We start from the raw sequence: 243,793 nt of genomic DNA on the forward strand, positions 1-243,793 counted from the left end.
CAGATGGAGTCGATTGTTTCCAAATGAGACATTGCCACGTTTGACACGAGATCAACGGGGATATGTACGCGTGGAAATAACAACAAGAAGAGGTGGAGGGAGAGCAGCTGATGTAGAGATGATGACGTCATCGTATCCAACATCTTCCGTTTCACATCCTAGTAATTTTGTTGAGTTATTTGATGAAGAAGAGAGAAAATCAAGGAATAAAAGTGTCAAATGGGATGATATGTTAGTGGTGAGATCTTCTTTTACTATCTACATCATTTTTGAAAGTTCATGAAAAACCTTTAGAAGTTTATTGTTATGCAAACAGTACAGTTTCATTCAGTTTTCGTCAATATTACGTTTGAAATTTATAAAAATGAAAACGGCGTTCATTCTGGGACGATCGAAATACCAGCTTTTTGTAGTTGCTTCTCAGTAACCTTATTCAGTCTGTTACGAAAAGAAACCGTGTTTTGACAGTAGTCTGCTCCATTGACGGTTCAGATTCGTCCGGTTTGATTTCGTGCAGCTCCGTTCCGCTATTTCTCTTTTACCTCCGGAAACTCGGATCAAGATAATTATTTTTAACATTGACTCTAACATGAACTGACTTCACACTATTCCAAATTCCTATTTACTAAAATCTGAGACTGTTAATTATTTTCTATAATTATATTTCATACCATACAATTACTCACTTTTCATTTTTCTAATACTTACTGCCTGTATGAATATCTTTTGAATACTACTACTTTTTGGGTTGTTGCTAGTGCGCGAAACCGTAACTAATCCAGTTTTTATACCCCCTTTTATGCATAAATCATATAGAATGTCTACCGAAAAAAATGACGCTGAAGTTCTTCTTCTCTTTTTTTCAACCCTGGTAGCAGTTTTTCTGGGAAGAATTTCTACCTTTTTTCTGTTCTTGTTCCGAAATTCAGGTGTTAGTCACCTTTTGTAACAATATACATATGATCTAATATACAAAGGAAGAAGAAGAAGTCCCCGCCCATTCACTTTCCGTAGAAGAGAAACCTCCGGGAAAGGGGAAAAGGGAACGGAGAAGATGAGAAGAAGAAGAAGTGTATTGTACGATTTTTGTGTATATGTATATATGTATATTGTCAAAATGTTCCTTGTTTTTTTTGCTTTTCGGTTCTTTTGTTCCCCTCCCGACAATATGATTTCTAGAACCCCTTTTTCAAGAGTTGTTCAGAGTAGTTACAGTACTTCCTTTTCCAGAGTTTCAACATAAAAGATAAGAACTTCCAAGGTTACACTGTAGACTGAATATTACATCACCAGTAATTATTTCACTTTGAAAATAACTGATGTAGTCACCATACAAGCAAAATAAAATGGTTTATTCAAAGCTTAAACAATCTAACATTCTTAATTTACAGACAAAAGAAGAGATTCTCGAAGTCAATTCGGCTGCTCGACCAGCTCTTCCACGTCAGCACTCAGCATCTACCGTATCCCCATTGCAAAGTTCGAGTGACGAATTGAATAACGACTCTGGAATTGATAATAGAACATTTGGATCACCATCAACTTCTGAATTCTCACCGAGAAGTGAGTTTTTGAGATCTATTTTTCAAACTTTCAAACTTTTTTAGGCACTGATCTATTCGTTTCCCCAAAAAGTGTAATCGACGAAGAGCCCCCTCATCACCCACCTCCCCCACCTCCAGTCGAAGAGAAACTCGATCAAGTTCTGATTCCTCTGAAATTGTCTCGTAGTCAAGACTACGCTCCAATCTATCGTAGTCTTGAGAAAGACACCTACTATGATCAGTGTCCATCTGAAAGTGACAAGGACGAGGAATTGAATTCAAATCATACCAAAAGATTTGTGGTTAGTTTTCCAGAAGTTCAGTAGTATAAAATTGCATCCTAATTCAGGAAAGTTCTCGTTTAATCGAAAAGAATCAATACATGCCTGTAACATCTGCTCGAGTCGAAGCAACTTTCAAACAACCTCCACCGCGAGAAGGTGTCAAACCATTTGTGTCAAAAGCTGCTCAAGAAATCAATCAAAATGATTCAAAAGTGGAGAATATTGATTTAACTGTGGAGTTGAACAGAGAACAAAAAGCAACTGTAACGGCCACGAAGTATCCAAGAAGTGATTTTATTATGGAGGTTTGTATAACTGTCAACTGTTGAATATAATGAAATCTATTCAGGACTACCATCACCGTCCCTCAGCCCAAACTCATGCTCCTCCGCCAATGAAATCTTCTTCAACCACTAGAATTTACCATGCAGTTGATATTCCATTTGATGAATCTCCAGCAACATATTACCCTAAACAAAACAATGATTATCAACAACGACAACGTAGATATAGTGCATCTTCCGTATCAAAACAAGAAGGAATGTTCACTTTGAACGTAGTCATGGGATCCCAGCCCGTGCACAAGGGAATGGGTTTCACAACTTTCAGAAGAGATAATCGAGTTATTGTCGAGAGTGTTATAGTTGGATCGCCAGCTGATAAAGCTGGACTTTTGGTAAGGTTTCATTGAAGACTTTTAGTTTTGATAGTTTAATTACAGGTGGGAGACACAGTGGTTTCAATCAACGGAGAAGACATGTCGGATAAATATCAGTCTGGAGTCACTCGAATCCTTCATGAGGCAGCCCGTGTTGGAGAAGCTGACGTCCTGATTTTGAGAGCTCGTAAGTTGTATGAATCCAATCTTTCCAAATACAAAATTCAAATTTTTCCAGCAGCTCCAGCTCCAATCCTCACCAAACAAATGTCGACGTCTTCCACGAACTCGAGCAACTTTGACAAGGTCTACTCCCTTTTTTTCTGAATATTTCCCATATTTGAACCCTTTCAGGCTCGTTCGGTATTCACTGAAAACAAATCATTCGATTCCTACGCCGAATTCAAGAGAAAACATACGAGAGCCTCTAGAGACTCGACGTCTTCATCGGCTACAAGATCATCTCGTGACTTCAACAGTCTGCCACGTGGAGCAACAACTCAGTCATCACTTGATCGTAAAAGAGACACTTCCCTGTCAAGTTATCGTACAGCTAAAGACAATTTCAATTCGTCTTCGAATAGAAGTAGTGGAAGAAGTGAATATGGAGATTATAGGTGAATCGAATCTATTCACGATTCCAACTTTTATCTTTCAAAACTTCAGAGTTACAAGCTATCAAGAGAAGAATTCACCAGGTCGTCTGACTGACTTTGTGCCAGAAGTCGATCGTCGATTAAGTCGAAGAGAGCAATCCGAGGAGATTTATTCGAAAACTCAAAGAGAAGAAGAGCCACGAACTATTCGAAATTTTCATTTGAGTAATGAGAATATTGCGGTGAGTGGAACAGCTAGATATCGTATTTCACTTGTTCCTTCGATTTTATGTTTCAATGTTTTTTTCTGAATTTCTAATCAATTTCAGCGTACAAATCTCAATTTCGACGGACGTCGTGATTCTGAAGAAGAATCTACAACGACTACTTTGAAACGATCGACATTACCAAGAAGCGTAAGTTGTTTTCTTTGAAATAATAACGTGATTCCAACAATATATTTGTCAAAAAATACAAAAAGCAAAAACAATTGAATATTAAAAATCGTACCAAATGTACGCTGATCATCTCTTTTTTCTTTTTTCTCTGACTCATATCGTTCTTTTTTGTATTGTCTCTATTGTGCTGTGTGAGAAAAGAAAATCGGAGAAACGAGACGATAAAATTATTATTCCCACACTTTTTTCGAGAAGACGGTTCACTGATTTCAACAATTTCTGAACATTGTTTGAAAATGTTATTTTGCTGTGGGAGGAATAGAAAGAAAGTGAATCGAAATGAGCAAGACGAGGTAAGGTTCAACTATCATTCCGCCATAAAACTTTTTTATATCTGTGTGTCGAAATTCCTTCCGATCCTACCCAGTTCAATCTTTCGCTAATTTTGTCCAAAATTTCAAAAAAGCAGAATTACAAAACCTACAAACTGTTGTGTAAATCTCTTCGTGAACTGAAAAACAACGAGTGATCAGTGCAAAAAACGTACCAATTCGATGTAAACAATGTGATTCCTCGTTTTTCGCTCTGCGCATTCGAATAGTTTTCCACATTTTGCCACTTCCATTTTCCATTTCTCTCTGTCTTTTTTTTCTCCTCCCGATCATGTTCATTCAAATGTTTATTTGTTGAAATAAAAGGAGGATGTGCGTTTTCCGAAAGGGTAGAACTTGCACGTAAAAACAAATATTGTTTCTTGGGTGAGAAGAATCTTTCGAATTCACAGAACATTTCATTTTCTTCCACGAATTCAACAGATTGAATGTTGTGACCTAATTCCTAGTTCAGAACCTGAATTCTCAATCCGATAATTTATTGAAACCTTCCATTTCCAACTGTTTTCAGGGTGCAAATCAGTGGAAAAACGAGTATTCTGATGGAGAAGAAGTTGTCGAAAAGTTGCCGGTGGTGAGTCTTTTTTCCCTTTTTCAGTCGTTTTTTGGTTACTTTCCCTTATTTCCCCTGTTTCCCTCTGTCCTATCGATTTGTTAGTTTTCGCTTTTCAATAGTTAATTAAAAAGGTAAAGTGAAATAAGTAAGAAAGTTTCAGTCATTTCAAGACTGCATGTTCCTGTTTTGTTATCCTCTATTAACATGGATTTTCACGAATTAACATTTCTTTGATGCATCTTTTATGAACGAGGAGTTCCCTCCTCTTCTAATATATCGTTGTGTTTTTCTAATCAATTTTCAAAATAATCATTCACACATGCCCAAATCTTGCAGACCTCACGAGAATCATCACCATTAAGAAGTGCTCTCAAAAAGTCATCTCACAACTACTACCATCAATCTGATTCCGATTCTGCACAACGTCCTCCACCAAGACGATTCTATTCAACAGAATCGCTTCAAATTCCAAATCAGAAAACGTCATATCAAAGATATTCTGAAGAGGAAGACGAAGAAATTGAAGAGAATTACTCTTCAATGAGACGTCATCGTCAACAGATTCCACGTCAATTTGACGAGTTTCATACTGTTGGATCGTATGGAGTAGCTTCTCAAAGATCAAGAAGCCAACAGCCATCACGTCTTCCAAGATACGACGATGTTCCAGATGACGTTGATATTGATGATGTTAGTGGAGTAACACATCGATTCTACGATCGTTCCGGAAACCACGTTCGTGCTCCTCGCGAACGGATTCACGATATTCAGATTCAGAGAGACTATGGAAGGTCGAACCCGCAAGATCTGGATTTCGTAAGAAATACATACAAATGGGAGGAGCAACAAGAAGATACAAAAGTGACAACGACAACGAAGATTTATGAAAAAGTGCTGGATTAGTTCATATTTGTTTTGTGTGACTTAGAATTATACACATAGATTACTAACTATCACTCTCTAAATTTTCAAGAAAAGAAAAATGCGTTGAGCTTAAAAATTGACAGTTTTGAGTTCAGAAGTAGTTATTACTCGATTTTTCATTTAAATATTCAGGCATTACAAAAATATAGGAATTTTCCCTAGATTATGTTTATTTTTCCCTATTCACAATTTCCATCACAGCGTCACCATTAGCATGTGTACCTATATGATTCAGGAGTCTCGTGACTGGCGTGACGTCATCAATCAACAACGTCAACCTGCTCCTGGAAATTCAAATGATCGTCGTGGAATCGCTGCCACGTCTGCTTCTCTTAGGTATCTCATATATGCTATGAAAGCGCCATCTATACTGAAAATTTCAGTAATCTTCCAACTTATATCAGCCGTCGAATGGAAAAAGAAAGGGAGAGAGAGTATTTGAGAGACCGGGAGTACAGTATGCCGCCAGTTGAACCTCCAGTCATCACTGAAAAATATGAAAGAGATGAGTACAGTCGAGTTGAAGAGAGAACATATCCAGTGCCAGTTGCGAGAAATAACATGAGAAGAGAGGAGACCCAGACACAAATGCAAACTCAGAGTCAATCTCAAAGTCAATCTCAAAAAGAAGATACGGTAGTGGCAGTTAGTGGAAAACATCGATGTGCTCATTGTAACGAAGAACTCGGTGCGTTTCCTCATTTTCAGACTTTTTTCTCATGGATCTCAACAATTTCTATCTATTTTCAGGCCGTGGAGCTGCAATGATTGTCGAAAGTTTGAACCTTTTCTATCATCTTGCTTGTTTCAAATGTTACGTTTGCAAAACTTCTCTTGGTTAGTTCTGCCAAAAAAAGTTTCACTTTCTTACTATAAACTTTTCCAGGATCGGGAGCCACTGGAGCTGATGTTCGTGTCCGAGACGGTCGTCTTCACTGTCAAACATGCTACAGTAATGATCGTGTACAGCTCAGCAAAGTATAATTCATCCCCCCTTTCTTTCCTCAAAAGCTCTTTCTTTTTCTTCTAATCCTTCATGTTTCCTCCCATCAACCTCTTTAACTTGCTCATTTCTAAACCGCCCTGCCCCCAAAAAACTTCTCTCATTTTTCCATTTTTTCTTCTGACAAGAAACATATTGCCACGTGGCCAACTTCAAAATGCAAAATAGCCCAACAACTCCCCCTGTGATAGTTATTATAATTGGAACTTCGACAAAAAATTATTTTTAAAAAAGAGGAAAACAATAGCTTCTTACCCCCAAGAATGTATCAATCTTCGCTGCTTCTGTGTGTGTGTGTGTCGTTCTTAATTTTTCTAATAAAAATTTTATTTGAATTAATATTTGCAGCTGAAGCGTGAGGAAGATTGAGCTAGCTAATTTCGGTCATTGGCTAATGAAAAAGTTAATTTTAAATCTTGATGTTAATTTGAAAAAAGAAGATAAAGCTCTGTAGTTCAAAATCTGAAATAATATCAGATGGATCGAACATTTCTTTACCTTTTTCAAACTCACATTTTTCCATTTCATGATCTTTGATTTACCGAAGGAGGTGGCTGATTGTTGTTGTTTTGATTATTTTCAGATTCCTGTTGAGTCTTATTCTGATTAGCAGCCGCTTCTTGTGATTCTCTCTTCCGACGACGTCTTCTGATTAGTCTTCGAATAAAACCAATACTAAAATTCATGCAGAAAAAAGGAAAAAATTTGAGAATAGAATGGAGTTTTGAAACGAATAATGAGTTTAAAAAGTGTCCGATAACAGTAGGCGGAGCATTCAGAACGTTTGTTTACATTTCGGTTTACATCAATACTTGTAACATTCACTTTGGACGTCATCTAAATCAAAGATCTCGTGTCTGTAATTTTCGAATCAGAGAGAGAGTATTAAATAGTGGCTGCCTGTTTCTTCACATGTGTTTGAAATTTGGGATTGACTTGAAATAATTTATTTGAAAAGTCATGGAAGAATGATGTGCAAATATAAATATACAAAGACCAGCCAACCACACGAACTCACCGCCGTCTATTTCTTCTTCTGAAAAAAAAATTGTAAAAAAGTATTTATTGTGCCGATACTCATTGCATTGCAACTGATATCTCATTTGATAAAACTGTGACTGTAACAGACCGTCTGATGGTCTCAATGTTTCATTAAGTTGTAGTACAATTATTTTTTTGAAGTCAGCATACTTTGTTCCAAATATTTTAGTATTATCATAAGAGTGTTGCCATAGGACACACCACGAAATGGAAAACTAAGACGGTACGGTCATATTCAGCCAAAAATTGAGATATCAGAAATTTACCAAAACTCAAACATACCGAGAAGGTTCCTGATTGTAAACCGGTTGCTGTTGAGGCTGTCCGTTAACATAGACAATTTGAGTTGGCTGCTCATTCTCCCTGGTACGACGACGTTTTCGGAAAATTCTTCGAATAATATGAATAATGAAAACCATTTTGAAAATGATATATAATCAGAATAGAATTGAGTTTTATATGAGATGAGAAGAAGGAGGAGACTTTGAGTTTTGTTCACACTTTTAGGACAATGTGACACGGGAGCACAAATATCGTGCTCAGTTTTCTGATTCAGCCGATCAGAGTCAAAATCAATGCTACTTTAAATTTTGAACTGAATCTAATTAGATAAAACCTGGATTATCAGAAAAACATTCAACACGTGTATCTCTTGAATACATCTACCATGTACTAGAAGAAAGAACAAAAACAATCATTATTTATTCAATTAATTTAAATCAATTATTTTTATATTTCAAAGACTATCTGCCACTTCGACGTCTTCTGGAAAAGTTTGAATAAGGGAAGATTCACTGTAAAGAAAACGAACCTTCCTCCTTTTTGTGGTGGATAATAAGCTTGTTGAAGTGCTGGGTCATGAGGATAATATGCAGGTGGAGGGTCATTAAACCCAGGTTGTTGAGTCCCGGGCATTACATAGACAGTTCGATAAGTCACGTCTTCACAACAATTATGATTACGACGACGTCTTCTTCCGCCAAGAAGACGTCGAAGAAGAAAGCCGAAAGGTAGCATTGGTGAGGACTTTGAAATGAAAAGAACCGCTAAAAAATGAGAAAAGGCTCTTGTGTTTGCTCAGTTTGGTGCTGAGTAAACAAACAATGGATCACAAATTGTGCTCAAATTTCTGACCTTGTGATTGGATGATGTGTGTGTGTGGGTTAATTTGAACCATTGTATCTTGAAATCTTTCATAATATTTAGATTTTCAAATTGAATCAAAAACAGAAGAAAAATAAACAAAAACCCGTTGCGAGATCAATCGATTTTCGAAGATAAATTGAACTGTCAAGTAAAGAAAAAAGAATTTTTTAAAGATCTCAAGAATGAATATAAATTATAGTTGGTTTCGAAGCAGATGCAGCTCGAGAACGGTAGCTTGAAGTGAGAGTTGGAGCGAGACTTGTTGGCAGATTGTTGCCAGATTTATGGATTGTGAAATGAGATTGACGACGTGTGGATGGCGATTGTTGCTAAAAATATAGATTTCAAAAGATCCGCATATGGGACCCATGAGAACTTTTGCAAATGCATAACATATAGATCCCAATCAAAAATCAATTAAAAATCAAGTTTCTGTCCAGATATTCCATTAGTTAAAGCTCCCAGTTAGACATTTCAGATCACTAACTTTACCCACAAAAAAAGCGAAAGTCTAGACTCCAAGTCGGCTACAGTTTCTATCAATTCCTACTTTGTTTGTCCTCGTCTTATTCGTTATTCACTGCATAAAGTTTATGCTATCATCACTTATCATCAACCCTCAAAAACTCAATTTTTGTACTCACAAAGTACCACACCTAACCCCGTGACTTTTCTGCTGAATCAGTAGTTGTTGATCATCATTTCGATGATTCATAACTCCCCTCCGAATTCGTAATAACTTACTTTATCAGTGCTTCTGCTGACATGTTTTCTCTCCACTGTTACACTTTGACTCCGGTTTCGAATAACTACTTGTGAACCACGTTTCACTTGGATTCTGAAAACAAAACCAGTATTTTCTTCTTTTTGACCTACTTGTGTACAAAGTCGACAACTCAAAGATCAGTTTTAAAATTGGATAAAACGTGTGTTATCAAAAGGTATAAAACGACCTCGAGGTGAAAAGTTTCACATTTCGTCGCACAAAATTTTTATAATGTGTCGTCTACTTCTTCTTCTGTTATCAGAAGAAAGTTGGCTACCATTAAACAAGAAATGATCAGGAACACCGGGGTCAAAAATTAAAGAAAAACGATCATCGAGGCGAAAGACTGTCTTTTTTTCAAAACGGAAAATCTTGAACTGTGCTTTTTGAATCAATCTTTCAATTTTTAATACAGATGATCTTTGAGTTGTTTTCAGCACACTTTTCTATCGTACTTTCTTCTCATCTGACGTTGTGACGACTGATAAGAAACACATTTTAACTCTCATCACAAAATCCTAATTTAGAAATTAAATCATCTGAGAACAGTTGGAAACTAATTATCGGAAACCACGTCATCGCATTTTACTTAAATTTTTTCTATTAATGGCGATTTCGAAATAGAAAAAGATTATGTTATCAGAAGAAAGTTTGATAAAACATTCAGTGAATCATCTCGAAACTTGCCTATTCTTTTCGCGAATCGAGTTATTTGAAGCTGGAATAATCAAAGATTTTGTTCTGGTCTTTTGAGATTTTCCACTTTCATCTGAAGCTTTGTCAGTGGTGGCTCGACGACGGAAAAGTAGACGTCTGAAGAGAGCAAGGAGAGTTGACATTTCGATTCTGGAAATACTTTGGGCACCTTAAGAACTAGCCATGAGATGAGGCAGATGGAGAATTGCAAAAAGAGAATTATTGAATATATCAATCGAAGACTGCAAACAATAAAAAGTAAAATCGGATTGAAAAAGAATGACCATTGAAGAGAAAGATGGAGTGAAAAACAGAATAGAGATAGTGGTGATTGACAAAGAAAGAAGGAATATAAAGCGTGTGCTCTTATCAGTTATTGAGTACTGAAAAGAGATTGATAACCACGTGAAGTGCCGCCAGTAATGGGCGGAGCTTCAAGATTTTATTAGTTTTTGAACTCAATTTCAGATCCTGTTATGATAAAGAGAACTGTTGTTGAAGTAGCGCTTGGGAGAAAAGCAACACAGAAAAAGAAGAGTACTGTAGGAATACGGTAGACACAGTAAATCAAGGCATCTCTTTTGAAATATTGAAAACTATTACAGATGCTTCAACTCATAATGAACTATGTTTCAATGTGGAACATTTTCAGATTTCGTCATTCTGTTTTCTAGATTTCCCTGAAAGAAATAACATTCTTTAAACTTCGTATCAATTCCTATCATTTTTCATCTTATCCCATTAAACATTGCTTTTTTGAAATATCTTTTGATTTGATTGCTATGACTTTGATGATCTACAATTGACTGATATCCGCTCTTTTCTCCGTGCAACTTTGATATGTTCAACCTTTCTCATTTATCTCTTCATCTCGTTATTCTCCACTGTCTCTCATATTGAAGACACACGGCTGTCAATGTCCAATGGCTCAACGGGAACTCTTCAGGAAACATCGGAAGGTTCTCCTTTCTTTAAACACCGGGAAATTTATGTCGTTTGTTCTTTTCGTTGGCAATACAATCCATGTTTGGCTGATAGCGATAACGGTTTGAGTATCAACGAAACTCTTTTTTAATTGAAGTTTTTCACCTTATCGTGTTCTATTTTTGACGTTTGAAGTTCGAAAAGTCAAAGTATCTAGTAGGTAGAGCACCATACTCTGCTGAACTTTTTGGAAACTATCGATGTTCTGAAATATTTGTTTTCAGGTGTTCTCATATGGATGTACCTCGACTATTCAAAGCAGCTACACCGGATCTAGTAGCCCGAAAGGTTTTTCGTATCAAGACAGTCAGGCGGGATGATGATGGTAAGGTCTTTTTTCTATATTTCACACTTGAATGGTCACGCATATAGCTTCATCCTGTAGAAATGATCTCACTAGACGATCGAGAGGGAGGGGTTTCCGGCTAATAATAATTGTTGTATGTCGTTCATGAAGATAAATGAGACACTGTGTTGTTTATGAGACACATAGAGAAATTCTGAAGAGGAAACAATCTAGAGATTACGGTAGATGTGGCAAAAGAATGACACCTGGTGAGAGCTCGGCGAGATTATCGTTGAAGAGTCAAATGAATTTGTTGTTTATTTCTCTGCGTCATCCAATTTCAGTATCTCTGTGAATGCGGGTTTTTAGTTCCGTTGCTAACTAGAGCTATTGTGTTTCTTTATTCTGGGCTTTCTTCGCCTTCTTCTATCACTTTTCAATGTGCTAATTCAAGAATTAAGCATTTATTTAATAAAATAAACATTTAAAAATAAATAAATAAATTTCAACGATTAAAAATAAAAAAAACAAGTAAACTGGTTTTTGGGTTACGGTAGAAGAAAACTTCTGCACTCTCTTTGCGTACTCGTCATTTGAAACTGAAACTTGCAGGAACTTTTTTTTTGCATTGCTCTAAAGCAGATTTCGAAAACGGCTTCAGAGGTTTTCAAAGAGTTCCCTTATAAAACTGTTTTCCATTTTTTCGTAACATTGTATGTATAAAGTCGATGTTTCTTTGAAAGAAATTCTTTCAAACATTACCAAAAAGCAGTGTGAAAAGTATTCAAATCAATGTTTGTCAACCTCCGACCTCTATTTTACTATTCTATTCATAGAAAAAAACGCACAGAAGAACATCAATGTCACCGAAAAGCTCGACTTTTTTTCTCACTTTTTATAATTTTGTTCTTTTTTCATTCAGTTCAAATCAATTAATTTTCTTCGTCGCGTCCAGTGAATTGATGATTCATCGGTCTGCCGGATGCTCTATGAGGGCCCTCTGAGCAGAAAAGTTTACAACATTTGTCTCTGATTTCTGACACTTTCGCTTGACTCTTTTCTGTTTTTTTTTGAGAATGTTTCTAAAAATGGATTTTTTTCGCGATAATAGTTCTCAAGGATTCAACATATTTCCTTTTTTCTCATGCCATATCGAATTAATCGCAAGTTTTTCACCATGAGAAAATGGGCGGAATCATAATAATCGTTTCCTCCGCAAGTGAAAAAAAGCTAACATAAACTTATTCAAATAAGTTTTTCTTTTTAGTTATCCATGGCTTTCATATAAAATCTCTGCTCTTACTATTAATTATTACCAGCCGAAGGAGGCAACAGATGGATGAGGAGGGAGGGTAAATGTGAGAAGATTTAGATAGTGAGGACGAGTCCAATTATTTATAGATATACGATATTTATATATGTATAATTTAGTCTTCGGAGCTTCCATATGCTCAAAAGTGTCAAGAAAACAAGTATATATTTGTTGAAGACAATTGAAGTTGACTGATATCTTACAAGAACTAAATATAAGATGTCTTCAATTTCATAACAAATACGGTTCAAAACTCGTCTTGATTTCCGCTGATTTTTTCTAGTTTCACATTTTCAAATCAATCAAATAGCATGACGTCATTATCATCCTCAAAAAAGTTACAACTTGATTCAATCTGAAAGCCAATTCCTCTACTCTTTTCCACGCAGACAGCTGTTCCTATGCTCCATTCAATCAGTTGTGTCCAACAATTCTTCATCGTGTCGTCTTATTTTCTCTAATACTCTCTTGATCCTAAGCACTATCTTTTTTAACTTGTACACGAAAGTCACTGCGAGCTCTTAATTGAAAAAACTCCGATTTTTCATGCCATAAATTTCGCCTGACTCCTCATTATTTTCGGGTGTATTTTCTGAGAAAATTTTCTCTAAACTGAACTTCATTTTTACAGGAACTCCCAAACAAAAAACCACCGAGCCTCCAATTGAACTAACAGTGTGCTCATCAGCAATAAAGAATCCATCATCGAATGCAGCACCGACGTCTTCTGCTGAAGCAGAAAAGAATCATTCGATAAATTCGTCTATCGACACGTCATCAACGGACACTGGAACCACTTCAAGGTAGATTAAATATCAAACTGACAGCTTTAAATTCGTATTTTTATATTTCAGAATGGAAAACGGTGGGACTTCATCCAAAGTTCCTGTATTAGCAGTAGGAACATATCATCGGAAAGAGGCGGCTCCAATTTTAGCGGCTGCTGCTAGACTCGATTTAGCTGCAACTTCTGCTGGATCAACCCCGTCATCACAACCAGCAACATTAACCAAGGATAAGAATAAAGGTGAGGTTTTATGATCGAATCATACATTTCTCTTCTCAGTTTTTTATTCCGAACTCTTCCCCACTCCGTCCCTTTTATTATTCTCAGAAACTCTATTATATAATTCTCTCCATCATTTCCTATTACGAATGTACCGAGAAGTTCTGCTCAGAAAATTGTATTTATTCAAAAGTAAGTTTTTCGCAAAGTTCCGATTACTATCCGAGACTTATTATATTGTAAGATAGAACCTTGAGAACCAGTCAAAAAGCTTTACGATGGGAATCCTTTTCGGCGGCGATTCTCGGAACATCTGTTTGTCTCTACATACACACAAAACAACAACCACAAAAGTGTGACCAATTACGGTTTACAGGTGCCACTGTTCTCTCATGAATAGATGCCGCCCAGTCCGATTATTCTTGGTTCGCACCATCTTAATGACTGGGTGTTTTCTCTTGTTTGTGATGGTTTCCGGAAGGGGACTTTTGGCTTCTTAGATCATTGAGATTTTATGCTCAAAAACAGTTTTAAAATTGCATTCAGTGTTTGTGCTATTTATATCAGTGCAATTTCCAATGGATTCGAACATCGAATATAAGGAGCTGTAGTACTGACTGCCCGTAAAATGAAATAAAAACTCCACAGTCTGAATTGTCTGAAAACTGCAAATTGTTAATATGAATTTAAGGACTACAATAATAAGTTTGTTTTGATGTAAACACATTCTCGCGGATCTTTTGATTTGGATTGAATCTTCGTGGCCTTGACTCTTTTCACAAAGCATTCCTATAGCAGCAGTCAAAAGGCATAACGCCTCTTTTCTCTTTCACTAGAGATATACCAATTATAAACATCGCCTTTGGTGTTGGTAATCAAGTTTGGATTGTTTACTAGTCGTCCGTTGTTCTTTCATTAACCTATTCTCGTTTTGAACTTCGAAGGATTATTAAATTTATCTCTAGTTTCTTGCTTATCTGAGGAACTTGGCTTCCTTCCCTTCACATATTTTAATATTCATCCATCATCAAACTCTTTGAAAAAAAAAACTCTGAAGCTATTCCGGTGATTCATTCACGGTCCATTTGCTAGACCACCCTCCCAACCAACACCTTTTGGTTGTTTGACACGAAGAAAAGGTCTTCTTCTTTCAATCATCGTTCATTTCTGTTTCCGTGTCAACACACTTCTCCCCATTTACAGAATTTCAAAAAGTCTACTGGTCTTTTATGATTTAGAAAACTTCCAGTTGATCGTCATCCAATCTGATATACAGTAGTTCTGCTGAATGATTTTCTCGTTATCCTTAGCGCCTAACGCTATAGTTGTACTACCTTTAGAACAAGTTGTATGTCGTTGTAAATCGGTATCCAATTACCAAACGAATCATCGTTGTCGGCACCGAAGTAGCCGCCAAAGTCGACGTCGTACAAAATATATCTGTTCGGTTATTTCTCGATATGTTCTTTTTTCATTGTAGCTTTAACAAGGTTTGAATTTTTATCATTAAAATTTAAAACGGAATTCCGAATCTATTTCCGATTTCTAAATCTTCTAAATCTTCACTTTAATATAGATATTTCGCTAAGCTTCTGTTTGTCTTTCATTCGTATCTTTTCCACTACTTTTTCAATTAAAAAGTCATAAAAGTAGGCGTCGAACAAACACATTCAACCCGCATTCAATTCTCATTCTGATGGGTGCAAATTGAAAATTTCGGGATGGTGTCAACGAAATTCAAAATTGCAAATATTTCAATGAATTCTACTATATATCGTTATGAATTATACACTTGTTGTACTAGCTCGATTTCTTCCTTCATCAGACCTAAAAACTATAGGTTACCCCGTGGAATCTTTTAATGTTTTCTCTCCGCCCTTGATGTTATGATTCATTTGTTAGTCTTGTTTTCAAAATATAGTATGTAATGACTCAATGGGAAAGTTGACCCAGTGGATAGTGGTATTCATAAGTTCGGACTCTCGGCAGATGGTGAATTTCTTGGTGAAACACCCTGTCTTTGTTTGATCTTCTCAAAATCGAACAGGTGGGTTTAAACCGTTAGGGACGAGGACAAGACGGATTAACTCATATGGCGGTAACATTCATCCTAACCCATCTCAAAATTTCTAATCCGAATCTAATCGGAAATAGCCATAAATCATTTGAAAAGTTTCGATTGCGTTGTTATTCATGAGATAATTGTGCCTCGAGCGGTGAACGTTCCATTCAGTTTTTTCCCCTCGTTCTCTACACTTTCTTTATTCGAATGGTCAAGTTACGCAATCATTCGCAGAGGAGGTGATGGGCCAATTGTGTGTGTTGATCTCTGCGTTTCTCCGCCTCTCCTGATCTCTAAATGATTGGACCGCTAAGTTTGCTTATCGCAACGGGAACCCCTCAGCCTCCAAGGACCATCGCTACCGCATTACCATGCATCAGGTCATTTGCCACATGTGTCGGTTGCTGATGGCTTTGTTTTAATTATGATTTTTATTAACCAGGGAAGTTTCCTTTCATGAATGTTCCCCGTTTAATATACTTTTGCCAGAATAAGTTTCAAAAATCTGCTACCTAAAATATGTGCGAAAAAGTAGTTCGTACTCCTGGTCCCCATTTCTCTCTGAGTCTCTTCCACTTTTCGCTCCGTATTTTATTTTACGCACATTCCTTGGCGAATAAGATGATGATATTACGCAAAACTGCAACTTTTTCGGACTTTTTAGAAGCGTCCGTCCTTCCGTATGCACTTCCTGTCAATTTTCTTCTCAACCCATGTCATATTCAGGCAACTTGATGAATTTTTTGAATTCATAGATTTACTTTACCCTGATAAAAATAATAATCACAATTCTTATCTTTTATCAATATAAACTAAATAGAATCATAAATCCTATTACCGTAGTGCCAAACAAACAAGATGTCCACTAACATGAGGACCATTGTTTGTCAGTTCATCCAATCCATCGTCACTATGTGCTCCATCCACAAAAAAGAACGTTCGGAAATGTTTACGCATAAGTCGCACATCAGATGTTCTGATTTACAATCATCTGAGTATCAAGTTTTTGTTTTACGGGTCACCGTTTTCATCTTCCCGCTAAAGAGGTGACCTCTGCCAGACGTCTTCTTGCTCCACCCATTCGAGTTTTTTGGCTTAGTTAATCAGTAATTATTAGTGTAGTTGCATATGTATTCCGACCAGATATCCTAATGTTATTTATATTATACAAAACAGCTAAAGGTGAGAAAATTCTGAAGTCGTCATTAAACTTCAAGTATCATCTTCTCAAAACATTTGCATTGACACCGTCCCAAACGCAACGGTTCTCAAAACACACAAGTCAAGTAGAAATTAGTAGAACAAGGTGTGAATTGAAGAGTATGAACTGCTTTTAGTTCGTTCTGTTTTTATTTTGAAAATTTATATCAAAGTATGGAAACGCAGCTTATTCTAATAATACTTTTTTCCGTCAGCAGTTTTTGAATATTATGAAAAGTTCAATTACATTCTCCCATTCATCGCTCATTCATCATTTTTTGCACACAGGTGGACCATCAGTGTTATTTTCCAAATAGTTTTTTTCTTCTGCACCCTCAAAGTGTGAGTCGCCAGCGGACTAGTCCAGATGGTGCCCTTTTCTCTTATTCTCTATTTTCCGTTTCCCTTCAAACATTTTCTATTTTTCTCTCTAACTTTTTCCTCTGTAGAGTGGTCAATGTGTCGCAAAATCGTCTTTCTTCCAAAGCTTCTGTTGATAATAATGACCGATTCGCAGCTCTCCGCATAATCTTCGTATTTGACAAATGAATTACCTCCATCGTCTGTTTTCTTTTCGTTCCATTATTCTCCTCATTGTTCTTACTCACTTTTTTGTGGAAGTTTAGGTTTTTAAGTGCCTTTTCATTTCTAAAACGGAAGTTGCAACTCGATCCGTTGCAAAACTACTGCAGCTCATGATTTTGTACTACTTCCTTGAACGTTCAGTCCAAAAAACGGATCATCATTCGTTTTCCATTTTAAATTTTCATCAGAGCTTATCCTTTTGTCGGAGTAAACTCCAAAAACCGAACAAACGTTTTTCGGACACCTTGTAAATCAATGCGCTCTGTTCTCAACTAAACAGATGACGATGATGATGATGATGAGTCGAGCCGAAAGAATATGGAGAAATAGAAGATGGCTATAAAATAACAGCTGTTGCTCTACGCATTAACTCTGTTGAGGTCGTAAACTTTCGTGTTCTACATCTTAATATATTTCTTGTTAACAAGATAACAAACATAAAGAGAACTTTTTCCTCCAGAATAATCAAACTCTAGTTGACCCATTTCTTATTCCGAAATTTGACACCTGTTCCGTTCTACAATTCACTTCTCACAAGTTACCGCCAATGAACCGGTGTCTATTAGCATTCTCATTGTCATCAATCGGTGATTGGTGCGGGTGGGAGGTGTCTTTTCTATTCTCGCTCAGACAGTCTTCTTCTTCCTCTCCCGCTGTGTTTGTTTGCTGGTGGACCTCCCATTCTCTGGACGAAGAAAGTCGCGGTCAATCGGTCACACCTCTTCGATTCGCTTAACAAGTTTTGCATAAGAGGCTACATCATATCAATTTCTAGACTGTTTTTTGGAGCTCCCCTCACATTACTATGTGCATCTGAAAAATCCGATTTTTCGTAGAACGCTAGTTCTTCAGTAAGCTCACTGCCTCCGTCTGTAAGAAGCTTTTGTTGTTGTTCTTCCTTCATTTCCCTCTTGTTTTGTTTTTTGCGCAGTTTCCCTCGTAATTATAGGCTGTAGGTCTATGTCATTTCATATGTTTCGTTTCCAGTCGACTATAACGACAAGATTTTCTGACACCAGTTCTCGACAAGTCTTTATTGTTCTTTTTCTTACATTCCAAGATTACTTACTCTTCAGAGTATTCTCATATGACGTAATGGATTGTAGAAGTTGACCTCTGCTAAGGAACGGTACAAGGTGTAAGAGAGAGTATTAAGTTTCATGAGCGCAGGTGTTGCAAGTGACCTAATGAGTTCAACTGACCTCTGAGTGGTCACAACTCAACAGATGAGTAGCATTAGACTTTTCTGATGAAAATTTACAACTTTCCTCTGGGAAAACAATATTTCCAGTGTGTTTTTTACTCAAATATACAGAGAGACGCTCTGAATGATTCACTCCCTTTATGAATTATAAACTATCCCAAAAATCAAACTTTTTCGTGAACATTCATAGCTCTTGTCATCTCGTTCGTTTCCTTCCTTCTCATTTCTCTCTCGCACCTTCTACTTGTTCTCTATTAACACCCTATTCATTGTCACCCCCACAGAGTCAAAATCTTGTTTCACATACCACTCGACACCGAGGCTCCCACAAACATGACGGTTTAAAAAAGTAATTTTCTTTTTTTTTTCAGAGCCCGCACCACCACTACCGCATCCATCAGAGTGCGGGCAACCGTGCGTTTCGGAACAATCACAAATGTTCCAGCACAGGTATCTATTTTATTTACTTCGGAAATGAAACATCTGTATTTTCAGGACCACGAATGCACAGGGCCCTCCGCCGAATCGGCCTATGCCAAGGCCTCCAGCAGGAGTGCCAATGATGATGACATCGTCATCACATGAGCATGATTACACGAATGATTATGAAGATCCAGAGGAAATGGCTAGAAGCCGAGGAGGTTTGTTTTTTATTCATATTCAGAACAAACTCGTTTTTTTAACCTTAGGTTTTGTTCTATTCTTCTTTTTTCTTCAAAAATACACAAGTGAGATGACGGTCATTTCTTGACCTTTGTGACTCACTTCCATACAAAAAGTAACCAGTATCATCTAATACTAGTCAGGTTGAAGTTCAAAAGTGTGCACCGACACATAAAACAATCCATTCAAGTGTTCTCATCCTTTTATTCTTCCTTCTCGGCGCCATGTCGCCGTCCCTTTAATAAGGAAATAGAAGAATAGTGTGTGTCATAAAACAATGCCCGAAATAAGAGAAATGAGCGACAAGCTTGTATTTTCCGATAATATCACGGAAATATGAGAACGAATCTAGCAAATATGAAATTGATGATATTTTCAGATGGCTTCACCAATCACTTGCTCATTAAAACGACACCACCACCTCAATCAGTGAACTTCAACTCGTATGAAATGTCGATGTCACAACAGCGTCGTTCGCAGCAGCAACAGCAACAACCGATGGCTCCCCCGCTTTCAGATTGTTGGGGAAGTGGAGCACACGATGGAGGTGTTCTACACAAAAATGCTGATGGTGCATACTATATTCCTAGCGGATCATGTGAGTTTTCTGGAAAATTGTTTTTGAAAGTGTAGAAGCCAGGTTGTCTGATTCTCAATGTCCTTCGCGTCGGTTATTTCATGATATCAAAGACGAATGTTTAGAAAGTCAAGTGATTGCGCAATTCTCTAAGGTCCTCAACTTTCCTCTCTGTGTCACTCATAAAACATTATTCTTTTTATACTTCTCCTTCCACCATACCACCAACAAAAAACAATCTTTCCGCTTTTCTTCACCGCTCCTCCTATGCAAATATTGTCAACGGACCACCGAGTACCGTATTCAATTCTGACTCCTTGTAGTACATCTGTCGGTTAAAACTCAGATAGATTGGAGAGACACAATTTGTCAGTCCACTGTTGTTTACACTCGGGATTGACCCTTATGTGTCAATGATTGGCGGGGGAGGAGAAGAGTGGTCCACTCCTTCCTTCCTGACCGCTCTCTGGGTTTTTGATGATGATGATAGGAAGGGTTGAACGCGAAATGGAAGTTGGTGTGATTATAATTTTCCAGTTGAAGCGAGATTTTTCAGAAAAGAACATTTGGTGTAGAAAAATAAGAAATGTTGGGGCTGCTATTTGACAGTATGATATTTCGGCAAATTACACTTTTACGAGGAGATTTGAAACAAATTTGAAATAAGAACGTCATCAACTTTATGGAAATCACTACTGAAATCATTTCGACCGGATCCCTCATGTTCTATGGCTATCAACTGGATTACTTTAGTGCTGACCCACTAATCCAAGAGTCTAACCACCACTCCAGCTGGTAATTATGAGTACGTCCTCTTCAGTTTTTTTCCACCGCCCCTCTCTCCTTTTCATAACCTATTCTGAGTAATCTATCCGGGTCCGTTCTCTACCGCACATTGGACAAGGGAACATCGAATCGTGTAATGCAACCACCTTATAATTATCGCATTTGTGTTCCTTCCATCTCTCTCCCTCTGGCCAATTTACTCTTTTTTCTTTCGAGACAGACACAAACCTTTTCCGTAAAACCTATAGATAGGAGCAAGTACAGAATTATAAGAAAATTTGAAGGTGAATCGAAATGAAATGAAATGCAAATCGAATAATGTGTTTTTGTTGTTGAACGTAGAAGTCAGAAAATCAAGATGAAAGTGACAAAAAGTGTATAAGGAATTTGCATACTCACATGAAAAATGGGACAAGTTTTCAATGTTTCTGGGAAACTATGTTTGTATTTGATAGAAAGTATCCATAACGGAGCTATTTCCACAGCCTAAGAGGATTTTACTTCAGATTGGGACTAGATTTTGATTGTGATTAGAGAATCACGCAAATCGAGATAATTAGGCACTCAGAGAGGTTTTGACGAATATAAAGCCGTCTTCACTAGTACTCTCTCTCACACCATTTCTTGTTTATGTTGTGGCCATTATGCACATACTCTGTGCCATTTTTCAAAAACATGATCTCATTTTTCGTCTTCAAGTGTTTCTCTTCAAGGTTCTCATTACTACTCTACTACCCGCCGCCGTGGACGTCGTCAAAAAGCATTTTGTTTTCTCTTTCCTTTCTCGGTTTCCTCGTCTATGTTTCATTGGCAAAAAAATAGGCGTGGTCTCCTTTTTCCTCTTGCGTCGACTCTGGGAATGTTGTTCTTTTTCTATTTCCACACATCTCGTTGACGCCGCTGTTGACGTCCACTCCTGGAGGCTCCGCCCCCATTTTATTCGAGCTTCACAACTTTCTGTTGGCTCTCATAGGTACTTCTATTGAGTAACTGATTACTATGCAGGAACTCGAATATTTACATCATCTTATTTTTAACTGATCACAACCTGATAAGTTTAAAAAATGTATAGTGAATCTCACTATGATGAGCCAGTCTACTATGCATCCACGTCTTTGTATGGTGGGCGACAATCGCGGAATATTCGAAATTCGATGACTTATCGGATATCACCCCCTCACTATGCATACTGTAGTACTCCTATCTGTCCACCTCCACCAGCACCAAGAGAATCTGTGATGACAATTTCCGATGATGAAAGTGAGGGTTTTCGAAAGGTCTTGATTGAATACTGCATATTTCGGTTTCTACGAACTTTCAAAAAAAAATTTAATCTATTAAACTATAAGTCTCTATACATACTTCTAATTATTTTTCAAAAGTTTCAGTGCGAACTACATCATCAACACTCTCACCAGCATCCGGACAACGTTATTTGGACCAGTAAGTTTCTTTTCTCTGTTCTTCGTCGTTTTTCTACGCAAAGAATTGTTCCTTTCTTCTCAACTTTTCCTCCTTTCTTTTCTCAAGTGTATTTTTACTAGATTAACTTTCTCGCTCCATCTCTGAAAGAAGAAGTAAGTAAAAAGAAAAAGTAGCGAGCTCATGAGATCCGGAACTCTGCGTCAACGGACAGAACATGACATGAGATCCGGGAAAAGAGAGTTATTGAGGTCGATGGAGCACATCGGATCTACTGAATCTGAAGTTCACTGAAGCAAACAGTTGCAATTTTTAAAATATTGACGAAATTCGAATATATTGGCTAACTTGACCGATTAACGACATAGAAGCTACCGTAATGTGTATCACGAAGAGAATCTCGTGTTGATGGGGAATATTTATTTCTTGTTCTAAATATTCCAAAAGCTTCGACTCCATCAGATTCACATTTTAAATGTGTTTCCTTCTCATTTCTCGAGGTCTCAGGTGCCATCCGACTTTAGTTTTCTCCGCCTCGGAAACATTGTGAAAAGATGGAGATCCGAGCAAAACAGCAACGATGGCGGCGAAAAATCATCAATGATTCATCACATGAGAATTCGAATGGGTTTCTTTCACACGGACTTCGCATAGAAAAAGTAGAAACGAAAATAGAACGTAATAAGGGTTTAGGTGGAATTGATCTGCAAAAAAATGTGAAAAATATAAAAATGAGCGAAATTGGAACACCCTGCTTCTTTTACAATTCTCATTCGTTGGTTTCAATGTGTTCATGGATATCTCGTCTGTTCAATTTCCTTTTCTCTGATTTTGATTGTTTTTCCGGTTTGTAACAAAAATCCCGGGACCATATGTCTCGTTTGAGCAAATAATAACTACAGAGAACAGATAGAGAGACTCAAAAATATATGTTCCACACATGGATGTATTCAATGTGCATCTTCTTCTCGTTTCTGCTAACTACCAACCAACTAACTTGACGAATTATTCATTATTTTCCGCTCGTTTTGACTTCTCGGCTTCGTGGGTTTTGTCGTTTTTCCTAGGGATCTTTTAACATTATATTAAGCGTGAGGTAATACTTAGTGAACACATGATAGATTGCTCAAGGATTAGTATCATATAATTGGGATGTCTTGTTTTTTGGAAAGGTCCTTGTTGATATCAGAGACACTTCTGCAATCGTAAAATATATTTTGTCATATCTTATTAGTTGTCTTTTGTTCAGACTAATAATACTATACTACAACAACTAGTTAACCTTCTTTTCTCTTCTCTCATAGAACGACTGCCGAGCTCACTAGGGAATGGTCAGGACTGACTTTGGAGTTCAGCAACGAGACCTAGCAGAATCGAAAGAGAATCGAATTCTGATGGGAAATCAGTTTTCAAAAACTGCTGACGACCCTCCAGAATCCAGATATCCTTGTCTAAAAATGCAAATTTAATACATGTGATTTACTCGATTTTCCACCTAAATTTAGCTGTGTTTCGCCCCAAATATCACAGCACCCGAAGATATCTTTCGCCCAGCGATTGGTGGTCGAGGGGTGAGCGCTTCTGTCTGTGAAGCACGCTATGCTGGTTCGACCCCCGCTTTTTCAAACTTTTTTTTGTTTTTTTTTATTTCGCCTTTTTGTACTTTTTGAGCCGTTTTTCAATTAAGTCTAACCAAGACTGCGAATCGGACATAATCGAATCGACTTCCTATAGACAATATTCCGATAGTTGCTCTCACCAGCCGTCACTTCTAGTTAGCTTAACTTTCAAAGCAATTTGTGTTATTCAGAATGGTTCGCAGTCTTGGTTAGACTTAATTGAAAAACGGCTCAAAAAGTACAAAAAGGCGAAATAAAAAAAAACAAAAAAAAGTTTGAAAAAGCGGGGGTCGAACCAGCATAGCGTGCTTCACAGACAGAAGCGCTCACCCCTCGACCACCAATCGCTGGGCGAAAGATATCTTCGGGTGCTGTGATATTTGGGGCGAAACACAGCTAAATTCAGGTGGAAAATCGAGTAAATCACATGTATTAAATTTGCATTTTTAGACAAGGATATCTGGATTCTGGAGGGTCGTCAGCAGTTTTTGAAAACTGATTTCCCATCAGAATTCGATTGCCTTTCGATTCTGCTAGGTCTCGTTGTTGAACTCCAAAGTCAGTCCTGACCATTCCCTAGTCAGGAGAAGATTAATTTTGTGTCAAAGTCCTCGTCGCGGCTTTTCAATTCAAAAGAAGAGTGAATCTTTCGTTTTCAAAAGTTATCCTCACGTTCGTTCATTTTTCTCTGAATCTCCAGAAAATGACGACAATTTTCATGCTCTACTCTCGTTGAAAGTGTTCTAATTGAAATCCGTGTGCAGTCCATACACTCACACATTTGCAGTGCTTACGCTGCTCAATTAGCGTCATTTCGAGGTGGTGCTCCCTTCTTCTTCTCTGAATTCTGAAGACGTTGAGAAAAGAGAAAATCATAACATTTGTTCGTGTATACAAGCTCCTCGGAGTGAAGTGAGAAAGCGCGTCTAAGCGTATGTAATTATTCTAATGCGGAAAACTGTGGAGTAAAGGAGTGTGGGAGTCAAAACAGGGGGAACTTGGAAGAAAGTTTATGGAACCAGAAATATTGAGAAAGAAGCAAGAATAGGGTTTCAGAGATAACAATTATAAGTTAAAACATTCAGTTCTGTGAAACTTCTTGAAGATGAGCTCTCTAATTGTTTCCTAAGTGTTGTGTTCTTCACAAAAAGGAGCGTTTAGAATCCTCTTCTTTCAATAGAAAAATGTCAAAAAACTTCCCGAAAACGGGCCGATAAATGTACTAACGAGAAGGATGTGCTTGGAAAGATGTGTGAAAAGCGGCGAGAAAAAGAAACATTTCTTCATCCTATACTTTTTCGATCCTCCCTCATCTTTTATGTTACACTAGGAGGTCCTTAGGTCTCGATACCAATATAGAAAAAGTTCATCTCTAGAAAAAGGGAATGAAATTAGGTTGAGCTGCCAAGTTTAGAGCTTTCTCTTCCAACACGCACAAATTGCCGTCTCCTCATAAAGTTTTATTACACCGCCACCGTTGGACCTCATGGTGGAAAAAGAAGAAAACGAAGGACGGCAGAAGACAGCAGAAGGGTACGCAAATTGAACCCATTTTGTTCATTGGCTTTTCTCCTTTTATTCTTTCTTTCCACCAGTTTTGTGCAATTCTGTAGCTTCTGATCATCTTTCTGATACTATTGAACATTGGAACTATTTCCCATGAATCTCGAGGCTTTCCTTCATTAATTAGCTTCAATCATGTTATGATCGTCCCCTATGTCATTGTTCTTTCGATGACAAGGATTATGACGTAACAATAACCGATATACCATACCCCCGTTCTTTCGTTTTTGTTATTCTTCTGGATAGCGTGCAGAGTCAAGGATTTTTGGGAGAGGAAAAAGAAACGAAGAGGACCAAATTTGACTAATTAATCAGATTCACACTTATGTATATACATATATGAACAACGTTTTCAAGTGTTTCGGAGAATGGAAATATTTAGGAAATATTATTCAGTGGGTTACACAGCATCAAATTCAGTTCTGGCCCGTCCACGCAACGTGTCAAAATAGGTGACAAATGTCTTCATTCTTCCTTATGTTGTCATACGATGGATGTCATATGGAGTCAGTAAGATTGCAATCTTACCTGAGCGTATGCTCCGGTATTCAATTCTATAGCCGGTCATGTTTATAGTGCTAACGGAAGATATAGATCTGGTTGAGATCTTGTCTATAGGAACGTCAAGAATAGTCGGTTATTTACTGATATAGAAAGTTTAAGTGCTCCTCGTGTTAAATTATTTTCCGATCTGAAGCACATGGCTTCATTCTATTATGTAACTCTAATCTATAATCTGTTTTCTTCTCAGTCTCTATCCTCTCACACATCCCACAAACAGAGGAACACCCCTCCATTTTCTGTGCTCTTGTTCCCATTCTGCATAACCATAATGCGATCATCTTATGGGTCTCTGGACCACCACTTTCTTTTGAATTCACAAATTTCACTTGACTTTTCTTATCGAATAGGAAACAAAGTACTTCTATTCATTATTCTTCTGTATAAAAACTTCATACTTAATTTCTCAAGTAGTGGTTCTGTTTTAACTATTAAGTTTTTTTCTTTTCAGACCACATACTTCTGGTGCACCGAACACAACATATTCGGATGCGTCGACGACATTATTGAAATATCCACCTCCCGTAGGAACTCATCAAAACAGAAGGTAAACATTACATCTGGTTTAAAGAAGTTTAAAGACTAATCGTCTCCTTTTTTCCCTATTTTTGCATAATTCTTTGCTGAAAGTGCAGTTTTTAGAAGACAACAAGTCGGCACTATGAACAATGGTGATTCGGCAATTGGTGGACCAGTGATGACATCGACAAAAAAGAAGAAAAAGTTTGAAGATGAGGGAAACACGTGCTCCAGATGGCCATCGAAATGGAATATCCTATTAGCAACCGCTCTTCTTCTTGCTCTTTTAGTAATTTGTATATTATTTTGTAAGTTCAGTTTTCAACTCGTTTCGTTTTAATTACCATACTTTCAGTCCGTGCTCCAAATTACGTGTACACTCAACCAGCTCCTTCATCCGATTCTATGTCATCAGCTTCCGCTGCAGCTGCTAGTCACTATCAAGAATTAGGTCTTCGGGCTCTGCCTCCTGCCATCAGTCTTGGAGAGCGAGTCGATGTTGAGTTTTATCCGAAGTCTATGGCAACAACGTAAGATTATTTTGAATGTGTTCTAGTAATATCATCAAGTATTCCAGTGAACTGACCATCACGAAACCGTCCCGTATTCGATTCAATGCTACTGTCGGATCTGGTGCTCAACTCGTACTTCTAATGAGTGCTGGCGTTCACCCTAGTCTCAGTCTTCACGATGCACTTTTTCCAATTCGTTCTGATAGAATTCGTGATCCGAAAGGACCAACTCATATTGTTGAAGAGTTTGGAACTCGCAGTCGTCGGAGTATTGGGTCATCTCGACACCGCAATATTGAAATTCTCGCTCCACGAAGTGCCACATTCGAACAGTTTTTACTTGAGGGAAGACACTATCTCACGTTCATCAATGAACGAAGTCGAGTCGAACCGATTTCATTTGTTGCTGAAGAGCTTTCACGTCCAACTACTGCTCCAAAGACATCTTCTGGGACCTCCGGAACAAAGGAACACCCATTAGCTTCTGTACTTGTATGCGAAGCGAACTGCAATCAACGTGGAGAATGCGTCAACGGAAAATGTCGTTGTGCACCTGGATTCACTGGGCGAACATGTGATGAAGCAGTTTGTCCAGTAGTTTGCAGTGGCAATGGAGTGTTCTCAGGAGGTGTTTGTGTATGTAAATCAGGATTCAAAGGAAAGGAATGCGAAATACGACATAATTGGTGTGAAGTGGCAGATTGTAATGGAAGAGGTCGATGTGATACGGAAGGGAAATGTCGTTGCAATCCTGGATGGACAGGTGAAGCATGTGAACTCAAAGCCTGTCCTCACGCTACGTGTCATGATAGAGGTGTATGTGTAAATGGGACATGTTACTGTATGGAAGGATGGAGAGGAAATGATTGTTCAGTTTTTGCCGATGCAGTTGTTCATGCTCCATTAGCTCAATCACCACCGAGAAAAGCTCAAGAACCGACTGATTCCTCTAGAGGTAGAAAGAATCCAACTAAGCCAACTACATCTTCGGAGAAGAAAAAGGAGAGTAGAGAACTCCAGAAGCCAACAGTCGTTCCAGCTCAAGTTCCATCAGAGAAACATCAACCTTGCTCTGCTCACGGTCAACTCGTTGATGATATTTGTCAGTGCGAATCCGGATGGACTTCAGTTGATTGCTCTCAAAGGTCATGCCAGTGTATCAATGGAGACTGTCTTGATGATGGAGTATGTCAATGCTGGAAAGGATGGAGGGGCGCAAATTGTACAGATAAAAAATGTGCAATTGGATGTGAAGACCATGGAAAATGTTCATCTGATGGAAAATGTAAATGTTCAGCTGGCTGGAATGGAGATAGTTGTTATTTAGGTATGCTAAGATGTCAACTAATCAATAATCATTATATTATTTCAGATGGTTGTCCTAATCAATGTTCTGGAAAAGGAGAATGTGTGATGGACCGACGATCATCAGAATGGTCTTGTCGTTGTCAAGCTGGGTCTACTGGAATAGATTGTTCTGTTCCGGTTGAAATGCATTGTGACGATGGACTTGATAATGATTCTGATGGACTTATTGACTGCGATGACCCAGAATGTTGTTCATCTCCTTCGTGCTCTTCTGAATCTGTTTGTTCCACTGCTGTCTCGCCAACTGAAGTTTTGATGCGGATGCCACCAATATTCAACGCGAATTTTGCTAAAAGAGTTGGTTTCTTAATTATGGAAAAATCAGTCCAAAGTTACACGGATTCTTCTCAATTCAACGAATCATTGATTTCTGTGATCCGAGGGCGGGTCATGTGGGGAGGACAGTCTGGAAACACGGAAGACTTATCAACATATTACAACAAATCAACTGTGCCACTAGTCGGCGTCCGCGCATCTGATTCTGCTCATCCACTATACGGTTTCACTTTGACTCGAGAAGATGGATATTTTGACCTCACAGTCAACGGAGCTCGCAGTGTAACACTTCAATTCCTTCGAACGCAATTCCAATCAGTGAAGAAGAGTGTTTATGTACCTCCACGTCAAATCATTCATATTGATGATATTATTCTTTATCGCCAATCTGGATCCTCTTCTCCGATAGTTTCAATGCCACCAGCACGTGCAAAGTGTTCACCAACGACGAGAAGACTTCCAGAAGTTGTATTGATCTCAAATTGGCAGTATACGTCAGACGGTGTTGAATATGACGAAACAACCGACTCATCTCGTCTCGTCGTTGATTCGAGATCAATTGTTGAATCACTTCCAATTCAGGGAACAGATATCCGATTGATTTATGACTCAGTCAGATCGCCAGCTGCTCCGTCGACGATGTTGATTGGACTTCTTGATGACAGAATTGATAAGGAACTTCGGAAAATTCACATTAACATCCGTATTTCTGGAAGAAGATTCGATCATACATTAGCACCTCGTGTCAATCTTACCTATGTTTTTGCATGGGACAAAATGAATGCATATCGTCAAAGTGAGTCAGGATTGGTACCAGTGACAGTTCAAGTTGGATATGAATACCAAGGATGTGATCGTGCCAGCGAGAGAGTATGGCAGACCAGGAAATCTCAAATGATGGGAGCAACAGCAAGAAAAATGATTGGTTCAATGTGGACAATAGATTCTCATCATCATTTGGACATCGTAAATAGTGAGTTGAATAGGAGGAAAACTACTTTATTAAACACTATTTTGCAGATATCGTTGAAATGGGTAATGGTGGACATCGACTGATCAGTGAAAGTGAACCACGTGTCAGTACTTTGGCTGGAATCGATGGAATCAAACGTGATGTGGAATGTTCGAAATGCGATGGACGGGTTGAATCGATTAGTTTATTCCGTCCAACTACTGTAGTCTACGGACAAGATGGAAGCCTCATTATCGGAGATCATAATCTTATTCGAAGAGTTGCTCCAGACGGTCAAGTCACTACAATTCTCACATTGGGATTGGCTGACACTTCCCATTCATACTATATTGCTGTTTCACCAGTCGATGGAACTATTGCTATCTCGTTACCACTTCATAAACAAGTATGGCGAGTATCAAATGTAGAACCACAAGATTCTCGAAACAATTACGATGTGCTGGCTGGAGATGGAACTGTTTGTGCATCAGCTGTCGATTCATGTGGCGACGGAGGCCTTGCCCAAAATGCTCAACTCATTTTTCCAAAGGGAATCGCTTTCGACAAAATAGGAAACCTTTATTGTAAGCGTATTCCTGTCACGTTCAATTCATAACGAATTTCAATTTTCAGTAGCCGATAGTCGCCGTATTCGTGTTATTGATACAACTGGACATATTCGATCAATTGGAGAGACAACTCCTGATCAACATCCAATTAGGAAATGTGCTCAAATAACGAAACTTGTTGATCTGCAAATGGAATGGCCGACTTCTCTTACAATCGATCCGATAACTGATTCGGTTTTCGTTCTTGATACAAATGTTGTTTTTGAAATTGACGTGAAACACGATGTTGTTACAATTGCACTTGGATCTCCAACAACATGTGATCTTGCTAATGCCACATCACTCGCTGCAGCCAGTTCAACTGCATCATTTACTCTTGATCATAGACGTCATTTAATTCAAAATGCGAGAGATATCTCCGTTGGAGTGGACGGTGCTATTTATGTTGTGGAATCCGATGGTAGAAGACTCAATCAAGTCCGAAAACTGAGTTCTGATCGATCAACATTTTCCATTCTCACCGGCGGTAAAAGTCCATGTTCCTGTGATGTTGTAGCTTGTGGATGTGACGATTCAGTTTCACTTCGTGAAGTAGCTGCATCTCAGGCTCATTTGAACTCTCCTTACGCAGTTTGTGTCTCACCATTTGGTGACGTCATCATTGCTGATTCTGGAAATTCAAAAATCAAAAAAGTATCATCACGTCTGGCACAGTACGACGGCCGAACTCGAACCTACGAAGTTTCGGATGTGGAACGTCAAGAGAAATATACTTTCAACCGTCATGGACAGCATACATCTACCGTATCTCTAATCACTGGACGTACTGTTTTTAACTTCAGCTATCAAGTGGATTCTCCAACTGCTATGCTATCTGAAATCCGAGATAATTCTGGAGTTGTTCTGAAAGTAATCAAACGGAATGATTCGATTTTTGACTTGGAGACAACACTTGGAGAACGAACAACTCTGACAATGTCAACCTACGACGGAACACTCGAACAAGTTTCGAAAAGAGATTCTGCTACGTCCAGAGATGCAACTAAGCTTGCTTATGTCAAAGGACTGCTTTCGTCGAGAATCGACGTGGCAACTGCAGTTGGATTTGAGTATGATAAATATGGGAGAGCTGTTGGACTGAAAAGAGATAGAGAACATTGGAAACTTGGAGAAGAGATTGTAAGTTAAATGATTAACTCGAATGAAACATTAAATATTTTAATAGATATCGATGGGACGAGTGACGACTGAAGTTCTTCTCAATGGCCATCGCTTCCAACAAGTTCGACTTGGCGATGGTGATTTGGCTGTTCATGGATCAAATGGTGCTTCAACTCTTATCAGTCTTCTTCGCAATGAAGGATTTTCATTGACATCTCCACTCGGAACTTCTTCACTTTTCGTGAAAAGTGCGACTCTTCCAGAAGGTGGCGGTGAGCCACTGATTTCTCGTCGAAGAACAACTGTTCCTGCAATTGGAAATCCACAACGAAGAGCATTAACCACTCAGTGGGATTGGAAACATGTGGCACGACGTGGCGAGGATTCGGACAACAGTTCTGGAAGGAGACGAGTGGCGGAGGTCCGGTTCACTCCGAGGGTTGGTGTCGAGGATGAGAAGAGTTTTTGACTAATCATTAGAAAAAGTGTGTGATGTGTGATGTGCCTAACTTTTCAGAATTCCTGCTAAGTACGAACTGCAAATAACTTTTCAGATCTTATCAGTTTTAATTGAATCAACTAATTCATCCACACACACACACACTGATAGATTTGTAGTGAAATTACATACCTTCTCACCCGACCTAACCATTCGATTTTTCATTCCTTTTACTAGGTAATTAAACTTCAAAATTTCAGATTAACGGTGTTAACATGTTCTCCATGGAATATGACGTTAAATCCAATCGTGATACACTTCACCTTGCTCCAACAACCGAGTATGCTCAACCTCTTTTGTTCATTGATTACACTTCATCTGGACGTATCAAACGAATTTCTGCACCAGAAGATTCTCAAATGGCTGAGATGAACGTTACCTGGGACAGCACTGGAAGAAAATCGGAAGTTGCCTGGGGATCGTGGAAGATTCGTCTCACTTATGATAACTCCAATCGGCTGACGGAGCATGCGATTGACGGAGCACGTGTTCCCATCAAAATGAGTTATGCAGGAGCATCCCGAAGACCGAATGAAATCCAACATGAAGGATCAAAGTGGACAATTCAGTATGATAATTATGACCGTGTTAAAGAAGTTTTGAGTAAATCACAAGAAAGTACATCGTTCTCAGCCATTGCCCTAGGTGGAGATGAATGGGTTCTGAAAAGAAGAACTTCGTTGAATTCGAAACCTTCTCTTGTCAGAATTGATCGAAACGGGAAGATTTTGGAAGCAACGACTCCAGACGAGATGCATTATTGGCTTGCAAGAAAAGATCCAACTACTGGAAGAACGACAGAAATTTTGAATGACGAAGACACCATCGTGATGACGTGTTGGTCTCCAGAAGGACAACCAATGTGCTCAAGAAGTCGAGATTTCCACGAAAATGCAACTATGCAAGGTCATCTAGTAGCTAGAAGAACTGTCACAATCATGACTCCGACTGCATCCGAATCTTCTACCACATCATCATTCACTTATGAATATGACGATTTGCTCCGTGTCACAACCATTCAACCAGTTATTGAGCAATCAGTTCTTGAATCGATTCAATTGACATACGATGATCGTCGAGGGCACGTTGCATCTGTTAACGGATTGACATGGGCTCGTGACACAACAACATCAAGATGTCAAGGTCATGGATTGATGTATGAAACATCAAAGGCCAATGAGAACCGCCAAGTTGTTGAAAGGAAACTCATATTCGGAGGTGCTCGTGCTTCTCTAAAAATCCAAAGAGACAAAGCTGGAAGAGCTGTAGAATCATTACTGGAAATTATGTCATCTGGAGTTCAAAGGAATCAAAAAATAGTTAGGACATTTGATGCCGCTGGACGAGTTGCGAGTGTGGAACAAACTGACCAGGAGCCAACCCGAATTCAATATAATTCCGATGAACGTGTGGAAAAAATCAACGATCGAGTAGTCGAATGGAATCGTGGAGGAGCACTGAAATTGTTTCAAGATATTCCATACCACGTGGATTCAATTGGATGGGTTTCACGTCGTGGAAATGACACAACTTTTGGATATGATGGTAGAGGAAGATTGATTTCCGCCACTATGAACAGTCCTACTCGATTGGAAGTCAGAATTGTCTACGATAAAGAAGATCGTGTAGTTCGAATTCAAAACGGAAAAGATTCAATTCATTTCTATTATGGATATGTAGATCACCCCAATCTTGTATCACATTTCTCGAGAAATGGAAAAATCTCGACACTATTCTACGATGACGATTCGATTCCATTCGTTATTCAAACTGATGATGGAACTCGTTATGCTCTTCTGACAGATGAAACATTGACAGTTCGTGCAATCATTGGAGATTCTAATGTTGTAAAAATCATTGATCGATCTGTGTTTGGAGCTTCACTGTCTTCTTCTTCATCTCAAGTTTTCGTTCCAATTGGATATCTCGGAGGAATCGAAATTCCCGAAATTTCGGTGACAATTTTGAACAACGGACGCCCGTTAGATTTGAACAGTGGGCGATACATGTCAATTTCACCAGAAGCTACTGTTCGTCTTGAATTGAACGACCAATTTTCCAATTCTATTGATTTAATGGCTTTGGAGTCAAATCGTCATCCATTTAGAGTTGAAAATATTCCAGAAGGTGAGTGGTTCTCTTATTTCATCTCCTACTTTTATCATTTAATATTTCGCAAAGTTTCCTCAATATATATATATATATTTCAGATTTCGCATCGTGGTTCTCACTCGCGGGAGTTTCAAAGAATCTTCTCCCATCTGCCCATCTTGGACTCCCAGTGTCTTCTCCAATTGTCCATCGACTTCTTTCATCGTTCCCTCGGAAGCTCCGCCCACTCACTCATCTGACTACAACAATTCCATCACACCTCGCTTCTGACGTCTCCCTGATTTCAACTGTTTCTGAAACTTCTTGGTCAATCGATGATGTTGGATTTTCGAATCTCTTGATTCTAAACGAAGACGTTAGAACTGGAGATATTTCTGTAGAAACATTGCCAGATTTAAAAGCAGAAGAACGTGAAGTGATCAACAAATTGTTCGATGGGGTTAAATCTTTGGATTTCGCTACTTGGGGCTTGGTTCCAACACGTCATCTTTGGAGATCTCCGAATTCCAAACTAGAGCTCAGCTCGGCATCTTTCCCACATTTCACAATGGCTGTAAACAAAGAAAGTGTAGAGTTGAGGAACGGAAAGTCCAAGATTGTTGTGCACTTCGCCGATAATAAGGTTTGTGTTTGTAATATTAGTAATGTCTTTCAACTATTACGGACGTTTCAGGAACACATTTTGAAGCGGATAACAGACGAATTGAAGACACGCGAAAAGATAGCAGTTTGGCGAGCTGAACGGAAAAGATCCGAAGCTGGAGAGAAGACGTGGCGACAGTGGAGTGATCGAGAATCAAGGTGAGATTGGGACCTCGTAATTATCTTATCACTCAATCGAATATATTTCAGAGAGCTCATTTCAAAAGGATCAGTTTCTGGATATGATATCGAAATGAAGCCTGCTCATCGTTCAGCTCTTCTATCCAGTGTTCACTCATGGAAGTTTCAAAAATCTGCATAACTTCTAGAATGAAATCACCTAGCTCCCCTATTACCTTTTATTTTCTCATTTTGATCAACCAATTTCCTTTTCCCCATGACCATTCGTAAAATTCGGTGATTTTGTTATATTCCCATTTCAACCTTCCCTATCTGTAACTTATTGTTAACTTTCCGACATCTGAAACACATCAGAAAACGGGTCCCCTCCCATTGCATTTGTTAATTTTTATCTCTCACCAAAACTAATTTCGATACGTGAAACTCACACGGGAAAATCAACACATTTTTTAGCTCACGACCGCTGTTTTAATATGTAATTGAGCTTTAATAATTTCCCCTTTCCTCTCAAAACCCCTCGCCAAATTCATGACGTGTAGTTACTGTATCCCCTTTCCCACCATTTGAAATTCTTTTAATTTGTCTAGATTTCTCTTGTTTCAATACCTTTTTAAAAGCTTCGCAGAGTTTTCCCTATTGTTTTTCTTGTATAAAGTTTCAAACTATTAGTTTCGAAAATGTTCATTGAATGAAACAATACTTAGAGTTCATTTTTGCTTTTTCTCGTTTCTTTCGTCTATCGGGACAGGAAGCCAAGCAATTCTCCACGGACCCATTAAGGATTTCACATTTTCTTGCCATGAACCAAGATCATAAATCTGAAAAAGTTAAATGGAATTCGAATACTTTCAATGTAATCTACCGTAGTTTCTCGGGATTCTTCAATAAGAGTCTGATTTCGGAAAAGATTTGGAAGCTGATTTTTGAGCAGATAAATCGCAGCGAATCCTACCATCTGAAATTGAAAACATGTTCGAGATAATAGTTTTGAATTCTATCCAATCCCTACAGTAATCCATTCTGAAATACAATCTCACCAGTGCATTCGAAACGCCAGTTCCTCTCAACTGGTCGGTAGTACTCAAAATCTCGCCAGTGTAGACACTTCTTATCATCTGAATACTTATCATTTCAACGCCATTGTGTTGTTCTCACCTTCCAAAAATTGAAATAACCGTACCAGACAGTGAAAACGGCAAGTTGAAGAGGCCAGAGGAGGAAGAGAAGAAAGTATTTATGGTTTTTGTTGTGAATACATAACTGAAATTAAAGAAACTATTCCCTCTCGAAACGATCAAATGAAAATACTTGTAGAATCGGACAATGATGATCCATTCGATGAACACATTGATTGCATCGACGACAGTGATGCCAACGTGGCGGCTTACTGTAGTTACACAGTTCACAGAAATTGGCTGTTGAATTCTGAAAAGGAAAACTGTATTTCAGGAAGTAAAGAGAACTGTTGTTATTCCCGTTTTGATGTGTTTTTCACATGATACAACTCTATTGGAATTCTAAAATTAGGTGAATTATTCTGGAGACTTTTATTTTTTGTTATTCTCTTTTTCTGTTTTTTCCATCTTTCATTTGTTGCTTTTTCCCCTTCTTTTACAGTACTCTTTTCAATGTTCACTTGAAAAACCAATAGTTTTAATATCCATTTCAAACAATCAAATGAAACTGCCAGTTCTTAGAGACAGAATGATTTTAAAAGTCACAGAAATCATCAAGTTCTCAGTTATCAATTTCCCGAATCATTTACCTTATCATCTTCGATTTGACACTTTGATGGTGGTGTGAAAGATGCAGAAAAGTAAGAACAGACGATGATAATCCAGAGAAATTGAAAATAATAAAGAGCTAATTGAGTGATTTCTCCGTTTGCAGCATACAGTACAACCATTATTTGATACCAAAAAGTGAATGCAATCGGCCATCCGATGTTAGCTAACATCCATTTTGTTCTTTCGATCCACATTTTGAGAATTCGGAGAAAAAGATTTCGGGAAAGAGGGAAAACGTCATTTTTGATGACACGTAGACTTCTCGAAAGTTCACGAATTTCTTCTGTTTTATATAAATCTTGGGTCAGAATAGGAACTACGGTGAGGTACTGTATCTTTTCTTGTGAATCAAAAAAAGAAAATCTGGAACCAACTCAAATTCAAGAGCTATTTAACTGCTGCTGGTCTTCCTCTTTTATTTTTATGAGTTGATTCAAGATGACATTACCGTAATTCTCATCAAATGCATGCTTCATTGTACTCCTCCATTATCAGAAATGATTACGAATAAAGTGACAAAAACCACATTTCGTCACATTTCTTCTCGAACACCATCCAAAATTGTAATCTTTTTTCTTTGATTTTTGAACTTCACTGAATTCAGGAAGTGCCAGTTTTCTCGCTTTGCATAAACTGTTTGTCACATTTTTCTCGTTTTCTCTGCCACTTTTTGAATAAAATCTCTACAGTTTTCATAATTCTATGTTGATAAAATCAGAATTTGATTGTGTCAAGAGTGTTGATAATCACACACATAAACTGTTGAATCGGGTGGAAATTATCATGTTTTCAGTCTCTTCTCTTTGTTTCTTTTCGTCTCGTCTCACATGAACTCACTTCTTCTTTTCCGGGTTTTCAATCAACTACGTCATCGTTTTCAGTCTCTCTCCATCACTCTCATTATCATCGATTTTCGCGGACTTTTGCACCCATCACATTTCCAGAATTACTCAAGGTTTCGAAACGTTTTCCGGATGAGAAATTGGCGCTAAAGTGGTCTATTCACGTTGTATATTTGCATTGTATTATCACATTCAAAATGAGAAAATGTATTGATAAACAGTAGTAGTGACACACTCAAATGTTACTTTTTCTTCCAATATTACTCTATTTCAAAATAATTTACACTTCGGATTCTGAATCTTTTTGCTGGTTTCCAGTCGACTTCTGAAAGTATTCAGAAAGGTTTCGACCGGAAATTGAAAATTTTATCAATTGAGTACAAAAAGAAATCAAATGTGAAAGTCGATCTTAATTTTCGAAAATTTTTACAACTTTTTGAGAAAACTGATTTTGAAACTTGAAAAAATGATAAAAAGAAGAAAAGAAGCAATCACAAAAGTGTTCTTGCCCACAGTTATAGTCACAATATATAATTTTTATGAGTTGTGTTAACACAATTCCAGATTCTTTTCTGACTTTAAATGAGTGTAGAAACTGTATTTTCTGATATATCAGAGTTTGAGAAAACTTATTAGAACATACTAGATCTATTGAGATGGTCAAACAGTTTTTGAATTGAAAAAACGGTAATCTTGCCTTTAAATTTTTTTCAATGGAATTCAGTGGTTCCTATTTGAAAATACCACATTGAATAATCGTTTGAAAACTGTAGAACTTGAATCTTAAGTATTTCTCTATTGAATTCGATCCTCTTCCATTCATCCATTTGTTTTCAGAACCAAAAATAGCGTCTTTTGGACGAGACGCCGTTGGCAGCCTCTTCCTGAGTGAGAGGCCTGATGACGATTGCGTTTCTTGACGTGGCAATCACCATCGAATATGTTTCGACTGCAATTTCTCTCGTTTGTCTGCCAATCAATATTCTTTTTGTCTACATTTTAATCATCGAAAGGTTTGTGATTTCTCTTCAATCCCACCCAATAACTTCTCAATTTTCAGAAATCGTCCGCCGTACAATACTCCATTCTTCCGACTATGTATTCATCTTTCGATAGCCGATATTCTGATGGAAGTATTCTCAACACTCTTCTTCAAATTTCCATCATTCGGTGTGTTTCCTGATACTTTTTACAAAGAGAACTGGTCGGTTGTACCAATTGCTGGAATGCAATATCTCGGACATGCTCAAGCATTCGGAATCATTTTCATTGCTGTCAATCGATTCACGGCAGTTCATTATCCTATAAAACACCGGCAACAGTGGTGGACACCCAAGGTTTGATTCTTTAGAATCCTCTCTCAAAAAACCAATTCCAAGAAGTTTTTAGGTCACAAAAAGTCTTCTTCTAATCCAATGGATTACTCCAATCTTCTTCATGGCTCCACTTTTTTTCACGGATTTCAAATTTCTGTTCTCTCGAAACTCCGGTTCAGTGATATTTGCTGCAAGTGATGCTCGTTTTCATAAGGTATGAGAACAACGAAATGTGGAATTTTAATTTCTGCTCATCTGTTATCAGATGATCGATTTTTAGTGTACAAATACGAATATAATGTCGCTGATCTTTGCACCTAAAAAGAATTTTCAGAATTACTTCCTTGCGATGGCCATTGTCGACGGAATTCTGATCAATTCTATCGTATTATTGCTCTACGGAGCAATTTTTGTTAGGTGAGTCTTTCATTTCAGCTCTGTTAAAATGAGGGCTGCTCCCAGATTACTGTAGTGAAAGAAGACTGAAATGGACTTTCTTGAAGTGAGTCCTCCATGAAAAGTTCCTCCTTAATAACCACACTGGAGGCCAGCTCTATTTTGCATTATAATTCTCAAGTTTGAGAGCAAATTGCTTTTCTATGCCACATTTCATAGAGAACTTGTTTGTTCAAAAACCTGTTTAACCTCGAGTCTCTAAATTTAACTGTATTTCAAAGAATCTCTTCCAACCAAACTTTATTTTTCCAGAGTGCACACCCACGTCGTCGTTCGTAAACCGGGAGAATTGGCTCTCCGACTCGCTCTCTCTGCATTCATTATATTCATTTGTTATCTTGCTCTCGGAGTCTGTTCACTTTTATCTGCATTAACTCCTCCACCAGATGCATGGGTTTACCGTACAATGTGGTTCGTTGTCAATGATGTTCTCTGTAATTCAAGTGCATTGGTCTTGTTGGCTCTCAATCGACCCATTAGAAAGGTTAACATACATTTATCTCTATCATTTGAATGATTTGAGTTTTCAGGCGTTCACTCGACATCTGGGAATATTCTCATATCAAGGAGTGAGCACAAAAAACAATTCATTGCTTCAAGCTGTCTAACTTTTTCTTCTTTCTCCAAATTATACTTTTTCATAATTATTCAACTGCCTCTAATGCTCCTCAGAAACAAATTGCCTCCTCTTCTTTGGGAAAATCTTCATATTCTGCTTCAGATCTCTTTGCTTTCAAAATGTGTAAAATAAATAATTTATTTGTTTGTGCAGTATTACAGTAATGATATGACAGAAATTAGGATTTGTGACGGACTAAATTTCAAGCAACCCGTTTGATTAGTGGTGTAAATTGAACTTAAATCTAGATCAAGTGAATTTTGGTCTCGATTTTCCTTTTTTCCAATTCCATTTATCTTTTCCTCCGTGAACATGAATTCGGCGAGCAGGAGTCTCTGCTTCTTTTGTTTCCGTCTGAAAATCAAAAGTTCTGATGATTTCAGTTCGAGAACCCATTTACCTCTTCTGAATTTGTCGTCGTCGTTCTTCGTCTCCTTGGAATCTTTGGGACTGTCAACACTACATTTTCATCTGTTTGTTTATCAGGAGATGGTGTTCTTAGATGCTCTTGAAGACTACTCAATTCAGTTTCAGTCAGTCCATGTCTATTCATTCCAGCCTGTTTTCGATGCCAGAATCCACGTAATTGAGGAGAACTTGTGGTCTGAAATTAGATATTAGTCTTTCGAACATTCCACTGATATTACATGATGAAATCCATTATTTAAATGTCCGAACGGATGATAAACTGGAGGAATGACAGATGGAGAAGGAGTTGAGATTGAAGCACTACTTGAACTTCTTCGAAGACGTAAATGAACATGACGTTCTTCCAAAATCTTACTCTCTTCTAATGAAGTTATCAACTCAACAATTTCAGTGTTTCTTGGTTGAGTCTGAAACAATAATTGTTTGTTGAAAACTGAATAGTTTTTTGTTACCACGGTATCTGCAAAATATACACTGACGATCACTTTAATCTTGATTTCGTCTTCTGTATCTACAGTAATCCAATCTGGATTTGTAGTCATTCCACTTGAGATCGAACAGGATGGTTCGTTTATTGGCTTCTGAGAGAGAATATTTCAAATAGATTTGAAAAAAGGAGCAAAAAACTTACTTTTGTATTGTCATCAAGTACAGAAAAACAGACAGTTTTTATCAAAGCGGATGCCTGTTTCGTTTTCGATTTCGCTGGAATATCGGTCTCATCAATCCAGTCAGAATCGGCGTAAAACTTGAATTTTCTTCGAGTTGGATTCATTCTTCTGACATACATTCCAATGATTATCACTATGTCAACTCCATTTGCCAAGTGTCCAGCTGGCTCTTTTTCTGTTTTCTGAAAAATGATTTTTAGATGATCTGCTAGCTTTAAGTTGCAAGATACACACTCTAATTAGTTTTTATTAAAAATTTCAAGACTCTAAAAACAAATTCCAAAGTATTCCTCTTTCTCTCCAAAACTAACCAAACTCATTTCGATTTGTTTCGCTTGTTCTAATGTCGGAAATGCGTGTAACACCTTTTGCGAATCTTTCAATTTTCTAATCATTTTCATCAATTCAATTCTCGATCCAACTTTCTGCACTCCCAAATGTTCCAAATCATTTTGAGTCATTTCCAGTAGTCTTGCTCCGGTTATTCTATTCCGAAACACGGCGGCGTTCACTCGATCCAGAAATTTCTTGTCGTTTGCTAGAATAAGTCATAATTAAAAGAGATTTCATTTCTTGTTTCCATCACTTACCAACTCTTGCAAGAACAGTTTCAACCCAATGTGATGTATGATGTTCACTCCATTGATGAACATCTTCTGGTGGATGTCTGGCTGAATCCATCACTGCTTGTTCAACTTTCATACGTTGTTTCAATGCTTTTTCACGAATTTCCAACTGTTCTCTTCTTTTTTCAAGATCTTTTCGCATTTTCTGAATTGAAGTTTTGAAAAATAAATAATTGTTAGCCAAGTCACCTCAACACTTTTTTCTTGTTTTGCAATTTCAGTCTTCCAATCTTCCAATTCCATAAACTTTTCGCATTCGTCCATTACTTTTTGATTTCCCTGAAGTCGATTGAGTTCTCCTTGAATCTGACGCATATTTGCTCGATCTTTTGGTGTCATTTTCCAACAATTATTCATCAATCTACATCAATTTTCGATTGATTCAATCTCTTTCCTTTTATTACTTACTGTTTTAATGGAGCTGGACACGATGGAGGTATTGCCAAAGTGATTCCAGATTGAGTGATCATCGTGAATATTCGAAACTCTGAGTAATCTTTATATGGTACTTCCTTTGATAAAATCTCCCATAAGACGACTCCATAACTCCAAACATCTGTTGCTGTGGTCAGTCCTTCCGATTGAAGAATCATTTCAGGACTGAAAATATCTCCGATTCATCTTCCAAACTACTATCTTCTCACCTCATCCAAGCAGCAGTTCCACCCCACGAGGGTGCTGTACACGAGTGTGTTAGATCTTTAGAAGTTCCGAAATCACAAATTTTACACACCAGATTCTTGTCGAGGACCACGTTTTTTGATTTTAGATCTCGATGAATTATAGTGTCAACTGCATCATAATGAAGATATTGAATTCCATTTGCTATCTGAAAATGAGTTATTCATCAGAAAATCTCTATAAATTTGGAAAGTTTTCTTCAATTTCTGAATGAAAAACTCACAAAAATATTCCCACCTGAGATGCCCACTTGACAACAACATCAAATGAATTCTGTCCTCCAGATGACGTGGAAATATTATGAGATTCATCGGAATGGATGTAATCATAAAGACTTCCTTTTTCAGCATATTCAGTTACAATAAAGTAATCATTTCCAGTTGCTTTACATATTCCATAAAATTGAATTATATTTTTATGTCGTATTTTCGATAGAATTTCAGCTTCTTTTTCCAAAACGAATACTTTTTTCAGTGCAATTGTTCGTTGACTTGCATCTGGAAGTGTCCATGTTCCACTGAAAACTGCGCCAAACGATCCAACTCCAATGTGATCTCCAACTTGTATATCATCTCGTTGAATATCAGGAAATAGGACTCGTTGTTCGTAATTTGATGAGGAAGATGTCGATTCATCTGATGTTGGAAGCGACATCTTCTTCAAAAAGAGAACAGTTTTTCGAAAAAAATTTGGAGAAAATTGAGAAAAAAAGGGGAAACATATGATCTCAGAGTACTCTAATCTCATATCAGTTTCCGGAAACTCAAAATTCACAAGAAACTCTGATGAGACTCAGTCAAAATTCCCGAAACTTGCACCTTTCAGACAACTTGATGACTAATTTTTTGGCAACGACTCGCAATATCGGCGCCTTTTTGGCACGTTTTTTGATAAAATTACTGTTTAACATATCAGTTTTATTGAAACAAACAAATTTAGGTGAACATTCGAAATTATTCGAAAATATTGGAGAACAAGTTAGAAAATAAATGAAATAATGTTTTCAATGAACTGACTCTAAATGTTTTGTTCTCTTCATGACACATTTGGGAGCCTCCAGAGGATCATTTATTCTATCTGAGAATTTCCAAAATATTCGAACTTTGTAGTTTCTACAGTACAGTAGACAGACAGTTTTATTGCGAAAGGTTTCGTAAAAATCATTGGTCAAACTAAGAATAATCGAGTAGAAAAACGAGAATTGAGAGATGCAGAGAAAGAAATAAGTCAACAATTGTATGGATGAATCGGCAGCAAAGTTTAGCAAAGAACGATTAAAAATTCAGAAAGAAAAAGGATCTTCGATTTGTTCTTCACTTCTTTGTTTTTCTCTTGTTTTCCTCGTGGTTTCAAGTTCGAAATAATAGTGTTGGAATACGAGAGAGTTTTAGAGAAATAGAGAACATATCGACTTGAAAAAGTGAAAAAGAGTACTCTACTTCCCGTCGGGAAAAAGAAAGAGAATCAGAGTGGAAAAGTGATTTGATGATAACTGAATCGTTTGGAAGAAACAAGGAAATAGTGTGGAAGACAGAGAGAAACTAGAGAGAATGGAGAAGTTTAAATGCAAATTTATGCGTGTCTGTCTGTTTCACATCAATTTCCTATCGAGTTGAACAGAAAAAATAATACAAATCGGATTGGTTTGAGTGTTCAGTTTGCTGGGAATCGGAATAGATTACGGTAGTTTTTTTGTGGCCTGGTAAATTGGAAAGGAGCTATCCTGAATCCCTTGAATTAGAACGGATACAAGTCAATACTTCAGCTGGTTCAGATTGTTCAACACAACTGTTCCCAACCAGAACATCCGTGTGGATAAGGGTAGTTCTGATTCGGACGACTCGTTATATCAATCAACCCCCGAAAATTACGAATTAGTTTGTATTTGGAATGAGGAAAGTTTGGTTAGCAAGAGAAGTTTATTATTGAAGATTATAAAAAATCATTGATAATCTGGGAGACGTCCACAGGCAACTCCGAAATTCCAGAAATAACCGGCAGCAGGATTCAACGGAGACTTCTCATAATCACAAAGAATATCATTGATTTTCTTATCACGATCACCGAGTGGATGAATTCCCAACTGAACACAGGATTCAACTCCTCTGAAATAATGAAATCTCAATTAGAAATGATGAAGAAATAAACTTTTCGTAGAATGAGGCACTTGGTTCAGTTGCTGCCCAATTCAAGAACATGAAAGTGTTATCTGTATGTTTATCGTCAGTTGTGAAGGCAGTTGTTGGAGAGTTACAGGGAGAAGCACTCAGAATAGAACGGTCTTGAGTCTGACATTGAGAGAGACGGTGTCCATCCAGAATCATTGCTCCATAATACTGTTTCTTTGAAGCTAATCCAGCGAGAAGAGCAGAAGAAATTTGAAGACGTTCATCATCATTCTCAAAAGTAGTCAACACGGATCCTTCCTTTTCACAAAGACTCTTGGCAGTCGTGACATTGATTAATTGTTCAGGGAAGATTGTCTGAAATTTGAATTATTATCTTGAATTATTCCTTATTGTGATTACTTACCTTGACACACCACAAACTTGTCATCGAATTCTTACAAGTAGGAGTTCTTTTGAATGTCATAAATCCATCTGGACATTTCAAAGTACACGCGTCTGAAAGATCAACTTAAAATGAGACAGATACTCTGAACAAACCAGCCACAACAGCCACAATAAATGCAAAAAGTAGGATTTTCTGCATTTTTCGATTTAGAAGAAATGTGAGTTTTCATGTAGTTTTGAATCTATATTTATATCAAAATATCGGTGAGAGAATCTATTCGAATGGAGTGATTGGTTTCAGAGTTCTCAAAACAAATGGATGGAAAATTGGAACCATTCGACCAAAAGTTGCATTTTATTTGCATTTGGCGAAAGATCATTTCCGAAAAATTATTCTGCAGAATAAGAATTTCTTTTTTGTGAACTTAATGTGTAGGAAACAATGGTTTTGGCCATCAAGTTTATGATAAAAGTATAGAAAAGAGAAGATTAGAAATGAACCAGCAAATGTCATAAGATGTTACAAGTATCATCAATAGAATGAGAAGAAAATATTGAATAGAAAACTAAAGGTCAAAGAAAAAAGAAATAAAATCATTATGTCATTAAGTCCCTTCTTGATCTCCCTTCTTGAACAATCCATTAATCGATTATAATTATGAGCTTTCTCACCTCCAATGTGTTATATCGCCCCCCACTCGCCCCATTCCATTTTAACTGTCAGTCATATTAATTTATTCTTTTTGAAATTCTCACCACCAATACATCCACAATATTCGGTTTTAAATTTATCTTTCCCCAACCCTATCTTGCCATTATGATCCTCTATTTATACATTGTTCCCCCACCCCTACCTGGTCTTTCGCCTCGTGAGGGGCTTGATCAGGTCTGAAGTGTTAACTATTGATTTTTTTTCTTTGTGTCAATAAATAAAATAAAATAAGGGCAACTAAAACTAGACCCACATCCTCTTTTCACCGCAAGCTTAATAGCCGCGCTTACACTTCGCCGCGGAGTTAGCCACGTGGATTCCATCAGCTCTGACTGACCGCTCATCTCATCGCACTCTTTATTTCATTAACCCCACTATGAGTGTTCTTCTTTGTCTTATGTCAGGTAGGCGCGTCAGCCTAATCTGGTAAATATATAGACAAACCTATCACATCTTCTATCCAAATGTTTTCCTTTAATTGCTGAACATCTCATTTCCAATTATCAACGTCTCTATCTAATGAACCAGCAATTACCTCAAAACCAACAGACCTTCCCCCTATCGAATGCAAACATCTCCAATCCTCTTTGTCTTCAATCAATCCATATCCTCTCCTCTTCTTCCTATTCTCTCCCATCTCTCGTCCACCAAATACCAACCCGAAATGCCTTCTGAATTCCCTTTATTTCATCTACCAATGCTTATTATGAAACGAGTTTTCAAATTGGTAACTCCATTTGAATTGTGAGTTTTATTATAAGATTATGTCAAATCATTTATTTTTAAATTTAGAGTTGCCATTTCACTATGCAGTAAGAAAAGTAAAATGATCTGTAAGTCAACACGGAGTCGACTACAATGTTATAAGTCGACAAGAGAATTCGTATTGAAGTTTTCATCCAATAATGAGATTCGTTTGAAGTTTGATTATTGTCCTAAAACGGAATGGGTTTTCAAAATAAGCACTCCACCTCGAAGAAATTTTCTACAAAAGTTTCTTTCAATGTTTCCAAAAAACGAGCAAAAAAACCCAAAACCTGCTCACATAACAGTGATAAACAATTTATCTATAATTACCTGGGTACCAATCGAAAATAAATCAATATCCGAGATGTCTATCCAGTTATTCACGTCACAAGAAGGTCAAACGGCAACTATGTACACATTCATCCTTTACCTATCTGATGTTTTCAACGTACCATTGGGCACTATTGAACTCCATTTCCAAGAATTCACAAGAGTGGAAAACGAAAACATTATTGAGTTTTATTGTCGTAATCGTGGAACAGTGCCAGCTGTAAGATCATTGAGATTGATTGGAAAGCGATCAAATACGCCAGAAGATGATGAAGTCGTTGATTCAATTCTCTGCCGCCAACAAGCTCGATACAAGCTCCAGCTCCTATTTGAACCTACTCCTGAGTTCAAATTAAAACCCATTTATTTGCAACACAATCCAATTCTTTTCGAAGCTCATCACTCTCATTGGATTAGTTTTGAAGAGATCCTCGAATGTAAATCAACTAATATTCGTCTATCTAATTCAATTTTAAACAGTACTCATTTTAAATGGTTTATTGAAAATTGGATCGATGGATGGATACCACCATGGAAAATGATAGTAACAGATTATTGTGAAGATATTGATATTGATGATTGTGTCAATTCATTGATACTCATAGAGAGGTATGGTTTTTTTCACTCTGAAACAATGCTGACAAAAAGGCCCTGGGGCAATTTTATATCGGAGTTCCCAGTCATCGAAAACTTTCGCTTTTTCCGGCGGCCTTGTAGACGACCAGATTAGTCGATGTGCAGAAATTCTGCCCATTTAGTAAATCCGCGGCCGTCCGTTCGACAGCCTTGCGTTGAAACTAAAATTTTACAGAAATTCGAAACTCCAAGTGCATCGAGAAGAAAAAATATTTAATGATCATCATGGAGTCACCCGTGATATTTACTACTGTATTTGTCGTCCTGATGGAACAGTTGGTGAATTTCTAGTCGAAAATAATAACACTCTAATGTTTTCGTTAAGTTGTGAAGCTGAACGCAATTTACCATCATACCCAAAATTTTCATGGGAAGACGATGACTAAAAACAGACGGTTTTACGGTAGTTTCTGAAGAAACCAATTCAGTTCAAGCAGATTTGATACAAATTTCATTCATTTCTTCTTTGTTTTCTATTGCATTTCATTGTAATTTATAATCACTTATCTTGTTTAAGCAATACTGCACTCTACAAAATTGTACTTTCCTATATGTACATCTCATGATTATTTCAAATTCGACAAAGTATTATTCACCCTTATTATTCAACTTTGCAAGATAAAATTTTCAGTGCGAAATTTTTTCCAGTGAAAAAAGAAATAAAACTTCGGAAACTTCCTTCAAAAACCGTAATTTTCCTCAAAAATGAAGAAAAGAAGGAGAGGAAAGGTGCTTTTATTAAAACAAAAAGAAGGGAACGGCGAGCGGAAACAGTGTAAAAAGAAAACAGATTTATGAAAAAATTAACTTTTTAAAGTTCAACAGCAATAGGGAAAAACTTAACATTTTTGATATTTCATTTTGTTATGCGCACACAAAATTATTAAAGTATCCAAATCAAATAGCTTATAAAATAGGCAATAATACAAAATATGAATAAGAGAATTGGCAATACAAAAAGGATAAAAAATTGAAGATTTTAAAGACGAATCTCCTCACCGCTCACACGATTCGTTCCTTTCTTTTCCTTTGGCATACATGGGATGTATTGAACTCCAAGAATACGGTTTAAGATGTTCATCACCCATTTCGAATAGCTGTATGTGCACTCGTCGATTCCGCCTTCGTAGATTTCTCTTCGTGGTCGGAGACCTCGCTGTTCTCGTGTTGCACCTGGAAACATAGAGCTGGTGGTCAGGCCATTCGACCAAAAGTTGCATTTTATTTGCATTTGGCGAAAGATCATTTCCGAAAAATTATTCTGCAGAATAAGAATTTCTTTTTTGTGAACTTAATGTGTAGGAAACAATTGTTTGGCCGTCAAGTTTATGATAAAAGTATAGAAAAGAGAAGATTAGAAATGAACCAGCAAATGTCATAAGATGTTACAAGTATCATCAATAGAATGAGAAGAAAATATTGAATAGAAAACTAAAATTCAAAGAAAAAAGAAATAAAATCATTATGTCATTGAGTTCGGTTCTTTCAAGTTGGTCCTCGGCGTTTGTTTCATTTTTTGGTCGATATACTGAAAATGAGAAGTAGGTTAAACTATTTTTATGAACATAGTCTTGCTTTTTGAGTTATCTTCAGAAGTTAAGAACCCTAAAACTACGTTCTGTCATTACTAATATGTCCTAAAATCTCAACTTACTGCGAGTGGAACATTGAGTCGAAGTTCTAGCCAACACGGTGTTGAAGTCACATCTTGACGTGGATAATCCTCTCCCCATCCCTGAAATTTCTCTATATTCGAGACTCGTTTACTTTTGTTTCACTTACTTTTACAAATGAGATTCTAATGAAACAATGCTTTGATAATTCATTCAAACCATCTCTATCATTGCACGATTGTTCCAACATCTAAAACTCGTTTTCTTGATTTCTATGAGAACTTCTCAACTCACTTGGAAGAATAAATTGAATTCGAAAGCACATAATTGACTGTGAGGAGGTATTCGATTCACTTTTCCCAACGGCATATTCATCATCAAATTAGTATTTTTGGATTGAACGAAGACTGGCATATCCGAATTATTGATGATCATAATATGCATTTGAGCCTCTTTATTATCCAATTGAATTCCTTTTCCAATGTGCATTCTTGTATTTTCAATTGTTCCATTTCTATTAACATTTGTCAATTGACCCAGACATATTCTACAAAAATATTATGGATTCGTTTGGAATTGAAGAATCAATCTACCTGGTATCAGAATTTGATGGATCAGTGTAACCGTCGACTGTGATACTTTGATTGACCAACTGAAAATATATTTGGTGAGAATTTCTGCTGTGACCTTCATTCCGAAGATGCTCACTTTGAAAACCTCTCCAACTCTTGAATTTAATTCGAAATAAGTAATTTGAGCCCAAGATTTTGGGTGTCTGAACGGAGGCGGTCTTTGTTGGGTTTGCTGAAAAAATGAGACAAATTGAAAAAATGTTTTTTTCATTAAAGAAGTTCTCACCAATTCTCCATCTTCTGAAAATACAGAAGGGCTTGGTGAGCTGGCACAAGAAGCTGTGGAACTTCCAGATTGCCAGAGAGCTGGAAGAAATTTGAGTTGATTTCTAGAATAAATTTAAAAAAAAAACGAACTGTTTGGTGGCGAAGGAATGGGTTGTGGTGATGGCATTGAAGAACTCAATCCTTGAGGACGAGTTAGTCGTTGATAGTGATAAGGATTGATACAAATATACATTGTCTTTGAACTTGATTCATATGGGTATGAGCATGTTTCAATGGATCGAAGTTCCTGAAAATAGAAAACAATGAAACTTCATAAATACAGTAATTCAACTCACATGTTGTGAATTAATATCTGGCCAACGCCACACTCTACAGTAGATTACGTGGGGTAGTCCTTTTTTGTGGGAAACCTGAAATCGACATAATGGAAATACTGAAAATTGATTGTTTATCTAGGAAAGAATTTTGTCTATTTTGAAAATATTGGGGCGCCAAAACAACTATGTATTGACTAACCTGCAATCGACCATCCAAACTTTTTGGGATAGTGATACATCTGGAATTGGCACTCGGATTCGCTAAAACGCATTCGAGATCTTCGAGAGTTCCTGGAAAGTAGAACAATGAGAATTGTCAAAGTGTTTCAATCTTTTGTTTAGATTCAAATTATATTTCAGAAGAATGATTTTTTAAAACTCTGATTTTGTTATATTCAATTCAGTATAATTATCCAACTCACCACATCCATTATTCTTCTTTTTTAACTTTTTCACCAATGCTTCAACTGCTTTTTCACACCATTTCTCCTCATCTTCTCCAATTTTCCAACCTAAAAGTTTTTTGACAGCAGGACCATGCATATGAAGTAATCCGTTCATATTTCTGAAATAATTTTCAATTTTTAAAGAAGTCACACTTTGATAAGTATTGATTTTAGTTGCGCAAGAAAAAAAATAGAAACAGATAACAAAAAGTGGGTAAACTGAGCGGAAAACGAATAAGAAAAAAGAAGAGAAATAGAGAGAAACAAGAAGAAAAAGTGACTGTTTGAATAGGAAATGATGAGATGATAAGTGATAACAGAAAGGCGGAGGAGGACAAGCAAATGAATGAAAACAATCAGTTTTATATCATTGCACTTTTCTATTTCAGTTCATTTCCGAACTGAATATTTGGAGAATCGGTGAAGCTCAAAATAGAAGATCCACGTGGAAAATACCAATGCATCTATTCATTTTCCAGTTTTGAAAGTGTCAATATACTTGAAGTCTTATTCGGACTCCCAACTTTCAAAAGATAACATTTCTCGAGGTTTTCTTGAAAACTGGACAATTTTGAAACGCTGAACCCTGAAGACCGAAAACAGTGAACCGCAAGAGAATGAGATTGGGGGTCGGGTTGGTGGCCTGTGCCTTGCAACCGATATAAATTAGTGTCCGTTGTGTAGGGTAGATGTAGGTGGAAGAAAGAAGGTAGAGAATGGCGCCCTTGTGTCAATGCCTAAGACTCTTCACAACCCAACACTATCTCCCTTTCATAGTGCCTTTTCGCTTATTGGCCACATCGATGACCGCTCATTGAATTGGTATGTAAAGGGTTAAAGAGAGGAACAAAGGAGCGGAAGACAGCTTGAGGAAAAAAAAACTATTAAATTCATTATATCTAGAAATTATTCGGGGCATTGACAAAAAACACAAACGGGGGCAAAAAGAATCTTGAAATCGGTGTTTAGAGAAAAACGTCATCGATGGGTGAGTTTCACCCACAGAGATCCAACAGTGATAAATTTAAATGATTATGTTTTAGTGACAATAAAGAGGGCGACATGAAGAAGAAACAAATTGAACAAACAGTAACTTTGAAAAATCTAAATCTGATGGTATTATCAGGGGAGGTAACAAAGAAATAACTGAACTAAAATCTCGATTTGATAGTTGTATGCATATCTTCAAATGCGTTGAGGTATGACCGCTGAAGTCGAGACTCGACGGATGGAGACATCTCTTGGAGAACAAGTTGGGCCTAAATTGTTGTATGATACATTTTTTCAAAACATTACATCGTAATACCTTGCCAAGACCTTCCCCAACATTAGTTGGAACGTGCTTATCTTCATAAGCCAACATTTGACTGAAATGCGAATGGAGGAAGTTTCCAGCGGAACGGAGTTCAACATGTTTTGCTCTTATGTGCTCGAGGAAAACGACTGCTTTGCATTCATCAAGAGCTTTCGCGATAGCCTGGAAATCCAATTTTGGAAAAATTAAAGGTTTTAACTAGAGTTCTCAGAATAGATCTCACCTCTTCTGCAGCTTTTTTTTCTTTCTTGCCTTTGGGTTTACTAAGGGATTCCGGAGCAGCCGTTGGTACATTCTTTGCTAACTTCAACACTACTTTTTCAATGAGACGAAGTACGACTTGAATCGCGGCTATAGTTTGAAGAGCTCTCGATGATTTTATGATGGAATCAACCATCCAAAACGATGGTAGTTTTTCTCCTTCTTCGCGTCTTGGAGGAACTTCAATGAGTTCTAAACAATATAGGAAAGTTAGATCTTGATTAATTACACTCACTTATTAGTTTCTTGGCCATTTCGGTTCTTGTTCCAACAAGGGAAATGTCTGGATGCTCTCCAGAATCGAGAATATCGACAAGCTTGACAGCTGCCTCCAAATACTCCAAAATCATTTGCGGTCCGCCGGAATGAACCCATTGAGCTAAATGTTGCGGAGCAGGTGATTGGGCAAGTTTTGACGGAATCAGGAAAGATGGGTACTCTTTGCAACAATGCTCAAGATGGTTTTTGTATTCCATGACCGTCATTTTCAATTGGAGACGAGCAAGGCGTGGCTCCATATTGTCATGAGTGACACGCCCGACAGCTCCAAGAGCACGACACATTGTACTACGAAGTTCCGAGATGTCGATCTGAAAATCATTCCAATGTAAAACACAATATTTAGATCTCCTCTCACCAGCTCTTGGAAGGTTCTTTTCTTCATGTCTTCTAGAAGATTTTCGTAATCAGAAGTTTCGGTGTATGGAATAACAGTGAAGTCACGAGTGTCAATCAGTTGCTTCCAATCTGAAATGAAAATCGATTGAGAAACAATAGAGATAAAAATAATCGATATATTGCTGACCGATGCGCTTCTCACCGATCGGATCTTCATCTCCCCAAAGAGTCACAGTGATTTGATCAATATCATCGAGAACGAATAAGGAAGAAAGGTATCGATTCATTACTTCACATGCTGTCTTCTAAAATTTAGTCTCTGATATTTGAAGATGGAATAATCTTGGTTCCGTACCTGTGCAGATAATCGCATCTTTTGACTAGCCGCTGCCATTCGCGGGATGGCAGTAAATTTGCCGTTGCGATAGGATTGAGCAATGCAATCTTGAATCTGAAACTCTTAGTTAGGTTTCAACTTGAAGACAGATAAATTGATTATCAAAATTTCTAACCTCTTTCTCTGCCTGCTCGTACATCATGGTCAATTGTGTATTGTTGATAATTGCCAGGTTGAAGCGGCCAGATGTTTCATAAATTGGGAAAGTCATATGACCCATGGTGTCTAGCTGGATAGCTTTGATATCCAGCGTTTTGACAAGAGCAGAAATTCGTCCAGTTGCACCTGAAAAATTTGGGAGGGATTGTTTTCTATTTACTAAATAGAAGTCTTACATAAACCTGAGTAGGCTCTTACTAATCCAAGTTTACACAGAGGATCAGTTCGATTGGTGGTGGCAACGAACTCGAGAAGAAGAATCATTTCATAGAATTTTTCAGCATCATCTGGAAACAATAAGAATTTGAGAAGGCAGATGGAACAAGTACAAACTTTCTTTCCGATAGGCATCCCAGAGGTGAGCAGTTGTAAAATTGCATAGTACTCCTTGAGCATGTTCGCTTCGCCCTTTCTGAAATTACCCTTTTAAATGACTATATGAAGAGAGACATAAATCGAGATTTAGTAGTCCCTCAGAAAAATTTTTTTTCAAACTTACAGCAGCAATCTGTGCGATGAATTGCTGGAAAAGGGATCGATGGTCATCAGCAGTCATTTTATCATACTCTCCGAGTGCTCGGCGGCATCTTTCCATCAAAATGATAGCCCATACTTTTGATTCCTAAAAATCCTTCAGATGAAAAAACTTATAATAACACATTTCTCACATCTCCTTCGGCTTGTTCCGCTGCTGAAATTCCTGACATCCACGAAGTGAGACCTTTCAGAAATTCTTGTTTTTGCTCGTCAGTCATGTCTTTGAAGTACTAGAAAAAGAATAAATAAATAAATTCACAGAAAAATTGAAACTACCAGTTGCAAATCAGCAAAGCATACAGGCTTCGTGTAGAACTTTTCAACGTACAACAGCATTTTCTTTACTTTATCTCCAAAAATTGGTGTCAAATCTTCCATTCCTGGAATTTTTCTAGAAATTTCTCCCAACTTCATGTGAGCGAAGAAAGGAACAATATAAGGAGCACGATGTTTGAATTCCGATTTACTTTGAATGCGCCCAATAAGATCACCAAGTGTCTTAATGAGTGATCGGGCTCTGAAAGGAAAATATAGTCATTAAAGAACAACAGAACACGAACGATTCAATGTCCTCTTCGTTTTCAGATCCAACTAGTTGTTCAACTTGAGAAAGAGTTGCACTAATGATGATCTTCCAAATATTCCAATTGTCAGGCCTGCAAAAAACTCCACTTTTCGTTTACGAATGTTTTTCAACACTCACATATTTTCAACTACACCAACAGCCAACTCGCTTGCTTTTGCGTATTGCTCGTCTTTCATAAGATAAGCCATCACTTTTTCTACCAAGTTGTACGGTGCCATTGGAAGAGAAGCCGCTTCTCCTCTGTCTACAAACTCCGCGCATTCCTTCCATTTTTCTTGTCCTTCCAAAATCAGGAGTTCCAGTTCCAGTTCAGCAGACGCACCTTCGGTATATCCTGTTTTTGCGATTTGAGTTTCGCACATTTTCTCAGCCAATGGTAAAAGCATCTTCTTACCCAGTTCGGGGTTCTCTTTAGCCTGAAGATACTTATATATTGAAAAACCCCCATACAACTTTTTCTGAACCTGCAAAATAAGGGACATTACACTCCAGTAATAATAAGTTGTCACATTCAGATCTTTGTAAAGACGTAATCCAATTTTCTGCTGTTCTTTGTACATTCTGTAACGAGATGTTTAGCTCACAGATAATCGTTTTCTTAAACAGACCTTTCCCGAGAGTAAGCCATAAAAAGTTGAGTAAGATTGTTCTCACTGGGATCAACTTGAATAATCTTTTCGTAAAGAGAAACCACTTTCATATGCTGGTTACTATCCTGCAACATAATCAAAACTGTTTTTATTCATCAAATATGAAAAGGTTTGAAAATACCCTGTAACAATGCACGAACGCTTGTAGAGTGAATTCATCATGATGAACACCTGCCACGTCCAAAGCATCGGTAATCTCCATTGCATCAGCCACTTTATCGAGTCGCACAAGCGTCAAAGCTTTAAGAACCTGAACGTAACTCTGCAATGATGGCAAATAATATTCTAGAAAACCTTGGCTGCTGTGGTAGCTGGATGCTTCTTGAGAACTTTTTCGCATTCCGCAAACGCTTTTTTGTAGTTTTGGCTATCTAGACTATCTGTAAATCGAACAATCGGAAGTTTTGACACAAATCCTCGGGATTTAAACTAGTCCTACCGTAAATCGGACGGAGCCGACGCTCCAATATGGCTAACTCAGCTTTTGACATACTTGAACCCGTTGAGCTTGTTATATCCTGTAAAAATGCAAAATCCAATCAAAATTGTGGGAAAATATGAAAAAAAAACAGCGAAATTAGCAGTGGAGCATGGTTGCGTACTCTCGAGATAGGCGCGCGAAATTTGAAAAGTATTCGCTGATCTTTCTTAAATACTTTTTCTTATTTCTTTAACGCGTTAACGAATTCGTTTTAATACTTCGTTTTTTCAACTTGTTTTGTTTTGAAATAGAATTGGTGAACAATTTTCTACAAGAATTTTAAATTTTAAATGTTAAGTCAAAATTTGTCAACTCTTTTTTAATATTAATTTCAGAACAATTATCCAATGACATCGATCAGTCCACAGAACATGTCAACGAACAGCTGGAATTCCTTGCCAAAATCAGAACGAAATAAAAGTGAAATTCTCCTTTTTTGAAAAATTGTTCAAGTTTTTTTTTCCAGTTTTTCTGCAAGTCCAAGAAGCTAACAATAAAGCGAAGTTGGTAATCGACGATCATCAGAAAACGCTCTCTGAACTACGTAAAAAGATTCCGGAAGAATGTTTGGAAATGTTCGAGAAGGAAAAAACAATCTTACTGCAACACTACGTGAGTACAACTGATATAAATCGAAATGTTGATTTGAGAATATTTTCCAGACAACTGCTGAGTTGCTTCCACATCTTCCGAAAGAAGGATTAAGCAACGACGAAGCTCAACGGATGATATCCATTATCAAGGAGAGAGTGGAAGCTCAAGTAGCGGATCAGGAAGAGAGTAAAATCATAAAACAACAAATTGAAAAGGTCAGTTGAAATCTGGATTAAACTAAGACAAAAATTTTAAAAAAAACCTAAAAATATTTAAGACTAAAAAATGTTTATTAAGAATTATAGTTTAACCTAGTTAGATTGCCAGCATAATTACAATTACGGAATCTTCAACTTGAAAAAATTTCAGCAACACCAGGAGAACGAACAACTTCGTCAAAAAATCCGCGATTTGGCTGGAGAAATTCTTCGCGAGTGCGAAGAAAACTGACAACTTGTGAAATTCATTTTACACGTGTTTTATAATTAGCGTTGAAAACGATATTTCCTGTATAATCTCATTTCTCTGTTCCCCTTCGTGTATTCATTCTTATATCGTCAGTTCCAATAAAGTGATGGGGTTCAAAAACGATTCACAATTTTTCAAAAACCTTCCAGTTTCAGACAAAATGGTTTGTGCGAATAATGAATAGATCTAGAAGTTTTTATTTACAGATTATCTCATCCGGTCCGATCATCGTTTACAGAACAGCTGGATGCGACATTGAGAACTTCAGAGATAAATTCGAGGTATTTAAATGTCTTGAAGACATTGAATTTCATAAGTTAGTTCCAGATAATTCATGGTTGGTCGCCTCTTTTGATGTCAACTGCTAAATGTTTCACTCGTTTAATAATCAGTAACATTACTGATCCTGTTTGCATTCCAATTATTCGGAGCTTGACTGTTAATGCGGTACAGTAGTCCTCTAAAAATAATTTTCGAAGTTTAACTTTCCAATCTTAGGGAGTTAATGTTCAACTGTACACCAGTACTCCGACGAAGCCGGTTATTCAAGAAAATGAGAATTGCATTGTAAGCCAGAGAAAGTTGGTGTTTGTCGATTTCTCGTTAAACTGAGTTAACATCTTTAACAGAGTTGGAACTGATGATTGCCCTGATGTTTCCACTGCTGTCGCAAATGTTTTCTTGGCGGACATGAATAGTTTCAATGAAACTGTTGATTTAAGAATCAACACTGATGCAACTATATTCAACGAGCGAATCGATTCTGTAAGCTATGTTGAGCGATCCCGACGACTCATGTTCTTTTTTCCAGATTGTTATGAAAGCTGGATCATCGATCACAATCAACAGAATCATTCAAACATCTGGCGGTGCCACGTCGACAATAGCAAACTCTTAAGCACTCTCCGTTAAAAATAAAAACATCCCGGCTGAGACCAAAACACGGAACCTTTTACTCTCTTTTAATGCTAGGGCAATGTAGCAACTGACGGGGGTCACGAGTCAAGGTGGGGTCCCGATCTATAATCATCCACATGGTTCTGAGAAAAATTTCTCTTTTTTCCAAGATTTTTTGAAATTTCATGTGATTTTACACTCTGCCACCACTGATTTTCAAATCCCTCCTCTTTTCTTCGTTTCCTATTGTTTGTTGGCGGAGCCTTGAAGCCAGATGACTTTTCATCGATCATCATTATGCTCTTTCTTATACTTTCACATTAATAAATTTTGAAATGTTACAAAAATAAGCTCCAAAGTTTCAAAATTGGTTCACGCCTACACGGTAATTCAATCATAACCTATGCAAACGCGCTTTGTTGAGACTACATTTTGGTAATATTATTTGACGCCTAAATTGCAATTTTTAATATTTTTTGTTTTTCCAAAAAATTGGTCTTTCTCGATTATATTTCTCCTTAAAACTATTTCTTGTCTAAGTTTTTCAGTTTGAACAAAAAAATTTAGGTAAGCGATTTTTCTCAAAAGAGCGCATTTGCATAGGTTCACTTTGAATTATCGTGCGCCTATATATAGGCCTATACAGCTAATCTTTAAAGGCGCACGTAGTTTTTTTTGTTCAAGGTCTCGGTTGGCTACCGGAGTGAACATACGAAACATTCTTGAAAGCTCAAAACTGTTTCGTTTTTTCAAGATGTTTCGAGATTTTCCGTTCGACTTTTCCTTTAAATAGTTGTTAAAATTGTATACAGGTCTGAATTCCAAGATTTGAAGCATTAAAAAAAGTGCATTTCTTGTATTCATTTGATTCCTAGTTGAAAACTAGAATGTGTTATTTTGTTCTTCTGCAAACATCAGGCCCTCCGCCGTATAACACAAGAAAGTGAACAGCTGCGGTGGACAGATGTGTTCCATCCTCCCATCCATTCAATTCTCCTCATTTTGTGCACGTTCCTCTTCCTAATGCACAAAGAACCACCACCAACATTTGACCTTCTCATAATCTTTCGACGTCACTCTTTCTTCTCATTCTTCTTTTTTTCTCCGGAAAAGTGTAACACTGAAGCTAACGGAGAGAGAAACGTTTTAGACCCCCAGAAAATTTTCATCTCTGTCACTAGTTTCTCTAAGATAATTACCTTCCGCTCGAGAATTTTCTGAAAACTCGTAGAATGTTTCTCACTGTTTTGCATTATGCTCAGAAATCCGGTTTCATTCACGAAGAGTGCATAATTCTCACAATCCAAAAGTATTTAAACTTATTTTCTTACGGTCCAGCATTTCCGATCTGGGCAATTGCGAACACTGTTTCTATACGTTTTGTCTTTTGAGCTATTGTATCGCTAAGACTCATTCATCTCCAAAGAGTACAACTACGCCCTCTAAAGCCTTTCAAAGCATATCGACCCAAGTGCGTATTCTCTGAGGGTGCACTTTATTTGCCATATTTCTGCGTCTCTTTCATTAGGCACTTTGTTTCCGACTTTCGAATCTCCTTGAAATGGTTCTTTGCACTATTATGCACTGTCGGTTTAAACTGATAAAAGTTCAACTATGTAAGAAGATCATAAAGGACGGGTCTTTTTATTGTAATGGATATCAGTTGCTATTTAAGGAAGCATCTAGCTTTTATGGTTCTTTTTTTATTATACAAATTAACTGAGTTTTGATTTTTTGATACGTTAGTGATTTCAAACAGTTCACCTATCCAAAAATAACATCATTTCATTTTTGATCTTAATAATAAACTTTTATCTCCCACGTGGTTTAATAGAACAAAACGTAACAGACAAATGGGCGGCGCTAAATCCAAAAAGCTGACGTCACTTTCTTGTTTTTTCCCACTTTGATACTATATTTTGTCCATTGATCTGTTATCAGTCAAGATAAGGAAGCGACGGCTGGTGTTATTGAAATTGTTTATAAGTAAAGAATTAAGTAGAAACATTCATTGTTTTTGAGCTGATAACAACCACTTAACTGTGCACGTTGAGGCCCAGGCTACCTGTGCGAACACGCTCTAACGAGAAACTACGTGGAAATGAAAATATTTTCACGTATCCTAAAATCTTCTGTAGGAAAATAGATTCTAATGTTCACCGCCACGTATTGCGGACCATGTCTTTTTCAGAGCGCGTTTGCATAGGTAACATGGGACTCAACGTGACTGTGTTTTGGCTAAAAGAGAGGTTATAACATCGTTCTTGTTGAAAGCATAAAAGAGAGTACCTGAGTGATGTTTGACAGTTTTTTAAGTGTTTTGAATTCTTCTAGACAATTTTCCATTCTTAAACATACCTTTCTTCATTTTTTAAACAACCTCATTCTCTTGTCTTCTCGTCTTAATCGTTAACTTTCGTTATAATCCTGTTTTTTCAGCTACTTACTGTAACAATCACAAAATGGCTACCCAATCTGCTGTTTCTACCGCTTCAGTTCCACAAGGAGCCCCTTCCACCAACGTATCCGCTTCGGTCGTTCCACCACAAGGTCTCTGGAGTTCCGCTCAGCAACTTTTCTCATTCACAGCTCCAAAAATCGGAAAAGGTTCAACCAATTTGTCTATAATTTAATATTTATTTTAACATTTTGCAGACGGAGAGTTCTCGTTCCAATTCTTAACTTCTCCACAAAGAGCGAAACCAGCTGCGACTGTCAACGCTGATAACTTCTACATGTATGCCTGTGGATCCATTAACATGCCATAAGCCTGAAACATCATTTATCTCATCAACGGGCGTCCTTCGCGATCTTCACTCTTTTTCCATTGTTTAATGCGCAGATCTCCTTGACACCCGACTACACCACCGTATGCCTAAAACAGGAGATAGTTTTACCTCATTTTTGTCTCAAATTCACTTCATGTAATTGGATCATATTTTCATATACTATTTCGTTGTATTCATCACTGTCTTCTCTGCTCAAAGCATTCAAAGCTAATAAATAATATTTCTAATAACGTGAACTGTAGGATTTCGTCACTTCGGTTCCAAACTTTGTTTCTCATCGGTGACGAGGGGATTTGGATTGCCTATCCCGCACCACTCTCAAACACTTTTGTTTAATCAGCAAAGTTAAATTTAAAGAAAAAGACATCGTGAAATCACGCGTGGTCGTCTTACCCAAACTACCGGCCGGCTATGTAGAGTTGGTGGGAACTAAAAAAATTAACGTTTCACGGTTTTCATAGGAATTTTAACCGTTCTTTTTCATATAGGCTGGTTGGAATCCTGCCAGCTTATCGAACAGATATTTTCTTAACTTAACGACCGATTTTGGTTGTACACACATATGTTCAGCACGACTAAGAGGATAACAAGAAACCAGAAACGTTTTATTTATTTTCAAAGGTTGAGATCCGGCTGACACGAAGAACTCGATGATTCCTTTCAAGAATGGTCCTATCGAATAAATATATCGAGATGCTAAAAAACGGAAAAAAGTTCGTGGAACGTGTAAACAGTAATAAATCTGATATCTTTCCTTGTTTTTAGTTTAAAAATAGACTGATATACCGTATTATCATCGTAAATAAATGCATGAAGACACAAATACACTGGCACCAAATAGCAGAAATAGAAAAGAAATCACATATTCAATTTGTCTGATCATTCGGGAAACATTTCAATTTCCGTGTCTCCTTCCATTCGTCCGATTTCTTAATTAGAAGAATAAGATACGAGGAATCGAAGAAATCTTCACTTTTTCGATTTCTCTTTCTCATTTTCATCAATCCGATGTGCTCATAATTAGTGCTCTCTCTTTCTCTTTCTACTTCTCTCAAAGATTCTTTTTTCTCTTTCAATGTGTTAGTGTCACATTTCAGACAAGATTCGCGTGTTGAAGAAGAAGTAAAAGAAAGGTTTGTATATGGAGATGACATGTCATGTTTCAATATATTTCTTTTTTTTCTGCTTTAAGAACTACTAGTATTCAATGTTGAAAGTAAACTCTGATTTTCGAATGAATGATGTGAAAATATCAGAATTTGTTCCAGTCTCCTCTCTCTAAATACTCTCTGCTACTTGGTAGATTGTGGGCATCTGTATAGAACAAAACCCACAAAACATATCTCTATCAGCATCTCGAATCAGTCACAAGTCCCTTGCTTGGTTGGTAAAATGGATCTAATTCTCTGATTCTACTAATCCGGTCATATTTTTTCCATCTCAATGCTTCAACTCACTCATTTTCAGCTCGTTTTCTGGTTCTTCGAGTCGTTAAATATGGAAATCTTGAATCAGAATTCGCTCCAATGATTTTGATTTTTCTCGTCTCGTTCTTTCCTTTTCCGCCAGAAAAAATTTCATGTTTTCACTCCATTTCCTTCTTTGACGTTTTTTTGAGAAAATTACGACCTCATAAATCGAAATCTAGATGAGTGGGAGACTCTTTTCTAGAATTATTTTAGTGAACTGAATACAACTGTTCTAGATCTTGTAATAGTTTTATGCTCTCTTCTTCCTAGAGTTATAATTTTTAATAGCTTCAAGTTGTCTTGATAACTCCTCTTCTCATTCATAATTACTTTAAACACATTGTCCTTTTCCTCTTTCTCTTTTTCGTTTAATTTCCAATTGAACTTTTTTTCTCTGAATCAATTCAACCTTTTTCCTTCTTTTTTCAGAAACGCTTTCGTTTTCTGTTTCTTTATCCTTGGTTTCGGACGGTAATTTGATTTCGAAACCCAATTGGGTTGTCATATCTTTATGTTTATATCCCAACCGGTTTTTTCTTTTTGCTCTTCCTTTTTTTGGAGAGAAAAGGGCACATGGTACCCTCCAAACAAACGGAACGTTTCTTTCTTCTTCTTCTAATTCTTTCTTCTTCTTCTAATTTTTCCATTTCAACATCCTCTAATTTTGATTCATTTGATTTGTTACTCTCCTCAGGAAAACCTTTGTCTAAAATCAACTGATATAAAATATCCTACATTCGAGCTTTGGTTTCTTCTTGCATTTTCTTCCTTTTTTCCAGACTTTTCTCACCTATTTTTCAGTTATTCATCTCTGAATTATTTCCTGTTTCACAGACTTGTTAATGATATTCGACCAAACGTGAGATCTCCGCCGATTCGAAAAAAATTACAACCATTGAAAATGAGCACTTCATTATGAGTTGCAATTGACTGAATCTATGAATTATTTGTGAGAAAATTAGCTGAAAGAGAAGAAAAAACGAGTTGAATACGAACATTTCGAGAAAAACCATATAATAGGAAAGGAGGAACTTATTAAGATTTTTACTTGAACTCCCATCCAGAAACCGAAAGTTTTACTTTGGTTTCGAATTTCTCAAAATCTGAATTTCAGATTCCAGCGGATGGTACTTTTTCGGTTATCAGTTGAAACCAATCACTCGAACATATCCTTCATACTTCTTGAAAATTCATTAAAACTGACTAATTTCTTGAAACAAGAACGTCAAGTTCCCATTGCAGATATGATTGTTATTTTAAATATCTAGAAGAAAAACTTGGAAATAATAAAACTCGGGAAATGTAATGAGAAAACTTTGGTGACAGCGCCTTCCGTATGCACATGAATCAAACTAAATTCTAAAACTAACTTTCAATAAATTAAACTTTCAACTAGAATAAGAAACAACTCGGATTGTCGAATAAACAATTTATTTAGAATTTTAGCTCTGCCTCTTCCAAGTTTGTTTAACTTTTGTTTCTTTTTTTATTAGCTCCATTCTCAAATTGGCGACTTCTTTTTTCATTTCCTTCTTCTTTTCTCTTTTTTTCTCTCTTCCAGAGACTCACATCTCTCAATTTGTTATTCATACTTTCACATTCCGTTTGATGTTTGTTATTACTCTCAACTACTTTTCTGGTATCTGTTTACTCTTCATTTCTCTAATGGATAAATTCATTTTTATCACTTTTAAATTCGAAAGCGATTCGGATTACTGTAGATTAGGAGACACCTAATAATTATGTTCCTTTTTTTGTAATGACAATTTTTAATTACGATTAGAATGTACCTCGGGAAATTATCAAAAATATTAGTCTAGAGTCTAGACGCGGAGGAAAGTTGTTTAATAAGAATTCTGTTCGTTCTCTCATTAGTTATTTTGATGAGAATTAGAAAATGGAAAAAGAAAAAGAAATTTAAAAACAGGAAGTTGATTGATTAAATTTGTTCGATTGATATACTTGAGCTGCATGCTTTCTATTTGAATCGTGATTCTATTTATATTTTGAATAAAAGTTTTAAGATCTGAAGTGTACTCTTCCGAAATTCACGGTAGAGATAGTTTCAGAAAAGGTTTCTAAACTCATTCTGCTGTAACCATACAAGTTTTCTACTCACTTTTTGATTACATTCAATTTTTGACTTTTCGGAATCTCCAGAGAAGGAAAAATGTGTTTTTCGACTAAGACCTACCCGAAAAGTCTCGATTTCAAACGGTGTAACTCTTCGTCAATATTTATTCGGTTTCACTCAACTAAATGGAAAAAAGATGAGAAAACAAAAGAAATTGGAGGGATCTAATGAGAATTTTAGATGGAAAAGCAGAGAGAAAAAGGAACAAAAAGTTGGAAAAACTTTGCGTTTAAAGTCAAGAATAGTGGCTATTTACCCGACACAGAGATCCCATTGTCTTTTGTCTTTTTGTCGCATTCCGTTGGAAAAATGGGAAGAAAAACGGGAAAATATTCGTTTTTCTTTTTTTCATTCCTCTTATTCCATCTATTTCTCTTTTTTACCCGCCCACCAATTCAGCCAATGACTTTTGTTTTGGTTTCTGTTCTGTCGCTATCCATGTTCTCTTTCTTAACTGAATACCTATCCATCATTCTTGAAGCTCAAGTCGTGAGGTGGCCTCTCTAATTGGAATTTATAAGTAATTGAATCAGAAAAACTCCTTAGAGAGAGAGAGAGGTCAATTGCAGGAGATACTCCGTGTCTTTTCTAGCGAAGCATTTCGATTATTCAAATTATATTTGAGTGGAGGTATTCACTTTTCGAGGAAAATGGATTAGTCATTCATATTTCTCATGAAGTTGAGTCTAGAAACTTTCGAAGAATTACCACTGTTTATTAATATTTTCGTTTGGAGTATTCAGTGATGGAATCAACGTAAAAAGGTGACAGGTGGAATCAGTATACGTAGCACGCGAGATTCATCTGCAGGTTTGTTCAACTTTTCTTATCTATGTGCAGATGGTTTTGACAAAAACTGATTGATGTGAATGAAGATTTGAATATTTTAGAATCATGCATGAAACCTGGTTTTTCAAAAAGTTCTTACATCTTAACTTAAGTTGGAAAAGTCTTGAAATTCAGAAGTATCTCTAGACGAAGTGTCTTTTTTCCTCGTTGTGACGTCTGTTTTTCGTCAGAAAAAGTCACAAAAACACGAAGAAGTATGTCATTTTACCTTATATTTCCTTGTATTTCCTTTCCATACCTTTTCTAGTTTTCTCCTTTTTTCTCTTGATATAATACTTTCCTTTTTCCAATGTTTTCTTTCACTTCTTTTCTGTTTTTCCCTAAAAACACCTACACAAATCATCATTGTTTTAATGTTTCAAGCTTGGTTAGATCGACATAAAAATCCTTTCTAATGGACTCAGAACCAGTCATTTTGATTGCTCAATGAGCCCTGCTCGACCACGTCAATAGGAGAAAAGAGAGCACAATTCATTACATTGTCTAGAGAAAGGTGGACTCCAGAGTTTCCGTTTTCCATTTTTCATGGGCAAATTAACTATTCGGGAAGGTCCATTGGCTATTTTCGAATATTAACAAAAAATGTATCTACAGATATTGACCGATTTCCAATTAATAGATTGATGAAACCCGTGACGAATGAACACGATAATCCGGGAAAATTAAACTTTTTTGAAAATTAAATTTTTTTTAAATTTATGTGATCTGTGTCTGCACAATTTTCATATTCATATTTCCGATTGGATATTCCGACTGATTGCTAACATCCTTCCCCACCTACTCAAACATCTTTTTTATTTCAATTTTTCGTCAAAGTAAATCCGTCGAATGACATCAAAAGTGGCATTTATCCTGTTAGAAAGGTGTGTTGCAAATCCTTTGGTTTTCAGTGCAAATCTCCTATTCAAATCAAATCTAATCCCATCATGTCCGTCGACTGATAAATCACAAAAAATGATGAATGTTAATTCGTTTACCACTATCATATGCCTTTCATTCTCACCGGAAATTTCTTGAATTTCCGTAGAATCTGTAGAAAAAAGAAATGTTGAAAATAAGCTACAATTTCTCTACATTTCACGAGTTTTCCACCTCCGCATTGCAGCTATTTAAAATAGTTTTCTGTAAATATCATGTGGTTTCTTTTTTTTGTTGCTTTATTAACATTCACTTCTCCTGAATTTACCAATTTTTCAGCCTGAAAGATCGGAAATGTTACGATGGTTCCACGTGGAAGACGAGAAAACATTCCTGTTTGGAATTCGATTTCGAAATAGAAAACTAGTTACTTTCTTCGCTTTAATTCAATTGGTAGTTGCTTGTGTTTCATTTGCTCAACATATATATTCAGTTGCGCTTTTTAATAAGGTAATTCAATACAATTGTGACCGCAAAGGTGTTCGTCTCAGTCAAAAACTGTCAAAACATAGTTTTGGATATTTCTTTTAAACTGAGGTCTACTGTTGACCCCATCTCGTTGTTTTGAACGCTAAATTGCAGATACTGTAGCTACAGTATGCTAAGTTATTTTGAGACCAAAGAGAGGCTGTTAGAATAATATGTCAACTGCAATCAGATTCGGTTCATCCATCCTGAATTTACCATTCAAAACTTCAGATATTCTACTGTTCATTCAACGAAACTCGTTCGAATACAGGTCATTTTCTCTCTCACGACGTCATTATTTTCGACTTTGGTCTCTTTCACGAATTAATTAATGTAAGTATTGCTTTTTCTCACTGAACATACCAAAGAAATAAACAAAAACGAAGATTAAAAATAGAAAATATTTGAAGGAAGGAAAGGTTCATTCTTTTTTAATTTTAGGTTCAAGAATGCATCGCTAATTATTTAGACGGTGGATACATGAGGTGTTTATGGTGCTTTACTCAAATGATTGCATTGGCATTAACCATTTGTAAGACTTCGTTGAGAATCTTAATCTGAATTGATTTCTTTATTTACAGGGACAACACTATGTATTCCAAAACCTCATCCATTACTTCTCTGGCCTATGCTCATTATTCAGAACGCCTATTGTTTTGGATTAGTGATTCTGACGATAGCAACAGCTGATAAGGTGAACAGAAAGAATACCGAAAACAACAGAAAATCTAGAAGTTCATATTCAAATGAATCCTTATTTTATACACTAATCGTCAAATCAACAAAAACCATTTTTCAGCTGCTCGTTGCTCTATTCCATCCAGTGAATGCTCATCTCAATCTAATGATTCTATATTTCGCCGTCGGAACATCTATAAATCATTTCTTTGATTATATTCTCTGGCACTATTATTGGTACGAAGAGTTCCAGTATATAGGTCGAACAGGGAAGCATGTTATTCCTTTTTGGGTTTAATTTTCGTCTTTTTCTTTTTTGAATCCAACGAAACCTTTGTACTTTCTGTGACTAAAAATGTGTAGAAAAACGGTTAATTGATATTCTTGCTTCACCTTTTTTGTCATTCATTGTTTTTTTTTCAACCTTAAAGTATTTCATAACAAGCTGAATTATTGAATTATTGGAGTCAGTTCATATGAAAATGGTTAATAAACTGTTTAACTATCAATTTAAAAACGTTGATTTTATAAAAGATGCTCTATGCGGAGCGAAAAGAAAGGAATCTCAACCATAATGATTTCGATGATTCTCGTTTAGATGTACATACTGTGTTAAAACGAAAAAAGAAGCAGAGAAGTATTTATTTCAGGTGCGAATCATTATTTTCGAAATCTTCTTTTCTAAAATTCGATTATCGTTCAGTCGTTCTTTTTGTCCTCTTCGTTTTCCTCATTTGGTGGTTGTTGTTGTTGGGAAACAGGTGGATAGAACAGAGAACCTGAAGACCACATACTGAATTCACGGCCACTGAACATTGTATCTCCGAACAACGGACCATTTGGTGAGTTTTCAGCTGAAAATCTGATGTTGAAACAGAATAAATTCAGAGAAAGGAACAAACCCAAGTTGAGTCCCAAATGAGAAAGTGACAATGGATCATTATCAACAGGTGGTGGTGGCTCAGCAGTTGAAGATGACGGAAGTTGAGATGAAGATGCTCCCCATCGATCTCCCCAAATGGATCCACTGGTTGATGAATCAGTTGGATTTTGGGATAAACCATTGAATCTATTCGGATGTCCAGGAGTTCTTGAGAACTCATTCGACAATTGATTGTTCTTTTTCTCACTTCCGATTGTCAAACGACGACCGCCCATCTTTTCAGGAGAGCTTTCAATCTGAAATAAAAAACACTTGTTTACTGAAATCATCCAACTGATAACATTCGACTTACGCGACTTGAAAAAGTACTTGATTCTCTACTTGGGCTTCTCTGTCTTCTCATTTCAGTAGACAATCCATCAATGTCATCACAGAAAATATCTCTCGATGCAGCTGCCATTGAGGAGAAATCCATTTCAGCATCATTCACATTTACTTCCTGTAAGCCATAAGTTGGTTTAGTCTCTAAAACTTCGAGTAACAAAAAACCTCATCAATCCAATCAGGTGCCTCATTTTCCTCTTCTTCCTCTCCTCCAATTTGTCCTTCAACCAAATTGACAGCTCGTTCAGAAGGAGTAGTTGTAGCTGTTGTTGTATTCGGAGTGTTCGAAACAATCGTGTTTCCTGATGCTTGACGAATTAATTCTTCCATTTGTTCTACACTTAACGGATCTCCGTAACTCCATAAATTCATAAATGGCATTGCTGCTTGAGCAGTTGGACTATCCCACATGTCAGCGTCCATTGGCATTCCCATTGGCATTCCCATCGTAGACAAAAATTTATTATAGAAAGAATCAATGGAAGCTGTCGTGAGAACTGGAGATAATACTTCTTGAGTTGGGTTAGCATTAACCGGAGGGTTTGAAGAAACATCGGGATGTGTTTTGCTCGGATTTTTACTTGAAGCCCGCGAGGATTTTTGCTGCGGTTTCGGGTTTTCAACTTGAGCTGTTTTAGCTTGAGAAGTAGTAGAAACAACTGGAACAGGTTCAGTTGATGGAACTTTAGCCGATGGAATTGTCTTCTTTCTTTGATTGCCTCTAGGCTTTGGTGATTCATCCGGAGTCAAGGATGTCACTGGTTCAGCACGATTTTGAGAAACATTCAATGTAGATTTTACGGGCTTTGCAGCCTCCAAATTATTATTTTCCTTTTGTTGAGCCGCCCGTTTCTTCTTTTTCTGACTTTTAGACAAGACTGGTTCCGTATCAGAAACAGAAGGAACTTGGACTTCTGATGCCTTGCTAACTGCTGAATCCTTTCTTTGTGCCCACATTTCAGCCAACTCTTCTTCCTCATTCTCATCAAAATCTGTTGCAATTTCATTCGCATTTTTCTGTTTCTTTTGTTGTCCCACAAATTCTAACATTTGACGGAATTCCTCTACTTTCTGCATTGTCACTGGATTTTTCTTTTTCGCTGGTTTTGTGGATTTCGATGATTTATCAGCAGGCGACTTGTCTTTTCTCCAGAATAACGACCATTTCCATACCAAATGAACACATTTTACAACCCAATTCGCAAGAGAATAATACCATTTTTTGATCAACCAGGAATCTGAAGAAGCACGAAGTGCTGAAGGCGTTGAAGTTTCTGGTTTCTTGGGTGAAGGTACTGTAGTAGTTGTTGTAGATGACGTGGCGGTTGGAACAGATGACGTTGAAGAAAAAGATCCTTTCAGATTATTGAGATCAAAAACATGGCGAGGAATAGCAAACTGTTGTCGAATGGCACATGCGATGGCACGATCTCCTTCGAGATAAGCACATGCAAGAACGCATACAAGGCAGAATCTGAAATATGGAATCAGTGTTTTGCTTGTTTTTTTCGTCTAATAAACTTACATCAGTGCTGTCACACAACTGTAATACATGATATTCTCAAATGGTGGACGTGGCAACGCTTGATGGCATTTTGCAAGCATATCACCAGGAACAGTAGCTGCTAATGGGAACAACCATGCACTTCCGTTCATATGCATATATAATTGTAGGTCTGCTTCATTTGTAGTTGTTAGAAAATCCGGAGTGTATCTGAAAATGAAAGAAAAAAAATATTTTGGATAGAACCTGTCAATTCAAACTTACGCAATGTCTAGTGCATAAGTCTCATTTGGTTGCAATCGGAATGGATAACAATTCAAAATCCGAAAACCTCTATTCTCGCATGGAACTCCATTTATACTCATATTGGTTACTGTAAACTGTACTTCTCCAGTATTCAATACTTGGAATGGACGACGAACAGTAAGAGTTGAGTGGAGTTTATGCATCAGTCCTGGAACATATATATATAGAATTCCATCATTCTCATTCGAACCCACTTTTTGGATTATTACAATCTGTCAAATGATCGTGTCGAATTTCAAATAACAATGGTTTCCTAGATCTAGCTTCGGCTCCTTCCACTTTAACTCCAATTCTTGCTCCTTTTCCATACATAACAACTGGTTCAAGAGCAGTTAAATTGTTTCGAATCAAGAGAAGTGATGACCGAAGCATATAATCAGATGGTAAGAATCCAAGACGAAGACGTACTTTCATGTGAGGCTTCAGAATCATTGATAGAGTGAATCTAGAAATGAAACTAGTAGAAAGGGAGATTTAATGATTAGAGAAAAAACCTTGGGATATTGATTTCGTTGTTGTATCTAGCCATTTCATGATTCAAGTGATATTCGAATGCTTCTCTGAGTTTTGGAACCGGCGAGTCTGGTTTCAGAGTGAAAAGTTCTGTATCACGTAATGAAAACATCAACGTCTCATTCATTTCCACCCATTCCGTCAAATCAGTTACCAAATGAGGTCTCATCAATTCAACAAGTGATTCTGCATCTGGATATATCACCAATGGAATCACTTGTATGGCAACTGGAACATTCGTTGGGTTAGCCAGAGTCAGATTGACAATTGTGAAGTTTCCGAGAGCAGTCAATGGAAAATTTATAGAGTTACGAGTGAGAAGGCGAGGCCAAATTAGTTCAGCAGATGTTTTGATCTGAAATTTATAAATAATTTTTAAAATTCACACTTGAAAATCCATACCTTAATGTTCTTCGCCTTGTCTGTATCGAGAATAATTGTTGTATTCACATGATGTTTTCCGCTTTTCACCAATGCATCATATTTTCTTCTCAATTGTTTATAAAGATATGAATCAATTTCAGGGAGGTTCGATGGCAATCCAAGACCATGAGTAAACCATGCTCCATCTGTACTTGCCAATGGCAATCCAAGATAACAATACTCATGTTCACAGGGTGCAGATGGTGAGAACATGACACGTCCAAGATTTGTGAGTCGTCCAGAACGGAGTACTGGAGGATTCAGTGGATCAAATCCTTCGAAAAAGAAGCGTGGATCTTCATTGAGTGTTGTCAAACGAGTTACTGTCATGTCTTCGTCGAATGAATTGAATACCTAAAATGTCATTTCGTATACACAAAAGTAGAAAGATTAGATACCTGAAGTGTTCTGTAAACCAATTTCGACGGGAAAGTCTGTCCGAAACTAATTTCTTCTGGAATAGATTGAAGTGATCCACTTGAAACTTGATATGTCACTCCGAAAACTTTGCTCTCCAAATCTGTTTCGAAAACTATATTCCCATTTCGAACGTTTCCATCCCATGGAACTTTTAACTCCAAATCAAATATCTTTCCTTTCATTGGTGGAATATCAACATCTGTTGTTTCAACATACTCAAGTCTCTCATCATTTCGAACATCTGAGAAATTTCCGATAGATTTGACACCAACTTCATAAAGACGATAGGCGGTTCGATCGGGAACTGCTAGGTTTTTGAGTCGCGTCTCAGCACGATTGTGGTTCCAAACGACAAACTGAATATCCATAGATTGGAAATGAAATATGTTGGTTCATACTTACTCGAATAGTTCTTGTATCATTCCTCTCCACAAATCCAAAATCAAATGAATTCTTATCAACTGATGTCATTTCAACACTCATCTTTCCAGTGTATGTTGAGAGACTCAAATTGAATGTAGACACATTTGTATGGACGAAAATTGTAGAGTTGTCGAATGTTGCAGAAAGTTTTTTGTTGTATTTTAAGACGAAAACTGGTGAAATGTGGCCGGAACGAATGAGTGCAGTACGGTCAATAAGGCGAACCTGGAAATTGAAAAATAAGAAAATGATCTTCTTCTAGAATCAACTTACTGAAAAATGTGGAACGAGATCCGGAGACATTGAGATATTGAAAATAGCAACATCAAAAGGTAACTGATTTTCAATTCGAATAATTCTTTGATGAGGTGGACGCAGATCTTCTTGAATTGACAAATCATTTCCAATCGATACAAGATCTCCACGGAATACATCTGCACGATACGGAATACTGACATTATAGTTTCCGCCTCTGGACACTGCTATTATATGTCCACTGATATGTTTGATTTGTTGTTGAGAAGTCATTTGTACTCGATTTCCCTCCAAATAAACTTTGACAAGATCTGATTTCGGTCCCAAAGTGACGCTTCCTTTGTTTGGAGGATGAACAATTATTGGTGGATGAGATGCGAATTCCATATAAATTGCTGTATGATCTCCTTTTTCAACATACAAAGTTTCAAACTCTAGACGGCCACCTATCTGATATTGAGCCACCGAAAATATCTTCGCTTCTGATTTCACACCTTGTCGAATCAATCCAAAATCAAGTATTTCATCCGTTGAATATACTCCACGTCGTTTCAAAACTTCAATTGGAACTGTTAAATATATATCAGTTATTTTCTGACGATGCTCCGAACTCATATGAATTTCAGAAGCAATTCTGACGAATACGGTCGAATTTTCAGAAGTTGCACCAACTAGTACGAGAGTTGCTATTTGTTTTGTTTGATATGGACGAATATCCCAATACTGTGGTGGCTCACCAGCCATAAGACTATCCGCTTCGTGTGGCAACTCAATATGTCCGTTGCCTCCAGATGATCCAACCTGAAATAATTTCAGATTCGAAAACTATTGTGTTGATTAGAACTAGCAAACCTCAGTGATTCGCATAGTGTAGGCATACGGGTTGAAAATGGTGACTGGTTTTGAAATTGATGAATTCATCGGAAGACGGAAACCTGTGAATGGAGAAATACGATATGGATTCGACACACAGTCTCCTTGCATCTGAAATTGAAAATTCTTGTGAATTGAAGGGAATTTCAAATGAAAACCTTGTAAGTGAACAACCCTACAGAAGTATAAAACTGAACAGTTGTTGATCGTTTCCCAATTTCTCGAGGCAAGAAAACAACTTCGAGAGAAGTGACTCCATGAGGTTCAAGTTTCTGAAACAAACTGTAATTTTTTCGAATCAAAGATGAATAAACTGACGAATTGCTCGAAATAAGACGCTTGGAACTCAATCGAATTGACAACAATTGCATCCAAGAAAATTCGATCATTTCTCATATTTCGAATGTAAATCTTTCGCTTCTGTGCCGTTCCGACAGAACTGAAAATACTCTTTTAACACACTTCAATCTAAATTTTAGTGAAGATTCATCAGAATTCTCAAACCAACTTTTGTCCAAAATCCATCATTGGCGGATCCATTTCCATTGGTAATTTTCCTTTTCCAGACATTTTCAGAACATTAAATGTTGGGGTCTTCTGTTTTCTATGGGAACTTGGAGCATTATTAGATGATTCCGAAACATCTTGAAAATCGAAAACCGGTAAATGATGAACATTATCCGATCGAATCGGATGATTCAGATAATGAAGTTCTTCCCCAATTTGAACGAATGCAGTATGAAGAACAGGGATCTCGTGGAGTAAAGAAGCTGATACTTCTTCCGGAAGAGGCCACGACTGAATATTTCATGATTCATTAAAAAGTGAAAATAATAGATCTAGATTCTAAAAATACTTCTTCAGAAAGACAAGTAATCAACTAATACTATTTTGATGGTTACCTGCTGATCTGCGAATGTTGATGTAATCAGGAGAGATAATATTAAAAGAATGGAGACGCAGATGGATGAAAATGAGGTTCGAAACCGTGACGATGCCCTATGCAATGAGAGAAGCATTCGGGCATTTAGTGTAGGAGAGAGGGTTCTCTGAAAAAAAGACTCGACATAGTCGTTATGAAATTCAAAGAAGAAGGAAAGAAGAAAAATAAAAAGAAGAAGAATAGGAGCCGATTTCCTGTGAACTCTGAAGTCTTCAAACTAAATGTGTTCAGACATATCGAAGTTTGTGAAAAATATTTCTCGAAACCCACAAACCCCCGTTATTATTAAACTTTGCGGCACCTCAGGAACTGAAACACCTGGAATCAAAAAGCGAAAACGATGGAGAACCGCGAGAAAAGGCGTTATTCTCAATGAGTTGGCGAATGGATAATTGGAAATAGCGTTCGGTTTGTAGAGATCCAGAATCATACATCTTGGAAAACGAAGAAGATACTGTCAACGTGAGACGCAGATGAATTGATCGATTGCGGAGGAGAAGAATAAGAACACGTCATCACACCATTAGAAAGAAGAAAAGAGGAAAAAAAGAGGAAGACGAAGGAGAAGAAAATCTGGTTTCGGAAGTCTCTGCGACAATTCCATGTTCATCTTTTTAGAAGAAAAAAGAAGAAGAAGAAGATGGGGAAGAAAATGGAAGAAGTGAAGACAAGGAAGATGGAGTGATAACCATCTGTCATCTAGGTCAAGGCGATTCAAAAAAGCGTATAGCTTTCAATCTTGGCCCTCCTTGTGGATATAGTTGAATTAATGGAAGACCCAGATTTTCCTATAAAAAATGATTTATGTTCAGGACGTGTGTGTATATAGAAAGCATGGACATAGGAAATTGAGGACGTGTATCATCCATTACTGTAACAAAAATTTCGGCAAAAATAAAATATTCAAAGTTTAGTGAGTCAAACCTCTCTCAATGGCTTCTAACAACTTCATTCTCCAATGTCAATCAAGATTCAAGTGAATGTGAGAGGAATGCGTACTCCAGGAAGTGATATCCGATTGACTCTTGGATATTTCTTAGTATAGAAACTGATTAATGAGAGAGAAAAGGCGTTGGATTGTACTGATATCTTTTGTGTTATAGAAGAAGAAGAACTCTCAAAAAAGAAGAAAGAAAAAGAAAGAATTGACAAATGACTGGTGAAGAACCATCCAAAGAGAACAGTGAGGTGGAAGGATACAGATAAAATTTACCAAAACAATGAAACTTGGACATCACAAACAATACTAAAAGTTTTGAAAAGGCTCGCAGACAGAATTATTAAAAAAAAGAAAATCAACGGTTAAAATTAAGAAAATTTATTAAACCCGTCTCTGAATCCTACCGATTGATGTGAGGTTTTGAAGAAGGTTATTCAGAATAACAGGATAGTACATAGAGAGAGAGAAAATAATGCATGCGAGAGAAAAATGTGAAAATTGATTCAAATAGAAATTTAAATTTAAACAGACATTTTCTTTTTTCAAACGTTCACTTTTTTGATTATTTTCTCTGATTGACGGTCCTTGTTTGAAAAAAATTCAGACAATTTAAATTCAGGTTTGAAGCTTTAAATGTTGAGTCTTCGATAACTTTTATCTACATCATCGTATGAAAACAAGTCATATGACTAGAAAATCCTGTGACTTATATGCATTAAATGTACCGAAACTGTCGATGAAGAATCAACAAAAAGAGTTGTACAGTGATGACCGAAGAATAAAAAGTCAGGCCACGGCCACCACCTGACTATTGTTAACTGAAGGAAACTGGTTTTCCGAAGTTTACCAATTGATTTCACTCTTGTTCTTTTCAATTTGCCAACAATGCCGCTTCGAGAATATTGATTCTGCTAGTTCACTTAGCTAAACGTTATAATAGACAGTTTGGAGGATAACAAATTTCTTTCCCAAATTTCTTCTTCTTTTCTTCTTCAAATTTCTTATTTCTTTCCTGGCCGACTGTTCAAATTTAGTGAAAGGTTCAGAATAGGATCAATTAAGTTGACGATCAAAGTTTTATACAGTAATTTTAAAGGTGCATGCCCACTTTTCTTCTTTCTTAGTTTCAAAATTTTAAGTATTCTTTCTTTTTTTTCTCAATCGAATATTCCTACACTCTTATTTTCTTCAGCAACTTCTTTTCTTTTTGCTTTCTCAATAAAACTTTTTCAGAGATGATTTCATTCGAAGATTTTCTTCTTCGTCCATCAAAAGTGGTCGATCCATTCTATCGTTTCGTCGCTAAAATTGATCCATTTATCACTCTTGTTGAATTTTGTCAAGTAATTGGGCCGAGACCATTAGCCGTCGTTTCTCAACAGCCGGATGATAAAAGTAAGAATTTAAAATAATGTTTTTGGTGACAACTATTAATAGTTTCAGTCCGAGGTGTCGATATAAATGAGATGGCTATTTGGTTGATGTCATCCGATACTGTTCCGGGTACAATGATTGTTCTGGAGAATAATCAAACGGGTATTTACGCCGCTGCATATTATTTCAATTTATATGATATGAGAGCCAGAGCTTTTCAGGTAATTCAGAAGTTAATATTAAAAATAAATGTTCTATGATTCAGCGAAATCTTTGTATTGCCTATTTATGTTCCGAGAAACCGACCAAAGAAACTCTTCATCATTTTTCAACGACAATGAAAAAGTTGGTTTCTCCTGTTCTCATTTGCAATAGAAGATTATTTATTCGTCATGTAACGGATATTGTGAAGTTTTCAAACAGTGTAGGTAAGTCTGCATTGACTCTTCAGCTGTTTCTGGCTGATTTTCTCAGTTACAATAAATTATTTAATTCATTTTTTTCAGATGAAACAACATTAAAACAATACTACACTTTGAACGGAGACTCCCAAAAATTAACTGATGCAAGCAGATTCAATGTAGTTTTCGAACAAACAAGGCTGCTGAAAAGCAAATTTCTGACTAAAAGGTTTCAAGAAATGGCCTTCGAAGGTAATCCGAAAATTATTTGAAAATACAACCACCAGATTTTTTACTTCAGACGATATCTGCTGTGGTCACAATACAGAAAATATGGGAGAAGCAGAGGACATAATTTGTTCGTTTCGAGTTCCTTCAATACCATTAAGTCCTGTGGAAACTCTTACTCCATGTGTATGTAAACATTCTTTTACGATTGACTTCTCACTTTTATTTACCAGGCTTACGACTCAATTATTCCAAAACTTCGAAAACTTTGCTCCGAACTGAACAGTTCCAGCAATTCCTCCAATACTCCCGGTGCATTATTTTGCGGTCTTCGTCCGATTGCCACAATGGCGCCAATCACTACATCATCAATGCCATGGAACACAGATTCAGGGATAACCGATTGCGATATGCGAGGTGAAGAAACCATGAAAGCGATTACTGGTCATTTGGGAGATGTATGTTTCCATTCCCAATTGTGAATTGTGACCAAAAAATAACTATTTTAGGTTCTTTTTCCATTATTATGTGGAGAAGATATGGTGGTTTGTGGAGCAGAACAAAGAAGAAGTACTGTTGATGACATGCTTAGAAAATTGGGAAAAGTTGTACCAAGAGAAAGTGCACGCCGCGTGGAAGATGATTTACGAATGGAAAAGGATCCAAACAAGTGAGTGAAACGGAAACTTTTCAATGAAATCCGTTTGTTTCAATAATAGGATTGGTAACGGTTTGGGTGGTCTCTTATGCAATCGAAACGAAACCGGGAAACTTGCTCGATGGAGAAATATTCTCGATATGAATAGGTAGGAGTTGACTGTTTATTTGAATACTGAACTCTCTTTCAGATGTATTCTGAAAACTTTTCATTACGATGGCACATTACTGTCTGGGCTCAATAAAAAACGGAAGTGAGTGAATAGAACATGTATTCTTGCAACATACCCTTCTTTTTCAGATTTCCATCCGATAGATCATTGATTCTCTTCATCATTGCATATCTCACCAATATTTGTCAACTGGCTTATGTCTGTCGATATCTATTCATTCGGTCACCGAATTCAGTAGATAAAGTATTAGGAGCACAGCAGAAAATCAGTTCCGACGATGAGAGGATACTAATCAATTTGCTTATGGGTATCGATTTCGAAAAATTCAATCGACTGAAACTATCACCAAACAAGGACGGAGGAGGAGCCAAACCTAGTAGAACGATTAATCTGTGATAATTAATAAAATCATTTACGGGACTAAAAAGGAAGTTTGTTATATTAGTAAGGAAAAAAATTGTACATTCAAAGTATCACAATCTCGATAATTTGCACATAATTAGTATACATTGGTCTCAAAAAATAAATTTTTTCATAAATTAGGAAAATTGTACATTACTTCGACACTCCTACACAGATTGCTCCAGTTAGAGTGATAGCCACTGCAATGGAGAGAAGACGAAGGTTACGTGAACCGGAGATATCTCTGAATAACTCATCTGATATTGTTTTAAAAGAGAAAAAACAAACTAACCTGAAATAAAATACACTCCACAACGCAGCAATGACACCAGGAACCATTGAAATTATAGGAAATGAAACAGCTTGTGACAAGTTATCATTGGCCACAAACCAAGATGCCTGAGCAATTCCCCACATTGAGCCAGCTGTCATCGATGGACCAATTAATCGAGATGGAGCAAATGGATTATTCTGAAAGAACTTTTTTTGAAACTGCGTTGCGATAATGCTTTCTTACTCTCGATACGAACACATATCCGATCATTAAAGTTGAAGCAGTACAGAAAATTCCCATGTAGTGAGAGAAAACGTATCCGAGCCCAGTTTTTGGAGAAGTTGGGTACTGAAATATTGAAGTATCATATTTGAATATTGATTACCAATTTCTTACGAGTTCTGGATGATCTTGAATATAAATGACCGGAACAAAAGTAATTCCATAAAATACACCAGCTACCAATGAAGTCACGATTGCCATTAATCTTTTCTGATTCCGATGAGCACCAATGACAGTAGGAACAGCTCCACCACGTGGCACTATAATATCACTAGCATCTGGAGATACGTCATCTGCTAAATCATCATCTGGAGCCACCATAAGAGGACTTCTTTCAGAAGATGTTTGAGATTCGTTCGGGCGAATTTGTGAAAATAAGAAACCTCTGAAACATGATCAAATTGTGTATTCAATTACTTGACTTCAGATTCTTACCCAAAAACTACTAAAATCAGACCAAAATAATTGAGAATTGGAGACGTTGGAACTGTTGCATTGATACCGAATAGACCAAATCTTCAATCAGAAACAATTATTTTTATATTTTTTGACAAGTTTACCTTCCGGCAGCCCATCCTGCCACACAATTCGTGGTTCCCCAAACCAGCATTCCCATGCCAATTCCTATTGTATTCATGATTGGAACAGCTGTTGCATTACCTGAAAAGATTTTATTCGAAACGTGTAAAAATTGGCGATTATGCCAAACCAAGAGCCCAGAAAACTCCTCCCAGCATAGCGAGTGGCTCAAATTCTGGAAATCCTTGCGTCCAGTATACAATGACTCCGACTAGAAGAATTGCAGATGACATTAACCATTGGACGAAAATTCCTGGAACCAGCAATTGTTTAATAAAGATTATGACACCCATACCGTTTCCTGATTGACACTTTTTCACTGGAACAAACATTGATCCGAATAGAACAGATGAAAGTGCACATGCACTTAAGCCTATCGCCACACTCATCGCTGAAATCAATCATTGAAATCTGTAATTCCATCGTCGAAAAGTAAACAATTTCGAAAATTACGAATGAGTCAACATGTGATTCAGTACCTAACGAATTGTTTATTATTTTCATCAAACAAACAGGAACAATATGAATTCTATATCCTTCATATAAAATAACTTAAAGACATGAATAGTTTACCTAAATAAAAAATAATTAATCAAAAAAGAGAAATTAATCATCCATCCCAACAACACCTTTCAACTCGTCGTCTTCTTCGTTTACATCCTGAAAAATTGAAACATTAATTAATAGAAAATTAAGTGAATTTAATTACTTTCAGATGGTCATATCTCGTGATAATAGGAGTTGCAATTCCTCTGATATCTCCAGTAGCAGTCACATGAGTCCACAATGATGGATTGATATCTCTCATAATCCGATTCCGTTTCAACATCTTCCAATAATACTCTTTTCCACCCTCTGCATGTTGAAATGATGCCCGAGCCGCTTCTGCGTCCGCATGAATATCGGTCAGATATCTGAAAATAATGAACACTTGGAAAATATGGTAATTTTACTTTGAATATTCAGTTATTCAAAAATCATTCTCATAAAAACGAATCAAATCGCTGATAGAAATCTCGATCGATTACATCAATTTAGTGGAAGTGAGTGGATGGAAACTCTCGTTTTCATTCCGCTTCAGACCCGGTCAGGGCAGAAAATGACCGAACAACTAGTATGTTTTAAATATGTGATTAAAATCTCAGAAACATTTTAACCTCTTGTATATTGAGAAAGAACTTTTCTAGGTGAAATATTTCAAAAAGAAGACGATCGAGACTAACCTATACAGCATATGCCACTGCTTGTTGGCATACCACGCGGCACCTAAAAATAATGGATAAGCAATGGCGAATGAAGCAGCTGAACCACTGAGTAGTCGTGAACTCTACAAATAATAATAACTTCAGTTATTTTTCAGACGAGCGAACTCACATTGTGAATCCAATATGTAAAAATCGAACTGAACGTAGTCCAAGTGGCCCATGAGATACTCCGTTGAGCTAATGATGCATAACCATCATAAGCGTATAAATCACGGAGAAAAAGAAAACGATGTGCCTGAAATTTTATAGAATAAGGTTCTATAGGAAAGAACTTACGTTATCAGAAAGAGTATAGCAATCAGCAAATTCCTCGGCAATTTCTGAACCCCATTGTATTGGAACACGCTCTCCCATAAAATCTACGCCTTCGGGATACTGATTTCTGAAAATTCATCGAAATTAGATCTGTAAAAAAGCGTTTAAAGTAATTACTTAAAATAATCGAATGCTTCATTTCCATTTTTGAATTTGGAGTACATTGGTACTGCCAATTTGAGTCCCGTTCTGACACCAAGGGAACCAGAAGCAACAGTTTCATCAGAATCCAAAAGATTTCGTTGAATTTGGACTGAAACAACAGCATCTTTCGGAATTCTTGATTCTCGTTCTAAAAATCTTCCGTATTCTTCATCGGCAAGGGGAACGAGACGATCTGGTAGAGATTCAACTGAATATCTGAAAATAAGTCCGAATTTATCAAGAATTCAGTCAAACTTGTGCAACGATACTCAAAAATTCTTAGTTTTTATAATTGACGCATTTTGTAGTCTGATGCATGAAACAATAAACGAGCAAATTGTAGCTAACTGCAGCATGGTTTCACTATCTAAATTGGTCAACTGTCGCAAGCAAACAAACCTTCGTGGGAAAGTCAAATTGACAAACGGTCCATTGATTAGAATTGATCCAATTGGATATCCCACTACCGTAGCCGCAAGCAGACCGATCCGTGCTCTCCGACCCACTTTTGTTTGGAGCCAGAGAGTGGCTTTTTGGTTCCACTCGGTATATGTTGAACCCATCCGGAAATTGTACACCGTGATGACTTTCTAATTTTTCAGAAAAATGAAGCATTTTGGATGGGCATTGTACCAATTAACTAATTTAACTCAATAACAAATTATCCTGATTTAATTTAAATTATTAAAACAAAACTACATTCTAAGTGGCTAAACCCGTATGAATCAAACAACAGAAACGAATACATAAAAAGAAATTAACGAGTTAATGTTCTTTGTTTTCTTCTTGTTCATTGAGTAACTTCTCTTCTTGATTCATTTGTTTCTTGAGTTTTCTAACTTCTCGAAGTCGTGAAGATAGTTTCACAGTGTCCTCCTCGTCGTCTCCATTTCTTGCGATCCGTTTCTCGCCTTCTTCGCCAAGAACCTAGAAAAACGTATGAGACTCAATCTATTTTAGCCTACTTCACATACCCTTCTATATAATCGATTCAGCTTCATTGTAGACTCAAAATAGTCAATTGCCCCAATTAAATATTCATCTCCCCTGAAAGTCCTTGATTTTTTTATTTGACGAGAATTTTAATTACCTTTTTATAGTATCTTCATCAGCTTTTGTAGTCTTATAACCTTCAAAATAGCGCGAGAACTGAGAAAATGTGGTTAATGTGAAGCCAAGTGCTGCTGCAGTTGCAATATACGGACCTGCCATTATGGCAACAGCTGAAAAGTTTTATCTACGTTTAAAAAACCAAGGATTTCTTCTTCTAACTCACCATTTAACACTCCATATCCCATCGTAGAGAATCCTATCCAAGCAAGAATAGGCGCACAAAAGTATTCACCACTGTAGAATTATACACTTTTTTAACTTCTCCAATACTATTTTTACCTATTCGCAATCTGAAGTTGTCTTTGTACAATGAATTGCTTGGCAGCATCAGAAAGCATCATGCGAGCAATCAACTCATCACCAGTCTCACTGTTGACTTCCACTTTTCGACGATGTCTGAAACATGAAGCTGAGAAATTTGTGGAAAGAATCTTTGTATAAATATATGTATTAGAAAAAAACAAAAAATGTTGAAGATATTCAAATAAACAAACTTGCTCAAGCCCAAATCAACTTCTAAATTGGCTCCAATTCGTCTTGCAGTTTCGACATCATCTAATGTCATTCTCAATGGAAACTGTAGTTCAGCTCCACTGCTCAGGAACAATCCACCGTATACTTTCGGCTCCATTTCATCAGTTAACACGACTTGGAACTGTAAATGAAGAAGTTTATAATATATTTTCTCAATACTACGGAATCAAAATTGTTATTTTTTTTAAAGTTTCGTACTTTTGCCTTCCTCAGTCGATCCATTTTATCGATTTCGTATTCAACGAGTTCTTTCAAGTGCTCACTTGGTTCCATTGAACTTCTATCCAAATATGGTTTTGCCCAGATTTGATCACCTCGGAATCCTGATAAAACTAATTTTGTAGTCGAATATTGAATTCTGAAGTTACCGTGTACCATAATATATCCTAATGGATAAATTGGAATTATTCCCATATAAACTTGCTTGAGGCGCGAAAAATATGGTGACATCTGAATGCAGGATTTTCTATAAGAAGAACGTAATCACAATCAAGTATTTGTCTTCTATAACATTTTTCTGCTTCCTGAAAGTGAAACGATCGAATTGCATTTTCATGTTTATTCCGTCCTTTAAAATAATACACAAGTCTTAAAAGCGTGGGAGAATTGGTAAGGGAAAGGGACGTACAGAAATTGATTAGGTGAAATAGTGGATCCAGTAAAATTTTTTCAGCCGAATCAATTCCAAATGATATTGGAGACAAGTACTTCGTCGATAGAGAAATCGGGACAAAAATTGTCCGATTTTCAGAAATCTCGGAGAGGAATTTTTAGCGGAGTGCTGTCATCTCCCTCTACTTGAGAGCTCCACTTCCGGTGTTTCTGAAAATCTGACAATGGGGTTAGAAAACAAAAATAAACAAAAAATTTCAAAATTTGTGGTCATATATAACAAAAATATGAGAGTAATTCTCAAATTTAGAACGCTACAATTATTAGGAACCAACTACTAAAAATTCTAGACTGAATTTTCAAGATTCGTGAAATGAAACTACGGTTTTCAGAAAGAATGAATGAGCGGGGATGGGTTTGGGATGAAGAAATAATAAAAAGATAACAAAAAGATCTAAAAGATGAAACTAGTATCTGCAGAAGGAGAAAATATAACTAAAGCCCCGAGATCCCGAAATTTCGAAATGAAATGTGAAAGCGACACAAACCGAAACTTCGGAATCCATAATCCAAATATGGGAAGTTAGGGGTGGGGGTAACAACAGTAGTCTTGTTTCAAACTAATAACAACAGAAGGACAGGGAGCAAGAAAATTTAGCTTTTGCATACAGAAGAATTCAGTAAGCAAGAAAATGAGAGTAACAAAAAAAGAGATAGGGAAAAACGATTAAATCATAGGAGAAGATAGGGGAAAACGATGTGAAAAACCATTAGTGAGTTTTGAATTCAAAATTGAAACAAAAAGAGATAGAATCAGAAGATCAAGTGTTTGGATGGTGGACGGTACCATGTTTCAAGAAAAAGGACGGGACAGAGTATGAAGGTAACCGTGAATTTGTTGAAATTGAAATAGGAAAACATTTAAAAAAATGAACAGGTTGAAAAAGGCAGAAACGGGTAGACAGGAGAACGGTGTTGAGCAAAATTTTCATAAAAGGACACTTGGGTGATGTGTTGGTGTTGGTAGGTAAAGAGAAAGTGATATGAGAGATACACGGCTTCTTGAGTTTTTTACTTCTTGGTTGACAATGGAAGATTCTGAAAATAGATGAATTCATAATTAATAAAAACAGATGTTTCTAAAGTACTTTGATGAAACTCACTCTAAAATCATCCGTTGACTTATATTTGTTCAACTCGCTTGTCAAGAAGTCGTCAACAACCAACTGTTTAGCAATTTTCGATCTGAAATGTTTTTGATATTATTTATACACGAGAGAAATATTACCGCTGTAAGAAAGCAAAAAGTTTCTCAAGTCCGTAGAGCTCTCCTTTTTGCACGTCGGTAGTGCAATCCTTCATGAACTTTTTGTAAATTTCTGGTCTGAACTTTTTCTCCAAGCCGTAGCTGTAGAATCGGAACAATGCTTCAATCCCGTAACGAGATCTGAATAAAATCATTTTTTTTTCTGTAATTCATTTTTAATTATTCTTACCCAATCTCAGAGTCCTCAAGTGCTAACTTGCGGAACTCTTCGTACATGTTTCTGTTGAAATTATCTCGCAAAAAGAAAGACCAGAAACGGTACAATGTGTTCATTTCGGCACAGTCGTATCCAAGACTCTTGCGCTGCTTCAGGCATGATTGTCTCCACGTGGAATACACATTTTGCACGAAACGATCCTCCTGAAGAAGACTGACAGATGGATGATTAGCCGGGACCTGTGATGAACTGGCAGCGATTCCAATTGGAGCAGCAGGTAAACCGTCTTCTCGTCCGAGGACCCACGCTACTGGCATCTCAACAGGTGGCTTCTCGCTGTGACGAGTCTTCTTCTTGCGTGGAGATTTGGCATCGAGTGGAGCGGATGGTTTCGATACTGGGTAAAAGCGGTTCATCTTCTGTTCCTGCGACTCACGACGTTGCATCGGTGATTTAGGCTGAAAAATCGAATTACGTCGCAGTACTATGTATTCAACTGTATCCTTCGTTAGTCCGTGTGAAGCATTTTAGAACAAATGATACAAACAAGATGCATTATGAGCGAGGGAAAACTTAAAATATCACAATATCAAATAAACCGTACCACAGTAACACTGGCAGCTGCACGTTCCTTGGCTTTTTTAGTCCAAACAGAATCGGGAGTTGGTTGTGTTCCAGTAGGTGGTGGGATCAGTGGTGGCTCTTCTGAATCCTTTTTAGTTTCACTATCTCCGCGCATTCGATGGAACTGCTCCGCCGAAATCGTCGAAACTTTGGACGTCTGTAACAGGAGTGCTCACAACACGGTTACAATACAACTTTGATTGATATTTTTTGAGATGGGAGTCGGAACAAGCGACGTTAACATGTTAAAAAAATAATACTCCATGATTTTCAGGATCTCTGAGAATAATCTTACCGGTGCTTCCTTCTCAAGTGGAACTGTCCAAAGCTCCTCTTCATACTGACGAAGTCCGATTTCTACTTCTTCGTTGAACTCTACTTGGTTCTGTGATCGTGTCGTGAAATCACCCGTACGATCCAATGTTCGTCGCGATGGTGTCATAATGATCAATTTGCTTATAACATCATCTGTGATTTCTTCCGAATCTATAGCACTGAAAAAAGTGAACTTGATTATTTGTCCTTTACCCGACTGGTTGGCCATTTTCATCAAAGATCTTCAATAGTATTTATTTTAACGATGAGTGTGTCCACGTGGCACCGAGTTCTAAACGCTCATGTTCGCCACTCCCCTCTCACAGCCGTTTTGTATAAGACTAATAACTTATATGAAAATTTAAAATTATTTTCTATCACAGCAGTTCACCTTCACGAGGACTTTCACTAACCTTAAAAGAGCTTTCTTGGATTTTTCTGCTCGTTTTGGTGTTTGTGTTGATCCTCCGCCACCAGAAATTTCATTGTCGAACTGAAAATCCAATTCGGGTTGATCAGAGCCCCCTTGCTGAGACGATATCTGTGACTGTGTTTGACGTTTACTTTCGTTCGTCGACTGTGATCCGGAGGTGAGCCGTCCTTTTGCTTTTCCTTTCCTTGTTTTCACTTCTTCCCAATCATCTTGATGATGTTGTGGTTTATTTGTTTTCGAAGAGGAAGCTTGTGTTTGAGCCTGCTGTTCTGTAGAAACCTTGGACTGAGTCGTGGCAGGTTGAGTTGAAGGTCCATTTTGTCGAAACTGTTGTGAGGCTTGAGTGGAAGTTCCTGGCATAGAGTCAGCAGCTCCACTGACTGTAGGCATCAATGGCCACGAAGTCGGGTTTTCGCGTGCACGAATCTGCATACTGTCGGAAGAAACCTCTACTTTTGTAGAATCCTTGAGTGCCTCGCCAATCAACAAAACATCCTCAGTGAGCGCACGAACTCTTGGGAAGGATGCAATAAGAGCCACTGGTAAAAATCCTTCTGGCGACATTTTTCGACGGAGGAAGAAGTCTTTCTGGAGATTGTCTTCAGAGAAGTAGTACTCACTGAAATCAAAATATAACTTAGTACTGCAAAGCAAATACTGCGCAAAAGAAAAGGTTCAAAATGGAATGAGCACTTACATTTGTTTTCTGACGTACTCCTTCAAAGTATCATCAGTGACTGGACGTGGTGGAGCTGGTGGATGATAGATAGGAGCAAATGGAATGGATGTGTTGATTGGCTCTCCATTCGCCAGTGGTGAACTGATACCACCATCACGATCCAATGGTGGAGACATTAGATTCGGTGAAATCATCGGCATTGGAGGTCGGAACGGGGCAAAAGAAGCCATGTGTTGTTGTGCTTGTTGAATGAGAATACTTGCTTGATGTGGATCCAACTGATGCTCATATTGCTGTGGAGCTCCATAATATTGCGAGTATTGAGCCTCCATCAAAGTCATATAGTCGAAGTTGTCCTCTCCAGCTTCAATATCTTCCCAACGAGGAAGTGGTCCTCTCTCTTTTCGCTGAGCTGCAGTCAGTTTTGGTGGAGCATGGGGGTTTGCTCGTGCCTGATATCTATCATTTCGCTGATAGTAAGCTTTAGGTTGAGCTTTGTCATCTTTCCTTTCCCCAGTATTTTTATGCCAATAGTCTCCAGTTTTTGTGCTATTTGATGCGTTTCCGTTGCGACTTGCAGGTGGTGCGTTCTGAAAATTTTCAAATTAATAATTTAAAGCTGAAAAGTTGATAAAGAAGGATAACTCACCCTTGCATTTCCGTTCATATTGGTTCTATCTTTTGGCACGTGTTCTGGTGAGTTTTCTTCGCTTTGTTGTGGTGAAGTTGAGTTCGGCGGTGTAGGTAAGTCTGATCCTGATTTGTTATTCACTTTCTTTTTCCAACCGTGAGTACCACCTTGTTGGTAATATATACCATTCGCTCCGGAATCAACGACTCTGTAAAAGAACAGAAAATTCAAAATGGATAAACGAATGGAGTGATGTCAGTCCCGCAATGCACCCACTAAGCGAGGAAGAGATAGAAACACGAGACACACGAAACAAAAGGAAAATGACGTCGATGCTTTAGAAGCACGCACGAGCGCAGTTCCAATCAATTTTTTTGGAATACCAGAGTTGGCTATAACGTTCGACTGCGAACTATGATATAAACTATGACTACCATAACATGGTAATGTGCCTTTTCACCAGTCTTCATTTAAATTTAGAACAAAGAGTAAACGTATACAAATTACTTAACGGATACATGTGAATGTTTCGTTTCATGAAACAGTTAGAACAATAAATTTTACAGTCAAAGAAGGAAACCTGCGGGAATTTTTCCGCCGTTTTTTGGGCAGCACATTTTGTAGGCCTTTCCAAATAAACATCATTTAATGGAAAAGTGAAGGCTTTTTGATAGGAGAATACAAACCGCAGAATTAGCCTTCATCTCTTTTACTCTTTCAGACACGAAACGGCCGTTATAAGCAAAATGAGGAATACATTAGAAAATGGAGGGCTAGTGTCGGGCGCAGGTCCCTCTTCTTACGCTCTTCTCGCGCAGAAGGGGTGCACACAATCACAAACAACTATAAGAGGCGCACAGAAAGGGAGATAGAAAAAGCGCCGCAGTTGGCGAGAGGGTCGCCTCTGCGACTGCTGACTATAGAGATGAAGTAACGTTGGTAGTGTTGTCAGGGTAGAGAAACGTAGACATCGTACGAGACAGAAACGCAGAGAAACAGAGCGTGAATCGCCATCCGTTTCACTCGTTTCTCCCTTTCCTTCTTCTTCCATTCAACCAACCAACAGAATTCTGTTTCTCTACTGCCTCATTCTGCCAACAAGGTGAGTGGTGGGAGGATCGCGTGTGTGCGAAATAGTGAGCGCACACAACACTACGCAAATGATGCTGACGGCGACGACGAAGAAGACAGAGTAGATGTAGGCCTTTGTCTGTCAGCTGCCAGTGTTGTTTAAAATGAAAAGAAGCTAGAGAGAGAACAACGAACGAGATAAAGTTAAGAGATATCACTAACATTCCTTTTTCGGGATTGATTACCCTAAAACATAACTGCAGCAATTTTCTCATTAGAAAATTGATTCGTGACCGAAACAGATCAAAGAAAACCGATTTTTCGAAAACAAAACAAAAGCTTAACGCAGTACTATCATTTTCAAAACATCATATACAATCCATCATATTCAAAACTAATTCAACTTCAGTGTTTCACTTATGTCCTCTACTGCGCTGACTATCAGAATTGTAAAATTGAACCATCGAAATCGGGCATGAAAACTTTGATACGGCATCGAGGTGAAAAGAAAGGTGAACAGACACGAGACAACGTGTGGACGATGATAGATTGACGAGATAACAACACCTTTCATGGAGACAGGGGATTTTTGCAACGATATACTCACCGCTCGTTTGACATTTCGTTCACTGGACTCTTGTTGTCCTTGCTGCGCGACCTGCAAAAATAACTTTAAAATGTATTGAAACATTTATAAGTTTCAAGAGTAAAATAATGTTACAGGGAGATCTTATCCGCTGTATAGCAGAACATTTAGAATCTTTTTAGAATTTTCGTTTACAACATATTTGGAATTTTATAATAATTTTGATAAAACAAAGCATCTTCAAAAACAACACTCAATTGCGAAAACCCTAAACATTTCATTTTAACTATTGGTGCTCCGTCTCCATAATGTTATCATTCTTTTCGCATTTTGATAATAAACGAGATACACAGAGTGCACATAAAATGCTTAAATACTACTAACCGTTTATGCACCGATAGTGTTCAGAAGACTAACGAACTAAGGAAAAGATTGAAATAAAAAGAAAAGAGCTTTATTCGTCTTCTTTCGATTTCTTCTCCGCAAAATAATTGCGTGGTGTGTGCATGCGCAAAAGAACCAAAAACATCCAGTCTACTGGTGAGAGGGTCCCCCACTAAAGAAAGCGTACTACTTTTGACGCTGAGAAAAGGGGGAGCAGGATAGAAAAACAACTAATATCAAACTTAAGACTTTTTAATGACCAAAAGAGAATCATTATCTGCGAAACGAGTGATTCTAATTTGTCTAAAAACACTCAAGTTCTTTTGAACAATTATACATGTATGACTCAACCTAGTGTCAAAATGGGAAGAAATGCAGAATGTTGAATCAAGGTGGAAAATCCAGAATAGAAGCTTATTTAGTTCGCATGTCAATATTTTTAGAGAATAAGGTAACAGGAAAGAGAAATTTTTAAAAAACCATTCTCGTGATAATACATTTTCCAAGCACGAAATAGCTAGTTTGCGAAATAAAACACATACGTATCCGAAAAGGTTGGAAGAATGACAGAAACAATATTCACCGCTGCAGAAAGCGAGCGAAGGGGCCGCAAATTTATGCGTATAAAATAAGCAATGCTGCGATGTGACGATGGTGGTAGTTTGGAAAAGAGAAGTTGTGGGGACGAAACGGGCGAAAAACTAGCGATTGACTCTGGTTGAATGGCTCCTCAAGAAAGAAAAAGGAGACCTATGTGTTCTTCTAATTTCAGGAACCAGATTTAATGTCGAATATGACTTCCTTCGGAACAGTAAAAGAAGGAAAAAAAATTGAATTGATATTGAATTTTCGACACGTTTTTACTGTTAACACTCACCAATTTTGCTGTTCATCTCCACTAGCCGATTCTTCCTCACCAGATCGTCTCCGTACTGCAACACAACTTCTACGTTGAATAGATTGTTTGAACACTTACCACTTTCGTCATTAGCTGTACGTCGTGTTCCTTTTTCCCCACCGTTGCTACGTGGAGCTCCTTTCCCTTTGCTTCCATAATCGACCGAAATCTCGACCTTTTTCCAGCTATTTTTCGTTGTTTTTCCACCAGTTTTATGTTGTGAATTGCTCCCTCCTTCATTATTGTCATCCTGTAAATATATTCATGATCAATCTTTTTTATTTCTATAGTAAATTATTCAAACATTCGAGTTATTCCGTTATACGCAACACTTACCGAGTTTGATGGAGAAACGTGCCCATTAAGCTCCGACTTCGCCAAAGAAGGCCATTCCTGTGGTGCAGAAACTGTTACAGTCTCCGCACTTGAAAAGGTGGATACGGGAACATTTGACGTTTTCCATGGTTCCTTTTTCGATTCTCTATTTTTCGGCTTTTCTTTAATCGATGTTTGCTTCGGAGTAGGTTCTGCAGCTTTCTTTTTTTCTGGAACTGGAGCTGAATGCTTCTGTGCAACTTGATGGACTGTTGAAGATGATACTGTTTCTTTCTTAGTATCTTCGTGGAGCGAGACGGCGGCGGCTTCAGCAGCGGCAGCGGCTGCTGCTTCTTCTGGAACTATTGCATGATAAATAAGCTGCACAAGAATCACTGTTTAATAAGACTAATGATCAGCTGAAATCCCCCAAATAATAATGATATTAACTATTTTAACAATTATTCTTGTATTATCGGTTTACGACACCGAGATGGGTAATTTAAACGTGCGTCAATTTTTTAAAAATAATTATCTGGCAGTTGAAATCCAATTGCAGTGAGAAATTACGGGTTTTCACTTTTTTCATCTACGAGCCATTCCGAAAAATTAAATGCGCCTTTAAATACCCTGCGCGGCCGTGCGTTATCGTAAACCGATAGTAATAAACAACACTAAGATTTTTTTCTGATGTAAAAACTACTTTTACGTTTTTATCGTAGTAATTTGTAACTTTTAAATCTTCAAAGGCTTACCCTTGTTTTTGAACCATGCGTTTGTTGTTGGCAACGGGGCAGGCTCTAATACAACTGGAACTTCAACTGGTTTAACTTCTTCAGGAGTAGACTTTTCTGCTGTTTTCTCAGATTTTGCTTCTCCTCTCTGTTTGCGATCGTTTTTTCTGTTGTTACGACGTTTTCCTTTTCCTTCGCCACGAGGTCTATCAGATTGACGTCCACCAGCATTCTCTTTGTCACGTCTATGATTCTGGGATTGTGTTTGCTTGTCAGGTTGACCTGTTTCATTTTGTGTAGAACTGGAAGAGTTCGGTTGCTTCTGTGGTAGTGGTGGTTGAGGCAAAGCTTCCTCAGCTAGTCCGGACACAACCTTTGCGAACGAGAGCATGGGCTGCTTCTCAGCCATTCGATCTTCTTTTCTACTTGCTGGTGATGTTAGCAAGTCTTTCTTACCTGAAAAAAAATTTCTTAGCTTTGTACGATGCGTCGTAATTTAGGCGTCTAAAAATTTTCTTTTGAACATTTGTCAACACTTTTACTGTTTGGAAGCAATACAATAAATTATAAATATAATAGAAAAATACAATTCGAGAAAAAGTTTTTTTTCAATTTGTTTCTAACCTAAATTTACGTTTTAAGAAAATTTTGAAACTGGAAATCACATGATTAAAATTTCATTTGAAGCGTTTGAACTCATGTAGTGTTATGAGAGCACGCCGAAGGAGCAGATAATCAGGGATGGATGAAACAGACATACAAATATGTTTTAATCAGAAATCTCAAAGGAGATGGTTAATCAGTATATGTGATAAGGAGATTGGTCGATATTATATTATTCAGAAATAATCAATAAATCTAATTTCAGAACCTGAAAAAAAAACAAAAAAAGATTTTTTAACCGAGAAAAAGTTCAACTACTTCGTAGCGCCCCTATGCTTCACCATTGCACTAGAAGTTTACACACACTCGTGGGGCACACACGAAACAGCGAGGCAGCGCGCACACCAACACTGCGCCAATAAGAATTCAGAAGACATTCAGTTCGTGCATTGACGCAGGTCTCGTGCCAGCGAAATTTGTTGTATTGCCGAGTAAACACACGTTTCCAATGCCAGGACCGGACAGATTATTTTTTCTACAATTGTTTTTATGTTTCAAGGGAATGTCTCGTTTCCTCGAATTGTTTTCCTTCAATGGAATCTTGAAATAAGTGTAGATGTATTTCAATTTCTAGAGACCTTGTTGAAATAGTCTTTAGATAAAATGCTGATGACTCATGAAAGTTTGCCTTGTTTGAATCACAGTTGAACCAAGTTTCAACAGTTATTTTTCAGTATGCCTCCACCACCCCCACCGCCACCTCCGCCGCCGCCACCAGCAATGGCGGCTGCACCACCGCCATCTAATGGTGCTAGAAATGCTCTTCTTGGTGACATTCAGGTGAGCTGCCAGTTTAAACAAAAACTGTATAACTAGTTAAAAACAAATTAGAAAACTCTTTTTTACCACTGATTTTGATGAATGATTCAAATTTTAAAAATTTTGACTCCTTTCAAATGCTATTTCTGAAGTTTGTCGTATTTTATGTGAATTGAGTAAGTATCTCCGAATTCATGTAGTAACTTTGTTGGACTTTAAAATATATTGTTGCATTTTTTTGATGAATGTATAAAAAAAATTCAAATTAATTATTTTATTGTGTTATAATGTATTTATCTGTTTAGAAAGGATTAAAACTGAAAAAGGCAGTAACCAATGATCGCTCTGCGCCAGCAGTAGGGAAAGTGGTTGGAAGCGGTGCATCATCTGTGTCGTCGAATGGAAACAGTGGGAATGGAAATGGAGCAGCGGCAAAACCACCATCAATGTCAGGCGGTATGGGTGGACTTTTTGCGAATGGGTTACCATCAAAACCGAGCGAAAATAAAATCAGGAGAGCAACTACTAATATTGGTAAGCTTTCAATTTTTCTTTCTTTTTTTGAATTCTGAAAAACGTTAAAATAATACATATATCACCTCCTTTCCAACTTCTTCATGCAACTCAAATCCAAAACGCTAACGTTAGAATCCCTTCTTGTTAAAATCTACATGATGAATCTAACTTCCTCAACTAACCAATTCCCATTCAGGGCCTCCGCCATCAGCAATGACAGCTCCACCAATACCGCCTCCAGTTCCCGCTCCGGCCCCTGCTGTTGATGGTAAATAATGTTATTTTTTGTTTTCCATTCTCTCTTTTCTGTTAATTTACTAATTTCCTCAGTCTCCTTCCTAATTTACCTAGTGAAAAATACTTTTATTGCAGGAAAAAAACCGTCTATTGTTTCTTCTTCTGTAACTTCTCAGTCATCCGCACCTGTCCCACCTCCTCCGCCTCCGATTTCCGTTTTAAGTTCGAAGCCAACACCACCGCCGCCACCACCAGCTCAGCAAAAACCGTCGGTCAGTCATTTGATTTCACTATAGTAGCTTCAAATTTGTCTTCCCAATATTCTGAATACGTAGTTTTGTGTATGAATACTAATAGTTTGTTTCTTACGTTCTGTCTCCGTTTGTTGTGAACAATGGTGTCAGATTCAGAGTGACCGTGAACAATTCCGAACAATGAGACCCATGCGACCTTCTAATGATGCAAAACCCGCTATGATTCGGAGAAGTGGAAGCTCGGAGGTACTTTTTGTTGCTTTGATTCTTGTTATTGCTGTGAACAAAAAATATTTAAACAGAAATCATTGTTATTTGTGTGTGAGAGACCTGATATTGCTTTTATCTAAAACTGAAAATAATCAAAGGCACTATTACAGGACATTCCACAGACAACGTTATCAGGTAGTAGGATGGCTCGACCGTCCGCTCCTCCACCGGCCAGACCAGCTGCTCCACCGCCACCAGTTCCAACTTCTGTACCATCTATTGCTCAGATGTCCAGCAGATTTCAATCACATGCTGTATCAAGGTAAGTTCGTGTTCCAACAGAATGAATTACGTACTCCCAGAAAGAGCTGTATAGAAACCTATAAAAACCTGCTAGACTAGCAACTCCGAGGAAATAAATTTCAATAAAAATTATTACGGACCAGAAAAATAAAAAAGCGTACATTGCGATGGACAGACCTACTCCACATGCGTTTTATATATAAGAATGACGATTTAAAAGATATTTTTAAATTCATCGTATGAAAAAAAAAAAATTTTAAGTAATAAATTTTAGAACTTGTTTACTTCCGGTCCATAACGGAAGTATTAAAAATTCGGTCCATAACCGATATATTTTGAAGCACCTGGATATAAGCTTGATATTGTCTACAGACTAAACATCTCCATCTCGATTTCAGGGTGCGTCATCGAATTGTCCTTAATCAAAACTATGACGAAATTCATACCGAAATTGGGTATTTTCAGAATAGCAGATGATGCTCCACCACCACCCCCTCGGATCGCATCTAAAACTTCTGGGGCAGGAAACCACTCAAGAGCACCACTTCCACCGTCTTCATCTTCTGCTCCGTCTATTGCATCAGCACCTCCACCACCTCCACCACCTCCACAACCAGCATCACCATATCCTGGCATGATGTCAACGGCGACTGTTTCTCCAAATGTACCTTTCCATCCACTAAACAGGTATTTATAAAAAGTTTAGATGACGACTTACAGTTGAAAATTGTTCCAGGTTTCATTTTCTTCCACTGTCACAACTACCTCCTCCTCCTAAATGTGGATCGGGAAATAGTCGTTCTTGACCTTTGTCGAAAGCATCGGCTTAAACAAGCCATAAATGTTTGCCTCTCACAATGCTCATGACTTCCCTTTCACTCGATTTTTATGATATTTTTTGAGTTCCCATATGAACGAATATTTTTTAACTGAATTTTCCAACTGTGATTTAAGCACTTTCACTTTTTTCTTCCATACCCGTTTGCATTTCCTGATGTACTGCTTCCGATTCTTCTTCTGTTACTATTTTCTAGTCTCCTTTTGTCCTGGTTCTCTGATAAATCTGTGAAAATTTTTAAAAATCAATGAGAAGCATACATGTGTTCCCTCTTGTTTTATATTTTCAACCAACCAACTGAGATTTTAATCTGACATGAAGACATTTCAGGGATGGAGCCTAATCTATCAGATATAGTTTTGTCTGATCGTATTCAGACGATAGTCAACACTGAGAAAAGTATTGACGAGATGATGAAATGTGCACGAGAAATTATACAGGATTTGGGAAAAGAGAAACAGATTGGAAAAGTTTGTTTTCATTTGAGATTTAGTTTGAAGCTGGTCATTTTTCTTAATTTCAGAACAAGATGGAAGAAAATGCAAACACATTCAAAAAGCTAATAACACAAGTGGAAAATGAGCTCAGTTCCCAAATGCAATACTTATCCCATGTTTGTGTTGGATCTTCGCACCAAGGTTAGTTTCTATTTTAGAAAAAAACACACTTCTTCAAAAACTAAAATTGGAGTTTACTAAATCTTCACTAATAAATTATTCAGGTTCTACGTTCGGTGTACTTCAAAACTCGCTTCTCGCGCAATCTGGTCTAGCATCACTTCACTCGGAGCTTGCTCATATTCTCACAACAGTTGATCCTAAACAAGATGTAGTTTCAAACGGAGAAGGTGACGAAGAAGAAGAAGATGGCGATGAAGAAGAAGAAGAAGGAGCAGGAGAAGGACTCAACTTGGATAACGCTCAGGAAGATGTCGTCGCACCGTTAACTACTTCTTCAACAGGTACAGCTTCAACATCAGAAGAAGGAAGTGGCGGTAGTGGCGGAGCACAGGAAGATGATGGCGCCGGCAGCAGTTCTCCACGAAGTCAGGAGGAAACTGGTAGAAGATCGACAGAAGACGAGGAAGAAGAAACAATGCAACACTGATCTCATCATGTTTCATATTTATAATGCTATATATTTCCATGTTCAATTAAAGTATATTTTCACAATTTTTAAAAGTTATTTGCGGTTATCGGATATCCAATGATTATATACTTGAAACTATTAAAAAGCAAAGAGAAATAGAACTATTAAATTCTAGATGGAACCATCAATATCAAAGGAGCCCATCTCTTCTCGGTTTTTAGATTGTTAGTTTCTTGTTTCTGTCTCTGATTATACCCTTTAATTTCAGCTGAACAATATCAAGAATCTTCGTCGAGTTCTTTTAATCGTGAGTCTTTTTTTTTATTTCATGTAAATTAACTGCTCTTTTTTAGAACTCGAATCTCAAAGCTCTCCATCCCAAATAGTTTATAATAAAGATTATGTTGAAAATTTGCGAAGAAGATTCAACAATCAACAAAACGAAGGAAGGAATGTAAGAAATAATGAGAAACTGGGATGTGACACTCTTCACATTCATCAAAGACTCAAAAAGTTAGTTTCAAATACGTCAAATTTCGTTTATAAATAAACACCTTCATATTGATGAGAGTTCCCTATTTCCTAGTTTTAGTTTTTTCAGACACTCTCATCCATGTGATCTGAAAACTCTCACTTGTCTCGCGGGCTGTTGTGGCCGATCTTTCGAACGAATACAAGTCCTCGCTTTCCACGTTTCTTATGCTCATCAGGATTTTATGACATCCGTATCTGGTGATTTGACGTGCCTATTATGTGGGAAGAAATGGACGACAGTTAGAGTTTGTTCTTGTTTTTAGAGTTTTCAAGTTCTATTATTTTACTTCAGCGTAAAATCATGCATCTCTCATTGGCGCACCGAGAAATAGGTGAAGAACACAACAGTCAATGTATGCTTCAAGTAGAATCAGTTATTGCTCCAAATGCACCGAAGGCACAGAGATTGGAAAAAGCACGGTTAATTTATGGCGACAGGTTTGCATAATACAAAACTATGATTGAAATTAGTAGTCAAAACTTATTTTCAGGATTGGAGACGAGTATCAAGATGAATTCGTGGAAGCTAGTGCTGAAGTTGAAGAGTATTCTTATGATGATTAAATGTTGACTTATTCTATAGGATTTCGAAAAATTCCTTCTTTCATCTTCTGGTTCAATGTAATAAACGGGTATTCATTTTTTCAAAGTGTTGATCTTTGCAACGTTATCGTGATAATCGACAATGTAATCGGTTGTACTTTTCGTCTTTGGTAGGATTTGATCCACGGTGTTTTTCAATAGATGTTATCAATTCGCCTCGGTCGTCGCTTCGTCCAAAATCAGAAAAGGTTCTTCAATTCGAAAGAAATGGCTTATTCTGAAAAAAGATTGATTGGGTATTCAAATGTTCTTCACTGCTTTCATTTGTAATATTTTCATTTGATTGCAGTTTTTCCCGAGATGAAATGTTCAATGTAGTTTCCGATGTTTCCGAATACCATCACTTTGTGCCATGGTGTAGGTCTTCTAGCGTCACACATGAGCATGAAAGCTCTCAGGTAAAATAACTTTTTCTATCATGTAGAATTCGTAAAATTTGGTCAGTTGAATACAATTTCCTCGTTTTTAGATCGCAACATTAGAAATAGGTTTCCCACCATTCATGGAAAAGTATACAAGTCGCGTTATTTATATCAAACCATCTGTGGTACATGTAAGTGTTAAAACTTTCTGAATCTCAGCAATAGTTTTTTTCAGTCAGTTGTTATCGAAAACGATAACCTTTTCCGCACTCTCGATACAACATTTCGATTTGGAAAGGTATATGAATCCAATGACAAGTCTGGATGTTCCCAAAATCCACCGTTTTAGGGCAACCCTTCAGTGGAACGCTCATGCACACTTCACTACGATTTGGTCTTCGAATTCGAATCACAGTTCCATTCTCGAATCGCGCATCTCTTCTTCGATAAAGTTGTCAAAACTATGGTGGGGGCGTTCTTACATCGTGCTGAAAAGTTGTATGGACCACCTCAATTTCCCCATTCACCACCACAAGTTTTGCAATATAAATCATGATTAAGGCTTGTATATTTCATTTAACTGAATTGTAGTACTGAACCTCAATTTCCCAGTGAATACATTTAAATATAACTTCTCTTGCCTTTTATAAAAGTATCTTTATGTGAATGCAATTATCATGCAATTTTGAAAAGGTTGTTAATTGAAAGATAAATAGGTTTTTATATGCAACGCGTTCACTATATTTCATTGTTACAATTTTCAGTAATTTTCACTCAGAAGTCCATGTTCCAGCAAATATGCCCATCGTTAAATTCATTTTTCCAGGGTTTTAGCCTATTCCTTGGAAGCGAATGCTGATGTTCTGACGTAACAAGACTTTGGTACTAAAATTTTGGGTGCTTTTCCCGTTATATTGTTACGTAAGTGTCCTACGTTTAGTTTTGGTGCGGATAACACTAACTCAACATTTGGGGAAAAGACGATATTTTTTAAAATACATATTCGCACACATTTGCTACGTAAAATAAAGTTATTCCTATGTTTCCTTTTTTAGTTCATATTCATATTATTTTTCTAAATAAACGAATTTCTAAACCTGCATTTGTTTTTTTTTCTATTTTTGTCTGCCTCTCTCGTGACATTGTCGTAGCAAGAAAATCGCTGCGAGACCCGCTCAAAAATCGATTGACACGCCTGCAATCTACCACCCGCTCTCATTTTCACCCCTTTCTCCTTTCCCTTTCTCATTGCTTTTTTTTTTTTCGAATTTTCAACAAAGCTGAGACGTTATATATATATTTTTTGCTTAATTCATTTATTAGGAAAACTGTCATCAATATTCATTAATGTATTGATCGTTTTTTGTGCTTTCTTTCTCTTTCTCTCACTTGCGTTGTTCACTTCTACCACTACTTATTGACCCAAATCAGTATTCTATTACAGATTCGTTGGACGCGACGAGCAGATCGTAAGGCCAAGAAGAGCGTCCTACCAGATCCCAGACGGCGTGCAGCCCTCCCCACACTACACCGATATTTTCCCTTTATCCCCCTATATGCATTTATTTATTTTGTTCCCTTTTTTTCAAAAAAGTAATAAACCTATGTGGAAAGTAACTTTGACCGCTAGATAATAAGTCTCTCCGTCGCAATTTCGCGATACAAGCTCGTTCTCATCGAAAAAAACGGTCCGCTAATTTTGGGCTAAGTTGCTCTTGTTGCTGTTGGTACTATTTCGTCCTGCTTCGAATGAATAATAATCAAAGGCTATTCTGGGTCGAAAAAAGCGCGTGCGTATTCTTAAAAGTGAATTGATTTGAATTTTATCGTTTATTTGCTCTTATTTCGAAACGTAACCCTTCCATACAAATTGCTTTTTTCAGCACGTGAAAACGAGAAACCGGGTTCTTTAATAATCTACGTTCTATCATAAATCCAACTTTATCATCAGCAATATGGAATCAATTGAAGCGGCGGCACGAGATTATCGTGAAACGTTGGCAGAGTTGAAAAACAACAACAAAACGCAGATCAACCTGCTCACAATTCTAGCCGATGACTTCAAAGATGCATCTGCACAAATTGTTGATGTGATTGAGATGCATTTGAATACATGTTCTCCATCACAAAAGCTACCAGTGATGTATGTCTGCGATTCGATTTTGAAAAATGTCGGAAAACCCAATGATTATGATACGCTATTCGCCCGGAAAATCATAAACATGTTCGAGCATGTCTTCCGACAGGTAAAGTTATATATGAAAAGTTGTTTAAATCAATTTCTTTGAACATTTTAGTTTTCTAGTTTCGAATGAAATATTTAGTTTGAATTCTCGCCTACCAAAACTCTTTCTATTTCAGGGAAGCGAGGCAACTCGAGCAGCTTTATACAAACTTCGCGTCACCTGGGGCTCTACTGGATTGTTTCTTCCGTCAAAGCTGTACGGTCTGGATATAAAGGTAATGGAGTCTCGTTTCAGATCCTTCGAATGGAATGTATAATGTGAAACCTTCATTTCAACGCATCCTATACTTTTTCAGATCAATAAGCTCGACAGTGCGTGGCCTATTTCGAATCCAAACACCGGTCGGGCACTTCGTCATGATGCACAAGTTATGACATCTCAGAACAGACCCCCATCAGCTCTGACCAATAGTGCTCCTAATCCACCCACTCGTGTTTTTGTGAATCCGAAATTCATCGATGCTAACGGACCCGCTAACTCTACCGCGAAAAAGATTGTGGAGAAAACGGTAAAAGCCACCTCATTGTTCTTTCTTCCCACTTTTTGCAATTATTCACATCTTGCGTTCTGTCTTGTATCACTTTTTCTCTATATACAATTATTTTATTCTTGGAAAAAATATTTTGTTCTGTTTTTTGGGGAACTCAGCACATGACAAATTCTTATTTCTGTTTTTATATGAATAAAAAATTTCACGTGGGTGGGAATCAGCTGTATCATTTCAGAAGTCAACAACGAGCACGCCAGTCAAAGAAAAGCAGATCAAGAAAGAGCCGAAACAAGATCCTCTGTAAGTTCGAAACATCGAAGAATCGTGTGTCAGGGTGAAGTCATGAGCCCCTTAATTCAAAACTACGTTCATAGAAATTTCGAGTTTTATGAAAAGAAGATCTAGTATCGTGTATTCAAATATACTATTTTTGTGAGAAACACTCTTCCAGTTTATATATTTCAGTTCTAAAGTATTCATCCGTAATTTTGCAGCGACAAACTTCTTCCATCAACATCATCTGGGTCTGCAAAAAGTTCAGTTTCATCTCCAGCAGGATCGAAAAGAAAATCAACTCCAATTGAGCATCCCCATGCTCCAAATCGCAAGAAGAACCAACCAGTTCAATCCCTGGACGAAGATTTAAGAACTATAAACTTGACCAACAACAAAGTTGCACAACCGCAGGATCAAGACTTCAGACCAAAAACCTTGAAGTAAGTCTATTTTTGAATCGACATCAATACATCTTATCGAAGGAGTATTATTTATTCATTTTTCAGACCAACATCCGTGGTAGGGTCACATGCTTTCGCTGCTGGAACTGTCCCTCCACCCGTACCGATTACCCAACCACTCGCTGCTAATCATTTCATTCCACTACCACCTACTCCAGGGCCTGTTACTCCATTCCACCATATTCCACAGCAACTTCCACCTCAACCACCAGTACAAACAGCTCGTATGGGAGGACAATTCATTCACAATTCTCCACCACAAGATCCGGCCCCAATGGCACCGCCAATGCAGGTTGTTCCACCACCACATCATCAGCAGCAAGCACAGCAGAAAAACGTGAGCTATTTCTGATTTCCTCAGTATAAAAATACCATTTTTTTAAAGGTCTATGCATCAGAGCAGACAAAACTTGATGTTCCTGCGAATAACCGCATATTTGTTGATGGAAAAGCATACGAAGTTATGTTTGTTGATGATACCGCAGTTATCGAACGTGCTGGTGCTCCACATCGAATCTATTTCGCTGGTACACCACGTAACTTAATTATTGATGGAACTCCTCACTTGATTCCGTTCGATAAACCAGTTCAAGTGGATATTCTTGGAGCGAAACATGTTGTGAAATTCGGAGCTCCATCTCGGGAATTGTATATTGGCGGGCATCCATTTAAAGGTAGTATAGCTTATTTACTTATTAAACATTTAGAACCATGAAATTTAAGGTCAATTCGGAGGACCACCAATTATTGCAACAATTAATGGGCGTCGTCACGAAATCCGTTTGACGGGAAGTGCTCCAGAAGTACGTATTGAGCCAGAACCTGCTTACCATCTCACGCATTTCTTACACAAGATGCGAGAAGAGAAAAAGATTGAAATCGCATCGGAAAAACCTGAGAAGAAGGAGGACTGGTTGTCGTATCTCAAAAATCTTCAGAAATCTGGAATTTTGCCACCAGTGAAGTCTGAAACATCGTCTAATCATCAACCGCAACCAGCAGTCAATCAGTCAAAGTCTGGACCAATCAACGGAGGACATAGAGGAGGTCGGCAGAATCGTAATCAACCACTATCTCGATGGGGAGGTCCGACGATGCCAGCACCTACCCAGAATCTTGATCCAACTCCAATTGGAATAGGTATAGAGAAGCGAAATGCTCCGCCAGCTGCTATAACGGACTTCAACATCAGACTCTTGCAAATTCGTTATGATTCTGTTGTTGAATCATTGATGACGAAACGAGCAGATGCTTGTAAATACTGTGGAATGCGTTTAGACGATTCTCAAGGAAAATCAAAAGAATGGCAAGATCATATGGATTGGCACGTTAAGCAAAATTTGGCTCGTCATGGATCTAATACGTCATCAGCTGAAATTCCATACCGCCAGTGGTATCCATCTTCATCAACGTGGCTCACTTCACGTGCATCTGATCAATCAAACGAACAAGATGCAGAAAAATCAGACGAACCACTACCAGGAGTCGCTTCTTCTGGAGTGAAGACGAAAGAGTGTTCAGTTTGTGGTGAGAAGTTTGATGAATACTTTGATGATGATGAGGAGACGTGGCGATTAAGAGATACTGTTAACATTAATGGAAGGGTAAGCCGTTCAAAAAAAAAATTGAAATTCATACTTACATTTCAGATTGTACATTCTGCTTGCGCGTCAGATGCGACTCAATCGTTGGAAAACACGATATATCTCAATGATAGTGATGTTAAAAAGGAAGAACCATACGATGAAGATGGAAATTGAATGATAAATGATTCGCTTGAACTAAAATCTACTATTGATAGCACTCATAACACTCCTGTTCTCTCTTGAATAATCAATTTCTAAATTCTTCAGTAAAACCAAAAAGACTAATGTTATTCTTTGTTTTATGGGTTTCCTAGTTTTTATTTAGTCTTTTCTTTTTTCCGGATAGTTAAATGGGCTCTTATATTTTTTTACCTCAACTTGAGTTGGTTGTGAACCCCCTCACATGAAATTAAATTAAAAAAATTTTAAACTGATTTGTTTTTGCTTTTGCAATACTTCCCTGTTCCCAAAATCACTATTTTTATCTACAATATTTTTCAAATTTTGTTCCGTGTTAACTATACAATATTTTTTCGAGTGAAATAAATTTAAAAATACTCTTGTTTTATAAATACTGACAACGACGACAATACAGAAAAAGATTATCAGATACTAAGTCAGGTTCAAATGAGCTGATTTTCTCATATAGAAAGTGTATCTCTTCAATGGGTACAACAGATTTTAGGGATAAAGTCAAAAAATTGAAATTTTGATATGCGAATATCGTTGTATTCACTCAAACTCATTTTTTCAAACCTGTTCACGAGGTTGCTGAAAAAGCAAACAATCGTTTTAACTAAAGAATGAAATAGTTGTTTTCTTTTCGCTTCCTCGTGGATAGACCCGCTAAATCGTATACGAAATAGGTTTCAAGTAAACTGCTGAACAGTGAGCCGGTCTTGACATTTCCTATTTCTGCTTTGGATTGCTTTCTATTACTGTAATATTATCAGAAGCAAATATTAACGATTTCCAATGTGGCATATAATAATCATGTGGATGAAGTTTGCCTTCTCCCTGAAAAAAAAACAATAATTAGACTGTTTTCATAATTGATTTCTCACATAAACACGATAATTCAAAGTGAACCTATGCAAATGCGCTCTTTTGAGAAAAATCGCTTACCTAAATTTTTTTGTTCTAACTGAAAAACTTAGACAAGAAATAGTTTTAAGGAGAAATATAATCGAGAAAGGCCAATTTTTTGGAAAAACAAAAAATATTAAAAAATTGCAATTTAGGCGTCAAATAATATTACCAAAATGTAGTCTCAACAAAGCGCGTTTGCATAGGTTATGATTGAATTACCGTGCATAAACGTGATCATTCGTCGCTCGAATATCCATGAAATACACTTTATTATATTTCGAAAAGTATCCAATCCACCAGCCAAACGTTGAATGTGGAGCTAGAAAGGGAAGATGCTACAAAGTAGAATCAAGATTCATTTTACCACTGATCAGCACGGCATCACAATTTTCCTTCGCATAAATCAGATCATCCGTTGGAGAATTCGTAGATATATAGTGAGATATCTTCAAGTATTCATTTTCTTTTCAGTTCATCAGCGGTTAGTCCAACATGGAATATTCATTTTCACAGTATACTTACTTTTTTTTGTTTCCCATTGACTAATAATAGATCATTGGACAGCTCCTTCATGAATTTAATACTGTCACCGAAGAAAACGATGACCTTATTTTGCTTTTTTGGGTCCTCTTAAATCAGTTTTATTCAATTATTAGAGTTTTTTCGTAGTATTTGTAAACCTTTTTCCTCAATAAATTTCAAAGCGCTTTTTATAAATCTTGCATCAGAAGCTGCGAATCCAACAAGTAGAAAATCACCTCTTCTGACATGAACACAAGTTCTAAAAATACAGAAATATTTATATTATTACGATTTGAAGTCGATGATATTTGGAAAATACTTATAAATTGATCAGTTTAGAGGTAGAAGTGGGGCTACAGTAATCCCAATTTTCATTTCTTCTCTCAACTCACACAAATGTTTTAATATCAGATTTGGGAAGAAGCCCAGAGGTTTTATTGGATTTTTTAACGTATCCAAGCAATTCGCCGCGCATTTCTGGGAAGTATTTCCAACTCTGAAAATAAGAAAATCTCAAATCTAATTGAGAAACATGAACCGATCCGAAAGTAAAAATCAACAGAATACCTGATAAAAAGAACCAGAAAGATGAAGATATAGGTCATCGTTATTCAATAGAATCTTTGGATTAACATAAACACAACATCGATCAGTGAAGAATGTAGTTTTAGTTGGAGGTGGTACCTAATTCAAGATAATATAACCGATACACAAGAAAAGACAGACCGATCCATTAACAATGTGATATTGCTTCACCAGACCAGGAATAACAATTCTCATTTCCGCCAACATTTTCGCGTATGATTCATCTTCTATAAAAAATAAAGGAGTTCGATTCAGAGTTCTTGCCATTCCAAGTAAAGAAGCCAGCTCGAACATATGATTTCCTTCAAAAAATTTGTGGAAACAATTGTATTTCTTGTATATACCTAGACGACTCCTAGCTGCTAAATGACTGGATAAATATCTTTTTGGAGTCTCTGATATTTGTACACTTTGTATAATAGACCATCTTAAAAGTTATAATTGAGATAAGTCTGATCATAAACCATTGAGTATCACGGAAACTCACGCTGTAGAAGTATCCAAGTTAGTTATAACAATGAAGAAAACTGAAAACCTGGTTTCATCAAAATTATTATTTTCTTTGACTCACTCATTATAAACAACGATGATAATATTGGAATTTTCAGGATTTTTAAAAGAGATACTACTCGCTTTGAATGGTGTGTCGATATCATATTTATAAGATAGTAAAACTGCCGTTTAGGAAGAAAAGTCATTTGTACAGTCGCCAATATTTGATATAATTAATTGATGAGTATTTAAGAAATTCAAAAAAGGAAAAACGAAGAAAACTAAAACTTAAATAAAGCACACCAACGAAAATTGCTTCGGCTTTTCCAAGCACAAGAAAGAAGTTTGAACAATGTATTCTCGTTGCCTAGTTCCCTATATCCCCCCCCCCCCTCGTTGCCTAGTTCCCTATAATTCAAAACTTTATTTTCTTAGATTCTTTTGGATTTGACAAATAAATGGAAAGTGTACACCGATTTCAAACACGGTTAGAGTTTTACTTGTATCAGATCACGAATTCAGTTAATTTTGTTTCAGAATATAATCAAGGAGGCACATTGAATGTCGTCATCTTTCTGTGATTTCTGAAATAACTATATATTTCCCATGATATTGTATTTTTTCTGAAAATTGAGACATTTATTATGAGGATTGAATTCACTCAGGGTACTGTATGATCTTGCTCTGGATTCTGGATTGAGATGTTCACAACATTTTCTGCCTACGATGATTCTTTCATCAATTCGCTTGATTGTTTAGTTTTCTTCTTTATAAACAATTCGTCCAAATGAAATTGTTTGCCATTATATTTTCTGTAACCATGTTCTAGAGGAGTGATTTAACTGCATCGAAACAGTATATCAAACTCCGGAAAGCATAGTTCAGATTGCTTCTTATCAAACAAAAGTGGGTGTTGTCTATCATCGCAAGCCTATTGTCCGAAAGGAGTCGAATGGTGCGCGGCCTAGAAAACGAAGGGACGTGGAATGATCGATATTTTTTGGCACAGTGCCAAATAATCCACTTTCAGAGTTTCTTCTCTATTTTTCTATTTTTCTGGATCTGAAGTTTGGGAAAACGATCGATAGCATAAAGACAAAAAATTAGAGTGTCTAGTCAAAAAGTGTGCATGATATGATTTTTTTAAACGGGAGTTTCAAATAGTAGGCTAACTTTGAACCGGAGCATGTTGATACTAAATTGACACAGCATAGATGTCGATTTACAAGCTACAAGTTTAAAGGGACAGCCAGTTTCTTACACGGTATCTCGCAGCGCTTAAAGTTTCAATTGAATTATTGAATAATCGAAAATGTGATTGAATTGTCGAAATAAATCAACAATACTGTATTCTTTATGTTTTTTCTTTATTTTTCTTTACGAATTTAGGTTCAATTCGAATGATATTCTCATTTTGTTCTGTAACCATCAATTTCAGATCTTCCTCTTCTTCTCGTTCTTCTCCCTCAATTAAAATTTCTTCTGATACTTCAATAATGAACGCTGTGAATTCCAATACAATTCAGGTCTTGTATCGTTATATCTTTTTATCCTTTCAAAATTTTCATTTTGAAACTTAATTTCACTGTTTCAGATAATCGCCGATGGCGGCGTTGGGACTCTGAAAAGACCGCTCGACTCGGAACTCTTGGATGGTGAGTAATCTCTCTATCTTCTTTCAGCGGAAAAATAATCTTTGAAAAAGAAGAAAAGTGCGTGCGCTCTGAAAATGCCCTCGGAGTAGTCGGCAGCGCGAATTTGCATTTTCCCGCCCGTTTATTTCAGTTATTTTGTCTGCGCTTCTCAAATTCTTATTCTCTTCGAATGTTTTCTTCTCTGTTCACTCCGCTATCATCGCTAGATTGAGAAGAAAAAGAGAGAACAAGTTAATACGGATAGTTCGCATTGATAACTATTTTGTTACCTTTTCGCCACGATGATATTGTTAAACTTCTATTTCCGATCAATTTTTAAATTAATTGTATTGATCCTCATCAACCTTGCTAAAGCTTTGAAAACATTTCCGAGTAAAATAAAAACTCGTGGATCTATTCACGACCTATTACTTGTGATATTTAACACTTTTTGGTTTAAAAAAAATTTAAAAAATGGTAATTTATTTCACCTGATGTATTTTATTATCAAGGCAAAAAATGTCGGAACTTTTTTGTTTCGACAATAAAGATTACTCGTTTTTGTACATGTCTCTTATCCCCTAAAAGTTTAATTTTTTAATTTTCAGGAGATCTCATTCCGGCCAAAAAAACATCAGAAATTGGCGATTTGAACATGGGCGATACTGATAAGATTATCGAAATTTATCAAGTGCCAGAGAAGGTTGTTGGTCTCGGTAAGCGCCTAAACGTAATTGATGGGGTTGTTCTCATGTTTCAAAATTTAGTTATCGGAAAAGGTGGAAGCGAGATACGTCTCATTCAACAAACATCGGGATGTCGCGTTCAAATGGATCCGGATCATCAGTCAATGAATGGAATCCGTAACTGTACAATCGAAGGACCACCCGATCAAGTTGCAATTGCGAAACAGATGATTACTCAGGTTTGAAAAAATCCGGAGTGAATTTGCTGAAAAGGGTTTTTTCAGGTCATCAGTAGAAATCAAACTGGTGTACCACAGACAGTCGCCACTGGGGAAGTCACAGAAGAGATGCTCATTCCCGCTGATAAAATCGGTCTCGTTATTGGAAAGGGAGGCGATACGATTCGTACTCTCCAAGACCAATCTGGATTGCGCTCATTGAACGTTGTACAGGATTCATCCAGCGCGACCGGACAGCCCAAACCACTTCGAATGGTTGGAACTCCTGCAGCAATTGAAACTGCAAAAGCTTTGGTTCACAATATTATGAACAGCTCTCCTGGAAATCCACCATTACTTCCACGAGGTGGTCAGTCATCTGGAGGACAATATGGTGGTTATGGAGGACAAGAAGCTAAAGGAGAGGTTATTGTACCCAGAGTTTCAGCAGGAATGATTATTGGGAAAGGAGGAGAAATGATCAAGAGGTTGGCGATGGAGACAGGAACAAAGATACAATTCAAGCCTGATGGTTAGTATTCGCTTTAGTAGCAATGAGTATTATAAATATTTATAGCTAACCCGAATTCTGAAGACCGCGTAGCCGTTATCATGGGAACTCGTGATCAAATATACCGAGCTACAGAAAGAATCACGGAAATAGTCAATAGAGCAATTAAAAATGGACAAGCTGGAAGCGGATCAATTCTCGGAGGCAATAATATACTAGGACAATCGACCTTCTATATGCATGTTCCAGCTACAAAATGTGGATTGGTTATCGGAAAAGGCGGAGAGAATATCAAACAGGTAAGCGTCGTTTAAAATATAAAATATTCTAATTATTTCTGATATAGATTGAACGAGACAGTGGTGCCAGTTGTGGTTTAGCGGCTGCTTCAGAACAGAAAAACGAAGACGAAAAAGTTTTTGAAATCAAAGGAACTCAGTATCAAATTCATCATGCTTCACATCTTGTCAAGATTAAAGTTGGAGAAATCGCTCCGAACACTCCAGTTCCGCCACTCCCAGGAAGCGGTTATCAACAACATCCTCAAGGAATGTATGGTAGCGCAGCCCAAAGTGGAGGCTATCCAACAGGTGTTCAAGGAGGATTTATTCAGCAACAACAACCACAAACACAACAATATGGTAAGGGACTAATGGGCTTCAGTTCTTCACATAGTGGTTTCACAGGTATTCCACAGCAACAACAGTGGGCTCCTTCGAACGGAAACGGTGCTCAACAGCATGTTTCAAATGATATGTACCATAACACTATCCAACAATCTCACGCGGTTCCTGCTACTGTGGTCATTCCACAAGGTTCTACTGATCCAACTCCTGCCGTCAATCCTTCCACTGGTGCTCCTGATTATTCAGCTCAATGGGCCGCTTATTATCGGTAAAGAAAAGAACGAAACTCATTTGAAATCAAAGACTTTATTTTGATGAGTTTCAGGTCAATAGGTCTCGTTGAACAAGCTGCAATGGTTGAGAATCAAATGCGACGCAATCAAGCCACCGGAGGTCCTACTGGAGATGTTCCCGGAGCTCAACAAGGCCACCAAGCATACTATTCACAGTAATTCGCTATCTTACACCTTTATCCTTTTCTTTATTTTTTCCTATATCCCCTAAATATTGATATACGCTCTTTCCCGTTTCCCCACTTTCAGCCCGTTTTCCGTGAATCGTGACGATCTCTTTTTCGCGTTCATTAATTTGTTTTATTTTCGTTTCTTTTTAATGTGAGCAGTTGAATAATTGTTTTCATAAATTTTAATTATTTGGACTCGTTTCTTATTACAAAAGCTAGAAATTTCAGTGATAATTACTTTGTTGTGAAGGTCTCAACAGTTTTGCTACGAATGTTCTGAAGTAAAACACCATTTTCAGTATGGGAAAACTGACCAATTGCTTGATTGCAGCGATGATTGCAAGTCCGTTTGTAATCAAGTATCTCAGGTGAAATTATTGTTTTTAATTCTACGAGAAGCGACGAATTATGATATTTCAGACATCGCAGATTGTTCAAATTCGTGAGAATGAAGCCGCAATTAGAGGAAACAGAGTCGGGAACAGAAGTACCAGGTAAAGGAAAAAAAGTAACTGAAACGTTTGTGCATGTGGTATTCAGAACTTCCTCAAGATCACTACATACGAATTCCGGCGTTTGCGGTGCCAGCTGTTATCGGTAAACGTGGAATGACTTTGAGAAAACTGATGTATGATTCACAGGTGAGATCTTTTTCAACATTTCCATGTTTCAATTTAAGTTGAAATTCGACAAAGCCACGAAAGCTGAAATAAAGAACACGTATTTCAACTTTCAGACCGAGTGCGTGCTTCGTTCATATAAACCAGAAGAGCTTGACGTCTCCATCGATGAAATGTTTGTCTAAAACTATCAATCTCCCGAGGGGAATTTTTCAATTTCAGAAACCCAGATACTGAATGGAGTGAGAAATTTGAAACGGATGACTGGTTTGCGGAAGCATCCGAAGAAGCTCGTCATAAGATCACTTACCTGCTGGTTCGTACATCGGATACTCGGAAACTTCAAATGGTTCGATTGAGAATAGCGGAAATCATTGAAGTCATTCAGAGACCGTGGAAATCGGCTGAATTCGAAGTCGAGTCTCATATGGTTGGATATCTCGTTGGTATGTTTTTTTTCTTAGGAAATCGCTCTTAAAGAAATGTTATACTATTGTTGCTCATTTGAAGAAAATGAATCCATCCAAATAAATTGAATTATAGGTCGTGGCGGTCGTAACATCAAATCACTCCGCGACAAATTCACCGTTCAGATCCAAATTTCTGATCCTATTCCTGATAATCCATCAAGATCGATAGTAACTGTCCGTGGGCGAGACTTGACAGCATTGAAAGAAGTTGAAATTGTTATGAAAGAAACTGTACTTCCAAAGAATTACAATCGTGTTCCGAAGTTCGATGAAGATACTTTGGTGGAGAATGGAATCTACGAGAATGTTGAGGAAGAACTAGAAGATTTGAGAAGAGCTGGGGAGCTCTTATCTCAAGGATTCTTCTGATACAAATCGTATGGTTTTCTCTTGTCTTTATACTCCACTGTCTCTGAATTCGTTTACTTTTTCATATCTCATCTAGATCTCATGTTCTGTTATCTCATTATTCTATTCTCTATTCTCTTGCTGTCATGCTCCCCAAATTTCAAGTTGAAAAACTACAATACATTCTCCTGTTATGTCTTGAAACGTCATTCATGAATGGTTTGCAAATAAAAATGAAGTGATTCATTTCTCTCAATTCTTGGAAAACTGATAGTACGGGAGGTCTTCTTTGATCAAACATGTTTGTCTGAAAATCATGAATTTCAGATAGTTGGAAAGTACAATCTATGTGATCGAAAGTTTGACTGTGAGCTACAAAATACTGAAAATGATGCAGAGTGTTCTTGTCTATTTGATGAAATATGACAACAGAAGCCACTGTTTCAAGAACTTTGGATGGAAGAATAATCGAATCCAAATTCATCTTTCCTCATAAAAACCCGAGAAGATAATCGAGATCTGCGAACGTTTTCTCCGTATTGTTCAGCTTCAAAATACCAATTTCTCGAAATGTTTATCTAAAACGAATCGAGAAAAGTACTATTTGCGATGATTTTGTGAGCAAATAAAGCCAAGTTCAAACTGTGACGTGTCTTGTGGCAGAGAAATTCGCGTTTATCTTGGTTTGGCACTTCAATTTTAGGTTTTTTCGTCTAAACCCACTAGTTGCATTTTTCTTTTTTGTTCAAAATTAGAATCGTTCTAATTGAAATTCTCTTGAGGAGAAGAAAATATTGTACAGAACCACAACGTTAATTTCAGACTTTTGTAATTTTCCTGTCTACTATCGACTGAATTACTGTAGAGTACTGTAATTTGAAATTTTGAAAAAAAAAATGCATTAAATGGTACAATTTTTCTTCGTGGGTAGATGCATTAAAGAATAAAATGTTTCAGACAAGACATCAGAGTAGCCTATAATAAAACCTCTAAAAAAGAAATTATTCTTCTTTTTTCCTTTATTTACCGAAACGTTTTCCCACAAAAAAGTCAAAAATGATGACATCATTTCCTGAGTTTCCCTCGCCAATCTTGCTTTTTAGATCTTGAAGATGCACTGATTATATCCCTTATCAGATTGACATTTTACTTTTATTTACTCATTGATTGACTTACTAACAACCTTTTTTTTCATACATTCCATTATTTGTTTTAGATTGAATTTAAAATTAAAAGTGATGAAAGTGTGATAATATTATATAAGCTGATATTCTGACACTTAGAGACCACGTTTTCTATAATCAGTACATTTCTTATTCTCATTTCGTTCAATCTAGGTCTTTAAACAAGAAAGACCTTCATGAATCTATGTTTACAATCGACGATTAGATAAGAGATTCCGAAATCTCGGCATCCGGATCTCTCTTTATTAAAAGGAATGGTCCTATTCTGTATTTTTTCCAAATTGAAGTGTTCTTTTTTCACCGTTTTTTTCTTTCATTGTTTTGTTTTCAAATTAAAAACTCACTTAAACTCTCAAGCCATCCTACTTCCTACTTCTTATCTAACCATGTTTCCCCCTTCGCCCTATCATTTTAAATTTGAAATGACTCATAAACACATATTTTTTATTCGTTTTCTGCTCTTGATGTTATTTTTGAATTAACAACTTTAACTTACTCTGAAAGTCTGACAAAAAACACTTCAAAATCACCTCAAAAAGACGCAATTCACATAACGATAAGGAAATACATTTTAAGAACGAAGTTAGGATTTAAGACGTTTAAGAGGTGGTTTCTTCACCCTTCTCAAGTCAGAAATTTCTATTTTCTTTCGCGTCTTCTAGGTTTTTTCTAAAACATTTTTATTGCTTTAGCATGTTCCAATTGGTTATGACTATTGATCCATACTATTAGTTCCCAAAATGCTAAACCTAGGAAGTTATTTTTCAGTGATCATCCAGGAATTTCACATTTGAAATTGTAGTTTCTGATGCCTATAAGCTTTTAAAGTATTCCTGATACTACTATTTACTTTTCGGTTATTTCACAAACTGTCTCAACTTCTTATCATTTAATCTCGTCATTTCCTATTCTGTGTTTCATTTTCTTATCAATTCCAGAAAAGACTCAATGTTTCACTTTCTTTTCTTTTTTCATGTGTTTTAAAGTGACTACAGTCTGTGTGAAGTTCTATTTCAATGAATGTGAATTCCATGTTTTCAATTTGAAACTTTAAAAATGTTCGTTTAATCTGTTCCTAAAATAGTTCAAAAAGTACACTGAACTTTGTGATCAAAAATTGAAAAAATGGATCAGAAACGCCAGATGAATAAAAAAGAGTAATTTCGAATTGTAAACAGGTTTACACAGTACACCAAAAAACCAACTCACTCATAATGATTATCTCTTTTCCACTCTCATTTCATCTCTATTGCTATTTGTGTTTTTGTGATTTTTGAGGATTGTCTACTTTTTGAATTTGTTTAATAATTCATACAATAATGGAGAAACTGTGAGATTTCTCACTTTTTTGAATACTTTTTCATTCAATTTCTCATTTTCAGACTTCATTTTGCTGTCCATTTTCTTTTTGGAGATGGTACTATGAGCGGTGAGCCGGTGCCGCCCATCTTTCTGGTTAGTTGTTTTCTTGAAACCAAAAAAACTGAGAAAGTGAATTAGAGTACTAGAATTTCCAAGGAAAACTTCTGAATTTGAAAATACAAATAAATCTACAAATACAGAAACGAGCTCATTTGCGACAATTCGTGACTGCCTGACACATTCTCTACGGTCATCTTTCTTAAACCTAAAACTACAAAAACTGAAAACTTTTAAGCCATTACTGTATTTTCGCAATGAAATACTTATTTTTTTTCTAATTGTGAAAGTAATCGTATAAAGAATATGCTTAATGAATTCGAAAAAACAGCATATAAACCATATTTTCAGAACTGCTCCAGTATATTCATATTCGGAAAAGATGAAAAATATGCCAGCTGTCCGATAGAAAATGGCACTGATCCGTGTTATTTACTCAAAGAAGTTCATCGAGCAAAGGAGTTCCGAACTTATTTTCTAGCGATACTTCCAATAGTTCTCTCTGTGATTGCATGTCTACTTAATATTGGTTATTTGATGGCTCAACTGAAATGTTTTAGCCAAGAGAAGACTAGGTTCGTTTGGTTTTCTTTGATATTTGAATTTGAATTTATAGTTTTTCAGCTTCAAAAAGCGCCAAGTGTTTCTGATAAGTCGTTCCCTATCAATTATTCTGGCTAATTTGTTATTTTATGTTGTTGTTATTGTTTGGAAAGCTAATGGATTTGTCTATACTTCTGCAATGATATTTATTCTCATTGGAGGAATCAACTTTTTATCCGTCACAGGTGTGTATAGTTATCATAAACTCATCCATATAATCTGAAACTGTTCCAAAGATTTAATTTCAAAAAACAAGTATTTCAGGAACATATATTGGTCTCACAATCCTACTTTACACAGCAATTGTCCATCAGTTTTGGTACATGACAAAACTAACTCTAACACATTGTTGGCTTATTATTGGATTGATTTGGATTCTTTCGACTGCTTCATCGGTTCGTTTTTTCCTAAAACAATATTTCCAATTCATCAAAAGTGCCAAGATCAAAGAAATAAATTATAGACAAGCCAATAAATTGTTTTCAGGTGTGCATTGGTCTATGGGGAGCAACATTATTCTATCCTGAATCTGCTCCAATATCTTGTTCATTCGAATCATGTCAGCAACCACTGGCTATCATTATTGTAGTTGGATTATCAATATGTTATGGAACAGTTATTGTTCTTTATATTGCAATGATGACAAGGTTGCATCGACTCGTTCGAAAATCATCACTTGTTCAATCAAGATCCAAATCCAACAGTATGACAGCAATGAAACGACTTGGATTGAATATGATAACGTTCGCTGTTGGAAGTGTTCCAATTCTCATCGTTTGTATTGTTGCTCTTGCAAATCTCCGTGACTTATCTTCACTTGGAGAAGGATGTAAAAGTCCTTGTAAGACATTTCTTCACAGTTCGCTCTTTGTCGAAGTTGAGATTTTGGCAAGTGTCGCTGCTATAGTATGGTGAGTTTCAAGGATTAAAAAAGGTTTTCAATTTAATAGGTGTGAAACTGTATTTTAGGTTTAATCATTTCACATACAGTTCCTTCGTGAATGATCTGTTTGAAGACAAAGATGTGACCTAGTCACAGATTGTCGAATAATGTCCAATTTTCTAAAAATGTGGAAATCTCTAACTACATCTACAGTACCGCCAAAAAGGTTATCAACTTTGGCTGTTTTCAGTTGAAAATGGCCAACTTTGAGTGTCATGATAATACTAATTCTCCCACAAAGAAAATTTTGTATAAACCATACAGAAAAAAGGTAGATCTTCATTTTTGTAGTCGACAACTTTTTTGTACGAGCACTCCCTAGAGAGTTATGGTCATTTTAAGACGACAGCTCAAAAATCGCACCATTCTGCACTGAAATTTGTCGATTTGAGGGAGAAATTACTTTGTTGATACGTAACTTGCCAGAGAGTGCTCGTAAAAAAGTTGTCAACTACAGAAATGAAGATCTATCTTTGTTCTGTATGGTTTATACAAAATTTTCTTTGTGGAAGAATCTGTATTATCATGACACACTCTCAAAGTTGGCCATTTTCAACTGAAAACAGCCAAAGTTGATAACCTTTTGGGCGGTACTGTACATCCCCTTCTCTCTATCAAATTTTAAAATGAAATAACAATGATCTCATTCTCAGGATCATCGCAATGATAGCCGATCCAGTCATCAACATATTGGCTGACAAGAAGCTTCGTGGAGTATTCGCAAAACAGATAACACGGGTTTCACAAAGAATGCGACGAGCCTCAACAAAATCCACAATTTCGACGGATGATCAATAAAACTCTCATAATCAAAAAAATGTTCTCAAATTGTTAGTGCTTTCAATCACATAACGGGTTATATATTTGATTCTGAATTATGTTTGAAGTAATAATAATTTACTGGTTACTTCTCAAAGGTTCTTTGTATTCTGATTCTGTGCTGTGCATAAATATATTCTATTTACAGTTGGTTCTTCCTATTGTTTTTAGATCTATTTCACGTTTTCCTCGAGTAGCAAGTGTGCTCTATTGATAAACGTTCAATAAAAAGTAGATTCTAAAAGGAAAATTCACAGGAATGTACGGGGAAGAATGTTCATCAAAAATGGGACAGCGTGGAATTTCTGATTATATACCTGACATTTTCGTGGTAATCTTTTCAGCTATTACTTAAAAAGAAAGATATTTACTTTAAATAACAGAATTGCTCTCAATATTTCATAGAGGGAAAAGATGAAATCTACGCAGATTGTCCTCTGGATAACGGAACAGATCCATGCTATTTGTTGAAGGTAGTTCTTCGAAACCTGAAAAGCACTGAAAATAAATCTGCAGGAACTACATCGAGCTGATTCATTTAGTGATTATTTTCTAGCATTTCTACCAATTATTCTATCAGTAATTGCATTTATAATTAATATCGGATACCTGATAGCTCAAATTAAATGTTTTAGATATGAAAAAATGGGGTATGTATTCATCAACTTTCTTCTTCTCTAACTCAATTTCATTTCAGTTTCAAAAAACGGGAAGCCTTTCTCATAAGCCGATCTTTATCTATTATTGTCGCCAATTTATTGTTCTACGTGGTTATTATCGTTTGGAAAGTTAATGGGTTCAATTATATTTCAGCAATGATTTTTATTTTGGTTGGAAGCAGCACTTTCCTGTCAATCACAGGTTGGTGTGTACTAGAAGTTTAGTTGGATAAGTGAATCATGATAAAAGAAAAGTGCTGAAATGGATCGTAACTTCCATTTATTTTGTCCAACCTACTTACCCGATCACTCACAACTCTTCGTCATAATTCAACGTTCACAATTTTCGTTTAGGAACTTACATCACACTAACAATTGTTCTTTACTTGGCTGTTGCACATCATATTTCCTATATGACAACTGTTACTCTATCACATTGTTGGCTTATAATTGGTTTAATTTGGATTCTTTCCACTGCTTCTTCGGTTTGTTCTTCGAGATCTAATTTTCTTTTTTTGTAATATTACTAGCACTTAGTTTCATAAACACTTGTATCGTAATATGGAAGTGAATTTACAGGTGTGCATTGGTCTATGGGGAGCAACACTATTCTATCCAGATTCTGCTCCAATATCTTGCTCTTTTGAATCATGTCAACAACCCCTCGCTATTATAATTGTTGTGAGCTTATCAATATGTTATGGAACAGTAATTAGCCTTTACATTGCAATGATGGCGAGATTACACCGACTCGTTCGAAAATCTTCCCTTGTTCAATCAAGATCTAATTCGAATAGTCCGTTGTTTCATCTCGAAATCATTCAGTTTCATTTTCTATTCAGGTATGGTCGCCATGCGTCGTCTGAGTATGAATATGATTACATTTGCTGTTGGAAGTGTTCCGATTCTCATCGTTTGTATTGTTGCTCTTGCAAATCTCCGTGAATTATCTTCACTTGGAGAAGGATGTAAAAGTCCTTGTAAGACATTTCTCTACAGTTATTTGTTCATTGATGTTGAAATGCTGGCTAGTGTTGCAGCTATTGTATGGTCAGTTAGTAGTTTTCCACACAATAACGCGTTTCTCTGTTCCAGGCTAATTGCGATGATCGTGGATCCTGTGATCAATATATTGGCTGACAAAAAGTTGCGGGGAGTCTTCCTGCGACAATTTCCATCAGTATTTCGATCACTCCCGACAATTTTTCGAAAATCAAAAGAAAAATTAACAGAAACTACGGTTCTCCCTGAAAAGGACGAACAAGAAGGAGAAGAAGATCTGGAAGTTGAACGTTTCTGATTTATGTGAATTGTTATTTTACGAGTTGACGGGATACTTTTGAATCGGAATATTTATCTTGTGTTCACACCCTATCCGTCCACTAATACGCCTTCAACGTATCTGACGCGTTTCTCGGCACCGCGCACGAGAAAGGCGCTAATACTAAAGCTGATTCTGTCAAAAATCAAGATTTAGGAAGACAAATGGAAAAGGTTAAAATGGTCATTAGTAGACATCTATCAACTAGAAAACGCCTGACAACACGAAATAATGTCCCAAAACCCCGTTACTGGGACGCTCTGAAGCTAGATACAGCAGACTTGAACGAAACTCACAATTTACGTGATTCTTAAGTTATTTGTACAATATCCAATGATAATATAGTCCTCGCAAAGTTTTCTTGTCATCTGTGGACAAAAAACGCAAAAAATTGAGACCGGGACAACAGGCATTAATTCTAGTTGAAACTAAGCGAAAAAAGGGAATTCTTCAGAATTTTTTGCTAAATAATATTTATTCCTTTCAAAAATATCTTCTTATAAAAAACGACACTGTTTTAAAGCCGCGAAATATGTTTTCGCTGAATTTTATTTTAAAAATGCGTAGAAATTTTTTTAATAGACAATTTCTTTCTTCAAATCTAACCACCAGCGAGGTTTTTATACTTAAAATGTACCCACATATCACATTAAGTAAACGTAGCGATTGAATGTTGAAAAATCAATCAGAAACCATGTTTTAATCGAAGAAATCTGAAACCTCAGTGGAAAACTTTAAAAAACGCGTAGTGCGCCAAGCCGCGCACTGACGCGTTTCTCAAGCGGTGGGAGGCAGAAAAGTTTGGCGTATTAGTGGGCGGATATACCGTGGTGTTTGATTTAACAGTAGATCTGCCAAATTGTGGTTGTTTTTCTTTCGTAATTTGTTTCATTCTCATCAGAATAGCTTATCTCTGGTTTATTAAACTGTTAGAATTAAAAATGGAGAACTTACGGAGACAACGAAAGCACTACGCTTACAACTACGATAATTTATTCAGAATTCTGAGTGAACTGTTTCAATAAATGTGTTTCAAAAATGTGTAAAAGTTTATAAAAATGATGAAATTAATAATTATTACCCCTTTTTCAATGTGCTTATTTCCTTTTTTCTGATTTCGTGCTTCTCCTGCGTCCCATACACCACCCATTATAACCGGAGATTTTTCAACAATCGACCACGCAGGCGAATGTGAGAGAGACTGGCAGACGGTGCACCAGTACCAGTGCGATTTTGTCTTTTTTTGAATCTCCCGCTCAAATAATTGGCAATGCAGCGCGTTTGCCTCGTTCATACGCAAGGCTCGAGACCCCACAAATTCCGAGGAAAAAAAACTCCTGGGAAACGAACTCCTGGGAAAAAGGCGGGGCCAAGCGCGCTGATTGGCTGCAAAATGCTAATTAGCAAGATTGCGCAACTGATTAGCCAATCAGCGCGCTTGGCCCCGCCTTTTTCCCAGGAGTTCGTTTCCCAGGAGTTTTTTTTCCTCGGAATTTGTGGGGTCTCCAAGGCTCTCCAACGAATTCTGCCGCTGCGTGCACAATCTGTTTTTCTCTAATTTCCATCTCCCAGAAAGTGGCAATGATTTTAGACGATATATCAATGATCAGTAAAGAACTGGTGCAGTACTTCCTAAGTTTTTACAAAATTACCTAAAAATTAGTTCTTTCATTGTCCCAAAAATGCATTGCTCCTCGACATCATTTAATCATCGATTTTCTGTTCAAAGCAATGATGTTTAAGATAATTTAATCACGACGATTTTCCGTTTTTAAACTACGCACTCGGTACCTTTTTCCTTTTTTTCAAAATTCTGCCTATTTCAGGTAATCTAGCCTGAACATGTCGTTCTTCCATTTTATCAACTGCATCGCGCTTTCATTTGCGCCTTACTTTATTGTCTACAAGTATTCAGGTACCTAATTTCATATTTTCATCATCCAGAAAATATTTCTTTCAGGTATCAACGAGTATAGCTCAATCTGGAAATGCGCAACAGCAAGTGGAGGATATCTGCTAACTCAGCTTGCGAAACTTCTCATCCTTGCTACTTTCTTTCCAGATCTCGATGGGGAAGGATTCGCCATTTTACCGGTACGAATTTCGAGTACATCATAACGTTTTTCAAAGGAGTTTATTTCTGCAGGAATTTCTGAAGAGTAGTGCTGATATCATCGACGTAATTGGTCTTCATCTTCTGATGACAAATTTCTTGGCTGGAAAGGGAGAAGTTCGATTCGTTGTTGGTGGTCTTGGATGGGGATTCGCTCATTCTATTGCTCATCGTCTCGTTCTTCTGTGGGTTGGAGCTCGTGGTACCGCTTTCACCTGGCGTTGGATTCAGGTAAGTTTAGACGTGACGTTTTCATGAAGAGTATAATTTCAGCGTTTTGATAAGTTGTAACTTCTAACTAGTGAATTGAATAATCAGCAATTTTCTATTTTTGCAGACTTCTCTCAACTCTTCGGCTGACTTGATGGTTATTGTTTCTCTCGCTTGCCTTACATGGATGATCACTCGTAGTCAAAATAAAGTTATCATCTCTCCCGTTCTCGCTATGTGTGTGTTCTCCACATTCGTATATCAGTATGTTCTATTCGATGCAACTCTGAATGTATATTTGATTTTCAGAACCGTACAACACTCATTCTCTCTTTACGGCTGGTCTCTATTGGCATTCCGTTTCGTCTACTCTATCGCCACCGCTGCACTTACCGTCATTGTCTATTCTGCAAACCGCACAACAAACGCACGAAAGAATGAGTAGATACATAAATTTCTGTTTTACTTTTTGACACTTTCCACAACCTGTTGCTCTTCCCATCTCTGTCCTTTCAAATCAGTATATTTATTAGATTCCTTTTTTTCATGTTCATACAAATATATTTATTTGATTAATTTAATAACTTAAATAAAGTTTTCTTAGATTTTCTTCGTGATTAGAATGTTTTAGGTAGTAACTCCTTTTTTATTTCTTCGCTTTCAAAGATGGTTCATCTTTTCTTCTAAATATTAAGCAACTTCAGATGTCAGAGATAGACCCCCTAGATGAGTTTCTCCTGCCACAGGATGCCGAACGGAGTATTATCAAGAATGACCCATTGATTAGTGGCGGTCCAATTCCACTGGAATCCCCAAGCAGAAAGCTCACGTGAGAAAATTTTTATCTAGTTTGGCAAATTTGAAAATTGTTTTGTTTTCAGATCTTTACTCTCCTATGATCCAACAATCCCCGAGTCACCAGATATGAAGTTTGCTCGCAAACGGCTTGGAAATCTTCTCACTACTATAAAGCATCATCCATCTGAAATAATTGGCGTTCTTCCGGAAGATTATACGTAAGTTCGACTATAATCTCACGAAGACTATGTGGGATCCCTATTCCATTAACGACTTCTTTCTAACTATTTGACCCAATGGTTCCTTTAGAGCTTATTCATCAACCAACGGTTCTGAAAAGGGTATTTTCAGTCGTGGTGAAGAGGAATCTAGCCGTCAAGGTCGGCCTCCGGGTCGTCCACGTAAAATGATGCGTCATGAATCTTCTACTTCTCTTTTGGATTCACCTCGTAAAACCATGACTCGTGACTCTAAAATAATGTTCGAACTACGAGGAAAACCGTTCGAAATGGTCGCTGGAAGATTCGAAGAAGAGTATTCATTAGGCAGAGCGTGGGTGAAAGGACATATGAACAACGACTATGTACCAATTAACACGAAACGGACAGAATTTGCACCAAATTTGGCTGTGGTTAGTTCTGGTCGTTTCTGGTCAAATCCTGTTAATTTTCTTATTGCAGGATTATCTGGCTTGTAGAGAAATTCATAGAATGCCACGTCCAGATGAAAATGTCCCCGAATTGCCAGTCATCCCAACAAAAATCGACAAATTTGATGATCAAGTCGATCCGAGATACCTGTCTGACTTGAAAACGGAATATATTCGCCACTGGAAAGAAGTCAAGAAAGGGTAAGGACAGACAACAAAATACATAGGAAAAAATAAATTTTCACTTGTTTAGATGGTGTGCTCATCAACGTGAGCGTAACGCTCGTTACGCAAAAAGTATTCAACTCATCGAGAAAGTCTTCCAGCCTCCAGATATGAGAAACGCAGATTCATCGATGGGGCTCATGTGATTTCAATGTATCTATTTCTTTCTCCCTCCTTTCTGATCCTCATATTGATTCATTCACTTTGAAATATCTCACTTTGCTCATAAAGAAAACGTAAATAAATTTATAATATGGACATCTACGATTTCTTTGTTTGGGTCAGTTTCCTTCCTAGTTTAGGAGATTTAACAGCAGCGGCCTCCTTTTCTGCTGCAATTGACTCCTGTTGAATTTTGTTGATGTACTTCGCCACTTCCCGTTCAGCTGTTTTCATCAGAGCCTGAATGGCGAAGACTGTCTGAAAAGTGAGATTCGTTGATAAGCATTTTTCAATCAATACAAACCTGAAACCCACTGAATATCACAATAAGAGTATAGAACACGTATTCGAGTGGTAAATTCATGAACGCACCATTTACAGCGAGGAATACTGTAAGCGGAATTTGAATAATAATCGAAGTGATGAGAAATCCAAAAAGAGCGGACATCTGAAATTAGGGATTACTTTGAAATCTAGAAAAAAGAGCTCACATTTTCTGATAAATTCCCATAAAAGCCGAGACCTAATCGAACTCCTTCACTACCCAAATGAACTAAACAAGCAGAAAATGCAATTACTTGATAGGTTAATGTAAGAAGTTTATACTGAAAGTATAGATTATAAATGGGATAAATCTAGAAAATGATTACCTTGAAATACAGAGATAGACATAGATTAATCAAATGCATTGGGTAGAAACAAAGATTGAAATAAATCGCCATTTGAAGTGGAAAACTGGATATTATTTCTGAATCAATTTTGAATTCGTCTAAGGGTAAAAAAAATATTAACTGACCTAATTTGAATGGTTCTTGTGGTAAATTATCCATATCTTCTTTTTGTTTTTGAGGGGGAATTGAAGCGAAGCAGTAGCTGCGAAGAAGCGGAAATTGCCGTTCCTATGGTAACCAGAAGAAGGAAATATTCTGACGGCTCTGAGCTCCGAAGAGAGAAGTGGAAGGAGAATAAAAAATCGATGAGGATAGAGAAAATATATCATTTTGTGGGAAATTGAAGAATTGTAATCAATGAACGAGAAGTTAAGTATTTTAACGCCTTCAGAACCTCACTTTCTCTCTTCCTTCTTCAGAAAAACAAATTAATAAACCAAAATGATTTTTATTTAAAAAGGATCAGTGAAATCAAACAACACAACAAACAAGATTCAGTTTATCGGGTCCCGGTCGAGTACAGCAGGTCGTGGTGCAATTGAATCGCTGCTTCAAATTCTGAAATTGGAAGGAATTAGACGTAGCAGAAAGATATAGTCTACTCACTAATCTGGGAAAACAACCGTTCAAAAGTCTTCTGAAAGAGCAAGATTGACATGGTAAACAGATGTTTAGACACGAACAATCTGTCATTTGTGGCAGCTGATCTTGATAAATGTTCAATCGAAACCATTGAGGCTGAAATTGTTTTAAATTGTTACCAAAAAACCGTATGTTTTCGGAATCTGTCGATGAAGGTTTCCAATGATGACTTTAATGACTACAATAAACTCAGAACGAACCTTCAAAAAACCAATCAAAATGGCACCAGCAATCGTCAATATGAATATGGAGAAAATAGCTATTATAAATATTACAGTAACCAATCGTTCTGCTTCTTTTTCTTCGTCGTTTCTCCACGAGTTGTAATGATAGATCTCTGTACTAACATTCATAGCAGATCAAAAATCAATTCTTTCTCAGGTACCAGTCGTGCTGCTGAGCATGTTTCCATAGCAACCGGCTCGCGCTTCGAGTGTACATCGTGAAAACAATTCAGAGTGGGTGTAATGGCTGGTGTCATGTGTTGTGCGCGCACGCTCTCTTTCAACTCACAACCAGGTTTCTTATAATGTTACCATATTATTCTTGTGGAAATCTTCATGTTGAAACTGTTCTTCCAGCAGGAATTCCAGGATCCAGTATCTAAAAAAACTATTTTTGAACTCCCGCTTATTGAAGATGTGCATTTTCTCGTCAGAGTGAACGTACGTACTAAACACTTCATTTCACGACACCAAAGTTCGCATGCTGACAACCAGTTTCGGAAATCAGATTTCGTCATTTGTCGTCCTTTTTCTTTTCGGAAACTTGTAAAACTAGTCTTAAAAAATACTCTATTCACGAGCTTTCATTTGTAATGCTGGTTAAAATGGAAAAACTCTAAAAACCGCTGTTTCCTAAATTTTTCTCTGGAATCATTACTTCGTCATCGTTTCGAATTGTCTTCTTTCAGAAATTAACACAACTAGATTATATACATCAAAATGTCAGCAACTCGGCGTCTTCAGAAGGTACCTCAGCATCGGCGTATTGATTCATCTCACCTAAATTTTATTTTTAGGAGCTCGGGGATCTCAAAAATTGTGGAGTGAAGGCTTACGAAAATGTCGAGTGCGAGGAAACGAACCTTTTGAAGTGGACGGTTCTTTTGCTCCCAGTAAGTTTGTGTTCTTGTGAATAAAGCTCTGAATGTTCTCATTATTAGGACAAGGAGCCATACAACAAAGGTGCCTTCAAAGTTGGAATTACATTCCCGGTCGATTACCCTTTCAAGCCACCAAAGGTTGCTTTCGAGACAAAAATTTATCACCCAAATGTTGATGAGGAAGGAAAGTTCTGTCTCCCAATCGTCACTGCTGAGAATTGGAAGCCAGCCACGAAAACTGAGCAAGGTATTTGTATTTATATCTGTGATCTATTTATTTTAAAAACGTTTGAATTTCAGTGATGATGGCTTTGCTGTCATTGATCAACGAACCTGAGCCGAATCATCCAATCCGTGCTGACGTGGCCGAGGAGTTCCAGAAGGATCATAAGAAGTTCATGAAGACTGCCGAGGAGCACACGCGAAAACATTCCGAGAAAAGACCTGAATAGGCAATTAACTACGGATCCCTCATTAAATATTCATCTTATTGCGATACCATCTTATTTTTCTTTGTGTATTTATCATATTCTTGATTTGTAATCCCACTCCATCCACTTCAATTCCATTCAACATCCCGAAAACAAGAACTTAAATAAATCCTGATCCGGGTTTGATCGATAAGCAGTATAATTCAATCGCTGTTGCCGATAACGGCGCGGCTGTGCATGCAAAGCGAATATGTGTCGCTTTGTCTGCGTATCGTTTCTCACATTTCTCTGACGACGCATAAGAACGTGGCTTTTGCCATGCACTGGCAGAAGTGAATCAATTTTGCCTCGCTTCAGTTTCATTGTTTTCTGTTTTTCACTGTTGCTTGTTTATATTTCACTGTAATCTCACTCTAATTCAGATAATGAAAACAATTCTGGTTACTGGCGGAACAGGATTAGTTGGAAGCGCAATCAAACAGGTATAACTGAAAACGAGGAAGTTACAGAGTTCACAACAACGTATGAAAGTTTTACTTAGGTTGTGGAAACAACTGAAAAGCGCGAAGAAGAACAATGGGTCTTCATTGGCAGCAAAGATTGTGATCTGGAGAATATAGATGAAACTAGGTAAATAAAAGAAACTTTAAATCTATTTCAAATATGAGCTCTCAGAAAGTTGTTTGATTCCGTTAAACCAACTCATGTAATTCATCTAGCCGCTATGGTCGGTGGCCTCTTCCATAATTTGGCTCACAACTTGAAGTTTTTCCGTAAGAATATGGTGAGAAACAAATTGATTTCCCAGTTCATATTGAATCTTCCAAAACTTTAGGCTATCAATGACAACGTTTTGGCGTTATGTCACGAGTTCGATGTCGTGAAATGCGTCTCGTGTCTATCAACTTGCATTTTCCCGGATAAAACCACTTACCCAATAGATGAAAAAATGGTGCACCTAGGACCACCACATGATTCGAACTTTGGATATTCGTATGCTAAGCGAATGATTGATGTCCTCAACAAGGGATATGCGCAGGAACATGGAAGAAAGTGAGTGTTTTGACAGATAACTACTCCTAAATCCTCTTTATTTCTGTATTAATAGTCCATTTCAAATGTTTTCAGATATACCTCCGTCATTCCATGTAATGTTTTTGGTCCACATGACAACTACAATCTTCAGGCAGGTCATGTACTTCCAGCATTAATCCACAAGGCATACGTTGCAAAACGAGATGACACATCTCTGGAAGTATTTGGGTCTGGAAAACCACTTAGACAGTTCATCTACTCATTGGATCTTGCTAGACTTTTCATTCGAGTAGTGAGAGAGTACGAGGTGATTTATTACATCTTTTATTCCAATCGAATGAAGATAACATCAAACAACTTAACGAGAATGAGTTTTCAGGACGTTGAACCAATTATTCTATCCGTTGGTGAATCAGATGAAGTATCTATTCGCGACGCTGTCTCCGCAGTTGTCAAAGCCATCGATTTCACTGGAAACGTGGAATATGATACGTCGAAAGCTGATGGTCAATTTAAGAAGACTGCTTCAAACGAAAAGTTGTTGAAACTGTTCCCAGATTTCAAGTTCACTCCATTCGATCAGGCCATTCAAGAATCAGTTCAGTGGTTCGTCGAGAACTACGACTCTGCTAGAAAGTGAATGCTCACATTTTCATTGTTTTGGGCTGCGGGAACTTTTTGCAATATGATTCTTCTTGGTGGTTTTTCTATTACTGACTAATTTCTTTACAATTACCTTGTAATAAAATTTTTTAAAAAATACCGGTGTGTAATTAACCGGACGACCTCTTCCTTACAAACTATTGGAGCAGTTTAGAGGTTCAGGACAGGTCAGGTTATATCTGAACTGACATCACAGTATCGATTTGAAATACACACTAACCGTTTTTTCAATATGACAACATCGTAAGTGAATTAATTTTGATAGAGGCTTATAAATGTAGTAATGCTTTAGAGAGCTGGAACAGAGTGATAAGGACGAGTAGGTTTGATACATATTCAGAGAATTAGCTGACGTTTTAGAATCGCCAAGATTTATGAAGGTTGTAAAGATGATTTCATGAAAAATTTGAATGTTCAAGGCTCTTGTGAAAAACAACTGGAGGGCCTCGCAGATAGAAAATTCCAATCCTCATATTTTAAATGTTGGTTTCTTGAATATGATCAGAAAATGAATTAGATGACAATATAATTTACAGTAGCAGTAAAAGATGAATACATCAAGAAAATTAAAGATTATTTTTGTGTCACATATCCTGGAGGTTGGTGAATTTTTATTGTTAGTTTTCAAAATAAACTCAATTTTTCCAGTGGGATTCTGTCCTGCAACCCCGTCTCCAGCTCCTCAACAAGCTGCTCCACAAGGTCCTCCTCAATTGACTCCTGAACAAATTCAACAACAGCAGATGATGATTCAACAACAACACATGATGCAGCAGCAGCAGCAAGCTCTATCTATGCTCACGACACCATCTGGATTCATTGGCAATAATCCTGGAATATCAATAGGTCTCGCTGTTATCTTGATCTCTGGATTCTGTTTCTTTGCTGCATTCGCAATTTCATTTCTTACTGCAAAAAATCAAAAACCAACAGTGAACAAGGGGAGACCCCAAAATCGGGCGAGAAGACAGTCAAAAAATGGAAATAAGCCAAAGAAGGGAAGAAGTTCATGTGTAAGTAAACTAGAAAAAGGGAAAAGGATTGAGAAAAAAGAAGAAATAGATGGAAATGAAGAAAAGGAAGACGGAAAAGAAGAAAAACCGAAAAGTTCGTACTCGAAATCTAAAAAAGGAAAATCGAAAAAATCGGCGGAGTCTACTTCATGAATATTTGTTTTATCCAACCATTTCGTTCTAATCGACGGAAAGGTTATTCTTTTGATAATAAAGTTTCTCATTTCCTATGTCTCTCGTTGAGAAAAAAACACACTGTGAATCAAGCGGCTTCTGATTGAAGAATTACTATCCTTCTTTGTTTTCAATTAAATATTTCATCGCTTCTGAACAATAGTTATCAGTAACAACATTTCTTTACAATTACTGTCGTTACAATAACCTAAGATATGAAATTCAAGCGGAAAACCGACATAAAATTCCAGGCACGTGAGCAAACTCTCATGTAACTCAAAATGTTCGTCTTGAAATCTTGTAATATTACACGTTCACTACTTTCTTGATTGGTTGCCAACAGTCTATCTTCATTCAAGAATTTTATTAAAATTAAACGAATAAAAGAAAGTTCTTATTTTTTCGCTGTTTCTATTTTTGTTTCACTTGGTCCACTCGAAATCACGGAACTCATGGAACTTTCAGTCGTCGTTGCACTTTTCGTCGGTTTGTCAGTTGGAATTTTCGGCGGAGTAGTCACAGATCTTTCATTGAAACTTCTTTGTTTTGACTGATTTGAATCTTCCTTTTTCCCTTTTTTCTTCGTTAAATACATGAATCCAGAAGCTAAAAGAAGACCCAAAATGATGGTTCCAATGCATGCAGCGATGATAAGTGACATGTATTTTTGAATGAATTCCTCCGTTGTTGCGTCTTTCGAGTGAACAGTTGTCGATTGGTTCACGGCCATTTTGATGTTTGAAATCAAGTAATATGGACGGTGCGTTTGTAATCATATTGAACTTAAAGTAAACTGGAACAATCTAAAATGAGTTGAGGGCATGTTGAGGTTAGAATAATTCTCTTGAGCAATTACGAAACTAAAAAAGTGGGGAGACTAGACATCCAAATTGTCAGTCTGTCATAGTTGATACCGTAACGAACACCGAAGATGATTTTTGATGTTTCGTTATTTTATCAAAAGAAAGAATATTTCATCTTCTTTTCATGTGATCTACCCAGTCATTCTGTACTTTAAGACTAAAGTAACAGTTAAAAAATATGATGAGTAGTACCTAAAATGGAGGAATTATTTTAGCAAGAAATATGTTCAGATTTAAAAATAACTTCTGAAAAAGCGAATTATTGTTTTTTTTTTTTGAAATTCTAACTAATACGCTCTCCATCTTGTTCTCACTAATTCTTTTACTTTAACTTACACAAAAAGCGGGCAGCCTACAGTACTCTGGTGAATTCCCATGTCCGTTTTCAGAACTCTTAGAATCTAAATTTTAGTTCAGACAAGAGCTTTCAAGTGTCACTTCTTTCTTTTCCGTTTCTTTTCCTGGAATTTGTTTCACTTCATTTGACCGGAGTGTGTTTGAAATATAATTCTTATCAAATTACCCGATCTTCCATTCCCTTTTTTCTCGTCTCCTGATGTTTTCTTCCCATTTGTCGTTGTCGTGTTCTTTTTTCTTTTTAGAAATGTCCTTTTTCAGTCTCTCAATTGTTGACGCTCTGAAATTCGACGATTTCAGCAAACAACTTTTTGATGAATAGGAACAAATCGTATTTTTCAGTTCGATTTTCAGACGAGCTGTTGTTTTTTTAATACCTTTTTCAATTAGATTTTTTTTTTCAGAAAACCGAAAATGCCCGGTGCAAACCGGGCAAACTTCCGAAATTACACAATGCTCTATCAACATATTTTCAGCAATCGAACCGATTTATTTGGAAATGTAAGTCTTTTCAAGAAAAAATAGCTTATAAATTCTAGAATATCACCTGAAATCGCAAATTATGACTAGGAAAGGGGTATCATCACATATTCAGAATGTGTTATTTGATTTTCTGATTCTACGTCTATTTCCGAATAACATCAAATCAATTTTCGCCATTTTATTTCCTGTTAATCCTCCCTTCTTTCCTTCAATAAATACAACTGTTAAGGCGGGATCTACAAATTCTTTTTTGATGTTCCATTCCTTATTTTTTTTAAGAACACTCCAAGAATCACAAATAAATTTTTCTCTGGATAAACCATGTGACAATCAAAAAATGTGTTTGATGTGACGTGCATTTTCAAAAATTTATAGCCGGTTTTTGTCCCTGGAAGAAACAAAAAAGAAAGATGAGATATATGTCACACGCATACATTTTTGTCGGTTTCTGACATATTTTCTTGAGAAATTCTCTTCGTGATGTTTAGGTGCTCTAATAGTTGGAAAGCTGGAGGTTTTTGTATCAAGACTGTTGAAATTTTATTATGAAGATTCTGGATTGGATAGAGAGTCTATGTATATAATCAATTAGTTTTATTCACTGAATTTACTTTTCTTTTCACTATTTCATTTTTATTAAAAATCAGAATTCACTATAGTTCTTGACTACAATTATTCGGAATCGGAATACATTTCACTCATATTATTCTCTTACTCGGAAATATCAATATATGTTTTACTCTCCTATCTCTCCGGAAAGAAAAAAACATCCTGAAATGAGAAAATGTTATCATTTCAAGACGTGATCCGTTTGCTTTTATCTACTTTCAAATGTATTCCCTCGTATTCGTTTTCCACTGATTTTCTGATTTTTGATTCCAAAACGTTTTTATTTTCGGAACAATCTCCCAATTTTCTCAGAACTCTCATGTTTCAATATCCGAAAAAAGTTCTCAAAAGTATCATGTACTTGAGATTTCTGAAATTAGATCCGTTTTCATAATCCAAAAAAATTTCTTGTTCAAAGACAAAGTTTTTTTTCTGATTTCAGTAGAAAATTTGCAGAATATTTCAATTTAAAAATGTGCCTCTTTTTCCATTGTGATCATTAATGTATACACGTTTTTCATTCACTTTTTTCTTTTTTGTCACTCTTACTAATGCAGTTGGAAACTCACTTTTCTCAATGAAACTTCTTTTTTTTTCCTTTTCCATTATCCCTCTGAACTTCTTTCTTTTGTTCTTTTGAAATGAGTTTTTTGGGTTTTAGTATCAGATGGATACTGTAGTTACTGGAGGAATAATTCATTTATACTCATTTTTATGTTGAATATCTGGAAAACGCTCATAAATTTCATCTCAAAACGTATCATTTTTGTTCATCATGATGATTTTCGTAAATATATGCTTATGCTTATTTGAGCACAAAGAACACTCGAAATTTTCAATTCAAACAGTCTGGACGGCAAATGTTTCAATGTGAAGTACTTGATTCAACAGTATCTTATTTCACATGTTTGAAGTTTAGAAATCAAACTATTTTATACGTTTTCCTAAAGTGACGAGAGTCGGATCGTCAGCATCTGTATTCAGAAATCAAATCGAGATTGTTCCGACTTAATAGGAGAGCGGCACCCTCGTCAGAATGAGTATGATGAGAACAGTAAGAAAGGAGAGGTTTGGCAAGTTTATTCAACAGTGTCACTAGAACAGGAGGATACTTTAGACGCTTGAGTTCTTGGTGTGCCAGAGCATTTGTTGGAGACGATTGGCGGAGCCACGGTAGAGACGTCGATTGGTTGAGCTTCCAGCAGTTGAGTGTCCAATAGAGCAAGAGCGGTTGAACTGACGATTTCCTTTCCTTATATGCAGCGAATCGAGGGCGATCGTTATCTTGAGGGCAGCACAAACAGAGTTCAGGGACACGCAAGTAGTTGACGAGAGTAGTTGAGTATTTCCTCCGAAAGACAGAAGGTCACGTAACACGTATTGAGTTTATTGCCAAACCATTTTCATTTCTTATAGCCATTTTGGTTAGATATCTGTGAATCTAATAGGAGCCACAGAGTTGTTAGGCTGGTTGTTGGAGGTCGTGAATTAATGGTTAATTAATTCCATGACACTGGGGGGCCACGAGAAAAACTCTGTGGCGGCTCCCAAAATGCTTGGTTATTGTGCACAAGCAGTTGGCGCTGTGAATGTGGACGTATCATAAGTTGTAGTGTTGATCGTCGTTTGTGGTAGCTCGAGTGGTTTGAGCTGATCCCTTAGTTGCAGGGAGATATTGTAAAGGCTGTGGTGTCAGAGTAACGTGTAAACTTGTACGTGGTGAGGTAGACCAGTCGAACATGTCAACACACATATGTGTACAATCAAGCCCGTTTCACGGACTTCTTTGCGGCCCCCCAGTGTCGTGGAATTAATAGGTCTTAATTCACGACCTTGAGTATTAAGCCTGGTCCATTGCCAGACTTACACAATTTACTCAAAATACAATCATTCTTATATATAAAACGCGTGTGGGCTCTGTTTGTGGATTTGTCTGTCTGTTTTTCAGGATGTCCGCAAGATTTTTGAGAAATAAAGGGGAGAGCGCGCCATGGGCAAAAGTCGAACCTTCGCCTTTTCAGCGACAGGCGTGAGCGTTAACCACTCGCACAGGTAGTTGGCCAGCGACGAAATACGGACCATATACGCGTCCGCGCCGGACTCAAAAAGAAGTAGCTAAGGACGATATGTGTGCGTCATATACGGTCCGTTTCGAGTCCGCGCGCCGAAAAAGTTGCTCCTCTTCCTCCCACCGCCAGCCCCTTCCCTACTTTTGTTTCCCGGTTGAGATCGTCATTTAACAAAGAAGATTAGTGATAAAATTACTATTTTATTTAAAGAAAGATAAAAAGGAACATTGAAAATAATGAAAATAAGAAGAAAGCATAGCAAATTATAAACAGAAATCACAAGTTTATCGGGCAGTCGTGTCCTTGAAATCCAACGAAATCCAATTCGCGTAGAAGCCATTTTCAGTCGTTGATTTCCGTTTTTCCCTTTGTATTTCTGAAAAAAAAATCAATTAATTGCGGAATAAAAAATATTTATTCAGTTAACTTACTTTCGAAAAAGGGTTCCTCCTCCGGACAAATACAGATGTCGTGCTTGAGAAGGAGTTCCGGCCAATTTTAACCAAGTTTCTCACTGAAAAATTTATTTTGAATAGAGAATGTTGAATACTATCACAAACCATTGAGGAAATCGAAGGATTGGTTCCATTTCAGCTATCGCCGCTGTTTCTCTTTTTGGGATCATCGGACTGTCTGAAAACACAATAATTCTTCGATCATTCACAGTTACATGCGAAAATTTTTCACGAAAAAAATTAATTAAAAGAAATTTCAATTTAAAAAACATAAAGAAAGGCGAAACTTTCGAAAAATAGGGAAAGAAACGTAAAATCTCCGTAAATGATTAAAAAATAATCATTATCCGAGAGGAGTCCGAGAGCTTCGGAAGAGCTGCTGCAAGCGGCCGCCGCGGCCAGTCCATACGGACTATTTCGCCAACCCATATACGGTCCGCGCTGAGTCCGCGTGCGGACGCCTGCCGCCCACTTCCTCCGCTTTTCCCGAAGTCCACACTGCGTCCATCTACAGTCCGTAGCGGGCCATAATTTTGCCGCGGACTCTATACGGTCGGAAAATAGGACTGAATCCGCATGCGGTCCGCACGCCAACTACCTGTGTCGGCCACATGAACACTTCTGTGAGAGGGCGAACAGGAAAATAAGAAGAGGCCAGCCGGATGAAGCGCCGAAGGCGCGGCAGCCAGGCTGGTAAATAATAAAATGAACACTAACAACTGCGTGAAACGTGAACCGTGATCAACCATACTGAAACCAATTCGTTCTGGACGTGCCCTCCTAAACTCAACCTGATGACCTTACGATAACAATCTGCTCTACATTCTGTGCATATAAGGAAGAGGAAGCCGTCAGAAGTCGTCGTCTCTCGATCATTCACTCACCGATGTTCAACCGTGTCTGCCGAAGAAACCTTGGAGAATGGCTGGGTGGATCTCTACATGGAGTGCTGGCGGGTGAAGTCTACTAGCTTGGATCGTGGTCAAATCCAACACCTTCACCGCCAACTACGGCAGCTCTGGAGAAGCCTAACTTCAAGGGCAAGAGAACTCTTTCTGGTATTCATGTTGATAAAGTTGTTAGTTTTCTCCTCTTTCTGTTACTCTCATATACTAAGTTTGACACGGGCCCACCGTCCCTCAAGCGTGTCATCTCATGGTGCATCGACGGGGAATCGAACCCCGGCCGCCCGCGTGGCAGGCGAGCATTCTACCACTGAACCACCGATGCACCATTCCCGGTCGATGCACCATGTGCTGACTTTAGAGGGGAGGTGAACCCCGTCAGACTTAGAATGCGAGAATAACAAGATAGGAAAGGTTGACAGGTTTATTCAATATGGTGAACGGGACGTGAGGATACTTTAGTTTCCTTGAATTCTTGGTAAGCCAGATCATCGGTGGAGTCCTTGTTGGAGACGGTCGGTGGAGCCACGAGAGTCGAAGAAAGAGTGGTTGAATTGACGATTCCGTTTCCTTATATGCAGCAAATCGAGGGCGATCGTTATCTTGGGGTCGGCACAATCAGAGGTCAGGGCACGCAAGTAGTCGACGATAGTTGTTGAGCATTTCCTCGGGAAGGTCACGTAACACGTATTGAATTCATTGTCAAAACCATTTCTTATAGCCATTTTGGTTAGATATTTGTGAATCTAACAGACGCCATAGAGTTGTTAGGCTGGTTATTGAAGGTCGTGAATTAATGGCTAGTTAATTCCACGACACTGGGGGGCCACGAGAAGAACTCTGTGGCGGCTCCCAAAATGCTGTGATCGTGTAAAAGCAGTTGCTGCTGTGAATGTGTACGAATCCTAAGTTCAAGTGTAGATCGTAGTTTGTAACTGATTGCTCGAGTGATTTGAGTTGATCCCTCAGTTGTAGTGAGATAATGTATGTGGGTTTGGAAGTTTGTGAAACTGAAATAGTTGTGAGGGAGCTTGGTGAGCTATCTTCAGTAATCATGGTTTCTTGTTGCTGTGAGTAGTGTCTACAATAGATTTTATGATTGTAGGACAGCATAGATATGTTATCGTGTGATAGTTATCCGAAATTGTGGTCTAGTGTGGACTGTGACAATTCTTGTGAGCCCGTGTGGCTTTGTGATTTAGCTAGGTCGTGAATTAAGACCTATTAATTCCGCGACACTGGGGGGCGGCAAGAGGTGCTCTGAGCACTGGTGGGTGGATTCAAAGCCACAAGTGGTTCTTCTGAAGTGGTGCCGGTGTGGCACGAAGAATCCGCAGATGGAACCGTAATGACAGTCCGTTAAGGGAGGATCTCGTGGGTGTGTAGCTTTGATCGATGTTGTATCGGGGTTCTTGTGTGAACCAAGTTGTATTTGTATTGATCAAGTGAAGTTGTGCTCGCTCGATACCATGTTTGTGGAATTTGTGTAGGTATTTGTTGGTTTTAAGAAACCAAAAAAAAACAAAACAAAATAAAATTAACATTATCGCGTGCGTGTATTATCAGCACTTATCGTGTGCATTATGAGCACTTATCGTGTGCATTTTCAGCACTTATCGTGTGCATTTTCAGCACTTATCGTGTGCATTAGGAGCACTAGTCGTGTGCCTTATTGGCACTAGTCGTGTACCGTATTGGTACTAGTCGTGTGCATTATAAGCACTAGTCGTGTGCCTTGTTGGCACTAGTCGTGTGCTTTGTGGGCACTAGTTACAAACTCGTACATGTTCCGTAGTGTGGTACGAGAATGTGGAGTTGAAGCTACTCGGTGTTTGGGTGAATAGCGAATTGTGAGTGGTTCAGTGGTTGAGAAAGTTGTGATCCCTTTAGCTGCTCAGTGCCACGTCTTCTTCTTGCGAAGACCAGAGCTAGGGTTTGGTGTGACTCTTTTCATTGTGGCTCTCACAAGTGTTGTGTTGGGAGTATCCTGTAGTGCCTGATTTGATTATTGTAAGCCTCCATCTCTAGTATTCTCGCCACCTATGGGTTGTGTCCACAGGTCGATGCACCATGTGCTGACGTTAGAGGGAAGGTGAACCGTCAGACTTAGAATGCGAGAATAACAATAGAGGAAAGGTTGACAGGTTTATTCAATAGTGTTAAAGGGCCAGGAGGATACTTTAACACTGCCGCTCTCGGTGGTTCAGTGGTAGAATGCTCGCCTGCCACGCGGGCGGCCGGGGTTCGATTCCCCGTCGATGCACCATGTTCCGACTTAATAGGAGAGCGGCACCCTCGTCAGAATGAGTATGATGAGAACAGTAAGAAAGGAGAGGTTTGGCAAGTTTATTCAACAGTGTCACTAGAACAGGAGGATACTTTAGACGCTTGAGTTCTTGGTGTGCCAGAGCATTTGTTGGAGACGATTGGCGGAGCCACGGTAGAGACGTCGATTGGTTGAGCTTCCAGCAGTTGAGTGTCCAATAGAGCAAGAGCGGTTGAACTGACGATTTCCTTTCCTTATATGCAGCGAATCGAGGGCGATCGTTATCTTGAGGGCAGCACAAACAGAGTTCAGGGACACGCAAGTAGTTGACGAGAGTAGTTGAGTATTTCCTCCGAAAGACAGAAGGTCACGTAACACGTATTGAGTTTATTGCCAAACCATTTTCATTTCTTATAGCCATTTTGGTTAGATATCTGTGAATCTAATAGGAGCCACAGAGTTGTTAGGCTGGTTGTTGGAGGTCGTGAATTAATGGTTAATTAATTCCATGACAGAGATGCTGTTTATTATTCCAGATACTTACATTTTTACTTACATTACAAATATTCGGATACTCGTTTTGAATTACGATTGCTCCAATATGTCATTCCAGACACATCAAATATAGCCAACACCTCATCAAAGGTTAACTAATAAATTTAAAAATAGGATGAAAAGGAAGTGAAAGAGTACCACCCAGTACGACACTAATTAAGAGAAGAAAAAGACGAAGACAAAATGAATATTGCTTATTTTTCGTATTTGTCACTTCGACATTTTCGTTCCCTTTTTCTGTTTCTTAGAGGAATTTTTTCAAGTTTTCTGATTTCTTAAAGCTTTTTAGGAACAATTTCACAAAATACGGCCAAATCTCTGATTTTCATTTCTTTCTGATATCTAATCAATAGATCAGGAACATCATGAAAACAACCATTAAACTTTTGTCGTCGTCATCATAACCTGCTTTTCCTGTTTTTCAATCTGAAATCCACGCGTCCTCAGAATCTTTTGTACTCTTTCTTCAAAATTGCCTTCTTCATTTGGACGAAAGTGAATTGAAAGAATACAAGTCAAAAAGAAGATTTTTTAATGTGCGATAAACTTGAGAGAGCCAACAAGATTTGACTCGAAGAATTTCTATTTTTTTTTCTTTTTTTTTCTCAAAATACACTCTGCATTTCCATACTTTTACTTTTTGCACTTTTCTTATGCTTTTCAAATTCCCGATGGTCCAATTCATTCTGTCAATCATTTTTGGTATTTCTTTAGTTTTCCGAGTTAAAACATTTCGAATACTCGTTTCTCCGTATTCCGGAAGCTGGCTTTTCTCAATAAAAGTTTTGAATTTCCAATTCAGGATCACTTCAAATTCAAATGAGTACCCTACAACAACGACTCAATGCTTTTAAAAAGAGAGGACAACTGTCTCGAGGGGTAGGTCATTTCATATTTTGATTTTCGAGTTCATGGGATCAAAACTTTCTTTTTTCCCCTGTAACCAGAAATTTTGTGTCTTGATTCCAATCGAAGGCGAAAATAAATGAATAAATATTGGGTCGTCAAGGTAGCAAAAACAGCGGAAATTGAAATATTCGTCAACCCCGAAAAGCTGAAAAATAAATGATTTCAATCGTTTTTCAATCTCCGTAAACTTAAGAGAAAGAATAAAAACCATTGGGTTTTTGTTCCTCCAAACAGTCGTATTTTATTCTGCTTTATTCTGTTTCGTCAGCTTCTCTTTCTTCTTCGTTCGGAAAGAGAGAAGAGCCCATTTATTTATTCTCATTCTTCTTCTTCTTCTTCCGTCAAGCCATCCATCTCTTGCCTTCTTCCACACAATTCTTCTTCATTTTCAATTTCATTGTCTTTCTTTTTCTGGAAAAGACGAAAATCTAGTACTGAATAAAGAAGGAACTGAAAATGATATTCGCTTTTTGTTGTTCTGCTCTCAAGACAAATTTCTTACCTGCTAAATCTATTCCAGCTGGAGCAATTGCCACGAGAAAGGTATGTTTATTTGGTCATTAGGTGAGAAAATGGATAGTCCTGAATGAGCTAGAGGAAGACATGAGTTGGCAATGAATTCCAGCCAATACTCAGTATCAAAATGTGTTTTTAGAATTAATAACGATTTGGGATTTCCCAGAGTTTTCCTTCAATTCATCTGGATGACAGAACGAGTCGAACTTTTTTTATCTATTTAATCATGACCTCATGAGCTCTCTTTGTGCTGTAAATGTCTGTAATGGCATTCAACAATTTCAATTCATCATTAACCATCTTTTTCACGAGAGTTCACTTTGTCTTTTTTGGATTCTGCAGAGCCTTTTTCATGCTCTTCTTTTGTAAGAAAACTGTTTCCTTCGACTGAAAATGTAACTGTCTTTATTTGATTGAAACTTTGAAATACCGAAAGAATTGATGATTTTCCAACGATAATTTATCCTGTGAAAAAAGATGTGATCTGTTTTTGGGAGGAAATGGTTTTTCACCCATTCTCTTCCTTTCGTAATTGGATTTCCAGTGCGTTTCCGGTCACATTTCCATCAGAAAATGCAAATATCTTTTTCCTTCTGAAGTTCATCCATTTGTTTTTTTCAAAAACCTTTCATCTCTCATTTCCTTTCGAAAGATTGAAAAGTTGTATGATTTCAAAAAAGTTTATTGGCACTAGCTTTTTCAGTTTTTCGGCAGAAATCGGTAAGTTGTTGAGTTGGGATCTGTAACGAATCCAGGCTGGTTTTTAACTGGTTTTTGAGTACATTTTCTGAAAAAAGTGTGATATAAATAAATAAGTAAAGGAATAGATAAATATATAGTTAAACAATCCGAAATTGTGTAACTTGCAGATCGTCGCAAAACCAAAAATATATCGTAATAGAATTTCTATCTGTATATCTTTTTATTGAATTCTAGGTCCCTAACCGAAAACAAATTGCTCATAGTTCAATTCAAGAAATCAAATGGCGTGGTAAGGTTTCAAATGACGGATAAATTGAATTTACTCACCGAGTTATTGTGAATTCTAATTCAATTCAAATTTCGATTCTTCTCATAATTCAATTTCTCAAACTTGTCGAATGTAACCCAAAACTTCAAAGAAAACGTGATTTCCCTCACTGAAGAAAGTTGAAATCTCTCGTCTTCTGAGACCACTTTGATTTGAAAGATTTCAGATTTTGATATCAGCTTTACCACGGGATGGCGAATAATTTATAATTATAGTAGGCGGAAGAGGAAAAAAAATGGAAAAGGAAAAGATTCTTCCTCTTTTTCACACTTTTTTTTGCGTATTCTTGTCCACTAGAACACTAAAATATTTACATTTTTCTTCATTGCCTCCGGGTCTTTTTACCGCTTTTATGGAATCTTCTAGGAAGACTTTCGATTGGTTTAAAGACAAAAAGTGACTTTTCTTTTGAAATAATGGTAGCATTCATTAGTTCTTTCCAGATAATTTCAGTTTATCCTCTTTTTCTCAGCTCAATTTACAATCACTTCATAATTCAATACCGTTCTCTTATTCTCCCCATCACATTCCCTATTTTAATAGAACTTCCAACCTTGTCTTCTCTTTTTTGAAATTTAAAACTTGTGAGAAAACTTGAATTCATTATTATTTTTGTGAGAGAATAATGGCTAAATTTCGTCGTTTTTGGTCCACATCGTCGGATTCAGCCAACACTGCTGATATCGTCTACACAATAAAAATGGATAAAATATGGGTTTGTTTCGTATTTGGAGTGTTTGTATTGATGTTCGTGTCCAGGGGAATATTAGTGGATAATAAGATTTTATTCCAGATTCTGTTTGAATTTTCTCCTTAATTTTTTTCTGCGATAATTAGCTGGCCCGGGTTTACCGTACACTTTTTTTATTGTTGAGTATTGTTTAACTTTTTAAAGTTCAAGTTCAAGAATATACAAGGCCTTTTCAGATTGCATTTCTATCTTTGTTGATCTGAAAGTTATTTTTTGTTCGAAAAAAGCTATCAATGAACAGACAAGTTCTAAACTCCAGTTTTAATTGAGTTCGAATGAGACATCTCTTTTCCAAAAAAAAACAGTTCTCTGAAATATTTTTTCTGGAAATTACATCATTCCTCCTCCTCTCCCATCCATTACTGCTCATTTGTCTTTTCTAAACCAAAGTAAACATTAAAAATTAATTGGATCCCGCTTGGCGCTCATTAGTGACTCGTTTTGACTTCAAAAACAAACTTTTTCAATGCTTAAATTCCTTGTTTTTCGGTGTTCTAATAGTCATGTTTTTGGGTTGACTTCAATGAATTTGTTGTTGTTTCGGACGCTCGTTTTCTTTATTTCCTTCTTTTTTAATGTTAAATTAGAATGATGTTTTATTGAAGAAATCGAATTGAAGTTCATGAATAAGATATTAACATCATCCAGTTTTAACTATTTTTTCTCCAATAGGAGTAAAAAGAAGAAGATGCTGAGGTAACTTCTGATATGATGAAATGAACTCTGATAAAACTCAACAAGTAACAGTCAACTCACATTACTTCTTTTTTCTATCAGAACAAAACTAATTAACATTTCAAGAAAGTTCCCAATGGAGCAATACTATATAAACCGTTCTATAGTAGTTCTATTAAAATCCAAGAATCCTAAATTTCATTTTCTTCAAATATTTTCCAATAACACCTTCATTTTGAAATTCCAAAAACAACATTACGCAGTAAAATTGAATCAACTCAGAACTGAAAATTCTACTTTCCAGATCCTCACTTCTTTCCATTCGCAACTTCTTCCAAAAGAAGAAACTCGATTAAAAGTTACCAACGTAGTTCCATAATTTCAATTGAATTCTATATTTTATTATACTCCAATCAAATTATTTGTCGCTGAAAATATCTTTATTTATTCGTTTCTGATATTTTTTCTTCGTTTTTTTTTTTCAAAAAATCCACAGGAATTTCTCATTATCTTTTGTTTTTTCTCTGTTAGAGAATCAACATATCCACCAAAAAGCTATTCAACAAGAGGAAGGAAATTCTCCATTTTTCCACTTTTGTTCCTCTTTTCTTTTTTATTTTTTATGCAAGATGGTGGTGAGTTGGATATTATTCGCTTTAAATATTCGAGAAAAAAGAAAAGAAAATTGGAATCAGAGAGATAGATAAGCGCATTTTAGAATGGGAACATCTCAAGGAATTTTTATTTTCAAAATCCGGAAGAAATTAGAGAAAAGAGAAATAGACAGCTTTCCCAGCGTCTGTTCCCAAGGTCTGATTTCATGGGTTCGAGAGTATGATGTCCTTTTTTCCAAATATTTAGAATGAGAAGAATCATTTTTCGTTTAAAAAGTGGGTTTAAAAAACAAGAGAAGTATGAAAATGTATGCAAATCCAAAAGAAGATAGAAAAGTTGACTGAAACTGTTCGTGATATTGAAAAAAGGAAAAAAGTTGAACATATATCAACAATATTTCTTTTATTTTCTGACTTTTAATTTCAAAATGAGAGATTTTTTATTGTTAATACCAGTTTGGAATGAAGAGAAGAACAATGAGGAAACGGTATGTGCACACCTTTTTGTGAACTCTATAGGGCTTTCCAATAACTTTTAGCTTTCTAGCAATAGTTTTGATTTATCCTCAAAAAAGTTTACTCTCGAAACCCGTCTCGAATTCGGGTAATCAGCTACCAATTCCAAGTTGACAAATACAATTTTAATCAAAAAATTAATGTTTAAAATTCGTATTATGCTATTGAGTTTTAATCTTCAACCTTTCACTCTCTGTCTTATTTTTTTCTAAAAAACATTCGTCACTTTCCCATTGATAAAAAACTTTTTTTTCTTTTTTCTTCGTTCAGATTCCGCTGTCAAGTTGTCACCGAGTGCTCCACTAAATTAGTTTTTATTTCTTCTTTTTGCTCTTTTCTCTCACTTCCTTTTTCTTCTTTGCTTCCGGATAACATATCCAATATTCCCGATTCTCATCTGAAGAAAGTAAAGGTTCTTCTCCTCGAAATTATCTCTAGAATATTCGAAATGTTGTCTTTTCCAAAAAAACAAATTCATAAGAAAAGGAAACACCGAACAAGACGTTTAGCTGTTATTCCACCCGAGTATTCTGATCTGTATGAATATGAAGTGAGTCGTTTCTTCTTATGTATTATCACAGAGTTCTTGAACTATTTTTCCTGTTTATGATGTAAAAAATTTTTTTTGTTCTGTTTTGTCTCTCCGGAAGGTGGTACTCTACAACACTGAACGTTATCAGTAATTAGTGAACATTTTCTGAACACAGTCCTAGATTTTCTATTTTTTCGCTGGAACGTTTGTGAAGATTACGATCACTTTTATTTCATTAGTTTTCTTGCTTTTTTTCCACTGTTTATCACACAAAAATGTCAAGTCTTGGATAAGAAAATGTCGAATTTCCGTTTTAAAATTCATCTACTCCAGTCTTTAAGACATCATTAATCTCACTAGTATTTTGAATCTGAAAATGAACGGAATACTGGGGAAAACTCTTTCTGACTTATAACTTTTGACCCTTCCCTAATACGAAGATGTGTCAAATAACTAGATCTTTTATCAATTGAAGAGACTACTGAATCGGTCAGAAGAGGACGAGGGAACTTCTGAAAAGAATACGGAATCTTACAGAAAACATATTACATTTCTCTGAATCTGTGAATTCGAACTACAAATTGCCCTATTCATTTTCATCGAACAACCACCCATTTCAATGTCTCCACGTAAGACTTCGTATTTTTCTCATTTTTTCAAGCGAATACCAACAAGAAAAAAAGTGGTTGATCTATAGAAAATACTTTATAATAACTGCTTTTTTCCTCATCTCAATCACCTTATTTTGCAGTATATATTGTTATTATATTCTCTCACGTCTTCGTATTTTGTCTAGATTTTGTTTACTTCCCCGTTCTTCTTCAGCCAAATTTTTCAAGTTGACGAAAGAAAAATGAAGTGGAGAGAAAAGAATAAGAGCACATTTTTTATTGTTGAAGTAGGTTCTCTGAATTTTTATTTTCATGAGAGAATAGAAGATTTTGGTACTTTCAGACAATTCCTTTTTCATATGTTCATTGAATTGGGCCGAAATATGATGAGTTTGTGATTTTAGATAATTAGTCTGAAATGAGTGAGCTAAAAACTTCAGATTCTCCTTTTCGTTGACACGTAATCCTAACTTCTACGTCTCCTATGCTACGTCAGTAGACGTCATGAAGCCTTTTATTAGATGAACATCTGTAAATTAGAGAAAAAAACAACGGCATTCAATTTTTTGATGAATGCGTTCAGTTAAAGTTACAATTATAATCAGTGACAATAGACCACCTTCCCATTAAATTTCCATTTCCTCACCACTTTTCAAAAATGGTTAGTTTTCTGCAAAAGCGAAGGAGCGAAAAGGGAAATCAAGCTCATTTCCTGTAGGCAAAAGTTCTAGTTTTTGGACGAGAAATTGAACTTCGTTGTAGGAGAGAAAATGATGTCATCGAAACGTGTATGATCAAGATATCAATTAAAGGGGTAATTAGAATATTGATGAAATTAACCGAAATTAACAAATTTTTAGATATTTTTAAAAGGAGTTAACTTTTCAGATGACAATGCTCGATCCGGATGACTTGAGTCCTGGGGAAATAGTGTTTTCGGCTGACGATACTGCTGGAGAAAGATCGTTTTTGGCCGAGTTCTTTGGCAAGAAACAGTCACTTTCTATCGGAACCAAGTGAGTTTGAGTCAAAACAAATCGATTCGGTGATCAACCAATGCTTGATTCCTGTTCCGATCCCAAGTGTTTCAGCTTTCTCATCATAATGTTATTAGTGCTTGAGAAAATCAGTTAGTTTTTCCATTTTCGTGAATCCCTCCGGAATTCATTTTTATTCTTTTCCAAAGCCCACTATTCTGCAGAAATCGTCAACAAGGATCAAAAACTCTGACCCAAAACCCAAAAGTTCATATTACGAGTTCTGTCAGAAGCAGCTCAAAACTCAATTATTCAAAAATTCCTCTTTTTTCTCTCCTCTGCCTCCAGAATTTCCGGTCGGTAGAATGGAGAATGAGTTGAAAGAAAATGAGGGAAACAATTGAGTTGTCTCCCTTTGGCCTCTCTCTAAAAAGGTCTCTCCTTCTAATTTGAAAACGCCTCACTGAGTTTCTCTATTTTACCAATGGTACCGCCCAGTTTTTGAGGAAAAAGAAGGAAAGCTAACAATATTTATTCTTTACCTAGAAAACTTGTTTTCGTTCTTTGTTTTCCAGTATTTGAAGTGTTGATTGGTAGAATTTGGAGTTTTGTACTGTAGATACTAAACCCTGGTTGTATTCGAAAATTCTCGAAATGAGAGATATTTTGAGAAGAAAATACTATTGAATCATGTTAATTTTTCTTTGAATTCATAGATTTTTGCCTTACAAACTATAAATACAGCTCAGCAAGGATCTCTGCTGAGTTGACCCAACTTTCCATGAAATCAGCTTTCTCCACAACTAATTTGATCTTATCAGTAGATTAATCTTCGACGGTTTATTTCTATCATCTGTATTGAAACTTCAAGAATTCAAACAAAACTTCATTGATGTGAAATGCTGTGAATAAGATTAGACATTCAGTTGAAATGGCTCTCAATGATGGATTAAAAAAATGGAAAATATCAAAAGAGAACAATCAGAAATCTTCGTTTCTTTGAGTTTTTGTTGTCACTAACCACAATTTTAGTAGGATTTCTTCCCAATTTCATGCAAAAAAGAAATGAGAGAGTTCGAATTTTCTGAATGATCTATTTCTTTATCCCCTTTTTATTCATGAATTTGAAATCAAGTGCTCTTGAGATTTCAGATTGAAATTTGTCTCTAAGTTGTTATTTTATTCAAGTCAGTGACTCATTGTAAAGTAGATAGTAAAGAAGATTTAACATGCACTTCATCTCTAGTCTCATTATCATTTCATTATGTTTTTTCCTCTCTTTTCACGACGATTTCCTGCCGCTCACTGAACAAAAATTGCATCGAACACATCTGAAAACTTGAAGTAATTAGCTGTAATCTTCTTTTTCTATTTCCTTTTCTTCTAGTTCATATTAGGATTTTCACAAAAGCGGGGTAGTCTTCGGTTCCCTGTTATGCAGAAAATTGAGAAAAAACTTTAACAAGATCTTCATTTTAACTGACCTTAGTCCATCTCTCAAAAAACGTTACACAGTTGTGTGCTCTCAAAACTTTCACTTTACATAGATTTCATTATATGTAATTAAATTTCAATCTTGTTAGGGAATATTTATTGGACATCTGTATCACTGAAAAACATCGAAATTTCTTTTTTTAAATATTAAGTTAACAGCTTCTGAAAAAGTTTCAGTGTTGCCCAATAACTCAGCTCATTCCCAACATTTCGGAACGGGATTAGTTTCAAAGTGAAGACTATTCGTCATTCTATCCATTTCCATCAAAAAAATTTCAAAAAACTATTTTATCTCCAAACTCATTTTCCATTTTGCCTCACGAGAAACCGAGGGAAAGTAGGCGGAGTCCACCTGCATGAGAAAGATAGTAGGCCCGTGAGATGTCGGCCGCTATGTTTCCGCCAATTTTGCAGCCGCTTTTCGTTAATTCACTAAAACTAATCAGGAAAAACAACTATTACTAAATAGCGACGTAAGTAGATTCAGATTGGAACTTCGAAACAATAGAATGAGGTTGAAACTGTCTGTCATCATTTAAACATCTGATAGTTGCTCGGAGAAATTCAGGGTTCTCTTTCTTGATGTATCTCTGATCCAACGACTAGACTCATTTATCTGTCTACTGGAAAATATTACATCTGCTGTAAATCTGAAAAAAAAAACGAGCTTACATTCGGATTAGCTGATGTCCCGATGATTTCTTTTTCATATACGCACAGAAGTGTGCAATACGCGGAGAAATTTATACACTCTGTTCCCCCTTCTCATTCCTTTTTCTCCCACTAATCCCATCTCGTTTCTCATGTTTTTTCGGGATTTATTCAGTAACCATAGAGAGTTTTTGCTCCGTCGAAGAAAAGAGGCCATAGTTTTTTCTTCTGAAAAAAAGAAGAAGAAACATTTGTTATTTCGACTCTTTTCCTTGCTTTTCAACATTCCTCTTTCAACTTCTTATTCACATCATTCGACCGTTTTTTCGGTCGAACAATCAGTCGATTTGAGGAATTTCACTGTGATGATTCGGATGGTTGAAAAGTCTTTTGTAAGATTTCTAGTCTATTTTTGATAATGGAATGATGGGAAATCGGGAGAAAAATCAGACTGTCATCTAGAACAACCTACCGTAATAATTATAGAAATTTCATGTAACAAATTCTTGTTTTTACTCAATAAGCCAAATAATTTTACAATTTCATAGAAAACTTGAGAATCACATTCATGAGTTCAGAGAATGGTTTATGACTTTTTATACAATATGAGAGTTTTAATTTTGGAGAAAGTCCAACTAAAATATTTTGAAGTAAATATGGTAGAACTGAAAAATCGTAAAACAGAAACCAAGAATCGTCGGAAAGATCTGATTCGATATTTGTTAAACGATTTAATGGTCTATCAGTTTTTATTAATCAAAATGGATCATTTTTACTTTTATCGAGAAATGTTACTCAAATCACGTTGACTTTTTTTCTCCGAATCTCTTCTTTTTACTTTATTTCTCTTCTTCTTCCCATCATTCCATTCAATTGTTCATTTTTTCAATCTCAATTTTTATTCCATTCTCCTCTGAATCATTATTTTTTCTAGCGTGAAAGTCAAATGAAATCATTCAAAATCGATCAAGAACGTTGGATTTTTGAAGATTATTTGCCTGTCAGGTGAGAGAGCGTTATCTCGAAAGTTGTGATTTTTGTCAAGTTCTATGAATGTGGGGATATAAATATTCAAATGTATCTACAGTAATCGAATCTTCATTTTCTAATATTAATCCAATCATAAGATCATCAAAATATACTTTCTGATCTTTGATTACTTTTATCTGAATTTAGATTTATCTGAGGTAAAACTAATCTGATAAAACGGTGACATTTATGATTTGATAAAAGGTTTATTTTCAGACATTTTCATTTTTTCTGTTGAAAATGACGAAAATGCTAGGAAGATCAGTTCGAATGGCAATCTCTTTTGATGATATCTTTAGCTTCCGACGTCATTGTTGATGCTTTATTGAGATTATGTATGGTACATGTTCAATGGCCAATCAAAAGCAGATTATCTTTCGGAACGAAAACTATTGAAATGATTCAGAAGACAGAAACTGTCATCTCCAGATTCAATGACGTAAATGTTCAGTCAGAGTTTTTCTCAAAAAACCTTGGTGCAAAATTTCAGAAAAAAACTTCAGAGATTTTTCAAAGATTGATGTAGAAAATCTGATGAAACAGTTTATTGGAATTTGCATTTAAAAATAATTGATTACAATTGTCTCATCTATAATTAATTCCAAGCTAAACAAAATATGATCTCAACCAAAAAATCTTCTTTTAGATCTTTGAAAAACGAAAGAAAACCACTAAACTCCTCCTAACGAACACAACATTTCAAAGTTTTTTTCAAAAAGTTTTTCCGTTTTCAAAATTTGATTTGTGGTTTCTCGAGTGGTTGAAATATGTCTCCGCCTTCTCCGCACAAAATTTTTTGTCGGAAGAAAACGATTCAGTTCGTTTTTTCGGGGACTCCAATATACTTCGTCTTCTTCTTTATTTTCAATTTTCTAATGCTTTACATGTCAAAAACAGCTCCGCCGTCTTCTCCTCCAACATGGAGATTTGATGAATTGTTCAGGTTTGCACGCTCGTGAATTTTGCTCTGAATATCCCAATTGATTGAGGGAGGATGCTTCTAACTTGAAAAATATTGATAACTTGCTGATCTGGATGAGAACTTAATGAGAATCGACGCTAGTTCTAATGAGATAGTATCTGAGAATCTAGAAGCCAGTTTTATAATAAATCACCCAATTCCAAGTTAATTTAAAACTAGAAAAACAACGAATTGTTTTGCAGTCTAACTGGTCTAATCATCCTATGCATTGTCCTCACAGCTGTTGTTGTCATCTTTTTCGGATGTTATCTAATGATGAGATTTATGCACAAAGCATTGGCAAGAGATGATTCAAAAGATATGCTTCGTGAGTTTTAAAACTTAGTTATCTTCTAATTTAAATTCAAACTTAATTAGTTCCAGGTTCAAACAATCCATATAACAACGTCGTGATGCACTCGAAAAGAGTTTATGAGATTCAAGCAGAAGAAGGATGTTTCAATGGACCCCCTGACCCATTGGAGGGCAGTGAACTAGAGTAATTATAAGACTAATCAGAGAATATTCATCTAAATCAATACTTTCAGAGATGATCACATGGGAGATTCTCAGAATACTTCAGTTTACATCGAAGATGAAGAGCCACAGAAAGTGCGAAAACCGGAGAGCGGAGATCTCCGAGCACCTAGAAATCCAGAGCAATTCGATGACGATCCAAGGGCAATGTTGCGCAAGAAACAGAAGGTTTTTGCTTAATTAATTAGTTTTAGAGAAATTATTTAATTTTGAATTTTAGGTACACAAAGATTCCGTGTGCGCCTTCATGTTCAAACCTCATGTCGAACCAAAAATGGTCTAATTTAATAATACAATTGACTGATTTCCCTTTATTTCTCACTCTTCTAGTGGCCAATTTGCTCTTAATCAACGGTGATTCGTGAATCAAAAACACGAACTGAATTTTAATGATTTGTTTTATTGCGGGTGGTGTATAATTCTTGCTTGATTTCAATTGTATTTTTCCTCCGAAAAAAAGCTAACAAATGATATTCTTCTGTACTAATGCTTATTAGCTTCTTACAACTGCGCCCCACCGCAAACGAGAGAGTTTCGGCGAGAGACGCAGAGTTTTTTCTGGCGCAAAACAAATTTCCACTATTTTTGATCTACTTTTGCAAAATTTTCTCTCGAAAATTGGCAATTTTTAATTGAAACTTGTGAAAATAGATCAAAAATGGTGAAAACCAGTTTCGCGCCAGAAAAAACTCTGCGTCTCTCGCCGATACTCTCTCATTTGCGATGGGGCGCAGTTGTAACGAAATTGCTCTGCTAATATGTATAACGAATCGTTAACGACAAGTTCACATTGAAGAGCGAATATCGCTATACAACTTCAAAGATTTATTTATCAATAAAGTGATAAATTATGATTGCCTGACAAACGCATTGAACAATTCTCATTTCCTTCTGAACATGAATGTGACAATTTATATTATTATTTATCTCGACAGATGGATTTCCGAGATATGAGGACAGGAAGAGACAGTGTATGAGAAGAAGAAACAGAGAGAAAGGACAAAGAAAAGTGAAATTTCAGGAGAAAGGCGTCTAGATTTCGATTTCAACAAAGCATCCGCTGGAATTATGCGTGGATTTTATGAAATCATTTTTTTGTAATTGGATATCATAGTTTTTCAGCCGATACACTTTTAAAAGTATCTGTCTCATCGAAGAGATGTATCCATTTTCAAATGAAAGACTTTCTTTTTTTTAGTTTTTTGTGGAACATTATTTTAATTTCGCACTTAAAATTTACTTTGAACGACAGAAAAACCTGAATTTTTAAAAAGTTTGTTAGTCCGCAACTTTGTCGCCGACAAAATGCACATTCTAGCTCTACAGTAATCTTTTAAATTTTTTTATTATTTTTTTTAAATGATTTTTCAGCAAGTTTAAAAAAAGTTTTTACTCGAAAACGCAAATTTAACTTTGAGAAATCTATTCCTTTGTCAAAACTCTTCGCAAAACTCTAACATTCTGATTGTTGTTCCATTTTCGTCCGGTATTTCCTTTGTGAGAATTGCTACAAAAGAATCTACGTATTAAAAGAACTGAGTGCGGAATGGTGGTGGTTCAAAGGTCATCTATTGTTCGCCCAAAAGGCACAGGTTCTGAAAAAACCTTTTTATTCCAATAGAAGGTGTCGGATTTGGAATCGATATTAATTGTCAATTATACAGACCTCCATACGAATTTCATACTTTAGAATTTTTATCCTCACCGTTGTAAAAAATATTACAATAATGTAGAGAAATCAGCAGATGGAAAGGTGCAGTTATTAGTTTTTTCCTTTTTGGTAGAATCATCCTCTCTCCCTTCGCTTATTCCATATCTCACCACCTGTACGCACCTGGGAGACAAAGTTCCCGCCAAAACAGTTCCCTCATTTTCTCGTCGTCTCTTTAACCATTCAGGAATTCTCTCCGTCTCTATTGTCCGCCCCCTTTCAAAACAGTTAGAGACACACCTGGTATTTTCTTTTTTGAATATAAAAGTATTTTTTGTTGACCTGTTTTGGACAGATAGCGGTTTTTTGCGTGGTGCATTCCTTCCCGTATTGTCTGCATGATGTAAACATTTGCCTTCAGAATTTTTCCGGCTGATGTTTTGAGAAAAGACATATCGGGCATTATGTTGAATTATCTTCACGTTTCACTTGTTTCATAGCGAAAATTCAAAAATTTTCAATCTGTTCAGAAATGCAAGTTGAACAGTGGGCGAGACAGTGTCAGGCTCAATTTGATTCTTCTTAAAATTTCGTTGTTCCAGTGCTGTGTATTTCTTTTTTGAAAAAACAAACTCAGGAACTTTTAGAACATACTAATGTCGTTTTCTTGATATTCGGATGCTTCGACTTTAGATTCAATTTCGTGTTTACTGGAAGCCCCCACTCGGTTTTTGTACTTCTTGAATTCCCACCGTCTTCATATAAAAGTACAAACTTTTTTCAATACCCAGTAATATGGTCTCACTGTCACACAGAAGGCATGTTACCGATGAAACATTTTTCAGCAACATAGGAAAGTTTTGATGCCGTGTGAAGCGCATTTATGCGGAAAGGTGTTATTATAAAATAGTATCATCATATTATATCGCTATTGTAATTGTTGTGAAACATCGGTATTGAATTGTGTTATAGTGGTTGTTGTACAAATTACATTTTTCCACATTACTATTGTTTTCAATTTCCTCTAGGATTTCATGACGGGTTACTAGAAATTGTATGTATTCAGAATCAAGTAGTTCACTACAATAGACATGAACTTTTCTTCCCTCTGACACAGAACATTTAATTTTAAATTCGTTTTCACCGTTCCTAACCAGTGGGATATTTTAGACTTTTCTTCTTTAAAAAACATTTTTCTCTATCCGGGTTAGCTTATACAAACAGAAAGGCTCTTTGACCGCGCAGATGATATGTTTGTTTAGATTTCAACAGAAACTGTGTATAAGTATGTTGGAACTTTTTTAAATCAGCTTCTTCTAAGGTAAAATAAAGGTGTATTTTTAGTGGATTTTTGTAAATTTTGGGTGATTTGTTTTTAATGTCGTCTAACGTTAGCCAACCGAATGATATCAATTTGGTCAACAATGTCTCAATTTGGTCATTTGTTCCACGTCAATCTTCATTTCAACCTTTTTATTTTTAAACGTTCTCCTCTCAGCATCTTTTTTTCAACTCCAATTCTTTCTCTTCAGATCACTTCGAACTTGGAAGTACAACGCGAGTACATAACAGGAATGAAAAAATTGATAGGAATGGATAAGAAAGCTGAAGGCGTTGGCGGAGGGAGTTCATCGAATCTCCAAAGTACTCATTCACTCAATGGATCGTCTGTGATTAACAATTCATCGAAAAAGGAGAAGAAAGTGTTGGGACGAAAGGTAATGATGATATATTATCTCTAGAAAAGGGAACCCTAACGGAGCAGTTTCAGTCTTCCCTCTACTTATACCCAAATATTTCTTTCAAGAAATATTTTCTCACCCGAAAACATCACTAACAAAAACCAGTTTCTTTTTCTTTCTCGGGTGTATATAATTGTTGGAATCGGTTGCTAATTGGATTGGGTAAAAAACAGTTCATTTTTCTTGTTTTTCTTCTAGAAAACTCACTTCGTAACTACAGTAATGTAAATAGTAAGCTTTATTCTTTTTGGCTACTCTTTCCTAACTTTATCGGTTATGATATTTATTTATAGAAAACTCAAAGTTGAGAAAAAACGAAATTCAACCTAGTATCTCATGTGTTTGTTCTGTTACACAAGTAAATTAGTTGTTCCAAGACCATCTGGCGTCATGCCAAACAGATGAATGTCCTCACTCTCCCACCAAAAAAGAAGGGAGAAGTAATGTCTGCATCTCTCTGATTGACATGATCTTTTTCCTTCACCTTACCACCTTCCATTCCTCCCCCATTCACAAAGAAGACATTTGAATACCACGATTTGGCGGCAGCGCAGAGACACTGTATCGGGAGAAGAGACCGGCAGACAGTAACTCTTGTCTTTTAATAGTACTTCATTTCAAGGTCTTTTTGATACTCTAAATATGTATTTCTCAAAGTTGCGTTCTGTTTTTTTTTATAATAGTAGCTTCTCGTACTACGAGCACATGTCCTTAGGGGCTCATCCCCGTGAAGTTTGTCTATTTTTCTGCTTTTTTACTCCAGAACGGGTTGTAGAATTTTTTCATTGTCCATTCTCCGATAATGTTTTCTTTTTTATTGTATTCGGTCTCAGTATTTCAATTATACAGAGTTGAGATTAATATCTCATTGACAAAGTAAATGAAATTTCTTCATATCAGATTGATAAAGATGCTTCTTGAAGTTCCAAGCTTCCATTCGGATAGCAAATCGCATAATTTTCGAGCTCAAATGAGAACAAACCTGTTTAATCATTTGAAACTTTTCAACCTGTCTAAATCATATCTATTTTATCAGTGACAACCATTCAGCTGTTTTTTTTCTCGTCGTATTTGTCATATTAATTTCATGGTTGAAGTCATTTGCTACCTAAAAACGTATTAGTCATTCCTTTCCTATATCTTCTCCAATACTTTTCGATTGAACATCAAAAAAAAAGTCCCCGACTCTGTTGACCACACTTTTCCACTCTCCACACTGACAGTTGGTTGGCTCATGCTCATCTGTTATCTAACTCATTATTTCCAATCCGTGATGATTCAAAATTACATTTTTTATTTATCTTCCAGTTTCTTATATCTTCGATCTTCATGACCGAAGTAAAACTTATCGTGGAAATACATATAGTCAAGTTCTTTGCAACTGGAAAAGAGAAGTGTCGATATTTTTTTCCAAAACTTTTTTGATTCTCCAAAACGTATTACAAAGTTTGTGAACAGTTGACGATCAACACCAGCGATTTGGAACGAGAAGAGGCAGATGTTTTATGTGTTGTAGAGTGTCCGTCGGTCAGTGAATCGAAAAAGAGAATTGTCTGCGAGTTTCTATCATTTCGTCTTTTCAAAAAGTTCCTTTTACATAATAATAAGGTTTGAAATATCTTGAGTGAACTCATAGTTTTTTAGTGAAAACTTATTGTTTCTTTCCTCAAAACTTTCTTTTCTTCATTCTTCATCACTTATTTCTTTCAACTGTTTACCCAATACCTCGGTGTTCATTCTGTGTTAAATGCGTGTGTGACTTTGTTATTGACTCAAGAGCTTATCAGTTACCACTGATCATGGGAAATCGTCAATCACAAAGTTTAAAGCTACGAGGAAATGTTTTTCTGAAACTTTTCTTTAAATCAGTATCGATTCTTCTAAGAAAGTTGTTCTCCACTAAACGAAAGTTAGAACTCAAAATTTTGAATGAAAAGCTGAGGGAAAATGTTCTCAAGACTCACAATGTTTTACAATTTTACAGTACCTCAACAATAGTCCAGTTATCAGTAGTCCGTCAGATCAGAAAGTCTTACAGAGAATTTTTCCTATGGTCTTTAGGTTCACGACAGTAAAGATTTTCAGCCAGTAGTCTCTCGGGTAGTTTTGTGATTATCATTGATATTTCTGTGAAATATTTCAAGTTTTCGATTTTTGTTATGTGAACAAGAAACACAGCTAAGTTGTTCTTCACTTGCGAACGCCATTGGAGCTCCTTTATCACACATATACACATCTATGTCAACACTGTCTGATATGTGTATAATAATCTATGCTGCTCAAAAAGCACCAGTCTGTCCACTTGACATTCTCTTTCTTCTTTCATGCTCAATGCCTCTCACTGTCAAACAGTGACCGATAAACTATTGGCTCAAAAAAAAACTTAACAGCAAAAGTGGAAAAATTTGTGTACCATAAAGAAAACAGTGTCTAACGCCATTATTAAGATTAGTTTTCTTAGAATTAGCCGGCAAAAATATGACTCGTGTTAGGAGATTAAGATTACTGTACTCAGGCTCATATTTCCATTGACATTTTTGTTTCACATATCTTGCAGGAGTCCGTAGCTCGACATAAAACAAACCTTGTCTTGAATTTTGTATAGATCTTCAATCCCACTGTTCTCCATTTCAATTATTTTTTCTCCGAATACCTGAGTGTGTTTTGAATTTGTTTCTGTTTATTTATCAATAGATTCTCACCCATTCCGATTTATTTTCTCACCTTTTCCGACGACCTGCCTTTTTGATTTGCCATTGAATGAATTTGAATAGAATTTGTTCTTTTGATAGAATGAACATCAGTTGACAGTGTTTCTCTCTTCTCTTCTTTTTCCTTTTTTGAATAGTTTATTGCCTTCAATTTTATAGTGCTGTATGTATGAAAAGAGCCTGTTTCTTCTTGTTCTTCACCAAATAAGTCTTATTTTTCAACAATATTTTTCTTGTCTCGACTTTTCAGACCCCAGTACAGTATCTCACTTCTCTGTTCGTTCCGAGAAATTATATGTTTTAATTTTTCTTTTCTCTTTTGCTTCATGACTAAAATTGATTTCCAGCTTGAAAATGTCTAGCGACGATTACGAATCAATAGATTCTCCCCGTGTAGCATCTCTTTCTGACCTGGCACGTCTTCCACCTCAAAAACAGCAAAGTCACTATTCCACGGATGACGATGAAGACGTTACTCCAACAGCGTCATCTTCTAATTCAGCTTCTAAAAATGTGCTGTTCGAGCCTCTTCAGTCAGTATTCCTGCACCAAAATTCTGAGAGTTCCGATTTAGAGGAGCCACGAGTGCAGTTACGCGAAAAGAGAAAAACTGCACGAGCTCAAGATGCTACTGTATCTCACTTTATGGGAGATGAAGCTCCTGGTCAAAAATTCAAGAGAAGAAGTGCTGAAAGACATTCAATGTTAGCGGGGGCAGCTGATTTTGCCAGTAGGAGAAGTCCATTTCATTTGAATGGAACTGGCTCTGGAAGATGGACAGACCTGTTTTCTTCCAACAGATTCAAAAGAAAAACACGGCAAAAGCTGAATGTTCGTGAAGACTTATTTCGTTTGAATAAAATACCATTCAAAGAAAATGATTGTTCATCTCTGAAAGTTCTGTTTTTCAGAATGGTCCATCCTCATCAAATAATGCGGCTAATGAAGATTATGGTACATATGGTGGAACACGAAGTATCGGGGGAATGTCAATCGCTTCTAACTCATCAGGTAATCAAATTTTCGGTAGTTGTGAAAAAAAACAAAATATTTTTTGAAACGCCGCTTCTCTTTCGTTTCCGGAACAAACTGTATGATTCATCATTATCGCATATTTAACATCTACATAGTTGAACTATATTTATTTGTATTCACACTTTAGCAATGATATTTTCACGATATCTCACTTTTTCGAATAATTTTCAATCTGTATATGAAGTAGGCAGCAATACAGTACCTGTTGAACATACTGAAACTGGTGAGTCTAATGAGCAAACTGTTAAAAAGGTTAATTTCAAAATATATCACTATTAGTTCTTTTAGTCAATTTCAATCAGTTCCAGGAGAATCATACTTCCAATCATGCACTGAAGAGCAGCTTCGCGAGCAATTTCGACATATTATGGTGGGTTTACGAATGGATTTACGTTTCTTTGGAATTCCTTCTGAGTCATCGCCTAGTCTATAGTTTGACATTTTTCCAATAAAAACCATATCATAATTTCAGCTAGAAAAGAATATTCCTGCTTCGAAAGTCGATGAAATTGTTGCTTCAACACCAACAGAACAAATAAAAACAATGATAGCAAATGCAAGGAAAACGGATGATGCTGCTGCTCGGCAACAGCCTCCAGAATGGAATCTTCGCGTATTGGAGAATATTATCAAAACTCAGAATATATTGGATTGTAAGCAAGACATTGTCACTGTTTCGATTCAGTTAAAATGTCAATCCGTGTCTTTTTTGTATCAGGTACGGTATTTTGAGTTTTGATTAGTTTTAAAAGTTTTTTTTTCAGTTTGCCGATAACATCCGGAGTGAATCAGGAAGAACAGGAGCTGATCTGATATGCCGATTATATTCTCTGGTTCTCAAAAGACTTCGATCTGCAGAAGTTGGATCGAAACTCGAGTTTGATTTAATCGATTTCCTTCAAGAAGTTGTCAGATGTATCCGAACTATCGTTAATACACATGTTGGTTTTTCACTTCATTTTTCTTCTATCCACTCTTTATTTTTTAGCGAGGACTCGAATTAGTTTTTCGTCGGAATTCACCCGTATGCTCGCTTCTAATTCAAACGATGTGCATTTTGAATCGGAGAGAATTCAGTGACAACGAACCTAATGAAATTAAAATGTTACGCGAAAATGTTGTAATGATTTGTGGAAGTTTGATGCTTGTTTCTCATGAAACATTGGAATCAAGAGCAATCGAGATGACTGGGTATGTCACTCGAATGATGGAAACACTCATATACTGTGAATTTTCAGACAGCAAAAGATGTTTATGGAACTAACAACTATAGCCAAATCTGAGTCTAAACGAGTCGGTGAAACAGTTTCTCGTTTCCGTCCTCTTGTATCTTGCATTCAATTCTTTGAATCGCGAGATACGAAGCTCACAATGAGAGTGCTTCTGATGCTTAATATGCTCATCAATGGTGTGGATAGGAATACAAGTGATGAACAGATGTGGACGGAAGAAACAATGTGGCAAGCGAGAATGAGATTACGAAGTGAAGCAGCTAAGGATGGCTTATCGAAATACATTGAGGTATTGTCATTCTCAGTCTGAACAATAAATATTTTGTTTCAGAAGTTCACCTCCTCTGAAAATGTTGATTCCCAAGTACGGGAAGTTGCCAAAAATATGTTAGCTGAGCACAATGCTGATCTAGAAACTCTATTCGGAAAATTGGACAGCGTGAAGGGAGAATATGATTCACTGGACGGATGCTTTGAATTGTTAGCTGCTAATTCAGAAGCAACGGGAACGGAGACTATACTTCTCTCTATTTTGCAACTACTCACTCTGACAAATGAAGATATGTCAACCAAGAGAGCATATATGAAGCTAATAGAGGCGTCTATATCGGAAATAATTTTTCACCGAACGCCCATAGATCCCGATTCTCAAGAGAGACTTGTATTCGAAATTCCCGTGTCAGAGATTATTGGTCAGCAGCTGAATAGAAATGAATAACGTAAAATGTTGACTAATTTCAGAACGAATGCAAGATGAAGAAATGGCGAAGAAGTTGCGACAGGCTACGTCTGCAAAACAAGAAGCTGTGGCGATGCAAGGGGAATACTGGAAGAAGTTAACAGAGTTTCAAAAAGAAACGGAATGTTTGCGAAAGCATGTGCGTTTTGTATTTTAATTATAATTTCACTTACAATAATTTACAGATATCGGATCCAAAAGAACCTTTACCTCAACCTACCAAAATGACATTGTCTGCTCCATCCGCATCTTCTGGTTCTTCCTCGCTACCTCCTATCACTGGAGGACCTCCACCTCCTAGTTTACCTCCAATTACTGGGGGCCCTCCGCCACCGCCACCTCCTGGAGGACTTCCACCAATTACTGGTGGACCTCCACCTCCACCTCCTCCCGGAGGACTTCCTCCGGTTCGAGGAGGACCACCGCCACCACCACCTCCACCCGGATCAGGTCCTCCTCCTCCGCCGCCACCGCCTCCACCTGGAGGATTTAAAGGAGGACCTCCACCTCCCCCACCGCCAGGAATGTTTGCTCCAATGGCTCCGGTTCTTCCTGATTACCTCCCACCGAAAAAGGTTCCGAAAGTGGATGGTCCAATGCGGAAGTTCCCGTGGGGAGCTCACACAATCAACCCGAGAGACATTCCAAGAGAATCCTTCTGGGTTGGAACAAATGAAGATCAATTAACGAGTGATAGAATGTTCGAGCGTTTGCGAACCAAATTTGCTACAAAACCCGCAATTGGATCTGGAGTACTCGGAGGAAAACTGGAAAATAAGAAAAAAATTAAAACAGCTCAAGTGATTCAAGATGATAAATTGCTCCAAAAATTAGGTAATTCCATGTTTCCGAATTTTAATCCTTATCTGAAAAATTCCAGGAATTCTACAAGGATCAATCAAAATAACACATTCGGAACTGAAATCAGCACTACTCGAAGTGAACGAGAAAGTTTTAACTGTCGGTTTCCTGGAACAACTCCGAGCAGCAATGCCATCTGAGAAAGAGATAATTGAAAAGTTGCGAGCTGTAGACAAAGCTCAATTTGAAGAGATGCCGGAAGGCGAACAGTTTATAACACGTCTTCTTCAAATCCAAGGACTGCCACTCCGCCTCGACTTGATTCTATTCAAAATGCGTTTCATTGAAACGTTGAACGAATTGAAACCAGCAATGTCATCAGTAATGGAAGCTTGTGAAGAAGTGAGAACTTCCGAAGGGTTCCGAACATTCTTGAAGCTTGTTTTGGCGACAGGGAACTTTATGGGCGGTGCTACTAAAAACTATTCGAGTGCATATGCGTTTGATATGCGAATGTTAACAAGGTTGATTGATACAAAAGATGTTGACAACCGGCATACTCTTCTACAACATTTGATTGAAGAAATGAGAAGGATTGATCCGAGACGATCACGGTTAGTTTAAAAATTTCGAAAATGAATTATTGTCTTTTTTCAGATTCGCTATCACTGATTTCCACCATTGCATTGAATCATCTCGAGTGAATGCTGACGAAATCCGGAAAACAGTCCAAATGACGGAAACCAATATAAAGAAACTGGAAAACTGTTTGAAAGTATATAAACAACAAGGAGAACGCGATAAATTTGAAGAAAAGATGCGCCCGTTCTTGGAGAAAGCTATCAAAGAGTTTGCGACTGTCTCGACAATGTCCGGAAAAATGAAGAGTGACTGGGAATCATTGGTTAAGTACTATGCATTCAACGCGACGAAATATCCAATGGAAGAGTTCTTCGCTGATATTCGCACTTTCTCTGAGCAATATTCAACAGCATGGAAAGAATTGGATGCAGAAGCAGAGGCAGCAAATGCTGAAGCAAAACGAAAGGAAGCTGCGGTTGAAACGCAGAAAAGGAAACAGCAGCAACAAGAACAAAAGCAGAGAGTGCCTTTGCAAGAGAAACAAATTATCAATAGGATGCCGCGTACCCCAGCTGCGATGATTCGGGTTTCGACTGCTGCAGATAAAGTGGGAGTTCTTGACGAATTGGAAAGAGCCACCGGAAACGATGCATTCCTTCAAACCCTCATGTCCGCTACAAACTCTCGAACTCCTCGTTCTGGTATGCCAAGTCGTACGCGAGGAGGTGGAAGGTTGGGAGGGCTGGACAGACAAAGATCACGTCATCAGAATCAAGTGAATCAAATTCCGGATTTTGGAGAAAGTGAACCGGTATTATCTGGACAATTTCCTCGGTCGGCTCGCAACATTCTTCATCATGATCAACAGTTGAATGGCGGAGCACCGGAAACCTTGAAAACGACTACGGCCTTAGATCGGGCAAAAGCTTTCGGAGTGGGACTTCCAATTGGTCAGAATGAATTGAAAATTCGAGTCAGGCGGAAAGGACAACCAGCAGTTCCTGTTTCAGTAAGTTCTTCCTTGAAATTTTCAATGAGCGTTTGCTTAAAAGTTGAATTTCCAGAATATTCATGGTTCATCTCAAATATCACCGACACATAAAGAGAATGATCCTACAGGATCTTCTTCGAAACCCTCTGGACCAGTTTCCACTTCTTCCACAATATCAGCAAATTCTTCATCATCAAATACAGTGGTACCTTCAACAGACGATCTCCTCGCACGTCTTCACGATTTCTAAATATTGCCCTTCGCTTATTTTCAGTTTCTGTTCTAGTCAATCCCTGTACCTTATTGTCCCCCGTATTTCCCTCAAATTTTCCCGACATTCAGTCTCCCACAGGGTTTTTCTTCACGTTCTGTTTCATTTACCAATGTATTTTTTTCAATTTTCTTTAGGTAAACGATTTTTGGATTTAGTATTTACTTTCCGTAACAGTACATATTTAAAATTGAGAAAAGGAGAACACCCGTGGGGTGGCACACAGTAAAAGTAAACTTGAGTAAGTTAATTGAATATTAAACAAATTGAATGCGCAATGTGATTGCACGAGCCAGAACTTCGTCAGATACCAGAATTTCATCACCGTCGGTTACCATATCTGAAAATCAAGTTTGTAAAAGTTTCATAAAGCGTTCGCGAGTGTTACCTTTTAAAAATAAATTTAAGTTTGTTTTGCTTTCCTCTTCTAGTTGTGGCAGAAGAAGGCTGATACAATACAGCTTTCTATGGGCTGTTTCGAGTGTAGGGTTTTTGAGATGGCTGTAAGAAAGAAAAAAATAGATTAGAAGATCGAAAAATGTGATTCCTACTATCGGTCCACAAGTCGATTGATCAGCGATTCGAGAGTATAAGTTGAGGAGACTTCGATTGGAAGACGTCCACCGTTGCAAACATGACAATTTTCCTGAAAATGGAAACAAGGCTTTTTTAATAGGATTTAGTTTTTCTCACATCTTTACTCATTGAAACAACGCTGGTGTACGCTCCGTGAATTTGAGTGAAATTGAGATAATTGTCGATTGGCTTAGCGATACTGAAAAAAACAGCATTTGTATTAGACTGAACTAGTAAAATCAATTACTTGGTAGCCAATTTGAGAGCTTCGAGAGCACAAGATGCAGCAATAACTGCATTAGTCGATGCAACAGCTGGAATGATTCGTTTGAGAACTCCAGAAGTAAGACGGCGATCAACTCCTCGAATATTATACTTTTCGGCACGATGAAGAGCTCTTTCGAGAACCCAATCAACATGCGAAGGATCATCAGCATCAAGTGAGGCACCTATAAATATAATTTCAGATTCGAATATTAGAAAATGCAAACAACTTGCCATTAAATGGTTTTTCTTCTGGCCAAACGACAACTTTGATATACTCAATGCAATGCTCCGGAAGACGTGGAGTGTGAGCGATTGTACACAATGGGAAGTTCACTTGTGGTGGATACAAGTCAATGGTACAATCTATACACGCCGACATCTTTGGGTAGATAACACGAGCATTTCCTGAAAGAAAATATAGTAATAGATATTAAAATCTAGGAAACGAACCTTTGAATCCTTCTGTTCCACCATCAATCATAGGGATAATAGTACTGAAATCAGGTGTCCCGTCGGGATTTTCCAAAACCAAATCGCACTGAAAAATCCCTTTTAATGCACGTAAACTAAGACCTTGATTAAAATCTTACCAGCATTCCATTGATCCAACGTCGAGCAGGAATTGAATCTAATCCACAAATAATCATTGAAAATCGTCTGTAAAAATCCGGTCCCTTATCTTCTATTCGACAGTTATGGCTGAAAGTTGTTACAAATTAGTACTGCTAAATCAAGAACGCGAGTGTTATATGGTAAAACAATTTGGAGTATAGTATACTTACGGAGTTACATTACATCCGCTAACTCTTTGCTGAACAAAAGCAGCTGCTACCTCGGCTTTTGATTTTCCGACATCCGATTCTCTGAAATTGGAAAATAATTTTAACAACGCAAAACCTGCCCACTCCTGCGCAATAACATACCGTAAAAACTGTATTAGAGCGACACCTCTAATAGAACGACAGAAAAATTCAGCTTCGAAAAATAGAGCGACATGTCGCTCTAATACAGTTTTTACGGTAACTATAAGTAACACTCTTTCTTCTATTATGCATCTACCCACGAAGAAAAATTGTACCATTTAATGCATTTTTTTGCAAATTAATTCTATTCACGAATGCAAATAAATGCATTAATCTGCTGTTTTGTACAGTAAGAAAATGCACTGAAAAACTTGTCGGTGCAAAATATCGCAAGCTGGGAATTCAATGCGCCTTTAATTTTTGTGTGGATTTCTCCTGTTTCGAACATTCAAGTTGTTCGAAACAGGAGACACTTGATTTCTCCTGTTTCGAACAACTTGAATCGACTTTTTTTCCTGTTTCAAACAACTTGATATATGCTTTTTCAATACGAAGAAGTGTTGAACTTTTTCAACGATTAGTTTGTTTTACAAAATATGATGAAATTACCTGAACAAAAATTGTCGATTCAAATTTGAAACGTCAATGGTATCCATATCAATCACGTCGATTGTACGGAATCCACTCAGGGCCTTAAATTTAAAAAAAATCATATTAACCGGAAAAATTGTGAGTCTGGGAAGAATCTTTCCGTGAAAGCATAATTCGACAAACTGACAATATGATGACTTACTAAGTTTTTGAGAAGTTCACAACCCAGTCCACCGGCTCCAATAACTAGAACTTTTGAGTTTTGTAGTGACTCAAAATTCTCCGGTCCAGGAGTGAACCATGGAACCTTGTATGCTGAATCCCGGTCTGTGAGTCTCCGAATACTTCTCCAACGTTCAGAGGCTAGTGGATCTACACTGACCATTTTATCTGAAAAGAAAAATTATACCAAGGAAATTTGATTCTGGATTAGTTCAGTTGAGTATTGTCGCTATAAGCGGGGGCTACCGAGCCATTAATTTGCTATATAAAAGAGAGATAAGTGCAAAAAATGGAAAGGATTCTTCCTTTAAAGGAATCGATAAATGCGGAGAAATGGAATCGATAAATGAGGAGAAAGGAGAAATACAACCTCGCGAATGACGTTCGTCTAGAGGCATTTGAAAAATTACAGTTGCACTTGTTGTGGATTTACGATAAAGAACACGCTGGCGGGAGATCGGAGCATCGTTTCCATGGAATTTATTTTTTTTGGGAAGATTCTCAAGTCTTTGGTCACACAAAATGTATAAATGTGGAAAATTAGAAAAGTTCGTTGCAATAAAAATAATTCTCCACAATATCACAAGTAAATGTAGATTGGAGAGTTTTCATAAACTCAGATTACTCATTTGCTTCCAATCAAAATATTTTCAAATTCTAAATAACATGTCCAAGAAACGACTTTCCAATCAGTTAGATAACAAGTGGAAACAAACAAGAAAAACAACAATTATGAGTAGATTATCTTCAAATAGTGGGGAAATCAACACCTTCAATAAGAAACGCCTATTCCAAGACATTGAATCCAATTGGATAGAGTGAAATGTGAGAGGTGCCTATCAAGATTCTCAGCTATTGCTAATTCCTTGTTATTGCTAGAGAATCTGAATTCGGAATTCATCTGAAAAGTTGAGTCTCTCAAGATTCTGTGACTATAGGTCGCCAATATTAAAATCCTCATTCTGAATAGGATCCTGAAGTCGCTGTACTGCATAATCTTGCTGACTCACGGAGCTTGCTGATTGTTTCCATTCCAGAATTGAGAATACCGGTTAATTGAAATGTTTTTAACGTTCCTCGATGACCAATATTAACTTTCCCTTCGTCGTTCAAAACGGTTTTTTGCAAACTTTCACTTTCAATTCCTCTCTGATACCTGAAAAAGGAAACAGATAGGCGAAAATCGAAAGAGAGAGAACCATTTCCTGAAGAGAAAAAAACGAATACCACTTGACGACCGATGGTAACGAAAAAAGATAATGAGTAAGTGAGAAACATAGAGTAACGATAAGTTGACGTCGTCGAAAACTGATCGGAAAACAGGCGGAACCGTTTGAAGAAAAAGAGAAATTTGGGAAATTATAAAGGGGTTCAGGACGAGAAGATCTGATAAGAATGACTATATAAACAGGGGTGAAGGAGAGAAGAGAAAGTGAATTCTGGTTTTTTCATTTTTTAGTTTTGTCACGAAGGTTAGAAGTGGCTATATCACCCCTTACCGTATTCTTCCCTTCAAACATTTTTTTCAGAATGAGTAACACACTCATTTGGGCGGGGTCAGCCTCTATGCTGGTTTGCGTATTGGTTGCTCTCTACACAATGATGGGTCTTCTATCTGATATTCAGAAACTTCAATCTGATTTTGATGACGAAATGTTCGAATTTCGAGCAATTACAAAAGACACGTGGCAGAGAATGGTTATCAAACACACTCATCCACGTGGATTGAGTTCAGATTCTATTGAATCCACTCCACCAACATTCAAGACTCTGTTCGGAGCACGTAAAACTCGTCAAGCCTATCCAGAACAATGTAACTGTGGACCTAAATCTGAAGGATGCCCTGCTGGACCACCAGGACCACCAGGAGAACCAGGACAACATGGAGAGCCAGGAAATAATGGAGACGATGGAAAACCAGGAGCTCCAGGAGTTATTGTTGCCATCACTCACGATATTCCAGGTGGATGTATCAAATGTCCTCCAGGACGTCCAGGACCACGTGGACCATCTGGACTTGCTGGACCAGCAGGACCATCTGGAGATCAAGGAAGACACGGACCACCAGGACCACCAGGAGGTCAAGGAGGACCAGGAGAACAAGGAGATGCTGGAAGACCAGGATCACCTGGACGTCCAGGACCACCGGGACCACGTGGACAACCAGGAACTGAGTACCGTCCAGGACAACCAGGAAGAATTGGACCACCAGGACCACGTGGACCACCAGGACCGGATGGAAACCCAGGAGGAGCTGGATCTGATGGAAATCAAGGACCAATTGGACATCCAGGAGTTCCAGGAAGACCAGGAATTCCAGGAAAAAGTGGAACTTGTGGAGAGGTTTGTCCATTCTTTATTTTCACTTTCTGAGTTTATTTTGATTTTTGCAGCATGGATCACCAGGAGAACCAGGACCAGATGCAGGATATTGTCCCTGTCCAGGACGCAGTTACAAGGCATAAATACTATGTCTCTTTCAATAAATTCTTCAAATTCAAAATGTTTTATTTTATGAACAAAAGGCACTCTATAGAAAGAATACAACGATTCAACATACATAGATGAGAAGAAAAAGGGTCTCGGGAAGGGCAAAATAACAAATGAAAACCCGTTTCTATAGGTGATATCAAGAAATGGAAATGGAGAATAACTGAAGTAAAAAGTCATTGATTGATGTAATATGTCCAGTAGATGATATGGAATATTACAAAAAATATTGGAAAAGCAAAACGAGAGAAGAGGTCGACCTGAAAATACAGTAGTATTGAAAATTTCCCTTTCTTCAATAGGATGATACTCACCTGAGCCGGTCTCACTTTTCCCCATGCTCCATTCTGAGGTTTGAATGGAATCGGAGGCATCGGAACCATTGAAAGAAGTGGAATCCTTTGATCGACATGACCATCTGATGGACGATGATGAATGTTATTGTTCTGGTAATTCTGAAAATAGTACTCATTCAATACTTCCTTCTTTCCAAATGCAGACTCTAAAAATCTTTTTGAAAAAGAAAGAAGAAAACGTCTTTCATAATAATTGCCACCAGTCACTTCCTTCCATTTCTCAGTTTTTCACCGGAAATCATTAACACGTTTCGGTTGACATTTCACATTTTGCAGGCTGCAAACAGGCTACAAACTACAACCTCGAGATAGATAGTTTGCAGGAACTATTCTGGTTGTGATTAGATGTTCATCAACGGAAAAGTACTTCTATCATAGAGAATCTTGTTCCATTCTATTCGAAATTTCTAATTTTTGATCTAAATGGTCCCTATTTTGGTATCTGGTTTAATAGTCATGCTCTTTAAACTTTTCTAATTTCCTCTCTCTCTCAATTCATAACGAATTCCATTTTTTTCGGGTGATGAAAAGAAGGAAAATTAGAAAAAAAAACGTTTTCTCTACTCACTCCAACAAATTTGTACCAATCGTTTCAATAATTCATAATAGGACCAAAATGATGAATTGGCAACATAGTTTTAGTGACACCTCTCAAAAAAGACGAAAGAAAGAAAAAAGTTGATGACGTGGAATTCCAAAAAAACTATAATTTGATTAAAAGTGTTGATGCTATGAGAATTTGATTGTTTTGTAAAAAGGGACATAAAAAGAGAACAGAAAGAATACATTCAATCTACTGACTAAATTAGATAAAATTGGACAGAAACGATGTTTGATGTGTTCAAGTAAAAGAAAGAATTACGGTAGAATAGAGAAACAAAAGGACAATTTCTGATCTACAGTAGGAATGCTCGATAATTTAGAAACGCCATATGATTTTCCGCAAGTGTTTTTTCAAAACTTTCAGAAAGTTCCTATTTTTTCATTCAAAACTCCATTCTATACTGCAAAGTCCCTCCATTTTTCTCATAAAAAGACGGGTCCAGAACTACAATTTTTTAGTTTTCGCGTGGGTTGTGGTCAAAAGAAAGGCGGCATATCCCATGGGATCGTCCATTTTTCGAACACTTTCTTTCCCTTTTCACAGACATTCAGACACTCTGATATCTCGAAAATTTGTATGTATATATGAATGTGTGATGGGTGAAAAGTGAGTGGGTGGTGATAGAAAGTAAAGAAAAAAGAGAGTGATTCGCATTCTTCTTGGATATGAAAATAAATAAACGAACCTTCATGGAACTATCTCGACGATTTCTGCTTTTCTTTCGACTTGCTTCTCTTTTCAGCACGCCATCACCTGAAATACCTTCCATTTTATTCGAAGAATTCAGATAATACGTATCTGTGTTCTGGGAGTACTGTAGAATAGGAAAAAGAAACGAAACAAGTGAACTGAGAAGACGAAAACTCAAAATTTCACACAAGGACGGTTGAAAGGAGAATAATCTGTTTCTTCGGAGGGATTTACTCGAGTTTTAATATAAAATCAAAACCGAGAATTGAAGCGTTCACCACCATATATCAATTAGGATATCTTGAAACTTACAATAGTTAACAGCCCCTTTTACATATTTCGGATGACATTGAACTTCGAAAAACTCTTCTAAAAGGGAAATTGTGAAATAATTCATGAAGTTTTCGGTTCTTTTGTGCGTGTTTATGAGTCATTGCAATTCGACATACCTGTTTCATAATATTGAACCGGTGAAGCAGCAGGAACACTTCGATTTCTTTTCATCAAATATCCGATCGCAGCGTATTCCAGAAGAGATGCAAACACTGAAAAAACAAAATATTTTGATGTGAGAAATTGAATGAGCTCTTACCAATGAAAAAGCAAACTCCGAGGAACACATCCAATGACTTGACATATGACACTTTTGGAAGAGATGCATTTGTACTTGTCATGAGAGTTGTCATTGTTAACACAGTTGTTACTCCTGAACCATTGGATTACGAACATTCATATTCAAGTCACTCACCGATTGCAACTCTTGCTTGGACGGCTTCTCGATTTAACCAGAATGATACCCAAGAAATGACAACAATCAGAGATGAAGGGAAGTAGATCTGCAAACAATTTTCTATTGAAAAATGCTGAAACTAGCTGAAAATCAGCAGAGTTAAAATTTCTTACCTGAATCAAATAGAAACCAATATTTCGTTTGAACATGAAATAAGCAGTCAATCTTGAATAATTTCCAGTCGAAAGACTAATTGTCCTCTCGATATGATAATGTTCTCCGATTGTAAAATGCGCTAAATGAACATTTTCATCAATTGTAACTGCATTTGTTCCATGCCAATGATAAATGATATCCTTCGTTGAGTATCCATAACTCTGAAGATATCTCAATTTCCTGTCTGTTTTTTCTATTCAGATTCTCTCTCTGATGGTAATCGCCGGAAACTGTAAAAGCACTTACCTCGACCTCGAGTGCACATTCTTGACGATCCAATGGGAACTGAAAATTGGAATTTTTATTGGAAAAAGAAGGAAATATTTAGAAGTTATTGTTGTAGTTTGTGTTTTGTTGAATAGTAGTAAAAAGTACATGCACATATCCGGTTGACATTCATTTTTTATGAGGTCAAAAATCTTTTTCTTCTTCAAAGACACTCTAGTTTTGAGAAAAGAAACCTACAGTATGCAGACTCATTGGACAGTTTGCAGTGACTGTTAATCGAATACTTCTCAATACATTTCCATGACTGTCAATTCGAAGAAACGAGTTGTGAGACGTCGCTTCATGGAAGAATGACTTCTTCTCATTCGGGAAAAATGTATCAGGAGTCCAGATAGTCTTGACCATATCAATTCCGATTGTGAGTGAATCTTCAACATCTGATTCCCATGCTAACCGAGGATCTTTCCAGATTTGACGAAGATATAAATCCAATGTGTAATCCTGTAAATAGTTTTGGATTTCAGACGTCCTTTGATGGCTCTGAACTTGCCATAGAAACTTCTGAAACTGCACTGATTGTTGTCACGTGTGCAGTGATATTCACTTCAATTGGAGGTCCTGAAATTCTTTTTTCCATTTCACTTATAAATTATTTCCTTCTCTTTTCCCAAAAATGTTTCCAAAATGTTTCACTTTAGGTGACGTCACAAAAGAATCGAGAAGGCGTGAAATTTCTCGTCGTGGTCATAAATATGACCCCTACTCTTTCTCCTTTTTTGGGAACAAAACTTCCAAAAACTTTCTCTTTTTTTAGTTTTTTCTTTTTCTCACACATCCACACCGCCACCATCAAAAATCAAAGGAGAGATGAATAAAAACCGCCACCAAAAGGAGAAGATGAAATTGAATTTATCGCTCCAAAAGATGTCAAAAGTTTTTGAAATTGTCGTGTGCGTTCCTCAAATTGGAAGGGTTTTTTGTGGGAAAGAGGAGAAAAGAGATATAGAAAAATGTGGAAAAAGTGCGAAAGAAGAATGAACTCTTTCAGGAAGAAGTCTGAAATAATAGGAAATTGAGTTGGAGGATGAATGAAACAATAAAAAAGGAAGTTTAGGGTTACAGTTGACAAATGTCATCCGGAAAAAAACATAGGAAGTTCGAAATATTCCTGCGATTTATACGCATCAGATAATTTATAGATATCACTATTTCAAGGTTCTCCCGAGATCAAAAATTCAGTGAACAACCAACATACCTCCATAATTGGGCCGAATCCTTCTATCATGACTTGCTATCAATTTATCCAATAACCGTGTCACATTGTTCTCCAAATTCTCATTGCTTTGATCCCTGAAAACATTCATTTTTCAACGAGTTCTTCCCTCCTTCTTCCAAAAAATTCATATTTTTCTCTTTCCGAAACAACGTCAAATGGAGACGAAATCCGAGTCAAATGTATCAAAATGTGACATGACATTCCGAATAACAGACAGAAAATATAAGAAATGTACGCGAAAGGTGAATGTATCCAATTTCTAGATGAAAAAAGAAGAAGAGGTCATCAAGAATCTGACACAAATGTGCTGTGAATGGATGTAGTACAAGGTACTGAATGATACTAATTGGAGGAGACGTCAGAAATCATCTCAAAACGAAAGTGACACAAATTTCAGGAAAAATGGAAATGAGTAATCTGAAACAAACAGGAACACTTCTGATAAAACATCGCCCTGTTCATGAGAAAAAAAGTAAGATTTTCCAGATGTCCTGATTCTGAATGTTCGAAGTCTAGGACCGAACCCATAACCGAAGGATACCGACTTCCATGGAATTTAGACATCGAGACATTCAAAAACGCTTGTGCAGTCCAATTCAAATCCATTCAAAAGTCTGGTCATGACCCAATAATTGAAGATAATCATTGCTCCACCACTTTTCTGAACATCTCTCTCAATCGAAGATAAATGGATATTTTTAAAGATATTCGATCCCTTGTTTAACTATTCCATTCTTCTTTGAGCTCCTCGTGACCTTTCGCCCCCTTTTTTTCTGGTTTCCAGTTGAATTTTAACTTTTTGCAACACATGAAACCTCTCCATCTCTCCCTTCTTCGAGTACACCGAAAAATGAAGTTTCCGTGAATTTCTTTGTGTCGGAACCTTTCGACGTACTTCCTTTTTCTGGTGCATAACTGATATTTTGTGTTTGAAGTCGAGTCACACCTCCATACTTTTTGAATACACTCAAAGCATAAGTAAAATCAGAAGAAGATGTACTCATGGATACTTTCGTATAATTTTTAAAAGAAGAAGAAGACCACCTTGGTGGAAAAAACGAAAAAAGAAACGACGGAGTAGACTTGATTTAATTAAATTTCATTCGATGACAAACCGGATTCTTTCGGATCCCTTCAAGGAGCTCCCGAGCAAATTTTATAGAGTTGAGCACGAGCATTTTTTGAGATTAGCTTCGTTTTTATGATGAGAATTAGGATGAGTATTCATAGGAAACAGAAAGTAAAAATATTTTGAATATCTGAAAATGGCACGGTTCTCTGAAAGAAAAATCAAGCTATTTAGGTTGTTTTTGTATCGAAATGAATAGAAAGAACACGTCATTTCAGACAAGGAAGCTCTCGGTGATATCCGTATAGAAAGATGGTATTTAGGAAAGAATGAGTAATACATTTTGAATGTTATGGGAAAAGAAAGAGAAGCTCAAACAAGAATGTGACAGTTAGAACTGGCTAGTTTTAAACTGGTTAGATTCTAATCAAGTTTCAAAATGGTCAATCAGATACAGTAATCTTGGATCGAAACTACAAAACGAACTCCGGAAGCACTCAAACAAAGCGTCTCCAGATTTAGATTCCTCATCTATTTTTAAATACTTGCACCTAATTGAACTTTTCCCTTCTCAAGTATTGTCTTCTTTCTATTTTTTCCTGTCTATTCTTTCTAAATTCTCTTTTTCCATTTCTCTATTTCTCTCAACACTTTCCCATCGAGTTACTCATTGAGCACCTCTAATTGCGTGCAAATCCCTTCATCCGACTCTTCTTCTCCTTCTTCTTACGCTGAACTCCCAAGAGTTGAGTGTATGTGAGTGGAAGACACAAAGTTAAAAAAAAGGAAGATGCTCCACCACGTCATCACAAAAACGAAGAAAAAGAAGTCGTTCAAAAGACCTATTATCTCAATGTTACCAGTCTCTCACTCTTCGTCTGAACTTTCTTTCTTTAGTCTTTGGGCTTACAAGGGCAGTCTCGACGATAGACAAATTTGATCTCTTTCCGTAATTACATCAGATAAACATATTATGGTGAAAAGAGGAGATTATTGAGAGTCTATGATACCTGTTTTTTTCTGATTTCAAGAACTACTGTGCCGTTTTGTTTTACAGAAAATGCTACAGTATGATTTCATTTCAAAGAAACGCATGGAATTCACAACACCGCTTTTTCGTTTTCAAGTGATGTAACTACTTAATAATCTTTTTAATCTACATCTGACATTCAATCAGACCTCTCCCATTCTCAAATAACTCTCTCAGATCACGTGTTCTTTTTCTATTTTTGATTGAGATTATAACTGAATATATACAAAAAGAAAAGCATGTTGAAAAGTGTTTTATTGTTTTCATATGCCGTCTTTTTCTCCATTTTCTTTCTTTTCAATAACGTTCAGATGGCCCATTCTTCCACCTGCTTTTCAACTTTTCCGCCATCAGAAAAGATAGAAAAGAGGCTTCTCTTAACTTTAAAATGATCTCATGAATTGAAAGACAGACAGAAGAATGAGAAGTCGAAGATCATCTGAATACTATGAACATGGACGAGTTATGAATAAAACATGAGATTTTTTTTATATTTGTATGGGGTACAGCATCAACGAAAATGAGCAAAAGAAGGCTGGAAGAGGAGAAGAAAACGTGCTCTATCGGACAATAACCTTCCTGGTCTACTCCTAATTCTGAATTTCGAACTTCTGAGTTTCCTACTCTCACAAAATGAGTTCTCTCCCATTTCCAACCAAATATTTTTTCATGGTTTTCCCGTAAATTGAAAAGAGCGTCTTGTCTTCTTTCAATACTAAATTCTTCCTTTCACCTCCGTCTTCTCCCTTTTCTTTTCCCCTTTTTTCTTCCCTTTTCTTCCACTTTCCATTCCGTTTTATTTCGAATCGAAGGATGTCACCCCCGATTTGCCTCAGCTCAAAACCCTTTTTCTTCGGATTATCCAGAAAAAACGAGGCCCACATGGGCTCAGAGAAGACGGCTCTTTTTCAGAAATGGGTCCGCACTTAATCAGATTATTACATTTTTCATTTTTATGTTGTATTTGTTTAATGATGACACACACACACACACATAGTTATATACATACAAAAACAAGGAGAGAAGGGGGAAAATAAACAAATTTTCAGACCAGCCGCTTCCAGATGTCGAAGAGAAACAGCATTTTCTTCTCTATTTTTTCATCAAATGACTGGACTTGTTTTGACACATTTTCTTTTTTTCTAGGAGTAGGGAAGAGCACAAAAACCTCATTATTTTGATGAGTGAAATTGTGAAGTTTACACATTCATTTTCAGAGAAAATTCCAAAAAAAAGTGACCAGTTTGGGCGGTTTTAGACTGGTATTTGGCAAAGAGAAGGAAGTTACTGTAATTTTGAAATTCGGAAAGGATCATACAGAAACGAAGAAATCAGTCAAAAACAGATAGAAATTGGTCTTTTTCATTGAGACAGCATGACTCCACAGAGCGTCTCCTAGGAGCTGTTGGATTCTGATCGTAACGATAATCATGGTTAACTAGAACAGTATATCTCTCATTCAACTATGTTCCCCTTTCAAGCTATCAACACTTGGAGTGTAAACATCTCTGAATGTTCAGAAGAAAGTATTCAGTGAGAGTGAAGGCGTCAATGACAACTGTGTTATTAGTCTCTTAAAAACCAAAAATCAGTCATTTTAAAACAAACATAATATTGTCTGGCCGGCTAACTTCAATAAGGAACAAAATAATAAACAAATTGTGTCTCGGACCCTTCAACTTTCCCATTTTTTCATGACCAGACATGGGAGGCCCTTTCTTTGTTTTTTGTTTCTTTCTAAAAAGATATATGACCCCGGAAGGTCTCCTCAAGGGGATAACGAGTTGTTAAATAGAGAAATGAACGTGTTCGGAAACAAGAAAGTATCAAGAAGAAAGACTTACCCTAATGTCGGCTCGGTGCTTGCCTGTGGTGCGTACTCGATTAATTTGTCACTTTTCATTAGCTGAAAGCATAGAATTGTGATAAGAAGCTCAGGTTTGATTGATTGTTTTTTTAGTATTGGGGTATACTGTTACAGCAAAAAACATCTTGAATGCACTGGTTAAGATTCAAATGAATTAGATAAGAAGGATTGCTTAAATTGGAGTGAATTGTGACCTCCAGGGTCCACTGATTACCCTAGATTCTCTCAGAAGAAGTTTTAGTTATCAACCTACCGGTGGATGTTCCGTAATCACAAAACCAATTAAAATCAACGATAAAATCCACGTCATCATTCACTTCTGTCACCGAGATGAGCAAAAAAGACTCGGTGGTGATGGTGGTGGCGGCTCCTCGGAGCCAAGCAGAAGGAGGGGTCGATTTGTGTGTGCATGTGCTCCGCGCCCCCGAGAGCACCCGTCGAAACTCCGCCCATTTCTTTTTTGCTCCTTCTTTTTTCAACCGGAAAACATGAGAAGAGAGGGCGGTCTTCTTCTGCTTCTGTCGACGATGGCGGTAGAAGAAGTAGAAGATGGAGTAGAAGAAGAAGAGTATGACGTCTTCTGGAATCTTCGGAATTTTTGGAGAAAAGGTAGTTGGAAGCAAGAAAAAGAGGAAGGTTATTATCTCTGCAGGAGCAGGATGTGAGAAAAAGAAGAATAGGGAAAGACAATAAAGGTGAAAAGTCAGTTAGAAACAAAATGACCTTTGTTTATGGTCGTAGGACGTCAAACGTCTTCTTGATCCAAGAACAACGCTGATTCCGAATTCCGAATGAATGAAGAAACTTGAAAAATGAATGATGAATGATTGCGTAAAGAATCAAATTTTTACCTGAATCTCCAAATCAGAAGAGGGATTACACCCGTTGATCTACTGAACATACAAATGGAACTGGTTAGTGGATGAAGAATCTAATCAGAGTAGAAGATGTGATGTCAGATGTAAGTCGGTTTGGACATAAACGTATTCTGATTCAACAGATCCTCGAAACAAATATCTTTGAAAAAAAGATCTTATTGAATATCGAATCAAATAAGAAAAATTGTCTAGAATTCTCAGAAAACGGTTTATCAATTAAGTAAAAAAAAACGTGTCGCCCCAACCGAATCGAGACAGAAGTAATAACTGAGGTCTACAACAGTCGTTTTCTAGACTTCTTCCTCGATTTCATCGATTTATTCGTCGTTTGTTGTGCCTCCTTCTTTCTATTTTTCTTTGTTGGATACATCTGACGTGGCTTTCTCTTTGTTATCCAACTTGGTTTCCACGGAGAATCTTCTAGATGCTTGTGAAATCCTTCCTGTAATCGTACGTGTCAACTTTCGACTTGTTCAATAGATACCTTCAAAACTGCAGAGATTTTGGAATAAGTGGATTCGTTCAGATTTCCAGACACAATTTTCGCCAAGACTATCAATTGATCCGGAAGTTTCTCATCGTTTTTCGTGAAAAATGAATCAATTGAAGACCAAAAGGTGTTTTTTGCTGCGAGTGTATCAGCTTCTTCAGTGAATAATTTCCATGGAAGAGATACAAATCTGAATTAAAAGCCAGTCATTTCGAGAGAATTTCCTCTTTTCAAACAGACTTACAAATCCAGAATCATATAAAACCAACTCTCAATATCCATTCGAGTGTTTGCTGGAATCAACTGTGCTGTTGCTCGATGGCCGTCACGAGATAAAAATGGAAGTGTCATTGAATCAGGAGTACTTAAATATTGTGCAACTCCAATACGAGAAGCATCTCCAAAATCACACAACCACCAAATCTTATTATTTTGAACCCCCAGTAATAGGTTAGTTGGTTTGATATCTCGATGAATTATCGAATAAATATGACACTCTTTTATTCCAACCAATGCTTCTTGTCCAATATAAAATGCATCACTCCATGGAAGTTTATATCCGATTTCTTGGCGAATCCTTTCAAGAGAACAGTCAAGCATTGGCATCATTAAATAAGGAGTTCCACCAGTTTGTCCATGAAAGAACATTGGAGTTATTCGAGTTGGATATCCAGTTTTACGAGTATTCGAATAAATCGATGTAAGCATTTTAATTTCATGACTAATACGAGTAGATGCATTAATTCGACGAGATGTTTTCAGTGCAAAACAACTCGACATTCCACGTCTTTCTCTGAAAATAAAGATGAAATACTTGAAATTGGTTTCAGCGTACTGTTCACTATCCGTCTCCTTCAAAGTCATATAAACAGCTCCGAATCTTCCATATGACCACAGTAACAACACTTCCATTTCATCACCACTTCCAACCTTGATTTTACTGGAAATGAGTACGGATCACATCACTTTCAGAGTATACAAGTTTAAAAAATGTAATTCACAATTTTATAACCGACCTATCAGTATCCACAACTTTTCCTAAAGTGAACATGCTATCCGTACGAAGTTCTCCTTTTCTTAACATGTATTCATCGAGTAATTGGAATTCTTCAGCTGATAAATCAACTGCATTCATTCCAGCAAACAGATCCGGGCGTTCTGATTGTAATATCTTTTGAGCACAATACTTTGGATCCGGTTTATTGTCAATTACTTGTCCTGGTGGCTGAAAAATCAGATTTTATCGGGGTTTTGATTCATTATCGGTGCCAGTGGATGAGCAACATTTTCCCAACTATCCGGTGGATTCACTGATTTCGAAATCCTCACCCGTTTTTCTTTGTCGAACAAATTGACCACTTTATCGACACTTCCCCCAATCCATCCAACCATACTTTTCTTTTTGTTTCTTCTCGAACTTGCTCCATCATCTTCTGTATGTGACGAAGTGTCTTTCTCCTTTCTTTTATTTATCCCATCTTTCTTCAATCTGTTTCCTGGTTTATCGGAATTCGGTTCAACTCCTTTTTCACCTTTCTCTCCTCTTCTATTCCCATGTCTTCCCTTTTTCCTTCTATGATTTTTTGGTGTACTCGGAGGAGGAGGAGTTTGAGAAGATGCTGATCCCACTTGATTCACTTTCTTATTCACTGTTGCTTTTATTTGTCCCAACATTCAATTTCTGAGTTTCAAACAAAGTTCTAAACTGTAGAGATATTCATGAAAACTCACGTTGTCTGTTGTAGAAGACTATATGAAAATGTGGAATAACCAATTGAGAAAACTGAAGTTTTTCCCCCCGTATCGACCGTAAACCAAATAAAACTTAACCAGAATGTTTCAATGTTAATAGTACAGAGAACTAGGAAAGATGAAGAGTTCAAACGAGAAATATTTATGAACACTGACTAAATAGCCTATATATATTACGGTGTGCCTGGCAACAGATTCCTTTAAATTTTTGTGTGAGGATGATCATCTTGCTCTAGGAAAGCATATTATCAACGTTTTGTTCACATAAATAAATACAGATCGAGTTAACGAAAAATGATCTCATTTTAAAATGACGAGACGTTTTTCTTTTGTTTAGAAAAGGAATATTCGATTCGACAGACATAATTGAAACAAGGTTCAACCATAAATACAACTCTATCGAATACAGGTTTATTCCAATTCTGAACATATTTTAAAATGATATCATTCACCTCTATATTTCAAGGTTGAAACTATATTTCCAGTTTTTTGATGCATAACAATACTAGAGAAAAGTTGAAGAACGCCACGTCAGGGATGTGATCATGAAGCAGATTGTAACAAACAAGTGTTCCATTTTCTTTTCAATCAACAGTAAGAATCAGAATTCTCAGAAACAAAAAAAAGATCAAAAAGAAGAAGAATAAAAAGAGAAAAGACAATAGAAAACAAAAGAAATCGAGGTGTTTTCAATTCTTTTACTCGTCCTTCTCCCTATTCTTAACCCAATTGTTGAGTTTTCAGAGATGATAAAAATCAGTTCTTTTCAGGTCCATTTCTGTGGTCACTCTCGTTGTCTCTGTCTCTCTTCATTTTCAATACTATTTCTCCATCCCCTACCCACTAAAACTTCTCGTTCCGTGTGTTGTAACATGACTGAAACAATAGAAGAGTAGCCATTTGCCCCCTCCCCTCTTGTAGGTCGTTTCCTTTGTTCAAAAACGAGAAATAGTATGGGAGATGAAGATACGCAGAGTAATGGACATTGTTTCAGTAAGAAATGAAAGTATATAATTGGAATGTATTGGTCAGTTCAAGTCTTTACTAACGTCCACTTTAAACAGTGGAACTGCAAACTTTTCAGTTCTTTAATTGTTTCATTATTGTTAGAAAATGCTTTCACATTTGGCTGCAACAGAAAAGTTAAGTCTAATGTGTTATGTATTTGAATTATTTTTCTTTCTCTTAAACTTCAAACATTTCCAACTCTAAACTCATTAAATTTCGTTGAGATTTTTCGATTCAACTGATTGCAGTAGCCTGGTATCCAGGAAAACACCTAATCTACAGTACTTCAACTTCTGAAAAACCCATATTCTCTCTTTCTTCCCAAAGTACAGAAATCCACTTTTCTGTCAATTCGATCTTATTCAAAAGGTGACCGAATGTCCAGTTTTATTGCCATTCAGCAATACATCTTTTATCCAACGGCAGAAGAAATCGAATGAGATTATCAATTCATTTTACACAAATGTTATCAGATCTTAAACCATTCGAACCACAGGTCAATCCTTCTTTCTAATGTTTTTAACTTCTTAATTCCTGCTTTCAGATAGATTATATAATCTTTCGATAACAAAAACTCAATAAAAACTGTAAGAAAGATCATAAAATCGAGGTCAACATCTTGACCGAGGAGTAACAACTATTTTCTATTCAACATTCAACAAGTAACCAGCTTCTCGTCACCTAAAACAAAAAAAAGAAGGAGGAGAGAATATGAAAGTGAATTGGAATTTTGTTCATTTACTCATTCTTTTTCATTCGAAAAACTTCTGTTTCGTTTTTCAATTTGTTTCCATGGAAATGTATTTCTTCCTTTCTGAGATCCCTCAAAGATTTCTTCTTTTTCTTACTTTTTCTCTTCCTCTGAAACTCACTTCCGTTTCGAAAACCATGTGATTTTTTATTTGAATTGTATATCATTTACAGCTTCTTCTTTCTCTCTCCATTACAATAAATTCAAGTGGTCTCCCGTCGTGAAACATCTGATTGTCCTCTGCTGACCTTGGAAAGAACAAAAAACTGATCTCGTTCACACTTTTGGATTATACTTCGAAATGCGTCATGCTATATTGGTTAGTTCTTTTTGAAATAATAGAAAATAAACAAAAATAAATAAATATCTAACTCGGAACATAATCTTAGCCTAAAACAGAAGCAATGTTGAGACAAACCTCAGTGCTTCATGACTGTAATCATAATTTATTGCTCAGTACTTTGAGAATTCTCAAACAGGAAACATCTTTTGTCTAGAAACCAAATAATTTCTGATGCAAAAGACTAAAACAACTTTTTTTTCTCATTTTCAGATTTGGATATGTGTCACTATGGCGACATGCCAAATAGTTTCACAGGACCTTGCTGATATGAATCCGTTACTTTTTAACGATAGAGCATTAGTAAGTTTTCCATGGAATCTTGTAAATATCTCAAAAAAATATTTGTTTCAGAAGGGTCCAGGAGTAATTGCTCGAGTGACACCAACAGGAACACAATACGTGGCATCTGTAGTTGCTGCTGCCTTTTCTTCTCATTTTGCTGATATTAAACCTCCAAAAGAACGAAAAGATCACCAATTGACATCTGCACCTACAGTAACCCTTCGTCGTTTGATGCTTGAAACATTACAGTTGGATAAACAACTTGTCAGTACGACGACTTCTGATGGTCTTCTGAGAATTGCAGTTCGTAATATCTCAGTCAGTACTTCAGCTGTTTTGGCGGGAGAATTAAGAGGAATCAAACTTCAAGATAGTGTCACATTCCGAACTCCAAGTTTAAGACTAGATGTAGCCATTCGAATTACGAAAAATGGTGGAGGAAATCCAGCATTAAAAGTGGGTTGATTCAACTGAAAAGCGCGATATATGAGAAAAAATTTGATTTTCAGATGGAAACATGCAAAATTACGACTCAAGGAATCAAATTAATCACAAAGCCAATGGATCCACGAAATGGAAAATCACTTGCCGTAAGATTGTTTTTTTCTTAAGTAGTTTGTAAACTTCCACATTTTAGGATGCAATTGCAAACGATGCGAATTCCATTTTCTCGGATATGATATGTTCAAAAATTGATCACATCGTCACTAACAGAGTCAACCAACGTTTTGCTCTCCTTTCCAGTCGCATTTCCTTAGAAGATTCCAAAAATTTTGATATTGTGAAGATAATTATGCAAGCTGAGGAGAGAATGAAAAGACTTGTCAGACAGAAGTAAGAAAGAAATAATACTGAAATTCAGTTGACAACCAATAAGAATTTTCAGTAGACTCAGATCAAACCAAACGATTCGAAGAAATGTTCACGCTCATAATGCGAGAAGAGTATCGAGAGATCCAGTTAGAGGAAAACGACAAATGGATGAGGACAAGTTCCATTTGATTCTCAATTCTTTCAATTTCGTAAGTCTATTTTCACCTGACAATGACTCAAAAACTGCTGTAAATTTGACCAATCGTAACTTTTCTTATCAGCTAATATCCCAGTTCCTGGTTCATACTTGTTTTTTGTCAAAGGGCTCACAGGATTCCCAGTTTATCTTGTATCCAATTATCAGGGATCTATATTTATTGAGAACTAAATTGTGTGTCGTGTTCAAAGGACGCAAGTTCGGTTTTGCCCGCTGGCTTAGTTTCTCTTCTCTTTCCAAAATCGTTGCGGACAGCGCCTCAGACAGACAGACAACGCCCAATTGTCTTTTATAAATAAGAATGATAGCGGCTTTAACAGATAGTTCAGGTAGTTTCCAATGTCTTCGAAGTTTCAGTTTTATGTAGCCTTCCTTGCACATTTTCTAGTTTCACCATGAAATTCAGCTTCCATATTCAATGTTTTTCAGTCTCGTGCCGATTCCCTGATGCTTGATTACTCAATGATCACATCTCCATCTCTCACTTCTCGTGGAATTGAGCTTCAAACATCTGGAGAAGTCTTCCAATCAGGTCATGTGACTCCATTCGGAGCTGGTCCCATATTCTTGCCACGTGTTCCAAATCCATCTCAAATGCTTCAAATTGTTGTCAGTGACTTCGTTCCAAATGCGTTGATGTTCCATGGACATCGAATCAAACTCTTCGATACTCGAATCGATTGGACAACTCCACAATTTGGGCCAGTCATGAGAACAACTTGTGACTTGAGTACTGGATCATTGTTCTGTATTGGAGATTTATTCCCAGCACTCAGAGAAATGTTACCTGATAGAAATATTGCATTCGTATTCACAACATTGAAAGCTCCAGCAGTTATTGTACAACCAGAAGAGAAAGGTTTTTCTGGAAATTAAATAGGATTTAATCACATTTCATTGACTTTCAGGAGGAATCCACTTCAGTCTACTTGGTCTCATTCGTTTGGTTTCTGATAGAAATGAGCCAATTGGAGAAATGGAAATTCGAATTGAAGCTCTTATGAAAATGAAGTTGACACCAAAAAGTGTAAAAGGAAAGGTGACGATTGAAGAGATTCAATTTGTAAGTTTCAAATTCTTTTCGATTTCTCAATAAAATATGTTTTCAGACATCTCGTTCTCCACGAATTCTACTCCAAGAAGAGCTCGATGACGCTGGTTTCTTATCTCGTGAAATTCTTCAACGAATGGTTAATGATATCCTCCGACAGGGAATTCCAATTCCAATTCATCCACTTTTCAAACTTGTCAAACCGAAGCTTACTCTTATGTCTCGCTCATTACTTTTGGAAACAAATTTCTTGCTGAATGAGCATATTATTGCTCAATTAACAGCAGAAACACTTGTTGCATAGACAGGTTTCGAATTCTGTAGACGACGGGAATTCATTAATTTAAGATCTCTCATTCTTCTGTATGTACAAAATAGATTTCTTCTTCAATAAATCCATTCACTTTTATCTTTTAATCACAGTCTGGATCTTTAATGTTTCCATTACATTAGCCTACAATAAGATGATTTTCGGGAACTCAAGTACCAATAATTCCGAAAATTTATTTTTTTTCCTCGATCTGGTTCGAACTGAAAAGCGGCTTTGTTTGCTTTAAAAAAACTTCCATGTAGAAACATAACGAGAAAACTCCGGAATAAATTCACAAAATTTATTATCAGCATTATTATTAGTACAATATTGTAATTGTATACAATTTTTGGAAATAAAAGAGTAAACCCATAGAAAAGTTACTGTACAAGTGGAATCAAGTTACCCGTTTTTAACCTTCTATATGCAGTGTTTAAATTTGAATAAATCAACCAACCGATGCGGTTGGGCTGACTTGAAAAATGGCAAGAACTGGTGGTGGAGATGAAGAATCGATTGCGAATTGAAGAGGACGATGTCTTGACATTCGGATGACTGGATCTCGTACTCTGGGAACTGTTTCTGAGCATTGAAGACTACCTTTTCGTGGAGAATTCGACACAGATGGAGATGTTCCAGCTGTTATCACTTCTTCCGATATTGTTACATCTTCATCATTACTGTATGTTGATTGACACATTGCAGATGACGTTTCCGGTATGAGAGGCTGAAAATTATAAAGTTTAAAACAATAAAGTTCAAAAACGTTTTACCTGACTATCAATTTCGGATACTGGATCAAGTTCCGTATCGAACGATTTGAAAATACTCGACTTTTTACGCATTCGTACTAAATTGTAAGCAGATGCCGATTTCACAGCTCCCATGCCTCTGCTCAGAGATGTAGACGAACTGAAATTCATAAGTCAGAACTATTTCAAAATATTGCAAATTACCTTGAATGTGGGAATACTTCACAAGCTGATTGATAAATATCTGATGTTGAAGTGAACTGATCATCATATGAAGAGGAAACCAACGAGACATAATCGCAGAAAGAGGACGATGAAATATTATCGTAACGAGATTCGCTACGCATTAAATTCGTCGTTTCGCCTGAAAAATGTACAATATGATAAATTTTTTTACAGAGGTTTTGGCACTTTTAGTTCTTTATTAATTAATTTACATCATCTCCAGTGTCTTACCTGTCGCAACAAGTTCCTCAACTGCTAATTCTTTCACTGCAATTGAAGGTTCATATCGATCTTCAACAGCAGTAACCATCGTACATATACTCTCCATATCCATATCAGTTCGACTATCACGACTTCTCGTTAGAATCACGACGTCATTCAACTCGTTATCTTCTTCTTCAGCTTCTTTATCTTCGAGTATTGGTGCCGGATTCCCTGAATACAGTTGTTACTTACGATGATGTTACAAAACTTTTTTTAAAACTTCAAACTCATAAAATTCTTATAGAACGCACTTATTTCCATGAGTGCTTCCTCGAATGTTGATTCTCCGTTATAGAATGGTTTATCCGTTTCCATCCATGGATGAGCAGCAATTTGTGATAAAGAAGCACGGGCAGTCGTTGAAGTTGTGAGACAACTTTTCACAAGTTGGCATACTTCTTTCGAGAGACCCTCCGGGAATTTCACATTTCCGAGACAAATTTGAATCTCATTTTTAAATGGAAGTTTTCCGGTGAGAAGAATAAAAAGTAGAACACCAAGAGACCAGGACGTGGCTTCAAGAGGAAGATATAATTGATCGCGAAACCATTCCGGTGGGCAATATGATCGAGTTCCTTGAAATTCTTTTTTCGTCGCTTTCTCTGCATAAGCAGTTGCTCCGAAATCAACCAATTTCACTTCTCCTGTATTCATGTTTACAATCAGATTCTCATCTTTTATATCACGATGCAATAGTCCATGTTTACTGTACATATCGAATACTGTTGTAATAACCTAAAATTGATGCAAGTTATATTACTTGCGTGTTAATAGATGAATATCTACCTGTTTGAAAATGAACTTGGCCATATCTTCATTTAGCGGCCCGTGTACTGAAACCATGTCGAACAGATCCATACAGTTTTCGGGACGTTCCATGACAATGAGGAAGCCTTTCGAGCTGAAAATGTAACAGTGTTGCAATTACATCAATTCAAAAAAATCTTACTTTGCAAACCAATCGAGTATTCTTATAACTCCGGGAATATCCTCGCACGTTTCGAGGTGACAGACTTCAGAAGGAATTAATTGACGACAGGTCTGCAACAAAAACAAACGTTTGGAAAATACTCATTGCACGAAAAGAAGCAATGATAGCTCGTCTAAACTCACCATAGTCCAACTTCTGACATGCTTGTGCTGCACGAACTTGACTGCAACTGGCTGTTGTCCTTCTTGTCGACGCGTTGCCTCATACACAATCCCAAAACCTCCTCGACCAATTTCATCGAGAACTTCGTATTTCTTTTTGAATTCTTTTACAGAGTGTTCTGAAAACCAAACATTTGTATTGATAGAACACATAGCGGAGTTAAACATACTCTTTTCGTGCAAAAAATCAACCTGATAGGAGCAACACACAGCCAAATCTTGTAATTTCCTTTTGATCATTCTGAAAGAATGTTGTAATTTACGAGTTTCGGTAAAAATAATGTTTGTCTTGGAAACGAAAGGACATATGATTTTATCGGGAAAGTTTTCTTTTGGTCTTTTTGTCACATGAAAAGATTTCGATCTAAAAATGACTTACACAGTCGTTTTGTTGAAGTTTTGTTAAATTTTGTTACAGAAACAAATATCGAGAAAAGAAGTAAATAATTTTTGGGGAATGAGGGGTACTGTAGTTAGTTTTTGTTAACTTGCGCCTTTGAATCTACAATAAGTCAGTTGAAGTTCCGCAATAAATGCTAGAAAACCTCTAGAGCTTCGAAACAACCTGACGCTACTTCCATTTCTTCAAAATTTTAAAATCTCAAAAGAATATGAAAATCTAGGAGAGTTCAAAGATTTAGACGAAAAATACATTTATTACGTGGTCTGCCGAGTGGAAATAGCACAGCTGCTTACCTCCCGCGGGCGGGAAATCACCTTGCGGGATCCAGCTTCTTTGTTGTGAAATTCGAACCCTCAACTCGTGAGCATTTCATGAGATCTTCAGGTGAGCCAGGTAAAAGTGAAAGAGATATAGGAGAAAAGTCGAGTTGTAAAATGTACATTTAACTCAAATTTTTAGATAAAAAAAAGGCTCAAAATCCTGAGGAACTCGCACAACTAGAGTTCGAAAGAGCCTTGGAGCTTTCAATAATAGTAGACGTCAAGTCAAAAATATATTTGATTTATAAAAACTAGGCAAAATTTTGGACGTTGTTCAATGTTTCACAGTTACTTCCTGTAACCGCAAAGAAAAACACTAAAGAATCTCTCAATAACTTTACACATCAGTTTGAAATTGCAGGGATTAAAGATAAAAACAAGGTTGCTCTGTCAGTTTTTCAGACTTTAAAAGAGGAGGTTTTGCTTCCTGATTTCCAGAAGATTGATACTTTGACAGGTGGCCCTTCCAGTTTTCTAGACTTTAAATTGTTAATTTAAAACCAAAAGATCTAGATCACGAGATCTTCAAAAGTCGCCATAGAACATATTTGTGATTAAAGGGAAAACAGGGGAAAAATGGAATTGGTTTTCTTGTTACTTTCAAGTATAGGAATATATTCATGACATCACTTGTGAACTTATGAGCTAATCACTTCGAATGAAGAAAGAGATATTGGTCAGGGGATACCCCAATCGACTAGTCGAAATAAGAATGTCCATTCCTATGCAAGACGGTCCTCAGGTCACTATCTCTTGCTGCTCATCTAGATCCAAGAAAACAAAAAGTAAAATGAAAAGTTGAAATGGGAGCAAAGGTGAAAAGAAAAGAAGAGAACAGAAGAAAGGCCGCCCGGTTGTCGACGGAGCAGCACCACAACAAAAATAAAAAATAAAAGAATAGAGAAGATGGAGTAGAGAGAAAAAAGGAATATAACGACATCTGGAGATTCGGAACGAAAACCAGATTCATTTTTTCTTTCTTTTCTGTTTTTCTGCTCGTTGGATTCGACGGACTGAAACTTGATTGAGTGATTTGCTTGTTTAATTCATTCGGAATTCAATTTGAATGAAACGAATTTGGGTCAATGGAAAAGAATGACATCAGATGATCAAAAAAGTATCTTGGTCCGACAGAGTCCACAGTTCAGAATATTACATACATACTACTAAACTCAAAGCTGTGGATGAACGATATTCCCAGAATCAGTAAAACTTTTCAATTTAATCTTGTTAAAGTGAAGAATTTCCGAGTGAAATGAGAACCAAGAACATCAAAAACTCATTTAAACAGAGTACTCCAGGAGAGGAAACGTACACTTTTAGAGTCAAAAAGAGCCCGAAAACTGATTTCTTTTGACCTAGCACTAATTCGATTTGGTGCCATGCCAAAGGGACCGATGACATCAAAAGGGTTACAGCTACTTTCTTCTTTCTCTTCTTTTCTTCTTTTGCTTATCCTCAGATTCCATCATAAATAAATGCTTTTCACAACTTCCTTATTGTTTTCTTTCTTTTCTTTTCTTTCTTTTTTATCACAATTTCGTTTTTTTTTTGAATAAGAATGTCGGTGAGAAGCATGCAGATTTCGAAAAAATCACATTCAGGAGAGTGCAATTCAAAGAGTCGGAGAATGGGTTCAAGGTTCTATGGGAATCACGAATTGAGAATTCGGAAGGTTTCGGGAAGGTCTCGTAGGACACGGAAGGTGCAGCAGCCAAGGGTTTTATCCTTTATGTTCCAATAAATTAAAGAGTATAAGACTGGACAGCTTCTCTTGAAAATATCTAAAAGTGTTCGAGGTCAGCTGAGAAATATGAACAGTTTGAATGGTTTCTGTCTGGATGTCAAACCCCCATTCGTTTACTAATTTGTACTTTATTTTATGATCCCTGACTCATTTCATCTCTTTTGATCTATTATCCGTCTATCCTACTGATTGTAACTCTTCGTAATCATGCGCTTGCTTTCTATATTTGCTCAATATCCCGTGCCACGTCACACGTGTCAATCTACTTGAGATCGAAAGAAGCTTCCGTAACCAAGGTAAAGAGCAAACAGAGAACGTCACACACGTAGAATACAATTCGAATTTGAATTGAATTGAAATCGTTTTTGATTTGTTTCGATGATTTCTTCCTTCGTTTTGCAATGTGTTTTGTATTTTTTCATGATCAGACATCTTCTGAATCGGAAGAAGGAATGAAATCAACGAATGATATCATTTTATCATGTCAACGGAAGAAACCAAAAGATAGAAGAGACCTTTAGTCTTCTGAAGAATACAAACATAAACAAATATGGAATCAGTAGGAGAAACTAGAGATAGATACAGATTTCTCACAGAGAGAAGTCGTGCGATTTTTGAAAAATTTTACATGTGGTGTGTGATCAAAAAGAATGGATTTTTAGAGTCATTTTGTTTCTTGTGGGACCTAATTATATAAAGAAATAGCTCTATAAATGTGTAAATGTTCTTAAAAACGTTTGGATAGATATATTCTTACTGTAGAATTGAGAAACTGTAGGAAGGAATCAAAACTAGAATCCATTGTTCCTTGTTTATTCGTTCCAGTCTGTCTGTAATCTTACAGTATCATCAGATCAAATCAACCAATTATTTTCTTCTTTCGATGTTCGATCCTTTATCTTTTTTCTCTTTAATTATTGTCATCGTTTCAAAGAAAACGAATGTTAACCAACAAAGATCATCGAGTGTTCAGTTTGCGTCATTCGAACTATTGAACACAAAATCAGATATTTTTGTGATTTTGAGAAAAAAGAAGAAAAGAAGAGATTGGTTCTGATTTGATTTCTAAAAAGCAACCGTTTCAATCAGAAAGAAATCAACAAACAATCGAGAAAATAGGTACTCTGTGTACTTTGATAACAGACACCCACAAAATAAACAAAAAATAAGTGGATTTTAGTAAGTGATGAGTTTGATTTGGAGTCGTTGGAAGATATGGATTAGATGAAAATGAGTCAGAAAATATATCAAAATGATCTGTTGATGTCACGAATTGAGTATGGATCCAGTTGTATTCTGATTGGAAACAAACTAAAAATAATCTAGATATATAGGGATTAGTAGTGACAAGTTTGAATAATACAGACTCCTACATTCGTCATAATTAGAAAATATAGATTGACGAAAAAATACTTAATTTAGCGTTTCAAAAAAGAAGAGAAAAAGCGTTCTAAAATAAGTTTCTCGTAGGCAATGAATCTTGTAACAAGATACAGTTTGATCTACCTTCTCAGCCTTCGGTTCTAAACATAAATTCAGAAATATTCCAGAATCCAATCCAACGTCAACAATTTCTTTTTTTCATTTATTCTTCTTCCTCTTCTTCCTCTTCTTTGTCGTCATGTCTAATGGGTAAACACATGTGCAGTTTTATAGCCCATTTCTCCTTATTCTTCTCCTATTTTTAACTCGTCTCGGCTGCAAAAACTCAAAACTTTTCATGTTCACAATTGGTTTTTTTGATGAAATAATTGAAGACTATAGTTTTGTTTTTGATGATTGAGAGCATTCGTTATCAGTTTCTGACTATCTGATTTGGAGGAGAGTTGTTACTTGCTTACGTCCGACATGTGATTACAATCAGAAAGTGAGAAAATAATTCCGAAAAAAAGAAGACAAAGAAAGGAGAAGTGAAATTGAGAGAAAGTTTGAATTTCAACTGAAAGTAGTGGAAATTATAGGATTGAGATGACCCGACTGAGATGTTCGATAATCAGTCATCCAGAAGTTGGCTCAAGAATAGAATCCATTGAACGAGTCTTTTCTATTTCTATCGGATTCATTTGTCTTCTCTCATCCAAATCTGTATTTACTGTACTCTCCGAGAAAGCATTTCTATTTTTAACCAGTTCAAAAATCGCCATTTCTTCTTCTAAATATTTGAACTCGAGTGAGAATTGTGAAAACTGATCAAGCGATCTCTCCTCTATATGACACGCCAAAAACCGAAATTCGATACATTTTCCCTCGTTTTTTCGCGCCTTTTCGTCCAATGTTCCCTATATTTGTGTGCGTTGAGAAAGAGAAATGAAGAGAGAATCTGTCAAATCTTCTGCTTGCAAAAGAAGGTTTTTGACAGCTTGAGAGCTTTCCGACTTAACAAAATGAAACTAATTTTCCGGTAAATAACAAGATAAAACTCAATTGTAATAAGGGCGAAATAGGTTTAGATTTTGAAGAAATACACATAGAAGACGAATCAGAGATTTTTTGATGAATCAACTTTCAGATTTGAGATTCAGAAGAGTTTTTAGAAGAAAAAAGAGTGAAATAATAGAGAGAGAATGAAATAAAACCAACCTGACAGACTCATAAAGCCACAATCTTTGCCTTCTGACAGCTCCACCTTGTGCTCGTGCCATAGTGGAATAGTTTTAATTAAAAATTCAAGAAGCGCCAAAAGGATTTAGACGAGAATACCCAAGTAGAAAAATAGAGAGAAAAAATGATTGGGAGAATTGTTTTTCTCAATTAACCCTCTCCGTTTTTTCCCTTTTTAGAATATATGTTTCAGTAGTAAAATAAGAACTGAATCTAGTTTTATATAAGAGTTTCACGGTGTTCCTTCTTGAAAAATGGGAAGTCTTTATGAGCGGTGGGCGCGGCGGCAGAGGGAAAAATGGGCGGAGCATTTAGGAGAGAGGAATGTCTGAGTCTCTTGTCCTCCCACACTATTTCATTAGTCTATGACCACTCCAACACAGTCCGAGACATATGGACGAGAGGAGAAAAACGAAAGAAAACCGAAAAGTGTCTTTGAAAAAAGACATAGATTGTAGCTGGGATAAGCACTGGTTGGGAGAAAACTTGGGGAGAGAAGAAACTGTTTATTCTTCGATTTGTTAGTAACTCTTTTTGAAAAAAAAAAGAAAATATTTTCTGAGTTAATATGGATGTTGTGATCGAACATCTAGACTAACAACAGAGGAAGTTCAATCAGACAATCCAAGGCAGTTCAAGTCAGTAACCAACCAATTTCCTTTTATATTTGTAAACTATAAATACCAAGAAGACATATTTCTGGTTTCTGTTCTGAGTGTATTCTGATATCAATCGAAAATTGATAAAAATCATTCCCTCATTTTTATCATAGACGTCACTAAAGTGAAGCTTCAAATATAGGTGCATTGTATTTACGTAAGAGAAGTACCCAGTGAACAATATCGAAATTTCATTGAAATTTCAAACACTTGCAGATTATGCAAAACGAAACAAAAAGAAGAAGTGAGGGTGGGGAAGGATTTGCATTAATATGTTGAGGTAAGCTCTATGAAACAATGGATTGATCTGTGAGTGTTAACCAAATGAGTATTGTGCATGTCACATGTGATAAGGGTTGGAAATAGAAGTTTCGATGATCGAAATGAACCGAAGAATATAGACGATTCATCTATTCTTTGTGGGATGCAACTGAACAGAACAAAAAAGACTTAATCGGTTTGCAGGGTGTTCTGAAAACATACTAATCGACACCTCGGTCTGTATGAATTTGTAACTTTTTAAATACAGAATCAAATCACTTTTTTAAAGTGGTTTTCATTTTCCTAGAAGTAGATATTATTAGAATTCCCCAAGTTCTGATACTTCAAAACACTGCAAATAGTTTAAAATACTGCTTAGTTAACTAACGTTTCATACTTCGAGATTATTTTTCAAAACAATACTTTTTGTTGTAATATTTATAATCAAAAGATCTTTGACACTTCATCAAGCGAACATCATTTTGATGCGTTCCACCTAGAACCATCTATCATTTTTCTCAAAATTCTATCATTTTTTCTCTTCCACTCTTTTTCCAAATCTCCCATCAAACTTTTGACTTTTGCAAGAACAAAGGTCGTCGTCTCTCTCGTTTGATTACCCAGTTTCTTTCATTGGTTTAACGACGAAACACACTTCTGGAACAGTTGGTTCGTCGCGATGAAATATAATGAAATCAGACGAGAGCTCCGCATTTTTCGACAGAAAAACAATTTGTCAGCTCGTTTTGTTTCGTGTCTATCCCTCTCAGATCACGAAAACACGTACTTTGAGTTTGAGAGTGACTTCTTCTTCGTCTTCTTTTTTCTGTGATTGATGAAGGAACTTTATGATTAGAAGAAAAAGAAAATGAGAGAAGAGAGAGGAATGTTGGAAAAAAATTGTTTCGGTGGGTTGCACAATGAGATACTTAAGAAGTTGTGACATGTCCAGAGATTGTCAGTTGTTCACTTTCAAAAAATGAAAAATTGAATGGGTTGTTTCAATGAAGTGCCGTGATTTGGATCTTTGATATGACATCTATTGAACTCAGATCTGTATTTACAGTTTTCTGTGAAATGAAGTTCGATTGAAAACTTCTAGTTTACCTCAATCCTATGTCAGAATTACTGATGATGTCAACAGTGTACAGTACATGAAAAATACGAACCAGAACAGGATTGCCTACATTGATGAGTAGGATTATTCAAATTTGCACCCAAATTCTATCAGTTGACAAACTTTGCACCTATGTGAATGAAAATGATCAACAAGGAAATATAGAATAGTCGTTGAACCGATGACGAGCAGTTGTTGGTTATTGGAAAAATACAATGACTGGAAGGTTTTACAGGCGGGAAACTCAAACTTATTGAACGTTAACCTACAGCTTGCTAGCTTGCACTAGCACTGAAAAACATGTTTCATGTATGAGTGGAACACTTTATCTTATTCAAATATATGTCATTTCACAGAGTTGGCACGATTCAGAAGTGCAAATTAGCGAGCATGTTGCTCACTAGAACTACAAGATACCTATCCGAATACGAATTTTAGAAAATTATTCTTTGACTCGCTGAAAGTGGAAATTACTTTGTAAACTGTTCTAGTTCGACATCTGGGATTTTTAAAAGTTGAAGATAAACTACATCAAATGGACACATTAGATGCTATACTACGACTTTCGGATTTCCTCGAAACTATCATTTCAGTTGAATTTTATGAGAAAAAGAAAACTGAAACGATTGTAAGAAAACCAAAAGAAAAGGCGTGAGAATGGTGTCTTAGTTTTCCCTTTTTCCTTCTTTCTTCCTCCATTTTTCTCCTATTTTTTTCTCCAGGGACCAATCGAATTTAGACGGCGATTTATGGAAGTTTTAGTTGTGTTGTTTGCAAAAGAAAACTGAGAATTTCGAGAATTTCGACAGTGTTTTATCCAGTTTGCAGCTCATTTTTCATTCTTTTCTGCCTTGTTTTTCGGGCTCATGTTCTCTTTTTTAAAGATCTGTGAATCGAATTAAGGTAGACAGGTGATTCAAACTTTTTTATGGTGTCAGTAGACATAGAAAATATTGTAGTCGTGACAAGAAGTCAGTTTGACATTTTTTCCGTCGAGAACCCTCAAATCTGCAGTACGATTCAATATTTCATAAAGATAAAATGTTCACGTGATGGAGCTGTCTTTTCCAGAAAAGAAACTGTCCAGATTCATATTTTGCGTGAAATGCCACAAAAACACAGTAAGCCAGTGAGGGGTCAATACAAAGTCGATGCGAAGAGAAAATGAAGAAAAAAGTTATTGTTCTATTTGCGACCGCCCGCGGATCATCGCCAGTGAAGAAGCCTTCCAAAGGTAACTCCAACCTATTCTTGTGCTCCTCCAAAGACGTTTTCAATTGTAGAAAGAAGGAACAAAAATGACAGCGACAATCGATGTCGATAACTTGATGAGCCGTCTGCTCAACGTCGGAATGTCTGGTGGACGACTGACAACTTCTGTCAACGAACAAGAGCTTCAAACATGTTGTACCGTTGCCAAATCGGTATTCGCTTCCCAGGCGTCACTTTTGGAAGTGGAACCACCCATCATTGTTTGTGGAGACATCCACGGACAGTACTCGGATCTTCTCCGTATTTTCGATAAGAATGGATTCCCACCAGATGTGAACTTCTTGTTCCTCGGAGATTATGTTGATCGTGGACGTCAGAATATTGAGACTATTTGTCTCATGTTCTGTTTCAAGATCAAGTGAGTTCAAATAACGGAATTCATTGCAACAACTCATAATTCAGGTATCCGGAGAACTTCTTCATGCTCCGTGGAAATCACGAATGCCCAGCAATCAATCGTGTCTACGGATTCTATGAAGAATGCAACCGTCGTTACAAATCAACACGTCTCTGGTCTCAATTCCAAGATACATTCAACTGGATGCCTCTCTGTGGTCTTATTGGATCTCGTATCCTTTGTATGCATGGTGGTCTTTCTCCCCATCTTCAATCTCTTGATCAACTTCGCCAACTTCCACGTCCACAAGACCCACCAAATCCATCGATTGGAATTGATTTGCTCTGGGCTGATCCAGATCAATGGGTGAAAGGATGGCAAGCGAATACACGTGGAGTTTCCTACGTATTTGGACAGGATGTTGTCAGTGATTTGTGCATGAAACTTGATTTGGATCTCGTTGCTCGTGCACATCAAGTTGTTCAAGATGGCTATGAATTCTTCGCTTCGAAGAAGATGGTCACTATCTTCTCAGCTCCTCACTATTGTGGACAATTCGATAATTCTGCTGCCACTATGAAGGTATTATCTCTCTCCCACTCTTCATTCTTGTATTTTCTATTTTCAGGTCGATGAGAATATGGTTTGCACTTTCGTCATGTACAAACCAACTCCAAAGGCACTCCGTAAGGGATAAAAACAGTTGGGAAGACGAAAAACTGATCAAGTAAAGTAGTGAACCATGACAGAAAGTCGAATGAATTGTTCTCTGTATCTTGTTTTATTTTATTTTAGAAATGATTTCAGTGACAATTAGAGTGCGGATTGGAAGATCTGTCGAAATGTCTTCTAACTCTTTTATTCAATTTTCCGATGAAATCGCACGTGATAAAAAGAGAAACGTTCGAAATTTGCATTCTGCGTTCGAATATCATGATACACGAGTTAGGTGCATCATGTTCGAATAATAACGGGGTTACTGTATGTTTCCTATGCAAATTCTACGTTCGTCTGTGATAGAGATCGCGAAAACGGAAGTGAGAACTTAAACAATTTTCAAAACTGCACAACTAGGGATTTTTCTCAATATTCGGGAAGCTAGTGGTGAGAAAGAAGAAAAATAAAAGGTTTTCTCAAGAAAAAATAAGAGAATCTTTCGAAAAAAGGGAAACTGGTAATTTCATCTCACCGGAAAACATCGTTTTTCATCTGAATCCTGGGATTTTCTTTTCTATTTTGTTCTCTTTTTCTATTTTTTTTTTCTTAAAAGTGAAAATTTCCAGTCTCCCATTTGAGGAAACTGGAAGGAATTTATTGAAATTGAAAGTCAAAACTCATGTTATTACGAGATCTGAAATTAGGTAGAATATTTGAAATTAAAAGAGAATGGAAGAAAAAAAAAGATTAATGAGATTAGAGAAAAAAAATTTTAGAGAGAGGTCGTTGGTTTAATGTTTGGAAAAACCAAAACGAGGTTGGATCGGGAATTCAGTTGGAAAGAAAGCAAGATTGATGGTAGGTGGGCGGGGTTTATGAGATTTTGAGGAGAAAACTGTAGAGATTATTCATGAATTTTTATTATCATTGTCCATTTGTTGTTGGTATTGAGCAGCCGCCATCTGGAAATAGTTGGATTAAATTCAGAAGGAAATAGATGAATCACTGACCAATTGGGGATTATAAACAGATAAGTCGAACGGGGGCATTCCCATATGCAATGGGTCTTGTCCCGGAATATTCATCGGGTTGTAAGGGTTTAATAAACCGGCAGCAGCTGCTCCGGGGAGCATACCATACGGGTTTCCAGTCATCCCGCCTAAAGCCACATGGGCATTCTTTTTGGCTGCATAAAGACTTGCTTCTTCCTGTGCTTTTGCCATATTCTTCTTGTATCGAATACGTTTATTTCCGAACCAATTGGATACCTGCACAGCAAAAAAGACAGTGATTGTTTGAAAATTGATTTGGGTTACCTGAGACACAGTAATATTACATTGTCTTGCTAAATCTTCTTTCGCTTCTTCTGATGGATATGGATTCGAGAGATGTCCATAGAAGTACTCATTCAATACTTCAGTAGCTTGCTTCGAGAAGTTTCTTCTCTTGCGTCGAGCATCTAAGAATCGGCTACGAAGTATCATAACAGCTTCACAAGTCGATTGCTTCAATTGGACTTGAATTCCACTGAATTTTCGTTGAATTATATAAACCATTCGCTCGATTTCTTTCTGTGCAATTGGTCGAACCTGTGATTGGTCTTTGAGTAGAGATCGGACATGTTGAGTGAATTCATTACATGCCTGAAACTTATTGAGGGTTATTTAACAGAATAATTATTTCAATTTACATAGAATCCTAAGAAAATGATAATCAAGTGGTTACACTTCTCAACATTTCAGAAATTAATATTCTTACTTCTTCATATTTCCTCAATTCATCGTTATAGACCACTCGGATTTGATGTAATTTCTGTCTATAATCAGCCTGATCTCCTCCACTTGCATCACTTCCTAATGATCCTCCCTTATCTGGTCCAGCAACGCCTTCAGCCACTAACATATTATCAAGACGCATCAATTGTGGATCTTCTGGAGTCTCATCAACTGGATTACGAACGGAAAGAACTGTTTTCTCTTTTGTTTCAACGAGAACATTGAAAAGCGCTTGTCGCATTGGATGACATTGAAGTTCTTGTTTTCTGAGATTTTCCTCATATTTAAAAAAAAATTAAAAAATAGAACTCACTTCGTATTATCATTATCATCCAATGTCTGGTCATTAATTTTCAGAACTGCATCCAACAGTTCACTGAGATTTGTTGGATGTGTACCCACCATCTCTGAAATTTAAATAGAAAATAGAACTAAGAGTAGAAAAAAGAAATGGGACGATTTGAATGAGGAAAAAGAGATGAAATTGAAGAAGTCGCACCGACCTTGAATGCAGTGGTCTTCTTGTTCCTTAATTTAACCGAACAATTTGAAATTAATTTGAAATGAACCTATTTAAATGTTGCTTTAATAGTTTGAATTAGCTAGTTTGAAATGATCTCAATGGTTCTAGATGTGATGTGCATAATGAAGAATCTAGATGTTCCGTGTTAGTTGTTCAGTTTAGTTTCTACTTCTCATTTAGTACAGTAAGCTGAAGAAATGCCTCTGGGAAAGTTCATCATACATTTAGTCACAGATGTTCATAAATATTTCTTGTTTTGAACTACGTAACCCTGGGAAAAGATGTGATCAATAACTCAAAACAACACTCTTCCGCGAAACGGAATAAAAACGTCTCGAAAAAAGATGGATATACACGGAGTGATGGCTGGGTGAAGAGGGAGACGCTGAACGAAGACAAGTTGACATTTGACGTGCGTAGCGTGTCGGCGCTGCGGTTCTTTATGGAGGGAAAGGGTCCACTTCATAGAGAGAAGAGAAGAGAAGAGGAATGACCTTTGCTGTGGAGAAGAAAGAAAGAAAAAGAGAGGAAAGGCCAGATGTTGTGGACGACGTATCATCTGCCAAAAGAACAATTAGATAGTGAGTAATAGATAGGAGACGCAGACATTTCCCCGCTTTGAATAGCATTTATACTCCGATTGTAATGGATCCGCAACCCAACCACAAAATATCCACAAGCCGACTGACCGTTGACAATATGTTACGGGTCAACTCTATCCTTTTGTTATTATTAAAAAGTGAGAAGTGAAAGAGTAAGATTGATCGGTTGAGAAGGCTTGAATGGGGAATTTTTGAAAGAATATACTGTAGTATACAGATTCATAGTAACAAATTTCCAGAATTCTCAAGTCCGAAAAGATAGATGAGTTCCTATAATGACGACAAGAAGATGGAATGTAAACTAGCAATTATACAATTTATTATCACCCGTATCAGGCAAAATGGTCATAATATTAACGGGGAGTTTTTTATCACAGTATGAAGAAAAGAAAGAGGGAAAGGGTAATAAAATGTTAGATTTCAACTCCAAAATTGTATTTCATTGATATGAAATTATGATATGAACCAAGTTTAGAATCGATCATTGAAGTAGTCAAAACGATCAAACTGAAAAGAAAATGAATTATTTGGAATAGAAATTGAGAGGAACTCACATCATAGTTCTCTTTATACATTGTATCATCTAGTGTTTCATCGTTTTGTTGATATGTATCATATTCGGCATTTCCAATTTCAGAAGCAGGCGTATAATCTTTTTGTTCTAGTTTTGAAAAGTTGATTGGACGGAAAAATGGATGAGCATGGAGAACAGTGAATGAACACAAACGATGAGTTATGGAAACTGCCAACATCTGAAATTACTGGAATTTGTCTCAATCTACTGACCATTATTAACTCACTCTATCCATTAAATTAGCGAATTCTCTTGAACATCCAATTGGAGTACTGTAGTCAATGAATCTAAACATTGAAAATTATGGTACAAACTAAATTTAAGAAGTTACTTTAAGTTAGCGTGATGAGTTGCCTCGGAATTCGGATATGGATAAATTCCAGTCAAAAGTATATGTAGAAGAACACCCAAGGACCACCAATCAACATAATGTGAATACGTGTGTCCAGATGCCACGTCAGGTGACATATACTGTAAGGTCCCACATATTGTCCCCGTATTACATCCTTGTTTCAACTTCTTTGCCAATCCAAAATCAATCAATAGTGCATGTCCCCACTGATCCAAAACAACATTTTCTAGTTTCACATCGCGATAAATGACGTCATTTCGATGGAGAAAATCTGAAGAATTTGTGAGTTTTGAACTCTAAAACTGATATCGAATTACAACACCGATCATAGAGATTGCGGCACTTCAAGTTATCAGTTGAAATGAGGAACTTTAAGAACGTGTCACAATATCACAAGTCAGTTGTGTGTTAGACTTGTATATCAAAAACATCCCTTCGTGGTTAACAACTGTTTTACACGGAAATTTTTAAACGAGTTGTATATCAGCAACGTGAACAGCGCAAAACGAACACTATTTTGCACTGGAATGAGGTATCGCAACGAACATTTCAACCCTGTTTTTGATCTACAAACTCAACAATCAATAGAGCTCACGTGGCAATCAGTGATACGTGATACATGCTCGGAGTTTATCCTTTTAAACTGAAAACTGTAAGCATCGCAATTTTATTGCTGGTACAGTACCTATAGCTGATGCTAATTCAGCACCAATGAGTCGTATAGCTGCTTCCGATAAAGATCCGCGTTGCCTCCAAACCGAAAATAAATCTCCAGTGGAACCAGTGGGATACTGTAGTAGAGAATAAAGATGTGTCCGTGTCTGCCACGTGGAATATGTTCTTGCAATAAATGGATGTGACGGTAGAAGACGCTGGAATTAAAGTCAAATTGAAAATGAGTTCAGTAACTTGACTCACTTGAATGCTAGCTTCTCTCTTCACTTGTAACACCGCTCTTTTCGATATAATCTCTCTCTTTTCTTGCATTTTAATTGCAAACTTTCTTTCAGAATCATGGATTGCACTCGCACAATAAACAACTCCAAACGATCCACGACCCAATTGTCGTTCCAGAATAAAACTTTTCTCGTTTATGACGCTTCTTGTTGGAAATTCCGGGAGAAAAAGATGTTCAAACCAGGGAATCGCAAACTCCTTCCGAGTTGGTTCAGCTGGAAAACTATAGATTTTTGAGAAACAAATCTCATGAATTCTCTTACGTTTCTCATAATTGTCATAGTCATCCACGATGAATCTGGGCAATGGAGGACGTGGATCAGCTGAAAAAATGTTTTTGATAGCATGAAAACAGATATTTTGATAGATCTTTAGAAGTTCTTCGGAATTTTCGAACGATTTTTGCACACAGATACAATATTCAGATCCAAAAAACAGCATTCGCAATGATAAATATGATAATACTTCTATGAGACAACATGCTTTATATGGATAAGTTTTAATCTAACAAGGGAACTTTGTGCTTCTCTGAATCACATTCCTCCAAGATCACTACCAGTTTTTTTTTCAAACAGTGTATGTACCTAAAATCATCTGATCTGATCTTAAGTGCCGACCGACACGGATCATTATCAATATCATCAACTTCAAAAAGTGGTGCTCTATGCTCACAAATGTAGGCAAACAAAAGAAAATTTATAATCCGGGATTTCTATATCTCAATTACCTTCTTCAACTTTATACGTTCTTCTTTTCAGATGGGGACGACACTTTTTGAGTTTTTGGAGACGAGATTTGAAGGCGAGCTGGAAATAAAAAACACAATATTTGGTAGTTTAATTCTGTTGAAACAAAGAATTTGAGTTGCCCAGTCAGAGGTTACTTCGTAATATTTGTTCAAACAACTAAAGCGGTCGATGACCATATTTAATTAGAGACATTTTCTTATGATCTACAGTATGTACTTAATGAAAAAACTGATTTTGATGCAACTACAGTACGCCGATATTGGAATTGAGAGATATTTATGGCTCTACCTTCTGATACTCATTCTCAGTATGAGTTTCTCCAATTCTCAACTTTTTCCTTGCTGGCCCATCTTCTTCCTCATTTTCTTCATTTCTAACATCATGATGACATCCGGGACGTTTTCTTGTTGCCACGTTTCCCATGTTATCTATAAGACAGTGAGAATACAAGAAAGTTGAAATCACAGAAAACAGACAGTAGGAGTGATTAACAAGAAAACGGAATGTCCTGTGGCGGGAAGGATGAAAGAATTGTGATGGGAGGAGAAAAAAGAAGAAGAAGAACGACACAAACATACAGGAAAAGAGCAAATAGACAGTGAGCAAGGAGCAGGAGGATGAAGAAAAGGTACACGGATTATGAGCACTGAGACACCGGCACGTGTCTGGTAGTGAATCCAGAAGATGATGTGGACTTTGGTATATTAATTTCAGGATTATATTTATTGTGTAGGGTTCAAGAGTATTCAATTAAAACGTTTCTTCATCTTTTTAATCCACACACGTCTTAAAGAATCGGTCTAATTACGGTATCGTTTGTAGTTGTTCATACATTTCCATATGTCGTTAGGGGAATCTGGAATAGCTGAAAGACAAGTTTAAACAGAGCCCTGAACTTCTTCCAAGATAAAGAAGTTTCTGTGAATTTGACTCAGCAGTACAACAAATTGCTGCTTGAGCAAATATCAGGTCGATATTCACTATTGGATTTTTCTCATGGACTGCTTTAATTTTATTTAATCTTAGTGAAATCTGATACAATAATTCAATTTTATACTAAACCTCATTGAAGAAAAATCTATCTACTTGGTGGGGCGAGGTTACTAAGAAAAGCAAGAAGGGAGCCAGAAGAGGAAGAAAAATCGATGTGCCGCAGACCGAGGAACTGAAAAGGGGATGAAACCGCGTTACTTGTTGAGAGGTACAGCCAACAGTTTGACACTGCTGAGCCTCACTTCAATATGAGTATTTAACTCAAAAAAGCCAATAAAGTACAGAGATAGTTCGAAAAAGTATAGATATATCCAGTTTATGGTTTTGCATTTGTTCTTTCATAACATGTTTAAAATATATGATGATTGATTGCGTTGCTCCTAAAGAAAAGTTCTATTGGAGGCTAGTTACGACAATAGGTTGCAAATGGTTATGAGATGCCAATAGACGAAACATCGTACACCCTGGTCAGTGGGAATCTTCCGGGAAACACTTCCCGGTAAATGCTGGTATCTTGGAGTTGCCGGGTAAATTTCCGAACCACTCCGGGCCAACTCGTCAGCGTCTACCCGGCCCGGATTCAAAATTGTGCACAATTTTTTCTCAATTTTTTCTTTGAAATTTTCATCAAAAAATAGTCAAAATTCTCCAATATTCTCGTACGCTTCAATTTTCATCGATGTTCCAAAAAATAGTCGAAAATTCGACTTTTTTGGAAAAAAATTAAAATTTTTTTTGAAAAAAATTCAAATTTCTACAGGAGCCGGGCCGATTGGGCCGAGGAGAATTTTTCAGTCGGCCCGGCTCCCAATCCTGGCTCCGGGAGCCTCACACTGGTCGCTTACACACGAGAGTAAAAATTAACGGTAAAAATTGCCGACTTTTCCAACATTTTTTGTTAAATTTAAACTAAGATGGCTTCTCAGATTGATTTTTACAATGAAAACGTCTATGTTTTACTAATGTTCTCCTGATCATTCAAGAAGAATTGGTTTTCAACAGAAAATATGTCAAAAAATTGAAATGTGTTGGTAGTTTTATAAGGAAGTCACTTCGGGTCTGCACAAGCGAGATTAATTTTATAGTACACGTAAAATATGAAAATGTAGATACGATGAGCTCTTGTTCACTGAATTGTCTCACGGAGAGTAAGCAAGAAGTTGAGAAGATTGTTCTCCAGATCACACCCATCAAGAATTCGCTTTTCGCATGTCTGAATAGTAAAGTTAACTCGAGCTTCTGGACAAAAACTTACTGCAACTAGTTTTCCCATCACTGCAATATTTTCATCGTTGATAATGTTTTCTTGGAGCATTTGCTGGAAGCAATGACGCATGAATGCGACCCCAGTACACGATTTCGTGATACTTTTAGTCAACGAGATAATTTGAGGCACATTAGAGACTCGAACTGATTTACATAGATTGGAAATCAAAGCAGAATCGGACGATCCACGGAGGTAGCAGTTTCGTGCATTTTCATCTCCCTGTACGATATTTGTAAATACTCGCTTGATTTGCATTGAAACTCACACTTCTCAGAATTGGCGCCAATGATTGCAATGTGCAGACAGCTCTTCTCAAATCACCTTCCGCATACTCCATCACTTGCATGAGCTCATCGTTGCTCATTGGAGTTTCTTCAGCATCACAAATTGTTCGCAATCTCAAATTCAAACGTACTTTTATTAATATCAAATCATCGATTCACCTCTGCACTTGAACTTCTGATGGTAGTGACTTGAATCTGAACTTTGCACAACGACTAACAACGGGAGGGATGAGACGAGAAACATAATTACAAATTAGAATGAATCGCGTAGTTTTAGAGAAATCTTCAATAACTCTGCGCATTGCTGCTTGTGCTTCTCGTGTCATAGCGTCGACTTCGTCAAGAATGATAATCTTCAGTTTCAGAACGTCTTCTTTGCAATTTGTACTCAGCGATGTTTTAGAGAATGATTGAATCTGCAAACTATGATTTGATAATAGAACTATAAAACGACTCACTTTCTGTCGAACAACCGAAATTCCACGTTCATCCGAAGCGTTCAAGTCGAGCACGCGGTCCCTGGAATTAAATTAATACTAAAAACTGATAACAACCAATATGATTACTGGAAGATGTTTCTTGGGAAAAGTTGACGACAGAAGGCCAGCGCAGTTGACGTTTTACCAGTTCCCGGTGGTCCGTAAAACAAAAGGTGTGGCAACTGAAAAATAGATTTTTCGTTGAAAAATTATTTGAATTGCTTACGTCTTTTCCTTGAAGAGCTCCTTTCAGCATTGTGACTACTTCATCCTGATGAGCGATATCGTCAAGCGTCTTTGGTCTGCTGAAAAATAATTGGTTAATGTACGTTCTTTCCCGGTTTCACAAACTATTTTTCAGTCCATGTGAGTACTTTGCTTTTTTTGTTATCGACTTCTATTTGCTCGGCCATTCTTACTTAAAAAAAAATAAATATTGTGTTTTGTTCGAAGTTCTTTCTTAGTACAAATGAATGCTCTCTTAAAATCAATTTAAAAACATTGCCTTCTTAAGAAGAAAAATTCAACTTTGACAAGAATTCTTGTCAAAGTTGAATTTTCAACCCTCTCCCGCCAATTGTGTTTGAATTGGGTTACGGTCGTTATTCGTGGCGAGAGTTAGATGTGCAGGAGGCGGCCAATCGAGCCATTTTTTGGGCCTTGTGAAATTAACGTGAGTTTCTCGTCATCTGACTAATCATGTTGATTATTTTTCGTTGTTTTGTTTTCGTTTAACTCAATCTGAGTTTGAAAAATATTTGTCTCATAATTTTTTGCAATATTGCCATTTTCACACGGATCTCATACCGTTTTAATACTTTCTAAGCCATCCGAGTCAAATAGTTTATCTCAAGTCTTGTAGAAACTTGTTAGTGTACTGCTTTGATGCTATCATCAGTTTTCACTTCCGTTGAAACCTCTGATCTTTCTTTTTTGATTTTTTTTTTCATAAAATTTTTTCAGTTGGGAAACACTTTGCTCACTCCGTAGCAGCCATGGGAAAAGAAAAGGTTCATATCAACATCGTCGTCATTGGACACGTCGACTCCGGAAAGTCCACTACCACCGGACACTTGATCTACAAGTGCGGAGGAATCGACAAGAGAACCATCGAGAAATTCGAGAAGGAGGCTCAGGAGGTATGAAATAATTTTTCCAATACGTAGTGTAATATCCATTTTTTCCAGATGGGTAAGGGATCTTTCAAGTACGCTTGGGTCCTCGACAAGCTGAAGGCCGAGCGTGAACGTGGTATCACCATCGATATCGCTCTCTGGAAGTTCGAGACTGCTAAGTACTACATCACCATCATTGATGCCCCAGGACATCGTGATTTCATCAAGAACATGATCACCGGTATAACACTAATAAGTCAACACTGTTAAACCTAATTGAATTTCAGGAACCTCCCAAGCTGATTGCGCCGTCTTGGTCGTCGCTTGCGGAACCGGAGAGTTCGAAGCCGGAATCTCCAAGAACGGACAAACCCGTGAGCACGCTCTCCTTGCCCAAACTCTTGGAGTTAAGCAGCTCATCGTTGCCTGCAACAAGATGGACTCCACCGAGCCACCATTCTCTGAGTCCCGTTTCACCGAGATCACCAACGAGGTCTCCGGATTCATCAAGAAGATCGGATACAATCCAAAGGCTGTCGCTTTCGTCCCAATCTCTGGATTCAACGGAGACAACATGCTCGAGGCCTCACCAAACATGCCATGGTTCAAGGGATGGGCTGTTGAGCGCAAGGAAGGAAACGCTTCCGGAAAGACCCTCCTTGAGGCTCTTGATGCCATCATCCCACCACAACGCCCAACTGACCGACCACTCCGTCTTCCACTCCAAGATGTGTACAAGATCGGAGGAATCGGAACTGTTCCAGTCGGACGTGTTGAGACCGGAATTATCAAGCCAGGAATGGTTGTCACCTTTGCTCCACAAAACGTGACCACTGAAGTCAAGTCCGTTGAGATGCATCACGAGTCTCTCCCAGAGGCCGTGCCAGGAGACAACGTCGGATTCAACGTCAAGAACGTCTCCGTCAAGGACATTCGTCGTGGATCCGTCTGCTCTGACTCCAAGCAAGATCCAGCCAAGGAGGCCCGCACCTTCCACGCCCAGGTCATCATCATGAACCATCCAGGACAAATCGCCGCTGGATACACTCCAGTCCTCGATTGCCACACCGCTCACATCGCTTGCAAGTTCAACGAGCTTAAGGAGAAGGTAACATATTTTTCAGAAAGACATCAGAATCTAACTTTCCCATTTCCAGGTCGATCGCCGTACCGGTAAGAAAGTCGAAGACTTCCCCAAATTCCTCAAGTCCGGAGATGCCGGAATCGTCGAGCTCATCCCAACCAAGCCACTTTGCGTTGAGTCCTTCACCGACTACGCTCCACTCGGACGTTTCGCCGTTCGTGACATGAGACAAACTGTCGCTGTCGGAGTTATCAAGTCTGTCGAGAAGTCTGATGGATCCACTGGAAAGGTCACCAAGTCTGCCCAGAAGGCTGCCCCAAAGAAGAAGTAAATCTTCATTGTTGAGTTTGTCGTTGATTTTTGAATAAATTATCAACCATTTTACACTGGTTCTGAATATAAATAAACATTAAATAACACTTCATCAAAAAAAAAACTCGATTAGAATTTGAAGCGGCATTAGAGGGATTAGACTGTTCTCTGATTTTCAGCTCCAAAACACAAGCATTAAAATTAGAAGAATAATGGAAACGGCGAGACTGAATATCAATCCTCTTCCTATGTTGTCCTCGTTATTCTTGAATATGTCGATCAGTCCCGTTTTCGGCTTGCTTCTGAATACATTAATAATAAGTGTACAAAACGAAAATAAAATCTGCGTTTATCCGTACACCGTTTCCACGTTTATATGTGGGTTACCTTGCTTCGTTTTCCACATCGAGGGTTTCTATTTTCTCGATATCGCTGGGGTGATTGCTTTCTCTATTGTTCAATTGTTTCATGTTTAAAGGGTGCCTATGGTCTTCGAGTAGTTTGTCCTGGTCGATTTTTATGTTCACTTCGCTCAGTGCTCTTGTTATTTCAGCTAATCTGGAAAATTGAATGGTCTTAACTATTTTTCTGGATTTTGCTAAACATTGGCAGGTAGGGAGGCCACAAACACAAAGAATAGCTTAAAGTGACTTAACTTCATTAATTATGTGAGGGTCTTTAATGAGAGAAGTATGAACGTAATTTTTTAGCTTCTATTTGGGGTGTTCAGCATTTATCTCCAAAACTAATTACTAACCGAAACATGGCAGGATTCAGAATATTCTTTGGAGTATAATATCCAGTGTCATCTTTCGTTTCCTTGTCGTGTAAGGTTTGAGTCATCTAAATCTTTTTCCAGTTCAGAGTATAGTATAGATGGTCGGCAAGAAGGAGAAAAGACAATGAATAGCCGGTGAGGGCAGAATTAGAAGTAGCTTATTTGCATAATAATATAAACGAACGAAGCGGAGGGAACAAATATCGCACACCAATCGATAGGAAAAGAGCACTTTATTGTATCCATATATCGTTAAGAGTTAGGAATGAGACAAAATGAAATACGTCAGAGAAGAAACGTGTTCGGAATTTCAATTGAATAATTTTTCAATAAGATAAAACTTCAACGGGCCGGTCCACTCGTTTGAAGCGCAGTATTATTATGAGTTGAAAATATACCGAAATGTAGAACTTGGCAAGCTCTATGTCCGTGACCAACAAATTATATCAGCGATCAGCTCATAATATAGCATGTTTGGATAAACCTGTCGATACATTCTATAGTAAAACATATTGAAGGGGAACCTGGTGTAGAACAATTTTTTAACCTGGAGGGAGCATTAAATTTTTCAACAGTCAACTTGTCTTTTATAATTTTTGTTTGCTTTGTTTACTTTGTTTACTTTCAATTTGCGATTTTTCAATATTTTGACGGCAGGTAATACTTTGATGTAGTCCTTTAAAACTTTGTTCAAGAGAACTGTCTTTAAAACTTTGTTCAAGAGAACTGTATTTGTTATTTTTGCTCATTCAGAAATCCAATTGTTAAATAGGAGCAATAGGAGCTCATTTGCTCGCAGTTTTTCCCGCAGTTTCGATTGTAGTGCAAACGACACTTCGATCTTCCGGCTGCGCGCGCGGTTTATCGTAAATTTACACCAATTTTTCATCACAACATGAGCTGATTTCAAATTTCAAGCTAAATAAAATGTTTAAATATTATGCGACTTTCTTGAATTCAAATTGTTTTCTTCCTTTAAGTAATAGTAAAATTTATCTGTGCCAGTCCATAAATCTGTTAAACTATCGTAGTTATTCTTGAAAGTTTCTCCTTGTTATATTAATGAGAACAATTATGTTTCAGATTTCTCTATTCTCTACTAACCAACTAATTTTTTATGCTGATCTACTTTACTCAATAAAAAATGGCCACTGCTGGAACTGGTCAAGCAAATGAAGTAATTAAGTTTATAGAGAGCGCTTCTTTCAAACAAAAATTTCAGTGGCGATTAGCAGCTCCTCACTTCTCCATTAACACAAATGTCGAAAGTTCCGTCAATTGTATAAAATTCGATCCTCATGAAGAGTTATTTTGGACAGGATCGGCAGCAGTAAGTTATATTTTCCTCTCAATCTAGAACTTGAAATATTCCAGGGAAAAGTGGCTTCATTTCTGCCAACAAATCACTTTTCTCGATATTCTGCATTCGTGGTGTCGAAAGTCAGTGGTGTAAATAGTTTAGAGCCGACAGAGAATGCATTATTCGCTCTTACTGACACTTCGCTTCGAGTTACATCGAAACAAGGAATCCCTATTGGAAAATACACGTACGTTTTTTTTTATCGTGCCGAGAAACATAACTGTTCGCTTGTCTCTGACTTGACATCAGTCTTGGATATCTGATATCGTATGTTAACTATCTTCATTTTTAATGTTGTTGAAATCATTGAAGAGATTTTTCGTATATGCTTTTTGATTAGATGTGCCTTTAGAAAATCAATTTATTCTGACAAAACCAACAGTATTTGCGATATTTATACGAATTAGATGTTATTTCAGATCACAGTCTATGACAAGAATGATGGCAATGTGTCGTATGCCCGGAACTTCCACTTTTGTTATGGGTGGATTTCAAGAAAAACTAATTCACTATGACTTTGTGAAAGAAAAAGAAATTCGAACCACTGATTTGAAAGAAGGAGAACATTCTATTATTATCCGATACAATGGAACGAACACTTTTACAGCTGATTCAAAAGGAAATGTAAGATTTTAATGAAATATTGTAAACCAGCCTGTCTGCGCCGCCTTCATCTTGAATAGTTATAATCCGACCCATCGCGAACCTCCTGTCTAGTAATCATTGGCTTGAACTAATGAAATGTAAACGTCAGCATCTCAAATTTTCCTCATTTTAGGTAATTGTGAAGAGTCCGAAAAACTTTGAAACACTTCAAGTCATAGACTGCCATCAAGACCGTATTTTGGATTTTGATGTTCAAGGAAGCAAACTAATTTCTTGCGGAGTAACAATGAAGTATTTCACCATTCATACTCACATTTCTTTTTTTCTCAATTTTTTGCAGCCGTCAGCAGAACATGGATAGATTTGTGAAAGTATACGATCTACGAATGCATAAAGCTCTTACTCCATGTACTAGCCAATTGATACCACAGTTTGTTCGGTTCATCCCATCTTATTGCGAACGTATTTGTATCATGGCTCAATCAATGAACTTAATTGATCCGGGAAACAACTGGGGGTCACATCCGGCCTCAATAAGAATGTTCGACTTAGCATCGAATGGAAACCATGTCGAGTTTGGAGTGGAGACTTCCATTGTTACAGCCTTCGATTATTCAAGTTCTAAAAATTTCGCTGCAATTGGAAGCCATGTGGGTAAGTTTTGTTAATAGCTTGTTATTCGTGCGTTTGTTATGGAACATTTTCGTGATTCTTGACAAACAAGCTTGTTTTCAGGTGTAATTTGTGCGTATGCTGATCGAGATCAACCTATAGTGAATGACAGTTCGAAAGAAACAATATTCGCAGCTCCACCTGTAAGTTTGTCTTTATTTTTCATTGCATGTCCCTCATCTACAGGCACAACCCCCAATATCATTCGCAATTGACGACACAACACAAACATTTGGATCAATACCGTTTCCATTTTCACAAGGACCACTTGTCAGTGATTGGCCTTCAGAACTGACTCAAATTGTTCATAGGTACTGTTTCTTTCTTTCCAGATATAATCATGTTTAAAAAACTGTTGTATTCAGGCGGCGGAAACCACCTTCAGACCTTACGAATGTTAAATCTATTCATTATGCCACACAAATAAGAAATCCTCGTATAAATTCAAAACTGAAGCAGCACAACATTGTCCCCTACTTTTTGGAGCACATTGAGCCAGTAATAGAAGTGCATGATGTTCAGAAAATTGTTGAGCAGTCCGAACATCGAATGGTCAAGACAAGAGTGTCAAAGTTGTACAAAAAACGACCACCACCTGTAAACCATGTGCCATCTAGGCGTGGAAATTCATCTGATGAAACTCCCGAGACCTACACGTGGAATACAATCCGTCATATCACAATGCAATCGACTCATGCAATGAATCTTGTGGCTAACACTGTTGTTCAAGTCGTGTATTCGCTTTCCCCACTTCGAAGTATTGTCATGCGACATATTTGTACTAATGACACTTGCATAACATGTGAACTCCATTTTCTTTTCAATGCATTTTCTTCGAAAATTGGGCAAAGTGATGGCATTATAACAACAAACTTAGCATTGGCCCTTACTCGGAATGGAGTTTCATTGAAGACGGGCGGTGTTTTACATGCTATCAACGAGGTGATAAAGACTATTTTAGATGACGTGGCAGAGAAAGGTAGACCCGATAATCTAGAAACTACTCATCATCACAATAATTGCAGATATTAATGCCTCAGTTTCGACAAAGTTTAATCGTCACCTGTGCTGCATTCGTTGTCGTGGACTACAAACTGTTGAAGCCTACAGTGATCATCTTCTTTCGCTGAACTACGGGTCCCTCCATCAAACATCCCTATGCCAGCTGATCGAAAAATCACTGCATTTAGGTCCTGAAACAGGAGAGAAGGAATGCGAAGATTGCAAACAAATGGTAATGATTTCAAGCGGCTCATTATTTTCTATTTCCATGTAACAGAGTCGAATGGAATGTAAACGGAAAGTACGTGAGCTGTCGCCTGTTCTTCTGATAAGCACAAACACATCTTCCGAGGATTATGTTGATTTCTGGCGGCAACAATTGTCGACTCACGAAGTACGTCCAGATGCACAAACGAACTCATTTGGCAGTGTTCCTGAATCGCCCTCAGAGAAGAAAAGATGTCGGTACGGAGAGGATTGTCGGAATAAGTTAGTTTTTTATCCTTTCGCGAAAAGTTAATTTTTTGTATTATTTCCGTATTTCCAGAAAGACCTGCAAGTTCGCTCATGGGCACATAGACTGGAGCTCAGAACAGTCCAAGCTGCTGGAACACGTTGACTCATCCCAATGGAGTCATTACATACCTTCTCGAATCGCTGCTCAAGTGTGTGAAGGAATTGTTCGCATTTCCGATATTTCGGATATTCCTGGTTATGACGAGCCTACTGCTATCATCTATGAACTTGATGCAATGATACATGTGATTGGAAATGGAGAGCACGATGTAAAATGGACACATCCAGTCACATTGTTGAGAGAAAGTCCAGTTGCGTCGACTGCTTGGACACTGATAAATGAACAGCTGGTCAGTAGATTACATGATCATGAAGCTCGATATGTGGATGGAAGATGGAAATTACCTGCTCTACTAGTCTACAGACAGAAAGGAGACGAAATTCTGTTCAGCGAGAAAACGTTTTCTGATGATTTGTTTTTTTCTGATGACAATCTTGCTATGAATGGAACTGAATCTCTTGCAATTAAATCAATGGAAGATCTTCCAAAAGCAGGCGAACTTGTTGGATTAGATGCAGAATTTATCAAAATCAAGGTTTGTATAGCTTTCATAAATTTTTGTTTGCAGTTCATGGAAATTTATATGAATGAGTTTGATTTTCAGACAGACATGTTGGAATTCGATGGTAGATCTGTTCAAGTACGGGCTGTTGGGCGTGCTTCTTGTGTCGATGCGACCGGTCAAAAAGTTATATTCGATGATTATGTCCGACTTACAGACGACATGAAAGTTGTTGATTATTTAACAAGATACAGGTGAGAGTCCAGGGAACTGAATCAGGTTTTAGTAATAATAATTTCAGCGGCATCGTAGAATCTGATTTATTGCCGGCGTCATCTGACAAGTATCTGACAACTCATAAACGTTTACTCCTCCGTATGCATGTGTTGATTCAGCGAGGAGTCATTTTCGTTGGACACGCATTACATAATGATTTCACAGTGATCAATGTTCATGTGGGGGATATGACTGTTTCTTTCTATTCTTTCTATTCATGTTCCAGGTACCCGAACCACAGATCATCGACACAGTTGTATTGTTGCGTCTAGAAGCACAAAGAATGCTTTCGTTGCAATTTTTGGTAAAAGAAATGCTTGGTCAGTTGTTTATTCTGAGAAACCTTTTTACACTGTTTTTTCAGGTGAAATAATACAAACAGCTGAGCATGACTCTGTGGTTGATGCCCAATACGCGCTAAAAATGTATCGCAAGTATTTAGAACTGCGCGATCAAGGAATTCTCTCATCCGAAATGCGTCGAATTTACACCATACTTCCATCATGCAACTCGCCTAGTCAAACTTCCTCTCCACTTATCGTCTCTACTCTCCGAAAGACTCCTGATGACCCGGCAGACGCCGCTCCACAAACAATTTGATAATAAATAGCACACAATATGAAATGGAAGCATATGCTCCAAAAATCTCAACAGTAGTAATAATAATAATAACAATGATTGATATCTTAATACTAATTTTCAGATCTGAACCCTCTTTTGTACCATTCTTCATGTTTATCATTATCATTTCGTGTATTTTCCCGATTTTTAGAGACATTCCTTGTCTAATCGTGTATAATTGAGATACCTGTTGTTATGTAAACTTGTATTGTTTCAGTAATTGAAAATAAGATAGGAGCCTTTCTACTCACAGCCTTGGAAGTGTAGTCTCCAACAAAACACATTTTAAATCTTATACAATTAACTAGATTCTATGGAGAAAGACGCTTCAAAAGCCAAATGTCCATGTCTCTCTCAAATACGATTCTATCATGAAGGCGATCAGATTGGCCTTGCCAGAATTCGAAATAACGTGGAATCAAATGAAATCCACCCCACGCGGTAGGTTTAGTGATTGCATGAGATCCTTCTCGTTCAGCCAAATCTGTCAATTCTGCTTTCTTGGATTCGAGAAACTAAATTATAAAAGCTATAACTTTGAATTTTTTTCAAATCTACCTGTCTATTAGGCACTACTTCTGATTGCAAACTGGATTTCGAACCGATGCGGCTGGCTAAAGGTCTAGAATTCCAATAAGCAACAGCCATCTCATCTGGAAGTTTTTCAACTACTCCTTCAACTCGAACCTGAAACTAAAACGTGTCTTTTCATCAATTATTCAAATAACTACCTGTCGATTGACTTTTGGCCAATAAAATAACATTGCCGCGTTTGGATTTTCTTCCAATTGATGTCCTTTTCTACTTGTATAATTCGTAAAGAAAGAGAATCCAGTCGGTGTGTAGGCTTTCAGAAGAACCATTCTGGATGACGGACGAAGATCTCTATAAAATCTAACGTAGGCAAATTTATTTTTCAATGAATTACTGACTTTCCTACAGTTGACAATGAAACTGCGTTTATTTCCTCGAACGTTAAATCAGATTGAGATGCCACATCACGGAACCAAGTATCGAAAAGTGAGAATGGATCAGTTGTTGGAAGATTTTCTTCAAGAAGATATGGCTCTTGGGAGTTGTTGTATTTTGCCCTAATATCTGAAAATATAACAGTTCGTATTTTCTAACCGAAAAAAAAACAAACTCTGAATATCAACCGATGGAGTGTCCATTGCGAGCGTTCTACGTGCCAATTGTCGACAACTGTGAACTAAAAATGACCGAATGACCATGAGAATAGAATGATTTGGAACAAAATAAAAGATAAGAGAGAACAGACGGTTAGAGAATAGGAAATATGATAACAATCTAATCGTTTATAATTTACCGATTGATAAAAAAGTGAGCGATATGCGGCATGAAGCGGTCATCATCTGAAATGAAAAGAAACTTCAGAAGCATATTTGATTAAACGACAGTCGCAAACAAATATTTACAAGTGACAAAATAACAAATATATCAAACAATGAGTTGTTTTTCTCGGAGGATTGTCAGCTGCTCAGGATCAGGAAAACAACGTTCGTCTTTTTATCGAGCTACTCTGTCATTGAGATTTCTTTTTCTATAAAAATGAATAAAAATTATGCAAAAGACGCCGGAATTTCGAAGGATATACCTAAAGGTAATACTCATCTTAGTATCATCAAAAAAGCAAAAATGCAAGAAATATTTTTCTTTTTCAGTAATTCGTGAATACAGACATCAAAACTCTATTGAAAATACTATTTTATGATTTAGTCAATAATAAAGTGGAACTTTGTTTATGAAACTGCGCTCAGTTCATAAGCAAAGTTGCACTAATAATAATTCGGAACTATTTACCGTATTCTAATACCAATCGATGACTGTCTGAACTTTGCACTAACCACGGAGGATGTCAGGCTTAACTAATAATGAGACAAGCTTTAAAAACAGGAAACGAATTTTTACATGCTATTTCAATTTACTTCAGTCTTACTTTTTTCAAAAATGTCTGTTTAATGCTTTTTTTAAAACAAAACATGTATACTTCACATTGAAAAGTACAGATTATGCAGAATTTTAATGTGTTTTTAGAGAACCCGCTTTCGTTTCTCTCACTCACTCTCGTTTCTCCCCGTTCGGTACTGCCTCCTCGATAGCCGTCTAAATTTAAATTTTCACTTTTTTGTGCAATTTCGCGTCGTAGTTCCATTGTCCGCAAACACCCAAGACCTACCGTATTCAGCGAAAAAAGGTGGCGGGAATTGTCATCGTCTCAGTTTCTCACTGACTCGTTTTAACTCTTCATATCACATCAAACCACCCAAATAAGTGTTAAAATTCGAATATCATTTCTAAATGAGAGTAAAGTTTTATCATCTAATATTGTTTTTAAAAATAATCGAGTAACCGAATTTGAGAGCATTTTATTTTCATTGTTTTTCAAGTTTTATGTTTCTCATCTCATGTTATTTAGATTTTTATTTTTCAAAATAGTTCTCAACTCAAATGTTTTTTTGCAGATTCTGAAATGTCTGGAGGCACGATCATGGATACAATGACCTCGCTTCCTCATCAGAATGACCAAAATGTTATTCGTCACCTCACAAATCTCGGTATACATTTTCGAAATTTCTCTATGATTTTTTTAATGCTTCAATTTCAGTGAAGTCGCCCGTATCCGGCGATGATGACATTAAGAAGAAGGAAGATTCTATCATGGAATTGGGTAACATTTTGGCGCAGAACAAGCAGACTGAGGAACTTCGAAAAATGATCGAGCAAACAAGACCATTCTTAGTTTCGCTAGGAAAAGCTAAAGCTGCCAAACTTGTCCGAGATCTTGTTGACTTGTGCCTCAAAATTGATGATCAAGACGGTGATATCAAAGTTGGTCTTGTAAAGGAGTGCATCCAATGGGCAACTGAACAGAATCGTACTTTCCTTCGACAAACTCTGACTGCTCGACTTGTTCGTCTCTACAATGATCTGCAGAGATATACACAAGCTCTGCCACTCGGTAAGATTTCATAGTTCAGGTTAACACAGCTTGTGCCGAACATTATAGTGCAATCATTATTTTTTTCCCGATTTCAGCCGCAGATTTGATTCGAGAGTTGAAAAAAGTGGATGATAAGGATGTTCTTGTGGAAGTAGAGCTTGAAGAGAGCAAAGCTTATTACAATCTGGCTAACATTGGACGAGCACGAGCTTCTCTCACTGGTGCACGCACTACTGCCAACGCCATTTATGTCAATCCACGTATGCAAGCAGCTCTTGATCTTCAGTCCGGAATCCTTCACGCTGCCGATGAAAAAGATTTCAAAACTGCGTTCTCATATTTCTACGAAGCATTCGAGGGGTATGATTCGGTGGATGAGAAGAGTGCTGCTCTTACTGCTTTGAAATATATGCTCCTGTGCAAGGTATATTTTTTAACTTTTTGAAGATTTCAAATAGTTTTTTCAGGTAATGTTGGATGTACCAGATGAAGTGAACAGTCTTCTCTCTGCAAAACTTGCTCTCAAGTACAGTGGATCCGACTTGGAAGCGATGAAAGCAATCGCCGCTGCAGCACAAAAAAGATCTCTCAAAGACTTTCAAGTTGCGTTTGGTTCATTTCCACAAGAATTACAAATGGACCCAGTTGTTCGAAAACATTTCCATTCATTGAGTGAGAGAATGCTCGAAAAAGACTTATGTCGTATTATTGAGCCCTACTCATTTGTTCAAATCGATCATGTCGCCCAACAAATCGGAATCGATAGATCCAAGGTTAAAAGCTGAAAATGGAATGAATAAACTAACTATATTCGTTTTTCAGGTAGAGAAAAAACTCTCACAAATGATTCTCGATCAGAAGCTTTCGGGCTCACTTGATCAAGGAGAGGGAATGCTGATCGTGTTCGATATCGTAACTCCTGACGAAGCTTACCAGACAGCATTGGACACTATTCATGCAATGGGGGAAGTTGTTGACGCACTTTACAGTAACGCTTCCAAAATCAATTAACTTATTGAATCCATTTTGCATTTTCAATTTTGTACAATATCTCGATTTTCCCCTCTTTTTTGAACTCTTTCCATGGTTCTGTCCCCTCCGTTTCAATTTGTTCGGTCCAGTTGTTAACGAAAACTGTCTTCTTTAACTTATAGACTTCTTCACTTTTTTGTCATCTGAAACTCCCATTCAGAATTATTTTGTCAATGTTTATCGCTTATTTTGTTCATTGAATAAAACTGGAAGGAATATCTGGCCCTAAAATCACAGCTCAGTGAAATTCGCTCGGAGTTCGTCAAAAACCAGTCGTAGTAAACCGAAAAGTGCGTTATGGAGTTACGGAGCTTTGAATTTTTCAGTTTTGACATGTTCCCACGGGATTCTTACAAGTTTTTGATAACATGTTGACAGTTGTTTTGGGATACAACACTTCATTAATTCACCAGACTGTCTTGAAATATTCCAAATGCAACATATATATTTCCAGTTAAAAAAACCGTTGTTACTTAATTTGAGTCCAGGCTTTACAAAAAATTCTCAATTTCATTGATTTTCATCTAATTACCTTGGCGTGCCGGCTGGAAGTTTCTGTAAAGTGTCATCCAAGAGTTGTTTGTGAGGTTTCATAAACCGTAAAACTAGTTATAAAAGTGTTCAGGAAATGAGAACTGTTTTTATTGTTTCAGGGAAACAAGAGTCATATTTTTCAGAAAAAAAAATGAATGTAACAGATGAAATCAGTTTGAACGCGTTCTTTATTGCAAATATTGGGCAATAACCTATTCTGAGAATCGAAGTTATCAGCTAGCGGAAAGAAGAAATAGGCGGGAAACAAGAATGGTCAGACAAAGACATCTAGCACAATTTTAAAGACGTTCACACAAATTTGAAATTGTTACCATTTATACACAGTGGAAAAATCATTCGATAATGCGAAAAACGAATTGGGCGGATGTACAAGTCTCCACAATAGCGAACAGAATCGATTAATTTGGAATGATTCCAGAAAAAAGTCCACCAACTTCTCTTGGAATAATAACCGGTATAATTTCAATAATCTTCGTAATTGTGCTCTAAAGTGCATGAAGAGAGTAAAGGAGAAAAAAGCAGAAGAGATTCTAGTGTGGATGTATGTATATGTGTATATATATATTAATAAAACAAAAATAAAATTGAGAATGCGACAGGGGAATGGAAAGAAGCTACAAAAATTGCAAAAAAGAACCAATGAGGAAAGGATGCTGCTACCATTTTGTGGTTGAGTTTGTGAAAGCCCCGTTTTTGATGATTGGGAGAGCAGGCGAGGAGAGAGAAACGGAACATGAAAAAATAACATCCCGTATTTCGACATAAGAAACTAATCAATACAACACAAATGAGATGAGAAGAATGTTCAAAGATCAAGGATAGAAAGATCTGAGAAGAATCAAATTAATTGGAAGATGGATTTTGGTTAGCTCCCATAGAATTTCCGAGCATTGCACCTTCCGATTGTGCTTGCGGAATTTGAGATCCTTGAGGTGGCACACATGTGTTAGCCACGTTTTGGAACAATCTGAGAAATAGAGGTTTTAATCAATAATTAAAATACTGATGCAAATCTTCAACAAAAAAAAGAAGAATCCAACGAACCTTTGAATTTCAGGAGCGCAACTGGTGAACTCGTAACGCCAGAAGTTATACGTTGGATTCTTGATGAGCTCAATGAATGTGATCAAAAGTCCCCAGGGATGTGGTCGGAGGGCGACAAGACGTTCAAAAAGAATACGCGTTATTTGTTCCTGAATGGTGTCGTTTGTAGAGTTTTTGAATAGGTATAAAAAGACACAGCTGAAGTAGTGAGTGTGAGCATTCGGGTAACGCAGTTGGTTGGCAATTCCGTTGAACAGCAAGTACCTTCCTGAAATAAATATAGAAAGTCAAAAAACACTATCTGGACAACTTTTGAAAATTTCACTATTCATAAATTAAGAAAAATGCTCACCTTCAGTATCCAGCTGAATCGCCAAATTCTGGAAAATGTCCATGAATGAAGTATGTGCTATGGTCAGTGTAGAAATGCGTTGACGTTTCAAATGCAAGTTTTCGATTGCTCGAATTCCAACGTACAAGACAAGCGCATTCATGACAGTTGTGTTGTACTTGGTACCAGCTTGATTTTGAGTTTGCAACAGAGTCGGCAGATTCGGGAGGAAATCGACTGGCGTACGATTGGATAAATATTCATCCAATGGAACTCGAATATTATCCGGAATGATTGTAGCCATGTTCAAGTTTGATTTAGGTTCAACAGCCATCTCTGGAATCGTGTCAACTTGTTTGAAGTTCAGTGCGAATGGATCAGGAAGACGCATTGGGTGTGGATACGCCGATAGTATTAGATTACGCAGTTGCACACAGTTTGGAGGAATAGTGTCACAGATGACATAGTGGAATTCACACAGGAGCTCTGGGAAATCATGAAGGATGACGAGAAGAACACGAAGAGTTCCCTTGTAAAGTATGGCTATGGACTTCGGAAGTTGTATATTTCGGAGGAAAGGAGCCAAAAACTTCAAATGAGAAATAATCAATTGTGTGTATGTTGCAGCCGTTTTAACTGAATCAACGGTTTCAGCAATTCCCGTGTTGGCCAGAAGACGTCCAATTACATTACGATGTCCAACTATGTCGAGCCAGGCAAATGCGAATCCAGGCATTCTACGTGGTTGAAGTGCAAAGAATGTTTGTCCGAAAGCTTCCAAAATGCTCCAGGCTATGGGTTCGAGCAATTTTAAAGGATCTGGACCAGTGATTTCGTTGAACAAACTGATAAGAATACGATGATAAGGCATCGCGTTGAAATCTTGTTTTCGAATTTCGTGATCCATGTGTAATACGCCAACAATAATGTTCAGAAGCTGCAATCATTTCATATAATAATCATCAAAATCCGAAAATTATAACTCACTTTTTTCAACAAATTGATCTTGTTTTGTGACTGCCCGTTGTCCGAATGTCTAATCATTAGAGCCATCAATTTTACGAACGCATCCAAAGTGTAATAACATCGATGTCTGATCATTGTTGTTGGCATTCCATTAGTCATTTGCTCCGATTTCATGACTCTCACAGAAATGTCAACGCAATTTTCAACACATAGCCGGAAGAACTGTGTGATCTTGTCATCAGTGGCTAGAACTCCATGTTCGTGCATCAACTGAATCATTTGCGCGAGCGATTCTTGAGGGCTTCGTTGTCCAGTCGGCGAATAGCAAAGTCCGATCCATTCTCGCATGATAACCTCCACTTTAGCTGTCATTTCGTGATCGTCATATCCTCTTTGAGCCATTGCTTCGGCAGATGCTTGTGGCATGGGAGCTGCATCCATTGGTAAGGCAACTGGAGGTTGCTGTTGCTGATGTCCAGGATGGACCGCACCGGAATTGATACCGTTATTGATTCCTTCTGTTCGAGTAGCCGATTGAAGCTGGTGAAGCTTTGTGAGTTGATCACATGTCAATGGGAATCGATCTTTCAAGAATTGAATACGGTTCATATCGCCGCCCCCAATGCTTCGAACAAATTTTTGGGCGAAACAAACTGCTTCCATATTTCCACCATTGTCCATGCTTCCAGCCAAATGCTGATCCCAGAGAACTGACTGAAGCAAGTTTTGTTTGAAAAGAATTTCGATTCCCTCAAGGTTCCACTTATAGTCCGAACGAATTTGCATGATGGCTGTTGTGATTCGACGAGAGAGTTCGACTAATGGAAAATAATTCTGGAGAAGGCGCATTAATCCAATAAACAAGTCACGAAGTCGACGAGCCCATTCAACATCGAGCAAGTTTTTGGATGGTGCTCCTTCAAGTCTGTACGCATGCAACAGGTGTTCTGTACTTCTCGAAACAAGTTGCAACAACTGGTTGCCATCTTTGGAGACAGTTATTTGTTTCATCATTTCTCGCATCAAGCATACTGTCTGGAAGGCAGCGTTGTTGATATGGGGTTGAGCTTGAGTTGTTTGATCGACTTCCTTAATAATGATGTGAAGTTGTTGGCATACAAGCTCCATTTCCTTGCTTTGCGTTGGAACTGGTGTAATCGATCCGTTTCCTGGCTCTGTGCTCAGAAGTTCGTCACCTGCATTTGCCTTAAAACCACAGATTCTACTGCTGAACTGATCGTAAATGCTCATCAAAGCTTTATCAGTGGGTCCAGGATGCGTAGCAATTGCTTTTGGAAGTTGAGCATGAATCGCAGCGGCAGCCTCATCTCGGTATATTCCTTGCTCGTTCTTTACTGCAATTCGCTTCTGATAATCACCTTCGAGGCGTTTTTCGATTTCTTGAGTTGCTTTCTCGCATGCTGTTTTGACGATGAAATTGGTGGACAGTTCGACATTATCTTGGGTAATTGTTGACGAAGCCTCTTCGATCATTTGTTTCAATTCCGGAGTTCCAGCAGAAGAGCGGAGAGATGAAGAGAACGCCTGGGCTAAGTTAGCATGCATCGTACTTGCAAGTGGGTCGCGGCAAGTAATCATTGCCATACCAGCTGTCATTGCTCGCATCTGAAAATTAAAATTAAACGTTTTGTACACTGGATTCATGATAACCATGAAGCGTTTAAGTAATTTTGGATACAAAAGTAAAAAATATTATTTACCATATGAAACGAAGCTGCTCGCAAGTTCTGTTCTTCAGGGTCTAGGGCAAAATCTTTGCGAACCAACGATTCAGTCACTGTCATCGCGATTTTCAATGCTCGTTCGGTAACAGGTCCAATCAACTCTTTGATTGCATGAATCATAGCAGGCCGGACTAAGTGCTTGGCATGTGGATGCAACTGGAACAATGGTAGATGGGAGACAATCTTGACATGTGGAATGAGTCCATCGTAAGTCAAAACATTTATATCGTGATAAGCGAAATGAGTCACGTTGGGAACCACTTGAGCTTCTGCCCCTTGCGATCCAGATCCACCGGCACCAGCCTGAAGTTCTGCTTCCGTTGGTTGTGGGGTAGCTGGTTTAGCTTGATCAGGGATTGCCGGTGCCATTCCAGCGAGTTGTTCAGCTGAGTTGGACAAGCGAATTTGTGATTGAACGGGGCTTGCTGCTTCGGGTCGTCCGAGTACTTTCACTTCACAAAGTTGTTGAGGTACACGAACCAACTTCTCTGTATCTTTGAGAATTCCATCCAAAGGTAGCTGACTGAGATCCACGTTTAATTCTTTGCATAAAACCTCTATCTCAAATTTCAAATTAATCTTGAGATCGGGCTCATTGTGCAGTTCGGCTAAAACTTTCAAAATACTTCGAATCCAAGCACATGTAGGCGTAAACAAGGTCGTTTTAGAACAGGCTGTCAGAATTTTCGAAATGAATGGAACCACGAACAATAATTCCGCCTGTCCTTTGTAGTACGCTTCAAGAAGTAAACTCTTCAAATCCAAATCGTTGAGTAGAATCGGTTTATTTCTTGCGATCGTAATAGCTCCAAGCCAACTTCCGAGATTTTTCAAAAGCTGTCTGTCACTGTAGTTAGACGCGACGGTGGTCTTCTTATCGGTCCGTAGAAGGATGCGAATATTACGGAAGGTCTCTCGCTTGATGCATTGATCAAGGTATGGATTATCAATAGCAGTAACAAACTGATTATAGAGTGGTTGGAAGTTCTGTTCGATTGAAACTCTTTTCATGACAATGTATTGAGAGAGCCATCGTGTGAAACCTTCTCCATGCTCAATTATCATTTCAAGGACCTCATCCTTCTTCTGGACCAAATTCGTCGTTGACAAATTGTTGAACAAAAAGGAAATTTTATCAACTATTGCTTCAGCTGGTTGTGCAATCTCTGCTCCATCCTTGTTCGTCGCCATAACAAGTGTATCCACATTTGTGTATGAAAGAACGTTGCCTGTTCGATTTGCGGGAACTTGATTTTTCGGGTCGGTTGAGGAAGCGCGCGCAACAGCTCCCCAGTTGGTGGGGACGGTGGCTGGTGTTGGTGTCGATGAGGCAGACGGTGAATGTGTTCCGACAGGTGTATGACGACCACCTTCGGGTGGGAGCTCTCCTTTAACGCCGGCAATAACATAATCCTTCAGTAGCTGAGGGAACTTGGAAAAGTTGTCACTGTTCACTATCATCGAGCATACCTAAAAAAAAAACTCACTGTGGAAATGCTATGGCTCCGTTTTTGTTAGGCTTTCAATTTTATCAAAATTACCTTAGGATAAGCACACAACTTGCTTCTACAGTGTTGTAGTGCAACGATTCCAAAAGTCCAGAGCATGGTATTTGAGTCTGCACTCAAACTCTCAATAACTTTGCGAACAGCAGTTGCAAATTGTACATTCGTGATGATATCTTCTCGTATTATTCCTCCATACACGGCAGCAGTAGTTCGCAGTTCTCTTTCTGGATACTCATGGAAAAATCGGTACTCCTCGAATAGGTTCTTGACCACACAAGCGAGTACAAACCGTTCTCGACGATCATTACCCGCCTTGAATTTTTTGAGCAAATCAATCAGCGTATCTACAGACATTGCATTATTCACACTGTAAATTTTTTCGAAGTACGAGTTTGCCTCTTCCTGGATGTCCTCAGCAAACGTCATTGATGAGAAATCGTCCATGCTGGTTTGCTGTGCAGTAGCTGCAGCAACCGCAGCTGCGCTACCAGCAATCGGAGCTCCAACTGAGAACCCGGAGCTTGAAACACCAGTCTTCTGCCCACCACTTCCTCCACTTCTTCCACTGACGCTACCGCTTCGTTGAAGTTGATGCTGGCCTTGTGGTACGAAGTCTTGAATTTGTGACCGGAAATCGATCTGCTGTTGAGGAGTAGGTGGTCCAGATGGTCTCTGCAGTGGTGTTGTTGGTGCAGCGTGCCAACCGGGATTTGAATTCTAAAAAATCGAATTGAGAAATTTAAAATTGTTCCAATATCTCTCTTTAAAAACATGTATGGTTTGTCTGAACTCTCTCAGGATGTCAGCAATTTTCGACAAAGAGAGGGACAAAATCAAACCCCGGTCTTCCGCTTACCTGTCGTTGAGCAAGAGGAGGTATCAATGAACGCATCATTTGTGATGATGGAGACATCGATGAAGGTGGGGGTGGAGCCGGCTGAACGACTTTGAGCAGGTCTCGGTTGTTACCGCTGGAAAACTGCCCCATATTCATCAGCAAGTTCATTCCAGGTTGAGCATTTTGTGAAGCACTTGGCGGGGGTTGAGCCTAAATCAAAAATTGTTTTAAACTTACAAAAGCAATTCAGTTGTCAAACATTACCATCATGTGCGGATGTTGCTGAGCCTGGGGTTGTGGTGGAAACATCGACTGAGGCGGATATTGTGCCGGTCGTTGAATTGGTCCCGGAACAGGTTGCTGCTGACTGTGAATTTGATGCTGTGATGGTGCAGATGACGAGACAATAGCCTGTTGTGAAATTTGTTGTTGCATAGAAGCTTGTTGTGGTGGTTGCTGTTGAGAAACGGCACTGGATGATGGTAGTCCGGCGCCGCTGGCATACTGCTGTGATGGCTGTGAACCACTTGCTTGCTGTACATTTTGATGCCCGCCAGATGAAACTGACGAACTTCTACCCGAGTTCTCTTTCATTACCTGAAAACAGAAAAATGTAGTGAATATACAAAGGTCTCATATAGAAATTTTCCAACGTTACACAATATATTTTATCAAGAATCAACAAAAAAATGTGTTCAGGATCCTCATCAGATTATTTCGAAGAGAACAAAAATCTGTTGCTTATCGATTTCACAGCACGAGTGACAAACATTACTTCAAATTATCAAAACTAATTTAGAGCTGTGATAATACGTTCATAAAATTTTAAAACAAAAACCTAAGCGAAATCCTTGTCAGAAAACTTGAAATATGCAGAAAAATCGAAGAAATCGTGAGAAAACATCGAACCGATGTGAGAAGGCAAGCCCAAACAAAAAAAGAGGGATGAAACGGCCGCGACGCGACCGCTACGCGTCGCCCTGTTGGACGTTCATTTCAAAACTTCTCCGCATTCGACTGCAATTTAAAGCAGATTTTCGCTGATTTATCTCCTAGAAACAAAAATGAAACCTTCAAATTATTATGGAGCAAGATCTGTTCTTATACTCAGCGGAAAAATTGTATAAAAATTCAAAACGAAGATTTTTTTCAAAAACGAAACAGAAGAGATAAATTTCTATTTTCCTAGTTTATTTTTTCCCAGACTGGCTAAGTTTTGATAACCAAATAGAGAAATGTGAGCTAAAATGGGAATAAAGGATGACAAGCAAACTTAAATGCCGTTATTTTCGTCATTTGTATCGCTTTTAATATTTTCCCCGATAAAATAATGATAACCTGGAAGAGTAAAGGGAATTGTTGCCGATGAGGCTTCCTTGCTTTTTTGATAACAAACGGAATGAGCACGTGGAGAGGGTCCGATGGAACACCAGGGGTTGCTGTCTTCGGTTTCGGAACTACAGCTGCCACCATCTGTGATTGTTGGTATTTCTTGTGAATGTACTGTAACACTGCAACAGTCATCGCCTCGCCATGAGTTTTCTCTTTGTCTTCGATCCATTTTTCCAAATTCAAATAATCCCGCTTCGAAGCAAGACATGCGAGATCTACCATGAAGGGAAGATTTTTTGCCGGTTGGTTCAACAGCTCAGAGAGCCCAGTTGGTTTGATGTCGTGGGCTACGTCGAGGATTTTAGCCAATTGTGAATTATCAGAAGTATACATAGCAGTCAGGCACCAAATGACGTGTTGACGCATGTGCTTCGATAAACTCGGCTGAAAAAAGTTTTAATTGTTGAATTCCTCATAAAATCATTAATACATCTAGTCTAAAATTTGGATTAGGGAAGTTTCTAAAAAGGTGCACCACATCCCACACCAATTGTCAAATCCCAAAGTGATTCTTCGGAGGTAGAAAAATAACTCAACTAGAGAATTGTTCCTAATTATGTAATTCATATTTGTTATATTATGGAAGAACTTTTATACTCACGTCATTCCATGCCAAATTCAGAATTGGTGTGACATTAGGGCTTTTAAGAATGAACTGAGGCAAGAAATGCCGGACCAACTCTTGACGAATTGGAGTCCATTGGGTTTGCGACAGAATCAATGCTAAAGTAGAAACATCTCCAGATTGCATAACCCCGAAAGAAAAAAACTGTCGGATCGTTGGAAGCATTTGAGGTTGTAAATTGCCGATTGTGAGTAGAAGGTTACTGAATTCTTGACAGTTCCACAGCTGAACAGCCGCCGGCGTGTCATCGGGTATTGTCTTCAAATTAAGCTCTGGAGAAAGCACTTTTGTGTGTGGATACATAGAAAGATTCCAAACGTCCGAATGCTCAATCATGTGATCATATAAATGGAGTTGACGTTCCCAATTTTTCCATGGTGTGTAGAAAAATGAAACAGGGAAGCCTTGAGGGTCATTTTGGAACATGATCGGGAAGATTTCAGAGAAGAGAATCAACGTGCGACGACAGATTAAAATTTCTTCAGTATCCAGCTCTTTAATAACTTCAATCCAGTTAATATCTGGATACCAATCGTATGCTTCATCGTCATTTTCAGTAGCGATTTGTTTTTCTTCAATATATTTGGTTAAACCAATGATGAAGTTTGCCCCTCCTGTGTAATATGGCGGTGTTTCGCTGAAATTGTGTTTATTAGGGATCCTTAAATACAATTTTTCACGAATAGAAAATAAACTAACAATCGTCCCTTGTCGATCCCTACTTCCAAGTCGTAATTACACTGGTTCATGAAGATTATAGCATTGGCTATTGAAGAATTTGTAATGAGTCCTGTAAATTTAAATCTACTTCTATTTTGTACAACATCACTCACTTCTCTGTATGGGCGCTTGTTTTAACTCTTCAACAAATAGTTCAACTGAGCTGAGCAGAGTTGGACCATATATCTCTAATCGTCTCCGCAGAGCATCTCGTCCAGAATTGAATAAAGCATCCTTGACCGGTTGCGTGAATTTCGCATCTCCAAGTCTTGCAGTGGTGATTGTATCCGCTGATTGAACATCCATATCTATGTTTCCACCAGTACCATTTGGAATTAGCTTCGTATTGGAGTAAAGCATGAAGGCAAGTGCTTGAACTATTTCCGCGTTGTTTTGATTCGAACACTATAATAAAATAAAGTACATGCGAGTATGCTCCTTTAAGTTATTACAGAGATCAAGTACTGAACTAGTTTGATAGGATCAGTCGATGAACTGATTATAACTTCTTTCACTTCCTTCTCCAGAAAAGTTTGAACTATTTCGATCAAAGTTTGAGTGCTGAAGTTTCCACGTGAAATGTGATTGTAAATCTCAGCACTTTCCGGAGATACACCTAAAAAATTTATTTGGAAACTGGATCAGAACTTTTTTGAGCTAGAGGTTTATGAAAAGATAACCATACCCCACGTGTCAGATGTGTATTCACAGTGTCCCAGAAACAAGGGTTGGAGATAGTGACGAAGACGCCTGCTCTTGGCGAGCTTGCTGATGAAGGGAAGAACCACCAGAGGATCGTATACGGTGGCGAGCTATAAAAAGTTATTCAGAATACAGCTATGGAGATATATTGTGTAGGAGAACAGTATCTAAAACAGGAAACTATAGAAGAAGAGAAGAATAAAGGAAGAAACGCAAAGCAGAAGACGTGAGAGGGTGACTAAGTGTAATAGTTTGATGACAGCATTCTGCCGTAGAAGACATTAAGAAAACTTTAATTTTCATCTGAAATGCTGATAAAATACTTATATTTGAAAGACCAAAACAAAAAAGAGCATCAAGATGTAATTGATCGTTTGATAGACAATCTCACAGTTTATTTAATTTTTATAGCCTACTACACTCAGAATTCTTCAATTTCTTTTTCAATTTTCAAGTTGGTGGAGTATGGTTGCTGTATAAATGTGTTCATGAAACGGTCTGATCTTCCAAGACTAGTCTCTGGTCAGTAGACATCTACCAATTGACCAGCAGGGCTAGACTCTATGAAACAGACATTCATATAATGTGTATCTTCTCAAGAGAGTTCTCTTCCCGTGGACTTTCTCTACATATCTGTGCCTCTTTTAATCTATTGCTCTTTATCTTCCCGTAAACTACCAGAGAGAGAGGGTCGTGCATCCAAAAGTCCATCAGCTTCTTCTCTTTCTTCTTCTTCAGTTTTTCTTTTCTTTCTGCGACCAGGACGATCAAATGCTTATATTACAGCATCTTTTTTCCTATCATCGCCTGCGTCTTTCTATTACTCGGTGTCGGCGAGAAGTGATTATTTGTATTTCCACTCGAAGAATCATATGTGTATTCAAGAAATGGAAAGAGTGTGGAGGAGAGGAAAAAGAAAACGAAGAATGAAACAAAAACTGAACGTGGATTGAAGAAAACGATTGAGATAAGAGTTTTGAAATTCGTTCGTGGATTATAGAAAGAAGACTTCTCTAAAGAAACACAACCCCTACTTAGGAACGAGTTCTACATTTTTCGACAGCTCACCTTTTTACACAAATGTGTCAAAGTTTTACTCGCTTCCATATCGTCCATAATTTTTGTATAAGCAGCAATCAAATCACAAAGAGCTGCAGTGAGTCGCTGAGCTCCGCGAATCTCCATAACACTTCGAGCTTCTTGTGTTACAGTTGCGTAGGAAAGTATCTGCAGTGATTGTTTAATTTTTCTGGAGTACATAAAAATGTTCTCAATCCTTCTTTTTTTAATCAATTTTCCGAATTAAAGCCATAAAATTATTTATTAAAACAAAGAACGAACCGTATGAAACAGACTAAGAGCTGCTTCTTCATCGAGAAATTTCTTCGCTGGAGCATCTATTTGACAGAAATTGAAAGCGGAGAGAATGATGTTAGCTGCATGATTGGCCACTGCCGGTGACGAACGACCACAAATGACTACAAGGCGCTGGAATTATAAATTTTTGAACAACTGCCTTTCCAATCGACTGAAAACACATATAATTTTCTAATATCGGGAATGGGTGAAATACATTTTTTGAAATCTTCAAGTAAATATCATTTGCATCCATTGAAGCTATGATGTTAAACATATTTTCAGAGAGATTTGAGTTTTAAAGACTGTTTGATGCTGAATAATAACCTGCTACTGCCTCTTGAGCCGTGCTCAAGCAAGATACTGAGATTGTTTTATCCGAATATCACTGACCTGTATCATGAACGAATGTGGTTTCGCACGATGAACACTACTATGAGCCAGAAGATTGTCGATATAAGCACACGAGCAGCTGTTGAGTACGTACCCAAGCGGCATTTTGGAGAGAAGAGAAATGACCCCTGTAAATAATTTTCAGTTCTTTCAAATCGAAAATTTTTTCACAACAAGTGGCGTATATTTTTCTCATTTTCGCAAAATCCAGTAGTTAACAATTCTGAAACTTACGAACAAAACTTTTACAATAACTGAAAAATTGAATCTACAGTATTCTCAAAACTAGAAGATGAAAGGGACGATTACAGCAACTTGTTGTATATTTGTTGATATGTATACAACTATCAAGCAAAGCTTTTTGAAGGAAAAAGTAAGCACTTACCTCTTTTCGAGACTGGCCTCTCCATATTCTCCCGATTTCGAATCATGTTTGAAGGTGTTTCCTGGACAGGAAAAAAGCCTGAACGTGGAAAATACATTTCGACATAGAGTGAAAACAGAAAGTTCGACCGACAATGAATCAGCTTAAAACTGTTGAAAAAGACCGCTATGATTTTATAAAAATTAGATCAAATTACTATAATTGATATTTTTCTATTGAAAAGTAAAAATTGGCGCCATGCCAAGTTTTAATGCCGTTCCGATTAACTTTTTATTGGCAACGACACTCCGGTCTCACTCACCGCGCGCTGTTTAGTCGAGTTGGGAGAAGCAGCTGATGCCAGATGAAAACGTGAGAATAAAAACTGAATTCGCTGTTTTTCATACACGAATAATGAGGTGGACCAGAATAGTCACTAAAATCATAGGAATACCATGAAGTATATGTGAATTCTAACTGACCCAGGTTCAGTACATCAGCAGAGGACTTAAAATCCAACAAAAAAATAAGTTTCAAACAAAAATTTGCAAATTCTTATGCTCTTACGAACACGGAAGAAAGACGGAAATAATTTAAAACTCTAAAATTGCCCCCAGCTCTGGAAAATCATCGTTTCACGGGACAATTCACTGAAGATCAGCATCTCTCGCGAGAAGAAGGGTTAATAAATCTCATTGTTTTCAGATTTAAGATCCATCATATCTTTCGTAGTCGTATTTGAAGAGTCAGATTCAAATTCTGAATTCTGGAAATACTAACTGTTAAAGATAAATTTGTTGTATCAACGGAATCTCCCATTCATCCTGAAAACGCGAAGTATTTTTCTTTGAATGAAATGTCTTGTTGTATAATATCTTTTTGAAAAAAAGTTAGTAAAGTACAATCCCATAAATCGTTTCATGTCACCACCCTGTTGAGATTCTCTTTTATTCTTTTCTATTGCAATACATCCGCGCGGATTTTCTCCTCGTTTCTATTTCCTACAAAAGAAAAGAAAAGATAAAAATCGTCGTGAGGGGGGAGGCGGTGTTGGTGGTAGCGTTTCTGGACATGGAACATAAACGATCTCATGTCTAAGTCTCTTCATTTATCAACACTATTTTCAGAAATACAATGTGAAAAACCCGTTCCGCACCAATTCTCTGCGTCTCTATAACATCCAGATCTTCAATTCTCCAGAATCGAACGAAGAAGCTGAATATAAGCCCTCATTCCTCTGCTTCAAAAATTCCAGTGATGTGGCTTCTTTTAGCTCTTTTACCGTCTGTAGTTTTAGCTCAGAACACATTCCAAAATACAATTTTTGATCTACCTGCTCAACTTGGTGGTGAGCCAGTTGGAGTCGCTGCTCAAGCTCAAGGAGCCCCACTTTTTGTTCAAACAGTAGATCAGAAACCACCAGCTCCAGTGGCTGCTCAGCTACCAAATGCCGTACCAGCAGCACCACAACCTCAAGCTGTAACTCCTGCTCCATTCACATTCCCAACACTTCCAACTGTTGCTCCATTTACCCTTCCTAGTCATCCAACATTGGCTCCTTTCACTCTTCCAACTCATGCTCCATTCACATTCCCAACTCATCCACCATTGGTATTCCCACCACCATCAACACCTGCTCCATTTGTCCCACCAAGGTTTGTTTATAAATCAAATAACTCCCAGTCTGCCTATTCTGTTATGGGCCTATTCACAGGATAGTTTTTAAAAAGTGAAATAATATTTTTTGCCTCATTTGCTATCTTGTGAATAGGCCCATTATTTTTGTTTATGAGATATTTGTTAATGGTCCAAAAAGTTTAGTAGGTTTTACTTCTTTCCATTATCATAAGTAGAGATAGAATGATTGTTGAAATGTGGGTTTCGATTCAAAAAAAACTCATGTCATTTGAGACTAAAAACTTTGAAATAACTGTTCAGTTCTCTCTATGTTTCAGTCCATACGCATTTGTTCCTCAACAAGGATATCAACAACAAAATAACTTCCAACCATATAATGGATATCCACAACAACAACAACAAAGAAATCAATATTACAACAACAATGGGTACTACAATCAGGTATGAACCTTCACAATTGCACTATCTTCTGAAATAGATTGTGTTTGAGAAACAATGTAATATTCTGTTTTTTATACAGAAGCTTTTTTGTAATTCTTTTGAACTTTATGAGTGGATCTACCGTGATTCTTACTGTATTTGTTATTTGACTGACGTTAGGGTCAGAAAATTCAAGAAAGCTCTCTTATCCCAACCCGTCTAGCCGTCTAGCCATTATTCAAACATCAATTTCTTATTTCGAAAGAAATAATAAATCATCTAAGATGATATAAATCTCTCAAAATGTTGCCGTACGGTAAGTCTGTGAATCGGATAAGGTGTCTCGATTCATTTGGTTTTTGGTGTGATGTTATGCTTGTGGCAATGCCGTTTTGCATCAAATGTCATCTTTATTCTAAAACACGTCCTGGAAAAAGAGAGGGAGATGAGAGGGGATAATTGAACTGGATAACGGAAAGGAACATATCGAACAAAGAAAGAAATGGATGACAAATGAAGCCAGAGATATAGAAAAACAAATGAGTAGTGGTGATTCAGAATTTTGGAATTTCCAGAAAAGAAGTAACCTTCATCAAAGTTTCAAATGATTTATTTCAGCAACAACAGTACAATGGATACAACAACAACAACAACAATCAACAACAACAATACAATGGATACAACAACAATAACAACTACAACCGACAACAACAACAACAACAACAAGTTGTTCAACAACCACAACAACCACAGCAACCTCAACAACCTCAGCAATCCCAGCAGCCACAAGTTCCACATCAACCAGTTCAACAAGTTCAACCACAACAACAACTCCCACAACAACCTCAACATCAAAACGGTGGACCGCAACAAGTGCAATCATTTGAATCAAACAGTCAAATTGTTCAACCCGTCAGAGCAGTTCAAGCAAATGCTCAAGTTGTTCAACCAGTTATCAGACCAGCTGTAAGTTTTCTTTTTCTTTTTTTACTCACTATGTGTGAGGAAAACAGTTTAAAATCTAAATGTTCCAGGCCAATGCAGTTGCTACAGCCATCGTTGATACTGATTCATCTGCAAAGAAGGCAACAGAATTCAACAAAGCTAATGGAATCGAACAACCAAAACCAGCTCATGCTGAAAAAGCCTCACTGGACGCTGAGGTTTTATTATCTCTCACTACTTTCTAACCAAACTTTTCTTTGTTTAGGTCGATGCTAATGTTGATCGTCATTTGTGGTTTGCCGCTGACTACGATGTGAAACGTAGGTTTTATGTCATCTGATTCTTCCCGAATTCTCCTTTTTTCTTCTTCAGAATGCCGTAAAAGTCTCAATGGAATCGGAGTCCGCTTCCAAAAGAAATTCCCATCGTATCTTCAAAAAGGAGGAAAAGATAGAGAACTTGCTGAATTAGTTGAGCAGAGACTTCTTGAATGCGAAAGAAAATCATCAGCTTCTCATTGGGATAAAGTTGATACTTTACTTCAGAAAATTAGTTTGACTAAGAGGTTTTCACATTTATTTTTTCGGAAAAATGTTGATATTTTCTATTTCAGCGAAGAGGGAGAGTGCCGTGCTGGACTTATCCAAGAGAGAATCTCATGTGTTAATCTTCTGAAATATACCTGTCAATTCGTTGATTCCTCTTATCATTTCAAGTTGGTTCCTGCCAGAATCACTATTCAAGAAGCTCGGCAAGCGGAGAGTGGAGCTGAGAAATGCCGACAAGTCATTCGTATTGTAAAGCAACGATTGGAATCAGGAGCTGTCACTTTATAAAGAAGAGGCTCGACATTCTCATTGACTTTTTAAAAATGTAAATAGGTGCCTAATTTGACATTCATATTTGGATTTGGTGTGCAATAATAAATTATTTATTGAATTCATACTATAATCTTTTTCAAAACGCCAATGTTAGAACTTGAGTACACGTGGAATCACAGAAAAAAAATGGAAATGAGTCAACTAAATGTGCTAAAATTAAAATACAATCACGTTTTAGAGATTCAATTGACAGTAACATCGTCCATCTCATCCTCTCTAACTTTCAGTTTGTTTTTCAGTTCTTTCGAATCTTCATTCTGGAAAAGAAAACAGTTTTTAGATGCAATCGAATCATTTAATTCTCCTACCTCTTTCAATAACGTCGATGCAACGATACCTGAGAATAATATTATTCCCATCCAAGAGTTCGATTTGAATTTATCCCAACAATCAGATCCGTTATCAATATCAACAGTTCCTACTTGCCATCCAAGTTGAGCAGTTGTGGCTGCCAGTGCCACGTAATACGGCCATGTTTGGTCGCTTGCCATTCCACATGCTGTTAATGAAGCAACTGTTCCAACTCCAAAAGCAGAGAGCCATTTTTTAGTGTCTTCTCCGAGACGAAGTGCTGTAGATTTAACACCAATCATGATGTCGTCAGCTTTATCCTAAAATCATTATTTCCGGATTCTGAATTGGTTTAATACGGGAAGATGTCTTCAACTGGACCTTGTGGTTCTACACAGATATGAATGTGAGAAAACAGTGATTCTAAGAGAAATTGCTGTAAGGATCGTATGATTTTGGATAAAAGATCTGGATGCATGCACTTCGGGTTACGGATGGTAGGAATACATAAATGAAGACGGACACGTTTCGCAACGAAACAATTACTGTATCTTACCATGAAAACACAGTAAATCATATCGTTTTGAAACTAAACATCATCACAAAACAAGAGTTCTCAATAGGCCACCTGGTGTGCATAAATCGTATCGTAGACAAGTGTCCATTGAAGCGCAGCTGCATACATCCAAAACGGTGCAGAAGAAGAAAGATCACCTTTCAAAGCAGCCCATCCGAGTAGTGCTCCCCAATTGAACGTGAGTCCTGTACTATGAGAGAAAATAATTTGATTAAATAGTTAAGGAGGGAGAAGAGAAAAGTGAAAAAAACTATTTGAAGCTACAGTATACTCCCAGTACACCGAACAAAAAAAAATAAATTGAATCGTCATTTGTCTGGAGTCCCACCACAAAACTGTACCACCATCACCGCAACACGGTCTTCTTCTCAACATACAATAAATCAGACAACCAATCACAACATTGAAGGCCTACCGTAACCCGTGCATACAAAAATCTAGACTTCAGGACTGTAAAAACAAGCGAGAATTAAACATTTCTGACTTTTTGATTCAAGTTAATTTCAGCATACTTGTGAAATATCGACCCAAAAAAATTCTAAAGATGTTCAAAAATTAAAAACTTAATATTTTTGCACTGAAACCCGGCCCGGCCCGGTCAGTCGCAATCATTAATTTCAGTTAATTTTATTTCTCTACCTGATGACTATAAATAGTGTCGTAGATGACCGTGTGCAGGATGGTGGCTGTGTAGAGTGGCAAAAATATGCCAAAATCTTTGATATGACCCATTTCGGCCCATGCTATCAGCACACTCCAGTTCAGGGTGGCACCTGCAACCGTACAAAACGAAACTGAGATACTCGAAGAAGAATGAAAAAATATCTGTGGCAATAGATGAAAGAGATGTGAATTCCCGATTTCTGATTGAAATTAATACCAACTAACTAACCAAGAATGAACTGAGGCCAGTAAGTGTATCGTTTTGCCAATGGATATCCGACAACCAAAGCCATTGATGATGCGCCAACAGCCACACTAAGAATTGTATTAACTTTTTAATCTCAACTCTGTATTATCTTTTCGGTGCACTTTCGTTCTCAAACTAATTTAAATCAGAATTAATTCAATGAAGAACTATTCAACGAGGGACTGACTCTCTGTAAAGCTCACACTTATTTTAATCAGTTTGAGAACGAAAGTACACCATCTTTCCATTTACCTAAACCAGTTCAATTGCAATAAAATAGCAAGTGATGAACTTAAAAGTCCAGCTAGAAGACCAACTGCTTGTTTTTCTGTCAAAGATCCACACGCCAATGGTCTCAGTTTTGTACGCTCCACCTGAAAATCTCTTTTTTTTTCCATCATAAAAGGTTGTTTCAAACTTTTTTATCGAAATCTTTATCCCACAAATCATTGATGACACATCCCGCACTTCTCATAAGGAAAGCTCCAGTTCCAAACAATGTCAGCATATAAAGAGAAGGCAGTTGACCTGCTGGAGTTGCCATAGCTATACTCCAGGTACACGGCCAATATAGGAGCCAAGTTCCTGAATAATATAATTCCACTACAGCTGAACGATCGATATCTCACCAATTGGTTTGTCGACTCGCATTAATTGTAGATACGGTTTTAGGTTCGGCGGTGATGCAGCAACTAGACTACTGGCTCTTGGTATTAATGATGTACACTGGGTAGGGCTGGAAAGCAATGTCTGATACGTGGCTTAAGGAATTTCTCTTTTTTAACCTGGTTGAAATGAATCGTTTTGTCGATGGAATCTGTGTCGCGCAAGAAATATGACTATTTGTGGAAAGTCTAACAACCCAAAAAGCATATTGCGCTTTTCCATTTAACCCGATGGATTTGATAATCATTTTGATGCTGTAAAAACGGAGTTTCATTTGTTTTGAAATTGAAACGGTTGAATGACTGCTTAGGATAAGTTGGGATAACAACCAAATGTGGGAACTATAGTAGAATTGAGCCAAAAACAACATTTTCATTGAAAGGCGAGAATAACAGAACAACAAGAACAATAAAACAAACAGTTTGGTGGAAAGCAAGGAAAATGTGAATTGTGCGAAAGTGGAAAAGAGGAAAGAATAAGATTACGTGCAGATCTGAGCAAGAGCGGAAAAATGAGCGGAGCAGCTGGTGTTCTCTGCGTCTCATATTGCTCTGTCCCACTCAGAATTCCATACTATCGGTCTTTCTTCCTTCAACAACCACAGAAGTGATGATGTGCCCATCTTCAGTCTCCTTAGACTCGAGTTCTCGACGAATTTCTGGAGAGATGAGATAGTGACCGTGGAACTGAAATATAACCATTAGAGAAAGGGAAAGAGAGGACTTGGAATATTGTAAAGGATATCGTGTTTTTTAGGGAACAATCTATCATTTTTATATATGAAACGCATTAGTGGTTCAAAAACAATTTACGATGGTCGCCCTGTTCCAGCCCAAGATGGACACTAGTAAACTTTTCGTAACACGGACGTTCTATATTAATGGGATACTTAAGAACCAACTTGTTCAGTTCCATTCATTTAGTTTCCAAATTACGAAATTTTCGAACTGTACGCGTGAGTATGAATAAGCAGAACGTGAACCATCATGATCAAAAAAAGAAAAAGCTACCAAATCAAGGAGATGCAAAGGAAACCGACGTCATTTCAAGTTTAAAGAAAAGTAGCTCTACTATCTTTTCTCAAATTCGTCAAGCTTATAACAAAAAAGGACCGCAAGAACAGCAGTGTCGTAAAACTAAAAGTATGGAGACAAGCGAACAGCAATGGTTCCATGGATTACTTCCCCGGGAGGAAGTTCAGGTGCGAAGTTAACTAATAACCCAAATTATCAGTTACTTTATAGCTTTTACTACAAAAAAACGGCGATTTCTTAGTTCGCATGTCAGAACCTGGAGCAGGGCAAACGAGACATTTGATTCTTTCTGTAATGCAAAACGAGCCCAGCGCTGACGCGATGCATTATGTTATTCGTAACTCAGATGGAAAGTTTTCGATCACTGGAAAAGAAAATTTCGATAGTCTGATCGACTTGATCAATCACCATAAACAGAACAGACTTCACGACGTAATACTTATCGGTCTTACATGCTCAAATTGAAATAAAAGTTCAGGAAACTCCAACCAGTGTATTGATCAATCCTATAGGTCGACAATCTTGGGAACTCAACCATGCAGATGTTACAATGACGAAGACGTTGGGAGAAGGGGCTTTTGGAGAAGTGAAACTTGGTACGCTCAAGAGAGAATCAGAAACCTTAGATTGTGCAGTGAAAACTGTAAGTATGCAGGCAACGTTCCAAGCGGAGAATTGATTATTTTACAGGCAAAACTTGAAAAAATGACGAAAGAGCAAATCAAGGAAATTACTTCAGAGGCTCGTATAATGCGTGGTTTAAACCATAAAAATGTGGTCAGATGTTATGGAGTAGCCGCAGTTGATGAACCGCTACTTGTTGTAATGGAATTGGTCCCAGGGGGTGGTCTTGATGGCTATCTACAGAAGAATTCAGTTTCATGGCCAGAAAAACTAGATATCATTACTCAAGTGGCCGCCGGAATTGCATATATTCACAGTAAAAACATTATGCATAGAGACATTGCTGCTAGAAATGTGTTATACGGAAAAGGAGTGGTGTGTTAAAAATGTCACTGAACTTAAAAACCAATTTTTACTAGGCTAAGGTATCGGATTTCGGAATGTCTCGAATTGGTACTGAGTATCAAATGAATCCAAACAAAAAAGTGCCAATCAGATGGTTGTCTCCAGAAACACTTATCACTTTCGTTTACACTCAACAAACTGATATCTTCGCATTTTCTATTCTTTGTTGGGAAGTCATCGAGAATGGTACACAACCATACCCAGAATTCAAAGTTGTCGAAGTACATCAAAAAGTAGCCAAAGATGATTATAGAATGCCAATCGGAGATAAAGTACCATCTCAATTAGCTGATGTCATCGTAAGGCAATCTTTGGTGCTCAAAATTCTAATTCGTTTTTTTTTATAGAAGAAATGCTGGACTAGAAATGCAAACTTGAGACCTTCTATGTCACAGGTCGTGTTGATGATGACTGCCATAACCGGCAAAAAAGAAACGACTAATCCAAGTAAATCGGGTGGGATCAGTGCTGAACGAGCCAAGATCTTCGGTGGAGTTGGAGTCAGCCCAGCTTCAGATCCGAATCGTGAGAAAACAATCGTGAAAACAGGAAGACGGAATGTCAAGAAGAGGCCAACATGCCAACCGAGTGGAGGTAATTCTGGAGCAATGTTGTCATCGCCTTCTTCATCAAAGGAAAAAAAGAAGAAAGGCGGGAAAACGAAACACTAGGAATATGCAACTTATGACTCTAAATAAACTGTTTCACGATTAAGTTCAAGCTGCTTATTGAACATCACTGTATCTGTTGATCACACGAAGAAATCATTAACACCAACTCACTCTGATCAGTTCGTGAATCGCAGCCTTCTGCTCAGCGCTCAGATCATTTTTGTATCGTTGGCATAACGCTAACAAGCACTGGTGCCACAACACTGGCATGTCTCGCTCATCGGTTTTCAGACGAATGAAATGATTCACAACACCATCAACTGCTTGGTATGGAAGAGCGTATTTCTTGTCAATGAGAGCGCGTAAAAACACCGAATTGGCGCCGGTGTATTCCATCTCAGCAATCTGGAAAATAAGCGGTGACCAATTTGCAGAAAATAATAGCAACGTACTTTCAGCATGGCTGCGGCCGAATGGAAAATTGGAATAGGAACTTTAGTGAGCACAGAACTGAAGATAACTGCTTCGCGAAGTGTACACGTTCCAGACTGAAATTCTGGATTTTTAATGGTTTTTTGAAAAACCTTACTTCTAATAATGGAAGAATCAATCCTTTGAAAAAAGCGGATGGCTTGTAAATAGCTTTACAGAGCGCCTGATAAAGGTGATAATTCAATTTCTTGAATTCATCAATATCGTCGCGAAGACGTGGAAGGAGAACGAGTGTGTAGAATCTGAAAGGTCATAAGATGTTCTTCATTTTCAGTGTCACTTGCTATGATGTAGGTGAACATACCTCTGGCACATTTTTGGATTCATATTAGAAGCAAAAAGTCTTGTAGCTTGATACATCGCAGCGGCTGTCCAAGTTTCTGGCTTCGTAAGGCTGAAAATTAGCGTATTGTAAATAAAAACCACTTAGAAATGTTTTACTAACAAAAGAATCTGCTCCCAGTTGATCATTTTTGGAATGATTTTGAACGCTTTCGGAACTTTTCCACTTCGGTACTTTGACATATATTGCCCAATCTGCTCGTACATTTCTACAACTTCCGAATCCATATCACGCATCTGTAAAAATACTCATACAAACATGCAACACTACATCGAATTACGTTGAATTCATTAGGATCAACTTGACTGAGCGCTAATTCAGCATCGTTCTGCTTTGATTCAATTTTTGCTTGAATGATATCATATAGAGTCGACATTTGAGCTGCGTCCTTCTTGAGGAATCTTGCCAAATCAGCCTCATCCTGAGGATCGAGTTCCTGAAAAATTGATTCTTTTAAATATTTTCTCAATTTGAGACTACAATAATTTGATCTTCAAATCCGTTGTCTTCTTCTTGTTCATCCTCATTGTCTTCTTCATCCCCCTCCGATTGTTCATCACCTCCGAGCCAACTTCCGCGTTGTCTGAAAATTAGAATGAATCGTCTGATTTAAGATAACAAATCTGCATTACCTCTTCGGTACACGAGCAGTGGAGGAGTCAGCATCCCCATTCTCTTCTATTGCTTCTTCCAGAAGTTGTTTACGAGATTCGTTGAGAATTTTAGACGACAATGAATTCGGAACAAACTAAAACGGAAAAATCAGCAACCTTGATTATTCAATTCTCGTTAATATACGAACCTCGTCTGTCTCCGACTCCTCACGTTTCCTCTTTTGTTTTTCACGAAGCTCTTCGCGCTGTTTCGCGACATTCCCAGCTTCCAATTGATTATCAAGCGGAGCATTGGCAGACAACTTGTCTCCTCGTCCTTTCAAATTCTTTTTCACCATGTTACTGTAATATAAAACCAGTAATCGTTTCCCGACGCTTAAGTTAATATAAAATGTATTCTGAAAGGACCAAAACCCTGTAGAGTGACATCGTCAAACAAACCGAATATAACATACGCGATTTCATTACTTGCCAAAAGAACGCTGGATAATAGATTTGTCAATAAACGGCAGAGGGATTAGCGTAGAAGGGAAATAGAGGGAACTCTTACGAACATACTTGTAACACGGCTCGGCGCGAACCTCGATTCAAGCTCAAAACTTTGAGCAGTACAACATCAACAGAACTCGACGAGCCCCGTATTGCAAGTATATTTTTAATAAAAGACCACGGTAATTCGCAATTTTGGAAACTTTTCGAATGTATAGAAACACCGCGGTCATCTTAAGAGAAGAGCAATAAAATATTTGAACCAAGTTGGGAGTGAGGGAGGGGGGGGGGGGGGGGAAGAATAGCTCCAGTACTAAAAAGAGAATTTCAAGAAAATGAAATCACGCGTAATATTAATTTTTGGGGACGGACAAAGGAAAACAGATAACATGGATAAATATGAGAAAACAAGGAGAGGGAGAGGATGATCGAAGGAGAATAGAAACGTGTCCGGAAAAAAATTAGATGAGGTCAGCGATTGATTCTGGCATCTCTTCGATTTGAGTGGTGTAGTATGTCTCGATCTCTTTGAGTTGACGAGCATCATTCTCGGTGACGAAGTTGATGGCGACTCCTTTGCGACCGAAACGTCCAGAACGACCGATACGATGGATGTAGTTTTCACGGTTAGATGGGAGATCGTAGTTGATAACAAGGGAGACCTGAAATCGAGTGTTATCTCAAAAATATTAGAAAATAGATACAAGTCTTACCTGTTGAACGTCAATACCACGAGCCAAGATATCGGTGGTGATGAGGACACGGGAAGATCCGGAGCGGAACTCGCGCATGATAGTGTCACGTTCTGCCTGGTCCATATCTCCGTGAAGGCATGAAACAGTGAACTGTTTGTTAGTCATCTGCTCGGTAAGTTGATCGACCTTCCTGCGAGTGTTGCAGAAGATAACAGCTTGAGTGACATTGACGACGTTGTAGAGATCGCAGAGACAGTCAAACTTCCACTCCTGAAAATAAATAAAAAATACTACAAACCAAAACAATTAAATTAAACTCACATCTTTCTGAACATTGATGTAGAACTGTCTGATACCTTCAAGAGTGAGTTCGTCCTTCTTGACAAGAATACGAATTGGATTACGCATGAAGCGATCGGTAACGTCAAGAACCTCAGATGGCATTGTAGCCGAGAGAAGAACGACTTGAACGTCCTGTGGCATGGAGCGGAAAACGTCGTAAATCTGATCCTTGAATCCACGAGACAACATCTCGTCAGCCTCGTCGAGAACGAACATCTTGATTCTGGAGGTGTCAAGAGCGTTTCTGTTGATCATGTCTCCAACACGTCCTGGAGTTCCGACGACGACATGGATTCCATTCTCAAGCTTGCGTTGATCATCGCGAACGCTAGTTCCTCCGATACATGGAAGAATGTTCACATTGAGGTACTCTCCAAGAGCGCTCATAACCTTTTGGATCTGCAAATAATCAAAGTTTCAACTTGTTGACCTCCGGTAACCGTCAAAAATTCTTAACATTACATCCAGTATAAAAATCTCCTACCTGTTGAGCCAACTCTCTTGTTGGAGCCATAACGAGAGCCTGAACATGTGGATCTTCATGATCGATTCTTTGGAGAATGGAAACTGAGAACGTAGCAGTTTTTCCTGTTCCAGACTGGGCTTGTGCGATAACGTCTTTTCCAGTGGTGCATGGAACGATAGCACGTTTTTGGATTGCAGAAGGTTTTTCAAAACCAAATCCGTAGATTCCACGGAGGAGTTCTTCCTTGAGCTCCATATCGTCGAAAGATTCGACGACTTGATCATAGTTGCCCTGTAAAATGCAAATTCCGAATTCCAGCAAGTGCGTTCAAGAATTATCACTTACCTCGATCAAGCCGTCGGCGTCGACCACCGAAGATCCGTTCACATCATTTTTAGCATCGGTCATGACAGGTGGGTATAAAAGTTAAAAATTAACTTTTGAAAGTGCGGTTGAGATTCTGAAAAGAAATATTCGAAATCACAGAAGCAAAAACTATTACGAAATACGGTAATTTTAAAACTATTACGAAATACGGTATTTTTATAGTTATTACGAAATACGGTATATTAATCCTAAAAAACACTGAAGCGCTATGGAGGTTGAAAGATAGAAAAAAAATAAAATCTATAGTCACACTTGGCTAGAAATTTTGTGATCAGGTTAATTGCTCATTCTAGTTTGAAAATAGTGCAAAAAAGACGAATCCTAGAAAAGAAACATAGAAACCGCCCCAAAACCGAGGGCCAAGTCATTCAAACGCAGGATGGGTCTTGCCGCGAAAGGGGTGTGCAGTAGAGCGTGAATGCAGCCACAATATTTTTTTTGTGTGATAATTTTTTTTTTGAATGAGAAGATCCGAGTCTCTGGCTGTTTATTAATTTTTAGAAGAAAAATGTTCAAATTAAAACTTTAAAGTTGAATCGAGAAACTGTTGTTTATATTAGACAACTTTTTTTTTAATAAGAAATTATTTCAAAAAATACTGCGCTGGGAGTTTCAATCGACGTCTGACAGTTAGCTTACAACATATTAAAAACTTATGAAATTGATACGAAGGTAAAACTTCTATCTCGTGACGAGCTTGAAAGAGTGAAGAGAGGACAGAACGATCGATTTGAACGCGACGACTGAGCAATTTAGGCAAATGAGCGAGAATGAGGAGAGGGAGAGGAGAGTGACGAAGGGTGTTGGACGTTCCGGGAATATTGAATGAGTGAGAAAACGAGAGAACACCATCTGCGGCATGAAAACATCTGCCGATGCTAGATTAAGACTTGTCAAGGTTCGAACACACTGAGAGAACATTTTGATCCGCATGGGTACATATAAAAAAAGTTTCGGTTACGAGCAATCTCAACAATCTTAAGAACATTTGAATATCTTTTTCACAGACAATAAAAATCTCATAGCATTTGGGCTGTTCCCCACCATTTCTCTCGCATTTTCCTCCCCCACTCTTCTCTCACACTTATTGACATAAATCTCGAAGGACAGAATCCGCGCGGACACAACCCGCGGAAGAAACATTACACTCATTTTCACTGCTGCTTCTCGTTCGCTATCGATTTTTAATGTTCAAAAAACTAGAAAAATTAATTGTTCCGAATTCCAATGAATACTTACAATACAGGCTGTGTATGAAGTAACAGTTTTCGAATCGCTTGTTTTATTTGTAAATTGTTGAAATAATGGACCTATTCACGAATAATTACTTGTGAAATCTAATACATTTTTATGGCAAGTCCATAATTATTTTCCCTCACTTTCGAAATTTTCAGAGATAATGAGTTCTTATCCATCAAGTGGTCGTCGGCGACCGATCACCCGAACGGAGGCGGAAGAAAGAGCGTTGGACAAAATTTCAAGAGAGGTATACTAGAAGCCAACTTAGAAAATCAGCCATGATTATGGTTCTAGAAACAAAGTGAATTATTTCACTTCAGATATATATTTTTTGAATGTTGGGTTGACAAAATACAACGGATATTAAAAAAACATTTCGAAAATTATCTACTTACAGGCGGAAGCTCGAATGAAATTAAAGAGAGAAACTAGAGAACAAGCTAGGCAAGGACGGTATCAACTCCTAGAAAAGAAAGTTGAAGAAGATGCTGAAGCATTTCGACATGATACTGCTGTAAGTTATTCTATGTATTGAAACTATCGAAGTAGGAAAGAGTGTGAATATCCATCTACGGTTTTGATGTTCTGGTACTTGATTGTATTATCACTTCTTTTTCTTGATTTTGCGTGTCAGAATGTCTTTTTTTCCATTTTAACACTTCCGTTGTTAAAACCCGAATCGTAACATACTATGGTTTATATTCATGGTTTCATCACTAGATTGTTCATTTTCTAACAAGATTTTTGTTTGAACTAGAATTGTGTTTTTTTATATTTCAGTCAACTTCTAACACGAACGGAGTGTCATCTTCAACTAATCAAACCCAGGAACAATTGCATGTGGGTGACTTCAGAAAAAAGTTATGCTTAACTGGAATTGTTCTTATTACAGGACAAAGTTATTGAGTTACAAGATCGCGTGCAACAAGTCATGTTTCTTTATTCCCAATTAGATAATGAAAAATCTACTTTGCTCTACGAGGTAACATTCCGTTCAAATATGATTTGAATTGATTAATATTACTGTTTAGGTGGATCTCTTGAAAGACGAACTAGAAGAAAAAGATGCTTCGTTGAATTTATCGTCTCGTGAGTGTCGAGATTTGACTAGTGAAGTGAAAGCTTTAAAACGGACAATCGATGCTTTACATGCCACGCAACAGCAGTTGAAAAGTGAAATTTCCCAACGAGATCAACTCATACAGGTACGATTTTTTTTTCGGAAATTGCAGAGAATGCGATGATTCTTTATAGGAAAATGGTTTATGTCTTGTCGAAGAGGACCCAGAAGAAGAAGGATCCGAGTCATCTAATAACGCGTCTGGAGAAATGTAAGATTTCAATAATTTGAAAAATGAAAGAAATGCCAACGAATACAAGTCGGTTCTGTGTGCGTTATTAGTATCTGTTTATGTCATCATCTATACAAAATAATCTTGCTGCAATTTCTCGACATTCTCGTTTCCAGCTTTCAATATTATTTCGATCCCTCAATTCTTTACATCTTCTAACTTCAAAATTGTCTTCAATCTAGAATTCGTCATCAAAGTATTGTTTGATTAAGATGAAGACGACGAAGAAATAGAAAATGAGAAAGAAGTTGTTGTCCGTGTCTTTTCGTTCATTAAGCTTAATCAAATGTCTTCCTTCTCCACGCCTTCATCATCAATGTCGCTGTCTTCTTTTTGAGTATTCTGAAAATGTTGATGTCTTGGAAATCTTAGAGAACAAGATGTTGGAAAAGTCATAGATAGACAAACAGATGAAATAGCTTGCACACTGCCACATTGAAATATTGATGAATCACGGGGGCGCAAGAGGCATCTAAATATATCCAGGTCCTCGTTTTGCAAAATGAAATTGCAAAAAGGTTAAAAATCAATGATGTCAGAATTCTTTGCTAAGAGTGACCTTTGAAAGAAATTACTTGAATTTCGAGGTTTCTCTTGCGAAACAAAAATAATAGTTGATGACACTTATGGTAAATGTTCTCAACTCGACTGTCTCGGTTTTTTGGTCCCCTTTGTATCAGCATTTCGGAAAGAAAATAAGTGTCTCCGCACTTTTTTGTCAATTACGTATCTTCCCGTTGTCCACATTCTTTTCTCGAATCCATTAGCATTAGTAGTTCCCCCGGGAACGTTGATTGAATCGAAAATTTGCTTCACAAAAAATGAGAATTGTCGAATTAGTAATTCTCTCCTACGCTTCTTCAAACCAGTTGGGGTTCCAGAAAATTACGAACTCGAATAACAAATGAGTTGAGAAGTACAGTATGATCAAGGAAAAAGCCCAAACACATCATTGAAAATAATTTATATTTACAGAAGATCTGGGCCGTATCTTTTCAAACGTGAGACGATTCGTTTAGTTGATCGAGTAGTTCCTGGAGCAGCAAGTCTCGATGAGAAGGTTCAAAAACTTATCGATACGGTTCGACAAATGGAAATTGTGTCATTTCTATAAGAAAATCTTTCAGAACAAAAAGATGCGTAAAGATTATGAAGAGTTGGAGCAAACGATATACACACAGCGACATGCTCGTAATGCACGGGATTCTGCAAATGTTATGCCGAATCAAGGAGTTGATGATGTCAATAGTCAGTTGTTTAATTATTGGAATTGCTATTCTATTCGCTTCGGAAAAATCTCTATTTAATCTTTAAATATGCATATGTCTATAACTTATCTTATTAGGATATATACGAGAAGACATTCTGAGACGACAATTCAGTAAGAATCTTTTTAGTTTTCTAATGTTGTGCTTGGAATTCGTTCTTTTTTATATCATGAGTTTTTTAAGTATCCTATTTTTGTGGTTGGTTTATCTATATCAATGTCCCAGTTTCTTAATTATGCAGCTCATAATGATTTCTCTTTTTCAGAAGATGCTGCCAAACACCTCGCTGAGATGAAACTGAAAATGCAGGACCTCGAAAGAGAAAATACGAATCAACAAGGGAATGTTAGTTAACATAATACTAGTCGCCAATATCAGCTCATAATTATTGCAGGTAATTCGTATGGAAGGGCAAATGAAAAGGTACAAATCTAATGCGGATGCAGCCGAAAAAGAATTGGATGAATTGAAAACTCAGATGCGGCAAACTAAGAAAGAGGTATTTGGAAAATACTGGATATTTAATAATTTCCCTTTTTAGCTCCGTGATAAAGAGAATGCATTGGATGAACAAAAAGAGACAAATAAACATTTACAAAGTCGTTTGGAGAAAATGAGAATGCAACGAACCGGACGCCCCTTATAGGATTTTTCTAAATTTTTAAGTTTTAAAAAATAGTAGTACCCTCAGAATGGTGCTTTATATATTGCCATTACCACACTACTGCTGAGTCATAATTTTTCTATTTTAAATTTAGCCCGCCAATTTTTTTTCTTCTTTGTACATGCATGTTTTCAGTGCCTTTCTTGACTAAACTAATCGGATTTTTGTAGAAATATGTGGGTTTTAAAGTTTTTGTTGTTAATTTTAAATAAAATGAATATTTTCAAAATTATAGGAATCCCCCTGCCTCTGAAAATTTCCGCTTCCCAATTTTTAATATTCATCATATTTA

The 243,793-nt window shown here is 37.2% G+C and overlaps 69 protein-coding genes across 69 annotated transcripts; 35 read left to right on the top strand and 34 right to left on the bottom strand.

The window, feature by feature from the left end:
- Window positions 1–8,139: 8,139 nt before the first annotated feature.
- Window positions 8,140–8,413, bottom strand: GCK72_009888 (uncharacterized protein; the record flags this gene model as incomplete). Its single annotated transcript, XM_053727580.1, has 2 exons — window positions 8,140–8,161; window positions 8,208–8,413. The coding sequence occupies 2 exons, from the start codon at window positions 8,411–8,413 to the stop codon at window positions 8,140–8,142; spliced, it is 228 nt and encodes a 75-aa protein (XP_053587157.1).
- Window positions 8,414–8,718: 305 nt separating this feature from the next.
- GCK72_009889 (uncharacterized protein) lies at window positions 8,719–10,147 on the bottom strand (the record flags this gene model as incomplete). The annotated part of the gene is made up of 3 exons (XM_053727581.1): window positions 8,719–8,871; window positions 9,287–9,380; window positions 9,996–10,147. 3 exons carry the CDS (start codon window positions 10,145–10,147, stop codon window positions 8,719–8,721), a joined length of 399 nt encoding a protein of 132 aa, XP_053587158.1.
- Window positions 10,148–11,222: 1,075 nt separating this feature from the next.
- On the top strand, window positions 11,223–34,766 carry GCK72_009890 (uncharacterized protein; the record flags this gene model as incomplete). The annotated part of the gene is made up of 19 exons (XM_053727582.1): window positions 11,223–11,313; window positions 13,218–13,389; window positions 13,441–13,613; window positions 19,015–19,093; window positions 19,139–19,284; window positions 19,686–19,904; window positions 22,058–22,112; window positions 26,286–26,381; window positions 26,477–26,661; window positions 26,709–26,883; window positions 26,931–28,192; window positions 28,238–29,482; window positions 29,530–30,045; window positions 30,095–31,209; window positions 31,256–31,630; window positions 31,891–33,817; window positions 33,901–34,424; window positions 34,476–34,603; window positions 34,655–34,766. The coding sequence occupies 19 exons, from the start codon at window positions 11,223–11,225 to the stop codon at window positions 34,764–34,766; spliced, it is 8,595 nt and encodes a 2,864-aa protein (XP_053587159.1).
- Window positions 34,767–35,292: 526 nt separating this feature from the next.
- GCK72_009891 (uncharacterized protein) lies at window positions 35,293–36,566 on the bottom strand (the record flags this gene model as incomplete). Its single annotated transcript, XM_053727583.1, has 5 exons — window positions 35,293–35,403; window positions 35,448–35,540; window positions 35,623–35,700; window positions 35,894–36,010; window positions 36,351–36,566. The coding sequence occupies 5 exons, from the start codon at window positions 36,564–36,566 to the stop codon at window positions 35,293–35,295; spliced, it is 615 nt and encodes a 204-aa protein (XP_053587160.1).
- Window positions 36,567–38,114: 1,548 nt separating this feature from the next.
- GCK72_009892 (uncharacterized protein) lies at window positions 38,115–39,594 on the top strand (the record flags this gene model as incomplete). Its single annotated transcript, XM_003113270.2, has 6 exons — window positions 38,115–38,227; window positions 38,275–38,551; window positions 38,604–38,744; window positions 38,865–38,947; window positions 39,239–39,470; window positions 39,517–39,594. The coding sequence occupies 6 exons, from the start codon at window positions 38,115–38,117 to the stop codon at window positions 39,592–39,594; spliced, it is 924 nt and encodes a 307-aa protein (XP_003113318.1).
- Window positions 39,595–39,854: 260 nt separating this feature from the next.
- On the bottom strand, window positions 39,855–42,666 carry GCK72_009893 (uncharacterized protein; the record flags this gene model as incomplete). Its single annotated transcript, XM_053727584.1, has 11 exons — window positions 39,855–39,959; window positions 40,006–40,209; window positions 40,253–40,441; window positions 40,487–40,615; window positions 40,666–40,887; window positions 41,017–41,243; window positions 41,296–41,476; window positions 41,521–41,692; window positions 41,740–41,931; window positions 41,976–42,160; window positions 42,250–42,666. 11 exons carry the CDS (start codon window positions 42,664–42,666, stop codon window positions 39,855–39,857), a joined length of 2,223 nt encoding a protein of 740 aa, XP_053587161.1.
- A 1,288-nt stretch (window positions 42,667–43,954) lies between these two features.
- Window positions 43,955–44,724, bottom strand: GCK72_009894 (uncharacterized protein; the record flags this gene model as incomplete). Its single annotated transcript, XM_003113254.2, has 4 exons — window positions 43,955–44,117; window positions 44,161–44,495; window positions 44,545–44,636; window positions 44,679–44,724. 4 exons carry the CDS (start codon window positions 44,722–44,724, stop codon window positions 43,955–43,957), a joined length of 636 nt encoding a protein of 211 aa, XP_003113302.2.
- A 1,624-nt stretch (window positions 44,725–46,348) lies between these two features.
- On the top strand, window positions 46,349–47,336 carry GCK72_009895 (uncharacterized protein; the record flags this gene model as incomplete). Its single annotated transcript, XM_053727585.1, has 2 exons — window positions 46,349–46,923; window positions 47,126–47,336. 2 exons carry the CDS (start codon window positions 46,349–46,351, stop codon window positions 47,334–47,336), a joined length of 786 nt encoding a protein of 261 aa, XP_053587162.1.
- A 593-nt stretch (window positions 47,337–47,929) lies between these two features.
- GCK72_009896 (uncharacterized protein) lies at window positions 47,930–48,196 on the bottom strand (the record flags this gene model as incomplete). Its single annotated transcript, XM_053727586.1, has 1 exon — window positions 47,930–48,196. The coding sequence occupies one exon, from the start codon at window positions 48,194–48,196 to the stop codon at window positions 47,930–47,932; it is 267 nt and encodes an 88-aa protein (XP_053587163.1).
- Window positions 48,197–48,412: 216 nt separating this feature from the next.
- Window positions 48,413–50,650, bottom strand: GCK72_009897 (uncharacterized protein; the record flags this gene model as incomplete). Its single annotated transcript, XM_003112902.2, has 12 exons — window positions 48,413–48,478; window positions 48,605–48,685; window positions 48,733–48,813; window positions 48,858–49,110; window positions 49,157–49,215; window positions 49,272–49,367; window positions 49,422–49,501; window positions 49,553–49,709; window positions 49,759–49,833; window positions 49,940–50,031; window positions 50,163–50,305; window positions 50,589–50,650. The coding sequence occupies 12 exons, from the start codon at window positions 50,648–50,650 to the stop codon at window positions 48,413–48,415; spliced, it is 1,245 nt and encodes a 414-aa protein (XP_003112950.2).
- Window positions 50,651–51,337: 687 nt separating this feature from the next.
- On the bottom strand, window positions 51,338–55,200 carry GCK72_009898 (uncharacterized protein; the record flags this gene model as incomplete). Its single annotated transcript, XM_053727587.1, has 20 exons — window positions 51,338–51,445; window positions 51,493–51,663; window positions 51,725–51,954; window positions 51,998–52,352; window positions 52,400–52,509; window positions 52,568–52,685; window positions 52,736–52,831; window positions 52,893–53,062; window positions 53,113–53,223; window positions 53,270–53,348; window positions 53,436–53,558; window positions 53,605–53,703; window positions 53,750–53,990; window positions 54,034–54,129; window positions 54,177–54,475; window positions 54,524–54,620; window positions 54,668–54,774; window positions 54,831–54,959; window positions 55,004–55,089; window positions 55,149–55,200. 20 exons carry the CDS (start codon window positions 55,198–55,200, stop codon window positions 51,338–51,340), a joined length of 2,877 nt encoding a protein of 958 aa, XP_053587164.1.
- A 337-nt stretch (window positions 55,201–55,537) lies between these two features.
- On the top strand, window positions 55,538–56,234 carry GCK72_009899 (uncharacterized protein; the record flags this gene model as incomplete). The annotated part of the gene is made up of 4 exons (XM_053727588.1): window positions 55,538–55,610; window positions 55,657–55,802; window positions 55,853–55,999; window positions 56,154–56,234. 4 exons carry the CDS (start codon window positions 55,538–55,540, stop codon window positions 56,232–56,234), a joined length of 447 nt encoding a protein of 148 aa, XP_053587165.1.
- A 124-nt stretch (window positions 56,235–56,358) lies between these two features.
- On the top strand, window positions 56,359–57,150 carry GCK72_009900 (uncharacterized protein; the record flags this gene model as incomplete). The annotated part of the gene is made up of 6 exons (XM_053727589.1): window positions 56,359–56,415; window positions 56,459–56,533; window positions 56,580–56,699; window positions 56,751–56,833; window positions 56,882–57,017; window positions 57,064–57,150. The coding sequence occupies 6 exons, from the start codon at window positions 56,359–56,361 to the stop codon at window positions 57,148–57,150; spliced, it is 558 nt and encodes a 185-aa protein (XP_053587166.1).
- Window positions 57,151–59,611: 2,461 nt separating this feature from the next.
- Window positions 59,612–59,917, top strand: GCK72_009901 (uncharacterized protein; the record flags this gene model as incomplete). The annotated part of the gene is made up of 2 exons (XM_003112857.1): window positions 59,612–59,756; window positions 59,805–59,917. 2 exons carry the CDS (start codon window positions 59,612–59,614, stop codon window positions 59,915–59,917), a joined length of 258 nt encoding a protein of 85 aa, XP_003112905.1.
- Window positions 59,918–65,602: 5,685 nt separating this feature from the next.
- On the top strand, window positions 65,603–66,752 carry GCK72_009902 (uncharacterized protein; the record flags this gene model as incomplete). The annotated part of the gene is made up of 5 exons (XM_003112945.2): window positions 65,603–65,758; window positions 66,008–66,109; window positions 66,218–66,308; window positions 66,358–66,470; window positions 66,576–66,752. The coding sequence occupies 5 exons, from the start codon at window positions 65,603–65,605 to the stop codon at window positions 66,750–66,752; spliced, it is 639 nt and encodes a 212-aa protein (XP_003112993.1).
- Window positions 66,753–67,153: 401 nt separating this feature from the next.
- GCK72_009903 (uncharacterized protein) lies at window positions 67,154–73,457 on the bottom strand (the record flags this gene model as incomplete). The annotated part of the gene is made up of 17 exons (XM_053727590.1): window positions 67,154–67,308; window positions 67,357–67,633; window positions 67,690–67,836; window positions 67,887–69,195; window positions 69,247–69,435; window positions 69,490–69,679; window positions 69,726–69,976; window positions 70,026–70,399; window positions 70,447–70,821; window positions 70,866–71,243; window positions 71,290–71,535; window positions 71,584–72,366; window positions 72,418–72,549; window positions 72,597–72,710; window positions 72,757–72,877; window positions 72,947–73,236; window positions 73,341–73,457. 17 exons carry the CDS (start codon window positions 73,455–73,457, stop codon window positions 67,154–67,156), a joined length of 5,448 nt encoding a protein of 1,815 aa, XP_053587167.1.
- A 2,099-nt stretch (window positions 73,458–75,556) lies between these two features.
- GCK72_009904 (uncharacterized protein) lies at window positions 75,557–77,550 on the top strand (the record flags this gene model as incomplete). Its single annotated transcript, XM_003113088.2, has 10 exons — window positions 75,557–75,716; window positions 75,765–75,916; window positions 75,961–76,123; window positions 76,202–76,348; window positions 76,398–76,510; window positions 76,558–76,782; window positions 76,834–76,994; window positions 77,044–77,130; window positions 77,173–77,235; window positions 77,283–77,550. The coding sequence occupies 10 exons, from the start codon at window positions 75,557–75,559 to the stop codon at window positions 77,548–77,550; spliced, it is 1,539 nt and encodes a 512-aa protein (XP_003113136.2).
- Window positions 77,551–77,709: 159 nt separating this feature from the next.
- Window positions 77,710–79,080, bottom strand: GCK72_009905 (uncharacterized protein; the record flags this gene model as incomplete). The annotated part of the gene is made up of 8 exons (XM_053727591.1): window positions 77,710–77,800; window positions 77,849–78,027; window positions 78,074–78,178; window positions 78,227–78,497; window positions 78,548–78,628; window positions 78,673–78,772; window positions 78,822–78,944; window positions 78,987–79,080. The coding sequence occupies 8 exons, from the start codon at window positions 79,078–79,080 to the stop codon at window positions 77,710–77,712; spliced, it is 1,044 nt and encodes a 347-aa protein (XP_053587168.1).
- A 217-nt stretch (window positions 79,081–79,297) lies between these two features.
- GCK72_009906 (uncharacterized protein) lies at window positions 79,298–80,978 on the bottom strand (the record flags this gene model as incomplete). The annotated part of the gene is made up of 6 exons (XM_053727592.1): window positions 79,298–79,351; window positions 79,401–79,605; window positions 79,915–80,018; window positions 80,233–80,338; window positions 80,389–80,631; window positions 80,815–80,978. 6 exons carry the CDS (start codon window positions 80,976–80,978, stop codon window positions 79,298–79,300), a joined length of 876 nt encoding a protein of 291 aa, XP_053587169.1.
- A 202-nt stretch (window positions 80,979–81,180) lies between these two features.
- On the bottom strand, window positions 81,181–82,512 carry GCK72_009907 (uncharacterized protein; the record flags this gene model as incomplete). Its single annotated transcript, XM_053727593.1, has 8 exons — window positions 81,181–81,342; window positions 81,390–81,462; window positions 81,506–81,638; window positions 81,692–81,762; window positions 81,808–81,924; window positions 82,023–82,183; window positions 82,261–82,385; window positions 82,431–82,512. 8 exons carry the CDS (start codon window positions 82,510–82,512, stop codon window positions 81,181–81,183), a joined length of 924 nt encoding a protein of 307 aa, XP_053587170.1.
- A 1,233-nt stretch (window positions 82,513–83,745) lies between these two features.
- Window positions 83,746–92,267, bottom strand: GCK72_009908 (uncharacterized protein; the record flags this gene model as incomplete). Its single annotated transcript, XM_003112976.2, has 15 exons — window positions 83,746–83,772; window positions 83,838–83,919; window positions 83,963–84,121; window positions 84,171–84,616; window positions 84,763–84,939; window positions 85,078–85,276; window positions 85,511–86,149; window positions 86,228–86,799; window positions 86,859–87,048; window positions 88,519–88,569; window positions 89,759–89,813; window positions 89,858–90,029; window positions 90,116–90,450; window positions 90,850–91,284; window positions 92,186–92,267. 15 exons carry the CDS (start codon window positions 92,265–92,267, stop codon window positions 83,746–83,748), a joined length of 3,621 nt encoding a protein of 1,206 aa, XP_003113024.2.
- GCK72_009909 (uncharacterized protein) lies at window positions 92,167–94,576 on the top strand (the record flags this gene model as incomplete). The annotated part of the gene is made up of 8 exons (XM_003113169.2): window positions 92,167–92,271; window positions 92,556–92,784; window positions 92,963–93,034; window positions 93,139–93,275; window positions 93,414–93,503; window positions 93,638–93,789; window positions 94,236–94,457; window positions 94,507–94,576. 8 exons carry the CDS (start codon window positions 92,167–92,169, stop codon window positions 94,574–94,576), a joined length of 1,077 nt encoding a protein of 358 aa, XP_003113217.2.
- A 364-nt stretch (window positions 94,577–94,940) lies between these two features.
- Window positions 94,941–95,715, top strand: GCK72_009910 (uncharacterized protein; the record flags this gene model as incomplete). The annotated part of the gene is made up of 3 exons (XM_003113212.2): window positions 94,941–95,078; window positions 95,132–95,246; window positions 95,330–95,715. 3 exons carry the CDS (start codon window positions 94,941–94,943, stop codon window positions 95,713–95,715), a joined length of 639 nt encoding a protein of 212 aa, XP_003113260.2.
- Window positions 95,716–95,872: 157 nt separating this feature from the next.
- Window positions 95,873–96,795, top strand: GCK72_009911 (uncharacterized protein; the record flags this gene model as incomplete). The annotated part of the gene is made up of 6 exons (XM_003113126.2): window positions 95,873–95,921; window positions 95,966–96,004; window positions 96,051–96,210; window positions 96,299–96,476; window positions 96,524–96,669; window positions 96,723–96,795. The coding sequence occupies 6 exons, from the start codon at window positions 95,873–95,875 to the stop codon at window positions 96,793–96,795; spliced, it is 645 nt and encodes a 214-aa protein (XP_003113174.2).
- A 180-nt stretch (window positions 96,796–96,975) lies between these two features.
- Window positions 96,976–97,752, top strand: GCK72_009912 (uncharacterized protein; the record flags this gene model as incomplete). Its single annotated transcript, XM_053727594.1, has 5 exons — window positions 96,976–97,070; window positions 97,124–97,232; window positions 97,304–97,387; window positions 97,432–97,494; window positions 97,546–97,752. The coding sequence occupies 5 exons, from the start codon at window positions 96,976–96,978 to the stop codon at window positions 97,750–97,752; spliced, it is 558 nt and encodes a 185-aa protein (XP_053587171.1).
- A 1,399-nt stretch (window positions 97,753–99,151) lies between these two features.
- GCK72_009913 (uncharacterized protein) lies at window positions 99,152–102,429 on the top strand (the record flags this gene model as incomplete). The annotated part of the gene is made up of 9 exons (XM_053727595.1): window positions 99,152–99,442; window positions 99,558–99,656; window positions 99,738–99,950; window positions 100,168–100,232; window positions 100,427–100,648; window positions 100,715–101,006; window positions 101,055–101,343; window positions 101,393–102,273; window positions 102,319–102,429. The coding sequence occupies 9 exons, from the start codon at window positions 99,152–99,154 to the stop codon at window positions 102,427–102,429; spliced, it is 2,463 nt and encodes an 820-aa protein (XP_053587172.1).
- Window positions 102,430–103,217: 788 nt separating this feature from the next.
- Window positions 103,218–104,745, bottom strand: GCK72_009914 (uncharacterized protein; the record flags this gene model as incomplete). The annotated part of the gene is made up of 8 exons (XM_053727596.1): window positions 103,218–103,272; window positions 103,564–103,663; window positions 103,709–103,790; window positions 103,867–103,973; window positions 104,025–104,125; window positions 104,259–104,362; window positions 104,434–104,550; window positions 104,593–104,745. 8 exons carry the CDS (start codon window positions 104,743–104,745, stop codon window positions 103,218–103,220), a joined length of 819 nt encoding a protein of 272 aa, XP_053587173.1.
- A 2,487-nt stretch (window positions 104,746–107,232) lies between these two features.
- On the top strand, window positions 107,233–109,070 carry GCK72_009915 (uncharacterized protein; the record flags this gene model as incomplete). The annotated part of the gene is made up of 7 exons (XM_053727597.1): window positions 107,233–107,293; window positions 107,345–107,502; window positions 107,548–108,013; window positions 108,059–108,291; window positions 108,339–108,633; window positions 108,679–108,886; window positions 108,944–109,070. 7 exons carry the CDS (start codon window positions 107,233–107,235, stop codon window positions 109,068–109,070), a joined length of 1,548 nt encoding a protein of 515 aa, XP_053587174.1.
- A 311-nt stretch (window positions 109,071–109,381) lies between these two features.
- GCK72_009916 (uncharacterized protein) lies at window positions 109,382–110,540 on the top strand (the record flags this gene model as incomplete). Its single annotated transcript, XM_003094959.2, has 6 exons — window positions 109,382–109,449; window positions 109,502–109,575; window positions 109,622–109,722; window positions 109,818–109,876; window positions 109,924–110,147; window positions 110,245–110,540. The coding sequence occupies 6 exons, from the start codon at window positions 109,382–109,384 to the stop codon at window positions 110,538–110,540; spliced, it is 822 nt and encodes a 273-aa protein (XP_003095007.2).
- Window positions 110,541–113,125: 2,585 nt separating this feature from the next.
- GCK72_009917 (uncharacterized protein) lies at window positions 113,126–115,466 on the top strand (the record flags this gene model as incomplete). The annotated part of the gene is made up of 6 exons (XM_003094956.2): window positions 113,126–113,158; window positions 113,474–113,697; window positions 113,747–113,910; window positions 113,990–114,120; window positions 114,212–114,636; window positions 115,322–115,466. 6 exons carry the CDS (start codon window positions 113,126–113,128, stop codon window positions 115,464–115,466), a joined length of 1,122 nt encoding a protein of 373 aa, XP_003095004.2.
- Window positions 115,467–116,990: 1,524 nt separating this feature from the next.
- On the top strand, window positions 116,991–117,446 carry GCK72_009918 (uncharacterized protein; the record flags this gene model as incomplete). Its single annotated transcript, XM_053727598.1, has 2 exons — window positions 116,991–117,196; window positions 117,242–117,446. 2 exons carry the CDS (start codon window positions 116,991–116,993, stop codon window positions 117,444–117,446), a joined length of 411 nt encoding a protein of 136 aa, XP_053587175.1.
- Window positions 117,447–119,309: 1,863 nt separating this feature from the next.
- On the top strand, window positions 119,310–120,235 carry GCK72_009919 (uncharacterized protein; the record flags this gene model as incomplete). The annotated part of the gene is made up of 5 exons (XM_003094971.2): window positions 119,310–119,382; window positions 119,428–119,561; window positions 119,614–119,811; window positions 119,918–120,054; window positions 120,100–120,235. The coding sequence occupies 5 exons, from the start codon at window positions 119,310–119,312 to the stop codon at window positions 120,233–120,235; spliced, it is 678 nt and encodes a 225-aa protein (XP_003095019.2).
- Window positions 120,236–120,494: 259 nt separating this feature from the next.
- Window positions 120,495–121,608, top strand: GCK72_009920 (uncharacterized protein; the record flags this gene model as incomplete). The annotated part of the gene is made up of 5 exons (XM_003094951.2): window positions 120,495–120,619; window positions 120,672–120,806; window positions 120,940–121,219; window positions 121,269–121,438; window positions 121,491–121,608. 5 exons carry the CDS (start codon window positions 120,495–120,497, stop codon window positions 121,606–121,608), a joined length of 828 nt encoding a protein of 275 aa, XP_003094999.2.
- Window positions 121,609–121,723: 115 nt separating this feature from the next.
- GCK72_009921 (uncharacterized protein) lies at window positions 121,724–122,454 on the bottom strand (the record flags this gene model as incomplete). The annotated part of the gene is made up of 5 exons (XM_003094960.2): window positions 121,724–121,882; window positions 121,929–122,072; window positions 122,116–122,229; window positions 122,275–122,372; window positions 122,421–122,454. 5 exons carry the CDS (start codon window positions 122,452–122,454, stop codon window positions 121,724–121,726), a joined length of 549 nt encoding a protein of 182 aa, XP_003095008.2.
- Window positions 122,455–122,766: 312 nt separating this feature from the next.
- Window positions 122,767–124,431, bottom strand: GCK72_009922 (uncharacterized protein; the record flags this gene model as incomplete). The annotated part of the gene is made up of 4 exons (XM_053727599.1): window positions 122,767–122,853; window positions 122,902–123,033; window positions 123,474–123,540; window positions 124,376–124,431. The coding sequence occupies 4 exons, from the start codon at window positions 124,429–124,431 to the stop codon at window positions 122,767–122,769; spliced, it is 342 nt and encodes a 113-aa protein (XP_053587176.1).
- GCK72_009923 (uncharacterized protein) lies at window positions 123,882–124,494 on the top strand (the record flags this gene model as incomplete). Its single annotated transcript, XM_003094970.2, has 4 exons — window positions 123,882–123,908; window positions 123,959–124,054; window positions 124,103–124,289; window positions 124,343–124,494. 4 exons carry the CDS (start codon window positions 123,882–123,884, stop codon window positions 124,492–124,494), a joined length of 462 nt encoding a protein of 153 aa, XP_003095018.1.
- Window positions 124,495–124,898: 404 nt separating this feature from the next.
- Window positions 124,899–126,148, top strand: GCK72_009924 (uncharacterized protein; the record flags this gene model as incomplete). Its single annotated transcript, XM_003094968.2, has 6 exons — window positions 124,899–124,955; window positions 125,015–125,103; window positions 125,149–125,257; window positions 125,309–125,526; window positions 125,602–125,815; window positions 125,888–126,148. The coding sequence occupies 6 exons, from the start codon at window positions 124,899–124,901 to the stop codon at window positions 126,146–126,148; spliced, it is 948 nt and encodes a 315-aa protein (XP_003095016.2).
- A 420-nt stretch (window positions 126,149–126,568) lies between these two features.
- Window positions 126,569–127,633, top strand: GCK72_009925 (uncharacterized protein; the record flags this gene model as incomplete). The annotated part of the gene is made up of 4 exons (XM_053727600.1): window positions 126,569–126,653; window positions 126,708–126,770; window positions 126,820–127,184; window positions 127,610–127,633. 4 exons carry the CDS (start codon window positions 126,569–126,571, stop codon window positions 127,631–127,633), a joined length of 537 nt encoding a protein of 178 aa, XP_053587177.1.
- A 119-nt stretch (window positions 127,634–127,752) lies between these two features.
- On the bottom strand, window positions 127,753–128,088 carry GCK72_009926 (uncharacterized protein; the record flags this gene model as incomplete). The annotated part of the gene is made up of 1 exon (XM_053727601.1): window positions 127,753–128,088. The coding sequence occupies one exon, from the start codon at window positions 128,086–128,088 to the stop codon at window positions 127,753–127,755; it is 336 nt and encodes a 111-aa protein (XP_053587178.1).
- A 5,499-nt stretch (window positions 128,089–133,587) lies between these two features.
- GCK72_009927 (uncharacterized protein) lies at window positions 133,588–133,824 on the bottom strand (the record flags this gene model as incomplete). Its single annotated transcript, XM_053727602.1, has 1 exon — window positions 133,588–133,824. One exon carries the CDS (start codon window positions 133,822–133,824, stop codon window positions 133,588–133,590), a length of 237 nt encoding a protein of 78 aa, XP_053587179.1.
- Window positions 133,825–142,968: 9,144 nt separating this feature from the next.
- Window positions 142,969–143,880, top strand: GCK72_009928 (uncharacterized protein; the record flags this gene model as incomplete). The annotated part of the gene is made up of 2 exons (XM_003094953.2): window positions 142,969–143,090; window positions 143,796–143,880. The coding sequence occupies 2 exons, from the start codon at window positions 142,969–142,971 to the stop codon at window positions 143,878–143,880; spliced, it is 207 nt and encodes a 68-aa protein (XP_003095001.2).
- Window positions 143,881–146,142: 2,262 nt separating this feature from the next.
- Window positions 146,143–148,006, top strand: GCK72_009929 (uncharacterized protein; the record flags this gene model as incomplete). The annotated part of the gene is made up of 5 exons (XM_003094957.2): window positions 146,143–146,201; window positions 147,390–147,514; window positions 147,571–147,685; window positions 147,735–147,891; window positions 147,944–148,006. The coding sequence occupies 5 exons, from the start codon at window positions 146,143–146,145 to the stop codon at window positions 148,004–148,006; spliced, it is 519 nt and encodes a 172-aa protein (XP_003095005.2).
- A 2,746-nt stretch (window positions 148,007–150,752) lies between these two features.
- Window positions 150,753–151,116, top strand: GCK72_009930 (uncharacterized protein; the record flags this gene model as incomplete). Its single annotated transcript, XM_053727603.1, has 2 exons — window positions 150,753–150,764; window positions 150,907–151,116. The coding sequence occupies 2 exons, from the start codon at window positions 150,753–150,755 to the stop codon at window positions 151,114–151,116; spliced, it is 222 nt and encodes a 73-aa protein (XP_053587180.1).
- Window positions 151,117–154,181: 3,065 nt separating this feature from the next.
- GCK72_009931 (uncharacterized protein) lies at window positions 154,182–159,457 on the top strand (the record flags this gene model as incomplete). Its single annotated transcript, XM_003094966.2, has 13 exons — window positions 154,182–154,658; window positions 154,739–154,838; window positions 155,171–155,232; window positions 155,335–155,580; window positions 155,627–155,803; window positions 155,851–156,053; window positions 156,101–156,383; window positions 156,426–156,786; window positions 156,836–156,972; window positions 157,019–157,667; window positions 157,714–158,248; window positions 158,292–159,225; window positions 159,281–159,457. 13 exons carry the CDS (start codon window positions 154,182–154,184, stop codon window positions 159,455–159,457), a joined length of 4,341 nt encoding a protein of 1,446 aa, XP_003095014.2.
- Window positions 156,200–159,660, bottom strand: GCK72_009932 (uncharacterized protein; the record flags this gene model as incomplete). Its single annotated transcript, XM_053727604.1, has 4 exons — window positions 156,200–156,400; window positions 157,054–157,385; window positions 158,899–159,107; window positions 159,644–159,660. The coding sequence occupies 4 exons, from the start codon at window positions 159,658–159,660 to the stop codon at window positions 156,200–156,202; spliced, it is 759 nt and encodes a 252-aa protein (XP_053587181.1).
- Window positions 159,661–159,735: 75 nt separating this feature from the next.
- Window positions 159,736–162,100, bottom strand: GCK72_009933 (uncharacterized protein; the record flags this gene model as incomplete). Its single annotated transcript, XM_053727605.1, has 11 exons — window positions 159,736–159,818; window positions 159,867–159,979; window positions 160,030–160,124; window positions 160,172–160,253; window positions 160,302–160,503; window positions 160,619–160,726; window positions 160,772–160,859; window positions 160,912–161,020; window positions 161,104–161,184; window positions 161,734–161,816; window positions 161,918–162,100. 11 exons carry the CDS (start codon window positions 162,098–162,100, stop codon window positions 159,736–159,738), a joined length of 1,227 nt encoding a protein of 408 aa, XP_053587182.1.
- Window positions 162,101–164,603: 2,503 nt separating this feature from the next.
- Window positions 164,604–168,615, bottom strand: GCK72_009934 (uncharacterized protein; the record flags this gene model as incomplete). The annotated part of the gene is made up of 12 exons (XM_053727606.1): window positions 164,604–164,687; window positions 164,742–164,882; window positions 166,073–166,140; window positions 166,390–166,446; window positions 166,527–166,622; window positions 166,670–166,783; window positions 166,826–166,913; window positions 166,981–167,184; window positions 167,270–167,308; window positions 167,489–167,752; window positions 167,802–167,869; window positions 168,507–168,615. 12 exons carry the CDS (start codon window positions 168,613–168,615, stop codon window positions 164,604–164,606), a joined length of 1,332 nt encoding a protein of 443 aa, XP_053587183.1.
- A 5,030-nt stretch (window positions 168,616–173,645) lies between these two features.
- On the bottom strand, window positions 173,646–175,535 carry GCK72_009935 (uncharacterized protein; the record flags this gene model as incomplete). The annotated part of the gene is made up of 6 exons (XM_053727607.1): window positions 173,646–173,813; window positions 173,856–174,051; window positions 174,106–174,654; window positions 174,697–174,801; window positions 174,878–175,086; window positions 175,191–175,535. 6 exons carry the CDS (start codon window positions 175,533–175,535, stop codon window positions 173,646–173,648), a joined length of 1,572 nt encoding a protein of 523 aa, XP_053587184.1.
- Window positions 175,536–177,982: 2,447 nt separating this feature from the next.
- Window positions 177,983–180,382, top strand: GCK72_009936 (uncharacterized protein; the record flags this gene model as incomplete). The annotated part of the gene is made up of 8 exons (XM_003094954.2): window positions 177,983–178,015; window positions 178,067–178,453; window positions 178,507–178,587; window positions 178,635–178,831; window positions 178,884–179,019; window positions 179,457–179,886; window positions 179,936–180,090; window positions 180,137–180,382. The coding sequence occupies 8 exons, from the start codon at window positions 177,983–177,985 to the stop codon at window positions 180,380–180,382; spliced, it is 1,665 nt and encodes a 554-aa protein (XP_003095002.2).
- A 454-nt stretch (window positions 180,383–180,836) lies between these two features.
- On the bottom strand, window positions 180,837–183,021 carry GCK72_009937 (uncharacterized protein; the record flags this gene model as incomplete). Its single annotated transcript, XM_003094949.2, has 9 exons — window positions 180,837–181,115; window positions 181,162–181,300; window positions 181,345–181,504; window positions 181,597–181,800; window positions 181,881–182,364; window positions 182,416–182,530; window positions 182,579–182,670; window positions 182,743–182,900; window positions 182,952–183,021. 9 exons carry the CDS (start codon window positions 183,019–183,021, stop codon window positions 180,837–180,839), a joined length of 1,701 nt encoding a protein of 566 aa, XP_003094997.2.
- Window positions 183,022–191,187: 8,166 nt separating this feature from the next.
- On the top strand, window positions 191,188–192,195 carry GCK72_009938 (uncharacterized protein; the record flags this gene model as incomplete). The annotated part of the gene is made up of 3 exons (XM_003094955.2): window positions 191,188–191,519; window positions 191,564–192,080; window positions 192,127–192,195. The coding sequence occupies 3 exons, from the start codon at window positions 191,188–191,190 to the stop codon at window positions 192,193–192,195; spliced, it is 918 nt and encodes a 305-aa protein (XP_003095003.1).
- Window positions 192,196–193,063: 868 nt separating this feature from the next.
- Window positions 193,064–194,335, bottom strand: GCK72_009939 (uncharacterized protein; the record flags this gene model as incomplete). Its single annotated transcript, XM_053727608.1, has 5 exons — window positions 193,064–193,117; window positions 193,166–193,423; window positions 193,472–193,798; window positions 193,914–194,196; window positions 194,244–194,335. The coding sequence occupies 5 exons, from the start codon at window positions 194,333–194,335 to the stop codon at window positions 193,064–193,066; spliced, it is 1,014 nt and encodes a 337-aa protein (XP_053587185.1).
- A 1,191-nt stretch (window positions 194,336–195,526) lies between these two features.
- GCK72_009940 (uncharacterized protein) lies at window positions 195,527–198,110 on the bottom strand (the record flags this gene model as incomplete). Its single annotated transcript, XM_053727609.1, has 9 exons — window positions 195,527–195,562; window positions 195,610–195,807; window positions 195,856–195,916; window positions 195,961–196,252; window positions 196,667–196,853; window positions 196,900–197,153; window positions 197,202–197,261; window positions 197,666–197,744; window positions 197,976–198,110. The coding sequence occupies 9 exons, from the start codon at window positions 198,108–198,110 to the stop codon at window positions 195,527–195,529; spliced, it is 1,302 nt and encodes a 433-aa protein (XP_053587186.1).
- Window positions 198,111–199,806: 1,696 nt separating this feature from the next.
- Window positions 199,807–201,123, bottom strand: GCK72_009941 (uncharacterized protein; the record flags this gene model as incomplete). Its single annotated transcript, XM_053727610.1, has 8 exons — window positions 199,807–199,893; window positions 199,936–200,166; window positions 200,213–200,345; window positions 200,391–200,647; window positions 200,690–200,750; window positions 200,798–200,892; window positions 200,937–201,015; window positions 201,062–201,123. 8 exons carry the CDS (start codon window positions 201,121–201,123, stop codon window positions 199,807–199,809), a joined length of 1,005 nt encoding a protein of 334 aa, XP_053587187.1.
- Window positions 201,124–201,669: 546 nt separating this feature from the next.
- GCK72_009942 (uncharacterized protein) lies at window positions 201,670–202,038 on the bottom strand (the record flags this gene model as incomplete). The annotated part of the gene is made up of 1 exon (XM_053727611.1): window positions 201,670–202,038. The coding sequence occupies one exon, from the start codon at window positions 202,036–202,038 to the stop codon at window positions 201,670–201,672; it is 369 nt and encodes a 122-aa protein (XP_053587188.1).
- Window positions 201,706–203,240, top strand: GCK72_009943 (uncharacterized protein; the record flags this gene model as incomplete). The annotated part of the gene is made up of 4 exons (XM_003106089.2): window positions 201,706–201,849; window positions 201,898–202,066; window positions 202,113–202,933; window positions 202,983–203,240. 4 exons carry the CDS (start codon window positions 201,706–201,708, stop codon window positions 203,238–203,240), a joined length of 1,392 nt encoding a protein of 463 aa, XP_003106137.2.
- On the bottom strand, window positions 202,412–204,064 carry GCK72_009944 (uncharacterized protein; the record flags this gene model as incomplete). Its single annotated transcript, XM_053727612.1, has 4 exons — window positions 202,412–202,904; window positions 202,969–203,301; window positions 203,609–203,779; window positions 203,979–204,064. The coding sequence occupies 4 exons, from the start codon at window positions 204,062–204,064 to the stop codon at window positions 202,412–202,414; spliced, it is 1,083 nt and encodes a 360-aa protein (XP_053587189.1).
- A 1,079-nt stretch (window positions 204,065–205,143) lies between these two features.
- On the top strand, window positions 205,144–209,594 carry GCK72_009945 (uncharacterized protein; the record flags this gene model as incomplete). Its single annotated transcript, XM_003105970.2, has 16 exons — window positions 205,144–205,176; window positions 205,222–205,329; window positions 205,374–205,546; window positions 205,779–205,983; window positions 206,138–206,256; window positions 206,306–206,619; window positions 206,701–206,780; window positions 206,824–206,948; window positions 207,003–207,616; window positions 207,663–207,871; window positions 207,917–208,128; window positions 208,187–208,751; window positions 208,821–208,972; window positions 209,020–209,173; window positions 209,221–209,314; window positions 209,359–209,594. 16 exons carry the CDS (start codon window positions 205,144–205,146, stop codon window positions 209,592–209,594), a joined length of 3,393 nt encoding a protein of 1,130 aa, XP_003106018.2.
- A 332-nt stretch (window positions 209,595–209,926) lies between these two features.
- GCK72_009946 (uncharacterized protein) lies at window positions 209,927–210,847 on the bottom strand (the record flags this gene model as incomplete). The annotated part of the gene is made up of 5 exons (XM_003106043.2): window positions 209,927–210,130; window positions 210,174–210,302; window positions 210,347–210,500; window positions 210,548–210,713; window positions 210,760–210,847. The coding sequence occupies 5 exons, from the start codon at window positions 210,845–210,847 to the stop codon at window positions 209,927–209,929; spliced, it is 741 nt and encodes a 246-aa protein (XP_003106091.2).
- Window positions 210,848–212,106: 1,259 nt separating this feature from the next.
- On the top strand, window positions 212,107–213,588 carry GCK72_009947 (uncharacterized protein; the record flags this gene model as incomplete). The annotated part of the gene is made up of 5 exons (XM_003106091.2): window positions 212,107–212,191; window positions 212,242–212,595; window positions 212,673–213,001; window positions 213,045–213,350; window positions 213,400–213,588. 5 exons carry the CDS (start codon window positions 212,107–212,109, stop codon window positions 213,586–213,588), a joined length of 1,263 nt encoding a protein of 420 aa, XP_003106139.1.
- Window positions 213,589–215,007: 1,419 nt separating this feature from the next.
- Window positions 215,008–225,889, bottom strand: GCK72_009948 (uncharacterized protein; the record flags this gene model as incomplete). Its single annotated transcript, XM_003105883.2, has 17 exons — window positions 215,008–215,131; window positions 215,209–215,476; window positions 215,561–216,476; window positions 216,527–218,131; window positions 218,227–219,720; window positions 219,792–220,475; window positions 220,615–220,806; window positions 220,861–221,193; window positions 221,935–222,372; window positions 222,590–223,250; window positions 223,313–223,403; window positions 223,447–223,738; window positions 223,786–223,949; window positions 224,019–224,145; window positions 225,104–225,262; window positions 225,377–225,523; window positions 225,785–225,889. The coding sequence occupies 17 exons, from the start codon at window positions 225,887–225,889 to the stop codon at window positions 215,008–215,010; spliced, it is 7,800 nt and encodes a 2,599-aa protein (XP_003105931.2).
- On the bottom strand, window positions 225,359–226,278 carry GCK72_009949 (uncharacterized protein; the record flags this gene model as incomplete). Its single annotated transcript, XM_053727613.1, has 3 exons — window positions 225,359–225,523; window positions 225,785–225,912; window positions 226,170–226,278. Coding segments are annotated over 3 exons (402 nt in total), but the record flags the coding sequence as incomplete, so codon positions are not given.
- A 1,127-nt stretch (window positions 226,279–227,405) lies between these two features.
- On the top strand, window positions 227,406–229,987 carry GCK72_009950 (uncharacterized protein; the record flags this gene model as incomplete). Its single annotated transcript, XM_003105973.2, has 7 exons — window positions 227,406–227,803; window positions 228,104–228,227; window positions 228,825–229,172; window positions 229,241–229,369; window positions 229,417–229,471; window positions 229,524–229,716; window positions 229,765–229,987. 7 exons carry the CDS (start codon window positions 227,406–227,408, stop codon window positions 229,985–229,987), a joined length of 1,470 nt encoding a protein of 489 aa, XP_003106021.2.
- A 227-nt stretch (window positions 229,988–230,214) lies between these two features.
- GCK72_009951 (uncharacterized protein) lies at window positions 230,215–232,723 on the bottom strand (the record flags this gene model as incomplete). Its single annotated transcript, XM_053727614.1, has 8 exons — window positions 230,215–230,289; window positions 230,341–230,643; window positions 230,952–231,085; window positions 231,793–231,878; window positions 232,063–232,184; window positions 232,229–232,395; window positions 232,440–232,546; window positions 232,596–232,723. 8 exons carry the CDS (start codon window positions 232,721–232,723, stop codon window positions 230,215–230,217), a joined length of 1,122 nt encoding a protein of 373 aa, XP_053587191.1.
- Window positions 232,724–233,036: 313 nt separating this feature from the next.
- Window positions 233,037–236,937, bottom strand: GCK72_009952 (uncharacterized protein; the record flags this gene model as incomplete). The annotated part of the gene is made up of 10 exons (XM_053727615.1): window positions 233,037–233,162; window positions 235,322–235,555; window positions 235,603–235,660; window positions 235,735–235,884; window positions 235,947–236,036; window positions 236,088–236,221; window positions 236,266–236,421; window positions 236,466–236,568; window positions 236,618–236,733; window positions 236,788–236,937. 10 exons carry the CDS (start codon window positions 236,935–236,937, stop codon window positions 233,037–233,039), a joined length of 1,317 nt encoding a protein of 438 aa, XP_053587192.1.
- GCK72_009953 (uncharacterized protein) lies at window positions 233,438–235,210 on the top strand (the record flags this gene model as incomplete). The annotated part of the gene is made up of 6 exons (XM_053727616.1): window positions 233,438–233,677; window positions 233,721–233,942; window positions 233,989–234,153; window positions 234,201–234,509; window positions 234,560–234,838; window positions 234,887–235,210. The coding sequence occupies 6 exons, from the start codon at window positions 233,438–233,440 to the stop codon at window positions 235,208–235,210; spliced, it is 1,539 nt and encodes a 512-aa protein (XP_053587193.1).
- Window positions 236,938–237,549: 612 nt separating the features above from the next.
- Window positions 237,550–238,999, bottom strand: GCK72_009954 (uncharacterized protein; the record flags this gene model as incomplete). The annotated part of the gene is made up of 5 exons (XM_003105905.2): window positions 237,550–237,750; window positions 237,802–238,053; window positions 238,105–238,524; window positions 238,610–238,882; window positions 238,937–238,999. 5 exons carry the CDS (start codon window positions 238,997–238,999, stop codon window positions 237,550–237,552), a joined length of 1,209 nt encoding a protein of 402 aa, XP_003105953.1.
- GCK72_009955 (uncharacterized protein) lies at window positions 237,697–239,014 on the top strand (the record flags this gene model as incomplete). Its single annotated transcript, XM_053727617.1, has 3 exons — window positions 237,697–237,900; window positions 238,147–238,491; window positions 238,910–239,014. The coding sequence occupies 3 exons, from the start codon at window positions 237,697–237,699 to the stop codon at window positions 239,012–239,014; spliced, it is 654 nt and encodes a 217-aa protein (XP_053587194.1).
- Window positions 239,015–240,377: 1,363 nt separating this feature from the next.
- GCK72_009956 (uncharacterized protein) lies at window positions 240,378–243,483 on the top strand (the record flags this gene model as incomplete). Its single annotated transcript, XM_003105937.2, has 11 exons — window positions 240,378–240,464; window positions 240,615–240,731; window positions 240,998–241,057; window positions 241,110–241,199; window positions 241,249–241,422; window positions 241,472–241,548; window positions 242,545–242,650; window positions 242,697–242,817; window positions 243,103–243,182; window positions 243,232–243,336; window positions 243,379–243,483. The coding sequence occupies 11 exons, from the start codon at window positions 240,378–240,380 to the stop codon at window positions 243,481–243,483; spliced, it is 1,122 nt and encodes a 373-aa protein (XP_003105985.1).
- Window positions 243,484–243,793: the final 310 nt, after the last annotated feature.

Source organism: Caenorhabditis remanei, chromosome III, assembly GCF_010183535.1.
Source record: "Caenorhabditis remanei strain PX506 chromosome III, whole genome shotgun sequence".
Lineage (NCBI taxonomy): Eukaryota > Metazoa > Nematoda > Chromadorea > Rhabditida > Rhabditidae > Caenorhabditis > Caenorhabditis remanei.